The sequence below is a fragment of the Simochromis diagramma genome, unplaced genomic scaffold (assembly GCF_900408965.1).
Source record: "Simochromis diagramma unplaced genomic scaffold, fSimDia1.1 OVJJ01000802.1, whole genome shotgun sequence".
NCBI lineage: Eukaryota > Metazoa > Chordata > Actinopteri > Cichliformes > Cichlidae > Simochromis > Simochromis diagramma.
This window is the reverse complement of record NW_024387492.1, coordinates 25,013,244-25,301,601: the sequence shown is the minus strand read 5'-3', so window position 1 is coordinate 25,301,601 and position 288,358 is coordinate 25,013,244. Positions and strand designations below refer to the sequence as shown.

At 42.5% G+C, this 288,358-nt stretch overlaps 9 protein-coding genes, 1 long non-coding RNA gene and 1 pseudogene across 30 annotated transcripts in view; 6 read left to right on the top strand and 5 right to left on the bottom strand.

The window, feature by feature from the left end:
* The window catches only part of LOC120724828 (NACHT, LRR and PYD domains-containing protein 3-like), a 35,822-nt gene extending 21,958 nt beyond the window's left edge, over nt 1-13,864 (top strand). For 3 of the 5 annotated variants that reach the window (XM_040017274.1, XM_040017276.1, XM_040017275.1), the window contains 7 exons: nt 1,609-1,903; nt 2,404-4,180; nt 4,292-4,465; nt 4,891-5,064; nt 6,915-7,088; nt 12,213-12,259; nt 12,898-13,864. In XM_040017274.1, the coding sequence (XP_039873208.1) occupies nt 1,609-1,903; nt 2,404-4,180; nt 4,292-4,465; nt 4,891-5,064; nt 6,915-7,088; nt 12,213-12,259; nt 12,898-13,451 (3,195 nt within the window). In that variant the 3' untranslated portion in view covers nt 13,452-13,864. Of the gene's footprint in view, nt 1-804; nt 1,348-1,608; nt 1,904-2,403; nt 4,181-4,291; nt 4,466-4,890; nt 5,065-6,914; nt 7,089-12,212; nt 12,260-12,897 lie in introns of those variants that run through there. The other 2 variants (XM_040017273.1, XM_040017277.1) reach the window with 2 other exon arrangements.
* Nucleotides 13,865-16,632: 2,768 nt separating this feature from the next.
* On the top strand, nt 16,633-25,397 carry LOC120724835 (photoreceptor outer segment membrane glycoprotein 2-like). 4 transcript variants are annotated; one of them, XM_040017295.1, is made up of 5 exons: nt 16,633-18,330; nt 18,463-18,539; nt 18,980-20,410; nt 22,660-22,897; nt 24,700-25,397. In XM_040017295.1, exons 3-5 carry the CDS (start codon nt 19,824-19,826, stop codon nt 24,952-24,954), a joined length of 1,080 nt encoding a protein of 359 aa, XP_039873229.1. In that variant the 5' UTR covers nt 16,633-18,330; nt 18,463-18,539; nt 18,980-19,823; the 3' UTR covers nt 24,955-25,397. The 4 variants fall into 4 exon arrangements, with proteins under 4 accessions (XP_039873229.1, XP_039873226.1, XP_039873228.1 ...); XM_040017292.1 differs by having other exon boundaries at nt 16,633-18,066; nt 18,183-20,410; XM_040017294.1 differs by having other exon boundaries at nt 18,463-20,410.
* A 32,269-nt stretch (nt 25,398-57,666) lies between these two features.
* Nucleotides 57,667-72,196, top strand: LOC120724834 (creatine kinase B-type-like). Its single transcript, XM_040017290.1, has 8 exons — nt 57,667-57,784; nt 59,239-59,452; nt 60,391-60,545; nt 61,434-61,566; nt 63,687-63,858; nt 71,319-71,442; nt 71,526-71,715; nt 71,793-72,196. The coding sequence occupies exons 2-8, from the start codon at nt 59,260-59,262 to the stop codon at nt 71,969-71,971; spliced, it is 1,146 nt and encodes a 381-aa protein (XP_039873224.1). The 5' UTR covers nt 57,667-57,784; nt 59,239-59,259; the 3' UTR covers nt 71,972-72,196.
* Nucleotides 72,197-72,307: 111 nt separating this feature from the next.
* Nucleotides 72,308-114,310, bottom strand: LOC120724827 (NACHT, LRR and PYD domains-containing protein 14-like). The gene is made up of 19 exons (XM_040017272.1): nt 113,828-114,310; nt 110,652-110,894; nt 90,468-92,250; nt 90,176-90,349; nt 89,427-89,600; nt 87,985-88,031; nt 87,283-87,812; nt 86,552-86,595; nt 83,914-83,951; nt 83,214-83,275; nt 82,849-82,904; nt 78,473-78,507; nt 78,028-78,089; nt 75,988-76,043; nt 75,508-75,722; nt 74,533-74,798; nt 74,275-74,388; nt 74,065-74,206; nt 72,308-72,875 (listed from the first exon to the last, which is right to left on the bottom strand). Exons 2-19 carry the CDS (start codon nt 110,890-110,892, stop codon nt 72,574-72,576), a joined length of 4,341 nt encoding a protein of 1,446 aa, XP_039873206.1. The 5' UTR covers nt 110,893-110,894; nt 113,828-114,310; the 3' UTR covers nt 72,308-72,573.
* Nucleotides 114,311-114,437: 127 nt separating this feature from the next.
* On the bottom strand, nt 114,438-123,998 carry LOC120724830 (MAP/microtubule affinity-regulating kinase 3-like). 3 transcript variants are annotated; one of them, XM_040017278.1, is made up of 19 exons: nt 123,431-123,989; nt 122,471-122,659; nt 122,340-122,393; nt 121,492-121,540; nt 121,031-121,096; nt 120,831-120,901; nt 120,670-120,726; nt 119,772-119,906; nt 119,569-119,670; nt 119,381-119,500; nt 116,751-116,850; nt 116,564-116,676; nt 116,375-116,492; nt 116,107-116,297; nt 115,888-115,976; nt 115,543-115,815; nt 115,290-115,334; nt 114,789-115,166; nt 114,438-114,704 (listed from the first exon to the last, which is right to left on the bottom strand). In XM_040017278.1, exons 1-18 carry the CDS (start codon nt 123,479-123,481, stop codon nt 114,797-114,799), a joined length of 2,193 nt encoding a protein of 730 aa, XP_039873212.1. In that variant the 5' UTR covers nt 123,482-123,989; the 3' UTR covers nt 114,438-114,704; nt 114,789-114,796. The 3 variants fall into 3 exon arrangements, 2 of the variants coding, with proteins under 2 accessions (XP_039873212.1, XP_039873214.1); XM_040017280.1 differs by lacking the exon at nt 115,290-115,334; XR_005694006.1 differs by lacking the exons at nt 114,438-114,704; nt 114,789-115,166; nt 115,290-115,334; ... (5 more) ...; nt 116,751-116,850; nt 119,381-119,500 and having other exon boundaries at nt 120,670-120,746; nt 123,431-123,998.
* Nucleotides 123,480-137,636, top strand: LOC120724620 (annotated as a pseudogene).
* A 7,549-nt stretch (nt 137,637-145,185) lies between these two features.
* LOC120724836 (NACHT, LRR and PYD domains-containing protein 2-like) lies at nt 145,186-171,883 on the top strand. Its single transcript, XM_040017296.1, has 7 exons — nt 145,186-145,227; nt 148,765-149,015; nt 169,988-170,081; nt 170,174-170,347; nt 170,907-171,080; nt 171,462-171,508; nt 171,618-171,883. Exons 2-7 carry the CDS (start codon nt 148,772-148,774, stop codon nt 171,857-171,859), a joined length of 975 nt encoding a protein of 324 aa, XP_039873230.1. The 5' UTR covers nt 145,186-145,227; nt 148,765-148,771; the 3' UTR covers nt 171,860-171,883.
* On the bottom strand, nt 156,386-163,659 carry LOC120724832 (protein NYNRIN-like). 4 transcript variants are annotated; one of them, XM_040017287.1, is made up of 3 exons: nt 162,347-163,659; nt 159,883-160,029; nt 156,386-158,017 (listed from the first exon to the last, which is right to left on the bottom strand). In XM_040017287.1, exons 1-3 carry the CDS (start codon nt 162,400-162,402, stop codon nt 156,574-156,576), a joined length of 1,647 nt encoding a protein of 548 aa, XP_039873221.1. In that variant the 5' UTR covers nt 162,403-163,659; the 3' UTR covers nt 156,386-156,573. The 4 variants fall into 4 exon arrangements, with proteins under 4 accessions (XP_039873221.1, XP_039873222.1, XP_039873220.1 ...); XM_040017288.1 differs by having other exon boundaries at nt 159,883-160,026; XM_040017286.1 differs by lacking the exon at nt 159,883-160,029 and having other exon boundaries at nt 156,386-158,294; nt 162,187-163,659.
* Nucleotides 171,860-178,849, top strand: LOC120724837 (NACHT, LRR and PYD domains-containing protein 1b allele 5-like). Its single transcript, XM_040017297.1, has 9 exons — nt 171,860-172,145; nt 172,234-172,274; nt 172,486-172,517; nt 172,629-172,693; nt 172,985-173,034; nt 174,118-174,332; nt 175,519-175,787; nt 176,826-176,939; nt 177,031-178,849. Exons 3-9 carry the CDS (start codon nt 172,502-172,504, stop codon nt 177,229-177,231), a joined length of 930 nt encoding a protein of 309 aa, XP_039873231.1. The 5' UTR covers nt 171,860-172,145; nt 172,234-172,274; nt 172,486-172,501; the 3' UTR covers nt 177,232-178,849.
* Nucleotides 178,850-186,391: 7,542 nt separating this feature from the next.
* Nucleotides 186,392-279,112, bottom strand: LOC120724831 (tumor necrosis factor alpha-induced protein 2-like). Of its 8 annotated transcripts, none has more exons than XM_040017282.1 (13): nt 278,706-279,112; nt 277,275-277,382; nt 276,109-276,539; nt 272,845-273,056; nt 249,934-250,048; nt 249,606-249,728; nt 249,429-249,523; nt 248,682-248,774; nt 212,202-212,328; nt 211,832-211,960; nt 211,606-211,755; nt 203,491-203,615; nt 186,392-187,129 (listed from the first exon to the last, which is right to left on the bottom strand). In XM_040017282.1, the coding sequence occupies exons 1-13, from the start codon at nt 278,725-278,727 to the stop codon at nt 186,946-186,948; spliced, it is 1,914 nt and encodes a 637-aa protein (XP_039873216.1). In that variant the 5' UTR covers nt 278,728-279,112; the 3' UTR covers nt 186,392-186,945. The 8 variants fall into 8 exon arrangements, 5 of the variants coding, with proteins under 5 accessions (XP_039873216.1, XP_039873215.1, XP_039873217.1 ...); XM_040017281.1 differs by having other exon boundaries at nt 277,275-277,385; nt 278,706-279,110; XM_040017283.1 differs by lacking the exon at nt 186,392-187,129 and adding an exon at nt 189,733-191,139 and having other exon boundaries at nt 277,275-277,385; nt 278,706-279,109.
* LOC120724838 lies at nt 234,475-237,325 on the bottom strand. Of its 2 annotated transcripts, none has more exons than XR_005694010.1 (2): nt 236,754-237,325; nt 234,475-234,602 (listed from the first exon to the last, which is right to left on the bottom strand). It is a non-coding gene; the product is annotated as an uncharacterized LOC120724838 (long non-coding RNA). The 2 variants fall into 2 exon arrangements; XR_005694011.1 differs by lacking the exon at nt 236,754-237,325 and adding an exon at nt 235,709-235,761.
* Nucleotides 279,113-288,358: the final 9,246 nt, after the last annotated feature.

Below are 288,358 nucleotides of genomic sequence, written 5' to 3'. Positions count from 1 at the left end.
GCCCCCATCTAGTCGTAAAAGCCAAAACATCACATTCTTTCTCTGTTACAGCGCCTAAGTTATGATCTCGGCAGTTGTTTCTCTGCTTTCTGTAAGGTGGGGGTGTGGAATGTGGTCTGTCTATCTATGTGGCCTCTAACTTTCTACTTCTAAATTAAGATAAAACTGAGGTTATTGCACTAGGCCCTGAAAATCTTAGAAATATAGTATCTAACCAGATTTTTACTCTGGATGGCATTACCTTAGCCTCCAGTAGCACTGTGAGGAAACTTGGAGTCATTTTTGACCAGGATATGTCCTTCAATGCACATATTAAACAAATATGTAGGACTGCTTTCTTCCATTTATGCAATATCTCTAAAATTAGAAATATCCTGTCTCAGTGACACTGAAAAACTAGTTCATGCATTTATTACTTCTAGGTTGGACTACTAAAAAGAATGTCTGACTATGAAATGCACGATTTATTAAAAGAAACTGCTTTGGCTATAATGTAATTGACAAACACAGAGGGAGAAGTATTCCTCTGTATTTGAGTTAAAAAGAGATTATGTTCAAATGAATGTTCATTTGAAAATGAGCTAATGATAAAGTTGATTAATGACGTTAATTTGGATAAACTGAATGAAACATGAAGTATATTCAGAATCAGAATACTTTATTAATTCTGATTCTGATATTAAAATTCAATTACATATGAATATACTATACTATGTTTCATTCAGTTTATCCAATTTAACTTCATCATTCATCAACTTTATCATTAGCTCATTTTCAAATGAACATTCATTTTAACATAATCTCTTTTGTGATGAAATTATTAACATTTCTATGTTAAGTACAACATAGAAAAGAAGAACATGTATTGAAGTGAAAATTTAAAGTTGAAACTTTTGAAACTTTGCTTTCAAAAGTACATGTACATGGAAAAGTCAGACAGATAGAGGATGATAAGGTGCAGCTGGAAATCGGGTGATTTAATGTGATGATCTGATATCACCCGTGGGATCAACTGCTGCCCAAACTTTGAACCTGCAAATCACCTTATATTTTTTGGCTTTTTCTGTTCTCATTTTTGCCATGTTAGATCGTAGATTCAAGAAGATTTGGATTTTCAATGTTTTCCTGCTGGCTTACAACTTCCAAGAATTTCCTCTGATTCCCTTTTGGGTAAAACCTTCAGAAGATTTGGAATTCCACTGTATTCCTGGGAGATTGAATTTCCAGTGGATTGACAGAGGGTTTCTTCTAATATTTGACAACATAGCAAGTCCAAGTTAGGATTTCTGATTGATGGTGGAAAGAATCTGTGCTAAACCCTCACTCTCCTTCTTTAGATATCTGCAGGTTTGGCATCACAGATTTGTTTCTGAAGTATTTCTGCTGGTCCTTCCTTGTGACACCTGAGAGTTTCCTTTTCTTGTCCCCTTTAAAAGGGACAACAAGTTTATAGTCAACTTTTATTTTGTAATTTTTATGGAGTCCTGATGCTACTTACCTTTAGTTTGAACAAAGTAGTAATATAAAAAAGAATAATTACAGCCGCAGTGAATCACCCCAGCAATTATAGAACTGTTTCAGACATGCGATTTTCTTTGATTTTGGCAGGGAAACATGATGTCAAATTCAACACGTGAAGAGCTGCTCCTGAGAGCACTGAAAGATCTGGGAGACAATGAGTTAAAAGAGTTCAAGTGGTACCTGCAAAAGTCTGACGTCCTGGAACGCTTCCCAATAATCCCAAAGAGCAGACTAGATAAGGCAGACAGGCCAGACACAGTGGATCAGATGCTGCAAACATACTGTGAAAACGTGCTTGAGGTCACCAAAAAGGTTTTGAGGAAGCTAGATAGGAATGACCTTGTGCAGATTTTAATTGACCCAAATGCAGAACCTGAAGCAGGTAAGTCATGGAATGATTAACACTCACATGAGAATGATTCCTGGTATCAAGTGCACTTTGTGATGACCATAATTCAGACAGAAAATGTATCTTATTACATTTTCAGTTTGTTATGAACCATGGCATAGAGATGGACTTGATAATTTCAGATGCTGTTCTTTACCTTAATATACAGATGGTAGATCTGAGACGATAGCAAGAAATGGCAATAGTGGGTTTGCGAGGTGAAAAGAATAATAAAGAATAGGACCTATTAATTGCTTTGATATGAAATGTATTTACCACACTCATGGACATGACAGTTATATTTTAATGTTGATGAACAAAACCGCTACAGAAATTTGGGTAATTACTGGTTTTTGCTAAGAACCTGTCCTTGCCATCCTAACCATATTCTGCTTATTTTCCATTGACAACTATCACAATTACATAAATGTACCCTATTTTTTCACAACTGACATTTACTCACATCTACTCTTACCATTTCACTGTTTATTTAGAGGGTTTTGCTGAGTTCCAGAAAAACCTCAAATCCAACCTGATGAAAAAGTTTCAGGAATCAGCTGAAAAACTTAAAGGAGGTAAATCTAAGCTTCAAAATGAGACCTACACAGAGGTCTGCTTCAAAATAGAAAACAGCCAAGAGGTCAACAAGGAACATGAGATCAGACTAATTGAAAAAGCACACAGGAAACCAGACAGACCAGAAACAAGACTTCGATGTGAAGACATCTTCAAAGCTTCACCCATTAAAGACAAACCAATCAGAACAGTGCTGACAAAGGGAATGGCTGGCATTGGGAAAACAGTCTCAACACAGAAGTTCACTCTGGACTGGGCTAAAGACAAAGCCAACCAGGACATCCACTTAACATTTCTATTCACTTTCAGAGAGGTGAATGTACTGGAAGACAAAAAGTTCAGTTTGGTGGAACTTGTGAATCATTTTTTTACTAAAAACAAAGAAGCAGGAATCTGCAGCTTTGAAGGGTTTAAGGTTGTGTTCATCTTTGATGGTCTGGATGAGTGTCGGTTTCCTCTGGACTTCCACAAAACTGCGATCCTGACTGATGCTACAGAATCCACCTCAGTCAGTGTGCTGCTGACAAATCTCATCCGGGGGGATCTGCTTCCCTCTGCTCGCCTTTGGATAACCACACGGCCTGCAGCAGCCAATCAGATCCCTTCTGAGTATGTAAACATTGTGACAGAAGTTATGGGGTTCACTGATGCTCAAAAACTAGACTACTTCAGAAAGAAATTCAGAGATGAGAAGCTTATTGGCAGAATGATCTCTCATATCAAAACTTCACAGAGCTTAAACATCATGTGCCACATTCCAGTCTTCTGCTGCATCACTGCTACAGTTCTGGAGGATATGTTGAAAACTAAAGAGAAAGATGAGCTGCCCAAGACCCTGACTGAGATGTACATCCACCTTTTGATATCTCAAGCCAAAGTTAAGAAGGTCAAGCATCAGGGAGGAACTGATGCTGATCCACAGTGGAATCAAGCAAGCAAGGAGATGATTCTGTCTTTGGGAAAACTGGCTTTTGAGCAGCTACAGAAAGCCAACCTGATCTTTTATGAATCAGACTTGAAAGACTGTGGCATCAGTGTCACAAGTGCCTCAGTATATGCAGGACTTTTTACAGAGATATTTAAAGAGGAGAGAGTGTTGCGCCAGGACAAAGTGTTTTCTTTTATCCACCTGAGTGTTCAGGAGTTTCTGGCTGCTCTGTATGTCCATATGACCTTTTTCAGCTCTGGACTCAATCTGCTGGACGAACTCCAACAATCATCCTGGATTTCTAGACTTTCAAGAAGTAAATCTAATCTCCACCAGAGGGCCGTGGACAAGGCCTTACAGAGCCCAAATGGACACCTGGACTTGTTCCTCCGTTTCCTTCTGGGTCTTTCACTGGAGACCAATCAGATTCTCTTACAAGGCCTACTGAGAAAGACAGGAAGTAGCTCACAGGAAACAGTCCAGTACATCAAGGAAAGGCTTGATGATGGTCTCCCTTCTGAGAAAAGCATCAATTTGTTTCACTGTTTGAATGAAGTGAATGATCATTCTCTATTGGAGGACATCCAGAAGTCATTGAGTTCAGGAAATCTTTACACGAATGATCTATTTCCATCTCAGTGGTCAGCTCTAGTCTTCATCTTATTATCATCAGAAAATCTGGATGTCTTTGACCTGAAGAAATATTCAGCTTCAGAGGAGGTTCTTCTGAAGCTACTGCCTGTGGTTAAAGCCTCCAACAAAGCTTTGTAAGTGCTGTGATATCTATTAAAAGTCATTGGTTAGCTACTATTGATACTCATATGATGATTTTAAAATATGTTTTCGATGGTTTTCTCTGTTGTTGTTTAATTTTTTAGGTTGAGTTCTTGTAACCTGTCAGAGAAAAGTGTAAAAATTCTGTCTCCAGTGCTCAGCTCCCAGTCCTCTTGTCTGAGAGAGCTGGACCTGAGCAACAACAACCTGGAGGATTCAGGAGTGAAGATGCTTTCTACCATACTGGAGGGTCCACATTGTCAACTGGAAACTCTCAGGTCAGGAATGTTAGTGTTGGCTGATGCTCGTCTATGTTTCGCGGCATATTTTATTCTTAGTCTTGGTAAATTTAATTACTATTCAAATTTCTTCTTGATTGCAACATACAGTGTTGCATACATGTCTTAATTTCTCTTTGGTTTTGTGGGCTATTGTTTTAGTTTTAGTTTAGTTTTTTAGTATTAGTTACATATTTGAGATCATCAAACACATTTTTATATCAGACAAAGCTAAACACAATCTGCAGGTTTTTAAATGCTAATTGAATTTATTAAGGTAAAAAAACTATCCAGACTTAACTGGCCTTATGGGAAAAAATGTCAATCTGTAGTTGATGTTGATTTGCATCAATTCTGTCTGTCTTTTTGTGCTAATTTAAAAATCATTGTTATTTTAACATGTCTAATGGTTTGTTTATAAACAGGCTGATTGGCTGTAACTTGTCATGGAGAAGCTGCGAAACTCTTTCTACAGTTATCAGCACACAGTCCTTAAATCTAAAAGAACTGGATGTGAGCAACAATGACCTGCAGGATTCAGGAGTACAACTTTTATCTGCTGGACTGGAGAGTAATCACTGTGTACTTCAAACTCTTAGGTCAGGACTCCACAGTTTCCTCATTTATAAATGATAAAGTGACATTACAGGGAGTGCAGAATTATTAGGCAAATGAGTATTTTGTCCACATCATCCTCTTCATGCATGTTGTCTTACTCCAAGCTGTATAGGCTCGAAAGCCTACTACCAATTAAGCATATTAGGTGATGTGCATCTCTGTAATGAGAAGGGGTGTGGTCTAATGACATCAACACCCTATATCAGGTGTGCATAATTATTAGGCAACGTCCTTTCCTTTGGCAAAATGGGTCAAAAGAAGGACTTGACAGGCTCAGAAAAGTCAAAAATAGTGAGATATCTTGCAGAGGGATGCAGCAGTCTCAAAATTGCAAAGCTTCTGAAGCGTGATCATCGAACAATCAAGCGTTTCATTCAAAATAGTCAACAGGGTCGCAAGAAGCGTGTGGAAAAACCAAGGCGCCAAATAACTGCCCATGAACTGAGAAAAGTCAAGCGTGCAGCTGCCAAGATGCCACTTGCCACCAGTTTGGCCATATTTCAGAGCTGCAACATCACTGGAGTGCCCAAAAGCACAAGGTGTGCAATACTCAGAGACATGGCCAAGGTAAGAAAGGCTGAAAGACGACCACCACTGAACAAGACACACAAGCTGAAACGTCAAGACTGGGCCAAGAAATATCTCAAGACTGGTTTTTCTAAGGTTTTATGGACTGATGAAATGAGAGTGAGTCTTGATGGGCCAGATGGATGGGCCCGTGGCTGGATTGGTAAAGGGCAGAGAGCTCCAGTCCGACTCAGACGCCAGCAAGGTGGAGGTGGAGTACTGGTTTGGGCTGGTATCATCAAAGATGAGCTTGTGGGGCCTTTTCGGGTTGAGGATGGAGTCAAGCTCAACTCCCAGTCCTACTGCCAGTTTCTGGAAGACACCTTCTTCAAGCAGTGGTACAGGAAGAAGTCTGCATCCTTCAAGAAAAACATGATTTTCATGCAGGACAATGCTCCATCACACGCGTCCAAGTACTCCACAGCGTGGCTGGCAAGAAAGGGTATAAAAGAAGAAAAACTAATGACATGGCCACCTTGTTCACCTGATCTGAACCCCATTGAGAACCTGTGGTCCATCACCAAATGTGAGATTTACAAGGAGGGAAAACAGTACACCTCTCTGAACAGTGTCTGGGAGGCTGTGGTTGCTGCTGCATGCAATGTTGATGGTGAACAGATCAAAACACTGACAGAATCCATGGATGGCAGGCTTTTGAGTGTCCTTGCAAAGAAAGGTGGCTATATTGGTCGCTGATTGGTTTTTGTTTTGTTTTTGAATGTCAGAAATGTATATTTGTGAATGTGGAGATGTTATATTGGTTTCACTGGTAAAAATAAATAATTGAAATGGGTATATATTTGTTTTTTGTTAAGTTGCCTAATAATTGTGCACAGTAATAGTCACCTGCACACACAGATATCCCCCTAAAATAGCTAAAACTAAAAACAAACTAAAACTACTTCCAAAAACATTCAGCTTTGATATTAATGAGTTTTTTGGGTTCATTGAGAACATGGTTGTTGTTCAATAATAAAATTATTCCTCAAAAATACAACTTGCCTAATAATTCTGCACTCCCTGTACATATTACTTTATGATTTTTATCATCAAATTGGACAACTTTCATGTGGTTTTATTTCATTTCTTTGATTGATTTGATTTATTAATAATGTAACTGGACTTACTTGTGGAGTACAGTGGTATACAAAGGTACTATCTGCTATCTTTTTCATTTTCTTATTTGTGTCATTTTCAAATATCTGTTACCTAAATTTGTAAGGAAGTTTGTAACTTCAGAAAAAAATAACTGACTCAATTTCAGGCTATCAGGCTGTCAAGTCACAGAACAAGGCTGTGCTGCTCTGGCCTCAGCTCTGAGTTCAAACCCTTCCCATCTGAGAGAATTGGACCTGAGCTACAATCATCCAGGAGACCAAGGTGTGACTCTCCTTTCTTTTGGCCTGAAGGATAGACAATGCCAATTGGAAACACTCAGGTACGAACAGAAAATTAGCAGCCTACTAATTACTAATTAAAATACTATATTAATCATATAATTAAACCTCTGAGGTTTCACTCAATATTGGTGATGACTTCTTGCTCCAAATGCTGCTCCTATATTTTGGAGATAAGTAAACAGGATTTATTTTGAAAAAATAGAAATAGTTATTTAAACATGTCAGTGCATGGGTAATATGCTTTGGCAAAAAGGAAAGTTTTAAGCCTAATCTTAAAAGTAGAGATAGTGTCTACCTCCTGAATCCAAACTGGAAGCTGGTTCCACAGAATAGGGGCCTGAAACCTGAATGCTCTGCCTCCCATTCTACTTTTAAATACTCTAGGAACAAGAAGTAAGATCTTGTATGTGAAGAGAAGGATTTTAAATACAATTCTGGATTTAACAGAGAGCCAACGAAGAGAGGGAGTATGAGAGAAATATGGTCTCTCTTTCTAGAGGCCATAAGAAGATCATTTGTAGCCTTCACTAATACAAACAAAAATGAGATAACACGGAGTATGGAATACAATGAATTTTAATATTGAACTTTAATACTACTACTACTACTAACAACAACAACAACAACAAGCAACAAATATATATAAAATATAGAAGCAACATTGAAATTAAAGCTGCAAGCAGCGTTATGAGGGCCCTCACACCCCGGCGTGTCGAGCCACGCCCACCACCTACACCAAGCATTTCCAATCTGATGTCACATTGATGGAATTCATGCGTAGAACCACCAGCTAAAATTTCATTTCGTTCAATGATAATTATAGTCGTCCCACTAGGTGGCGCTCTAACCATTACTGATAAATGGCATATCAAAAATTTCTGAGCTTGACTCTCGACTCATGCCTGCAATGTTTGGGAGAGATTGGACATTGTGTTTTGGAGTGACAGCAGATTACTGCTTTTTGGCGAGTGATTGAAACTCCACGTGCCGCCATGACCACCCCGTTTCCCTAAACGTAAAAAGCTTCGCAATTTAACGTCACAAAGGTCTTTAGATTCCCTGCACTGGAGATCGTGTCGATCCGATTAAAATTCCTTGGAGGAGTTCGTCAAAGTACGAGGCCTGAAAAGAGGGGAAAATGTCGCCAAAATTACACATTAATTTTAAAATGGCTGACTTCACATGGCTGATCACATAACAAGAAAGCCTTCATCACATTGGAGGTGTGGGCCAAATTTCAAGAGTTCTTGAGCTTTCTAAGCCCCTCAAATGCCACTTCATCTTTCATGGTGAACCACCTTGCCACCAGGGTGCGCCGTTAAGTTTAAACTCACAATTGTCTCACTGAAGCATCATGAGGGACTGATGTTAATATTCACCGCTTTTGAGGTGGACCTGATGAACCTGTGAAAACCAGTATATAGGGATGGGTATCGAAACCCGGTTCTTGTTGAGAACTGGTTCCCACTGTTTCAATTCCTTGGAATTGTTTGCCATTTTTGCAAACGATTCCCTTATCAATTCCAGTCGCCCCGAATGACGTCACCACATTGCGGAGTGTCATTTACTAAGCGGCTCAAACGCTCAAAAGTTTGGTTATACTTTACGAGAACGGTTAGATAGTAGATATTTCATTTAAGGGAGGAAACACTACGAATATGCAAAAGCATTTGCGCACAAAACACGCGATGACCTTAAATGAATGTCGTGTTTTTAATTCTGCTCTGGACTCATGAATCTCAACCCAGCAGCAGCGGTAGCGTTTGTACGTCCTCTCCCGTTAATTTGGCAGGTAAATAATCAACTAACAGTGCATATTATGTTAGCGTGATCTGCCTTATTACAAAACCTGCCATTACTGTGCGCTGCATTTAGGTGACCATGATGAGAGAGACAGACAGAAGCTGTGTCCCAAAACGTCGGCTGCATCCTTCGGAGGACCTGGCCTTCGCAGTCTACGTGGGCTCAGTGTTGCCAACTTAGCGACTTTGTCGCTATATTTAGCGAGTTTTCAGACCCCCTTAGCGACTTTTTTTCTAAAAAGCGACTAGCGACAAATCTGGCGACTTTTTCTGTTATTATTGGAGACTTATTTATGACGACTTTTTGACGTGAAAACGCTCTTTTCACGCTCTTACTCTCAACAAGCAGCGGTGCTGCCTTGGACACCTCACCCGTGCCAAAGCACTCCCAGGCGGAGGATAGTCCTCCCCCAGCTGCTATCAGGGCAGGAGACGTTCACACCTGTGCGTCCAAAATGCAAATGAATCGCGCATGAGCGAAGCCGCTGCTCCCGCACTGACTGTAACGCAGTCAGTTCTTCTTTTACTGCTATGCTGTTTTGTGGATCACAAGGTTTAAAACTACTTATAAACACACACACTCACACACAAAGTAACTCCACCAGAGTGCCAATTTCGGGTCACTTTTGCTGGTCCAGGCCCGGATAAAGGAGCAGGGTTGGAATTGTGACATTAAAAAACAATAATTGCTAAAAGAAATTTAATTTGTAGTTCTAAATAAATTCTAACTAGGACGTTTTTTACTCACTTTATGTGTCTTCCACGATGTTATTTCTCTCTCCAACAACGTAGGTTACAATTACATTAGCATGACCAATTATGCAAATTAGGCGATGACGTCATTTGGCGACTTCTAGCAACTTTTAGGACAGCCAATAGCGATTTTCCTTACTGAGGAGTTGGCAACACTGCGTGGGCTGGGTCCTTCGAAGACTGAGAAGGCCGGAAGTGTGAGGCTGTGAAACGGAACGGTCTAGCCTTCAGATTTGCGTCACCGCTGTCTCGGTGGAGTTTAATAAACTCGGCCGTCTGCTCCTTGCTATCTAAAATATAACAGGACACTGGCGTAAATTCTCGACCGTCTCACACTTCTGTTTAATCAGTTTTTTGTTTGATGTTTATTCAGCTGTGTGAAAATCCCGGAGGAACACACCAGATAGATTAATAACATTTTATTTAATCTAATAATCTAATAACTTTGATCTCAGCCAAACCGATTTACTCCGGAACAAATAAAACACTGAAAAAAAGACAAACAATTACATTTTTAAGTTATCCGAGTGACTTATATATTCGTTTAACCTGAGTAGCGAAAGAGCTGGGATCTGAAAACGACGAAGCCACGATTCCGCTGCTCTCTCCGGCTCGAGTGACCACTGAACCCCCCCGGCTTGCTATCCAGTGGGTGGCTAACAGACGTCTCTAAAAACGTCGGCGCACTTTTGCAAATATGCAATGTCTTGATAAACCAAGCAGATATTTGAAATTTACACAGCTTCTTTCTCGCCTGAAAATATGTAAAAAGTTTATTTTGTGACCCAGAAAGATTAATAAGAGTAATTTTAAAACTTAGTAGTGGCCGCCATTGTTGGCAGCTGAAATTTGGCTGGGCCGCGCTATGAATTCTGGGATATGGTGGGCCACGAAGGACACACCCGACCCATCCTTCAAATTCGGGGAAATGAAGGACGCATTTGTCGGCCGCATTTGAAGGAGTCGACGAATTGGTTGGCTCAGATGCTGGCAGTTCTCGCTGCAGTCTACCGTTAGCGTCTCCTTTCAGGCCAGGATATACGAATGTCACTGAGCAGTGTCTAAGTTTGTGGTAAAAGGCCTGCACCCATTTGCCACAGCAGATGCCCTCGATTTTCGGTAAGTGAATGTGTTTAATTGTAGGCAGGGAAATTACTGGATATTCTTGTGTAATTGCTACAGAACAATTTATGTTATACTTTGTTATTGCTACAGAAGAATATTTATTTTATTATTTTACATTTACAATTTTTTTTCCTGGGGACCCCGTGACACCCCATTGAAGAGCCATAAGCTGGATCTCTTAAGGATCTCTTAAGATCTCACTGTTGGGTTTGTAAGGCCATGTTACTCCTAAATTTCTATCTTGTTCAAAGAGAACATATAAAACAAAGTTCTAAGCTAATTGACCTTAGTGTTCTCCTTTATAAAAAAAAAAAAAGAATCGATAAGAGAATCGATAAAGAATCGAATCGTTAAACAGAATCGAAAATGGAATCGGAATCTTGAAAATTTTATCAATACCCATCCCTACCAGTATATCAAAGTATAAGACATGACATTTCCTGTTCCCACTACGTGGTGCTCTGTGTATTCCTAACAATGGGCGTATCAATCTATTCAGGGCAGGTCTGTCATCATGCCTGTAAAGTCTGGTACTGATCAGACTGGATTTCTTTGAGTTATACTAATTTGTTTCTTCATGGCGAGACATCAGTGTTCGCCATGCTGCTGGGGTCACACCCTTTCCTGAAGACGCACACATTTCAATGTATTGCCAACTCCTTAAGGCTTTCCTGGAGAAATATGAGGCTGCACACGTCACCCACCACAAAATCAGTATATCAAAGTATAAAACAGGACATTTCCTGTTCCCACTAGGTGGTGCTCTCCCTGATGTCAAATATGGCTATTGAAATATGTTCAGGGGTGAAGCCTTATCATATGTGTGTACTTCGGTCAAGATTGGACAATGTATGACAGAATGAGAGGCAGTAAGATTTTCATGGCGAATCATCGAAATTCACCGTGGCGCCACGGCCATACCATTTCCCAAAAACTCAAAAGCTCCACAATTTCACATGGCCCAGGTGTGTAGTTGATACTGACCAAATATGAAGCTTATACAATCAAATCCCAAGGAGGAGTTCGCAAATGGCATGAGTTTGCAATGGCAAAATGGGAGCCAAAATATCACCTTCAATCCAAAATGGCGGACTTCCTGTTGGGTTTGCATCAATGGTCCCACTGACTTTTTTGTTCGTGTCAGCATGATACACATGTGGGCCAAATTTGATTCATGTAGCTTAAACTGTGTGTTCGTAGGACTGCATTTAACAACGCATAGGTGGCGCCCCAGAGCCATTTTCCAATGCTCATATGTAAAACCATTAAAATACAAAATTTTTCACCAGACCTGACACGTGTGCAAAATTTCAAGAGTTTTTGAGCATGTTAAAGCCCTCAAAAGGCATTTGTTTTGCCTGAATAATAATAAGAAACGGAACAGATACAATAGGGCCCTAAATAATAAATTATTATTAAAAACTCAATAGTAGAAATAAATAAATGAGAAAATAAATTGTTTTTCCACTTTTCCTCCCTCAGGTTGGACCATTGTGGAGAACAGCGACTGAAACCTGGTCTGAGGAAATGTAAGAAACATTCATATATTAAAATTTCAATTTTCCTATGATGTAAAGAGGAACTAATCTGCAAAAACCAGCTTTGCAGTATTAGGGTCATGGCCTCCTTCACTGTTTAGTCATGGTCAATAGTCTGTTAGGATTCATTTCAGCTAATTGGAGTCTGTAAACTGGATATTTTGGCTATGTTTGTGCCTTTTGCAGTATTTTTAATGCAATTATCTGACAAATAATATGGCGGCTGTGTGGTTAGTTTTACTAACTCACTGTTCAAGTAGTATGAGCTCCAGTTTTGATGAATGAATTTCTAGAATTGTAATGTCACATATCACCAAATAGCAGATGTCTGTGTCAGTGTAAATGGTAAATGGACTGGTTCTTAAACAGTGCTTTTCTACCCTATCTTTCCCACGTATTCTATGCTCTTTCTATGTAAGTCCTATCTAACATTCACACATATTCTTACTCTGATCGGTCAACTTGGGGTTAGTATCTTGCCCAAGGGTATTTGCCACACAGACTGGAGCAGATGGGTATCGAACCACCTTCAAATGTGGTCACTTCTACCTCCAAAAAACAAAAAATATTTGTTTTGTGAGTCTGTGGTTGGATGATAGAATAATACTTTGTGCTGTTGTTTCTTTCAGATTTCTGTGGGCTTGAACTGGATCCAAATACAGCGCACAGAAACCTCAAACTGTCTGACGACAACAAGAAGGTGACTGTGGTGAAAGAGGAACAGCCCTATCCAAATCATCCAGAGAGGTTTGATTACTGCTGCTGGCAGGTGCTGTGTAAAAATGGTCTGACTGGTCGTTGTTACTGGGAGGTGGAGAGGGAAGGGCAAGTTGTCATAGCAGTGACGTACAAAAGAATCAGCAGGAAAGGGAACAGTGCGGACTGCAGGCTCGGGTGGAATGACCAGTGCTGGAGTCTAATCTGCACTCAAGAGAAATATTCTTTTTGGCACAACAAGAGAGAACATGTTGTCTATCTTCCCTATGGTGCTACTCTACCTAAAAGAATAGCAGTGTATGTGGACTGTCCTGCTGGTACTGTGTCCTTCTACCAAGTCTGCTCGGACAAACTGACCCTCCTGCACACCTTCCACACCACATTCACCGAACCAGTCTACCCTGCCTTTGGGTTCGGGTTTGGGTTCTGGTCATATGAGTCCACTGCATCTCTGTGTGAGTTGTAGGAGAGAGTCTGCTCCTGACTGCAAACTACTGCTGATGGTGGTTTTCACTCTGCACACCACAGACTATAAACCAAAGGACCATGTAGCAGTTACCCTCCTACTGATTCTGCATAACAGAGGTGGTAACCAGACGTTTGGTGGTGAATGAATGAATGTCCTACCAAAGACCTGAAAATAATGTAATCCTTTTTTTTTTTTTTTTTTTTTTTTAACCCCATGGTCATAAATGCATGACATGTATGACAGTATTGGAAGGGGCTGTGAATACAAACTTGCCAGCAGTTGACAGACATGTATGTCTGTCAACCGCCAGTGGCGGAGGAACACAGAGTGGCGGAGTTTGAAATATTACTCTTTCTGGGTCACAAAATAAACTTTTAAGATATTTTCATGCGAGAATGGTGCTGTGTAAACTTCAAATATCTGCTCGATTTATCAAGACATCACATATTTGCATAAGTGCTCTAATGTTTTGCGAGCAAGTGCAAATACAAAAACTGAGAGAGAGAGGCTGCTATTGTGTGTGTGTATGGATAATAGCAAACACTGAAATACATTTTTTGCAAGCAGCAATGAGTTTTGTTCACTTAAATTTAGCTTTTCTTCGCTCAAAATAAATTTCTCCTCAAAATGCAACACTTGCACCTGCAAATTTTTTTTACGTGCGCTTAAATTTTTTTTTATGTGTGCTCAGAATAGTGGCACAAAAATAACGCCATACACATGTTTATCATAGGAAATGTACTGTACATTATAACATACAAATGTAATGACTCCCTGCTTTTACAAATATTTTTTATGATGGCTTTGATGGCTATGATGCTAATCCTAACTGGTCTACTTTCTTTATTTTTTTTGTGTGTGTCCCGTTTGGATCTTTAGCCATCAGAATTGTTGTCTTAAGGCCAAGAAAGATGCCAAGCGGATTTATTTTACCAAGTGGATCATCATGGCCTTGCCATATTGGTCCATTTGATTGACCTTTATTATAATTATGAATTTATTTTATTTTCGGTTGCTACAAACGGGACAGACATGACTGGGGGATAGGACAGGGAGAAAGAATGAAAGAAAGAGAGGGAGAGAAAGAAAACCAGAGGGGAGAAGAGACGGTGAGAAAGGGGAGAAGAAAGAAAGAAAAACAAACAAAACACCTGGATTACCTGTATGGAGAAAAAAAAAACAGAAGAGAAAGCAAACAAAAAAAGAGCAACATAATAAAAACAGCACCATCACAATAAACTAGCTAGCAGTAGATAACAGTAGATACTAAATATTAAATGCTATTGTGCAGCACGCAAGATAGACAGCGCACAATGTGCTTTGAGGCAGCAGCCAAGAAAGGTGTAGTCTGCGTCTGTGAACACCCGTGTGTACACCTGTGTGCATACCTGTGTGGATCAACATGCATGTATTCCAAAGGTTTCTCCATGTAACGATCTGCTAGGGAGTGTGGGGAGCCATAGCCCCGTCCTCCAGGGTATGAAGCAGGTATGGAGGAGATCCAGGCCCCATATATACAGAGGCCCCAGAGTACAAGGACCCGAGGAGGACCACCAAAAGGGGGGAAACCGTGCCACCCTCCTGGGAAGAGCTGAGTAGAGCCCCAAACGAGAGGTCACCCAGCAGCTACGGAGCAGAGGCCAGAGGGGGTTACAGTGGCGTGCCCACGGGCTCTGCCGGCAACCAGCTGTGCCAGAAAGGACCGAGCTTCAGGCCCAGAGGCCAGAGGCCTGAGGGCATCCCATCCCCCAGAAGGGGCCCAGCGCCAGGCCCCGCCAATCGGCCTCCAGGAGTGAGCCGGTACATACATGAGCGCCCAGCCCCAGATGACAAGAACCACAGACACACCAACGTCTGAGGGCATCAGCCACCGGCAGGGGGTGTGGTGAGGGGAGATAGGCCTCTGTACTTTGGAGGGCCTGAGATGTACCCAGAGAGGTTGAGTCTAAGACCCAACCTGACATATAGACACAGACGAACAGGCGCACGCGGACACAAACGTGCATTCCCACCCCATATGCACAACCAAATACTCGGCACTCACCCAACGTGTAGACAGACACAAATAGACACTGCACAGACAGTCGCACTCCCCAAACATACTCTATATCCCAGGTCCAGGTACCCCCGCCCCCAGAGGGGCAAGCCGCACCTAAACCCAGGAGATGTAACCCTTCTCTCTGGGGTGGAGGCAAGCGGACCACCTCCTTATCTGCAGTAGCAGGGAGGCCCCGCATCCCAGACCCCAATCTGATGGCCAGCACCTCCTCCCAGCCCCCCAGCCCTGACGGCTAACAGAACTGGGGTGAGTGAAGACCCCAAACCTCCCTCCGCCCGCTCATATGTAGTGTTGCTGTGTGCTGTTCTAAAGTGCATTTAAAACACAGGAGAGCATGGTACTTACTTCCTCTCAGAGAGCAGCACGGCTCCTCCCGAAAACCCTCAGTGTCTATATGCATTTAAAATTGAGGGTAGGGCACCAGTGCCAGAGGTGGGTTGGAATACACCGACCATCCTCTGGATGCTGTAAAACATGCCCACCCCCAAGGCCCTATATGTATGTGTTATGTGAGAGTGTGAGTAATGTGGATGTCTAGGTTGCAGAATAAAATTGAGGCACAGGCGGCCAGAAGGGGACAACGGCCAGAAAGTAACTGGTCTACTTTCATTCTGACGTCTCAGGATATTTTGTTAAAATCTATTAAAACAGATGTGAAACTTTTTTTTGCCACATTTTACTGTTTTTATATTCTATTTCATTTTTATTCTATTTTATTTTTGTGTGTTATACTGTGTGAGAAGATGCTGTGGGTCTACATAGAGTGTCTCCACAGCATGGTCTCCACCTGAATGACATGGACAGATCGATGACCTATAATAATAGATCAAGACACATATGAAAAACAGATGGTGCATTCACCAGTGTGGATATAATTTAAATGGCCTGCATTTGTATAGCGCTTTTCTAGTCCCTAAGGACCCCAAAGCGCTTCACATTCAGTCATTCACCCACACATTCACACACTGGCGATGGCAAGCTACATTGTAGCCACAGCTGCCCTGGGGCGCACTGACAGAGGCAAGGCTGCCGGACACTGGTGCCACCGGGCCCTCTGACCACCACCAGTAGGCAAACACGGGGTTAGTATCTTGCCCAAGGATATTTGGCATGCAGCCAGGAGGCAGCCTGGGATTGAACCACCGACCTTCTGATTAGTGGCTGACCTGCTCTGCCACCTGAGCTACAGCCACCCCAGTTGCAATATTCAAGATCAAAAAAACGAATCTTCAAATTTTGTAGCTTTGTTTAGATTTCTGTATAGAAAAAAAAAAGAGGGACTGAATCATTCTCCGGGGTCTCCCAATTTATGGTTATACTGGTCAGTTGCTGTGCATTTCTATAGCTAACACCTGGATTCATAGACAGTAAAGATTTCTAAAAGCCTCTTAATTATTCATGTTAGACTCTCCAGCCTTTTTTATTTCACAGTGTGGCAGAAATCTCAGTTCTTCAATAGTTTGTGTTGGAGAAAGTTTTTATGAATGAACCTTAAAAATCATAGTAATGAAGGTGTAGTTTTTACAGTGATATTGTGGTGTCATACCTTTAATTAGAGCGGGGCATTTATGATGTATTTATGATTGTATTGTGTTTTTGTTACCTCTCTCGTGAAGCACTTTGTGACATCTGTCTGTGAAAAGTGCTATAAAAATAAAGTTTTACTTACTTACTTAGTGGGTTATTCAAATCTATTAATTCAAAGAACCCTAACGGTACCTGTAATTTTTGGGTTGGGAAGAGTTAATATTTTTCTCCTTTTTACAGTTAACCAAGTTTTCAGAATGACTTAAGCCAAAAACATCATTTGTGTTCATGTTATTGTGCTTGTATAAACCAGTGACTTTTCTACATTCTACAGATTCTCACTGAAGGTACTGATGGCGTGTGCTTACATCATTAACTTCTTTGTTTTGTTAGTCTGTAGTAAAGGCTTTGATCAGCTTGCTTCCTTTTAATCAGCCTTGAATAAACATATTTTTCTCACTGTGCATGTATTTCTTCAGCATCTTTTACCTGCAGTTAATGTAACAGGCTATCTTCATATCATGTATGCTTTGCAGTACATCAATAAACTGAGATGCAGTGATGTGAATCTGAGTTCATGTGTTTATTTAGGTGCTTCGCGCAGTTTCTCCTTTAGTCAGAGAGATCGCTGACTAAAGGAGAAACTCTGGGGATTATGATTTGGAGCATATGTCTACACATGTCTGTACATGAGGATGCTGATAGTTGTGCTTGCTATAGTCAATGCTGTCTTCTGTTTGGTTGCAGTTAAAATAAAAGAAAATAGGATGATTGAAAACTGATAGTGACAGTTATGTTCATGACACAAATTTCTGTTAGGAAAGTCTACAAGTTGCACAGCACGGAGTCCTTGAATTTCCTAATTTCATGCTGTTGTGGAGTTTCACAGAAAAAGATTGGATATTAGAGGAATACAACCACTTGTACAAAGAAACTGAAAAGCTTTAAACTTTCTGAATGAATACAACCTGAAGCAACATGTCATCCCAACTATCCCCAAACGTGTCCATCCCTCACAAATAACAGGTGATTATGTGTAAAACATGTTGAATTAAATAATATTAGCAAATAGGGTTAAACCACTTACTTATTAAGAAATATGTCACTACCGTATACACTCCCTTCTCCTATCTTTTCCACAGGAGCTTAACTGACCCCATCCTCCTCATCTCTACTCCATCATCTGCTCTCCCCCTGCCTCCTAATATGAGTATATTAGGAGTATATTGCAATATGTTCAGATAGCATGATTTAAAGAGTGGATGTGTCTTTCTGCTGAAGGCCTAGCTGGTGAGTCGAGGGTTGGAGATTGTGTCAGCTTATTACAGCTGATTATCTGTAAGGGGATTAGAAGTACAGGATGGTGAGTTAACAGGCACTTCAAAATTGCTCTTCTCAGCTTCAATATTTGCTTTGTGTCAGAGCTCACCTTGCTCCGGGATAGCGGGAGATCAGCACGACATTGGACTAGCAGCAGGTGTTAGATTTCACTACCCAAGGTAAAGATTTTGCCATGTGTTGTATTGTGGGCATAGTATTGGCTGATTGGATAAGTGTATATGTGCTGCCTGACAGCTAGCATCCTTAGCTCGTCTCATCTTTGCACTTTCTTCTGATCTATAATAATGAAAAGAAAAAAAATGCCTTCAGTTCGTGCATGTTGTAGAAATGTATAGTCTTATGCTTTGGAAAGCATTCATGGACCTCGGCAGACAAAAGAAAGAACATTTGGATTAGTAGATGTTTACATCTGTCTTTGTTTGTGCAGTGTAAAAGCATCAGTTAGACCTAAGTTGGAGTTATTTCATCTAAGTCAACGCTAATGGGTGTGTCTATATGATTCTTAATCCTCTGGGAATCACACAGCTGGGATTCTGATGATGGTGGTTCTTAGTATTTGTGCCAGTTTTGATAAACTGACCTTCTTTCTTCCCCGCAGTGCTCTAATGCTGATCATGTCAAGTTGTGGTCTGCAGTCAGGAGTGCCTAAAATATCTCTGTAAGCTGCTTATGACACTCAGCGGGCAGCAGCCTCCTTCCTGCTCCATCCTGCAGCTTTCATTTAAAGAAAAGTCCACACTGAAGCCTGACCTCTGACCTCTGAACCTCTCGCACCTGTGTGGACTTCACAATTGAGCCACCATACCCCATCTGCCTGATGGTTCATGACAGCAAGATTCAAACACCTTAGTTTAGACTAGTTCTCAGAACTGTTTGTCCAAAGGGAAGTTTTTCTTATTTCGAAGAGATGAAATGAAGGCCTGATTGGAAACCAGTCAGAGTGCACACAGCCAGCTTCTAAAAAGCCTGATTGCTCTGTGCCTTCGTCTTTACATATTCACGCTCACAATTGATTTACAAAACACTCCTTACATTGTGGTACATCTTATCTCCTGTTGTGTTTTTCTGTGTTTTATCAATCATTTATCAATCATAAATGATTGATATTTATGAAAAGTGCAACCTTAAATATTTCAGTCGGTGGGCCTTTAGAAGCTTCAGCTGTGAGCAAATGAAGTGAGAATGATGAATTTGGTGGCTTAAAATTATATTAATTTGTAAACAAGTTTCAGTATTGCAACAAACAATACTGCACAAACAATATATGCACAAACAATATGCTGTCATGTTGTTATGTAGAACATAAACTCTTTAGCTCAGACAGCCTGACAGTAGATTGTTATGCAGCACCTTGTAGTCAAAAGTGTTCATGCACACTGAGGGTGGCCACCTTTTGGCCATGTTAGCAGCTTCTTAGCCGTGAGTCACTCAGAAACCTGAGAATGGTCATGGCAGTTGGGAAGGTGACATTTAGCAAGGTGGAGAGAGAGAAGCTAGCTGAGGTTCTCTGGCTGCTTAATTGGATTTCTGTAGTGACAGGAACTATCCTCTTTGGCCTTGGCTTGTTCCTCAGAGTAGAGATTCACAAATGGCAAGAAGTGATGTCGGAGCAGGGAATCCTCTATGTGCCACATATGCTGATCACCACAGGACTAGCAGCCTGCTGCATCAACTTTTTCGGTGGCAAGATCTGCCTGGACTGTGCCGACACCAACAAGTTCCTGCGGTGGAAGCTGGTGATGATGCCGTACATCATATGCACCTTCTTCTTCACCTCTTGCGTCCTGGCAGGGGCGCTCATGTGCTACGGCATTCGCAGTCAAATGGAGGAATCCCTGTTTATGGGCCTGAGGAATGCCATGCGATACTATAAAGACACAGACACTCCGGGCCGCTGCAACCTGAAGAGAACTGTGGACCTACTGCAGATCCAGTTCCAGTGCTGTGGGAACACAGGATACCGAGACTGGTTCCAGATCCAGTGGATCAGCAGCCGCTACCTGGACATGAGCAGCAGTGCTGTGGTAGAGTAAGTTGAGCAGGACATGCTGAGTCTTTCTGGGTTTGTTGATTACTGTGAATGATGCACATGGTAGCAGGTACAGGGTCCTTCAGTAGAGTGTATCAGACCAAAGCGCACCAGGTTAAAAACTACACCCCGCCTAAAGGTGTCTGTCAGAAAAAACCCCAGTATTAGTGCAAAACATAACGTAAACAGAGTACGTTGTTAACTGTGCTCAGATAACCTTCATCGACTGGTTGTTTGTGGTCACATGAACCCTCCAGTTGTCAAACAGGAATAATAATTTAGATGTTGAACTTTGAAGGACCTCATAGAGTGTTGCAGGTGGATGAATCTAGAATTCACAGTGACAGTGTTTACATTTTGCTGTGTAGCAGTTATTTGTGTTTGCTGAAGTGCTGGACTCAGGTTCCGACATGATTTATCCAGCAGAGCAGGGTTTAATGTACACAGACACATGACTTTTAATGTTAGGAGAGCATAACACTTTCCACAAACCCTTTCACTGTAGAAAATCTTAGAAATTACATCAGATAGTACATTAAGAGTTCAAAATATGTAAAATATTAGTCTAGATGTCAGTAGATAGCAGACTGAACTGAGGTCTTTTTTCTTACCCCTCACAATTTATTTAGTGCATAATCCTAGCTGTGGTGGCTGCTGTAGGACAAACACCTCTGGCTGCCCATTAGTTGTAGTGAGTGTAGTCTGCTGTTATCTCAGCTGTTGGTGTCCAGGTCCATTTACTCTGGAAGAGAGTCTGATAAGAGTCGATGAGTCAGAGGAGCTCACTTGTGATACTGAGGTGAGTTGCTGAAGATCTGCTGAACATTTCTGTCGGTAAATGCTGTCGGTTAGCCTCTGTTAGCTGGTGTTTGGGAAACTTTTTGGGAAACTTTCTTCAAGGCTGATCTAATGTTTTCAGGCTTGGAGACTTAGCAAATAAACTCTCATACCATATGAGAATATAATCAAACTGTTTGATTTTTGGGACATTTATTTTAATGTTAGTTTATAACCGGCTGTTGTTGTTGTTGTTTAGTCGGATGACAATTTTAGGAATAAATAAGTGTGTTCGTGCACATTTTTATGTGTCAGAGCCCTAGCTTTAATTAACAAGATACGGTTTGTGGTGAGGAGGAAGAGGAATGAGGTGAAGATGAGGGACGAGGAAAAAGACATTTATTTGTTTGTGATCTTTAAATTAAATGTAACTGTGGTACTATGTGGCTGGTCTGTTCCATTGTCATCATGCAGGTGGGACGGCCATGTCATTCTTAGCCACTGCATTCAAGATGGCAGGGCAACACGGTGGTGTCTAGGTCCATTTACTCTGGAAGAGAGTCTGATAAGAGTCGATGAGTCAGAGGAGTCAGAGGGCATCAGCTTGTTGGAAGACGGAATTACGCATTAATCAGTATATATTTATGAAGACTTTTTTTCTATTAAAAACTTCTAAAAATGACCGACTGCAACTTTAAAATAGAGTTTCATTAGATGCTGCATTGACTGATTGTGTGTCTGTTTAGTTAGTCTTTTATTTACCAGCAGTGTGAGTTGTTCACACACAGTTCACACTGCTTCCCCTGACTTTATTATTTCTAACTGAAGGCCTGTTTATAGAACACCTATATGGAAATGTGGGTGTTTCTCTTCCAACAGACAGTAAGCAGACTGACCCCTGAAGGATTTAGGCCACTGGTCTAATGCAGTTAAGCCTGGACGCTACAGAGGTCAGGTGTCATAGATTAATTAGGAATAACCAATAGGGTCCAGTCAAATAACTTCAGATAACTTATTAAACATAAGTTATAAGTTAGCAATGACAGAAATTTTATCAATCATTCTGATAAAAACGTGTGATAATTGTTTCTGCAGCTTTAGTTTCTTTAAATTTGATCATGAGATCCCTTGGAAGATCATGACTCCACAAACAGCATACAAACATCACTTAGAAACAGCTGCAACATGTATTGAATTTAATTCAATAATTCCACCCTCCCTCCCCTTTTTTCCAATTCTTTCACCTCTTCACTTCTCATTAGTAAATGGTGATCTGCCAGGCCCGGGAGCCACCGACAGTCTCAATCGAGGCCTTCCCCAAACCTTAGCTCAATTCTTGATTAAGCCATTTGCCTTTATCTACTAAAAAGTGCTGCCAAACCTAAAATGAGGATGTGGGCCCAGCTAGTGAAACGATTGACTGACTAACTGCTCTGCATGCAGTAGCAACAGTTCCTGTTCCTCCCTTTCAGTCGTATGAGGAGTAATGTGGAGGGGAAGTACCTGATGGATGGTGTTCCCTTTAGCTGCTGCAGCACCTTCTCCCCTTGGCCCTGCATCCAGCACCATCTCAGCACCAGCTCGACCCAAGACGAGCAAAGCCAGCAGCTGAACCTGTGGAGGCGGGGCTGCCGACAGGCCCTGCTAGACCACTACACCGGCATCATGCAGTCGATCGGCCTCACCGTGCTGCTCATCTGGCTTTTTGAGGTACTGGTGATTTTGCTGAAACTAGAACCGTCAGTTCATACAGAACAGAAGTGAAAGCACAGAGGTTTACAAATCAGCTCCATAAAAAGAGATTTTTTAAAACCCCAATAAGATCTGCAAAGCCACCATCGTGGACCTCTGTGGTTTTAAAGGAGACTCACTTTCTGTGATATATGCCATGATCTAATCTCAGATGTTCACTAAATGTGGCTAAATTTTCAAATATTGAGGTAAACATGCAAATCAAATATAAACTAATCTAATCCAAAGAATGTGAGGGCCTATTAAAGTAACAGAATGTAAATCAGCTGGTTTCGGAAGATGACGGCCTTGTATCAGATGAAGATGGATCATTTTGTACTCTGGCTCATGCATAGCTGCCCTGGTAGAGTCCAACAATGAAAGTGAGGAAGTGGAACAGCACCAAAAATCAACACTTCCATCGTTGTAGTAGCCTTATAATAGAAAATCAGAGGAACGAGGACAGAAAGAGTGCGTTCATGTTTCTTTTATTGTTCTCGATTTTGACATATTTCTGTCAAAATGCAGCTAATAAATGAACCGTGTCCTTGTGTTAGAATAATGCCTGAATGCTATAGTATCTCAGTTTGGTTATATTAATGTGTGCTTTATCAGTGAGCTATCCGATGTTGCACTCAGTAGAGTCCTAAGAGTTTTTCTGCTTTCCTGCAGCGTGTCACCTCCCTTTCCCGAAACATCTGTGAACCTCTGTACGGGGAAGGAGGTGTCTTATTCCATTCACTGAGCTCAACAGCTGACTCAGAGTTGAAGGAGCTAATAAATATAAATGAAAATGATTCAGCTCTGTAATGTGTTGTACAGCATCATGGACCACAGGGCTAGGGTTGAGTGTGTCTTTTCCTCTCTATTGGCCTATCACAGCAGCTCGAGCATCAGCTGGAAAGCCACCAAACGATTCCTGTAGCGTTTTTTCAGAGACACCCTCATGGCACTTTTCTAACTGTGGATGTGAGACAAGAGCCTGGGTACAGAACTCCAATTCAATTTCCATCACTGCAGAAAAAATGATGTGAGCAACAAGAGTACCTTGATGAACTCAGGGATGCCTTAGGATCTGACAGTAAATAATGTTCACCTCACAGGTCAGCTGTTCTACACAACTTTCATTTAGTGATCGTGCAGCTCTTTTGGATAAATCCTGAGCTTCACCTGAGACTTAGATCTCAGGACCTTGCACAGTCCCAGCAGCTTATATCAGCAGAGTTCTCCCTGATATCATGAGCATATTGATCCTCCTTCAGCCTCATCTCGTTGTTTTTGGAGAAAAACAGAAGTAAATCCCGAGCTTGCACTGAGTGTGTTTCTTATACCCTTATTTTTGAGCCACAGATTAACACTGCTCATGGTTAATAAAATGAACTGACTGCTCTTGTATGTTTATATGTTTATAAATGATAAATTTGTCACATTTACATTCGGCTCAGTCTGTGGGTGAGAGCATGTGGTCTGACCCTAGCTTCGTACAGTAATACCAGTCTGATGTGCACACCGTTTTACCACCCTTAATCACTGGATTATTACAAAAAGTGGGACCAAAAGTGTCAGCTTGACCCCATCCAATCAAGATCCCCATAGCAGACTAACGCTCTTATTGCAGATTTAACACTGAGCAGTTTCAGTGTCTTAAAAGCAACCATGTTAAAGGCAGGGAGATCACAAGATGGGGGCACACAGTCACAATACTTCTGGTTACACTGTGGTCTCCACTGTGACTGAAGTCTAAACTTGATTAAACATACTGTATTTCCTTTTTCCACCAGCTGCTGGTTCTGACAGGTGTCCGTTATCTGCAGACGGCCATGGAGAACGTTCTCCGGCTGGGTGATCCAGAGTCGGAATCAGATGGTTGGATTTTGGAAAACAGCCTGGCAGAAACGGCCCGGTCCAACTTTAACATTATTAAGAACCTAGGAAAGTGTTACCAGGTCGACGACGACCCAAACATCAATGTCCCGACTGCTGCTGCAGAGGAGGAACTGCCATCACAGCAGGTCCAGGTCCTCGTGACCAGCTAGCCTCCAGCCTGTGGAGTCATGGACAGCAGAAGGAATGAGCTGTTCCAAAGATGCTTTTGACTCGGGATAGAAATCACTTCATTCTCCAGGATGCAGAGTGAATCAAGTGGATCTGACACGTTTAGCTTCGTCCCAGAGACAAGAACAAAAACTTGATTGTTTGATCGAAACAAGTTCGGAACAGTGGCTAAACTTTACCTGCTGAGTCCTTAGAGCTCTCAGATTTATGGACCAACAAGGTCTTCTGCCTTCAGATACGTGAGTTTGAATAGGTTTTACCTTGATGACAGGTTTATAAATGAACTCTTTGTGATTTTTTTTTATATGATAAGAGGAGTTATTTTTTATACTTGAAGTAAATTACAAAGCCATGAACTGGTACCTTTTGGTCTTTGATTGCATTTTTAATTTTTACCATTCTCCAAAGAAGTCTGATCACTGTGGAAAAAAAAATCAACAGCCCATCAGTTAAAGCCTGAAAACAGTACAAGTACAGGTTGGGCCATTTATATGGATACACCGTAATAAAATGGGAATGGTTGGTGATATTAAAGTCCTGTTTGTGGCAAATTAGTATATGTGAGGGGGCAAACTCCTCAAGATGGGTGGTGACCATGGTGACCATTTAGAAGTCGGCCATCTTGGATACAACTTTTGTTTTTTCAATAGGAAGAGGGCCATGTGACACATCAAACTTATTGGTAATGTCACAAGAAAAACAATGGTGTGCTTGGTTTCAACGTAACTTTATTCTTTCATGAGTTATTTACAAGTTTCTGATGTGTGTTCAGTGTGCTGCCCATTGTGTTGGACTGTCAATGCAACCCTCTTCTCCCACTCTTCACACACTGATAGCAACACCGCAGGAGAAATGCCAGCACAGGTATCCAGTATCTGTAGTTTCAGGTGCTGCACATCTCGTATCTTCACACCATAGACAATTGCCTTCAGATGACCCCAAAGATAAAAGTCTAAGGGGGTCAGATCGGGAGACCTTGGGGGCCATTCAACTGGCTCACGACGACCAATCCACTTTCCAGAAAACTGTTCATCTAGGAATGCTCGGACCTGGCACCCATAATGTGGTGGTGCACCATCTTGCTGGAAAAACTCAGGGAACATGCCAGCTTCAGTGCATAAAGAGGGAAACACATCAAATATCCAGTGGCCTTGAGGTTTCCATTGGTGAAGAATGGACCCACTAGCGTTGTACCCCATATACCACACCAAACCATCACTTTTGTTGTTCCAACAGTCTTGGAGGGATCCATCCAATGTAGGTTAGTGTCAGACCAATAGCGGTGGTTTTGTTTGTTAACTTCACCATTCACATAAAAGTTTGCCTCATCACTGAACAAAATCTTCTGCGTGAACTGAGGGTCCTGTTCCAATTTTTGTTTTGCCCATTCTGCAAATTCTGTGCGCCGATCTGGGTCATCCTCGTTGAGATACTGCAGTAGCTGGAGTTTGTAAGGGTGCCATTTGTGAGTAGCTAATATCTGCCGAAGGGATGTTCGACTAATGCCACTCTCCAGTGACATGCGGCGAGTGCTACGCTGTGGGCTCTTGCTGAATGAAGCTGGGAAAGCCACTGATGTTTCTTCATTAGTGACAGTTTTCTTGCGTCCACATTTTGGCAAATCCAACACTGAACCAGTTTCACGAGCAAGCAGTTTGCTAACTGTATAACTGTAGCATGGGAGATGGGTGGTCTCGTAGGGTGTCTTGCATTGAAATCTGCTGCAATGACCTGGTTACTGCGTTCACCAGATATCAACACAATTTTGATCCGCTCCTCACGTGTTAACCTCTTCGACATGTCAATGGCTGTGAACAAAGAGAAACTTGTAAATAACTCATGAAAGAATAAAGTTACATTGAAACCAAGCACACCATTGTTTTTCTTGTGACATTACCAATAAGTTTGATGTGTCACATGGCCCTCTTCCCATTGAAAAAACAAAAATTGTATCCAAGATGGCCGACTTCTAAATGGTCACCATGGTCACCACCCATCTTGAGGAGTTTGCCCCCTCACATATACTAATTTGCCACAAACAGGACTTTAATATCACCAACCATTCCCATTTTATTACGGTGTATCCATATAAATGGCCCACCCTGTAGAATAAAATAGAATAGAATAGCCACTTTATTTTCATTCAGAATGCCCACCAGTGCACATCAGAAGGAAATTTTGGTGCATTTACTCGCCATCTCATCATATTTATCTGTAAGAGAAATTTGTATATACTAATTATTATTAGTAAAGAATGTTAGGAGATAGATATGCTGCACAGCAATAATAGCAGCAGAAGAAAACCAGTGCACCATTCTAGGCGTAAAACTGCACTGCTCCAACATTTATAAAAAGAACAGGCAGCACCATGGCATCATGGTTAGCAGTGTTGCCTCACACCAACAAGGCCCAGAATTCAAATCCACCACCTAACTTGGGCCTTTCTCTGTGGGGTTTACATTTTTCCCTCACATTCCAGCTGCATGGCTCCATAACTCACCTGAGAACAGTCGCATCCATCACCCACTTTAACATCTGGAACTTCAAAAGATTTTGTGCTTTAAAGCTGAAGCAGCCAGTCTCCTTGGTTCCCAAATAACTGACGAGTATGATTATTCAAAATTATGTTTTCACAAAGCGATCTCAGTTTTGACACCCGATCAGTTCTTTAGCAATTTTAATAAAAAAAATGTGGGCTTTAAACAATGCAGTAAACACTGCACTCTGGAGTTACAGCTTTTTCTAAAATGTGTTAATGTGTTGTACAAATGTGTGACAAAGGATGCTGCCACTGCCCTTAATCATACATGGTGGTTTCATGTATAGGTTCATGCACGTCAAACATGAAATGAGTAAACTAATACCAAATTGTCACAGAGAGGCAGACCCTCAAAGAGTTTCCTGCTACCAGGAGTCAAATCGTGGCCATTGTGTGCCGCGCCTTAACCTTTAGGGCCTTTTTTTAAATGTTTTATTCACAGCCAGGTCATAAAAGATGAGGCTGAATCAGAGGAAGTCAGCAGCACTAACTCTGAAAGGTAAAATTTGAATTTCCTGTGAAAGTAAACTGCTCATGTTGCTGTTGGTCATTTTTCCAGAATTTTACATTCAAGTCTCAAGTACCTGTGAGACGTATTGAAACACATGACACTCGCAGCCTCCTTAAAAACTGGAACAGATGTTTGTTTTCACGCACAATGTTGTGGGTTTTCAGTTTTAGATGTATTCAAAAGTCTGAGGTGTCGCTGAACACTTTTAAGCTGATAGATTAAAGACACGGTTGCCCAAACAGCTGATTCATTGCTTTATGTCTGAAAACACATTTGAAGGTTTGCTGTAAGCAAAAATACTTACAGCAACAATATATTTACAATTCCAAGTCAAAATTTATGACCTTTGTTGTTGAATAACAAAGTTTTAATGTTATTTTTATATCCGGTAGATAATCAGAATTAACTTTGACCTTTTCTGAGACGTTTTCACAGATGTGTCAATTTGGTCTTCATATGATTCATGCAATTGGGTTTATGACAGTAAAGTCACAGCCATTAGTTACAGCATTTCATCCATGGTGGGAAATCTGCTGTTGTTATTGTTGCCCTAAAGAAATAAAAATGAACCAAAGAAGACATTTTTCTGTCTCTGCTTTCTGTTCATCGAATAATGTTTGAGGAGCTCTGCAGTCCTGAGCCTTCATTGAGTTTATTTCCTTCTGTTTGTTTGTTTTAAAAGTTTGATTATTTTAATTAAAAAAACACAAAACAAAAAAACAATCAGGATCATTTATGAGGAGAATGTAAAAGCCCTGAAAGAGGTCACGGAAAGGACTGGTGTGATAGAGGAGGATGTTAGGAACTGGGTGATGGAGGCAGATGTTCTGCTGTGGAGACCTCTAAAGGCCAAAGAAGAGGACCTGCCTTTTGTATACGCCACATAAAAAACAGAAGACATTGGCACACAATATGCAGATGCTGTCACTCTCTTTTACATATTACGCAGGTTTCGGACACTAATTTGGGAACCTGTGTATTGGTCATGTTCAGAAATTTGAAGGCTTGATGAATAAAAGACAAGTTTGACTGATTTCAAAATTAAATCAATTCGAACATACCTGGTTCCGATAAACAGTTTAACAGTGGTTGCTATGCACTATGGGATGTAATTAACTTCCTGTCATTTCATTAAAAAAGGACAGGAAGTGTGTCCTCTTCTAAAGGAGGCGACCCTGGTGCAGAGCTTCAGAGTCACCTCCCTCAGCCGAAGCTCTTGAATCGTTTTAACTGTAAAATTCAGTCTGATGTGTACAAGATCAACTGGGACACCTTTTATCCCTTTGCCTCTGATTCCTTTAAAAACTTTTTTTTTATATGTGATCATATCAAAAACCTGTCTGAATGCTCCCTGAGGTCAGCATGCTCCTATCCACACCTTCAGCTTCACCTGCCTCAGTTAACTGGTCAAACCACGCCCCCTACTGGCATCTGTAGTGTCCCGCACCTTCCTATTGAATCCTGAAGCACAGCTTGTTACCCTGTAAGTCATCAGTAATGACCCCACCCCTACTCCAGCTCCCTAACCCTGTGTTAAAAGCTAAATTAGTTTTCTGGAAAAACAAATAGTTCCTGATGTGTTTCAGTTAGGATGATAGTTTCATTATCCTCTGCCTGTTATATGTCAGGAATTGACAAATTCTGATTGCAGAGGCTGATCAGCATCAACCTTGAAGGGTTAAAAAATAGAGAGCGCTCTCCTCTGAGTCAGCTTCATCATAGCTTAATGAAGAACCTTACTTTATAAGATCAGAGAACATGAGATCTTTGAGGAGCTCCGTGGACAATAAAGAAGGAATTCACCTCCTGTACTGCCATGAACTTTCATCCATCTTGGATGAAGGATCTACCGGTGGCTCTTCTTTGCTGAAATTTTTACATTATTTGTCAGTTTTTTCTGCCAATAAAAAATACAATTTTTATTTTTATAGAATTTTTCATGCATAAGTTCAACAAATAATAAACATTTAGGGTGTTTAGTTCACATATAATTAGATGTAGATATATTTAGACTCCTAGTTCATTGTCTAATCTGTCATTTTGGTTATACTTGTAAAAATTATGCTGCAGAGCAGTGGTCGTCATCATCAAATAACGTTGGGTTACTTAACGTAATCCCTGGTTCTTTGATAAAAAAGTGACGTGTTTCACTATGGGAATCACCTCAGCGTGACCAACTACAGAAGCTCCAATGACACCGCGTCTGTCTATGACAGACCTGTCGAGCCATACTCAGAGCTCCGCCCCCTCATTCTAACTTTGTTCTGCAAAGGCCCCGTGAGTGTTAAGGCGAACACCGTCAGACACAAGATGGACCCAAAGGTCAGATTCAACCAGAACACAGGTTCTGATGATGCGTGAGAAGAGTTTATTTACACACGTGAGCTCTAGATACAATGTTGGGGGAGGTGATACAAGCTACTGTATATACATGTGACAGTGAAAACAGGTGAATAACTATAACACTGGTGCACGGGCAATATATACAGGAGACTAGACACTGTGACATTTTTAACTGTGGGAATGAGTTAAATATGATGAGGGCTAAGGATGCTGTGACTCTGAACACTTGAGGCAGAAAATACATGGAGTAAGCATATTCACTATGACGTTCCCTATGACAACTTCACTTTTCCACAGCAATAAAAAAGACCGTGGCCTTTTGACACTGGGTCAGATTGTGGCTCATCTGGCATCTCATCTTACGTGGTACACAACGAGCACTGCTTCTGTGTTTGTTATTAATTATTGCTCTCAAACTTCTTTTTAAGCCAAACACTTTTTTAGAGAACAGTGACTAAGACTATAACGAATCTTTGTAATCAAAGTTAAAACTCAATATTAGGCAAACACAGAAACCCTAGCTTGAATGCTAAGCGATCTAACCTACCAATTTAAATGTCTAGTTATGTACTAGCAAGAGAATTTGCCACGGTAGGCCAGACTCAGTTAGTTTAGTCTGTTAAAGAGCCTGTAAAGAGAGCCAATAAAATCAATCAATCAATAAAGCTCACTCTTCTCATCTAAGTCAGCGCCTGCATCTTTTGGTCCTTATCTCACTCCACACGGCTTGCCTCGATAGCCGTGACAGTATGTTACCTGTCAATGAACAGTAGCCTGTATTCAGTTTGAATATTGCTGAAAATTAATATGGCTCAGTTTTTTATAGGGTTGTAAATCATGTTTTACTTACTTAACTTTAGGTGAGAACACAAAGACTGAGAGAGGAGGGCAGAAAGAGGAGGCTCAAGACAGAAACAGGTGAAACGATAAAGCCAAGGAAACTTCAGTTTGATCACATTCACCGATGATGATTCTGGCATCAACATGCATTCCTAACCTGCTCTGATAATAATCATAGTCACGTTCTGTTTTTGCTAATTTCTGGTTGAAGTCAGCGTGTATTTGACTGTCAGAGCAATGGCACAAGGAGAAGGGAGCGATTTTAAAGAGCAAGAAGAGGTAAAATCACAGTTTCATGGATGCTCTGTGGGTGCTCCAATAAAAAACATGTTCATTGATATGAATGGTAATATTTTAATCAAGCTTGAGCCGGACTGCTGCATCCACACTGATGTACAGACTGGTACTGGGGGCACTGGGGATACTGCAGTCCATGCTGCTCAGGGCTCAGTGAAGCAATGGTTTGTATGTAAAGCAGCTCTCTTACCTCTTTGCTTCTTGTCCAGGTTTGTGGAGTGGTGGGGTGATTTTCTACTGTCTGTACTGAAGTAGGGCTGCTCAATTAATCGAATTTTAATCTAAATTACGATCTGGGCTTTCAAAAAAAATAAAAAATGACTGAGCCAATTATTAGCACCTCCTTCGTGCTTTACTCTCGCGCTGCTCCATGTGGCAAATCGAGCACACGTCTCTGCGTTTCGAACACGTGTCACAACAATTAAGAGGACCCGAGGGAAGCTCGGAAAGCTAAGCAGAAGTTATTTGGAGAGGAGAGGATAATGGCTACTGAAGAAAGAATGCCGTTGGTTGAAAAGAGAGGTAAAACAACTTCAGTTGTGTGGAAACATTATGGGTTCGCGGAGTCAGACATGGATCAAGTAGACATAGTGTCTACTATTTTATATTATTTTTTGACAACCTTTAAAGCCATTATTCAATACATTGTTATTGTTAAATAAATATCGTCAAATAATCGAGATCTCAATTTCAGTGAAAATAATCGTGATTATCATTTTTGCTATAATCGAGCAGTCCTATACTGAATAATAAATAGTAATAATACTGCTGTCATTGATGACGATGTGGTCGTGAAACCATGCCATGCACGTTTCTACCTCTGATCTGCTTTGCTGCAAATTCGTCTTTAACTTTCTTTGGAAAGTTCTGGTCAACATGACTGAGCTTTTCCTCGGGTTTGATAACTACAAGGTTCATCTTAAATCTGAGATTTTTGACTCTGAATCCAATTAATTAAGTTGCTTTTTGTGGAACACTGTGACGTATAGATATTGAAACGAGGTTAGCAAAGGTGAAAACAGTGAACTACATTTGCAGGCAGCATATTTCATTAATAATAACTATGGCATTATGACTGGGGCCGAGCCCCCCCTATAGGTCGGATCTTAGAACTGCCCCTGCAGGCTGCTTTGTGTTCAGCTCAATGTGGTTAGTCTCCACCTTTGACCGTTTGGTAGTGCCAGAGAGTCAGAGATATTAAATGAGAGACTGCAGGAGACACCAGCGAAGAAGAAACTGACCCTAACACAACAGCCTCCTTTAATACACATGTTTGCCCACCAGACGGCAGCAGAGATACAGCTACTACAGCACTGCTACAGTAGGCGCAGTGCCCCTGATGCACGGTAAGTTATGCCTTTGGAAAGAGTATCTTGGGGTAAATTGTGCCACTGATTATGAAAGTAAAACATTATATTTCGATCTCAGAGACTGTAATGCTACATAAAAGCTAGACAAAATCAACACAAAATTACTTATCTAAGGTTTATTTAAAGTTATTTTACAACACCAATGGCACATTTTATGCAAGCTAATTGTGCCACATGAGCACATCAAAAGTCAGTTTTCTTACACAAAGCCTAGCACCACATGAACTTGTTGATGCTACCCACTGCTCCCTTCTGGCTGTACCACTAAGTTGTTGTGGTGTGGGTAGTTCGTTTTTTTTTTTTTATCCACATCTTCTCTAAGGATGATTCCATCATCACTTTCTTTGAAAGTTAAGATAGACGTTCCATTCACAGACCTATTACTACTTGGCCTTAAAAATTTTGCACCAGTGTCGGCACCACCAACCAATCTAACGTAGTTGTAGGATTCGGTTTTGCCTGCAAACTTCACAATGATAATCACAATTACTTTCAGATTGAAGTTCTGCTGAGTGCTTTTTCAACCCCGCGTTCCATTCACAAGTCATGCTATCTGGAATTATATGCAGTTAAGTGCTCAAAACGTAAACATTGTTTGCCAGTTTGATAATTAGTCTATCAAGTATATATAGTCAGAGGCTGGTAGTAGACTTCTTGAAGCTAGGTTGAGCTGAGCATGAAATCAGCAGCATGGTTCATAACACACAGTCACACCTGAGAGCTGCCCTGAGCAAGCACAGTTTTTATCTACTACTCACCATCAGCCCAGCGAGCACAAAATGGGAGTGAAGTTCACCTTAGTGGTGGGTAATGAGGTACGAATATGTCACTCAGTCAGTCATTCTCTGTAGTGTTTTTTGCTTTATCTTGTTTTGTCTTTTTCTGTTTTTCTGTTTTTCTTTCCTTTTTTGTGGTTGAACATATTTAACTGGAAGATTTGTATTAGTAAAAAAATAGACAGCCTTTACAATAACAGAAAAAACGAGGAATGAGAGTGGAATATAAAACAGACTCAACAATATGATATCTACAAAACAAACAAAAAAAACCCCAAACAAGATTTAATAAAGTTCCACGGTCCAATAAACTCTTCCTACTCCTCTTTATCCTGCAGAATTGCAATTGCCTGTTCCTTTGAAAACAAGTCCATGAAGTCATTTTGCCAGTTATTCATACTGAAAGAATGTGTTTATGTTATTTGCAGTTCATTAAAATTATCATTTTAGTTGATAAAAAAAATATCAGTGATAAATCCATGTTTGGATCAGTGACATTTTCATATCTACTATATGTCTCTGGTCAAGCTTTGATATCTCTATTGAGAAAACATGACAGTTTTTCAGTAATATCCATTTAAAGGTGCTTAACTCAAAGATAGTACCACAGCAAATGCCTAAAGGTGCAATCACCTTTGCAACCACTGCACACAGTGTTGATGATGTATGATCAATTTTCTACAGTGTACAGGATATGTTGTGAATTAAAAACAATAATGCTGCACCACATTCACTGGCTTACATGCTACAACTTGCCTTAAATTATTGATTTGTTTTCCCTATTATCCATCCATTTACTTAACAAGTTATCCAGTTCAGGGTTGTGGGGGAGTTGGAGCCTTTCCCAGCTGTCACAGGGTAAGATGCAGGATACACCCTGGACAGGTTGCCAGTCCTGTGAGGGTGCACAGAAAGCAATTCACATTTATATTCATGTCAGTTAAGAATCACTAATTAACTTAATATCCATGTCCTTGGACTGTGGAGGGAAACCAAAGTAGGCTACCAAAAGAACACCCATGCATGCACTGGAAGACCACTCCACCTCTCTACAGCAACATTCGAACCCAGGGCCATCTTGCTGTGAGGTGACAATGCTAACTACATTTAAAGTGCATTCAACATATTGTTTTAAGCACATCTTGTTGGTTGTTTGCACCATGCTGTTTGGTAGTGGTCCTATTAGACCGCTTCCAGGTGGGAGGCTGCGTAACAATGTAGTAGAGGCCACTGGATGTCCATGTCCATGTCCACATGGACAGTCAAAATGGAAGACTTCTTTTACTTTAGTTGTGGGTAAGAGCTGAGTGTTTTGCAAATCAAGAGAGAAGGCTGTGCTAATGATATTCTATTCATGACACTTAACTCCAAAATCAAGAAAAAGATTTGTATCGTATATTGTATTTGGAGATTTAACGAATAAATATCTGTCTTCTGCTTCATATTTAAATGTTACAGTTGTTTGAAATGAGCTTGGATGTCCTGTTATAAAAGATTTTCCTTTCTTGCAAAAAAAGGTTATAACAGGCTGATGTACACAACTGAGCCAAATGTGTGAAGATGAAAGCTTTTTGTAAAGATCCTCTAGGTGTTGTTAATTAATTGTTGAGTAAGCTGAGCCATCTCACTTCAAGGAGTTTCTCTACTCCATCCTGCACTTCTTCACTGTCAGGGTATTTTGACCTCCTGCCAACACATGGTGCGTAATCTGTTTGTCATACCTAATACTCAAACTGCAGATCAGTGAGTGATGTGATTAATTTTTGAGTGCATAACTGCATACATTTGCATATTAATATAGAAAACTGCATTTTTGTCAAATTTGTTCAATTCTTCACTGCCTACAGAGCTGATATTAACACCTATAAATTATAAAATGACAATAACACTAACATGAAACGTACACAAATTAGTGCATTAATTAGCTTAATGAATTAGTCCATTAGCATAACTGGTCATATTTAATATATCATGGTGATTACGGCAGCTAAATTGCCTCCTATTTGGACATGATCCAGAATATCTGAGGGATGATTATTAAGGCTGTGCCAGGTTTGGGCCTTAGCCTTTTTTTAGATTTGGCTCAACTATTAGGACTCAATTTAAGCTCCACAAAGAAATCCCCCCTTTCTTTCTTTTTTTTTTTTTTTTTTTTTTTTTGCCTGTCCTGTTTGGCTCTTTTGCCATCAGAATTATTGTCTAAAGGCGAAGAAAGATGCCCAACGGATTCACTCTACCAAATGGACCATCCCAGCCTTGCCATAATGGTCTATTTGATTCACCTTTTATTGTTTATTTTATTTTTATTTTCACTTGCTGAATACGGGACAGACTTGAATGAGGAAAAGAAAAGGGAGAAAGAAAGAGGGGAAAAAAACAGCGGAGAAGAGGGACGGGGATAAAGGGCAAAAAACAAAAACCAACAAAATAAGCAGACTCTGTTCTCTGTCTGCGTATATTTCCTGTTTTACTTTGAAGGTCTGTGTCTCTTGTCTCTTCAATTAGAATCAACTGTGCCTCCCTCCTGTTTTGCCATTCCGCGTTTCTCTGCGTCTCATCCCTGTGATTCTCCCTGAATGTCATCCCGTGTTTCACCCAGCGAATTATTATTTCAGGTTTGTTTAGCTAGCACTCCCAGTTCAGTTTGTTTCTTAGTTTCCATTCTGGCCATCCTCACTTCTGTTTGTAGTCTCACATGTTGTAAATAAACGCTCACTCGCATCTCAGCTGTTGCCTGCATTTTGGGTCCTTTTTGCCGCAGCCGTGAAAGAAAAACTGTAAAAATACATTCTACAATTACAATAAAATAATATATTTAAAATATTCATAAGTTGTGCCACTGGCACAAATCACTCCAACCCCACCATTTTGAAAAAACAAAAACAAAAAACCCATCATGCAGCAGTTTTGAGTTAAATAGGTGTGTGTTAGGTGTGTAGACTTACGGTGTAGCTTACCAAAGCACTAAAACATCTGTGAAATGTTTTTAGACTTGTCTAAAACTGTTCAGACAAAGCAATCAAAAAATCTTCATTACAGAAATTTTACTTTGAAAAGCAAAAAAAAGTTTTTGAACTTAAATATGATTTACTCTCATGCAACGAGGCTCTCTTCTTTGCAGGATGAGTAAAATTGCTGACTCTTCAAAAATGTGGTGTGTTAAAGTGACTTGTTAAATGTTGTCATTTTTATGCTTACCATCTCTACATTGTTTCAACTCTGTTATCAAAGGAATTCCTTTGTCCCCCTCCCCAGCCTCTCGAGGTTTTGGGGGGGGCTGTAGTGTTTTATCACAAGCACATCCTGTTTTATCACAAGCACATCCTTGTGAAGGGTTGTTTGATGTTTGGTAAGCTTCCTGCCCTTTTTATGGCTTCACTGCGTTGTGCATGGTGAACCAATACAGGTGAACCAATACAGGTGAACCAATACAGGAATACATTGGGTGTGGGGGAGATTACCCCCTTTATGACCAGGATGTTGTTAGATACAGTTGTGATCAGGAAGTCACGCACACAGAGAGACACACATTCTCACACACTCACTCAAACACACACACACTCTCACACACACACACACACACACATTCTCACATGCATACACACACACACATTCTCACATGACACACACACACATTCTTGCACATGCATACAGATGTTTACGCCAGTGTTTTAAATTTTTTTAAGGAGGTTTAATATGGTTTCTCCACCAGTTTTAAAGAGGTCTAAGCAGGTTTCTCCACCGAATAGAAGGAGGTTTAAAAACATTTTTTTCTCCGCCACTGAGGGCGTTGAGTGTTGGTTTCTCCACCGAAAGGAGGTCAGAGCTCTTGTATGTGTCTATTTTGTGTGCGTGTGCGGGCCAGACGTGGTCTGCGTGAGTGAATTTGATTGTCGTTTTGTATGCAGTTGCTTTTAAGCTGATGAGCAAGCTACACATGTTCAGAGCAGGAGCTGGTTGACCGTATCAGTGGGGAGGGAAACAGAGCTATGATATCTCGAGCATGCAGCTATCCGTGAGTTCAGTTTTTTCCTCGCACCTCATATGGGCAACAGCTTTTCTGCATCCTGATTCATGTGTGTAAGACTTTTGTAACATCAGCATCATGTTTTTGTTTTGGCGAAAAGCAGGTGATTGTGTCTGACGTCATGGTGCGTGTGAGTTACTGAGAGGTGTGAAAGTATGTGAGTGAAAAGGTATCCAGCTGGGGCAGACATGATTCTGCAGGTCACCTGCCCAGTGGACAAAAGAAATAAAGTAGTTGTGTTGATGAATGATAACATGAAGAGTGTTTGGTGTTTCTCAGCCTGAAACAACTGTAATGCTACTTTCTGTTTTTAAGAAAGGAGGGTTAAAAAACACACACAAAAAAAAAAACAGAGAGAGTGTCATGTTTCGGCTGTGTGGCAGGCAGGAATTGGACCCAAATGCAAACTCACGGGGACAGAACTTGAACTCAAAAGTAGTGATGTGACGTTCTGTATCGAGGCTTCGAAGCTTGTGTGGAGTAATGGAGGGGGCGTTTCTGCGATGTGCGTATCGAGGCTTGCTTCATTTATGGGAGGAGCTGAAAATGATGACGTCCGAAGCCTCGCTGCCTGGCTGTACCACGTGACTGGTTCATGAAGTGGTTCGAACTTTGCCGCGAGATATGACAGCGATATAAACCCCTCAGACTTCAATCAAAATGTGGGTGTTTGATGGAGAGTTGCGGTTAGTGAGAGTTTGGAGAGAGTTTGGAGGTTTATGAGAGTGAGGAGAGAAAGTCAGGAGAGAATGGAGCCAGCTAAGAAGAGGAGGATGTCCTCCCCTGTGTGGGAACATTTTGATCTTATTCCTCCCAACAAGGTATGTAAATTTCTACAGAAGATGTATTTTCATAATACTGATGGTGCAATACAATTTATGTTAAGCTGTCTTTACTTTTGTACAAGGTGAAGTGTTTGCTATGTGCCAGGGAGCTGGGCTATAACAACAACACCTCATCCATGCTTAGGCACTACAGAGCTTTGCATGAGAATAAGGGGAACACCGATTGTGGAGCAAGACCAGGTGAGCCATCAAATGCCATGATAATATAGCATGCAGTAATGTTACTAAATGATATAACGATATTATACAGCTGCAATAAGTTACGTGTGTGATATTTATATTTGTGCTTTGTCTTTATTGTCTTTCCTCAGGAGAACAATCTCAAATAGATGAAGACCTGGTTAGCATGGTGATTGAGGACTCCCAGCCATTTAGCATTGTGGAGGACAAAGGGTTTAAAAGATTTGTTATATCATTAAATCCTAGCTATGTTCTCCCCACTAAAAAGGTCATAAAAGCAGTGAAAATTTAGTTTTTACAGAATAAAATGTGAACAGGCAAGACTAAGGCTCAAAGCCTCAGTGTGTAGCTGTCCATACCTCAACATTACAAAAGCACAACTACTGTCCACACCCCAACCACACCTCACCTCACAGTAAATGATCATTTCCATTTTAAGCATTTCCAAATAATCATTTTCCATACTGCCAGTATAAATATACACAGTATACTGCCATCACTACAATATACATGTTTTACACACTCCTTTTGTTGTTGACATTTACAGGCTGTGTGCAAAAGGCCACACTCTTCAAATTCATGCCAACTAATATTTTTACGTCCAGTAGGTGTCCTACTAGAGCAAATGAAGCTTCAAGAAGCTTTGCACTGGGGTGAACCAATTGGATGAAAAGCTTCAGTGCTTCATGAAGCTTCATCTGCCCATCACTACTCAAAAGCACAGCTTTACTGCCAGAAAACAGATAACAAACAATACAAAACTAAACTGGGAAAAGCTAATTATAATGTACACAGGGAGACTCAAACACAGCATGAGGGAGATCACAACACTGACACAGAGAAACACAGGGCTTAAATACACTGGGAAATAACGAGGGGAATGAGACACAGAAGGGAAGCACAGCTGGGAGAAATCGGACATAACGAGACCCAAGGGAAGCGAAACTCAGTACATTCACGTGGGACACAGACCTTCAAAGTAAAACAGGAAATGTAACATAGACGCAGACTTGACTAGGGGAGACAGAGCAACTAAGAAACACAGAACAATAACAGAGAGACAGAGGGAAGCTACTAAATACTCAGAAAACTAAAGAGAATACAAGAAAGCCAAACTAAGACACTAGACTAAAGAATAAACTGGGGCAACAAAGAGAACTAAGATCATAATACAAAAACTCAAGAGACACAAGAAACTCAAAACACTGGGTCACCGACCCAGGAACGTGACAGAAATGTGCGTTGTTTTAAGCAGTGATGAGAATATTGAAAATGTGATGAGAGAGGTACACAAAAACACACACAAACAGAGAAAATGCATTAACCATACTAACCCTACATGCATATACACATACAATGATACTCATGAGGACCAGACAGCATCTTAAGCATGAGATTCTGTTTGTCATCTTTTCCAAGTCACTAGTAAGATGAAAGTAATACAAAGACTAGTGGACTGAATATTATAGGAGGACAGATGGTTGCATCATAGAGGAGAAAACAGAATGCTGATGAGGGGTTTTGCATGAGTGAGCTGAGTGAGCTGATTGTGAATTTCTGGTGTGTGAAGAAGTTTTAACATGGCACACATTTGGTTACATGAGAAGAAACTTATTATGTGCTGAGACAACAGGGTTATGCTGTATGTTGTGTGTGGCTGGATGAATGTTTGAGATTAAACTGGCTGTTGATTTGTCTTTTGTTACTAAGTCGAGCCTGCCAATTAGGTTTGGTATGATTTATCCCCCTGAAATGAAGAACACATGCCATGACTTAACAAGGCCTTTCCTTTCATTCTTTCCTTTATTTTATTTTTATTTTGTTACTTTCATGGTGCACTAAAAGCTTTGTTTAATAATTTTTCTGTCACCTAAGGAGATCTGAACGTTGAATAGGAAGAACTACACAACATGTTGTTGCGAACGGTTGCAAGTGAGTTTCTCCAGAATTAAAATGGGCTTGGGAGAAAGTCACTTATTTGCGACAATTAGAAAATGAGTACCTGTCCAGAAGGATTCAAGAAGGAAATCCAGTCTAAATTCTTTTTCTTTTTGAAATGTCGTCGTTTTGCTGAGGGTGGAAACAAAATGCAACGATAATTTCCACTATCAGCAAAAGAAAGAATCACTGAATGAGTGAGAATTAAAAAAAATGGGGAACTGACTGACTGGTTAAAGCTGACAAAAGCTGACAAGACTGACTGACTTAATGCCATTGTGTGAAGTTAACCCCACCTGACAAAAGTGTGGATTTATCTCTGTGTGTGTCTCTGTTGCAGGAACAGGATGACCACAGGAGGAAACTTGGGTCACATGACTATGTGAACTCTGCAAATTTAACCTTTTTATTTTTAATTTTTCTGTGTCTGTGAATTTACCATGGGGGTGTTATTCACTACCTTGTGTTGCTCACAGATATCACTGTGAGAAAGAGTGTATACACCTGTGCAACAATAACATTTACATTTCTTTTCTACAACAGATGGTTAATCATGTGATTTGATCATGTGATTTACAGCAGGACACAACTTAATGATGTTTTTCTACCACAGGATTATTGAGTTTTTGTGTGAAGAAAACTGTGGTTACAGGCTATATGTTGATGATGAAATTACACTATTTTGTTGAGAAAATGTTGGAGAAAATGTGAACGTTATAGGGGAAAAAGTGAATACAGTGTGATACTGTGTTTGAAACCAGTGTTGCTTCTTTTTACAGCAGAGTGTTAACTTTATGACCTTTTACAGCACCTCTGGAATCTGGATGGCCGACGCCTGACCACCAGGATGATCCGTGTGTTTGGCTAATGTTTGTTTTCTTTAAGAGTGTTTGTAAAGGATTCAGCACAGACAGACAAGTGACAATTGAACAGATGTGCAGTGGTTACAAAATAGTTAAATGGGGCTCATTATCTGACCATTATTGGGCTCATGGTGAGTGACAAACTTAAGGAAAAGTCACTGATTACAATGTGGAATGACATTGAGATGTTCAATGATTTGGAGCAAATTATGGAAAAAGTAGGAGTTTAATGAGTTTTGAATAAACCTGCAATGATACTTGTCTCTGTGATGCTGAATACTTTATTACACTTATGAGTTGCAGTTGGTTGCAAATGTGAAGTTTTTAACTTAAAGACAGGAGCACCACAGGGAACTGTGCTGTCCCCTCTTCTCTTCACCCTGTACACCTCTGACTTCTGCTACAACTCTGAATTATGCCACATTCAGAAGTTTGCAGATGACACAGCCATCATGGGGTGTATCTGGGATGATCAGGAAGAGGAGTACAGAAGTCTGGTGAGGAACTTTTGTCGCATGGAGTCACACAAACCACCTGCAACTCAACACCTCAAAGACTAAGGAACTGGTTGTGGACTTCGGGAGGTCCAGAGAAGGTCCACTGCCGGTTCAGATAGAGGGGAAGGAGGTGGAGGTGGTCAACAAGTACAAGTACCTCAGGCTGTGGGTGGACAATAAACTGGACTGGCCATGCAACACAGAGCACCTGTATAAAAAAGCCCAAAGCCGACTGTACTTCCTCAGGAGGCTGAGGTCTTTTAACATCTGCAGGAAGCTCCTGAGGATGTTTTACCAGTCAGTGGTTGCTGGAGTACTTTTCTATGCTGTGGTGTGCTGGGGGAGCAGCACAGCAAAGAAGGACTCATCCAGGCTGGAGAAACTGATCAGGAATGCTGGCTCTGTGGTCGGCATGAAGCTGGACACTCTGGTGACAGTGGCAGAGAAAAGGACACTAAAAAAACTGCTGGACATTATGAACAATGCTGGGCATCCTCTGCACACGGCCATTGTAGCAGTCCCCCGGACCAAGGAAGAAATAGAGAGAGCCTCGACGGGTGCAGTAATTTTTACTTTGAGATTCATTCAGAATCTAACAGTGCACCAGGTGTGCCAATGCACCGTGAAAACTAAACAGAAACACAAAATACATTTTCTTAGACGCTTATTACAAATATGAACTCAAATAAAGCAGAAAATACAACAAAATATCAATTAAGCAAACAAATACAACTTAAAACATGTACCTCGCTCCGCATTCCAAGGGCTGCAAATTGTTCGTTTCGCTAGAGTCCGGTATCACGCTGCTTCACGCTTCATTGAGAGCTGCCTACTGGGACATGTGCGCCACAAAACCGGTCTGAGCTGGAAGTGCAGCTTGCCACTAACTAAACAACAGAGCCCTCTATTGGACACTACGCGTAGCTGTTCAGGCTTAGATCAATAAACAAAACTGGACCTTTACACTCCCACCAAATCATGTATAATAAACAACATTCTTTACATGATTTCCAGCTGTAACATATGGACATTACTAAAAGAACGAACACAATTTCAAATACATCATCAATAAACTTTCGCAAAAATACGCCTGATGTGACAGTATTGATTGAAACATCAATTAGTTATTTTCTAATAGAACTACAAGCTTTTGAACAGGTCGCTCAACTACGTGAGGTTTGTGTGCTGTTCCCTGCTTCTTTATTAAGCCTCGATCGCCAACTTGAAGCTTGACTCTGCGGACCAAACCGTCATCTTCTTCTGGTGCTTCAACCACTCGAGCCAGTTGCCACTGATTTCTGGGAAGCATGTCTTCTTTGATAATGACTATGTCATTGACTTTAAGATTTCGGCGTGGTACGTGCCATTTCTGTCTCGTAGATATGTTCAGAAGGTACTCTCTTTTCCATCTACTCCAAAACTGCTCAGTGAGATACTGGACTCTGCGCCAACGTTTCCTTGCATATAAGTCCTCTTTCACAAACTTTCCTGGTGGAGGCAGTGCAACCTTTGATTTCATCAATATTAGGTGATTTGGAGTTAGAGGTTCAGGAGATTTAGGATCATTGATTCCATCGACGCTCAGTGGTCGACCATTAACTATAAACATCGCCTCATAGAATAGAGTTCTTAGAGAGCTGTCATCCAGCCTGCCTTGGCATTGAGCAATGGTGGCATTGAGAACATTGCGGATGGTTCGAATCTGTCGTTCCCACACACCTCCGGCATGGCTAGCAGATGGGGCATTGAAGACGAACTCACACTGTTTATTGGCAAGGAATGCTTCTAAGGCATCTGTGTCACATTGTTTAAGAGACTCTCTTAGCTCATTTTTGGCTCCAATAAAGTTTGTACCCTGGTCACTGTACAACTTACAAACAGCTCCTCTTAAGCTGATGAAACATCTCAGAGCGTTGATGAAAGAGTCAGTAGAAAGATCCTCAAGCATCTCAATGTGGACTGCACGTGAGGAAAGACATGTAAAGAGGAGTCCGTATCTTTTATGCTCTTTGCGACCTTGTTTTGTGACAAATGGTCCAAAACAGTCCATTCCACAATACACGAAAGGATCTGAGATTTCAACTCGTTCCTTTGGAAGTTCAGACATGCGTTGTTCTTCTGGTGAACGTCTTAGTTTTCAACATTGAACACATTTGCTTATTAGTTTTGCAACTTCCTTGCTCCCACCAATCACCCAAAATCCGTTCGATCTGATTTCCATGAGAGTTTGGCTTCTATCTTGATGACAAATCTGTGCATGAAAATGAGCAATGATCAACTTTGTAATGTGATGGTCTTTCGGGAGGATGATGGGGTGCTTAAGTCCCTGACAGAGTGTTGACTTCTTCAGTCTTCCTCCAACACGGAGAAGTCCTTGATCTAGTACTGGATCTACTCTAAAGAGGGGACTTGAACTCGGAAGGTTATCTCCCACCTTCAACACTTCCATCTCTTGAGAAAAAGCCTGCTGCTGAAGGAGCTTTATTATTGTGTCAGCAGCTGTTCTCCGTTCATCTACTGCTACAAAGTTTCCATACTGGGCTTTGCTGGATCTCAATCCTTTTATCCTTGCAACCACTTTAAGGAGCATTGACCAGCTTGAAACCCTTGATAAACGGCTGAGGATATTGTCTTGTTCACTTGTTTGAGTTGTGAGAGCTTTGACTGCTTTGACTTCTGGATCCCCTACTAACAACACAGCTGAGGGGCTGGGTGCATATGAAATCTCATGTTCCCACAGAAACTTTGGACCAGACAACCAACATGTTGACATGATTTCTGATGCACTGAGCCCTCTAGAGGCGTAATCTGCAGGATTCTGAGCTGTGTCAATGTAGTGCCACTGTTTGGGATCTGTAGTTTGCCTAATTAACTGAACACGGTTGGCAACGAAGACGTGGAACCGTCGTGCCTCATTGTTAATATAGGCTAAGACTACTTGGGAGTCAGTCCAAAAGAACTCTTCATTAATGCACATCTGAAGCTCTGCTTTTAGCATGCTGCTCATTCTGGCTGATGTGACTGCAGCTGAGAGTTCTAATCGCGGGATACTTGTGACCTTGGTAGGTGCGACTCTTGCCTTAGCCATAACAAGACTACAGTGGACCTTCTCGTTGCTGAGGTACCTAATATAGGAGCATGCACCATATCCTAAATCACTAGCATCACAAAAGTGGTGTAGTTCCACCTTTACAATGTCTGTTAGTTCTGGTGGGTGGTAACATCTAGGCACTGCAACCGATTTTAGTCTTTCCAACCCATCTTTCCAGTCCTCCCACCGTGAGCGTAAGTTGTCAGGAAGGGGGTCATCCCATTCAATGCCTCTGCGACACAGTTCCTGTAGGATACCTTTGCCTCTTAAGGTGAAGGGAGCTACGAACCCTAGTGGGTCGTACAGGGATGAGATCACTGACAGTATGCTCCGGCGAGTAGGAGGTTGGTCCTTAGTGTTTATTTTGAAACTGAAAGTGTCATTTTTGATTGACCACTGGATGCCGAGCACATGGCCTTCAGCTGTTGTGTCAGGTTTGAGATCGAGCGGTTCTGTGGTGTCTGCTCTGTCTGAGGGTTCCAGCTGGGAAAGCGCATCACTTTGGTTTGAGTTGAACTTGTGCAGATGTAGACCGCCAAGTCTACAAAGTGCTTGTGTTTCGGTGATGAGTTCTTGTGCCTCTTTAACTGATGGGACACTAGTTAGACCATCGTCTATATAAAAGTTCTGTTCAACAAACTCTGAGGCCTTAGGATAGTCTGCTCTGTACTGTTGTGCCAAATATTTCAGGCCGAAATTAGCACATCCAGGGGATGAACTGGCACCGAATAGATGTACAGCCATTCTGTACTCTCTGGGTTCTTTGTCTAATTGTCCATCCTGCCACCACAGAAATCTCAGATAGTTGCGCATGTCTGGACAAACAGAGAACTGGTGGAACATTCTCTCGATATCACAGATTATGGCTACATGTTCCTTTCTGAAACGACAGAGTACCCCCACCAATGAGTTGATCATATCTGGACCTGTGAGAAGAGTGTCGTTTAATGAGACACCGAGAAATTTTGCTGAACAGTCAAAGACGACTCTTAGCTTGGCTGGTTTTTTCGGGTGATATACCCCATGGTGTGGGATGTACCATGCAGTCTTGCCTTCAGACAAAGGAGGGGCTAATTCTGCATCACCACTGCTGATAATGTCTCTCATAAAGGAACAGTAACGTTCATGATACTGTTTATCAGCCTTTAGCCTTTTCTTCAGGTGTTGCAGTCGGACTGTGGCTAGCTTCTTATTGTTGGGAAGCGCTGGTGGATCATTGCCCTTGAAGGGAAGCGGCATCTCATAGTGCCCATCTGGTCTTTGTTTTATTGTATCACTGAGGATTTGTATGAAGCGAACATCATCCTGTGATACATACTTATCCTCATAGTTTCTCTCATTAAAGTCAGTCTCTAGGACTTTGAGTACTTCTGTGGCTGATGGTATGGGCATTTCTTTGACTGTGATCCTGTGCACATAACTCTGGTTACCTTCTCTGTCTAGGTGAGGATTACCAGAACCAATAATACTCCATCCTAGTAGGGTTCTTTGTGCGAAAGGTTCGTTTATTTTGCCTGTGACGATCTCTAGGGGGGGTAGTGCTGATGGGCAGTCATAACCAATCAATAGACCTACTTCACAGTTCTGCAATGGCTGTAACTTGTTAGCTAAGCCTTCAAGGTGTGGCCACTGAAGTGCAGTTTCCTTGGTAGGGATATGAGACTTGTCAACTGGGATAAAGTCACGAGAGTAGACTTGTTCTATTCGGACACGAGTCTCAGAATCAAACCCACACACCTGTAAGTTGTTGGCAAGTTTACTTGCAACGACTGTGTCGACGGAAGTCATGGTGCTAAGCTTTAACTGCACTGGTTGGGCGTCTACATTTAGTTCTGAGGCCAAATCCTCTAAAATAAAGGATGAGTCACTCTGGGTGTCAAGCAGGGCATATGTAAGTATTTCTTTCTCAGGCTCAGATGCAACTGACACAAATACTGGTACTATGCTGGATGTGGAAGATGGTTTCCTTGTTAGTACATGAGTCATAACATTATGCACTTCCTTGTTTGCACCTTCATCTGGGGATTTAGAATCCTCAGTTTTCTTTTCTTTAGGTTCATTCACTCTTTCTGTGTGTAGACAGGTGGGGTGACGCCAACCACACTTACTACAGGAGTGACGTCCTCTGCATTCTTTGGTTACATGACCCCTTCTCAAACACCCAAAGCAGAGACGATTTTCTTGAATGAAAACTTTCTTGTCATCACTAGTTTTCGCTGCAAAAGCAGGACACTTAGCTATGCCGTGCGATTCTTCTTTGCAAAACAAACATAGGGGTTTAGGTCTAGAAGTAGATACTGGGATTGGTGGAGACTTTGGTTGGATGGTAGTACTGAGTGCCTTCGCTCTTTTAACGTGCCGCTCTTCTGATGCCCTTTCGTTTATTAGGAATGGTGAGGCAACAGGATTGCAAACTACTTTAGCTTCATTTTGTATGAACTTTGTAAAGCGAGCGAAGTTGGGGTAGTCTTGGCTTTTGTCTAGCTCCTCCACCACAATGCGGCTCCATCTCTGCACTATCCACTCAGGCAGTTTTCTTAGAAGCTTGTGATTTTCCTCACAATCATTAAGGATCTCTAGGCCTTTGACTTGAGGGATAGCCTCTGCACAGCTATTACCGTCGGCCTGACGGTAATAGTTCAAACAGTTGGTTGCTGGGGTGAGAGTAGTCCTTGATGATATTGCCAGCTCTGCTGAGGTACCGAGAGTTTGCAGTGACCTCCAGGCTGGGCAGAGAGCAGCCAGTGATCTTCTGGGCTGTGTTGATGACCCTCTGCAGTACTTTCCTGTCCGCAGCTGAGCACCCTGCATACCATGATGTTATGCCGTACGTTAGGATGCTCTCTATGGTGGCTCTGTAAAATGTCACCAGCAGCCTCTCCTCCAGGTTGTTCCTCCTGAGCACTCTCAGAAAGTGGAAACGCTGCTGGGCCTTTTTAACCACCGCCGTAGTATTTGCAGTCCAGGAGAGGTCATCAGAGATCTGCACGCCCAGAAACCTCATGGAGTGTACCCTCTCCACACAGTTCCCGTGAATGTAAAGTGGGGCCGGGTCTGCTCTGCCCTTCCTGAAGTCCAAGATAAGTTCTTTAGTTTTCGTGGTGTTCAGTTGGAGGTTGTTAACTGAACACCACTCAGTCAGTCTGTTGACCTCATCTTTGTAGTCCGACTCATCCCCCCTTGAGATGAGTCCAACCACTGTGGTGTCATCGGCGAACTTTATGATGGTGTTTGAGAGATGGGTAGGGGAGCAGTCGGATGTGTAGAGCGTAAACAGGAGGGGACTCAAAACACATCCTTGTGGAGACCCGGTGCTGAGTGTGATGGTGCTGGACCGGTGGGGGCCGAGTCTGACAGACTGTGGTCTATTTGTCAGGTCTATTTGTCTGCCTCTGGAGATCCAGAGGCAGATGGGGGTGGAGAGTCCCAGGTGAGACAGTTTCTGGACCAGGATCTCCGGGATGATATGATTGAATGCTGAGCTGAAGTCCAGAAAGAGCATTCTCACATAGCTTCCTCGGTGCTCCAGGTGACTCAGCGCAGTGTGGAGCGCTATGGTGATAGCGTCCTCGGTGGAACGATTTGTCCTGTAGGCAAATTGGTGGGGGTCCAGAGTGGGAGGCAGACCGGCCCTGATGTGCTGACAGACCAGTCTCTCAAAGCACTTCATCACTACAGGCGTAAGTGCAACAGGCCTGTAGTCATTTGGGCTGGCCACAGCTGTCTTCTTGGCGATGGGGATGATGGTGGAGGTTTTGAGGCAGGGCGGGACGGTGTTTGATGACAAGGAAAGGTTGAAGATTTTAGTGAAGACTCCGGTCAGTTCGTCAGCACATGCTCTGAGAACCTTTCCATGTATTCCATCAGGACCTGCCGCCTTCCTGGGATTCACTGACCTTAGAACACACCTCACTTGATGCTCCCTGAGTGTTAGTGTGCCAGTGCTGGGGGCGGGTGGAAGTGGTGTGGCAGCTGAGGGCCTGGTCGTCTCAAAGCGGGCGAAGAAACGGTTTAGATCCTCAGCCAGTGAGGCATCAGTCCTAGATGTCACCTGGTTATTGCTTCTGTAGTTGGTAATGTGATTGATCCCCTGCCACATTTTTCTGGGGTCGTTGTCAGCAAAGTGATCTTCAATCCTCCTCCTATAGGCAGCCTTAGCTTTCCTGATGCCTCTACTCAGGTCTGCCCTGGCCGCCCTATACGCAGCCCTGTCCCCTGACTTGAAGGCAGTGTTGTGGCTTTTTAGGAGGGATTGCACTTCGCTATTCATCCAGGGTTTTTGATTTGGAAACACCCTGACCCTTTTGTTGACGGTGACATTGTCAACACAGTTCCTGATGTACGAGAGTACAGTGTCCGTGTACTCCTGGAGGTTGTGGCTGGAGAATAAATCCCATACAGTTGTTGAGAAGCAGTCCTGCAGTTGAGAAAGGGCTCCTTCAGGCCAGGTTTTTATTGTCTTTGTCTGGGGCTTTGTTTTTCTCAGCAGGGGGGGTGTAGGTGGGGGTGAGGGACATGCAGAGGTGGTCAGATCCAGCCAGGTGGGGGAGGGGTGTCGCTCTGAAAGCATGCCTGATGTTTGAATAGACATGGTCCAAAGTGTGTTCTCCTCTCGTAGCAAAGTCCACAAACTGGACAAATTTAGGAAGCACAGTCTTTAGGCACGCTTTGTTAAAGTTGCCAGTGACAATAAAAACCCCATTGGGGTGGGCAAGCTGTTGTTTGTTTATGGTGTTGAGCAAGAGGCTGAGAGCCGTGCTAACGTTAGCATCCGGCGGTATATAAACAGCTATCACAATAACTACTGTAAACTCCCTCGGGATGTAAAAAGGTCTGCACGAGACTGCCAGAACCTCCAAATCAGGAGAACAGTGTGTGTGAATGATCCTGCTGTTACAACACCACTCGTTATGCACGTAAACAGAGGCGGTGGTGTGTGTTTCATGATCAACAACAGCTGGTGTGATTATGCGAACGTGCACCCGGTCAAATCCTTCTGCTCACCGGACCTGGAGTACCTGATGATTAAGTGCCGGCCATTCTGGCTACCGAGGGAATTTACAGCAGTGATTATTACGGCTGTTTACATTCCCCCACAAGCCGACACTGACCGTGCACTCAGGGAACTGTACAGCGCGATCAGCAGCGAGGAAACCGCACACCCAGAGGCAGCGTTTATCACAGCCGGGGACTTTAATAAGGGAAACCTGAAGAAAGTCTCACCAAAACTCCATCAACATATCCTTTTTAACACACGTGGAGATCGGCTACTCGACCACTGTTACACCTCTTTCCGGGATGCGTACAAAGCCCTCCCCCGCGCCCCATTCAGCCAATCAGATCACTGCTCCATCCTGCTCCTGCCCGCCTACAGGCAGAAGCTGAAACAGGAAGCTCCAACCCGGAGGGCGGTGCACTGTTGGACGGACCAATCGGAGTCTGCGCTGCGGGACTGTTTTGATCACGCGGACTGGGAAATGTTTCACGTGGCCGCCAGAGACATTGATGAATACACAGACTCAGTCTGTGGATTTATCAGGAAATGTGTGGAAGATGTCGTCCCATCCAGAACAGTCAAATCCTTCCCAAATCAAAAACCCTGGATTAACGGAGATGTTCGCGCGGCACTGGCGGCACGGAACACCGCCTTTGCCTCCGCGAACACATCGGACTACAAACACGCACATTACCAACTCCGGAAGACGATCAAAGCAGCCAAACGTGAGTACAGGGACAGGGTGGAGCAACAGTTTGACAACCCTCGGAGTATGTGGCAGGGACTAAACACGATCACAGACTTTAGAGGGAAAACCAGCACACCGCAGACCACGGCCTCTCTGTGTGAGGATCTAAACGTATTCTACGCTAGATTCGACGCAGCGAACACCATGAGACCGGACAGTGTGCGCACCGCGGATGACGTCAGTGCGTACACTGTGTCTGAGGAGGATGTGCGGAAGTGCTTCAGCATCGTCCCTGTACCCAAATCCTCCACCATCTCCTCATTGAACGACTGGCGACCTGTAGCCCTGACCCCCATCGTAAGCAAATGCTTCGAGAAGCTGGTCAGGGACTTCATCTGCTCTGCACTACCCGACTCACTGGATCCTCTACAGTTTGCATACCGCCACAACAGGTCCACTGATGATGCCATAGCCCTGACACTACACACTGCCCTGTCACACCTGGAGAAGAGAGACACGTATGTGAGGATGCTGTTTGTAGATTACAGCTCAGCATTCAATACCATCGTTCCCTCGAAGCTGGACAGGAAACTGCAGGATCTAGGACTGAGCAGCTCCCTCTGCAGCTGGATCCTTAGCTTCCTGTCTGACAGACGCCAGGTGGTCAGACTGGGCAGCATCACCTCATCCCCCATCACACTGAACACTGGTGCTCCACAGGGGTGTGTACTGAGCCCTCTCCTGTACTCACTCTACACCTACGACTGCACAGCCACTAACAGCTCCAACATCATCGTGAAGTTTGCGGACGACACTACAGTGGTGGGTCTTATCACCAACGGTGATGAGATGGCTTACAGGGAGGAGGTCAGTGCCCTGACCCACTGGTGTCAAGACAACCATCTTACCCTCAACGTCGCAAAGACAAAGGAGTTGATAGTGGACTTCCGGAGGTGCAGAGAAGTACACACCCCCATCACCATCAACGGCGCTGCTGTGGAGAGAGTGAGCAGCTTCCGGTTCCTTGGAGTACATCTGGCTGAGGATCTTACGTGGTCAGTACACACAAACAAAACAGTGAAGAAGGCGCAGCAGCGCCTCTTCTTTCTCAGGAGACTGAAAAGATTCGGCATGAGCCCCCGCATCCTCAGGACCTTCTATCACTGTGCCATTGAGAGCATCCTCACTGGATGCATCACCACCTGGTATGGCAACAGCACCGCCTACAACTGCAAAGCTCTCCAGCGAGTAGTGCGGTGCTCTGAACGGATAATTGGAGGTGAGCTTCCCTCCCTCCAAGACATCTACAGGAAGCGCTGCCTGAGGAAAGCGGGGAGGATCATCAAGGACTCCAGTCACCCCAGCCATAAACTGTTCAGACTGCTTCCATCAGGAAGGAGGTTCTGCAGCATCCGGTCCCGTACCAGCAGACTGAGAGACAGCTTTTTCCATCAGGCCATCAGACTGCTGAACACGTCATAGACACCTCAGCTTCACTACTGGAACTTCAACATTATGCACTCCATACTGTATATAAACGCCACTTGTTTTGCACATATTCAACTCTGTATATTTTATATATTTTATTATTATTATTATTATTATTATTATTATTGTTTGTTTTTGTTTTTTACTATTTAATCTGTAAAAATGTGTATACACACACACACACACACACACACGAAAATATTTAGTATACACATCCAGAAATGCATACACTATTATATATTGTACATATATTTATTAGTTTCAGGTCGGCCATTCTTGTATTTTGCTCGTTTGTGTTGTTGTGTTTGCACATCTCTGTTGCTTGTGGGGCTCGCACACAAGAATTTCACTCGCATGTGCTGTGCCAGTGTGCCTGCACATGTGATGTGACAATAAAAGTGATTTGATTTGATTTGATTTGATTTAAACACATAGCCCCCCTCCTCTGCTTTTACCTGAGTTGCTGTTTCTGTCATGCCGGTGTAGCGTGCGGCCTGCTAACTCGACTGCAGCGTCGGGAATCAGCGGGTGAAGCCACGTCTCCGTAATAAGAATAATGCTGCAGTTACGTGCAAAGCTCGTGGTGGCTATCTGTAGCTCCAATTCGTCTAGTTTGTGGGTGATGGATCTGGCGTTCGATAGGAAAAGGCTCGGAAGTGCTGGCCGGTGTGGATGTTTGCGTAGCCTAGCGTCTGAGCCCGACCGGCATCCCCTCTTCTGCTTTCTTTCCCTCCGTCGCCTTCTATGCTTGCTGGGCGGGCAGACCATCCACGGTGACCCTGGCGGTCTCGCTATCTCCACCAGGATGTTGTGTGTTCGCTGATAGTCGCCAGAAACAGACAAACTATATTTAAAACCTAGGTCAATTAGGTTCTGGCGACTGTAAGAGATGGCGGCGTTGCAAACATTCAAAAATATCAAAAATTAGTTAAGATGTACATGAGGATTACTTCAACAGAGAACGGTCTGACTCTTTGAGATTATATATGGTAGAGTATTAAGAGTTTTAGTTTTCTGTAGTGATGATAGAAAAGCAGAAGAGAGAACACATTAGCAGATTGGATGCTTAAAATGTTTAACAGAAGAACTGTCTATCAAACGAGTATGTTTTTTAGAGAGACACACACTCACTCGAACACACACACACACACACACACACACACACACACACACACACACACATTCTCACATGCATACACACACACACACATTCTCACATGACACACACACACATTCTTGCACATGCATAAAGATGTTTACACTTACACATACATAGTGCCTTGTCTTAGAACCATTTGGGGGTTTTACGGTGGGAGGTGCTTTTGCTGTGATGTGTATTGTGTGAACTGTTTTCCCAATAAAAGGCAGCAAGCGGAGGCCGTCGTCGGGGTCATTTTGCGGTAGGATTCAGAGTGCTTTCTGAGACACCGGTTGGGGCCTCCCTTGCTAGCAAGTAAAAGTGGTTTGTCTTGTTTTTGTCGTTAACGAGAATAAGTCTCTAAACTAGCGGGGCTTGTGGAAACACAGACCCAACATGGTGTCTCACTGCAATTTCTTCTATGCTTCCTAGAAACAAAGAGGTGGCACAAATCACCCAACTTTCCCCTATTACTGTGACACAACTGCTAAAGTACTACATTATCCATACTACTGGAGAAAGAACTAATACTCTGTGCTGTTTCTTTTCACACTGACAGCCAGTCACAACCCTCCTCCACTGTCATCTGTGCAGGAGACGGTTGTCACAGTGATGGCCACGTGGTCCTTTATACTCAGGATTGTTCTGCTCTCCTGCCCCCACCAACCTTCCTTCCCTTCTCACTCTCCTCCCCCCACCTCAGACACCTCCAATTATGTAACACCGCCTCTTCTCCTCCACAGCCTCCTGCTGAACAACCAATCAAGTTCCTCAACTCTGAGTGACATCACAGCTCCGAGGAAGGGCCTTAATTAATGAACCATGTGTGTGAGAGAGAGCGAGAGTGAGCTGCCTGGTTGCTGTGGTGATTGCAGTCACCTTGCAATGACCCATAATGCACCTGTGACTGTGAGAGACGACAAACCGGTCGTGTTTACTGGTCACATTTTCCCATCCTAATGTCACATGACATCACGTCATCTGGTTCCCATCAGCAGATTGTTGTGTGTTCTGTGGTTCAGGCAGACGGGACTCAAACTACCAACTTGACAGCTGAGAGGCTTCAACGTTAAATGGCAGAGGTTGGAACCTGAATCAGCGTTACCTCAGCGATTTGGCAGCTGCCATATTGGTTTTTCCAGCAGGATGTTGTTTGGTCATGCCAGCACCTCTACAGCACCAAAGAGGACACGAAACGTATACTCAGCTTGTTTCCACCCTGGAGCCCTCCTCTAACAAACGAGTATGTTTTTTAGAGCATGTTTAGTGCCATCTTGTGGCAGTATAGATCGTGGTGTCACTGGGTTTGTTGGCTGTTTTCTGCTAAGAGACTTTCATTGGTTTAACTAGTGACAGATCACTGAGTGGAAAACAAGGAGTCCAAAAAGAGAGTGTGTGTTTTAGGGGTCACTTTTGCCCAGCTGTTGGCTGCAGCAGCAACTTCATGTTAAAAACATCAATATAGGGTCCACCCTCACTCTCTCTATCTATGCTTAGCAGTCAGTCAGGTTCTTCATTGCTGGTTAGCTTCAGCTAATAGCTGTAATGTTCAGTTTTATAAAGCTTTCTGAATGAGGGCTGTGGGGAGGAGAGCTGTTTCGGTCCTGTGACCGATGCAGTCTGACACTCCTTATCAGGTCGGTGCACCAAGCGAGCGGCACAGTCAGCTGATGTCCTTAGGATGCGATTGCTGCAAAAAATTGTTCCCCCAACACGTGTTCTGTCCTTCCATCCTGCACTTAATTCCTTCCTTTCCTCTTTGTCTTGAATAAAGCATACATGGTGGTGGGATGGCGGTTGCCGGGTAACGCTCCTGGTGGAGCCATTACTCAGAGGAACGAGGAGACCATGAACACTGCTGTTTAAAAGCTGCCAGCAGCCTTTTGTTCAGACACAAAACTTTATTTAACATGCAACTCCTCACACTTTGCAGCAGCTGAATGGAGGCAGTGATGTCATCACCACCAAAAGAAGGAGTGGGGATCAAACAGTTTTCTGTCTGGGAGGATGTTCACGTGTTATCGATCAGGCTGATAGTTGATCAGCTGCTGGGGTGATCGGCCCTTTAAAGCTCACCACAGTAAATCAGTCAGCCATGTTCCCTTTCTTTGTGAGGTGTTCACTGACCCGTTGATGCGCATGAAGTACCCTGTTCTTTTTTAACATCTTCAGCCAATGGCAGGAAGTGGAGGCTGTGGAGGGCTGTGATTGGCTGCCAGGAGGAGTAGGGTGAGCTTGCGTCAAGGCTGCTGTCAGCTGACAACCCTGTAAGTACGGAGATACTAGGATTTCCTCCGAGTGAACGATGGCGAAGCAAAAAGAGACAGCAGGGAGATACGAGGTTTCCTGACCACAAAGAAGCCCCCCCCCCAACACCACCACCATAACCACCACACACACACACTCACTTACACACTCCTCCTCCTCCTTCATTTGCCCTTGTCGTCTCTTTCTGTTCGGTCATGAATAAATGACAATGGTCTGTGTGTGTCTATATGTGTGTGTGTGTGTGTCTTGTGGTGTGTGGTGGTTGGGCATACTGCAGCCTCTCGACATGCTGATGGAGGATGGGGGAGGGGCATCAAGCTCTGAAAATGGATGAGGACAGGTGGGGGAGGAGCAGAAGATCTGGTTTGTATTCAGCTCTCACCACCTGATCCTGCTGATGCTGTCAGCATGGAACACCACACACACTCACAAACACACACAATGTTGTGGTTCTGCAGGTTCATGGTCCTGGACTCAGGTATGCTGCCTTCTACAATGCCTTCTCTCTACTTCCTGTGTAAGATCACATGATTTAAGTCTGACAGACCTCAGCACCCCCACAGAGTTTACCAACCGGTGTGAACCCTTTCACCCCATCCCTGTTACCATGGAGACGGGCATCATGGTGTGCAGTGCCTCCTCTCCTGCAGCAAGTTCAAGTCATTATTTATACAGGACAACACTGAGAACCCGACTCTGCCTTCAGCCTCAACCCATACTGCCCAGGAAGAACCTTTGACATAGAACCAGAACTTCAAACAAAGAACCAGAACCTAAATAAAGAACTAGAACACAGAGAGACATAACTTTAAGCAAAGAACCAGAACATTAAAAAAAGAACCATAACAAAGAACCATAACCATAACCTAAATATAGAACCAGAACCTCAAACAAAGAACCTGAATCAAAATAAAGAACCAGAACCAGAACACAGAGAGCAATAACTTCAAACAAAGAACCAGAACCTAAATAAAGAAGCACAACACAGAGAACCATAATTTTAAACAAAGAACCAGAACATTAAACAAAGAACCAGAACACAGAGAACCAGAACTTTAAACAAAGAACTAGAACCTAAATAAAGAACCAAAACCAGAACACAAAGAACCAGAACTTCAAACAAAGAATCACAAGCAGAACTTTAAACAAATAACCAGAACTTAAACTAAAGAACCAGAACACAGAGAACTATCATCTTTATGATGAAGAACACCTCTGACCCTGTAGAGACCGCTCACAATTACACTAAGTGATGTTTCCTTAGCCTGACCAAACAGCAACAAAGTCGTACTGTCTAAATTGATGGTGATGAAGATGATGGTGATGATGATAATGTGATGATGGTGGTAATGATGATGCCTTGTGATGATGGTGGTGATGATGATGTTGTGATGATGATGATAATGTGATGATGGTGGTGTTGATGATGTCGATTTGATGATGATGATGTGATGATGGTTGTGTTGATGATGTCGATTTGATGATGATGATGCGATGATGGTGGTGATGATAATGTTGATGTGATGATTGTGATGATGACGATGTGATTATGGTGGTGATGTTGATGTCAATGTGATGATTGTGATGATGATGTGATGAAGATGATGATGCTGTTGTGATGATGATGACGATGATAGAATAGAATAATATAGAATAGCTCTTTATTGTCATTGTACATGTACAATGGTTTAGCGCCATCTTGTGACAGTACAGAACGTGACGTCACTGGGTTTGTTGGCCGTTTTCTGCTAAGAGACTTTAATTGGTTTATGTTAGCTAACTAGTGACAGATCACTGAGTGGAAAACAAGGAGACCAAAAAGAGAACGTGCGTTTGGGGGACGCACATATACACATGAAAGATGGTGAGCTAAACTCACACCTGCTGAGTCCTGACAGGCCTGGCTCAAAGGAACTGTAGCAGGATGGGGACAAAGAGAGAGAGGAGGGGGGGACAACCACGTGACCCTCGGCGGGTCTGTGCCCAATGGAATGAATGGACTGTAAATAGGAGCCAATGAGGATCTGGGGGCGGGTATAAAAGACTGCGAGCCGCTTTAATCCGCAGCAGCAGCACGGACCCGCTCCAGAGCCGCATCCCGCACACCGAACCACAGGTATGAGCATCCGAGCCGACTAATCACAGCACAGCACATTCATACAGCCGTGCATCAGGGCAAGAGGAACGAGTCGGAAGGGGCGCGCGGTCAGAGGGAGATGGAGGGTCAAAGAACAAAGAAACAAACACACGCACGGGGAGGCTGCTGCAGACTGTGTGTGTGTGTGTCTTTGTGTGTGTGAGCGCGCGCTAACGACCTTGCGCTCAGTCCTGGTGCAGGTGTTGCGCAGTCAGCATCGCCCGCGCGCACAAAGCTTCTTTACCGTGGTGGTATTTACGGTCAGCTGATTCATCTGCAGGACTGCTACTGTGCGCGCGCAGCTTCAACAACAGCCTCCAAATATCATACAATTCCTCCTGAACCGGTGCAGCCGGAGACCGCAGCTCTGCCTGTGCACATTAAGCAGTCTAACCTTCAAACAGTGCGCGCATGCTCCGCCTCATTTTGACGGCTTTTTGGAGCTGATGACGTCACTCATCCCTGCAGAGTTCTAGCCAGTCAGAACCGGTCCGATTCAGTCGATTCTGTGCGCGCAGTGAGGCGCTGAAGGTGACCGCGGCCTTAATGATCTGGAGCGAACCATACCGAGCCAGGATCCTGTCTGCACTCTGCATAAATACAGCCAATGGAAAGTAACAGAGTACTTTTACTGCAATTGTGAGAGTTACAGTAAAGATCAGAAGCTCCTCAATCCAATCAGGTTGTTGATAATTTATAACCTGATTGGAGGGTTTGAGGCGTTTCTAAAAGTTTGCAGAAAAAAAATCTGATGTCGCAAAGATTTTTGCTGAGTCAGCATCTGAGTTTTTCACCATTTGACTTTGCTTCATCAGCGACTGACCAATCAGAGCTCAGGCAGTTTGATCAATCATTTTAATTGATCAGTAAACTGTGTCACATATAAAGGCACCCAACTTAAAGGCATGAAAGGCATTTTTTTTCTTCATCACATTTCCATTTTAATTGTGATGTTTTCATAAGAATCAATATAAATGTGATCACATGACCATAAAACCCACAAAAAGTGGCCTCAGTGGGAAGAGTCTGACCCAGCACCCTCAGACCAGGTTTGTGGAGAAAATGGGCCTTTTTATTGTCCTTTCCTATCAAAAACAATCAAGTGTATTTCATTGAGTCAACGTTTTACTAGCAGCAACATGTACATGAATACATGAATATTCAGACATTCAAATCACATCCAGAAATCTTCCAGAAGTTATCAAATGCATGCCTGAGTTTCTTCATCTTTGTGACCAGCCTCCTTTTACTGACTGAACTTTAGTGTAAAAGTTTTACTGTCAGTACAAATTTAGCAATAACTTGTTTAGGAAAGTGCTGTAAGCGATCGGTTTCTGTGTCTGAGATAGATTAACGTGCAAATACATAAACTGTTTGATGCTGTAATGCTGTGTTATTGAACACTTTGACTGTAACCGATGGGTATCCGGCAGGCGAGCAGCCCGGACGTCATCATGCCTTTTGGAAACACCCACAACAAGTTGAAGCTGAAGTACACGGCGGAGCAGGAGTACCCTGACCTCAGCCAGCACAACAACCACATGGCCAAGGTGCTCTCGTCCGAAATGTACGCCAACCTGAGGGACAAGGAGACGTCCAGCGGATTCACCCTGGACGATGTCATCCAGACTGGCGTTGACAACCCAGGTAACCCCTCCCACAGTCAGCATTAAGAGCTCAAACTCTATTCTTGAACTCAAACAAAGGTAACAAGTCCTAAACCAGATAACTTTATCATCAATGCCAGGTAGACACTCCTTCATCAAACGGTCACACATAAATGGCTCCCTAAAAACTGTGTACCTCTCTTCCAACACAATTCAACCTTCAGAATAACCAGGTACCCCATTCCCAAAGCACCATCCTCCTCCTTAAACAGCCCCTTACCAAGGTGCTGGTAACTCCTCCCAAAATAAGACAAATCTCCTCCAGACCAGCTAATTGTGCCAAGGCGACTGATTTGGCATATATGTTAACACCTCCCTAAAAACCTGACCAAATAAACAACTAAACAACTCCACCCTTAGACACTTGGACCATGTTCCATTTCTCCAAAACATCCTTCAGACCCTTGATCCACCGCCTTGTCCAAGTAACTCTTCCTCAAAGTAAGACAACTTCAGCCTAGTCCAATAACCTTCAGAATAGGAACCAAGCCTCTATCCGATGCTTGTCCGGCTCTTACATAAGCCAGTTAAGCCTTCACCAGACATGTAACTTTGCGTGTTTGTCACCGTCACATTGAGAGATTCTGTTAATAATAAACTCTTTAATTGGATAGACTCATTAGATCAAGGTAATTTTTGGTCTATAATTCCCACCCAAGGGCAGGACATAGTATTGACCTTCAGTCCAACCACCTGATCCTCCTCTTCTAAATCCTCCTTAGTTCATTTAGCTCCTCTTAGTGCGGTAAAGACCATAACACACTATCCTACAAGGAAATTGTGAAACAGACCAAACAAACCCATTGGCACACTCCGTCATGTTTAGGTTTTCTCTCTGAAGTCAAAAAAAGTCATTTTAAGGCCCATAGATGTTGGCTGTGACAAGGGGAAGTGACTGTCCATCCTTTCCCCTTACAGGTCATCCGTTTATCATGACTGTGGGCTGTGTGGCTGGAGACGAGGAGACGTATGAAGTGTTTAAAGACCTGATGGATCCAGTGATTGAAGATCGCCATGGAGGATACAAACCAACAGACAAACACAAGACGGACCTGAACCCTGACAACCTCCAGGTAAACGATAAACTCACCTGAAGCCAGTTCAAACACATCTCATTATTTATGGAATTCATGACCAGAGCCTCAAGCGGAAAAAACATTCAGGACAAACCGATTTAAATACAATCATTACGGTACATACACTTAATGTCAAGGACAGGTGAACACACCTGTTACAGAAGACATGCTCATTCAGATGTAATGCTCTAATCTCAGAGCTGTCCTGGAGCTATTTCAAACAGACAAACCAAACACGAAAGGATTCACACCAAAAACCAATCACAGCATTGTCAAAACTTTGTGTTCACATGAAATTGTCGGAGTTCGCAGCAGATTCATAATCACTAACATGGACAGGTGTAGGGCTGCATAATTCTGAGGAATTTAAAATCCAATTCAGACTGAAAGTCACAGCCTCAGCATCACTGCCCATCAGCAGGACAGAGCTCTGGAGACAGTTTTATTCTTTCAGCTGCAGCTTTATTGGCATTAAACTGTCAGGCAGTAATAACCTAAATTCAAACCTGTGAGTTGCTGAAAGGTTTAACATCAGGTCTGGAATCAGTCTGTTTCAGCATGCAGATGAGGCAGCTGCTCCCTGAGCTCATCACAGGTAAAACTACCAACCTGGACCATCAGCACACAGGAGTCTGAGATCTTTGAGCATTGGTGATGCTATTTTCCACAGAACTGATTATTCACTAGGGTACTGAATTCTTGCATGTGATGTGTTTAGCCCAGACATGAAGTCCTACCCAACAACAGGTGACTCTTAAACTCTTTATTGGCTGCAAGGCTCAATGATTTGGTTTTGGTGTGTCAGCTGAGGGTGGTGGTGACCTCTGAAGGGTGGGCAGTGATGGACTCTGACCCTCCTGTTCTTGTGTCTCCTTTGTGTTTCAGGGTGGAGATGATCTGGATCCAAACTATGTGCTCAGCTCTCGGGTTCGCACAGGACGCAGCATTCGTGGCTTCTGTCTGCCGCCACACTGCAGCCGTGGAGAGCGACGCACTATTGAGAACCTCTCCATTGAAAGTACGAGGTCACTTCCTGTATCTTCTGCCGCATGTAGCATCATCACTCTGCCCCCTGCCTGCAGACTGCTGTATTATACCTCACTGTCAGCACTTCTACTGTAGATCACTGTCATTCTTCGCTCATTGAAGCTAAAGTATGTCCTTTAGTCAAAGTTATGTTCCTAGCAGAGCCTGACCTTCTGACCTGAAAATTCAGGTTTGTCCCTCCTTCTTAAACCAAAATGTCACTAAAACCTTCATGTAAAGAAAAATTCTGAAGCATACTGTAGTGTGGTTTTTTTTTTTTTTTTTTTTTTTTAGAGATCTGATCTGCTCCAAATAACAAAGAGTTTTAATTAACACTAATCTAAAAACTGTTTCATGATTGGGAACTACATGTGTAAACCTGAACTTAACAAAACAAACAAAATATATGCACATAGATTTTTGTTTTTTGTTTTTTGTTTTAACAAACTTGAGCTCAAGATCGAGGTTTTTAAAAAAAAAACAACAAAAAAAACACTGCTTCATATTCATCGGGAGATATTGCAGCGTTTAGCGCCATTATGTAACTGACCTGAGGAAAAAGCTGGAGAACGAACGGAAACAGACCTTTAACTCATTTAAAATGCAGCATTTACAGACTCGAGCATCTGACTGAAACTCAACACTTCCTGTTTTGTTTGTTCAGCTTTGGGAAGGACGTAAAGAAAAGGTCAGACTCAGAGAGGGAGCGTCTGTCTGAGCATTTCAGAGCAGCGTCCATCACACTAGAATAGAATAGAATTCAACTTTATTGTCATGTGCAATGACAATAAAGTTGAATTCTTCATCACATGAAGAATTCAACTTTATTCAACTTTAAGAATTCATCACATTCGCAGTTTCACTGTACCGGCCGCGTGTACTTAGACCTGCATGGCTTAATCAGGTACAAGGCAACGAAATGCAGTTTGCATCCATCCAGAAGTGCTTTAGTGATATAGATATATTACAATATATATTAACAATAATATAGATATGTAAGTATATTACAGAAATGGGTCTATTATGATATGTTATAATGTACACGGTATGAAGTATGTTGTGAATATTCTATAACTATAGATGTACAGGCTGTAGTGAGTACAGGCTATGAACACTGATGCTGATGTCAGTTTTAGAGTAAAATGAGAACAAACGGATTCTAAATCAGGTTTTTATTGTTTGTTAAATTCACTTTGAGTTTAAACTGTGGTGGTGCGTTTAGTGCCGTCTGATGCAGCAGTTTCTTGTGGTCCTGCTGAGGTAGGTGAGGTACAAACTCTCGTCAGTCGGGCTTCATTCAGCTGGGTCTGCAGCTGAAGAGGATAAGTCTTTATTTAGATACTTCCCATGATGCCTCATCGAGTGTGTCAGTGAACGCAGCAGCAGATCAAACTCTTACATAACCCTGAGCTGAGAGCCGTCCTGCTGAGACTGCTAATGAGACCGACAGCTCGCCATTTAAAGCCTGTCTTTCATATTCAAATGTGACTGTACCGGTTAAAGCCGGCAGACCTGAGATTCTGCTGCCCCCTGCTGTCTGAGCCAGTTCCACACCTGCTTTTAAAGACCTCAGGAACCAGGAGACGTTTAACTGAGCCATTCTAAGACCCACAGAAATGCGGGTCTCAGAATGATCATGTGATCTCTGTATGATTTCCTCAGCTGTCAGGCCGACTCCTGACCACCTAAACAGTTCAGGCTGCTCAGGTATCTCTGCATCAAAGTGTGAGGAACTGGTACTCTGTTTTCCTGTAGAAAGTCAAGACACTCATCAGAGTAAAGGTGACTTTTTTTTTTATAGGTAACGTTCAGGTATGATGGGTAAAAATAAAATGTAATTAATGAGAGATGCTGGCAGGAAACTTCATATGATTTGATATCTAAAAGGGGGTGAAATCTAAAGGGGGGTGAAACTTCCTGGTCACCTTTAGTGAAACAATTAAACCTTTAATTTGCTTTTATTTTGAAAGTCAATACCTGTCCCATTAAAAGTGATTCTGTGAAACCGCTCCATCTAGTTCAGTTGACACCACTTCCTGTTTGCTCACCTGTCATCCTGAAGTAGGGTTTATGTGTACCTCTGACCTTTGACCTACTGTGTGGTGGCTGCAGCTCTGGCCTCCTTGGAAGGAGACCTGAAGGGGAAGTACTATGCTCTGAAGAACATGACCGAGGAGGAGCAGCAGCAACTCATTGATGACCACTTCCTGTTTGATAAGCCTGTGTCCCCGCTGCTGCTGGCGTCCGGCATGGCCCGCGATTGGCCCGACGGCCGTGGCATCTGGTCAGTATGTAACCCTACAAGTGGGGGTGGAGGTGCAGGGGTGGGGGGGTATAATGAAGTATTGGTTTGGAAAAATATGACTCCAAAGCCAGAAATTGATTTAAATTAACCTGATTCTAACAGAATGAAGAAATGCTGAGAGAGAATAAACTTTGAGCTAGAGCGTCTCAAATATGTCCTTTTTCTGAACAAACACCAGTATAAAAATAACTGTAATGAGAGACAGAATAAAAAAAATAACCGAGTCGAGGTCAAAGTTCAGAACAAAAAATACTGACTCAGAATGGAAGATTCATACATTCATAAAAACAGATGTAGGTGTAATAAAAAAAGGTGAGTCTGATTGAATAGAGGTAAAAGTTGGAAAGATTAATAAAAAAAAGTGACCAGAAATAAGGAATAAACATCAGTTTGCTCATGGAATAAAGAATCGCAGCAGTCCTTGGTCGTAGTGTCAAGCTCACTGAACATCCACCCAACCACCACATCCACCCCTGTAGACGGCTTCATGTTCAGCAGGACTCAAAAATCAAAACAAGATTTTTACTGTTGTTTGTATTGTTTGTTTTTTTCCACAGTGCACCTTTAAATTTAGACAGAAAAATTGGGTATTGAACATCATCTGACCTGCTCTGGAAACTTCAGGTTTCTGCAGCTTATTTTCAAATCAACCAGTGCTGAACAAGTGCCTATAAAAACATGATAATTTAATATATCTAATAAATACATAAGTCTTTATTTTTTTTTTATTGAAAAAGTGATAAACAAGTCTCAATTTAAGCTGTATTAAAGCCAGGTCATAGCATTTGTATTAAACACTGTTTTAAAAGCAGATTTGAAGCAGCAGGAACCCATTGAAAGCTTTCAAATCTTCAACCTAGAGCAACTGGTTATATGATCCGACTGATCTTAAAGGAACGTGAAACTATCAAAGAGACTGCTGGGAGTTTGAACGATTGGTCTAAAGTGAAAAGGTGGGTGTCATCTGCATAGTGAATTAAAAGGGATGAGATGGGGAGCCATGCTTTCTGAAGCAAGTAGAATGAAAAAGAGCAGGACCCAGAATGGATTCAAGAGGGACTGGGTCATAAACAACCAGAGAAGCATCCTTCCAAAAGTTATTTTAGCATTTGGTATTTTAGAGCAGCTGAATGTGAAAATGTCAAACCTGTTTCCAAACAGTGGTGTTCTGTGTTAGAGTAGCACCTCCTATTCCTGTTCCAACACACAGTGGTGTTTTTGTGTAGATTTTCTGTCTTACCCTATCTAAAAATTACAATTCAATAAAACTTTATTGATCCTTAAGGTTGGCCCTGAAGGAAATTGGGTTAAGGCTGCCAACCTTTGCCACCACCATCTTACCCTTCTGACCATACATACATTACAGAAACATCACATGGGGAAGACAGGTCAGAGAGGTATAGCAATGGAAAATGCACAACATAAGGAAAGACGAGGAGAAAAAAAGAACTCCCTAGACTGAGCTCCAGCAGGGAGATCAGTTTGAGAACAGAAAAAAACACCTCAGCACATAGCACATGAATCATCACATCTCACAACATAGAAGACATAAGCTTCGATGGCGTTTGAAGGGGGTGGGGGGGTGAGCGTAGGTCTGTGTCAGTGTACATGTGACCATCGAGTATCTGGCAGCAAACGTCTCTGCAGGACAATCAGGCTCTCCCAAGCCCAGGAGTTGTCAGTTTCATTAAGGGACCGGTTGATCAAATCAGCATGGCATCTTCACCTGTCCTCCCTGCAATTTCCTGCTCATTGTGTCAGATGTTTAGTTACTCCTCAGCCCCCTTTAGCAGTAATGATACTTGTAATAAATGTAGCCTATATGCAGCTCTGGAGGCCAGGATCACTGAATTGGAGACTCTGTTTCGCACCCTTGAAAAACCCATAGCTAATCAGGCCACTGTAACCGGTGCAGACGAAATGATCATAGGCCCCGCTAGCTGTCCCCTAGCAGACTGCCTCAAGCAGCCAGGGAAACAGGATGGCTTGGTGATGGTGAAGAGGAAGCATAGTCTTAAGAAGAAGCCCCAGGTACACCACCAACCTGTTCATGTGTCTAACCGCTTCCTCCTCACTCGGCAACACACCCGTCACGGATGAAACCCTGGAAACTGGCGATTCTGTTCTGAGACGTGTGAAGCTAGAGACACCGGCAACCAAAGTCAGTTGTCTTCCAGGGGCCAGAGCAGGCGACATTGAGGGAAATTTAAAACTGCTGGCTAAGGGTAAACGTAAATTCAGTAAAATTGTGATTCACGTCGGCAGTAATGACACAGTTACGTCAATCGAAAGTCACTAAAATAAATATTGAATCGGTGTGTAACTTTGCCAAAACAATGTCAGACTATGTAGATTTATCTGGTCCCCTCCCCAGTCGGGCCAGGAGTGACGTGTTTAGATGCATGTCCTCTTTAAATTGCTGGCTGTCTGAATGGTGTCCAAAAAGTGATGTGGGCTGTATAGATAATTTGGAAACCTTCTGGAGGAAACCTGATCTTGTTAGGAGAGATGGCATCCATCCTTAAACATAAAAAATCACAAAGAAAGAACAATACAGTATCCTCAACAGCACCAACGAGTAAAACAGTGAAATGTGGATTGTTAAACATTAGGTCTCTCTCTTCAAAGTCTCTGTTATTACATTAATAATTGATCAACAAATGGATTTACTCTGCCTTACTGAAACCTGTTTGCAGCAGGATGATTATGTTAGTTTAAGCGAATCAACACCACTGAGTCATTCTAACTGTCAGAAACCTCGAAGCACAGGCCGAGGGGGGCCTTCAGCAGTTTTCCAAACCAGCCTATTAATCAACCAATAACCGAGACAGACTTTTAATTCATTTGAAAGCCTGATGCTTAGCCTTGTCCACCCCTGCTGGAAAACTCAAAAAACAGTTTTATTTGTGATCATCTATTGTACACCTGGGCCTTACACAGAGTTTCTGTCTGATTTCTCAGACTTTTTATCTGATTTAGTGCTCAGCTCAGATAAAATAATTATTGTGGGTGATTTTAACATCCATGCCTTAACACAGCAATTAATCTGTTATTAGATTCAATTGGCTTCTCTGAAAATTTCAAAGAATCCAACCACCACTTTAGTCACACCCTAGATCTTGTTTTAACATAAGGCATATAAACTGAACATTTAGCAGTGTTTCCTGAAAATCCTCTCTCCTCTTATCATTTCCTGATAACATTTAAATTTACAATAATTGATTACACAGCAGTGGAGAGTAGACTTCATCACAGTAGATGTCTTTCTGAAAGTGCTGTAACTAAGTTTGAGAATATAATCCACCCACTGTTATCATCTTCAATGACCTGTACCAACACAGAGCAGAGCAGCTACCTGAATGCTGCTCAAATAGAGGTTGATGATCTTGTTAATAATTTTACCTTCTCACAACGTATGACAATAGATACTATTGCTCCTGTGAAAAATATGGCCTCAAATTAGAAATACTTGACTCCCTGGTGTAATTCTCAAACACATAGCCTAAAGCAGATGACTCGTAAGATGGAGAGGAAATGGCATGTCACAAATTTACAAGATCATCATTTAGCCTGGAGAAATAGTTTATTGCTTTATAAGAAAGCCCTCCGTAAAGCTAGAACATCTGGTCATCACTGATTGAAGAAAATAAGAACAACCTTAGGTTTCTCTTCAGCACTGTAGCCAGGCTGAAAAAAAGTCAGAGCACTGTTAAGTCAACCATTCCTTTAACGTTAACTAGTAATGACTTCATGAACTTCTTCACAAATAAAATTTTAGCCATTAGAGAAAAAATGACTCATAATCATCTCACAGATGTAACATTATCTACAGCTACCGTACAGTACCATTGATATTCATTTAGAGCCTTTTTCTCTAATTGTTCTTTCCGAGTTAACTTCAGTAATTACTTCCTTAAAACCATCAACGTGTCTTTTTAGACCCCAAGCCTGCTCAAAGAAGTCCTGCCATTAATTAATGCTTCAATATTAAATATGATCAAGCTATCCCTAATAATCGGCTATGTACCACAGGCCTTCAAGCTGGCAGTAGTTAAACCTTTACTTAAAACGCCATGTCTAGATCCAGCTGTCTTAGCTAATTATAGGCCAATCTCCAACCTTCCTTTCATATAAAAAATTCTTGAAAGAGTAGTTGTCAAACAGCTACTTGATCATCTGCAGAGGAATGGCTTATTTGAAGAGTTTCAGTCAGGTTTCAGAGCTCATCACAGCACAGAAACAGCTTTAGTGAAGGTTACAAATGATCTTCTTATGGCCTCTGACAGTGGACTCATCTCTGTGCTTGTCCTGCTAGACCTCAGTGCAGCATTCGATACTGTCGACCATGCTGTAGGTATTACAGGTACTGCGCTGGTTTGCAGTGGTTTGTATTATATCTATCTAATAGACTTCAATTTTTTCGTGTAAATGGTCAATTATGGAGTCCCACAGGGTTCAGTGCTAGGCTGTATCATCAGAAAGCATAGCATACATTTTCACTGCTATGCAGATGACACCCAACTTTATCTATCTATGAAGCCAGATAACACACACCAATTAGTTAAACTACAGGAATGTTAAGACCTTGATGGCCTCTAACTTTCTACTTCTAAATTCAGATAAAACTGAGGTTATTATATATGGCCCTGAAAATCTTAGAATTATGGTATCTAACCAGATTCTTACTCTGTATTCATTACCTTGTCATTGGAGTAATCTTTGACCAGGACATGTCCTCCAATGCACATATTAAACAAATATGTAAGACTGCTTTCTTCCATTTGCGAAATATCTCTAAAATTAGAAATATCCTGTCTCAGAGTGACGCTGAAAAACTAGTTCATGCATTTATTACTTCCAGGCTGGACTACTGTAATTCATTATTATCAGGATGTCCTAAAAACCCTGAAAAGCCTTCAGTTAATCCAAAATGCTGCAGCAAGAGTCCTGACAAGGACTAGAAAGAGAGAGCATATTTCTCCTGCATTGGCTTCCCTTCATTGGCTCCCTGTTAAATCCAGAATTGGATTTAAAATCATGCTCCTTGTATAAAAGGTCTTGAATAATCAGGCCCCATCTTATCTTAATGACCTTATAGTACCATATCACCCCATTGGAGCACTTTGCTCTCACACTGCAGGCTTATTTGTTGTTCCTAGAGTATTAAAAAGTAGACCGGGAGGCATAGCCTCCAGTTTTCAGGCCCCTCTTCTGTGGAACCAGCTTCCAGATTAGATTCAAGAGACATAGACTATCTCTACTTTTAAGATTAGGCTTAAAACTTTCCTCTTTGCTAAAGCATATAGTTAGGGCTGGATCAGGTGACCCTGAATCCTCCCTTAGTTATGCTGCAATAGGTCTAGGCTGCTGGGGGATTCCCATGATGCATTGAGTATTTCTTCTTCAGTCTTCTTCAGTTCACACTCTGCAATTAATTATTAGTCATTATTAATCTCTGGCTCTCTTTCACAGCATGTCTTTTATCCTGCCGTCCTTCTCTCACCCCAACCGGTCACGGCAGATAGCTGCCCCTCCCTCAGCCTGGTTCTGCCAGAGGTTTCTTCCTGCTAAAAGGAAGTTTTTCCTTCCCACTGTCGCCAAAGTGCTTGCTCATAGGGGGTCATAAGATTGTTGGGTTTGTCTCTGTATGTATTTTTGTAGGGTCTACCTTACAATATAAAGCACCTTGAGGCAACTGTTGTGATTTGGTGCTGTATAAATAAAACTGAATTGAATTGAATTGAACAAGTATCTATACTTCTACTTAAGTACAGAATGTACTTTTGCCAACTCTGGTTTTAAGCGATGCCAAAGTGGCTTCAGAGACTTAAAGTCGTAAAACGAGTCAGCATTGTGCACTTCCTGCAACCTCGTCCAAGTCGACAGGTTCTGTGAGTTACATTCCAAATCATTCCAAGATGAGACTCTGAGTTAAAATGAGATTAAATCATGATGTTTCCAAGACAAAAGCTTTTGTTTTGGCAAGACGTGTAGAAAACTTGAAGCCAACTTCCCGTTGGCCTTTGGACTTCCTGTCATTATAATAATAAAATTAAAAAATAAAAATAAAAAAAATAAATAATAATACATTTTATTTGAGGGCGCCTTTCTAAAACCCAAGGTCAAAGAGAAAAAGTTACCAATAAAGCAGTAGATTCAAATAGATTTTAATAAATTAAATTACAAAAAACAACAAATAAAAACAAACAAAAAAAACCCCCAATATTTGACAGCAAGTAAAATCTGTATTAAAGCGAGTAAGCCAGTTTAAACAAGTAGGTTTTGAGTTGTGACTTAAATAAGGGAAGGGAATCTATATTTCTTAAGGCTGAAGGAAGTGAGTTCCAGAGCCGAGGAGCAGAGTGACTGAAAGCTCTGTGCCCCATAGTGATAAGGCGAGCAGAAGGAACAACAAGATGAGTGGCAGATGAAGATGTCAGAGAGCGGGAAACAGTGGTGATATGAAGCAGATGACAGAAATGAGGAGGGGCAAGGTTATAAATACACTTAAACGTGAGAACTAAGATTTTGAAATTTATCCTGGGCAACCAGTGAAGCTGTTAAAGAATTGGGGTAATATGGGAGTATGAGTTATGACCTGGAGTATTCTGAAAAAGTTGAAGTTTATGGAGGGACTTGTTGGGGAGACCAAATAAAAGGGAGTTGGAATAATCGACCTGGGAAGTAATAAGACTATGGACAAGGATGGCATCCGCATGGGGAGTAAGGGACGAAGTCGATTAATGTTACGTAAGTGAAAGTATGCAGACCAGGTTATGTAATTAATGTGAGACTGAAATGAGAGAGTACTATCGAGTATGAAACCCAAACTTTTTACCTGTGGGGAAGGAAGGATGGGGGAATTTTCAATATTAATGGAGAAACTGTGAGATTTGGTTAAGATAGATGCTTTTGGTTAAGATAGTTAAGATAGATGCAGTAATAAAACTTCTGTTTTATTACTGTTAAGTTTGAGATAATTGAAGGAGAACCATGATCTGATCTCCATAAGACAGTTCGAGAGCGAGGTAGGTGGAAGGGATGAATTAGGTGTGACTAATGCCAATGGATGCTAATTATGCTCAGGAGGATATTATGAGAAATGGTGTCAAATGCCGCACTAAGATTGAGAAGGATGAGGATGGTTAAAAGACCAGAGTCAGCTGCCATCAGAAGGTCATTAGTAATCCTTAACAAAGCCGTTTCTGTATCATGATTTGGGCGGAAACCAGACTGAAATTTTTCATAGAGATTATGGTCATTGAGGTATGAGTGAAGCTGGAAGGCAACAACTTTCTCAAGGATTTTCAAAATAAAGGTGAGGTTTGATACAGGGCAGAGATTATCAAAATTATTGGGATCTGCACCAGGCTTTTTTAGAATTGGAGTGAAAGAAGCAGTTTTCAAGGATGGAAGAATAACCCCTTACTCACCTGCAGGCACAATGACAATAAGACATTCCTGGTTTGGGTGAACGAGGAGGATCATCTGCGTGTCATCAGCATGCAGAAAGGAGGAAACATGAGGGAGGTGTTCACCCGCTTCTGCACTGGCCTCACCAAGGTCAGCACGCCACTTCCTATTTCCCTCACCCCATAGTGTCACACCTGAAGCCATCTAACCTGTCTCACCTCTCTCTCTGGCAGATCGAGGAACTGTTTAAGGAGCGAGGTCATGAATTCATGTGGAACGAGCACCTGGGCTACATCCTCACCTGCCCGTCCAACCTGGGCACCGGCCTGCGAGCTGGCGTCCACGTCAAGCTGCCAAACGTGAGCAAGCACGAGAAGTTCGGCGAGATCTTGAAGAGGCTGCGGCTGCAGAAGCGAGGAACAGGTAGGAGCACGCACAGCAGACGGGAAGGAACACCTGTCCCTCGCTGTCTCATTCATCACTTCCTGTCTGTGTCTAAGGTGGTGTGGACACTGCAGCAGTGGGTGGAGTCTTTGACATCTCCAACGCGGACCGCCTGGGTTTCTCAGAGGTGGAGCTGGTGCAAATGGTGGTGGATGGCGTTAACCTGCTGGTGGAGATGGAGAAGCGGCTGGAGGCCGGAGAGAGCATCGATGACATGATGCCTGAACAGAAGTGACCTGTTTCACTGTAACCTCTAGCCCCACCCCCTCATCCTCACCTATCACCCCTTCCCCTCACTATAACCAATCAGAAACCGTCCTGATGCTGTGGGACGTTTAGAGCCGTTCAGTTAGACCTCAGTCTTCCAACATGTGAAGGGTTTTCTACTTCCTGTCTCACCTGTTGGACTCACCTAACACCTGAAATCTCTAATAAAGTCTGTGTGGCCCAAACTATCACAGCTGCTGCTCACCTGTCTTCATTCACACACACACCTTCTCACAGTCCACACCTACGTGACGGTCACCGACCAATCACATCCATTAGCCTCAATGGCATCTCATTCTGATGCCATTGAGGTTTGAGGTCACACACTGATGATGGTAGTGGTTTTATTTCAGGTTCAGGAAAAAACAACAAAAAGAAACCATAAAAATATATCAGAGACAGACAACTGAATAATTAGAGCTCTGAGCACGCTCACAAGGAAAACAGATGACAAAAATATACAAAACCAAGAAACAAACAATGAAAATTAGGCCTTCATTTTAAATTTACCAAACGCAGACAGCAGTACGGCTTTACAATAACTTCATTAAAGAACAGTCGCAACTCATCTTAGCTCAGGTGCAGGGTTTCAGAAAGGTATGGATCCAACTCACGGAGGCCATCAATCAGGGATGAGCTGGCTTCTTCTCCTTTGTTTCGCACCACATCTATCACATCTCGAGCTCGGTCAGCTCTGGGTTTGATTCTGGCTGAATCCATTTCTTCCTTATTTATAATTCCCTGTTGGAGCAGGCTGTCCAGCAGCTGGTTCACAGTCGAATCTGACACTTGATCCACAAACTGCTTCCGAACTGCAAACAGATGCTTGTCTGGTGGGAGGATCTGGGGCGTTGACTGACTGCGTGTTCTTTCTGGGGGCAGGAAGCAGGAAAACGATGTTCAGTAACTTGAAGTGAAGGTGTGACAGAGCTTGTGAGTATGTGATACTGCTTTGTGCACAGAGTAACCTGCAGATACACACCTGCTAAACATCTGGTGCTGTTAAGTGGTGACATACTGACACTGTTGTGCGGCTTGTGTCTCGTGTATTAAAAACACATTTGATGTTTGGGGTTTTTTGTGTATGTGCAGCACACTATTAGATTAGTCTTCTAAAAACCTCCAGAGGACAATATAATGGAGTTTGCCCTGACAGCGTTCATTTTTGGTAGTAAAATGATTCAGGTGAACAGGAACACATCGATAACTAACAGATGTTTTAGGTTTTCTTGTTTTCGGTGCCTTCTGACAGTCAGTTGTTGATCAGGCACTCGGGTGGACATCTCACTGACTGACACTGTTTATGTACTTTGCCTCACCTATTTCTCTTGTTTCCTCTATCTGTGTGTGTGTGTGTGTGGTCTGTTTGTTTCAGGGGCAGAGCTCACCCGACTTCCTGCTCTTTTGCTTCACACCTGTGAGATATTGCTGATTACTCACCTTATTGCTGATGGCCTCATTATCGGTGTCCTATTTAGAATGGAGGCTGTACTTTACTGCACTTGTGTCCAGGATTCCCACCAGTGCATGAAGTTTAGCTTTTCACTTTAAACCTGCTGCCAGTCCTGTTCTGTTTTACTAGCTTGAGTGTACAATTTTAGACAATAATCTCAGAGTTACATTTGCAAACTTCACCCTCCCTCCAAAACCTAACTGATATTTAATTTACGTCTACAGTTAAAGCAGTGCTCTTCATTGTATTTTTGCAAAACCATCGCAGTCAGAACTTGGCATGTCATCTGCAGCTAGCATTCTCCTGACTCCCTATTTGGTGAGCCTAGACACTCTGGTTTAACAGCCATACTGATCAATTTCTGGAATTTGGACTGTTCTGGACCCTCAGCTGTGCCTTACTCTTGGCATTTAGAATCTAAAGGAGCCTTTGGGCCTGGACGGTGCAAATGATGCCAGAATGAGAGTTGATAAAAGAACATCACAGCATGTTTTAAATGGGAGTAAATCATGAATGAAGGAAATAAGGCATACTAAAAAGGCACACTCATATATCACTCATAATTTCCAATTGAATGTCAGGCGGAGTGATGTAGATATAGGTTTTACCTGGTAGATCAATAGTGCATTTCCAGACATCTGTGTTTGTTTGGCCTTGGATTGTTATTGTGACTTCTTCAGTGTCTGCAGGAAGTCGGATCTGAAATGTTGGAGGGTAGTTTGTTCCAAAATCCAGGTCAAAATCTTCTTCCTACAAAGCAGGACCACAGCATGAGTTTCATAACCACAAGGAATAGTTTAATTAACAGAAGTACTTACTGGAGGCTGGACTTTATAGGCAACTGGACAGAGAACAGTGTATCTGTGATCTTTGATGAGTTTACATTTGGAAGGCGCTTGGATGAAGTTAGCATCTCTGTATTTCACCCTGACCTTTAAAAGACCATTTTAATTAGAAGGCTTATCCAAAATAGATCAGTGTTACCTATTCATCATCAGTACAAAACCGTTTACTACATATCTCAGCAGCTCTGTCAAACTTTAGGACTGAGTGAGAAGCTTTTCATAGATCTTTACCTCTTCCACTGGGATGTTACTTGTCAGGAGAAGCACATTGAGGTTTTGTCTCTGTGTTCTAAAGTTTATTGGTTCAAGGAACAGCAAAACCTGACCGGAAACTGGTTTCTCCTTGTTCCAAAACCTCTTTATGTTCCAGACGAGGCCAAAGGAAGAGAGGTGAGTAACTTCCACGATCACGTGAGTGTCTGTGATCTTTCGAGGCTTGAGGACCTTCATTTTACCAGCAGAGATGTGGACTACAGACAGACAGTTGGAAAGCAGAGCTGTGAAAACACAAAGCCATCAGACATCTGTTTGACTCCCAAAACCTCCTTACAGTGACAGTGAATCTGATTTTAGATATAAAGCCTTGATATGGTGTCCAGGGTCAGATAAAGAATCAAACACTGCTTAGAAATCAGTCGTTGGGTTTCCTTGGCTTCTGCACATTGTTTATTACAGAGGTCTTAAAAAGACCACTCAAAGGTTCCCAATCAGGTTTGTATCAAGCGTGGATTCATCAACAGCACCGACTGCTCAGGAAATAAGTGAGCAGCCGAAACCTCTTATTAAAAATGAATAAATCTTCTTCAGTTATTCTGAAAAATTAAGTTTGTTTCTTGCAATGGCACAGATGTTTCTCCTTACATCCCTCCCATCCTAAGGTCTGTGCTACCACCTAATTGTTACTGTAATTGTACAGTGTGGTTCATAAGACATTTTAACCGTCCACAATGGGAAAGTTGGAGGATAATTTATGGCTGCTCTTAGTAGAGGTCCTGCTTCTCTACATTCTGCTTAACAGTGGTGGCTGAGTGGATGTGAAATAAAAATATTAGTGAGATCTGCAGGATGTCTGGATTAAAATGTTTGTCAGGCAAACATTAGCAATGGTCAGTCAGCAGAAAAATACCAAATTCTATAGCCAGTAGGGGACGCCATCAGAACTATGGATTAACAGTTGTGTCATGTCATGAGCAGTGCTTTGCTCACCTTCCTGTGGTTCACAGTGTGGGAGGTGAAGCTGACGGATTGCATCCTTTGAACTCTCAATATTGAAAAGCGGGCTTGCAGCCTTTTTATTGGCTGGCTGGAGGAGGTCCTCATCCCATTGGACAATCCTGTACAGCAGCTCTGCTTCCTGACTTATATTAAACATGACTCCAGTCAGAGTACACAGGAACACACCTGGACTAGGACACCTGAAACTATGTGACACAGAGGATCTGAATGACCACTGCAAACCTGTTAAACCCAAATATCTGAAAATGGATCTGTAAATTAGAGCTGTTACCTCACGTCATATCCCATGCGTACATTCTATAACTGGTTGGCTTTATATTAAACATACAACAACTGCTACAAACAGAGATTACTTTATTGTGATACTAGTCACGTGGTTGTTAGTCTAATGAAAAGAAGACGTTACCAGAGAGGCTGTAAACAGGGGAGATGTGGATTTCTTTTCATTACCTGTAACAGATTCGTGCAGACTCGGTTTGAACTGCAGGCATGAAGCTTGTTGGAGACTAGAATTCAGAAAGCAACATCATCAGCTAGCTAGACCAATAACCTGACTGAGTGTTCAGTGAAGAAACAAATTTAGCTGATGTACACGCTGTGAATTATAGGAAAACTGCATGAAAATCATAATAGAAAAAACCCAAATAAACCAGTCAGAGAGAGCAAGAACCTCAAACCTACTATCTCATTTATTATTAAAGGAAGGACTGCACTGAGCAGCTAAGCAACTCACACAAAACCACAGAAGACAGCTAAAGGTCATGATGACTGCTTTATTACCACAGTTAGAAAAACAATTTCACAACATCTAACCAAGTCAGGAACTCTGCAGGTGGCCCATTTATATGGATACACCGTAATAAAATGGGAATGGTTGTCTGTGCTGTTTGTGGCACATTAGTATATGTGAGGGGGCAAACTCCTCAAGATGGGTGGTGACCATGGTGGCCATTTAGAAGTCGGTCATCTTGGATACAACTTTTGTTTTTTCAATAGGAAGAGGGCCATGTGACACATCAAACTTATTGGTAATGTCACAAGAAAAACAATGGTGTGCTTGGTTTCAACGTAACTTTATTCTTTCATGAGTTATTTACAAGTTTCTGATGTGTGTTCAGTGTGCTGCCCATTGTGTTGGACTGTCAATGCAACCCTCTTCTCCCACTCTTCACACACTGATAGCAACACCGCAGGAGAAATGCCAGCACAGATATCCAGTATCTGTAGTTTCAGGTGCTGCACATCTCGTATCTTCACACCATAGACAATTGCCTTCAGATGACCCCAAAGATAAAAGTCTAAGGGGATCAGATCGGGAGACCTTGGGGGCCATTCAACTGGCTCACGACGACCAATCCACTTTCCAGAAAACTGTTCATCTAGGAATGCTCGGACCTGGCACCCATAATGTGGTGGTGCACCATCTTGCTAGAAAAACTCAGGGAACGTGCCAGCTTCAGTGCATAAAGAGGGAAACACATCATCATGTAGCAATTTCAAATATCCAGTGGCCTTGAGGTTTCCATTGATGAAGAATGGACCCACTATCGTTGTACCCCATATACCACACCAAACCATCACTTTTGTTGTTCCAACAGTCTTGGAGGGATCCATCCAATGTGGGTTAGTGTCAGACCAATAGCGGTGGTTTTGTTTGTTAACTTCACCATTCACATAAAAGTTTGCCTCATCACTGAACAAAATCTTCTGCGTGAACTGAGGGTCCTGTTCCAATTTTTGTTTTGCCCATTCTGCAAATTCTGTGCGCCGATCTGGGTCATCCTTACTGAGATACTGCAGTAGCTGGAGTTTGTAAGGGTGCCATTTGTGAGTAGCTAATATCTGCCGAAGGGATGTTCGACTAATGCCACTCTCCAGTGACATGCGGCGAGTGCTACGCTGTGGGCTCTTGCTGAATGAAGCTAGGACAGCCACTGATGTTTCTTCATTAGTGACAGTTTTCTTGCAAATCCAACACTGAACCAGTTTCACGAAACTTAGCAAGCAGCTTGCTAACTGTAGCATGGGAGATGGGTGGTCTCGTAGGTTGTCTTGCATTGAAATCTGCTACAATGACCTGGTTACTGCGTTCACCAGATATCAACACAATTTCGGTCCGCTCCTCACGTGTTAACCTCTTTGACATGTCAATGGCTGTGAACAAAGAGAAACTTGTAAATAACTCATGAAAGAATAAAGTTACGTTGAAACCAAGCACACCATTGTTTTTCTTGTGACATTACCAATAAGTTTGATGTGTCACATGGCCCTCTTCCTATTGAAAAAACAAAAGTTGTATCCAAGATGGCTGACTTCTAAATGGCCACCATGGTCACCACCCATCTTGAGGAGTTTGCCCCCTCACATATACTAATGTGCCACAAACAGGACTTTAACATCACCAACCATTCCCATTTTATTACGGTGTATCCATATAAATGGCCCAACCTGTATATCAGGAATGTCAGGACCTGGTCATTGTTCTCTCACCTCCATCACGTCCTCCTGATCTCTTTCTGCTGTGGTATGATCCAGTTCGAATCCAGAGTCCACTAAGGTTAGAAGACAAAAAGCTGACATCACAAAGGTTTTTGCAGCTTTTTATGCATCATTTCCTTCTACTTGAAAATACATTTCTTTTTTTTTTTTTTTTGAAAATACATTTCATTCATTAAGATCAAAGCTGAACCGTGACCATCCAAGTAAATCATCGTAAAACATGAAATACACACATTTAGATTATCAAATTATCAGATTAACCTCGACTGTTCTGAACGTGACTGTCTTCTCATGGTTTTAGATCTTAAACATGTGAGTAGAATGTCTTTTCCAGAGCTTTAAACTAAATCTCTTATAAATATTTCTGTGGTGAGTTTAGGACACAAACATTTATAATCATTTAATACGTTCTTGATAACTGAGTTTCAGTACTCACAGGTGTCTGTGGATCTCATCGTTTTCTTCTGCAAACTGCAGACACAAGCACAACACCCACAGTTAAAGAGTAAATGGCCTGCATTTGTATAGCACTTTACTTAGTCCCTAAGGACCCCAAAGCGCTTTACACTACATTCAGTCATTCACCCATTCACACACCGGCAATGGCAAGCTACACTGTAGCCACAGCTGCCCTGGGGCGCACTGACAGAGGCGAGGCTGGCTGACACTGGCGCCACCGGGCCCTCTGACCACCACCAGCAGGCAATCAAGCAGGCAATCATGGGGTTAATATCTTGCCCAAGGATATTTGGCATGCAGCCAGGGGGCAGCCTGGGATTGAACCACCAACCTTCTGATTAGTGGCTGACCTGCTCTGCCACCTGAGCTACAGCCAGGTTAAGAGAACGATTAAGTTTGAACTAACTTTATTAATGCTACCCATGAGAATCCCAAATAACTATTGTCTCTTATCTCTGCCCTGGATTGCAGCGCCACAGTAACCAAACTGGAACTAAACTGCAAAGGGGTCAGTTTTACCCCCTTCACATTTTAAACTGTGCATGACTCACATAAAATGAATCTTCTTCTTTCAGTTGCTCCCTTATTCGACAGTGGACAATCCACATGTCTAATTTGCAACAGATATTTTTGTTGGATGAACTTTCTAACTCCTCCCATCCAGGGACTTGTCTCTGGCTGTATCCCAATTCAGGGTCTGCAGACTTAAAGTACGCATTTCAAGGCCGATTACGTCACAGCGGCGCGCCGAAGGCTGTCCCAATTCAAAGGCTGCTCGAAATGCGGCCCTGAAATGCGTCCTTCATTTCCCTGAATTTTAAGGCTGTGGCAGTGTAGACTTCGTGGCCCAACATATCCCAGAATGCATAGTGTGGCGGTGGGTGTGGATAATTTTGCCGAAAAAAAACGGCGCATGAGGGGCGCCTTAAGAGTAAACTTTAAGTAAGTACTGAATATTATGTCACTTATTTATGTGCAAATGTTTAATAATGAAGAACATTAAAACATTACTGTTGGCCACATATCGGCAAAGTTATGTGACATTAGTGATGTTTGTACTAACTTGGTTTTAAAGCCTTTAGTTTAAAATATACGCCGTTCAATAGCTGAGCTTAATCCTACAGAGAATGATCAAAGCTCATGTAGAAAGAAACAAACAAATGAACAAAAGATTTTCTCCTTCATTTCTGTCAAACAAAGCTGTATGACACGTTTCCAGCTGTTAGTATCATGGTTGCTAGGCAACCTGGGCAGCGCAACGGAGGCTAGACCGTCCCATTTCACAAGCCTCGCACTTCCGGCCTTAGCGGTCTTTGAGTACGCGGCCCTTGAGGATCGTTGAGGCTGCGTACTTTAAGGCTGCAGACCCTGAATTGGGATACAGCCTCTCTTCCTGGTCTTTAACCAGGAATATTGGTATTTGGTGTACGGAATCACAAAACATTTCCAAAATACTCATCAAACTGACTGCACACTTTACTACAAGGACAGCTGGATAGTGTAGTGGTAAGACCACACACCTTTGGAGCGGCAGTTGCAAGTTCGATTCCCTCCCAGTATGGGTCCTGACTAGGCCCCCCACGCCAAACACCATGGCCTGGAATGGCACGGCTACATCTGCAGCCTGTCTGCAGCTCGGACACAACACATTTCACTGCATGTTGTACTCTTTATGAATATGTATGTGACCACTAAAGCTCGTTTCTCGTTTCTTCCAAGGTGCCGTCTTTTAGGTTTGATAGATATAATAACTAGAGAGGGAACTGGAGAGATGAAATAATGATTTTTATACTATTTTTTTAAATAGTATTTGCATATTTTGCAGATGTCAGTCAGCACATGGATGGTGGTGGTTTTAATTATAAAGGCTCATTTCAAAATGTATAAACAACCGACCTCCAAATGTGTGGAAACCACTGCTGTCAATTCAATTTATTTATATATTAAATTTTGTTTATATAACGCCAAATCACAACAAAAGTCGCCTCAAGGCGCTTCATAGATACAGAGAAAAACCCAACAATCATATGACCCCCTATGAGCAAGTACTTTGACGACAGTGGGAAGGAAAAACTCCCTTTTAACAGGAAGAAACCTCCAACAGAACCAGGCTCAGGGAGGGGCGGCCATCTGCTGCGACCGGTTGGGGTTGAGAGAAGGAAGACAGGATAAAGACATGCTGTGGAAGAGAGACAGAGATTAATAACAGATATGATTCACTGCAGAGAGGTCTATTAACACATAGTGAGTGAGAAAGGTGACTGGAAAGGAAAAACTCAATGCATCATGGGAATCCCTGGCAGCCTACGTCTATTGCAGCATAACTAAGGGAGGATTCAGGGTCACCTGGTCCAGCCCTAACTATATGCTTTAGCAAAAAGGAAAGTTTTAAGCCTAATCTTATAAGTAGAGATAGTGTCTGTCTCCCAAATCCAAACTGGAAGCTGGTTCCACAGAAGAGGGGCCTGAAAACTGAAGGCTCTCCTTCCCATTCTATTTTTAAATACTCTAGGAACAACAAGTAGGCCTGCAGTTCGAGAGCGAAGTGCTCTAATAGGGTGATATGGTACTACAAGGTCATTAAGATAAGATGGGGCCTGATTATTTAAGCCCTTGTATGTGAGGAGCAGGATTTTGAATTCAATTCTGGATTTAACAGGAAGCCAATGAAGGGAAGCCAAAACAGGAGAAATATGCTCGCTCTTTCTAGTCCTTGTCAGTACTCTTGCTGCAGCATTTTGGATTAGCTGAAGGCTTTTCAGGGAGTTGTTAGGACTTCCTGATAATAAGATTACAGTAGTTCAGCCTGGAAGTAATAAATGCATGAACTAGTTTTTCAGCGTCACTCTGAGACAGGATATTTCTAACTTTAGAGATGTTGTGCAAATGGAAGAACGCAGTCTTACATATTTGTTTAATATGTGCGTTGAAGGACATATCGAATAGAAGAATAGAATAGAATAGAATAGAATAGAATAGAATAGAATAATCCTTTAAGTGTCCCACAAGGGGAAATTTGGTTGTAACAGCAGCCAGAAAGACACATATACAAACAAACAGTACACAGGACAGAGAACAGAAACATAAACAATTTGTCTTACATATTTACATATCCTGGTCAAAAATGACTCCAAGGTTCCTCACAGTGTTACTGGAGGCCAAGGTAATGCCATCCAGAGTAAGAATCTGGTTAGATACCATATTTCTAAGACTTTCAGGGCTGAGTACAATAACCTCAGTTTTATCTGAATTAAGAAGCAGAAAGTTAGCGGCCATCCAGGTCTTTATGTCTTTAAGACATTCCAGCAGTTTAACTAATTGGTGTGTGTTATCTGGCTTCATAGATAGATAGAGCTGGGTGTCATCTGCATAGCAGTGAAAATTTATGCTATGTCTTCTAATGATGCTGCATAGGGGAAGCATGTATAGTGTAAACAGAATTTGGTCCTAGCACCGAACCCTGTGGAACTCTATAATTAACCTCAGTGTGTGAAGAGGACTCTCCATTTACATGTACAAATTGGAGTCTATTAGATAGATATGATACAAACCACTGCAGCACAGTACCTGTAATACCTACAGCATGTTCTAATCGCTCTAATAGGATATTTTGGTCCACAGCATCGAACGCTGCACTAAGGTCTTGCAGGACAAGCACAGAGATGAGTCCACTGTCAGAGGCCATAAGAAGATCATTTGTAACCTTCACTAAAGCTGTTTCTGTGCTGTGATGAGCTCTGAAACCTGACTGAAACTCTTCAAATAAGCCATTCCTCTGCAGATGATCTGTTAGCTGTTTGACAACTACTCTTTCAAGGATTTTTGATATGAAAGGAAGGTTGGAGATTGGCCTATAATTAGCTAAGACTGCTGGGTCTAGAGATGGCTTTTTGAGTAAAGGTTTAACTACAGCCAGCTTGAAGGCCTGTGGTACATAGCCGATCATTAGAGATAGGTTGATCATATTTAAGATCGAAGAATTAATTAATGGCAGGACTTCTTTGAGCTTGTAACAAGCTGCCAAACATCAGAAAAACTGTGAGCAACTGTGTAGCTGAAAATTCAAATAACTCTAGCAACATGCATTACGTCACAGCAACACTGAAGAGTCAGTGCTGAGATTAAGGTCCTGACACACTCAGGTGTTGTTTGTGTTCATTCTGTGGGGAGAAAAATGACCACGTTTATACAATGCAATCGTGTTATGGCAGGAACTGTCCACTCAACTTTTTGTTTGCATAATCGTCTAACGGGAACATAATGGCACATCAGGGTGCTGAAGTTAGTCTAATTTAAAGAAAACATTACCTGATGGGCTGTAAAAAGGTGGAGGTGTGGATTTCTTGTCATTACCTGTAGAAGATTCGTGCAGACTCAGTTTGAACTGCATGTTGGAAGCTTGTTGGAGACTAGAATTCAGAAAGGAACATGATCAGGACTTTTAGGACCAATAACCTGACTGAGTGTTGAGTGAAGAAACAAACTTAACTCTAGCATGCTGTTCACAAGGATACAAGACTGGAATTACACATTCAAGTTGGAACAGGTGCAGAGCTAAAAGCAGCTTGGTAACACAAACATCTGTGCAGTGATGGAATAAAACCAATTTCTACTGTGAGTGAATTTTCATTGCTGATGGCCTCTTTGTCACTAAGCTGCAGCAGGTATTTTACAAATCTATGATCAGGAACCTCAGGACCTGGTCATTGTTCTCACACCTCCATCACGTCCTCTTGATCTGTTTCTGCTGTGGTATGATCCAGCTCGAATCCCGAGTCCACTGAGATTAGAAGACAAAAAGCTGCCATCACAAAGGTTTTGCAGCTTTTTATGCATCATTTCCTTCTACTTGAAAATACATTTCACTCATTAAGATCAAAGCTGAACCATGACCATCCAAGTAAATCATGGTAAATGGCCTGTATTTGTATAGCGCCTTACTAGTCCCTAAGGACCACAAAGTGCTTTACACATTCAGTCATCCACCCATTCACACACTGGTGATGGCAAGCTACATTGTAGCCACAGCCACCCTGGGGCGCACTGACAGAGGCGAGGCTGCCGGACACTGGCGCCACCGGGCCCTCTGACCACCACCAGTAGGCAACGGGTGAAGTGTCTTGCCCAAGGACACAACGACCGAGACTGTCCAAGTTGGGGCTCGAACCGGCAACCTTCCAATTACAAGGCGAACTCCCAACTCTTGAGCCACGATCATCGTAAAAAAGAACATATGAAATACACACATTCAGATTATCGGACTAACCTTGACTGTTCTTAACGTGACTGTATTCTCATGGTTTTCGGTCTTAAACATGTGAGGAGAATGTGTTTTCCAGAGCTTTAAACTAAATACAAAAACACACTTTTTAACTAGATTTATTGATGACAGAACTCAGTACTAGTTTCAGTACTCACGTGTGTCTCTGGAAGTTGTACTCGACCTCTCTGGGACACTGCAGACACAAGCACACTAACAGGTAAAGGCTCAAGTGAAAACTGACTACATTTTTGTGGTGGGGCGTGGCCTGCGGTGCCGTGCAGAGGAGGCGGACGCACCTGCACGGCATCTGCAATCACGCCCCGCCGAATTAAATATTGTACTGGGTCCTGTGGTTGCCGTTGCTGTTGTGATAGTGTTGAGCGGGCAGCGGGAGAGCTGCAGCTCTGTGAGTATTGTGGACAGCAACCGTCAAAGCTTTAATTAAAAGCATCAAAATGCCACTGGGTCTGCCGTGTATGTTTACAATTTTGTTTGAATTAACTTTATTAAATCTTCCAATGAGGATCTCAAATAACCAGTGCAGTCAACCACCGCCTATTCGTGGTTCAGTATTTATGGATTCGCCTATACATGGATTTTTCTGTGGAGCGTAACTCCAAATGATTTGTTGCCCTTTTCTATTGCACTTTTGTGGCAAGCAGTGCCTAACTGGTCCAGGAGGTAAAATCTGAATGGACTGTTGATGTAGCATGACAACTGGTTTTATCACTTGGTCATAGGATTTGTTTGGGTGTCATCATGAGAGTGCTCTAGTGGAAACTCTTCCATGGAGTGAATCACCGGTGGCAGCGGGCCTCACGAGAATGCCCTGCCGTCTCCTCCTCCCCAGAGTCAGTGTCGGGCGACCATATGTCACCACTGAGCACAGCACAAACACTACACACCACCAAAGGTCGTGAACACATCCCCACACACTGCCCCAACAGGTTATTAAATCTGTCCCCAGAATTAAGGGATGCCTCAGGCACAAGCTGACTGCAGTCTTTACTATATGAAAAGCCTTCAGCTAATCCAAAATGCTGCAGCAAGAGTGCTGACAGGGACTAGGAAGAGAGAGCATATTTCTCCTGTTTTGGCTTCCCTTCATTGGCTTCCTGTTAAATCCAGAATTGAATTCAAAATCCTGCTCCTCACATACAAGGGCTTAAATAATCAGGCCCCATCTTATCTTAATGACCTTGTAGTACCATATCACCCTATTAGAGCACTTCGCTCTCGCTCTGCAGGCCTACTTGTTGTTCCTAGAGTATTTAAAAGTAGAATGGGAGGGAGAGCCTTCAGTTTTCAGGCCCCTCTTCTGTGGAACCAGCTTCCAGTTTGGATTCGGGAGACAGACACTATCTCTACTTTTAAGATTAGGCTTAAAACTTTCCTTTTTGCTAAAGCATATAGTTAGGGCTGGACCAGGTGACCCTGAATCCTCCCTTAGTTATGCTGCAATAGACGTAGGCTGCCAGGGATTCCCATGATGCATTGAGTTTTTCCTTTCCAGTCACCTTTCTCACTCACTATGTGTTAATAGACCTCTCTGCATTGAATCATATCTGTTATTAACCTCTGTCTCTCTTCCACAGCATGTCTTTTATCCTGTCTTCCTTTCTCTCACCCCAACCGGTCGCAGCAGATGGCCGCCCCTCCCTGAGCCTGGTTCTGCCAGAGGTTTCTTCCTGTTAAAAGGGAGTTTTTCCTTCCCACTGTCGCCAAAGTGCTTGCTCATAGGGGGTCATATGATTGTTCGGTTTTTCTCTGTATTTATGAAGCACCTTGAGGCGACTTTTGTTGTGATTTGGTGCTATATAAATAAAATTGAATTGAATTGAACTATATGCATTTTGTGTTTTATTTGCAGCAGCACTATGGGATATTCATGAATGCCTCCATGTACACGTACAACCTCCACACACTCTGCCTCAAGCAGTGCCCTGGGCTGGTAGACCAGGGTCTTTGTGCAGCCTGAATCCACAATAGTCTAGTGTATACCCCCTTGGCACACTGTATGTCCCTCTCAGACTAAGGGAGGGTGTTGGAGGGCTGGCAACATGAAACACTAGTCCCACCTCCTTCTGCGGACACTCCCAGCAGATGTGTCCTGTTCACCTGCACCTCCAACACTCCTGCCCTAACACTCGTGCAGCTCCCAGTGAGTGGGGTGCAGCCCGAGACTCGCTGAACCGACTACACTGTTCCTGTCTCCATGAACTGGTCCAGGGTGAGCAAGTTCAGCAGCTGAACTTCCCCCTCTGACATCGGAAAAACAGCTTCTCACCACCGGAAGGCTAAGCGTTGCCCTTTGAGTTTCCCTAGCTAGATGAGGCATAAACTGCAGCGACCATTTCTCCTCGGGCCACCAGCAAACCTCTACAGTGGCCTGAAAAACTTCCAGGAAGGCCTGGGGGTCCTCTCCCTCCTTCAGCCAGGTCCTCTCCCTCCATCAGCCAATGGAGCATCACCACTTTGCCCACCGATGTAGAACAAGGTACAATACACAGAAATTATAGAAACAACACACAAACAAGAATCCACAGTGCCCACTCAAAGTAAAACCTGAATGGACTGTTGATGTAGAGTGTGCCAACTGGTCATCAAAATAACTTCACTGTCTTTACTGCCCTCTATCAGGTCTCCAGCAATATACCCACCAAGTATGAGTTAGATCAACAGGTGTTGAGCAAACTGCTCCTCTGTTCAATGAAGTCTGAATGAAAGTGTATGGATAAGCTATGCTTCAGTTTAACAAGCATAACCCAGTTGAATTTTTATTTATTTGATTACCTGTCTGAAAGTTTTCTATCCCAAGTCAGTTTACCTCTTGCATCCTGAAAAGGATAAAGGCACAACATTAGTATCAGGATATAAGATGGGAAGAAGAATTACTCAACTTTGTTCTCATAGACACAGAGGCAGACAGAATGATTTAGTACATAATGTAAATACTCTTTGTCTGTAGCAAAAATATTAATCATTAGATCAAATATTAACAATACGGTGCCCATAGGATACTACTAATACTGCCCATCAACCCTCCCAGGGTATGGCTGCCAAAGGTGCTAGCAGGATGACTGCACACCAAAGCTGTTTTTTTCTTTTCTTCTAATCTTGGCTGCTCCCTTTATGATTGACACAGTGGATCATCTGCCTCCATCTCACACTATCCCTAGCATCCTTCCCTGCCACTCCAATCATCTGCATATCCTCTCTCTCCGTGCATAAACTTGTGGTCTTGCTCCTTTCCTCTAACCTATTAGACTGCGCACCAAAACAGTTTGTCCTTCAAATTCCTTTCTGTGACTGCATTGAGAGTAGCTATATTTTAACAGAGATTTTTAATTAATGCATTTTTAATTTTTAAATAAAGAGGAAGATAAAATAAAGGGACTTTAATGATGTGGATAGTCTATGTATTTGTGAATTAGAAAACGTGTTTCTGAGTGAAAGAGACCCATGTGCAGACAGAATTATCTGCTCTACAGCCTTTCTAATGGATGAGGCTACTCATACTCAACTGCACACAGAGACACTGAAGAACCAGGTGACCAGAACCCAAATCCAGGGTACAGAAGCTCAGTGAATGTGGTGCTGAAGGTGTGGAGGTGGATCAGAGTGTCGGAGGAGACTCTGTAGAAGGACAGAGTGCCACCAGGACAGTCCACATACACCCCTACTCTGTGAGAGACCGAGGAGGAGGTGGAGGAGATGAATGCTGTTTCATCATTGTGCCAGACATGGTAACAGGCGTCATCAGAGCACCTCAGACTCCAGGACTGATCATTGCTTCCAAACTTGCAGCCATTACTGCTTCCTTTCTTTTTTATTCCTCGGTAACTCACTGATAAATCAACCTTCCCTCTCCACTCCACCTCCCAGTAACATCGACCAGTCAGACCATTTCTACAGAGCAGCTGAGGAAGCTCAAATCTGTCATGATGGTCAGGATATGACTGATCCTCGTTCACCAATGTCATTTTCCTGTTGTTGTTAGACAGCTTGATCTTTGTATGTATTGTGTTTGCGCTGGGTGTGGGTTCACAGATATCTAAGGAGAACAAACACAATACAGCTGCAGTTACTCATCTATCATCTGTTCATTGATTGACTCTTTGATAATGACTACTGACATCACAGATGTGAATGAGTGATGTGACAGTTTAAAGATGGTTGAATGTGTGCTGCTTTGTATTCATGAATCACATCAAAAACACGCTTACACTTCCTCAGACCTGGTCTCAACCATCGGACTCCAGCAGGCCTCACCCTAAAGGTAGGAGGGGGGTCAGACCACCTCAGTGTATTTCACACATCAACATTACATGTATTTGTAATACATACAATGCAATAATGGTTGTCTAATAGACTCTATTGTGTTCATCTAAATGGGGATTCTTTTTCACAATCAGAAGGAAATTACACTAAGGTAATTATGGAGTTCAGGGTTCCATGCTAGGACTGTGCTAGTCTTACATTTGATCAGTATCTCTAACAATAGAACCATCTTCACTCAGAGAGAAGCTAAAAAACTAGTTTGTGCATTTATTACTTCTAGTCTGGACTATATACTTGAGGGGTCAGGTGAAATGTGTGTAGGGTGACAGTCAGTGGCGGGGCCCTGTGGTTTTGTACCCAGCTACTAAGGCTGACTTGAATGGAACTTAAGCTGCTGCATGAGGTTGAGAGATACTAGTTAGATATAGTCAGGCTCACTGCAGTACATGGCTTGGGCTCTGGAATTAATCTCCTGGGAAGGGGTTGAACTCTGCTCCAGTCTGGAGTAGCCCTCAGTCGGATTAGATCAGGCAGGGATGCCCGATACTTCGGGACGTGACTGTTGGGAAAGGCCTGCCTGATCCAATCCGACCTCGAGTGGTGTTCTGTTATTGGACTTCTGTGCAAATTACACTTTATCCATAACAAACGCTGACCGTCAACAACAATAATAATCGTATTATCAGATCTGTAGCCATAGGTTCTGGTGAAGAGAGGTGCCAAGCTGTCAATTGATCACCACTTGGTAGTGAGTTGGATTAGGTGGCAAGGGAGGATGCTGGACAGACCTCGCCCTCCTAAATGTATAGTGAGGGTGTGATGGGAACAGCTGGCAGGGAATGGACCATATTCTGCTGTGGGACTTCAGAGGCAGGTAACAGGTACAAGGAGGCCAAATGGAATGCAGATTCGGCAGTAGCTGAAGCAAAGTAGCAAGACGAATTTGGTGACGCAGAGGAAAAAGACTTTTGATCTGCCTTGAAGAGGTTCTGGCAAACCATTAGGCAATGTTATAAAAATAAATCTAACAAATAATGACCTAATGAAAAAATGACCTTTTGAAATAATTATATCCTAATCAATAACACTAATAAAAGTTGCAGGAAGTGAAAATACAAAAGAGGTATTCTTCAGCCTGGAGTCTTCTTTTAGCATATATGGATCACCCCAAACTGAGTAAGCCAATTTTTGTTCTTGGAGTTGCTTGAAGGCATGCTACACACATACATTCATATCCAATTAGTACTTTTACTGTCATGAAAAGAAAAACGTATGCTACTTGTGTGATTGTTCATGTAACACGTTTGTTCAGCATGATGGACAGGCTGAGTAAAGGAAAGAGATTGACTATCACACACTGTCTGTGGCTGTACCAGACCTCCCATACCTAAGGTTTTTCAGTTTCGATTGTTGGTCCTCTAGTCTAGCTGACAGCAGAGCCACTCCTGAGTCTCCTGGATGATTATAACTCAGGTCAAGGTCTCTCAGATGGGAAGGGTTAGATCTCAGAGCTGAGGCCAGAGAAGCACAGCTGTCCTTTGTGATAAGACAACCTGAAAGACTGGAGGCAAACAAAACAACACAAGACTCTCGTTCACTCCTCGAACACAAGCAAAAGAAAATACTTTAATTCACTTTTCTTCTCATTCGATCAAACAGGTTGATTCCATCAAAATAAATACTAAGCAGAGAAAAACTTCAGAGTCCTTTCTGAATACTTCTTAAATAAAAAATAAAAATAAAATAAAAAACAAGGTGCCTCAGTTATATAAAAATATTTTTTAAGTCCCGACACTAAGCTTGGCAGATTTGTTTGGCCAAGCATATACCACTTCCTCAATAAAGAATTAAGCATTAAATTGAAAACAACACTAAGTGGGAGTGCTTGGTACTTGTACCTCACAAGATAATCCCTCCATCTTTTATTTTAATCACTTAAGTTAAACAGGTAATGAAGAAAATGGATGGATGGATTAATTACAAAATAAAAATAATGGAAATAAATCCAGAAATTAGTGATGAAGTTTAGTAAACCGTCATTTGACAATTGACATTAGAAAAGACAATCCTAACTAAGGTAGAAGTTTTTTAAATTATGAAAATTAGCTTTCAGTTATCTTTTTAATGTTACTTGACCTCAGAGTTTCCAGTTTGCATTGTGGATTCTTGAGTCCTGCGGACAGAAGCTTCACGCCAGGATCCTGCAGGTCATTGTTACTCAGGTCCAGCTCTCTCAAGCTAGAAGACTGGGAGCTGAGAACCGAGGACAGAGTTTTACAGCTTCTCTCTGTAAACTTACAAAAGCTCAGACTGAATAGAAAATGACAAGAAAAAGAAAAAGAAAAAGAAAAAGAAAGAAGAAATTAAGTTTCAGTCAGTACCAGCACATTTGAATCACCAGGACCTTACAGGATCTCTAAACACTTACAGTGCTTTCCTAGTTACTTTGACCACTGGCAGCAGCCTCAGAAGAGCCTCCTCTGAAGCAGAGTATTTCCTTAGGTCAAAAACATCCAGATCTTCTGATGACAGTAAGATGAAGACCAGAGCTGACCACTGAGCAGGAGACAGTTTTTGTTTTGAAAGACTTCCTGAACTCAAAGACGTTTGGATCTCCTTCCATAGAGAACAATCATTAATTTCATTCAGACAGTGGAACAGATTAATGCTTCTTTCTGCAGACAGATTCTCACTGAGCTTCTTCTTGATGTACTGGACTGTTTCCTGACTGTTCAGTGAGCTATTTCCTGTCTGTGTCAGTAGATCCTGTAGAAGAATCTGATTGGTATGAAGTGAAAGACCCAAGAGGAAGCGAAGGAACAAGTCCAGGTGTGCATGTGGACTCTGTAAGGCCTTATCCACAGCACTCTGGTGGAGATTTTTCCTTTTAGGTTTATTTTGCAAAAGTTTAGACCACCAGGATGTTTGCTGTTTTTCTAGCAGGTTGACTCCAGAGTTGATGAAGGTCAGATGGACATATAGAGCAGCTAGAAACTCCTGAACACTCAAATGGATGAAGCAGAACATCTTGTCCTGGTATAGCCCTCTCTCCTCTTTAAAGATCTGTGTGAACACTCCTGAGTACACCAAGGCTGCTCTGACATCGATGCCACACTCTGTCAGGTCTGATTCATAGAAGATCAGGTTTCCTTTCTGCAGCTGATCAAAAGCCAGTTTTCCCAGAGACTCGATCATTTTCCTGCTCTCTGGACTCCAATGTGGATCTGTCTCAGCTCCTCCATCATACTTGACTTTCTTCACTTTGGCCTGAACCACCAGGAAGTGGATGCACATCTCAGTCAGGGTTTTGGGCAGCTCTCCCCCCTCTCTGGTTTTCAGTACATCCTCAAGAACTGTAGCAGTGATCCAGCAGAAAACTGGGATGTGGCACATGATGTGGAGGCTTCGTGATGTCTTGATGTGGGAGAAGATCTTGGTTACCTGGTTCTTATCTCTGAATCTCTTCTTGAAGTACTCCTCCTTTTGTGGGTCAGTGAATCCATTGAGCTCTGTCACCATGCCAACATACTCAGGAGGGATCTGATTGACTGCTGCAGGTCGTGTGGTTATCCAGAGGCGAGCAGAAGGAAGCAATTTCCCCCTGATGAGGTTTATCAGCAGCACATCCACTGAGGTGGACTCTGTAACATCAGTCAGAATTGTAGTTTTGTGGAAGTCCAGAGTAACTCGACACTCATCCAGACCATCAAAGATGAACACAACCTGGAAGTCTTCAAAGCTGCAGATTCCTGCTTGTTTGGTTTCGGGAAACAAGTGATGAATAAGTTCTACCAAGCTGAACTTTTTCTCTTTCAGCACATTCAGCTCTCTGAAAGTGAATGGAAACATGAACTGGATGTCCTGGTTGGCTTTGTCTTCAGCCCAGTCCAGAGTGAACTTCTGTGTTAGGACTGTTTTCCCAATGCCAGCCACTCCCTTTGTCAGCACTGTTCTGATTGGTTTATCTTTAACAGATGAGGCTTTAAAGATATCTTCTTGTCTGATTGTTGTTTCTGGTCTGTCTGGTTTCCTGGATGCTGTTTCAATCTGTCTGACCTCATGTTCATCACTGACCCCTGCAGTCCCTCCCTCTGTGATGTAGGGCTCTATGTAGATCTGATTCAGAAGGGTTGGGTTTCCTGCTTTAGCGATTCCTCCAAACACAAACTGGATCTTCTTCTTCAGGTTAGGCTGACACTTTAGAAGAAACTCTGAGTAAAATAACAACACATATTTAGATAATATGAAGCTTATGTGTAAGTTCATTAAGTGTCCCAGGTCATGATTTTGTGTGTTGTCTTTGGTCGTCACACCCAGTGTTGGGAAGGTTACTTTTAAAATGTATTCCAGTACAGATTACAGAATACATGCTCCAAAATGTATTTTGTAACGTATTCCGTTACGTTACTCAATGGGAGTAAAGCAGAGCTTCCCAAAGTGTGGGGCCCGCCCCCTAGGGGGGGCACAGAGCCATTGAAGGGGGGACGCGGTATGAAAAGGAAAAAAAAACAACAACGCTTGGACACTGCTAGCACGGGGCGCCCACACAAACGCAAAGCAGGAGATGAAGCATAGCTGAATATGTTTCCAAACCAACTTCATTCTAAGTCAAAGACTAGAAAATATGGTGAAGCATGTCGTCCCCTTTGGCTTCACCTGCACAAGTGCCAGGGTAGGTCTCCCCTGCATAATTGGTTTTCCCTTCGTCTGGAGCAGCGCTGGGCTGTTTAAATCAGGGACAAACAGTATCCCACCTTCTTGATTTTTAGTTCCCAAACACTTGTTATAATGACAAACTACTGCTGACATTTTGGAGATGTTAGTTCTTTATACAGTAAAGTTACAGTGGGATACAAATAATATCAGGCTGATCCTGCCACGATTTGTTCCCCCTGTCTAAATCACGGACAAACAGTATCCTACAGTTGTTTATGTCTTTGAACCCATTTTGCACTGAGAGGCATTTTTTGAAAAATGTATTGATAGCAATGTTGAATATTATTACACAGGGAAAAAAAAACAACTACACGTAAAATAAACAGGTGTCATAATCATAATTTGTTTGGGCTTCCACTGGCGTGGAATTACCAAAAATAGAGAGGGCGTAGACTAATATATGAAACAGCAAAAGACCGCTGTGTAATCCATTTATTTTAACAAAGTAGCTGTATTCTGAATACCACCTTTTTAAAGGTGTAATGGTGTTAACTGTGACGGAATACAGTTAGTCATATTTTGTATTTTAAATACGTAACGGCAGTACATGTATTCCGTTTCTTCCCAACACTGGTCACACCTGAGGGTGGCGTTGTTCGTTTTCTTTGCTGTTTGTGCTTATGTAAGTTCCAGGTAGACGCTGACCATTAGTTGAAGACTAAATGGAGCTGGCTATAAAATGGGAGAGCTTGGTTGTCTTGTATATATTGTAAATAGTGTAAATTCAGTTTTTCTGAGTGATCTGGTGGCTTTAGTGGTGGAAGCCTTTTTCTCCTATTTAGGTTAGGGAGACAGGTAAGAGGCCTGTATTTTCTTTTGGATTTCTTGTCATAGGTAAGTTAGTTCCATTTCAGATTCTAGAGCCTTTTTTTGTTATCTTGGTCATGCCCACCCTGACGCTTGCTATCTTTAAAGGTTAATAAAATATCCAGTTGTTGTGAACCCACAAATCTGTGGTACCGTTGGTCTTTACTTGGGAGCTGGGGTGTTAGTTTTCTCTTTTTTTGTTTTTTGTGTTGCACTCTGGTTTCCCCTAGACGGGATGTAACAGCCTGCTTTTCTGTTCTCTACATCAGTTTCCCAACCAGTGTGCTGCAGCACATAGGTGTGCCATGGAAATGATCAGGTGTGGAAGATTATTTGGTTTCACCTGATTGGTAGTCTGAACAATCAGTGTGAGTAACAGGCAGAACAATTACATTCTCTTCCACTAGAAGGCAATACAGCTTCTTGCTCCAATTATATGGGATTCCAACTGTCATTAAAACAGAAGAAGATGAAGAAGAACTTACAGGAAATTACATGTAATAGCAATAGATAAATATTTGAAAAGAAAGAGTATTTAATCTGATCTGGGTCCTGGAGAAAACTCTGACCCAGATAAAGGCCCTAGCATGAGTAGTGGTCAGAAGAAAGCAAAAAAGGACAAACCAAGCAAATTCTGCTATACCTGGTGCGCAGGGAAATATTATCAACATGCTTTTTGTGACATTTTAGTTTGGTGGTGTGCCGTGTGATTTTTCTAATGTGAAATATGTGTGGTGGCTTCAAAAGGTTGGGAAACACTGCTCTACATAACTACTGCTTTCTCTTCCTGTCAGTCTCAATACTGACATCATTACTCTAGTCCAGTTATCTTCTTTGAGCCAATCAGCCTGTGCTAACTCTCTGTTCTCTGTCATTCTCCCCTTCAGACTCTGTTTTGTTCAACCCACCTCTCCCCATCTCCAACTCAGCCAGAGCTCTATTTAAGTTCTGCAGTCTTCAGCCTACCACCACCAGCACTAGACTCTGGGGTCCCCCATCCTAAATCCTATCACTGCTGGGATTCCTGATGGGTCATCATTCTAGAAGACAAATACATTAATTTCTCTCTCAATAAGTCATGTTCAATTCTTCTAAGTGATCTCTCCTCATTGAACTGTCTGTTGTTTATTGGTTTATGCAGTAATAAGACTGAACAATTTGAAAGAATGAGATTTTAGAATTGAAATTAGAAAAAAAATCCATATTTCAATTGTCACAAAGATATATCTCGATATTTCAATTCTAATATCTATCTTTCTGAACTAACTTCAGTATTTACTTTTTCTAAACTAGAAAAACAACCCCAAACATACATCCAAAGTCATTAAGAACTATCTTCAGCGTAAAGAAGAACAAGAAGTACGGGAAGTTATGGTATGGCCCCCACAGAGCCCTGTTCTTTTTTTCTCCTCTTCTCTCCTCATGTATTGTGTATTTCCACTGTTTTTTTCCCCTTACCTCTCTGACCTGTCTTCCCAATGTTATGTTTGTGTATTCTATGTGTGGGCGGAAGGGGTGCTCATCAATGTTCCCTCTAATTTTTCATGTGGGCGAACGTGGCTCAAAGAGTTGGCAGTTCGTCTTGTAACCGGAAGGTTGCCGGTTCGAGCCTTGGCTCGGACAGTCTCGCTCGTTGTATCCTTGGGCAAGACACTTCACCTGCCACTACTGGTGATGGTCGTATGGCAGCCTCGCTTCTGTCGGTCTGCCCCAGGGCAGCTGTGGCTACAACTGTAGCTTGCCTCCACCAGTGTGTGAATGAATAGTGGAATTGTAAAGTGCTTTGAGGGCCCCGAAAAGTGCAATATAAATGCAATCCATTATTATTATGTGTCTGAGCAAACACAAAAACTCCCTGAGTGGTCCCTTGGGCCACTGTAAGCAACATTAGACGTGTGCACTGTGGTCACGCCAGCATCGAATCCATCCAAGTTACATGGTTTATTAAAATAATCAAATTACGAATCCGATACACTATTCTCTTCACTCACACTTAACTTTTGCTTAACTATGTAATATCAGTTTGCTAATTTAGTATAACGTCACCGTCACTCTCCGCCAATGCCTTAATTGGAATGTTTCCGTTTTTATTTCTTTTTCCCTCCAAAGTCATTAAGAACTATCAAAGAAACCAAAGAGAGCGACAAGAAAGATCTTGTCGTTCTCTTTGGTTTCTTTGCTTCTCTTTTCTATCACTGTGTCGATCACCTGTTTCCCTATCCATCCACAAACAACACTGTCTATTTCTACATGCTCACTCTGCACGATCACGCACACACATGCATTTAAAGGCAACACATTTACAACAGCCACACAGCGCACACAGATATAGGACACACGCACACATTTGCTCATTTTAGTTATTATGCACACACATAGTCAGACCTATGGAGCTTCTCACCGCTTTTTTTTCTCTTTATTTACAAAAAAAATAAAAAAATATGTGTTTCCATTTTCCTCACCCGTCTAAGCGAGACACACAGCGTACATCATTAGCCACAAACACACAACTATGGGCACGCTAAGGTTTGTCACATGGAATGTGCATGTAGCTGGCTCTAGGGAAAAAAGGTTAAAAATACTTAACCAACTTAAAAAATTACAGGCAGACGTTGTTTTATTACAAGAGACCCACATGCCTGTCACAGGTTTGAATAAACTTAAAACACCTGAGTTTCCTAGTGTGTTCTCAGCCTGTTATAATTCTAGACAAAGAGGAGTAGCAATTCTAATACATAAAAATATTAATTTCACAGTACTTGTACAGTTATAGATCCAGAGAGCAGATTCCTAATTGTCAAACTATCTATACTTAACCAAAAGCTATGTATTGTAAGTATATATGGTCCAAATGTTGATGACCCCTCATTCTTCCACGGTTTTTTTAGTACACTCTCCGAACACCTAGATTGCACAATTGTTCTTGGGGGAGACCTCAACCTGGGACTAAATGAAGAAATGGATAGGCTCAATACAGCAGGAACTCAGCGTAATTGGCAGTCCACAAATATAATCAAACAGTATATGAGCGACTTTGGTCTTTGTGATGCATGGCGCTCCCTTCACCCCAACAGTAAGGATTATTCTTTCTTCTCACATGTTCATCACTCCTACTCTCGTCTGGATTATTTTCTGGTCAGCAGCTCACTGCTGAGTAACATTTCAGACACTGAGATTCATGCTATAGCTGTCAGCGATCATGCTCCTGTATCTTTAACACTAATACAGAAGAATAATACTACACCAAGTAAAAACTGGAGATTTAATACATCACTACTTAAAGATGAAGAGTTTATCAAATACTTTAAAAAAGAATGGACTCTATATTTAGGCTTTAATGACATTCCTGGAACAGCATCAGCATCTGTCCTCTGGGAAGCAGGGAAAGCCGTGATGAGAGGTAAAATATTCTCTTTCTCATCACATAAGAAGAAAGAAGAAAACAAAAATATTCAGGAACTAGAAAAAAACATCAAATTCATAGAAAAAGCCTATGTGTCACACCAAGATCAAGAAATATTAAACAAAATACGCAAGACAAAACTAGAATTAAATGAAATTATTAATAAAAAGATGAAATTCTTAGTACAAAGACTTCGCGTGCAAAGTTATGAATACGGTAACAAATCCGGACAATTTCTTGCTAACCAGTTAAAAATCAATAAAGAAAAAACAACTATATGTGCTGTTAAAGATTTATCTGGGAATACAATATATGATCTTAAGAAAATAAACAAATTTTTTAGTGATTTCTATGAAACTTTATATACACAACAAATAAACCCATCTAAAAATGAAATTGATCAATTTCTCGACAACATAACTCTTCCAAAATTATTAGACACCCAAGGAATGGCACTGGATTCGCCACTGACGCCAGGTGAACTCCAGAAAGCTCTGATAAGTATGCCCAATAATAAGGCTCCAGGTGCACACAGTTTTCCAACAGATTTTTATAAAGAATTCTGGACGATTCTGGCACCAGTTTTTCACAGGATGTTGCAGGAAATCAAAGAAAATGGTAGACTACCACCAAATATGAACTCTGCAAATATCAGTCTCTTACTAAAACCAGGGAAAGACCCTGTATTTCCTTCAAGCTATCGTCCAATATCCCTTATAAATGTAGACCTTAAAATAATCTGCAAAGCTCTCTCAAAAAGATTAGAGAAAATAACCCCCCTTTTAATTCATCCTGACCAAACTGGTTTCATAAAAGGTAGGCACTCATCAACAAATACACGTAGATTACTTAATTTAATAGACTACTCATGCAGTAAAAACATTGAAACCATAATATTTTCTTTAGATGCGGAAAAAGCATTTGACAGAGTTAACTGGAAATTTCTATTTGCAACTTTACACAAGTTTGGTTTTGGATCCTCTTTCATAAACTGGTTAAAAATATTATATAACTCCCCAGCAGCTTGTGTCAGAACAAATGACCAAACATCCTCCAGCTTCTCTCTCCTGAGGGGCACCAGACAGGGATGCCCACTCTCCCCTTCACTGTTTGCAATTATTATTGAGCCACTAGCAGCAGCAATTAGACAGGCAACAACAATTAAGGGCATAAAATGTAAGAATGTAGAACATAAAATCAGCCTTTATGTGGATGATGTGTTACTTTTTCTCCAAAATTCACAAACCAATCTCTCTGGGGTAATTGCATTGATAAATTCTTTCTCAAGTGTCTCAGATTATTCAATTAACTGGTCAAAATCTACAGTTCTTCCGATTAATTGCTCCTTCCATAATTCTTCTCCTTCCCCACTGCAATCTGGAAATATAAAATATTTAGGTATTAATGTCTCTCCTAAGCTTTCAGAATTAACTAAATTAAACCACATCCCACTTTTAAAGACAGTAGAAGGCGATCTGGCTAGATGGAAATCTTTACCCATTTCACTCATGGGAAGGGTCGCCGCTATAAAAATGATGGTCTTGCCAAAAATAAACTATTTATTTTCAATGATCCCAAATAAGCCATCACAAGATTGGTTCAGATCTCTAGACTCGTATATTTCTAAATTCCTTTGGAAAGATAAACCCCCACGTATCAGCTTAAAAACACTACAAAAGACCAAGGATAAAGGAGGATTAGATCTGCCTAACTTTAATCACTATTTTTTAGCCAACAGGCTTCAGTTCATCTCTAGATGGTTTAAACACACCCTCTTAGACGAACCTTGGATAGATGTAGAACAGGCACTATGTAATAACCTAGAAATTTCAGACCTACCATTTATCAGCTCAAACATTAAACGACATGAATGCTTTAAAAGCATCAACATCAGCTCTTCTCTAACAGCATGGTGGGAGCAGGGCCGGCCCGTGGCATAGGCCGTATAGGCAAATGCTAAGGGCACCGTCCATCAGGGGGCGCCACGCCAGTGCCACAAATGTTGAAAAAAAAAAAAAAAAGTTGGTACTATTATTTCTAAATACAAAAAATAATCTCACGTTAATTAAAATGCAAAGTAAAGCTTATTTAATAGAAATATTATTTGTTACAACATTACGTCCCCCCCGCCCCCCTCCCCGCACGGTGCGCCCCCTCCCTTCCCGTATCATGGTTCCTTTTGGACGTCACCACATCAAAAAATCAGCACAAGATGTCAAAACGGCCAAAACTGTCAGGTGCCCAAGGAAGAAAAAAGAGAAAAGAAGAGGAGGAGAAACGAGAAAAAGACAGAGGTAGGTAACGTTAGCCTACATGAAATTATTTGTCTGAATGTGATAGTAACCTAAATTTTTAGCATTAAGCTAATGTTACATGATTCGCTAATTGCTAATCAATAAATAGCTAGTTAACTGTTTTAACGTCAGTTAATATTGTGGAGGGGGCTAAATTGTTATGGAAAATAATAATGTAACGTTAGGTAATTACAGTACTCCCACCTTTCCCACCATTCCTCATTTGTATTCATCTTTTAAGCAGGTGTTTTTTGTTTACATTGTTATTGCCTTCTGGTTAGCTAACGTTTACCCTGCAGGTAATAGTCACTTTTCCACCCCTGTATATATTATAGTTGTAAGCCTAGTTGTTAAAGTGCACATCATTAATGTTAATTAAGCAATATCACATGAGAGGGAATGCTGTTTTTTAATATGAGCACTGCTGTGATTCGGTCAAAGATAATCATAACATAACATTCTCATATGATATTATACTGTTACTTTGCATTCTGCTATTCAGCATTTCACTGTAATGATGACAATAAATTGAATCTAATCTAATTTGCATATCAGTTAACATCATACATATATCTCTTTGGTTTTTCATTTATATTATATCATTTCATTTTATTCCTGGAATCATATGTTTTTATTATCAGACTTTAATACTCAGTGGTGTCACATACTCCTCTCTTCAGATGCACTGTTGAAGTTTCTAAATCCATCTACCACATCTACCGCTGCTGCCTCCACTTCAGCAGCACAACCCACCAGTGATGCAGCATCAGCAGCACAACCCAGCCATGATGCAGCAGCATCAAGCGGTCTTCCTGTTGCCTCCACCTCAGCAGCACAACCCACCAGTTTTGCCGCAGCATCAAGCGGTCTTCCTGTTGCCTCCACCTCAGCAGCACAACCCACCAGTTTTGCAGCAGCATCAAGTGGTGTTCCTGTTGCCTCCACCTCAGCAGCACAACCCAGCAGTGATGCAGCAGCATCAAGCGGTCTTCCTGCTGCACCAATAGACCCTGCTGACTGGCCTTCTGCTTTAACTGAAAAGGTACGAACAGAGTTAGTTCACAGAGGTCCATTTGTAATTGATAGTGACTTCACATTCCCGAAACAGAAAGACGGGCGAAGGTGTCAGCATGATTATTTTAACAGACTCTTAATCAATGGGGAAAAGGTGAGAAGAACCTGGCTTATGTATTCGAAAAAAGAGGATAGCTTGCACTGCTTCTGCTGCAAAATGTTTTCCAAGAGAGATTACAAACTGAGTAGGGAAGGTCTGAAGGACTGGAAAAATGCAAGCCACTTGCTCAAGGTCCATGAGGATAGCCAGGAGCATAATGCTCACATGGCAACATGGAAGGACTTGGAGGTCCGTTTTGCGAAAGGACTCACAATAGATAAACAAGAGATGGCACTTGCTGAGGCTGAGAGAAAAAGGTGGCGTGAAGTTCTACATCGTTTGGTGGCAATAATTCAGTCCTTAGCTGAAAGAAACATGGCTTTCAGGGGGTCCACAGACACATTAAATAAACCAGACAATGGCAATTTTCTGAAAGAAGTGGAGCTTATGGCCAAATTTGATCCAGTGATGAAGCAGCATATCAGTAGAGTAGAAAGTGGAGCTGGCAGTCACATACATTATCTGGGAAAAACAATCCAAAATGAACTGATTGACACCATCAGTTCAAGAATAATAAAACGCATTGTGGAAGATATCAAAACATCAAAGTATTTCTCCATCATTTTAGATTGCACACCTGATCTGAGTCATAAGGAACAGCTCTCTGTCATAGTCAGGATAGTGTCACAAGAAGACATACCACAAGTTAAAGAGCATTTCCTGGGCTTTCTTGTTGCAGAGGAATCAACAGGAGATCATTTGTCAACTCTCATCCTAAAACGGATAGAGGAGCTTAACATTCCTTTTGAAGACTGCAGAGGACAGTCCTATGACAATGGGGACAACATGAAGGGAAAAAATAAAGGTGTTCAGGCAAGGTTGCTTCAGCTAAACTCAAGAGCTTTTTTGGTCCCATGTGGTGCCCACACTTTAAATCTGGTAGTAGCTGATGCTGCAAAAAGCTCACCAGATGCCCTTGGCTACTTTGGGCATTTAGCAAAATTATTCAAGCTCTTCTCAGCCTCCACCCATAGGTGGGGTGTTCTCCTGAAACATGTGAAAACCACCTTGAAATCATGGGCTGAGACCAGATGGGAAAGCAGGATAAAAAGCATTGAGGCAGTCAGATATCAGGCTCGGCAAGTCAGAGAGGCTCTTCTGGAGGTGAGGGAAACGGCTACAGACCCTGTGGTCAGAGTTGAAGCCCAGTCTTTGGCTGAGGAGATTGGATCCTATCGTTTTTGCATTTGTACAGCCATCTGGTATGACATTCTCAGCAAGATCCAGTATGTGAGTAAACTCATGCAGTCGCCCTCCATGCAGCTAGATGTGGCTGTCGACTTGCTGAAGAAAACCAAAGATTCCCTCACCAGCTACAGAAACACTGGATTTTCTGATGCACAGACAACGGCAAAGGACATGTGTGAAGAAATGAATGTGGAGGCTGAACTCAAACAAAAGCGATCGAGAACCACCAAAAGGCACTTCGGTTATGAGTCTCCAGATGAGCCCATACAAGATGCACTTAAAAAAAATGGAAACCACATTTTTTTAATGTGGTAGTGGATACAGCCATCTCTTCACTTGATGAGAGATTTCAGAACCTTGGGGAGGTGAATGACAAGTTTGGAGTACTCCTCAATTTCCACAACTTACAAAAAGAAGAGCTGCTACAGCAGTGCCAAACACTGAGTACTACTCTGACCCATGACAGCCAGCCGGACATTAATGGCACAGAACTTGCAATGGAAATGCAGAATTTCCCACCATTGCCATCAAAGAACATGACAAACATGGAACTCTTGACCTTCCTGCATGAGAAGAAGCTGGCAGAAATTTACCCCAACATGTGGGTTGCTTTGAGAATCTTTGCCACTCTTCCTGTTACAGTGGCTGCTGCTGAAAGAAGCTTCTCTAAGCTCAAACTCATTAAAACCTACCTGAGATCTACTATGATGTAAGAACGTCTCAGTGGACTTTCCATCATAAGCATAAATCATGTGGTCTCAAATCAGTTGTCATATGATGATGTTGTAGATGACTTTGCTGCAAGAAAGACTAGAAGAGTAAGGCTGTAGCAGGTGATGTGAGGTTGATGAGGGGGTGGTGTACAGTAATTTGTAAGTCATTCTAGTTAATGCAGTATTAAAAAGCACAACTAGAGAACTCTGTAGGATCCCCTTTTTTGTAATATAGTTGTTAAAGTCATACTGGTTTATTTAATATCTTGTTTTGTGCAGTGCCTTATTTATATTGTATTTTTAATATATTTTATCCAACTTGTTGACACGTTATATTGTGTTTATGTATGTAAAATTTATTGTATTTCATATATTCATTTTTTTATTTTTTGTATTCATTTATTTATTCATATATTTTTTTATCTTGTTAATTATTCTGATTGTGAATTTGCTTTCTTTAAGTAAAAAAAAAAGGTCAAAGACAAAGCTATTCGGTTTCTTGTGAGTACATACACTACACTGCCGATGTAGGGGGGCGCCACCTAAAATCTTGCCTAGGGCGCCAGATTGGTTAGGGCCGGGCCTGGGTGGGAGTTTCTAAAAATGACAGAGTCTTCATTAGTCCCATGCAAACGTACACCTATCTGGAACAATCCGGACATATTACAAAACAATAATATGATAAACTTTCCAGATTGGAGTTGCAAATGAATTAAATACTTGGAACATATATTGGAAGGAACAGACTTTTTTTCGTTTGACAGACTAGTTACACAATATGGGATCAACAAGAAACGATTTTTGGAATATCAACAAATTAAATCCATAGTAAAAAAGAAATTTAATCCCAGTGAAGCTGAATTACAAACACCACCAAGTGTGGTACAATTTTTTAGTCTAAAACCCCCCAAATTATTGCCTAAAATATACAGAACACTTTCTAAAATAGATGAATCAATAGCCCTTCCTATTGCAAAATGGGAAGCAGATTTATCGATCAGCTTAGACCAAAACCTTTGGTCTCAGATATGCTTAAAAACCTTTCAATGGATCAGAAATCCCAGTTTGCAATTAATACAATACAAAATATTACATAGAGTGCACTATACTGGTCATAGGATGTTCAAGATGGGCTATACGCCTTCCAACAACTGCTCACACTGCACAGCAAATACACCGGAAAATTACATCCACGCTCTTTGGTTCTGTCCACCAGTTCAGAAGTTTTGGCACGAGATATGTGAAGACTTATCAAAGTGTCTGAAATGTAACATTCCAGCCTCCCCTTTAGTATGCTTGCTGGGCAACTTGGATGAGGTCACTGCAGAAATAAACACAGCCCACATTGTTTTTACGGCCCTATGCATTGCCAAGAAAATGGTCCTCATTAACTGGAAAAATAAAAATAATCTTAATTCTAACCAATATAAAAGCCATCTAATAGATCACATTAGTCTTGATACAGCCTCTGCCATCACATTTGATCAATCCCTTTGGGCTCCTTTGATCGGCTTCATCACCTAGTGGGGGTGGGGGGTCATGGTTTGGTCCTGCCTTCACTATTGTGGTTGATATGGGGGTAGGGAAGGCCTCAGGGCGTCTGGGGAGTCCCTAGGAATGTTTTCCCTGGAGGGCCTAACCCGGGGGATGTGGCCATGACCTGGTTAGGGGCTCTGGTGGCTCTTAGATGGTGTTTTCCTTGTGGCTACGTACAGCGGAGATGGGGGAGGGTTTGTGCTGGCGGACGTTGGTTACTGGCCTGGTAGCCTGGCTGCCCCTGGGTGGGTCCGGGATGGGCGTGGAGGCTTGGGGGTCTGGGGGTGCTCCGCCCCCAGTCTGGGGTGCTGGCTGGGCCTTGGGGGCTTGGATCCTGGCTGTTGTGTTGCCAGAGCTGTAGGTAGGTGGGTGCAGGGGGGCTCAGCCCCAGTGCAGGGGACCTCTGGTGCATCGGCCCAACTAGGGGGCTCTCTAACTGGTGGGAAGGTTGATATATCATTGCAGGTGGTCTCCTCTCTACAGGAGCTCACTCTGCAGGTGGGGGAGAGATATAGGAGAGGTAGAGAATGAACTCAACCTGGGTGTCTATTGTCTTGTGTAGTTTGGGAGATGATTGGATGATGGGGTGGGTGCAGTTTTCTCTGGGGTGGAGTCGGGTGGGCTGCCCCGGACTCTGTGAGGCTGGGCGGTGCTGCTGCTGCTGCGGGCCCCGGTCCGGATGGGCCTGGGCCCCCTTGCCCTGGTGGGTTCCAGAGTGTGGGGGTGCCGACTGGGGTCAGCGGGGGAGCTGGCCCCAGGGAGGGGCACACTTGCCCCTCCCTTTCTTCCCTCCCCATCCTCAGCTGCCTCCCTATTCCCGCTCTACCACACCCACCCACACACACAGGGCTTGGGGTGCAGGTATGTCACCAGGGTGCAGGGGAGGCACTCCCCCCTCTGTCCCCTTCTGGCCGCCTGTGCCTCAATTTTATTCTGCAACCTAGACATCCACATTACTCACACTCTCACATAACACATACATATAGGGCCTTGGGGGTGGGCACGTTTTAGAACATCCAGAGGATGGTCGGTGTATTCCAACCCACCTCTGGCGCTGGTGCCTTACCCTCAATTTTAAATGCATATAGACACTAAGGGTTTTCGGGAGGAGCCGTGCTCTCCTGTGTTTTAAATGCACTTTAGAACAGCACACAGCAACACTACATATGAGCGGGCGTAGGGAGGTTTGGGGTCTTCATTCACCCCAGTTCTGTTAGCCGTCAGGGCTGGGGGGCTGGGAGGAGGTGCTGGCCATCAGATTGGGGTCTGGGATGCGGGGCCTCCCTGCTACTGCAGATAAGGAGATGGTCCGCTTGCCTCCACCCCAGAGAGAAGGGTTACATCTCCTGGGTCTAGGTGCGGCTTGCCCCTCTGGGGGCGGGGGTACCTGGACCTGGGATATAGAGTATGTTTGGGGAGTGTGACTGTCTGTGCAGTGTCTATTTGTGTCTGACTACACGTTGGGTGAGTGCCGAGTATTTGGTTGTGTATATGGGGGTGGGAATGCACGTTTGTGTCCGCGTGCGCCTGTTCGTCTGTGTCTATATGTCAGGTTGGGTCTTAGACTCAACCTCTCTGGGTACATCTCAGGCCCTCCAAAGTACGGAGGCCTATCTCCCCTCACCACACCCCCTGCCGGTGGCTGATGCCCTCAGACGTTGGTGTGTTGGTGGTTCTTGTCGACTGGGGCTGGGCGCTCATGTATGTACCAGCTCACTCCTAGTGGCCGATTGGCGGGGCCTGGCGCCTGTGGCCCGGCTGGGCCCCTTCCGGGGGGTGGGGTGCCCTCAGGCCTCTGGCCTCTGGGCCTGAAGCTCGGTCCTCTCTGGCACAGCTGGCTGCCGGCAGAGCCCGCGGGCACGCCACTGCAACCCCCTCTGGCCTCTGCTCCGTAGCTGCTGGGTGACCTCTCGTTTGGGGCTCTACTCAGCTCTTCCCAGGAGGGTGGCACGGTTCCCCCCCTTTTGGTGGTCCTCCTCGGGTCCTCGTACTCTGGGGCCTCTGGATGTCTGGGGCCTGGATCTCCTCCATACCTGCTTCATGCCCTGGGGGACGGGGCTATGGCTCCCCACACTCCCTAGCAGATCGTTACATGGAGAAACCTTTGGAATACAAGCATGCTGATCCACACAGGTGTACACACGGGTGTTCACAGATGCGGACTACACCTTTCTTGGCTGCTGCCTCAAAGCACATTGTGTGCTGTCTATCTTGCGTGCTGCACAATAGCGTTTAATATTTAGTATCTACTGTTATCTACTGCTAGCTAGTTTATTGTGATGGTGCTGTATTTATTATGTTGCTCTTTTGTTGTTTGCTTTCTCTTCTGTTTTTTTTTCTCCATACAGGTGATCCAGGTGTTTTGTTTGTTTTTCTTTCTTTCTTCCCCCCTTTCTCACCGTCTCTTCTCCCCTCTGTTTTTCTTTCTCTCCCTCTCTTTCTTTCATTCTTTCTCCCTGTCCTATCCCCCAGTCATGTCTGTCCCGTTTGTAGCAACCGAAAATAAAATAAATACATAATTATAATAAAGGTCAATCAAATGGACCAATATGGCAAGGCCATGATGATCCACTTGGTAAAATAAATCCGCTTGGCATCTTTCTTGGCCTTAAGACAACAATTCTGATGGCTAAAGCTCCAAACGGGACACACACAAAAAAAAAATAAAAAATAAAAAATCAAATTACAGCATTTACATTTATGTTACACTACTTTTAATTAACTGCTTTATCCCACTTACAATGAAAATTAAAAAAAAACTTGTTCATGACCTGTGTAGTATGTAAATACTATTGGAAGTAAAAATAACTTGAACTCTAATTTTGAAAACACAACTTACTGTTCTTTTTTTAAAAAAAAAAAAAATAAAGCTCTGACTTGTATTATGAGTATGAGTCTGTGTTCTGGGAGAGAGTCCTGTAACTCTCTGTCTGCAAAATACAGTATATAATGACCAATGTTGGGCAATTAATTACATAGTTACTACTTCAAACAAAGTAACTGAGTTTTGCAAACAACAAAGTTTTTTGCAGCTATTTACCTAAAAATGCAGCCAAGGCGGTTTTTCTAAATAAACATTTCAAACTATTTACAGAACAATCAGGTTTTCTGCATCAAATTTGATGCCACACAAATTATTTATGCCACTCCAATAAGTAATTTCTGTCGACTATGAGATAAAAGAGAACATCACAAGCCTGATACCTGCAGGTCTGACAACAGGAGATATATCACTCCTGTAACACCTGTAACATTCAGCAGTCGCCTCATTGTTTTGACACACACAACAAAACTATTAACTACACTACACACTAACTACACAAGACAACACGCTCACTTTAGACTCCAAACACGCTAAATGTCGCGAATCTCACACATCTTAAAACGCCGCTGTCACTCCTAAAACTTCCCCCCTTGCTAAAAAACTAAATGCCATGTTGCCATATCATTGTTTTGATTGGTCGACATGGTACATTTTTCCACCAATAGGAAAGGGTGGGGTTTTTTTTGGTTTTGTTTTTGCTCACAGGTAGAGAGTGCTTTCGAGCGCTGATGTGGCTTCACTCCACATCAGCCACGCCGCTTTGCTAGCTAAAACACCGGTGTCGGCCCATAAGGACGCTGTCATAGCCTGTCATTGACTTTGATTAGCTGCGTATATATGAATGTGAATCGCATCATTGGCTGGAGTAGCCAGTCACCGGTCACTTACTGACTCACACTGCAAAACAGAATGATTTTTAATGTATTTATTTTAATTTCAATTCAGGTTAGATTTATTTTTGTGCACAACGCAGATTTTCTGTGCGATTGCGCACACGCGCAGCTTAGGGGGAACATTGGTGCTCATGATGGTGCCAGATCGTCTGGCAGTCTTTAAAACAATTTCCCTCAGATAAATAAATTATCCCGAGGGATCAATCAATCTCAACATCATCGAGTGTATCTGGGATTCATGAAGACACAGAAGGATGTGAGGAAACCTACATCCACAGAAGATCTGTGGCTAGTTCTCCAAGATGTTTCAAAAACTGTGTGCAAGTGTACCTAGAAGAAGGCAAAGGTGGTCATACCAAATATTATTTTTATTTAGATTTCTCTTTTGTTCATTCACTGCATTTTGTTGATTGATGAATATAAATGATTAACACTTGGAATGCCCACTCCAGGTCAGGGACAAGTTGCTACCTTAAGAGGAGGAGTTTAAGTATCTTGGGGTTTTGTTAATGTGACAGGAGCACAAGATTAAGAGATGGATTGCAGTATCTGCATCATTGCAGACGCTGCTCCAGTCTATGGTGGTATAGAAAGAGCTAAGCATAAAAGTGAAACTGTTGATTTTCTGGTTTATCTACGTACGTAACCTCACCTATGGTAACGACCTGTGGCTAGTGATCGAGAGAATTCAGTTTTATTTTTATATTGCCAAATCACAACAATCACCTTAGACAACAAACCCGAAGGCTCTGCCTCCCATTTTCTTTTAACCCTCTAAAGCGTAACCTGTCACTGCTGTCAGGTGCAGCATTTCAGTGACATTAGGGTCATTACGGTAATCCTAGGTTGCAGCAGCCCCACAAAGATGAAGTTTGGTTAAGAGAAGACCGTGAGTGTTTAATGGAGCTCTATGGAAAACAGACATTTCATTTGGCTTCTTTTTTCTGTGTTATTTACCAAGATTTGAATGTGGCGTCATGCCTGGGATTACCGTAACGATCATAATATTACTGAAAAAGCACAGAGCGGATGCTTTCAGGAACCGTTGGACTCTTAGTTGGTATAAGAGTTACTCTAAAGTTTGAAGAGATAGTTTGACCTAAAACCGACACGAGCGTCCACACTCCCATTAGTTTTAATGGGTTTAATACTCTAGGAACAACAAGTAAGCCAGCTGTCTTTGGGATCAACTTAAGGCTTTTCAAAAACTTTTAGACAGCCTGATAATAATGAATTACAATACTCCAGCCTCGTAGTAATAAATGCATGAACCAGTTTTCTGCGCATGAGAATAAGATTATGGATACAAGCGGCCGAAATTGGTTTCCTCTGAGGGTGTTTGATGGTCCTTTGGGAGGAACTCAGAGTAGAGCCACTACTGGTCCTTGGTTGGGGTGGTTCAGGCCTCTAACTAGGATGCCTCCTGGACTTCCCCCTAGGTGAGGTGTTTTGGGCCACAGAGAGGAGAATCTGGAGGAGAGTGAGGACACATGGGAGAGGTGGCTGGCTGGTGTTCCACTAGATAAGCTTAAGGAAGTCACCGTAACAAGGGAAGTATGAGCTTCTCAGTGTATGCTGGTGCATTTTCATTGTTATGTAAAAGAGACCCGTTTTATTTTTATCTATGAAGCTAGCTAGCAGAAATCAGTTCTTTAAATTAGGTTAGATGCAAATGTTCCATGACCAGGTGGGTGGGCTTGTTCATGTGTGTCCCACACTGGTGTCCTGATGTTTATTATTCAGTTCTAATTCTCTGATGTTTGTTACTCCAAGTATATGACAAGTATTTGGTTCTATTATGTGAACATAGACTGATGTGGACAAGATGGAGGTCTGAACGTGGAGGCCACTTTGTTTACTGTTGCCATGTTAGTTTGTGAAACGGAGCATGCCCATGTCTTTGCAGGTAAATGTGTATCAGATACCCTGCAGAAAGATTTCGTCAATGCTCAGCGTTGTGACTTTGTTTTTTGCCCCACAACATCCTGTGATCCTTTCAAATCATAAGCATGTTTATTGTAGCCTGCTCATTGTAAATCTTTAACAGCACTGATTATTCAAACTGTGTTACCCATGTTTAAAAAAGTGTCAACAACATTTGTTGACACTCTGGATTGACAGTTGTAGTGATTTAGGGCTATGCACATAATAAAGATCTGTTTATGTTTAGATATTAAAGAGGTGTTTTTAGCCTGATGCTCCAGTTTCTATGCTGAAAGCCTGAAAGGTAATATAAGTGATACCTCCGTATATCTACACAGTGTTATTAATGACGTAGTGCACAAGCTGTAATTAAAGAAAAGAGGCCAAATACCAGACTCTTATTAACGGAGACTTCACAAACATGCACTCTGACCTCGTCACTTCCTTTCTGGTTTTAATGAAAGCAGATGTTCAGCTGCTTGTAAACAGCAACTGGCTGTGTGTGTGTAGTGAAAGTCCAATAATTGGAATTATCACTTCAGATGGAGGTTTGTATGTGTCTTGAATTGTATGTGCCATTGTATGTGTCTTTAATGATGGCGCATAATACTCTCCTTTTTCTACAGACCCTTTCAAGTCTGTCACATGTGCTAAGGGTGAACTTGCCCTAATCCATGAGAAACACAGGGTGCCAGTGGTGGATCTACCAAATCTGGTGTTCTATGGAAAATCCCAATAAGGCCCCACAAACCCACTAGAGGAAGCCTGGCCCTCAGGACGCCCTCATGAATCTTTTGGCCAGAAAGATTCACACCAGTGGAGGAGTTGGACTAACTGTGCAAACTCTGTAGGGTTCAGGTATCGCCTAATTCATTTCAGTTCAGTACCCTTAGGCCCCCTCCTCGATTCAGAGATAGTCTTTCCCTTTTCATGTAAATGGCCTCCTTGATTCCCCGCTCAAACCAGCATTCCTCCCAGAATGTGTACATCCTCACATCATTGGAAAATGACTGGCCTGGTAGGTGTAAGACACCATGTTACAATGCTGTGATTGCAGCCATTCCCCAACTCTGTTAATGGTACTCATGGCCATTGATCAATGATCAATGGTCCAGATACGTTTCTCCTTCCTCTCACTGACCTTTATTCTTCTTGATCTTCTTCATTATTATTCTTGTCACCCTCACAGCATCTTTGGAAGCATACGTGTGGAACATCAATTCCACTGTTCCCATTATGTCTGCTTTCTCCAGGCGGATCTTTTTTCTGGCCTGGAAACTAGCTACAGGCACGTTCTGCAGGATCCACTGGAAATATCGTAGATCCTCCTCATCCAATTCCCGCAACATGTGCAGCAGCTGCTCCTCTACAGGTTTTTCCATCTCTGTAAAAAGTCAGAGGGCATTTTCAGCTGAAAGACGAGACTCAGGGCATCACATTAAACCACTTTATAGCTCATTAAAGAAACATTGTCTGTTCTGACTATTCTGGATGGATTCATTCTTTAAAATAACCTGAAGCTGTATGTAAAGTCTGTGTCATGAATTCCCCTCATTTAACATCTCTGTGTACCACAGGAGGAGTATCTGTGATCAGGAAACAGTAACAGACCTGGAACGACTGAAGGCAGCTTCTTGTTCTTGGTGAGCCTCCTCTGACTTCCTGTGCCCTTATTTAAACAGAGTGGAGAGGTTTTAATCTCCAAACGTGCTCCTAACCTTGAGAGCTGAATCCTGGTTAGAGTCCAGCTGAATGTTCTACAAGAAACCCAAAGTGTAACCTCGGGTTGTGCAACGTGTGGCTGACGCTGCAGTACGTACACCTGGGCAGCTTCTCCTCAGATCTCCTGACCTCCCGTGGCTTTTATTCAACATTAAATACAACAATGGTTCAAGTTCAGGCCAAGCTAACCTCTGCTTAAGCATGAAGCTGAAGTTCTAAACCTGCAGTTCCTCTAGCATTCAGCAGAGGCAGCATTGAATCAGTCCTCAGAGACTCCCGTGCTAAACATATTTACAGCCTGATACCAAAATAATTTGCCCCATAACAGCTGCACGAGGGGAGAATGTTTTTACACATCCACTGTTTCTATTATCAGGGGCATGGCCTCTTTGACTGACAGGTAGTGTACCTTAAAATGTTCATATTTCCAGCATTTCTTCAAGACTTTAAAGTGGCCTTTTTGCCCCACCTGTATGGGTCCGTAGTGATGGTGACACAGCGAGAGATCCAACCTGAGAGCTGGCTCATGATGTCGTGGGTTGGGAATGTGGCGGGCTCTACTGTGTTGTCAGTTCACTTCCTGCCTTTGCCCTCACATGCTGTATAAAGTGCTTTGAGAGCTCCGGGAGTAGAAAAGTGTGATATAAGAACCATTTGCCTTCGGGGCCCAGAGAGATGGACAGCAGAGTTGCACATTGTGAAAAAAATAAGACTCGCCACATTGACACCACCCTTGGAGTCGTGGGGACCTTTGTTACACCCACTAATCAGCTGGGCACTCCTGATGGTGTCAGGATGTGTGTGACTGTGTGGATGGAGGAATTTTGGACTTGATGAAGGAACCGTTTTCTCCCTGGAGTAAAGGTAAGGCCTTCACTCTGCCGTCTCGTCTGTAAGTGAACTTCAGACTCTCAGCTTTAATAAAGTTTTGCACCAACTGTTCAGAAATTAAATTTTTTACACTCAGTTCTCTACTTTTACAGGCTCTAAAGTAACTGGACAGACAACACGTTTTAAATATAAACACTTTAATGTAAAGTTTTCAATACTTGGATGAAAATCCTCTGCAGTCAGTGAGTTCCTGAGGACCACATGCTGTGTTTCAGCTGCTGCTGGTTTGAGGCTCTTTGCTCCTGTTTGGATTTAATCAGTGAAAAGCTGCTCCGCTGGCCTGAGATCAGCTCACTGACTTTATGAAAATCTCATTTCTTGGGCTGCTGCTACCGTTTGCTTTGCTCACCATCATCTGCTCTGTGGAGCTCAGTGTGAGAGAGTACAGCTCTGTACCCGCTCTGTACCAGCCAGCTCTGTTCTGGGATGCACCCTGGACCCAGTGCAGGTGGTGGGAGACAGAAGGACTCTGGCCAAAATAACATCTCTGATGGACAGAGTCTCCCACCCCATGCATGTAAATGTTGCTGAACTGCAGAGCTCCTTCGGTGACAGACTGCTACATCCTACATTACAGGTGTCGAACTCCAGGCTTCGAAGGCCATTGTCCTGCACGTTTTAGATGCGTCCTTAATCCAACACAGCTGATTCAAATGGCTAAATTACAGGACAGCACAGGCTCACTGCTGGATCATTTGATTCAGGTGTGTTGAAACAGGATAATATCTAAAACCTGCAGGACACCGGCCCTCGAGGCCTGGAGTTCGACACCCCTGTCCTAGATGCACGAAGGAGCGTTTCCGCAGGTCCTTCCTGCCTGCAGCTGTCAGACTGTACAATCAAAACTGCTCCCAACAATCATAGATGTTTACATCTGCACTGTAACTGCAATCATTTAATCAACCGATTCGCACTACAACCTGGTTTGCCTCTTATCTGTAGTTAATTTTATTTAATAACTGTACAGTACTCTGTTTATAGTAACCATTGTCCTTGATGTAAATATGAAAGAAAAATTGTGTATGTTTCTGTTCTGTGTACTGTTTGTTGTATATGTGTCTTTCTGGCTGCTGTTACAAACAAATTTCCTCTTGTGGGACAATTAAAGGATTATTCTATTCTATACTTCATGCTGCTGAGACGCCAAAGCCCACGCCATAACATCCCCTCCCCCGTGTCAGATACACACAGTATTTTTCCCCCAGTAAGCAGGGTGTGGGTAACCCTGTTGTCATTGTAACCCTTCCAGTGTTTGTGAAGCAAGAATCTGCTATGCATGTCTGAGTTCACAGTTTTCACCCTGCACGCACACTTTATGCCTAATCTGCTCCCTGATTGGCATCTGCTTTAAGTCCTGAGCAGCACCTCCATCTCTCTGATGGTCACCAGCTACATCCAGCTGACCCTCCACAGAGTCACAGGACTCCACCCCCTCACCGCAAGCCGACCAGTGGTGCTGAAGCAGGCAATGCATGTGTGTTCCTGCCCCAGTCGGTAGGATTAGTGCAGCTAATCACGCAGCGGTGGCAGTTCGTTTCAGACGCACTTCAAACACAAACCGAGATTTTAACCTGTAACATTCCACCTTTGAGATGATGTAACAGGTACGCTGTGGTACGGCATAACAACACCCCCACTCGCCCAGCACCACCCAACAGCTGGACCTTTATTTAACTCAGTCGTGCGTACAAAGCGTGCACGTACCGTATCTCCGACTCCTGCTGAGGTTATCCAGGTGAGATTATATTCACATTTCTATGGAGACCAACAGTGAACTCCAGGTGCTCGAAAACGACCCGAAAACACGACTGAGCTCGGTCTGCAGGCACATCTGGACTTCATCTGGCTCCGCCCGCCCCTTATGCCCCCCTGAACATCACGTGGGCTAAAAACCATGAGGCGGGCTTCCTGTGGTTACAGGAAGTGAGCTGTGACCTAGATGTCATGACACACCTGGATGTACAGCTGTGGCTGCGCTGTCACAGATGTGCATGACATGCGTTGCTCTAACCAGGATGTGAACCTTTCCGTCTCAGTTAAAGAAAAATGTTCACCGACCATGAACTGGCTATGAATCCTGACCCGCCCACCAGCCTCCATCAGCGCCAACACCCGTTTGAAACACTCCCAGGGTTTCCTGTTTCCACAGGACTGGACTTACTCTTAGGGTTTTCAGCAGCTTTTATTTTGGAAACCAGCAGGAAACAAAGGCTCCTTTAAATCGAGACACAGGCCTGTCATGTGATCTCAGCTTACAGTGAGACAGGGGTGTGGCCCCTCTAGCTCAACAGAGACGCCACACAGGAAGTTGAGCTGCGTTCAAGGTGTTTAATGAGACACAGGTGAACCAGCTGACCGCTCACACGTACAAAACTAATGAAAATATCTACATTCACAAACACTGAACTGTCCACAAGCCCAGCCCTCTCTGCCAGGCTCCAGGGGTCAGGCTAGGCTCTTTCAAAAATAAAACAGCAGTACAGTTCCTATGTCTTCCCAGGATGCTTTGCAGCTGTCAAGTCTGTTGATCCGGAGCAGTGACAAACTGCTGACCCTGCTGTTGACAGGATGTCGGGAAACCCTGTGCATAGAAAGAGGTCATCATCATCAGAGCAACCTGTGACATCAGCATCCAGTAATCAGTAGCCAATGAGGTCGCACGTACCTGCGCGGCTACAGTTTGAGCTCGTTGGCGATCTTGGAAGCAATGTTCTTGAAGGCGATGGACGTTCCTGAAATCCGTTTGAAGCGGACGCCGTTGAGTGAGAGGCGGGGCAGCTTGCACACCTCCATCTCCCATTGGACAAGACTGTCGGCGTGGCCATCTCCATGGACACAGAGCAACAGGAAGTGCTCGGGCTGCTCGTAGTCGCAGTTGTTGGCATCAAGGACTTTCCTGATCTCGCGCATCATGTCTAGTGGCTCCATAGAGGATGTGGTCTTCATGCTCCACGTGAACCTCAGCGAGCGAGGCTTGGCATCCTTCAGCAGAGGAGCAGCGGGGCACGCAGGTTCCTCTTTCTGCTCCGACGACATGTTACGGCTGCAGATGGACAGAAGAGTATCAGCTGACAAACATGCTGCTCTCTGATTGGAAAGTCTCTGTGTTTACCGTCAACACTCCAAACCAATCACAATAAAGAGATGATGACATCATCTGACTCACCTGGAGCCCTCAGCTCTGCCGTTCCTCTCAAGCTCTGAGAGCCCTCTGACAGCAAGGACACAGGAAGCAAGAGCAAAAAGGTGACATGGATGCAGCAGGAAAGGAAGAAGGAAAGGCAGAAGGAAGCAAGGGAGGAAGAAAGCAGAGTTAGTTGTAGCAGAAGAAGAAAACACTGGAGGGTCTGGTGCTGGTCGTTACAGCGCCACCTGTCAGCTGCCCGGTAAACCTCCCATGATGCCTCGCTGTTACATACCTGCGTGTGAATTTGGAGGTGAGCTTGGAGAAGAGGTTGGTGGAGCCTCTGGCCCGTGATTGGCCAAGTGGTGCAGCATCATGTGACAAGGTGGGGGAAGCAGGGGGGCCATTGTAGGTGGCAGTGCGTCTCTCTCGGAGCTGACCACCGTGAAATGTGCTGCGACTTGCCGTCCCCCGAGGGAAACGAAGCCTGTCGGGAGGAGTTGTTCCGCTGCTGACGCTGTGAGTGGAAGCTCCACCCCCTGATCGCTGGGGGGGCGTGGTCACTGCGCTGTGTGGAGGATGGTAAAAGTTAGATACAAAGCGTACGGATCAGCAGGCATGACTCACCTGGCGACTGTACCTGCCGTCTCTGCCGTTATGGACTGCAGCATGGCGTTCCGCAGAGCTGCACACGTACGTGTTCCTTCTCGTCATGCTGGAGGACCCGCCCTGTGACACACAGCCAATGAAAAGTGTGAAGACCATAGACAATAATCAACCAATAACTGAGACGTAGTAGGTGGACATGAGCTTTGAAAAGCACAACCAAAGCTCATCTGCAAGCTGCAGTGTCACTCACAGGGGGTGTGGCTAAGCTCTTCTTCCTCTCTGGGATATCGGCCACATTGGGGTTGTTGGCGCTCCCCAGCAGAGGACTTCCTGTTTCCACAGGAATGGACTTCGTGTTCTGACTTCTGCCCTCCAGCTTCACCTCACACTCTGCTGACGTGGTGGCCTGACTCCTGGTGGGAGGAGCCATGACAGAACACACTGAGGAGGAGAGGAAGAAGGAGGTGTTAGTGTGCCATGGGTTGGAGCCAGGTCCCAGTGTAAGAGTAGGCGTTTACCTTGGTCGCTGTATCGCCTTTGTTTGGAGGAGGAGCTACGTGGGGCAGCGACGTGCGCCGGAGACTGGCTGCTGCTAGACGGCCGCGGTTTGAGCAGGGAGGAGTCGCTGGCCTCCACCTGAAACACAGACACAGCTACACCTGTTACACCTGCCAACGTTACCTGCTGTCACCACTGTAACCACTTACCTCCACGGTCTTGCGTCCCAGCAGCAGGTAGGTGGCCGTAATGTCATCGTACTTCATCTTGGAGAGCGAATCAGTGATTGCATCTCTGGAGTAGCCCATCCCCACCATCAGGTCTGAGAGATCAATACTGACAGTCAGTGTGTGTCTGTCTGCGTCTATGTGTGTGCGTCTGTGTCTGTGTGTGTACCGATCCTCTGCTCGTCTCTGATGTTCAGCTCTGGTTCGATGAAGGGTTTCATCTCGTCTTCATCAGAGCTGCTGTTGATCCACCGATCCTTCATGATTTGCTGAAAAAAGAAACAACGTAACGTTCAGGTAACGTGTTACCCGGTGAGGGTTAGTCATTATAAACAGATATTCAGTACATAATTAGTACCCTCACTATCACTGCTGTACTGATTATTTATCATGGCTATATTGACTAGGACCCAGTAATTGTTGTCCTGTGTGAGGGACCTGAGCTGTGGTGTAATGATGTCATCTCACTCTGTGCTAATGTCACAGGACCAACAGAGTAAACATTTCATGGCAACAAAGGAGCCAATATTTTTACAGATATCATGTTTCTGATGCTAAAGATCAAACTGTGTCACACCAGCATTCAAGGAGGCTCACGGAACTGTGATCACACACACACACACACACACACCATTCATCATATGTAAGAATGGGAAACACACACACACACAGTCCACGATTAGCTGATTCCTGTAATCAGGCTAAAGTTCAGTCAGCTGTGCGCGTTGTTCAGTTCAAACTGAGTGGAAACATGAAAACAGACCCAAGCTGCCACAGTAACCAGCAGCTCATGACACCAATGCATAATTAGGTAATCAGGTTTCTGACAAATGGTAAATGGCCTGCATTTGTATAGCGCTTTTCTAGTCCCTAAGGACCCCAAAGCGCTTCACACTACATTCAGTCATTCACCCATTCACACACTGGCGATGGCAAGCTACATTGTAGACAAGCACAGGAAGGTGCCGTTCTATCTATACCGAGTCGCACCTCAAGACAGATTCTTCAACATTAAGCAGCACATGACAGAGGACAGAGATGTATAGACTATCAGGATATCCTAAAGACCCCTTGAAAAGCCTCCAGTTGATTTAAAATGCTGCAGCAAGAGTACTGACAGGGACTAGAAAGAGAGAGCATGTTTCTCCTATAATGGCTTCCCTTCATTGGCTCCCTGTTAAATCCAGAATTTAAAATCCTGCTCCTCACATAGGTCTTGAATAATCAAGCCCCATCTTATCTTAATGACCTTGTAGTACCATGTCACCCCATTAGAGCACTTGGCTCTCGCACTGCAGGCTTACTTTTTGTTCCTAGAGTATTTAAAAGTAGAATGGAAGGCAGAGCCTTCAGTTTTCAGGCCCTTCTTCCGTGGAACCAGCTTTCTGTTGGGATTCAGGACACAGACACTATCTCTACTTTTGAAATTAGGTTTCAAACTTTCCTTTTTGCTAAAGCATATAGTTAGGGGTGGATCAGGTGACCCTGAATCTTTGCTTAGTTATGCTGCAATAGGTGTAGGCTGCTGGGGGAATCCCATGATGCACTGGGTGTTTCTTCTTCACTCACTATGTGCTAATAGACCCCTCTGCACGGAATCATACTTGTTATTAATCTCTGGCTCTTTTCCACAGCATGTCTTTGTCCTGTGTTCCTCCCCCCAGCCCTCCCTGAGCCTGGTTCTGTCGGAGGTTACTTCCTGTTAAAAGGGGGTTTTCCTTCTCACTGTTACCAAAGTGCTTGCTCATAGTGGGTCATATGATTGTTGGGTTTTCTCTGTATGTATTATTGTAGGGTCTACAAGCACCTTGAGGCGACTGTTGTTGTGATTTGGCGCTGTATAAATAAAATTGAATTGAACTGAAACATGAAAGATGCCAAAGTGGCTTCAGAGACTTAAAGTAAAAACCTGAAACGAGTCAGCGTTGTGCACTTCCTGCTAGGGCTGTTTGATATAAGGATATATATCGGATGACGATATAAAAACGTCTATCGTTTCATTTTACACTATCGTTTGTTTCGTGGTGTCGCAAAATAAATTGTTTACGGCAATATTTTTTCATCGTTTTGATGGTCACTGTAGTGGCTATATTAATTTCTTAAAGTTCTCTATTTCTCTTATATTTAATATAACCACACTATGGACAAACAAGCGCCTGTTTTTATGCGTTATGGTTAGCAACAACGACGGTAACACCATCGCGTGTCCGCTTGTTTATGTTCCACATAAACCTTTCACAATAAAGCTCAAGATCCTGTTGAGACTTTTCAAAATAAACTGAATCACGTGAAAGAGCAGATTATTTATGGATGAGAAGTAAAAAAGAGCCGCCAGGTGCTAAAAAATAGACCTTAGACTCAAACGTTAGAACAGGCTTTTCCCCGCAGCACGCTGTGTAATAAATACTCACAAAGAAAACGGCGGCCGTTACAACTTGTGTCTAAAAATGTATCGTTTCATGCATCGGTTAAAACACTCGACTCCAGCTACATGACACGCAGCTGGAAACACTTCACGCAAGTTGAGCTGCCCGAGATTCACAGAATTTACAGAAAATGTTACATTTTTGTGATTTATATCGTTATTGGGACGATAGAATTCTTATATCGGGATATGAGATTTTGGTCATATCGCACAGCCCTACTTCCTGCACCCTCGTCCAAGTCGATAGGTTTTTAGTTCATGTTTTTGTTTTCATCTGTTTATCCTTCACTCTGAATTGAACTGAATTATGCATATATGATGTATTGATTATGTACAGATGATGTATTGATTATATTGCTGATGTAGTGGTTCACCTCCAGTGTTCCTCTCTTGCCCGGGTTCAGCACCAGGAAGCGTTTCAGCAGGTTCTCACAGTCCGTCGACATGTAGAAGGGGATTCGATATTTCCCTCGCAGCACGCGCTCCCTCAGCTCCTGCACACACACCAATCACTGTCATGTCCTGATGCTGCAGGACATCCTCAGACCTCCCTGCTCCTCACCTTCAGGTTCTGCCCGTCAAACGGCAGAGAGCCACTGACCAGCGTGTAGAGGATCACCCCGAGACTCCACACATCCACCTCTGGACCGTCATACTTCTTACCCTGAAACAAACACGCACAAGCATACGTCACAAATACACACACACTCTATACTCTGCAGCTTCACAGAAAACCACACACACCACAGACGCCTTTGTGCGTACCTGGAAGAGCTCAGGTGCAGCATATGGAGGAGACCCACAGAAGGTGTCCAGTTTTCCTCCAACGGTGAACTCGTTGCTGAATCCAAAGTCTGCGATCTTTATGTTCATGTCGGCGTCCAAGAGGAGGTTCTCTGCCTGCAGAGTAGCAAAGACCATTTGTTAGGAACACATGGAAGCCTGTTTATAGCTGGAGTGAAGGCAAACACCTGTTCACTGTGACAGTAAGCACAATGCAGACATAAGCTGGATTCAGCTCTCTAAAACAGAGGAAAACCTCAATGCTTCAAAGTCAGCCTGTGTGTGTTTGTGTGTGTGTGTGTGTAACTACACTCTGTAGTAATACAGTTGTAGGAGCTAACATGGAGAGTCAGAGTGGTTGGCTCACTGTACATGACTGCAGCCTGTATATCAAAACATGGAAATAGGTGAGCAGCTAATGCTAAGTGCTAACTTATTCCTACACTAATAAACGAAAAATAAAACCAGAGAGAAAATAAAATACTGCAGTTAGTCCGACGCCTCGAGCGTTTTCATCCTCCTGCTGTTTTTAAATTTATGCGATGACTGTAGGGGCGTCCGATGTTAGCCCCGCTCTGAACCCTCCCTCCTTCCTGCTCCTATCCGTCTTTAACAGGACCTGACAGGAAACGGATCACCGAGCAGGACGCTCACTTTCTCACTTTCCCACAACCAGAAGAATCACCCCCGATGCTAGACATCAGAGAGAATGCAGCTTTTAGGGAGCTGCTTCCATTTTTACATACAGTTTGATAACTTCAGAAGAGGAAATCAAAAACACCTGAAAACGTTAAATTTCAGATGTGAAGGTGATTCCACACCTGCAGACCTCTCATATAAAGTTTAGGTGGGGCTTCAGAATAACCGCCCGGGGCGTTACCTTGAGGTCTCGGTGAACGATGTGCTTCTGATGGCAGTACTGGACTGCAGACACAATCTGTAGAGACACACACGGACCTGAAACACTTGGGTATTATGCGATGGATAGTACTGCCAATGTGTTACCATGGTAACGGCAGTGTGTGCATGTGTACATGTTACCTGTCTAAATTTAGCTCTGGCCTCCTTCTCCTTCATCCTACCATGAGCTACGAGGTAGTCGAATACTTCACCTGCGCGCGCACACACACACACACACACACACACACACACACACACACACACACACACACACACACACAGGGTTCAAAGGTCACACCTGTTCCAGCCTCTGATTGGTTTAAAATATATGAAGAACTAACCTCCGCTGGCGTACTCCATCACTAGGTACAGAGTCTTCTCCGTCTCAATCACCTCGAACAGCTTCACTGCAAACACGTACATGTGTATACACACACAGACAGACAGGGTTCAGATAATGTAAGAGAGCTCAGCTCGCTCTCTTACATTATCTGAACCCTGCGTGAAGCCATCAGGCTGTACTTCCATGAAGTACAAGGGGAGTTCTCTGCACTGAACTCAGGCTCAGTGCAGAGAACTTCCCTTGTACTGAGGCTCTTAGAGCAGAAACAGAAACCAAACTGATCGCAGCAAAGAAAAACAAAGTCATGAACCACCTGATAGAAGGAGCGAGGTGATATGAAACAGCAGTGTGACGAGGTTCTGCCCCTCACCTGTTTAACCCCAGGAAAATTACAAATATGGCATCTGAGCAACTCTGGTCGGTCACACAGGTGCAGTGATGACGTGAGGAGGTACTCACCGATATTCGGGTGATTTAAGATCTTCATTATTCGGACCTCCCTGTAGAGCTGAGACACAGACAGGAAACAGACAGCGTCAGGAACGCCAGGATAAATCACAGACGTCATCAAGAACGATGGGAACAGTTTGGTACGAAACAAAGTTCCTGTCTTTCAGAGGTCAGCTGTGTGTGAGAGATGACGCAGCGCTCTAACCATTTTTTTTTCCAAAGTGAGCTGTGTGATTACGGAACAATGATCAATAATTATAACGTTAAAAATCACATCAATGCCTCAGCACGGCTCCTGTAAAAACCATTCCTGATTAAAATCATCCCAGCAGCACGCAGACACTTGCAACTGAAGGTACATCAGGTCAACTCACCTATAACACCTGACTGTTTCAGACCAGCCTGAAAACATCCAAATGAAAGGTCATCATCTTGATGTGAATTATGATGAACGTCAGCTCCCTGCGCCATTAAGAACACTGAGAGTCGGGCTACTGTCAGACGTTAGTCTAGCTTTATTTTTTTAGGGTGAATTCTGAGCGGTGAGCTCAGGTGAGGTCAGACTAAGGACGCATGTATGATCTGTGACCACAGGTTTGGTAGTCTGCACAAAGCACAGGCTGAGATTTGATGGCAGAATCACATATTAAAAACACGTTTTTCCTTGAACTTCAGCAGCGAGTCAGTAAACCAGCTCCAGATGAGTGTTTTCATGTTTCCTGCTCAGGTAAACCTCAAAACACCGTTCTCTGCTTCAGCCTGACTCTTTCTAAATAATAATAATTTGAACCATTTCAGTGTAATTTCTGCTGCGACACTTGTGAGCACATTACTTCCTGTCAGGTGACAGTGCTCACCTTCTGCAGGCTGCTGGGGTTCAGCTGGGTCTTATCGATGATCTTGATGGCGACCTGTCAGACACACACAGGTGATCAGTGCTCTGTAGGGGTCTGGGATATTTCCCAGCGGTCCCCGGGACTCATCTCACCTCCCATCCTGTTGGGATATGTCGAGCCAGCTTCACTTTGGCAAAGTTTCCCTTCCCGATGGTTTTCAGCAGCCGGTAGTTTCCCACATGCGGTGACTCGTCTGTGCCAGACGCCGACGAGTTTTTACAGCGGGCGGAACGGACAGAGCGGGATGGCACCTCGCTGCGCCCATCGTCCACCGAGGCATGCTGGGAAATAAACACACAGTCAGCATGGAGCATGGTCCCAGCTCAAAGTATCTGTTCATGTTCCAACCCTTTTATCCAGCAAGCACCTGGTAGCAGTGGATTGTGGACATATCCCAAAATCATAGGTCAAAATGATGAAGAATAAAGAACATCACAGTACTCACTGATATAACATCAACGCTCACTAACATGACATCGCAGCGCCCAGTGACATAACGTCATGCTCACTGACATGACATCAGTGATCATGATGATGATGATAATAATAATAACAATAATAACAATGGATTGCATTTCTATAGCGCTTTTCTAGGCACCCAAAACGCTTTACAATTCCACTATTCGTTCACTCTCACATTCACACACTGGTGCAGGCAAACCACAGTTGTAGCCACAGCTGCCCTGGGGCAGACTGACAGAAGCAAGGTTGCCATATCGCATCCCAGCACCTACATCTGCGCTTTATTGGGATGTTTTTATTATGTCTCTTGGCATTAGAAACACTGGAGCTGCTCACTCAGGAGGATGTTCACCTATTTAATGATGAAGTCTGAGCTTAAGGTAACCCCGTGATGCAAACCATATATTGGTAATATTAGCAGTGGTCAAAGGTCAGCGGTCAGATTTCTGCAGTCACGAGTATGTTATTTACATTTATCAGTAAACAAACAGTTTTATTAAATAGAAACTGAACTAGAAACTAAGTAACTCACTGATCTGTTTGTTTGTTGTTGTCTAACTTTTCCAAACGAAAAACATACGCGCACTCACGTGCTCGGGGTCCCGCTCGTTCACGGTGGGCAGCGGGGTCCTGGCGGACATGTTCCAGGGTCACAGTGAGCCAGGGTCGTTAGTTTCGGTCATGAAGCCCCCGCTCCGCTCCGGAACACCTGCGTGACGTCAGCCTGAGTTTACCTAAGCAGGTTCCCACGCAGCATCACCGGCCCCGGTCCTGGCTGCACGCCGGGCGGGTTATCTGTCCCGGCTTGGCTCGTCTCGGCTTCTTGTCCGGCTTTCTGTAACCGACATCGACCCGAACGGAACCGGAGCACCAGTTCCTCTTTGCTGGCGGCTAGCTGCTAGCAGCCCGGCACTACCGGGTGTGCGCGTACGCGGAGCCTGTCCGGTGGCGTGTGGTGGCTTCTGGCTCGGGGACACGGTGCCGGTTCGGTTCAGTCAGGGTCTCCTCATCCTCTACGGCAGCCTCACCGTTAGCCGCTACGCTAGCCAAGATGGAGGACTAACCCAGCCCAGCGCGCTGACGGGATGTGACGTTACAGACAGCGTGCGAAAGGATTGGTTAGGCGAGCGGCGGCGTTTGTTGTTGCTGGAGTGTTTACGGAGGCCTCCAGCGGTAAAGGGCCGGAGGTCCACATTATTATAGTATAGTGATGGGATTTCTGGCTCTTTTTAGAGAACCGTCTCTTTCGGTTCGACTCACTAAAAAGATCCGGGTCTTTCGACTCCGAACCGGCTCTTCCGGCTCCGAACCGGCTCCTCAGGTTGTTCAGGCTCTTCAGAAACACAAAACACTGCAAACCACAACACAAATAAATATAAATTATAATATGAAAACAAAAAGAACATGCATATTCTCTGTCATATGGACCTGCATGAATAAACTTTCTGAATCCTTTATCATCTGTAACTGAAAATAGTTGTGGATGATTACTATACCTTTCTAATGTGATGTTGTTGTCCCTGGCTCTCTTTCTCTCTCTCTCCCTCCTGCTCTGTTCCTGCTCTACTGAGTGTAACTACCAACCCTCCCCCCTCTTCCCAGCGTAAAGCACAAGGCCCACATGCTGAGTGAAGCGGAAAAAAAGTGCCAGAGAGAGGGTGAGAGAAAGAAAAAAAAAACCCCACGGCTCGCGATAAGGAGCCGGCTCGCGTCGTTCACGTCAAAGATCCGGCTCTAAGAGCCATTTCGTTCGCGACCGACCCATCACTATTATAGTATTTCTGAACCGTTCAATGTCCTTCAATGCACATATTATACAAACATGTAAGACTGCTTTCTTCCATTTGCGCAACATCTGTAAAATGGTAAAATGGTAAATGGCCTGTATTTATATAGCGCTTTACTAGTCCCTAAGGACCCCAAAGCGCTTTACATATCCAGTCATCCACCCATTCACACACACATTCACACACTGGTGATGGCAAGCTACAGACTACAAATCAGAAATATCCTGTCTCAGTGTGATGCTGAAAAACTAGTTCATGCATTTATTACTTCCAGGCTGGACTACTGTAATTCATTATTATCAGGATGTCCTAAAAACCCTGAAAAGCCTTCAGTTAATCCAAAATGCTGCAGCAAGAGTACTGACAAGGACTAGAAAGAGAGAGCATATTTCTCCTGTATTGGCTTCCCTTCATTGGCTTCCTGTTAAATCCAGAATTGAATTCAAAATCCTGCTCCTCACATACAAGGTCTTAAATAATCAGATCACATCTTATCTTAATGACCTTGTAGTACCATATCACCCTATTAGAGCACTTTGCTCTCGCACTGCAGACTTACTTGTTGTTCCGAGAGTATTTAAAATTAGAATGGGAGGGAGAGCCTTCAGTTTTCAGGCCCCTCTTCTGTGGAACCAGCTTCCAGTTTGGATTTGGGAGACAAACACTATCTCTACTTTCAAGATTAGGCTTAAAACTTTCCTTTTTGCTAAAGCATATAGTTAGGGCTGGACCAGGTGACCCTGAATCCTCCCTTAGTTATGCTGCAATAGACGTAGGCTGCCGGGGGATTCCCATGATGCACTGGGTTTTTCCTTTCCAGTCACCTTTCTCACTCACTATGTGTTAATAGACCTCTCTGCATTGAATCATACCTGTTATTAACCTCTGTCTCTCTTCCACAGCATGTCTTTGTCCTGTCTTCCTTCTCTCACCCCAACTGGTCGCAGCAGATGGCCGCCCCTCCTTGAGCCTGGTTCTACCGGAGGTTTCTTCCTGTTAAAAGGGAGTTTTTCCTCCCCACTCTCGCCAAAGTGCTTGCTCATAGGGGGTCATGTGATTGTTGGGTTTTTCTCTGTATCTATTATTGTACGATCTACGGTACAATATAAAGCGCATTGAGGCGACTGTTGTTGTGATTTGGCGCTATATAAATAAAATTGAATTGAAACTCAGTCACTAAATACATTTCACACTTGCACTGGAAAAATGTGAACACAACTCCAACACAGCTGTCACCTTTCACACACAGCAACTCAATACTGAACACACACGTTTGTAATGATGTGATCAGACCATTTGAGCAAAACTCTGCGACATCAGTATGTGTAAGAAGGTGTGAACTACACTCAGCAGCAACGCTTTCAGCATATCATTGCATCTGTAGCTCTGTACCCATGTTAGTTCTGACCTACAATGCCATGGTTGTGCTCTCAGCTAAACTCTGGTCATGAGACAATTACAAACTCTACCTCAAACAAACTTTACAGCTTTAACAAAGTGCTTATTTTGTAATCACGTATTTTAAGTTTTAAGTTCATTTTAAGTTTTTAATTAATGTTATCCTTTTTACTATCTTATCTAAGACATGTTTAACACTTTCCAACAAATAAATGAACTAAATTAAACATGAATTTATCACAGAAACATATAAAACAAACACCTTTATTTAACTGTCTCAGGGACAGTTACATCAACTGTTTTCTCCTGTGTTGTTAACCCTGAATGATTCTTGGTCCTGACATTTGCATCATCAGAGAAAGGCCACAAAATCAAATAGTTTGACCATAAAATCTCAGAAGTATTTGAGATTGTTGCAGTAACATCACTAAAGAAAAATATCTTCCCATGTCACTGTGCTTTCACTGCAAAAATTTCTGGCACAACTTCACCTAGTTCCAAGGTGCACGGAGAGGATGAAATAATTCACAATGCAGGAACTCCAGCAACACTTAGGGGAAGATGAACAACTTTAATAACTGACCAACGCATTTCGGCTTGTGGCCGAATGTGATGACCCTGATGAAGGCCACAAGCTGAAACGCGTTGGTCAATTATTAAAGTTGTTCATCTTCCCTTAAGTGTTGCTGGAGTTCCTGCACTGTGCTTTCACTGGAAAATGTAAAACAAAAAAACAACAAAATCTAAAGACTTAGATGGTCTAATGAAATCTGTGAATCTGTAGATTCATCGGTGTTTCCATCTGAGAGTGTATACAGCAGCACTGAACTTGGCTTTAGAAATCCACCTGTGAAAGAGCAAATATGAATGCTGTTGGGTTTTCTTGTTTTGCATGCAGACTCAGTGCTGCTCGTCTCCTCTTGGAGTTTTCTTATTTAAACGTTGGTGGCTTTTGTTTCAGCCATCTGTCTATCAGGAAGACGTGACGAATTTATATTCAATAACCACAAAATAGACAAATACAAGATTAAATATTTTATGTATCAAATATACATGATTATACACACAGAGTTTCTATAGAAAATAACACACACACAACAAAAAAAAAGCATAACATGGAAATTTGACATAGTTTGAAAGGATAAGAATAAAGTTTCATAAGTAGACCTCTTTTTTTTTTTTTTAAATGACAGCTGCACCCCGTTCTGAATTATTATTCCATAGTTTTCATTTCTATCTCAAACATCTTATTCATCATGCTGTTCCATTGCTATGTTTTCATTATCATAATTTTTGGGGGATATGATTATTCATTATTACAGAGTTCTGAATTTCGTGATTTTATGACATTCATAAACTTTTGTTACTTCATCTGTCATAAATCATTTGACAGGGGTCATAAACACGGGGCATCCTCTCTTCGTGCAACAATAATAATAATACTAATAACAATAAAAATAAGCCTTGATGAATATTTTACCAAAACAGAAAACTGCATTTGTAGCTCTTCAGCGTGGGTCTGAGGTACTCTTGTATTTCCTGCGTCTTGGATCTGATCCTTGTTGAGGTTATTGTGTGATTCATCTCTCAGCACTGATTGGTCATGTCACTAAGGCTACGTTCACACTGCAGGCGAAAGTGCATCAAATCCGATTTTTTTTACCCTATGCAACCCATATCCGATCATGGTATGACAGTGTGAACGGCACAAATCTGATATTTTCAAATCCAATCTGGGTCACTTTCGTATGTGGTATATACAGTATCCAATATACAGTGGGGCAAAAAAGTATTTAGTCAGCCACCGATTGTGCAAGTTCCCCCACTTAAAATGATGACAGAGGTCAGTAATTTGCACCAGAGGTACACTTCAACTGTGAGAGACAGAATGTGAAAAAAAAAATCCATGAATTCACATGGTAGGATTTGTAAAGAATTTATTCGTAAATCAGGGTGGAAAATAAGTATTTGGTCACCTCAAACATGGAAAATCTCTGGCTCTCACAGACCTGTAACGTCTTCTGTAAGAAGCTTTTCTGTCCCCCACTCGTTACCTGTATGAATGGCACCTGTTTGAACTCATCATCTGTATAAAAGACACCTGTCCACAGCCTCAAACAGTCAGAATCCAAACTCCGCCATGGCCAAGACCAAAGAGCTTTCGAAGGACACCAGGAAAAGTATTGTAGACCTGCACCAGACTGGGAAGAGTGAATCTACAATAGGCAAGCAGCTTGGTGTGAAAAAATCAACTGTGGGAGCAATCATCAGAAAATGGAAGACATATAAGACCACTGATAATCTCCCTCGATCTGGGGCTCCACGCAAGATCTCATCCCGTGGGGTCAAAATGATCATGAGAACGGTGAGCAAAGATCCCAGAACCACACGGGGGGACCTGGTGAATGACCTGCAGAGAGCTGGGACCAAAGTAACAAAGGTCACCATCAGTAACACACTACAACGGCAGGGAATCAAATCCCGCAGTGCCAGACGTGTTCCGCTGCTGAAGCCAGTGCATGTCCAGGCCCGTCTGAAGTTTGCCAGAGAGCACATGGATGATACAGCAGAGGATTGGGAGAATGTCATGTGGTCAGATGAAACCAAAGTAGAACTTTTTGGTATAAACTCAACTCGTCGTGTTTGGAGGAAGAACAATACTGAGTTGCATCCCAAGAACACCATACCTACTGTGAAGCATGGGGGTGGAAACATCATGCTATGGGGCTGTTTTTCTGCCAAGGGGACAGGACGACTGATCCGTGTTAAGGACAGAATGAATGGGGCCATGTATCGTGAGATTTTGAGCCAAAACCTCCTTCCATCAGTGAGAACTTTGAAGATGAAACGAGGCTGGGTCTTCCAACATGACAATGATCCAAAACACACCGCCCGGGCAACAAAGGAGTGGCTCTGTAAGAAGCATTTGAAAGTCCTGGAGTGGCCTAGCCAGTCTCCAGACCTCAACCCCATAGAAAATCTGTGGCGGGAGTTGAAAGTCCGTGTTGCTCGGCGACAGCCCCAAAACATCACTGCTCTCGAGAAGATCTGCATGGAGGAATGGGCCAAAATACCAGCTACTGTGTGTGCAAACCTGGTAAAGACCTATAGTAAACGTTTGACCTCTGTTATTGCCAACAAAGGTTATGTTACAAAGTATTGAGTTGTATTTTTGTTATTGACCAAATACTTATTTTCCACCCTGATTTACGAATAAATTCTTTACAAATCCTACCATGTGGATTCATGGATTTTTTTTTCACATTCTGTCTCTCACAGTTGAAGTGTACCTCTGGTGCAAATTACTGACCTCTGTCATCATTTTAAGTGGGGGAACTTGCACAATCGGTGGCTGACTAAATACTTTTTTGCCCCACTGTATATCCGATGTTTTAGAAAGCGACTGCTGTTTGAATGGTCATGTCGCATTAAATCTGTCTTTTACGTCACTGACACAAGACAGACGCCAATTATCAGCGCCGGAGAAGCACCCGAGAAGACATCCCGTGTAGATGTTAGTGAAACTGTTGGGAAGACAACGTGAACATTTTATGTGTACTGTATAATCTGCAGATTCTGACAGAAATCTGCAACTATCCTTTGAAGCGCCGCTCCTCTCTAAAACAGCAATAAGGATAATTATTAGGTTATTTACATTATTATGTAAATAACAAAATAACTTAAAGCAAAAATTGGGAAACGTAAAGTCCGAAGTCTTTATATTAAGGGCCATCAGTCAAACAATACTGTTTGGTCTGGGTCTAAACAGAGCGCGTTGTGTGTGACATCTTCTTTTGCGCATGCAGGCCGCTTTGAGGGTGCACACTAGAACGCGTTTGCTGTCGCATTATATCTGTAGTGTGAACAAGCAGACAAAAAAATCGGATTTGATCAAAAAATCGGAATTGAGCATTAAGACCTGCAGTGTGAACGTAGCCCAAGACTGTGATGATGAGTGAACAGGAAGCATTCACATCGGGGATCTGTTTGTGTGTTCCTGCCTCTGAGGAATCTTGTTCGTACAGTGGCAGTGATGAGCTTGTGATCACTGACTGATTGACCGGGCTTGTTTTGGAGCAGAGCTCTGGATTATTTGTGCAGATGTGATCGATGTACATTGATGTGGATTGTCACACTTTATTTTCCTCTCTGATCTGGGTCAGACCACAAAAACAAAAAATCAGAGACAAAATTTGTCCTGTCCTTTTTTTTTCTTTGATTCAGTCAATGGTACAGTCTCCCAGGAGGAAAATGTCTTCATTTAATACCATTTCTGTTTTTTCTTGAAATAATGTATTTTCCTGCTTGGTGCTCTGTAACAACATCCCACTAACTCTGGTTTGGTATGTGGCAGGTAGATCATCTTGAGGTCTTTGTAATCCAAGTCAGAGCTCTGAATAACTGTCATGTGACTGTGAACTTTGATCCTGATTTATTCTGATGGAAAGTGCTGTGGAAGTTTTCCATTAAATAAAGCCTGCTGACGAGCGGTGAGCGATAGCTAACATTCTTTAATCACAAACAAAGAACAGAAAACCGAAGCTTGGTGGAGAGCCTGCATGATCACGGGGCAAACGGTCAGCAGAGTCTCACCCAAGCCTAACATGGCTCTCAGTTAAATACCTTCTCCAGGAACAAAAGGCAGTACACAGCTGTTTCACACCTTAAGGTTTACACTCCCTTGCTACCTCCCAGAGTCCTCGAAGAGACAAAAGACTCTACCTGTGGAGTTGTCTGCTTCCCCCAACTTCCTTACTATAGCCCCACCATTTGTCTTACAGTATGAGTGTGAAACATGTTTAAATCCAGTAGCACCAAGGCATCATACAATAAAATAATGTGATTAATACATAAATAAAAGAAATTCCTATACAAAAGTGTCCTCTCTGCGTCCTTCAGCTGAGAAGCTTTTGGCCTGATTCTTAGTCTCCTGGCCCTGGTTCAGTCTGCAGTACAAAGACCTCACAGTTATCATGCAAAGAGTACAAACAGAACTCACATACACTAGATAATCTCAATAAATCTCAATATCATGAAAAAGTTCTGTTTTGTTACTAATTTTCATATATTGTCATAAAACGCTGCGTGAAGAAAGCTAGGGTGGGACCCAAATGCAGGACTCTCAGGCAGAACTAAACTCACAAATAGCTTTAATCCTGGATTCACAGGATGATCAGCGAAAGTAGGGAAACACTAAAAAGACGAACGCACAGAGGGACGAGGGAGATCACGATGAGGAACAGAAGGAAATGCAGATTCTGGGCAGAGATGAAACACTGAGCTACGTTAGGCTACATTCGGACAGCAGAGAGAGGGAGACAGCTCTCCTTGGTCCTCCCATGCAGAGCTGGTAAATCATGAATTAAACACATATTGTGAAAAGCTGAGTTCAGTCTCAATGCCACACCCTGACTACTTCCAGACATACCCTTTGACATGATTGTTGCCCCACAAACCAATTTCTCTGAGCAACATGGAGCCTGTCACAGCTGGGATAAAGTCAGAGGTTGGGCACACCTGGTTAGGTCTGCTGGAACCACGCTGATGACGAGTCAGTCACCTGCTGCTGATTGGAGTGTCATAAAAACACCTGCTTACAGCTGTGCCAGCTTGCTTCCTGAGAAACTTGAGACACTCACGTCATACTTCCTACTCTAAACCCGCCAAGCTGAACAGCAGCAGTCACAGAAACAGGAAGCATATTTACTAGACTTGTAGTCAAGACTGCCTAAACTGAGACCAAGACAATACCAAGACCAGAGGGTATCGAGACCAAGACAAGACCAAGACCAAGTCCAGGCGAGACCAAAACCAACACCAAGACTGAGACAAAAAAAGTCTTTAAACTGCAGTCAGATGCTGCTTCGTTTACGGGTGTCAGCCATATATATGTGTTTTTGCGAAGCACTCGCACATCCCTCCTCACTGCTGTCTACTGTCTCACTCACTTACTGAGAGGACAGATGCACGCTCCACTCGACTGTCGCATCTCTCACCCTCTCTGTTTTTCACATAATGATATTATCCTATATCCTCACATGTGATTAGCCACAATATGGAGGGATTGGAGCATAGCTGAGCCACTGTGTGAGAGCTGAACAGCGAAAGGAAATTAAGTGAGGAGCCGGCTCTCGCTCAATGGGAGTCGACTCTGATTCACTACAAAGCACTCTCTAAGCACGGCTCTTAGAGCTGACGCTTTTGCGCATGACACATTATAGAACGTTACGTTGTGTGTCATGGATACTGTTGACTCCAGAGGCAGAGCCAGACATTTTATACACCCGGGGCTTAGCCCTAAAGGGTAGTATGCATGTGGGGGTTGGGGCTGACTGAAAGATTTATTAGGCTGTGTTTTGAGTTTTGTTCAAAAAAGAATGACCTCATATAGGAAAAAAATATATATCACATATGCAGGACACCTTAAACTAGTTTTTTAATTAAGCAGCAAGACAGAACAAAATCGGGGCTGTATCAAGACACGAGGACTAAACCCCAATTCAACCAGAACCCAGAACTGATCTGGAAGTAAAACAGGACTACAACAGTTCAAAATCAGGACTACTTAGGACTTAACCAAGACAGAACCAGAATCAAAACTAGATGATAGTAGCACTAAAAATCATTATAGACCTGCACTACACTTATTTTTTAATTCTACCAAAGTACACTATTTAGATTCAGAAAGGTACTAAATACATGTTCTGATGAGTTTTGGCAAACAACCTTTTGAGTAAAAGGTCTGTCTCACCTGGCTCTTGTTCCATCTCTGTTCTGTCCTCATTCTCCTCTCCATCTCCCTCTCTGTTCCTCTCTCTCCCTCTTTGTGCTGACAATCAAGCCAAACACCAACATCATCAAATATACAGTTGAAACCGGATATTTACTAGGGGTGCAACGATACTTGTATCGATATTGAACCGTTCGATACAGTGCTTTCGGTTTGGTACGCATATGTATTGAACAATACAACATTTTTTATTTGTTTTGTCAACTTTTCTTCTGACGATGCTGTCTGTGTTGATCGCTCAGTGGATCTGCATTCGAGTACTCCGCCTAGGCTGCACTGTCGAGTGTAGATCCACTGAGTGCAGCACAAGCTAGCAAGACAGAAGCTAAGCTCATTGCAACATGGCAACTCCCTCAACGCTACCCGAAACTGAATCTCCCCCACCCTCATTCAGGTCTGGCATTTGGAACTATCTTGGTTTTCATGTGAAGCATGACCCCGATAGTAAGTGCGTCATGGACACAAAAAAAAAAAAAAGTGTGTCATGGACAAAAGTAAAACAGTATGTCGGATGTGCCACGCAATGGTCAATTTGTGGGAACTAGTGCGTTAGCGCAGTTAGCTTGTTAACGCATTGACGCCGTCCAGCCCCATGCACGGGGCGATCCTCGGTAACTTGTTAACGGAGATTTGTCATTTTAATGAGATTAACGCTGACAGCACTAGTGGGAACACAACGAATATGACAGCACATTTACGCCGACATCATCCTAGCGCAAAGACAAGTGGAAGCAGACAAAAACAACAAGCAAGCATGCTACAAACTTTACCCGAGTCATTTAGACAGCCGTTAGCACATTAGTCTGCTTATGGGGACCTGATATGTTTAATATGCTGCTGAGAATATAGCCCAGAAGAAGCGTATAGTATAGCTTTTATTTTGGAAAGAGCTATTTCTCTGAAATAAAGTCTCTTTTCCAAAGATGAGTGATTTTCCAAAGATCAGACAGATTTTTATTTTGTTGTTTCAGCAACATTAAATTTAAAAACTGTACTTTTGAGTTAAAATATATATTTATAATTTTAATAAATGATAAATTAAAAAGACATGAACATTTTTTTTTGTATTGAAAAAATATCGAACCATGTGACCAAATTATCGAACCGAACCGAACCGTGAATTTTGTGTATTGTTGCACCCCTAATATTTACATACTCTTCAGATAAAAACACAAACACTTTTTTAATTGTAAAACATCAAATCAGACTAAATGTTTATTTTTTTAGATTGATAAATATAAAACAACATATTTGTTAAATTTAAAAGTAAAGAGAGAAATTGTATGTATTTCTTAATTGCAAATGGCACCCAAATTGTATTCAAAATTGAGCCACACTTATGGAGGTCCACAATTCTTTTCCTGGTGTTTTGGTTGATATCTCTTGATTTTCCCATGACAAAGAAACAGGCTCTGTGTTTTGGGTGTGTCTTATATGCATCCACAGGTGTGTCACCAATTTACTCCCATGGACTCTACTAACCTATCAGAAGCTCAGAATGGAATCGTCTGGAGTTATCTTATTAATTAACAAGAAACTTAGTGTATATGTACTCCTAAATTTGATGAAAGTGATAAAAAAGAGACAGCTCTCTCTCTCTTTATTCTGACATTTAACTAATTCAAAAGATCTTTCAATATTTATTTATCTAAAACAAACAGGTTTACTCTAAATTGATGTTTAACAGAAAAAAAACGTTTTTATGTTTTTTCCCTAAAGTGTATGTAAATATCTGGTTTCAACTGTGAATATACTGCTGTGTATTGAAATTCCTCTTGTTTTGCATAGAAAAATACTGAACAACATACAAAGCATAATATTGTGGTGGACCACTAGAGGGCTCCACTCACACCCAGTGTTAACGAAGTGTGTTCCTGTGTTTTGTGGCGCGATATGTGCAGTTGATGTTGGAGAGGAATAAAGAAGGAGTGAGAACTGAGAGCTCTGTGTCGTTGATGCTTACCTCCACCTCCATTGGTGACCCTGACTCGAGCATGCTACGGGCCGAAGATAACGCAGACTCCGCTATGGATGCATCAGCGGCCGCCGGACCTCCGCCTCCTGTTGCAGCTACGTTTGCTGTGGCGCTGAAACTGCCAGACTTTTGGCTCCATGACCCCCCGTCATGGTTCGTACACGTGGAGGCTCAGTTCGCCCTTCGCGGCATCTCGGCAGACGATACAAAGTATCACCATGTGGTGGCCTCGCTCGACCCGCTGGCCACCCGTCGCGCGATGACGCTCCTCCGGGACCCACCTGCCAAAGGGAAATACGCTGCCCTTAAAGAGCTGCTTCTTCGGCGCTATGCCCTCTCCTACGCTGAAGGAGCCGAAAAGCTCCTCAACCTGTCAGGCTTGGGTGGCGGTACTGCTCTTGAGCTCATGGAGAACATGCTATCGCTGCTCGGGCTGGATGACGGGGGGGTTCCTCTTCGCCCACCTCGCAAACTTCTGCCTCCGAAGGATTATCGCTCCCTGGCTAAAGAAGCGGATCGCATTCTCCTGGCTAGCCGCACTTTCGACGTTCACGCCCTGGCTATGGACCCACCGGCGGCACCTTCCACGCCTCCCCCTGCCTCCCCCTGCCTCCCCCGGAGCATCCGCCCGCTTGCTGATGGCAGGGATTGCTACACGCTGGCACCGCAGAAAGAGCATCTGTTTCTACCATCAGCGCTTTGGCGCTGCCTGCCACCTTGCGCTTTCACGGTCCAGGGAAACGGACCCGCCAGCGGGTTGTTGTTGCCGCTAGCTCTGTACCTATTTTAGGTGCTGATTTTCTGTGTGCTCATGGACTGCTTGTCGATGTTGCTAACAGACATTTAATTGATGCTCTCTCGTTTTCTTCGCTACCCTGTTTTACTCGGGCCACCGAGCCCCTGATTCGGGCTAATGTAGAGTCCTCCGGGGATGCTTTTCAGCGTTTGCCTTTAGAGTTTCCATCGCTGTCTGTCCCTAATTTCTCTAGCACGGTAACGAAGCATGGGGTTGAGCACTATATTCCCACGGTCGGGCCCCCGGTGTTCGCACGTGCTCGCCGCCTCGACCCCGCGAAACTGTCCTTCGCTCGGTAAGAGTTTGCAGCCATGGAGCGCCTTAGCATTGTACAGCATTCGAACAGTGCATGGGCCTCTCCGCTTCACATGGTGCCCAAATCAGACGGTCGGTGGCGGCAATGCTGAGATTTCCGCCGTTTAAATAATGCCACGGAGAATGACCCTTACCCCATCCCCTACATTCAGGATTTTTCTGCCAATCTCGCCGGAACCTCGATTTTTTCTAAAATTGACTTGGTGTGGGGGTATCACCAAGTTCCCGTGCGCGACGAAGACATTCCTAAAACCGCTGTCATTACCCCCTTCAGCTTGTTCGAGTTTTTGCACATGCCATTTGGCCTGAAAGGTGCCGCCCAGACCTTTCAGCGGCTGATGGACTCCGTTTTGCGTGGGCTGCCGTTCATTTTTGTTTATCTGAACGATATATTGGTGGCCAGCTGCTCAGCGAGCCAGCACGAGTCCAATCTGTGCCAGGTTTTCCAGCGTTTGGCAGCGTACGGCCTGATCATCAACCCTTCCAAGTGCCAGTTTGGGTCGCCTGTTCTGGATTTCCTTGGGCACCGCATTTCTGCTGAAGGTTTGGTTCCGTTGCCCGACTGAGTCCAGGCCGTTTCGGCTTTTCCGCGTCCCACGTCGGTTAAAGCGTTGCAGGAGTTCTTGGGGATGATACATTTTTACAACCGCTTTCTCCCCAGAGCTGCCCATCTGCTACAGCCGCTCTATGCTGCCTTAAAAGGTAAAACAGCCAAAGATCCTGTTGACTGGCTGCCAGAACGCGTCCAGGCGTTTTCCGCAGCCAAGTCTGCGCTGGCTGACGCAGCCCTGCTGGCCCACCCGCTTCCGTCGGCGGAGATCGCGTTGACCACCGACGTGTCCGACGTGGCAGTGGGTGGGGTGTTGGAACAGCGGGTTTCAGGTCTCTGGCAACCGCTCGCCTTTTTCAGTTGTACGCTCCGGGATGCTGAATGCAAGTACAGTGTTTTTGACAGGGAGTTGCTGGCCCTGCACCTCGCAACACAATATTTTTGTTTTTTCCTCGAGGGTCGCAACTTTACTGCGTACGTTGACCACAAACCTTTGACGTTTGCGATGTCCAAGGTCTCTGACCCATGGAGCGCACGCCAGCAGCGCCAGTTGGCGGCCATTTCAGAGTTTACCACCCACATTCAGCATGTGGCTGGTAAGTCCAATCACGTCACTGACTGTCTCTCACGTGTGTTGGTTTCCCCGGAGTATGTCGGCTTCAACTACGCTGCCATGTCCGCCGAGCAACATGCTGACCCGGACGTCCTTGCCCTTCAGTCAACGAAAACGGGCCTCGTAGTGGAGGACACCCCGGTGTGTCACCCCCGCCTGGTGGTTCCCCTTTCGTGGCGTCGTGTTTTTGACTTGGTGCATGCCCTCTCTCATCCCGACGTCCGGGCCTCGGTCAAGCTGGTCAGCGCCAGGTTCTTTTGGCCGGGCCTTCGCAAAACGATGAAAGAATGGGCGGCGGCTTGTATCCTATGCCAACGCTCGAAAATCCACCGGCACACGCAGGCACCCCTCAAACCTTTCCGTGTCCCCGGTAGGCGTTTCGATCACGTTCACGGTTGGTCCCTTGCTGCAGTCACAGGGTTTCACGCATCTTACTGTGGTGGACCGCACGACCAGGTGGCCGGAGATGGTACCCCTGGCATCCACGACAGCGGTGACGGTGGCCAGAGCATTTTTGTCAACGTTGGTTTCGCGTTTCGGCCCCCCTGCTAACATTACCTCGGACAGGGGCCCCCAGTTTGTTTCTGAGCTTTGGTCTGCTATGGCTGACGGCCTGGGGGTCAAGGTCCAGCATACCACCCGCAAGCTAACGGGATGCGCGAGCGGTTTCACCGGTCACTTAAGGTCACTCCGGGCTTCCTTAACGGATGGCGACTGGGTTGACCGTCTTCTGTGGGTTTTGGTGGGATTGCGGTTAAAGAAGACCTCGGGGTTTCCCCAGCTGAACTGGTCCTTGGCCAACCCCTCCGGGTCCCCAGGGAATTCTTACCTGAGAGCCCCCCCCCGTGTTTCGATACCAGGCACGATGCCCATAGGACTCCGCTGCGTCCACCATATGATGGGTTGCCCTCTGTCAGTTCCCCACCCCCCCGGTTCAGCCGTTCCGGCCGTTTGCTTAAGCCCCGGGTCCTGGACTAGTTCTGCTGGGTGTTCGGGGGGGGGCATGTATGGTGGACCACCAGAGGGCTCCACTCACACCCAGTGTTAACGAAGTGTGTTCCTGTGTTTTGTGGCGCGATATGTGCAGTTGATGTTGGAGAGGAATAAAGAAGGAGTGAGAACTGAGAGCTCTGTGTCGTTGATGCTTACCTCCACAATATATAAAATAACATCTACCTGAGATTTTTCTTTGAAAGAAGCCCCTTATTGTTGTGTTCATCAGTACATAACTGAAACCAATTTAGAGTGCTTTATTCAGCCGCGGAGGGTAACAACTGGAAATATGAAATAAAAACACATGTAAGCTAAGACTCTCTAAAAAAAACAGCATTGTTGTTGTTCGGCTTTTCATTTTGCCATTTGTTGATTCACTCGAAGAGCAAGTAACGTAATATGGGCCAAGTGATCCGTTTGATATAAATCTTTTGTGATACACCGTCATATTTACATTATTTGTACAGTACGAATGATTTGCTTTGGTACCTGGTCAAAGCTCTCCTCTGTCTGCAGCCAAAGGCTGTCCAAATTCATAGGCTGTGTTCCAATTAACGCTTGTCGTGTCCAAATTCATGGGCTGCATCCTCCTGAGGCCGCATTTGTAGACCGATTACGTCACAGCGACGCGCCGAAGGCTGTCCAAATTTGTAGACTCCTCCGAACGCAGCCGACAAATGCGTCCTCCTTTTCCCCGAATTTGAAGGACGTGTGTGTCCTGGGGGACCAATATTGTTTATATTGGTCCCCCAGGTGTTGAACGAATATATAAGTCACTTAGACAACCTAAAAATGTTATTGTTTGTCTTTTTTCAGTGTTTTATTTGTTCGTGAGTAAACCGGTTTGGCTGAGATTAAAGTTATTAGATTAAATTAGATAAAATAAAACTTTATTAATCCCCCGGATGGATTCCTCCTTGGTTTTTTCACCGCTGAATAAACGTCAAACAGAAAACTGATTAAACAGAAATGTGAGACGGTTGAGAATTTACGGCAGTGTCCTGTTATATTTAAGATAGCAAGGAGCAGACGGCCGAGTTTATTAAACTCCACCGAGACAGCGGTGACGCCAATCAGAAGGCTAGACCGTCCAATTTCTAGTGGTGTGTGGATCGATATTGAAATATCGATTCTTCCGATCCCAGTAATTTATGTTCTAGAATCGATTCTCACATTAAAATATAGATATTTTAGTACTTTGGGGTAAATTTGTAGTTTTTCATTAACAGGAACACAGTGGAAAGAAACTATATCATTTGGATTGTCTAAATTGGAAGAAACTACTTCCTCTTACGCCTTTCATAGTCATATGTGAAATACGGCTGTATAAATGTGTCACAACCCCTGGCCAGTGTTGCCAACTCCTCAGTAAGGAAAATCACTAAAAGTCTCTAGAAGTCACTAAACAACGTCATCGCCTAATTTGCATAATTGGTCATGCTAATATCATTGTAACCCATGTTGTAGGAGAGAAAAAAAAGAAGAGAAATAAAGTGAGTAAAAAAACGTCCTAAATGCATTTAGAATTTATTTAGAATTACAAATGTATTTATTTTTTTTAGCGATTATTGTTTTTGTTTTTTTTATGTCACAATTCCAACCTTATTCCTTTATCTGCGCTTGGACCGGCAAAAGTGACCCAAAATAGGCACTCTGGTGGAGTTACTTTGTGTGTGTGTGTGTGTTTAAGTAGTTTTAAACCTTGTGATCCACAAAACAACATAACAGTAAAAGAAGAACTGATTGCGTTACAGTCAGTGCGGGAGCAGAGGCTTCACTCATACGCGATTCATTTGCAGTTTGGATGCATAGGTGGGAACATCTCCTGCCCTGATAGCAGCACCCGTGAGCGCTTTGGCATGGGCAAGGTGCCCACAGCAGCACCCGCTGCTTGTTGAGAAGAGCGATACGTGCTTTCACGTCAAAAAGTTGTCATAAATAAGTCTCCAATAACACCAGAAAAAGTCACCAGATTTGTCTCTAGTCATTTTTTAGAATAAAAGTTGCTAAGGGGCTCTGAAAACTCGCTAAATATAGTGACAAAGTCACTAAGTTGGCAACACTGCACCTGGCGTGCGCACTCACAACAATGGCTGAGCGTAAACAAAGTCATGTGCGGACACATTTTACCTCCACAAACAGCCAAGACGCGGTTGGCAATACATGTGGCAAGACAGTGAGGTGTCGTGGCAACACCACTAACCTCGTCAAACACCTCAGAGTAAATCATATCACAGAATACAATGAGCTTATGTTGAGGCAAACTGAAGAGGAGGAGAGGGACAGGTGCCTGCTAGGGCGAGACAGACGTCTCTCACGGAGTCCTTTAGTGCTGCAGGCAGGCAACATGCTCAAATAGCACACAACTTCAGGTTTTTTATTTCTATATGATTATTCTGCATCATTAAGCAATAAGAACAAGTAGTCTGATGTACTGTAATCATTGTGAAGCTATATTGTTATATTATTATTACAGTTACATAATGCAATTCTATATTGTATTATGAAATACAATGAAACATTAAGTTTTTGTACAGAGTATCGGTATCGGATCAGTATTGCCGATACCACCCTGGATTTTACTTGGTATCGGATCGGAAAGGAAATCAGTGGTATCGCACATCACTACCAATTTCCCCAGCCGTTTACTTCCGGCCTACCCGACCATCTGAGGACCCAACCCACGTAGACCGCGAAGGCCGGGTCCTCAGGAGGATGCAGCCAGGGGCTGTGTCCCAATTCAGGGTCTGCAGCCTTAAAGGCCGCATTTTAAGGCCGATTACGTCACAGCGAGGCGACGAAGGCTGTCCCAATTCAAAGGCTGCTCGAAATGCGGCCCTCAAATGCATCCTTCATTTCCCTGAATTTTAAGGATGTGGCAGTGTACACTTCATGGCCCAACATATCCCAGAATTCATAGCGCAGCAGTGGGTGTGGATAATTTTGCCCCAAAAAAAACAAAACGGTGGAAGCAGACCGGCCAAAGAGTAAGCTCTTAAAAGTAAGTACTGAATATTATGTAACTTATTTATGTGCAAATGTTTAATAATGAAGAACATTAAAATATTACTGTTGGCCACATGTCGGCAAAGTTATGTGACATTAGTGATGTTTGTACTTTCAGCGTTTACTTGGTTTTAAAGCCTTTACTTTAAAATATACGCCGTTCAATAGTCGACCTTAATCTTACAGAGGATTTTATGGATAATTATCAGACAGTCATATATCCACAAACACAACAAGCTGAAAGTCAGTGATGCTGCTTGGTTTGCAGTTCTGAATATGACGGCACAAGCAAGATTCACTGCACTGTTAATGTTAGCTATTGTCACAGTTTGCCGAGGCAAACTGCGTGGATTGTGAAGAGTGGACCCAGGTGCAGACATTCTAAAACTCAAAGTTAACTGATGATGAGCTGTTTATTAAGGCAGACAGAACAGTACAAAATAAAAGGGCAAAAACAATGTAAACTAAGCAATAACCTAAACTGGGTAAACTAGAAAGGAAGCACGAACTTTGAAAAACCCTGGCAAACAGAAAAACAAACAAAACTCTAAACATGGCAATGATGATGAGCGAGCATATATATATATATATATATATATATATATATATATATATATATATATATATATATATATATATATATATATATGTATATAAACCTGAACGCAGGACTTGGCATGGGAACAACACAGACGATCCGACAAAGACTGAATGAGAAGGAACAGACTAAATACACACAGGAGGCTAATGAGAGAAGTGGGAACACATGGGGGAAACAGCTGACACACATGAACATAACGACGTCCCAGTGGAAGAGTAATACTAGACACGATGAACACAGGAACACAAGACCTCTTCAAAAATAAAACAGGAAACATAAGACGCAGACATGACAACCTGAACTTGACAACGTAAGACACAGACATGAAACACATGAAGTGCAAGGGAGACTTAACGGGGTGGAAGACACAAGGGGAATCTAATAACAAAGAACTAGAACAACCTAGGCATGATAAAAAATGAACTTAGAAAACCTGAAGGGCTTAAACATAAACTAAAACTCAAAACGCTGGGTCAAAAGACCCAGGATCGTGACAGCTATGTTATATTGCTGCCTCTGCTCGGTGGTGTCGAGCCAAACGGACTTTAACGTGTGTTTGAACGAGCTGACGGTTCACTCGTTAAGCTAAAAAAAAAAGATGCTTTAATCACAGGAGTCACACATGTGTCCACTGTACCATCTGGGAACTCTTCTTGTTTAGCACTCGTAATAACACAAACACTAAATCCTCCTTCTCTTGTGCTGTTTTGTAGCAGTGTATACACCTGAGACTGTCACCTGTCTGTCTGTCCTGCACTCTCTCTCTTTTTCTTTCTCTCTGATTGTGTAATAAAAGTATGAACATGTATTTATAAGTTACACTTGTGTTTGAATCCTGCAGTTTCTCACACATTTGATTTCCATGTGTGACATCTGCAAGTGTCCAGAGTGAGGACAGACTGAAGGACCCACTGCTGCACATCATCTGTGAGGCTTTGCACCCCTGATGATCCACCAGGACACACTCAGCAGTGTGTGAGGAAGAGGAGGAGCGAGCACCAGCTGACAGATGGAGAGACAGACTGTTCCTTGTTTGTGAAGGACTGCTAGAAAAGTTTAACATAACTAATTGTCTGTTCTGAATCAGTCTTGTTTGGTAATGTTCAAATAATTATATCATTCCAGTGTTTTCAGTGTGGGAGAAAGTACTCAGGGCCTTCAAGTTAAACACTATGAAAGGCAGAAACAAGTTTAATGTTCAAAAACCTAAAGTATGTATCAGCAGCAGAATGGACCTAAAAATAAATGTCCATGTTTGTTTCAGTTCGATGAAGCTTTGAGTATTTTGGTTTAGTAGTACTGCTGTGTTTGTTGCATCATATTGCTGTAATTGTTTATATGCTTTACATATTCTGAGGTAAGTTGATCTATAGTGTTACATCATATTTACAATGGCCAGGGCGATTGTGGCTCAAGAATTGGGAGTTCGTCTTGTGATCGGAAGGTTGCCGGTTCGAATCCCGGCTTGGACAGTCTCAGTCGTTGCGTCCTTAGGCAAGACACTTCACCCACTGCCTACTGGTGGGCCCGGTGGCGTCAGTGTCCGGCAGCCTCGCCTCTGTCAGTGTGCCCCAGGGCGGCTCTGGCTACAATGTAGCTTGCCATCACCAGTGTGTGAAAGTGTGTGTGAATGGGTGGATGACTGAATGTGTAAAGCGCTTTGGGGTCCTTAGGGACTAGTAAAGTGCTATACAAATACAGGCCATTTACCATATTCTATAAGAATGTTATGTGTTTGTATACTTTCTGCCCAGTTTGACCCATTTAGCAGAAGTCAGCCTGTTTAAGGCTCTGATATCTATTCTGTATGACTTAAAGCAGTTATGACATGGTATGATTTTCTCACCCAATAAAGGAATATTTAACATATCAGTCTACTCTTCATTCTATCAGAAACAGTTATCACAGCTCATACATTTGCTTTTTCCACATATATGTAAGCATTGAGCAAAATTTAGTAATGCCAACTGTTGTGTCTGTGTTTCCACAAGCCCCGCTAATTCTAGAGACTTATTCATCATGAAGAAAACAAGACAGTCGCTCGATCAAACACCTGCGCAAGGGAGGCCTGTGTCCACCACGAAAATGACCTCGACCACGACCTCCCTTGCTGCCCTTTTTATTGAGACACAGTTTACACAAAACACGTCAGAACAAAGCCACGCCCACATGGTCCTAAGATGTGTGAACTTCTGTATTTAAGTAAGAGTGTGTGTGTGTGTGTGTGATCCTGTTGATCAAAGGGTCATATAACATAAAAGCACAAGAGGAACATCCTTGGTCATAAAGAGGGTAGTCTCCCCCACACCCTAGATGGTTCACCCTAGATAACACAGTGAAGCCATACAAAGGGGAGGAAGTTTGCCAACTTCAAACAAGGGTGTTCCTGTGATAAAAACACTACCGCCCCCCCTCCCAGAATCTTAAGGATCTGGGGAGGGGAGGACAGAAAGAATTCTTTAAAACTATGTACAAATGGTAAACATAAAAATGACAAACATTTAATATTTCAACTTAACACCAACATATTAAAAACAATATTTGTCTCTTATATATAATACACCTATATATACACTGTCAAAGATACTTGTCTTTGAGTGAAGATTTAAGGTGACAGTAAATATAAATTACTGCAACTTGAATCTTTACTGAAGCTCAGTAAAGATTCAAGTTGACACAGAGTTCAAACTCACTGCTGTAATAACTAATAATGATTAATATAATAACTATAATATTGGCCATATTATATTTGCATTACCAAAGTGAGATGACTTTAGTCTCATGAATAACATTAGCTAATTGTTATTTACCAACTAATCTTAAAATGACTGTTCAGTACAGAAATGAAGCCCAAAACTCATGTTTTTACAGTCCTGTGGTCTAAGCTTCAGATACTTATCAAATCATACAAAGCTCATGTAGAAACAAATGAACAAAATATGTTCTCCTTCATTTCTGTCAAACAAAGCTGTATGAAACGTTTCCAGCTGTTAGTATCATGGTTGCTAGGCAACCTGGGCAGCGCGACGGAGGCTAGACCGTCCCATTTCACAAGCCTCGCACTTCCGGCCTTAGCGGTCTTTGAGTACGTGGTCCTTGAGGACAGTTAAGGCTGCGTACTTTAAGGCTGCAGACCCTGAATTGCGATACAGCCAATGTCGATCTGAGAAAGCAAGACCGAGACAGCAAGACCAAGAGAAGACCAAGACCAAAGTCCGTCGAGACCAAGAAAAGACCAAGACCACGTAAAAGTGGTCTCGACCGGTCTCCAGACATTCAACTCTAATATTTACTACCTCATGACATCACTTTAGGCGGTATGGATCACATCTGGCACGAAGGAAGGGAGTCTGCACAGGCAGATGATGAAGCATCTGGAAACAAAGTGAAAGTGTTTCATGTGTGTGTGTGTGGGGGGGGGAGTGACTGAAAGGCTGCTAAACATTTCCTGGGTGTGGCAAACATCTGGAGCTTCTGATTGGCTTAAACCTCTTAAACCGGAAGTCAGGAGAAGACTGTCTAACTTGCAACCCCGGTCCGAGTTTTCCGGACTGTCAACAGAGGTGAGCCGTGTGTGTGTGTGTGTGTGTGTGTGTGTGTGTGTGTGTGTGTGTGTGTGTGTGTGTGTGTGTGCGTGCGTGTGTGTGTAGGTGTGTGTGTGTGTGTGTGTGAGAGAGAGAGAGAGCTGAGCTGCTGCTGTTCCGCTTACAGGCAGATGTTCACTTCCGGTTTGCCAGCTGGTCAGGGTCAAGCGGTAGGGTGACTCAGCGGGGTCGAGCCTTCCCCACAGGAACACACGGAGACTGCGCAGTGCAGATGTTTAACCCCTGTAGCTGCATGCCCTCAGGTTAATAGAGTGGCGCGTTTACGCACGTGACACAGCAGTGGTCGCTTCAGTCAGTTATGGGCCGCTCACATACCACGCGCAGCACTGGCATGTCTGTTTTTGTAACCGCTAACTGTTACCCGCGTCGCACATGAATGGAAAACTCAGACATGTGCGCTGTGACGTACCCTCACATGATACGAGAAACGAGTGTGTGTGTGACTGTCTGTGTGTGTGTCTCTGTGTGAGACTGGATGCTTATCTGCTCACCTGCAGCAGGTGTCTGATGTCACAGTTCATGAAGCCTTGGCTGCACAGAGCATCAGAGGTTTTGAATCCGTTTGAATACAGAATGATTTACAGCGTGAGTCGATTGGCTGTTTTTGAGTGTGTGAACTGTACGTGTCGTCTTTATGGCTGTGTTGGTGTAAATTAATTTATCATAAACTGCTCGTTTGCATAACGACAGGTTCTTTCTGCAGCTTTGTTGTTCTCAGTCGATCCATCCATCTTCTTCCGTTTATCTGGGGTTGCGTCACGGGGCAGCAGCCTAAGCAGAGGAGCCCAGACCTCCCTCTTCCCGGCTACCTCCTCTAGCTTGTCCGGGGAAACATCAAGGGGTTCCTAGGACAGCCAAGAGATATAATCTCTGTAGCATGTCCTGGGTCTGCCCCGGGGGGCTCCAGGTGGGACATGCCAGGAACACCTCACCCAGGAGGCGCCCAGAAGGGATCCTAGTCAGATGCCTGAACCACATCAACTGGCTCCTTTCGATGTGGAGGAGCAGCGGCTCTACTCTGAGCCCTTCCTGGATGGATAAACATTTCACCCTATCTCTAAGGGAGAAGCCAGCCACCCTTTGGAGAAAGCTGATTTTCCCTGCTTGTATCTGCGATTTCGTTCTTTTGGTCAACATCTGTAGCTGTGACCCTAGGTGAGGGTAGGGCAGGTAGATCATTGACCTGCGGCCTAGAGTGTTCTGGTGTCACGTGCACTTATGGACGCCCTTATGTTCGAACATGGTGTTTGTTATGGACAAACTGTCATTTGCACAGAAGTCCAGTAACAGAACAACACTTGGGTTCAGATCTGGCAGGCCGTTCCTCCCAGCCACTCCCCTCCTCTCACTGTTGTTACCTACATGGGCTTTGAAGTCTCCCAGTAAAACAACAGAATCCCCAGGTGGACCCACCCTCAAGCATCCCACCCAGGGACTCCAAGAAGGCTGGGTACTCTCAACTGTCGTTCGGTGCATATGATTCATGATTTTTCCTCTTAAACACAAGGGGGCACTGCTGGAAACTGGCATGTTCTGTGAACAGTGTGTTTGTAAAATCACAACATTTAATTGATCCAGGGAGGGGAAATTACTTTCGCAGAATTCAAATATAAATATGAAGGAGAGAAAACACAAAGTCTTTATCTGAAAACGAATAAAAATAAGCTGAAGTTTGCTAAATTACAGTGGGATGCAAAAGTTTGGGCAACCTTGTCATTATTTTCCTGTATAAATTGTTGGTTGTTACAATAAAAAATGTCAGTTAAATATATCATATAGGAGACACACATAGTGATATTTGAGAAGTGAAATTATGTTTATTGGACTTACAGAAAGTGTGCAATAATTGTTTAAACAAAATCAGGCAGGTGCATAAATTTGGGCACCACTAAAAAAGAAATGAAATCAATATTTAGTAGATCCGCCTTTTGCAGAAATTACAGCCTCTTGTAGGTTCCAATGAGAGTCTGGATTGTGGTTGAAGGTATTTTGGACCATTCCTCTTTACAAAACATCTCTAGTTCATTCAGTTTTGATGGCTTCCGAACATGGACAGCTGTCTTTAACTCACACCACAGATTTTCAATAATATTCAGGTCTGGGGACTGAGATGGCCATTCCAGAACGTTGTACTTGTTCCTCTGCATGAATGCCTTAGTGGATTTTGAGCAGTGTTTTGGGTCGTTGTCTTATTGAATGATCCAGCCCCGGCGCAGCTTCAGCTTTGTTACTGATTCCAGGACATTGGTATCCAGAATCTGCTGATACTGAGTGGAATCCATGTGTCCCTCAACTTTGACAAGATTCCCAGTCCCTGCACTGGCCACACAGCCCCACAGTATGATGGAACCATCACCATATTTTACTGTAGGTAGCAGGTGTTTTTCTTGGAATGCTGTGTTCTTTTTCCTCCATGCATAACGCCCCTTGTTATGCCCAAATAACTCAGTTTTAGTTTCATCAGTCCACAGCACCTTATTCCAGAATGAAGCTGGCTTGTCCAAATGTGCCTTAGCGGCTCTGTTTGTGCTGTGGGCGGAGAAAAGGCTTCCTCTGCATCACTGTTGCATACAGCATCTCCTTGTGTAAAGTGCGCCGGATGGTTGAACGATGCACAGTGACTCCATCTGCTGCAAGATGATGTTTTAGGTCTTTGGTGTTGGTCTGTGGGTTGACTCTGACTGTTCTCACCATTCGTCACTTCTGTCTATCTGAGATTTTTGTTCGTCTGCCACTTCGAGCCTTAACTTAAACTGAGCCTGTGGTCTTCCATTTTCTCAATATGTTCCTAACTGTGGAAACAGACAGCTTAAATCTCTGAGACAGCTTTCTGTATCCTTCCCCTAAACCATGATGGTGAACAATCTTTGTCTTCAAGTCATTTGAGAGTTGTCTTGAGACCCCCATGTTGCTACTCTTCAGAGAAAATTAAAAGAGGCAGGAAAGTTACAATTGACCCCCTTAAATACTATTTCTCATTATTGGATTCACCTGTGTATGTAGGCCAGGGGTCACTGAGCTTACCAAGCCAATTTGAGTTCCAATAATTAGTTCTAAAGGTTTTGGAATCAATAAAATGACAACAGTGCCCAAATCTTTGCACCTGCCTGATTTTGTTTAAACAATTATTGCACACTTTCTGTAAATCCAATAAACTTCATTTTACTTCTCAAATATCACTGTGTGTGTCTCCTATATGATATATCTAACTGACATTTTTTATTGTAACAACCAACGATTTATACAGGAAAATAATGACTATTAACAAGGTTGCCCAAACTTTTGCATCCCACTGTAAATGGTCCTAAGTTAAAGAGTACGATGTAGAATAAAACCAAGCTCTTACAAGTGAGGAGCCCAGGTGAAATGGGAAGGAATTATAAAGACTGATGTCACAGGTAGGAGGAATTTGTGTTGTGTTGTGTGCACAGTCATGCTGGTCTGAAACCCCATGAGCTCTCTGACAGTCACAGGTGAGCTCTGATGTTTCCACAGGTCAGACATGGAGATGCGGGTGAAGCACCAGCTGCTGGAGGTGCTACAGGATTTGAGAGATGAGGAGCTGAATTCATTCCAGTGCTATCTCCAGGATCCGGAGTTACTGGGAGATTTCCCGGCCATCAGGAAGATGGGCCTGGAGACTTTGAGCAGGACGGAAACGGTGGATCTGATAGTCCAGAAATATGCTTTGAATGATGCTGTGACAGTGACCAATCTGATCACAAAGAAGCTCAAGATGAATAAAGGTAAGTCAGTGGAGGAGAAGAAGGTGCATGTGGACAGAAGAGCCTCAGATTTATTCTGCTGAAAGGATTTAAACACACTTCACTTTCTTCCACTGTGGAGAAGGGAAGAACAGGAGAAGAGAAGGATACCTAGTGAGGTGTGAGGACCATTAGCTTCTGCTTTTTATTCTACTGCTCAAATACTTTAAAGTATGGAACAACTGGAGATACTGTGATGGTGACGTGGTGGTGATGAGGAGGTCCACAAAATAAAATAAAATGTGTGTGTGTGAAGAAAGAGAGTAAACTGCATAAAGGGACTTTTCTGTGTTCCACGGTGCACTGGGTTTACTTGTCTTACGTTGTGTTTTTGTGTTGGACAAGCTGCAGCTTCCTGTCAGGCCTGATCTGGAGTGAGCGGGGTGGATGGATCCTGGATTTTATGATCTTTGCGTTGTATGATATCCCCTTCTGTCTTTAGAGTGTTGTTAGAGTGTTGTTTTTTCCTGTTTTGCTTTTTAAAAAAAGTCTTGATTTTCACAGATTAAATGTTATGTTGGGTTATAATTTTAAATGTCAAGACTAAATTGGTGAAGGACACAAAGTGATTGTTTTGAAAAAAAAAAACTGTTGGGATAAAGCTGAGTTACCCAGGTTATTTCAGAGTCTGTTCTTACACAGCAAAATCTCCAGTGTTAAATTAACACTAGAGAGTCTATATGGGTCCACACCTCTGAGTGTTAAATACAACACTGTTGAGTGTTAAATTAACACTTTTGACAGTGTTATATGTTTAAAAGTAACCTAGTCAGTTTTGAAGATTAACAATGGCTAACACTGAGCAGTGCTGGTTTTCTAACACTGGAAAATAACTCAAAATGTTAGAAATATTCCAGTGTTAGAAAACCAGCACTGCTCAGTGTTAGCCATTGTTAATCTTCAAAACTGACTAGGTTACTTTTAAACATATAACACTGTCAAAAGTGTTAATTTAACACTCAACAGTGTTGTATTTAACACTCAGAGGTGTGGACCCATATAGACAATCTCTAGTGTTAATTTAACACTGGAGATTTTGCTGTGTAGGTTCCTTGTTTTTCGGTTCTTAGTTCTTAGTTTCTAGTTTCCAGTTTTAGGTTATGTTTTCTTATTTATAATGAACATAGCATGTTCACAGCCGAAATAAAGCTGCCTCTTGGAGTGTATCCTGTTGCATTTTGAGTCCTGCGTTTGGGATAAATCATGCCTGCCACATAGCGTTACGTGACAAAAGGTAAATCTGGTGTGTACCTGAGGGTGAATAATTCACAGACTGGGGGGAACAGTATTTGATGTTTCCAAGATAAAGTTGGGGGGCATACTACTACTCATCTTATCAGAGGTAGACTTGTTCCAGTGTGTTTTGTAGCTTAGGGCTATTTGTGCAAAGAATGATTACTATGTTGTGAATTTCTGGTTTGAATTTCTTTGATTGTATTATCTTTTTATTGCCAGTGTGAGTGGGACAAAAATAAACAAGTAATTACAAGTATTTGTAAAAAGATGAAGAACATACACAATTTCATCTAGAGGTCAATTCACAATGCACTTTCATGTCAAATCAGTTCAGTTTTATAGAACAGTTTAGTAAAAGTTATTTCAAGGTGCTTTACATTATAAGGCAAAGAGCAACAGTATTAAAGGGACCATTCCAATGAGCAGCACTTGGTGACAGTGGAAAGGAAATACTCCCTTTGAACTAGGAGATACCTCTAACAGAACCAGAATCAGGGAGGGGCATCCTTCTGCTTCTGCCAACTTTGGTAGGTGATAGCAAAGAGAAGATAGAAAATGCAATCATAGTGAGATAAAGACAAAACAGGAACTACTAGACAAAATGTAATCACTTGCTTCAGCTGCTAATGTTAGGTCCATAAGAATTTGGACACCATTACTGTGGACTTTAAATCAAATCAATCTGTGACAGGCTTCCAGCTCTGATTCAAGGTTTTCCAAGGTTCCCCCATTTATCAGAGGTTCAAAACCAACTGGAAATGTCTGACAAACTGATTCAAGGTCAGCTAAGGTCTGTTCCATTCCAGATTATACAGAAAAGATCTAGGGTTGATTCCAAGTGAAAGGGAGAAATCAGGCACAACTAGGATCAGGAAGAAAGCTACCACAGCATGTTTGAAAAAGACTTTGTATAAAGATCTGTTTGCCAAAACAATGTCGGACTCTGTAGTTTTCTCTGGTCGGTCCCCAATAAGACCAGGAGTGACATGTTTAGCCGCATGTTCTCCTTAAATTGCTGGCTGTCTGAGTGGTGTCCAAGAAATGATGTGGGCTTCATGGATAATTGGCAAACCTTCTGGAGGAAACCTGGTCTTGTTAGGAGAGACGGCATCCATCCCACTTTGGATGGAGCAGCTCTCATTTCTAGAAATATGGACAAATGTATTAAATCCCCCCAAAATATGACTATCCAGAGTTGGGACCAGGAAGCAGAGTTGCAGTCTGACACGCCTCTCTGCAGCTTCTCTCCTCCTGCTACCCCCCCGAAAACCCATCTCCATTGAGACTGTGTCAGCTTCCAAAAAGACAAAAAAAAAACTAAAAACCAGCAACAAACCACTTAAACATAAAAAATCACAAAGAAGGAACAATACAGTATCCACATCTTAACCAAAGAGTAAAACAGTGAAATGTGGATTATTAAATATTAGGTCTCTCTCCTCCAAGTCTCTGTTAGTACATGACTTAATAATTGATCAACAAATCGATTTATTCTGCCTTACAGAAACCTGGTTGCAGCAGGATGATTATGTTAATTTAAATGAATCAACACCCCCGAGTCATTCTAACTACCAGAAATCTCGAAGCACAGGCCGAGGGGGCGGTGTGGCAGCAATTTTTCACACCAGCCTATTAATTAACGAAAGACCAAGACAGACTTTTAATTCATTTGAAAGCCTGACGCTTAGCCTTGTCCACCCCTGCTGAAAAACTCAGAAACCAGTTTTACTTGTTATCATCTATTGTCCACCTGGGCCTTACACAGAGTTTCTCTCTGATTTCTCAGACTTTTTATCTAATTTAGTGCTCAGCTCAGATAAAATAATTGTTGTGGGTGATTTTAACATTCATGTAGATGCTAAAAATAACAGCCTCAACATGGCATTTAATCTGTTATTAGACTCAATTGGCTTCTCTCAAAATGTAAAAGAACCCACCCACCACTTTAATCACACTCTAGATCTTGTTTTAACATATGGCATAGAAACTGAACATTTAACAGTGTTTCCTGAAAACCCTCTCCTGTCTGATCATTTCCTGATAACATTTACATGTACAATAATTGATTACACAGCAGTGGGGAGCAGACTTTATCACAGTAGATGTCTTTCTGAAAGCGCTGTAACTAAGTTTAAGAATATAATCCACCCACTGTTATCATCTTCAATGCTCATAGAGCAAAGCAGCTATCTGACCACTACCCCATCAGAGGTCAATTATCTTGTTAATAATTTCACCTCCTCACTACGTACGACTCTGGATACTGTAGCTCCTGTGAAAACTAAGGCCTCAAATCAGAAGTACCTGACTCCGTGGTATAATTCTCAAACACGTAGCCTAAAGCAGATAACTCGTAAGCTGGAGAGGAAATGGTGTGTCACAAATTTAGAGGATCATCATTTAGCCTGGAGAAATAGTTTATTGCTTTATAAGAAAGCCCTCCACAAAGCCAGAACATCTTACTATTCATCACTGATTGAAGAAAATAAGAACAACCTTAGGTTTCTCTTCAGCACTGTAGCCAGGCTGACAAAAAGTCAGAGCTCTATCGAGCCAACCACCCCTTTAACATTAACTAGTAATGACTTCATGAACTTCTTCACAAATAAAATTTTAGCCATTAGAGAAAACATTACCAATAATCCTCCCACATTAATATTATCTACAGCTACTTTTAGTACCATTGATGTTAAGTTAGACTCTTTTTCTCCAATTGATCTTTCTGAGTTAACTTCAATAATTACTTCCTCCAAACCATCAACGTGTCTTTTAGACCCCATTCCTACAAAACTGCTCAAAGAAGTCCTGCCATTAATTAATGCGCCAATCTTAAATATGATCAACCTATCTCTAATAATCGGCTATGTACCACAGGCCTTCAAGGTGGCTGTAGTTAAACCTTTACTCAAAAAACCATCTCTAGACCCAGCAGTCTTAGCTAATTATAGGCCAATCTCCAACCTTCCTTTCATATCAAAAATCCTTGAAAGAGTAGTTGTCAAACAGCTAACAGATCATCCGCAGAGGAATGGCTTATTTGAAGGGTTTCAGTCAGGTTTCAGAGCTCATCACAGCACAGAAACAGTTTTAGTGAAGGTTACAAATGATCTTCTTATGGCCTCTGACAGTGGACTCATCTCTGTGCTTGTCCTGCTAGACCTCAGTGCAGCGTTCGATACTGTCGACCATAATATCCTATTAGAGTGATTAGAACATGCTGTAGGTATTACAGGTACTGTGCTGCAGTGGTTTGTATCATATCTGAAAGAAATCTCCGTCCCGGGTTTCTCCGTGGATCGGGTTTCCTCCAAGGCGTGAGCACCGATAAGCAGAGTTTTGTCCTTTCCTTATAAGATTCCTAATTATTCAAAGTAACGCTCAGGTATGCCGTTCAGCTGGGTTAGTTACGACGTCGGGAGCAGTTAGGAGAACAAAGTGATACAGAGACTGTTCAGGTTGCTTTCCCAAAATCAACTCAAAGGTTTATTCAGTATACAACAGTTTATATAAAAGAAAAAAAGGTTCGTGTGTCAGCAGGTTCTCAGTTCAAACCGGTACAGACCAAATAAGGAAACGTCTTCCTGCCTTCTGAGCAAAGAAGTATCCTTTGTGTAGTTTATCAGTTCAGCTACAATTTATGATCATCCCAGCAAAATACACTCCTAGACATAGAATACAGAGTTCTTTCATTAGTGAATTCTGAAACAAACCACCTGGCCTTTAACCCCTTAGCAGTCCTACAAATTTTGCCTAAAAGGGTTAGGAGTCGGACGTACCGCCCACGGTACGTCCGACTGCTAAGCTCTTTTCTAAAGGATAAGGAAGGGAGGATGGGAGTAAGGAAGTGGTCTCGTCTCTGTGGTATTTTCGACCTTGGGGTACCAGCCTGTGAGTCTTACACATCAATTCTTGGGTCAGAGAGAAAGAGAAAAACAACTAGTAAATGGGCCTTATTGAGTAACAGTTTTCCTGTATAATATCACTATAAAACAATATCCTGTAAATGCTACCATGGTATCAAAATATCACAACAGTTCCCTCCTTTTATCATGAAATGATAACATAGTATAAAGACAGAATGTAATAACATAATATAAAGACAAATCATAAATGTGAAACAAATCATAAATGTAACTAGTCCTTCGAGTAAGCTTAATATCAAAATTCTAAGAAAAAGAAAAAAAGAAGAAAAGAAAAAGAAGAAAACTTCATTCTCTTCTTGGACAATCGAGTAATTCCCAATCTAATGCTCAATACATACATCAGGATCATCATTGATGACATCTGACATATAATCCGGGTCAATTTCTGCCAATTGCAAATACATTGAAGTAGCTGTACTAGTAGCTATACGGGTTATCATTGAGCGTACACAGGGTATCACACAACAGACAATAATCATCAAAAACAAAATAATACATGCTACAATGGTTACAAAAGCTACAATTAGTTCCTTCCATTTTCCAAACGTGTCCTGCAGCCACTTGTCTAGCCACTGACCGTGACCTGCTTTGGCTCTTAGTTCTATCTGCAATGCTTCAAGTCTATTCATAGCTTGTGTGAATGAACCGTTAGGGGCGGTATTATTGGGAATGAAAGTACAACAAACATCTCCAAACATCGCACAAACACCTCCTTTCTCAGCTAACAGCATGTCTAAGGCCATCCTATTTTGCATGGTCATTAAAGAGGTAGCAGACATCTGTTCTCCTAGGGCCTTAAGGGCCGTATTGGTCAAATTAGTATGTCTTTGCTGATGGTAATAAACATAATTGATCCAGGCTACATTTTTGTTTATCTGTATCCACGGTAGTATTGAGACAAACGCTGCGGATATTTCTCCTTGTGCCTTTAATTCTTTTGGTATCCCGCGTGGAACCCCTATAGCATCTATGTAAACGTTATGTGAGTAAGCGGAGCGTTTTGTACGTCTGCTGGATACAGGCAGATCCGAGGTTTGTTGTATTAGTAGTTCTTGAGCTAAAGTTACTAGACCGCAGGTACCGGTCCAATTAACAGGTAAAGCTAATCTAAGGGTATTATTGCACATCCAATACGCATGTGGGATTGGTCTGGTCAGGCGCGAAGCTGTAAAGCCTTTTAATATGCCTCCCCAGTACGAGTCGTTCAGTGTGTTGGGCGAATGCAGGATTGTTGAGTTATCTGAATGCGTATTTATATATGCATATAGATAAAAAGACATATGTCTATATTGTGTCCTGTCAACACTCGCTGCTAGCCATGTTTCGTTACAGCGTGCTCCTGGAGAGTCAGAAAAGAATGTATAGTTTTGCGCGTCATAATTTATGTTTTTAAGCTTTGGTCGGTGTATGCATGTCATCAAGATATTTGGGTGATGGCGCATCTGTTTTGGGGGCGAAAGAGGTTCAGTGCGGTCTTCGGGGCGCTGCATTGGGTTGCAGGGGTGGTTATTTTGTTGTCAATCATGCTAACATCCTCACTAGAGACTTGTCCTGTGTATATGAATAAACAATCTAAAGGACTTAGTTCTACTCGCACCGCTCCAATCAGGGTTGCTGTTAAGGGCCCCTTTTTATCATTTTTGAACAGCATCTTTGTTAAGGGAAAACCTGAAATTGGGTATCCCACTATAACCTGTTCTGGGTTACCCTTTGAACAGACATAACAGTTACTGTTTCCTAAGTCACGAGCGGCTATTCTGGCATTTTCATACCAGGCGTTAGCTCCTGCTCTAGGGGGTGCATAAACTGGTTTATTAGTGGCGTCTATGTTGTCATTTACTGATTTTAGGGAACGTGAGGAGTGCATTAAGTAGGTGTCTTGCAAAATAGAGTATGAGGTATCGTCAGCAAAATATGACCTGCAGAAATGTGAACATGGTTGCAGTTTACAATACAAAATAGCAAAGAAAAATCCTAAGGTTAATGCGATGGATATGATAAATAACCTAAATATATAAGAAAATATATAAGAAAAAACACAGTTCTTCAGTCGTCTCCTGGCCTGGTCCCAGGTTCGAGAGACATTGAATAAGCGCCGTTTGATGACAATGGGCATTTCATTTTCTCCATTATCAGGATGGAATGAGTCTAGTTTTATCAGGTTAGACATCATGTGGTACTTTTGGCTTTCTATTCCTGCTGGATGTTCGAGTACCTTGCTGTGGCTCTTTCAGACGTTGTGTGTTAATCAGTGATTGCGTGTGTGTAGGTGGATTGGATCCGGGCGCTGGCTCGCCGGAGATGTCATCTACCCGTGTGTATTTATTTGTTCTGGTTCCTGGCGCTGGCCCGCCTGAGTAGTCGTCTGCTTGATCCGACACCTAAGGTGGTCTGATTGGGCTGGTCTTAACCCTGCTGGCGTGTATCCACTGAGGTTGTCCGTCCGTAAGGATGCTGGTTCTCGTCACTGCCAGTACAGTCTGGGGGCTGGAAAACGCGGCCTCCCCGAGTGTCCTTGGTTTTAGCGACTTCACCAACACCGCGTCCCCTGGTCTCCACTGGTGCGTTGGAGCTGTGGAGGGGAGAGGCTGGGAGAGACAAACTTTCTGATAGTTATTATTCAGTGTTTCTACCAAATTGTGGACATAGTCGGACAATGCAGTATCTATATCACCTTCTAATAGCGGTGCCCCTCTGGAAGCTGACCATGGTGTTGGAAACGGTCTTCCCATGATTATTTCAAATGGAGATAATTTGGTTGCTGCAGATGGAGTCATTCTAATCTCGCAAAGGACTTGAGGAAGTAATTTGACCCAGGTCATTCCTGTTTCTATCATTGCTTTAGTCAGGCGATTTTTTATGGTCCTATTCATTCTTTCTACAACTCCTGAACTCTGAGGGTGGTATGGCACATGATATTTCCAGTCTATTCCTAAGGTTTTGGCACACTTTTGAATTACTTCTGATGTAAATGAGGGTCCTCTATCACTGTTAATCTGGTGAGGTATTCCAAATCTGGGTATTATTTCATTGCACAACTTTTGACAGACTACTTGTGCAGTTTCTTTTGAGGTTGGATAAGCTTCTACCCATTTACTAAATTGATCCACTATTACCAGTAAGTACTTGATGCTTCCTTGTGCTGGCATATGTGTAAAATCAATTTGTAATGTATGAAATGGAAAATCTGGTTGTGGTAAATGCTGATGTTTTGCTTTTGGTTTTCCTACATTAGTTCGTGCACATGTTAGACAGGTTGGTAATATGCTTTTTACTGCATGCAATGTTTTCTCAATTACAAATCTTGATTTTATTGCCCCTATTACCCCTCTTTGTCCGACATGACTCACACCGTGAAAATGTCGGACAAGGACTGGCAGCAGGGAAGATGGGAGGGCAATCAAACCCTCAAGATTATTATATAGGCCATCTCTGTCATCTAAGGTACAGTCATTATTCTCCCAATAGGTGTAATCACATGCAGAGGCTTGCTCTTGTATGAATTTTAAATCAACATTTGTGTCTAAATAGTCTGGGAGTGTAACAAGTGGCAGCTGTAGGGGCACAGATAATACTTCCTGTGGAGGTGGGAGCTGTGACGCAGCTGCAGCCTTGGCTGTCACGTCTGCTAAGGCATTACCTGTTGCTTCGTCTGTGTCAGCTGTACTGTGTCCTTTCGTTTTTACAACTGCAACGGCCGATGGTAGCTGTATAGCCTGCAAAAGTCTCTGGACAAGATCAGAATTAGCAATCGGTTTTCCATCAGCAGATCTAAATCCTCTTTGTCTCCACAATGTGCCAAAGTCATGTACGACGCCAAACGCATAGCGGCTGTCTGTGTAAATTGTCACACGCCTATCCACATGGAGCTCACAGGCGCGTATTAAAGCCATGAGCTCTGCTTTTTGTGCTGAGTGAAATGGTAATGAGTGAGCCTCTAGTATGATGTCAGGCAATGTCACCACTGAATAGCCACAAAGAAATGAGTTGTCATTCGGCCTTGAACAGGACCCGTCCACATAAACCGTGGCTGAGTCTGGGATAGGTGTTTGTTCTAAATCTGGACGTGGTGCTGTGGATTCCTGTATACGTGTCATGCAGTCATGAACATCAAGCCTGTCTGAGCCATCCTGTCGGTCAGAAGAACACAGCATATGGATCAATAAATGTGCTGGCGAATTGGGTGTGCTGCTCGCTTTTATGGTGAGGTTTGCTGTGGAGGTCAGTGTAGCTTCATAACCTGAGCGACGTTGTGCAGTCATATGTTGTGTAGTTATGTTTGCTAGAATGGTCGTGACCTGGTGATTGGTGTGTAGAATAGTGTCATGTGAGAGTGTAAGCTTCTCGCAGTCCCTTACCATGATAGAGCAAGCTGCTACTGCCCTCAGGCAGGCCGGCATTCCCTGAACAACCATAGGCAGCACCTTCGAATAGAAGGCTACTGGACGGTAGCCACTGCCATGCTCTTGGGCCAGTACACCTGTGCAGGTTGTGCCGTTCTCTGTGACGTACAGATGGAATGGTAAGTGGTAGTCAGGCAGACCCAAACAAGGGGCGGAGGTCAGCGCTCTCTTTAATGCATTGAAAGAGGCAGTCATTTCTGTGGACCACAGTATTCGAGGAGGCTTGTCTTTTTTACAACAGTCACGCAGAATGTGGTCATGAAAAGAACAGTCTGGTATCCACTGTCTGCAATAGTTCACCATGCCTAAGAAGGACAGCATTTCCTTCTGTGTAGTGGGCCGAGGGACGGAGGTCACAGCTTTGACCCTGTCTGCAGTCATGGAACGTTTTCCGTGAGACAGTGTGAATCCCAAATATTGAACAGAAGTCTGACAGTACTGCATTTTCTTTGCTGATGCTTTGTGGCCAGTCTTTTGGAGGTGCTGGAGAAGCATGTGTGTAGCAGTTTGACATAATTCCTCACTCGGAGCACAGAGGAGGAGGTCGTCCACATACTGGATCAGAGTACAGCCCTCAGGAGGAGTAAAGCTGTCCAGGGTAGCACGGATCACCATTGAGAAAGCAGCAGGGCTATCTACCATGCCTTGGGGCAGACGAGTCCAAGTGTACTGCTTATTTCTATGTGTGAATGCAAATAACGGCTGTGTGTCTTCATGCACAGGTACTGAGAAAAAGGCGGAACACAAATCCACCACGGTAAAATGTGTGGCTGTGGATGGAATAGATGTCAATATGCTGGGGACGTCTGGAACCAGAGGTGGCAGAGGCATAATGACTGCATTAATTTGCCTTAAGTCTTGTGTAAAATGCCATACGCCAGGTTTGTTAGGCTTTGGCACAGGATTGACAGGAGTATTATATGGAGATACTGTGGGCTTTATTACTCCTGTAGTCAATAAATCTCCTATGATGACATCTAGGGCTGAGGCTTTTTCGGCAGAAATGGGATATTGCTTGACATACACTGGCTTGTTGTTTTTTAGCTGTGCGTGATAAGGTGTGCAGTCAATAAATCCTACATCATTCTCACCTTTAGACCATAATGTCATATTCTGGTATTCAGCTGGCAACGTAACTGCAGAAATAGTACAGTGGATAGGGTAGGTTAGATCTATGTGTCGACATGGTGTAGTTATGTCATAACCTATGTCTGAGTTATGTGACAAAACCACTGTTTGACCTTCACTGGTGTGAGCAGTTATCATGTTGTTGAACAGTGTGAGAGAGACAAAAGTGTGGCTCCCAGATATGGGATTACCTGGCAGTGGTTTTTGTACACGTTTTTGGCACAGTGTGTGACATGGAATACCAGACAAAAAGGTGTTGAGTTCATTCTCTGCTGAGGCGTCCAGCTGACACAGAGGCTGTTCCTTCTCCATGATGTCGGTGCATAAGGCAGAGAAAACATAGCTGTTATCAGTATCAGCAAACATTTCACCCTTTGTGTTAAATGAAATACACAAATTCATTTTTGCCATTAAATCCCTGCCTAATAAATTCACAGGCGAATTTGGAATAATTACAAATGGGTGATATGTGATTTCATCTGGTTTTGAGCCCCAACGTGTCTTTAGAGAATGAGTTTTGGGGCATTACACTACAGTTCCATTAATTCCCATAGTGTTGATGCACACAGAGGACACAGGCCCATTATAGAATTTTCCAGACAGTGAACTTTTAGTGGCTCCACTATCCACTAAAAATGGGTATTTCTTACCATCTATTTCTACTTGTAGCATGGGCAAATGTTCTGTGTTAGAGGACAGTTGCAAATGCAGCATCGTGTGTAGTGCTTCACACTGCTGTCCCTCATCTTCACCTGGGCCTCCCTATCGGCGATCCAGCCGGGTATTATCAGATGATGGGAAAAGATCATGGTGAGAATTGTAACGCACCCTTTCCCATTCTGATTCATGCTCTGGGTTTCTGCGGCTACTGGAAAACTGAACTAAATTTGCACCTCTAGCTTGTCTACCTTGTGGGTTATAATGCGGGTTGTAAGGCTGCTGCCTAGATGTGGGGCCATTATTGCGTGCTTCTTGTGGTTGCCAGTTACCTTGACTGGAAGAGCTCCGCTGACACCTAGTGGCAGGAACTCGTCCTGCGTTCTGTGGTTGAGGCACGTGTGCCTTGTTGGAAGCTGCAACTCGACACTCCCTGGACCAATGTCCTATCTTTCCACAGCAAAAACACACATCTCTACTCTTATATTTCTGTCCTCTGAAACTTCCTTGCTGTGCTGGAGCGGGTGATCCTGCATACATTAGTTTCTCACTTTCCTCTGAGCCTTCAACATCAAAATTCAACATCATCTTAACACTTTTAGCTTTTGTGGTAGTAGGGAAAAGATCTGCACTGGCCTTCAGTTGTACAAGCTTTAAGAAAGCATCTTTACTCAGTTCGTAGAGATTATCAGTAGCTGTCACTTTTAGCAACTGAGAGCATTCAGGGTGGATATTGTTCAAAAAGGTAGTAATGAAAATCTGATCATTACCATCCTCTGGCATGCATGCCTCGTTAGTCCAACAGTGCATAAAGCGTTTTATGAATACTAGGATAGATTCATCAGGCTTCTGTTTACACATAGTTACTGCATTTAAGTCAATTTTGTCTCTGGACATTGTTAGCAGGAATTTCTTTAGATTCTTAAAGAAATCGGTGATTTTGTCATTATTTACCCACAAAAACTCTGCAGTTGTGGATGCTTTATCATGCTTTGGGTCTAATTCACCTATCTCTTCTATGAGTTGTGACTCGGTTACTCCAGGAATGCATTGACACAATATGTACCTGTAATCTGGACCACCCAAATGGTGATATCTGGTACTTCTCTGTAATGCAGAGACAAAGGCTGTAGGATTTTTAAGAGGATCGGGAAGCTCTTTAATAGTTACCACTAATTCTAAGATTTTAGGGGGCTGAATACAACACTGATCTCCTATTATCATAAAGGGGTAAGTGTCATTGACGTCACTAGATTTTGGTTCTGTTTGTTTATTACCGCGAGTGTTGGCGTAAGGACCTTTGTCATTCTGGCTTTGTTTTTCCTTTTTTTCTTTTAGATAAGTCTTTATTAAAGTTCGGGTAACAGGTATTTCTTTAGCTACTTCTAAACCTCTAGCTACGATATCGTGGCGTTTCATGTGGGTGTCTATCGTGGACACTGCCTGATGCAAAAGTTTTTCTTCATAGTCGTCTAATTTGTTTTTCATAAGTTCCTCACATTCTTCTTTCAAAAGTTTTTCTCTTTTTCTATGTTCTGCTAATTCTTCCTCGCGGCGTATATATTGTTTTTCCTGATCTTGTTCAATTAGGTGGCTAAGATCCGTTGCATGTGATTCAGGTTTTTTGTCACTTTCTTTTAAGCTGGTTGGATCAGAATGCTGACATTGTTTACGTGCAGCTGCTACAGCGACTATTAATTCGGTCTCATCTTCGTAAGGGGGTGGGGCCGTAGGCTGAACGGCTGAGCATGCAAGACTAGCTTTTCCTGCGGTAGATTTATTTTCTATGCTAGAGCCTGCACTAGTTTTATTTGATGTTAAAGCATCTACACCTGGTTCCGGTCCCTTTTTCCATAGCGGTAACATTCGATGTATCACGTCGCGGCATTCTATCATATATTTTCTACAGGACTGTTTAAGCAGACTACTTTTCTTATCACAAATGATATTCAACATTTCTACTGACCTGTTTTCTGGCGATAATCGTTCGGGATAAGGCTCCGGAAATAAATTAGAATGCATTGAACTTACAGTTCTTAAGTTGTAAACAAAGTCAGTCACATAAGCACTTCCACATGTTCTGGATACGTAATCATGGAAGTCTTCACCGATTCGCGGACGTGGGTTACACGTAACCGGAAGTGGGAGTCGTACTGAGCCGTTATTTGTAGCTTTATATTTTATTTTTTTTGGTTTTACAGGTAATTTCGATTTTTTTATCGGACCTGTCTGTGGTCTTTGAATTATTCTGACCCATGTTCAGTGATTTCCAGAGGGGTTTACACGCTTGAAGGATTTATGTTAGTATTTTGCTGCGGCACAGCTGAGGTTACTTTAAATTTATTGCTAGCAATTTTTGTTTGGGTGAGCAACTTCTCGCAATACAACAGGCAACCTCCTGTGTCTTTCTGCTTTTAATTTACTTTATTCGGGGACTAAGGAAGTCGTCAGTGTATCTCTCTGGATCACTAAGTGAAACTTCGTCAGCATATCCCGTTTCATTATAGATCGATCACTGAGAGAGGTATAATACAGTCCCATATAAATATTAAAGACGTGTATTTACCTTCGTCAGCGGATCCCACTTCTGACACCAAATTGAAAGAAATCTCCGTCCCGGGTTTCTCTGTGGATCGGGTTTCCTCCAAGGCGTGAGCACCGATAAGCAGAGTTTTGTCCTTTCCTTATAAGATTCCTAATTATTCAAAGTAACGCTCAGGTATGCCGTTCAGCTGGGTTAGTTACGACGTCGGGAGCAGTTAGGAGAACAAAGTGATACAGAGACTGTTCAGGTTGCTTTCCCAAAATCAACTCAAAGGTTTATTCAGTATACAACAGTTTATATAAAAGAAAAAAAGGTTCGTGTGTCAGCAGGTTCTCAGTTCAAACCGGTACAGACCAAATAAGGAAACGTCTTCCTGCCTTCTGAGCAAAGAAGTATCCTTTGTGTAGTTTATCAGTTCAGCTACAATTTATGATCATCCCAGCAAAATACACTCCTAGACATAGAATACAGAGTTCTTTCATTAGTGAATTCTGAAACAAACCACCTGGCCTTTAACAAGCTCTTTTCTAAAGGATAAGGAAGGGAGGATGGGAGTAAGGAAGTGGTCTCGTCTCTGTGGTATTTTCGACCTTGGGGTACCAGCCTGTGAGTCTTACACATCAATTCTTGGGTCAGAGAGAAAGAGAAAAACAACTAGTAAATGGGCCTTATTGAGTAACAGTTTTCCTGTATAATATCACTATAAAACAATATCCTGTAAATGCTACCATGGTATCAAAATATCACAACAATATCTATCTAATAGACTCCAATTTGTACACTGTACAGCCTTGTTAGTTCCCAGAACTCAAAAAAATTAAGGAAACTCGTTGCCTCAAAAAAACTAAGTAAAGCTTACTTAAGATGACTATTAGGACAACTTATACATTGCAAGTCTGCAGTATTAAGAATAACTTGATATTTCTGACTGTACAATACTAATTGTTTACCTACTGACAAACATTTCAAATTCAACTAAATGAAAAAACAATTTGTGGTAACCTGAATATGATTAAAAATAATTAACAACACTTTTTGTAATGATGTTAAAATGAGCCCAACTTTTATTTTCAAACACAAGAAAGTATAACAGCCAACATACTGGACACTGTTCTGCTGAACAACAAACAATTATATTGTCATCACTGTTATAATCTTACAATGAAACAAAGTCTCAGATGTAATTATTCTGAAAATAAGTTTAGGCCTACCACAAGTTTGTTTTGTACTTACATTACTTATATAATCAAAATAAAATATTTGTTGTTCTGTCACAAGTGCAGTCTCTAATTTAAACAACACATTTGTTTTGCATTCCAACACAGGAGCTGCAATGTTGTAATATTTTAAGGATGGCTTGTTTCCAGTCCAGGCATTACTGCCTGAATGACTATCATGGATCGAGGTGATCCAAATGTAGGTGCAGAAGAAAGTCTTTAACTTCCCTTAAGTACAGTGGCAGTGGATGTGGGTTGGAGATGCAATGAGCTTGAACCTGCAGGCGACCATCTTCACTGACCACACCATCAGTGACGGAGGACTCATCTCTCCTGTTGTCCTGCAAGCAAACAATCATATTTTTTGGAACATGAACTTAATTGCTTTTGGGGCGATTGTAGCTCAAGAGTTGGGAGTTCGCCTTGTAATTGGAAGGTTGCTGGTTCGAGCCCCGGCTTGGACAGTCTCGGTTGTTGTGTTCTTGTGCAAGACACTTCACCCGTTGCCTACTGGTGGTGGTCAGAGGGCCCGGTGGCGCCAGTGTCCGGCAGCCTCGCCTCTGTCAGTGCGCCCCAGGGTGGCTGTGGCTACAATGTAGCTTGCCATCACCAGTGTGTGAATGTGTGTGTGAATGGGTGGATGACTGGATATGTAAAGCGCTTTGGGGTCCTTAGGGACTAGTAAAGCGCTATATAAATACAGGCCATTTGCTTTCTTAAAACATTTTTTTCTGCATTTGGTATAAAACAGACTCCAATTTGGACAATCTCAGGCTGCCTCCCCACCGGAGAGGTGACATTCAATGTCCCAATTGTCAGTCTGGATAGCCATGACTACCACCCAACACACAATAATGTCATGAAAGCATCATTTTAAAAAGGGCTATGCAAACATGGCCAATAACTTTCATTCTAATGATGTGCAAAATGATTTGGGCACAAAACAAACACTAACACTAACTAGCTAGCAAGATTATAAACCTGGTGCCATAGCTGGACTGGCCATCGGGCATACCGGGCATTTGCCCGGTGGGCCGCTGGCGATTTTTTGTTTTTATGGGCTGATGGATTTTTTTTTATTTTTTTTTTAGGAAGGGTATATATAATGAAAGGTATTGGATTGGCCAATTGGTCATGATCGACTCTGGGCTGGACCAATTACAGCCGAGGAGGCCGGATGCACCCGCCCCCTTGTTTAGCAATCACGTGATTTTCGCGCATTGCATGCCGGGAACTCGTGGCAAAACAATCCAAGTACCGCATCAAATGCAAGCATTTGCAGCACCGCAAAACGTTCATTCTCCGGTTCCAATACCTTCTTGTTTTTTCTTTGCCGCACAAAAAAGGAATGTACAAAACAAAAGGAGAACAATGCCGGTCCGTACAAAGACAGACTCGACGAAAAGACAAAGAAAAGATACGAGGAAAAAATCAAAGGAGTGAAAGGGTCAGACCCTTACGAGCACACAGAGGGACAAAAGACGTTAGCGTGCTGCCCAACTTTCACCACGCTCATATTTATAATTATACGGTTCTTGGAGTGAGTGCATACACTCATGAAGTTTAGTAACTTCAGGTCACTGCAACAAGCCCAGGTACAGTTTACCGACGGATGGGTACAGGACCTTGAAACGCACCGTGTAGAACGAAAGACCATCGTACGAACAAAGGTAAGTTTACCAGTCTCACAAATCGTCGTCATAAATACACATCCGTTAACCGTTTATTAATATAACCTTTGAGCTCAACGGTAATTAATTAGTAGTGGAAATAATTTCTGGTTCATTACAGAAATGTAGCAGTGACAATAATACTGTATGCTGTAATCGCACTGGACAATTAGTGATACAAAACAACTGTTTTATCCTGTGAATAAAAGTATATGTTTTTCTCAATGTACCATGGTAATAACAGAAGTGAAACGCAATATTGTGTCAGGACAATTCACTATTTATGCACAATAAACAAAGGAGCATAGCGCGACAATTTCTGTTCAGCGCCAGACTTGCTTGTAACCTATATCACCAATTATGTTAAGAAAAATGACGTATTAACTACTACAAAACACTGACCTTTGTGGGAATGCTTGGAGCAGACTAACATGTGAGCTGGAGTGTTCTGGGACGTTATATTTGGTATATCCAGACCATCCGTCGGCTCTTACTTCGGAAACATGGCTTAAAACATTTCTCTTCAACGACGTAATCCGATTTAAAAAAAACGATCGGCTTCCTGTGGCTGTCATGCGACCGGCTGCTGCAGTTAATAATACAACAGCTTCTTGCCATTTTTTGTGTTTCTTTTTATCGCTGTGTAACTGAGTTCAATTGAAAGCCTGCGTGCGCTAGTACCTCTTGCCACAAGTTCCCAGAATCCTTTGCGGTTTTACCCCTGAATGACGTCACATTTTCAATCTTTATCCTGGTGGGCCGGTCTCTAGTCAAAATGCCCGGGCCGATTTTTTGTCCCAGTCCAGCCTTGCCTGGTGCTAAAGTAAGAGAAGCCACAAAATCAGTTTGAATAAGAGTAAACATTTACTCACCAAGTCAGTGTATCAGGTAAAGATCCACAGCAATGACAATAATAATATCTTGAGCTGACGCTTTTCCAGGTTTGATCAACATATTCCATAGCAAATGCTGCCACCATGAACATGCAGACTGATCCGCGAGGGAGGAGGACGGTAGTGACATGGCATTTTCAAAACACATCTTTCATCCTTCCGCCCTGAGAAGCAAAACTTCCATCTTACTTAGTTTTTCTAAGTTAAGACAACTCAAATAAATTGAGTTTATCAGTGTTTTTGCATAAAAAGTACTGGTAACTTATTTAAATCTAGTTCTAATAACAAATTGATAAAAACTGAGTTCAGCCTATTTAATATTTTTAATTAAACACAATATTATATTTTACAGTGTACATGTAAATGGAGAGTCCTCTTCACCCACTAAGGTCAATTATGCTGTTCCACAGGGTTTGGTGCTAGGACCAATTCTGTTTACATTATACATGCTTACCTTAGGCAGTATCATTGGAAGACATAGCATACATTTTCACTGCTATGCAGATGACACCCAGCTCTATCTATTCATGAAGCCAGATAACACACACCAATAAGTTAAACTGCAGGAATGTCTTAAAGACATTAAGACCTTGATGGCCGCCAACTTTCTACTTGTTAATTCAGATAAAACTGAGGTTATTGTACTTGGCCCTGAAAATCTTAGAAATATGGTATCTAACCAGATTCTTACTCTGGATGGCATTACTTTGGCCTCCAGTAATGCTGTGAGGAACCTTGGAGTCATTTTTGACCAGGATATGTCCTTCAACGCACATATTAAACAAATATGTAAGACTGCTTTCTTCCATTTGCGCAACATCTCTAAAGTTAGAAATATCCTGTCTCAGAGTGATGCTGAAAAACTAGTTCATGCATTTATTACTTCCAGGCTGGACTACTGCAATTTGTTATTATGAGGATGTCCAAAAATCTTGCTGAAAAGCCTTCAGTTAATCCAAAATGCTGCAGCAAGAGTACTGACAGGGACTTGAAAGAGCGAGCATATTTCTCCTGTTTTGGCTTCCCTTCAATCGCTTCCTGTTAAAGCCAGAATTGAATTTAAAATCATGCTCCTCACATACAAGGTCTTAAATAATCAGGCCCCATCTTATCTTAATGACCTTGTAGTACCATATCACCCTATTAGAGCACTTCGCTCTCGCACTGCAGGCCTACTTGTTGTTCCTAGAGTATTTAAAATTAGAATGGGAGGGAGAGCCTTCAGTTTTCAGGCCTCTCTTCTGTGGAACCAGCTTCCAGTTTGGATTCGGGAGACAGACACTATCTCTACTTTTAAGATTAGGCTTAAAACTTTCCTTTTTGCTAAAGCATATAGTTAGGGGTGACCCTGAATCCTCCCTTAGTTATGCTGCAATAGACGTAGGCTGCCTGGGATTCCCATGATGCATTGAGTTTTTCCTTTCCAGTCACCTTTCTCGCTCACTATGTGTTACCTCTCTGCATTGAATCATATCTGTTATTAATCTATGTCTCTCTTCCACAGCATGTCTTTGTCCTGTTTTCCTTCTCTCACCCCAACCGGTCGCAGCAGATGGCCACCCCTCCCTGAGCCTGGTTCTGCCGGAGGTTTCTTCCTGTTAAAAGGGAGTTTGGGGCGATCGTGGCTCAAGAGTTGGGAGTTCGCCTTGTAATTGGAAGGTTGCCGGTTCGAGCCCTGGCTCCGACAGTCTCGGTCGTTGGTCCTTGGGCAAGACACTTCACCCATTGCCTACTGGTGGTGGTCTGAGTGCCCGGTGGCGCCAGTGTCCGGCAGCCTCACCTCTGTCAGTGCGCCCCAGGGTGGCTGTGTATGTAGCTTGCCATCACCAGTGTGTGAATGTGTGTGTGAATGGGTGGATGACTGGATGTGTAAAGCTCTTTGGGGTCCTTAGGGACTAGTAAAGTGCTATACAAATACAAGCCATTTACCATTTTTCCTTCCCACTGTCGCCAAAGTGCTTGCTCATAGGGGGTCATATTATTGTTGGGCTTTTCTCTGTATCTACTGTACAATATAAAGCGCCTTGAGGCGACATTCGTTGTGATTTGGCGCTACATAAATAAAATTGAATTGAATAGATCTAGGATCAACTCTTCCTGACGGACAGGAAGCAGCATGTGAGGCTGGGAAAGAATGTCTCGGACTCTCGGACCATCAGCACCGGCTCCCCTCAGGGCTGTGTTCTTTCTCCTCTGCTCTTCTCCCTGTACACCAACTGCTGCACCTCCACCCACCAGTCTGTCAAGCTAATCAAGTTTGCAGATGACACCACCGTTATTGGGCTCATCTCGGACGGGGATGAGTCTGCCTACAGGAGGGAGGTTGAACGTCTGGTGTCTTGGTGCAGCCACAACAACCTGGTGCTGAATGCCCAGAAGACAGTGGAGATTATTGTGGACTTCAGGAAGCACACAGCCCCACTCCCCCCCATCATCCTGACTGACACCCCCATCACCTCTGTGGACTCATTCCGCTTCCTGGGTACCACCATCACTCAGGACCTGAAGTGGGAGCCCACCATCACCTCCGTCATCAAGAAAGCCCAGCAGAGGATGTACTTCCTGAGGCAGCTGAAGAAATTCAACCTGCCAACACGGACGATGATGCAATTCTACACCGCAATCATCGAGTCCATCCTCACCTCCTCCATCACCGTGTGGTACGCTGGAGCCACTATCAGGGACAAACAGAGACTGCAGCGTGTTGTGCGCTCTGCTGAGAAGGTGATTGGCTGTAGACTCCCATCTCTGCAGGACCTGTACACCTCCAGGACACTGCGGCGTGCAGCTCGGATCTCAGCTGACCCTTCTCACCCTGGATACAGTCTGTTTGACCTGCTCCCCTCAGGCAGGAGGCTCCGGTCCATTCGCACCAGAACCTCTCGCCATAAGAACAGTTTCTTCCCCTCTGCTGTTGGACACATGAACAATAAACGTACGACTGTTCCCACCACTAACACATGACCCTACGCTGTGTTCACTGCATCATTCCATGTTTTGGCACTGATCACCACCTGCACTCATGTATATATCTTTCTACGTAGCACTTTTAATTCTTATTCTCATGTATATATCTCATGTATATCTCATGCATATATCCTTCTACGTAGCACTTTTAATTCTTATTCTTACTTTTATTTTTTCATGTCTATTTAAGCGCAATTTTTTTATGACAGTATGTTTGCACTGAAGCACCGCAGCAATTTCCTAATGTTGTAAACCTGCTCAACATTTGGCAATAAAACCCTTTCTGATTCTGATTCTGATTCTGATTATTTTCAGAAGACCTGGAGGTGTTTGACCTGAAGAAACACACTGCTTCAGAGAAGACTTTTCTGAGGTTGTTGCCATGGGTAAAAACTTCCAACAAATCTCTGTAAGTGTGTAGAGACACACCTCAACATTGTTGCTTTAACTGTTTAGATATGGAATTGAAAAAAACCCTGAACATTTTCATTTGCAATTTAGGCTGGGTGGGTGTAACCTCTCAGGGAGAAGCTGTCAAGCTTTGTCCTCGGCTCTTGACACGGAGTCCTGCAGCCTGAGAGAGCTGGACCTGAGTAACAACGACCTACAGGATTCAGGAATAAAGTTTCTGTCTGCTGGTCTGGCAAGTCCACACTGTAAACTGGAAACTCTCAGGTCAATACACACTGCACGTCTTAAAACAGACATGATGTACAGTATTTTTCTGCACTATAAGATGGACCTAAAGTTGTTACATTTTCACAAAAATCGACAGTGCACCATATAATCCAGTGCGCCTTATGTATGAATACCCATTGTGCTTACTGACCTCGAACCGATTTTACAGGAGCAGGACTGTTCCGTTCCTGTAGACGGCAATGATTATCGATTTTATTCTAGCTTCATGAACCTCACGATTATCCCTCTTTACTGTTCAAGAAATGGAAACAACTGTGAACAACTACCAACAAGCTCCTACAGTTCAGTTAACCACAAAACCAAACAGAAATAATGGAGATGGGAGTCAAATGTATGCCGGTGCGCTGCTCTTTAAAACGTGTCTGTGGTTTTAAACAGTTTGCTGCCTGCTAATGCAACCCCACACGCGGACCAGTAATGTGCTTTGATTTAAGTGTTTGTATTAATAAAACACACCATAAGTATTTTTCAAAGTAACTTCTGACACATTAAAACAAGAAACCCATGATGCAGTGAGTGTGTTGTGTCTCTGTAGTCTATCAGGGTGTCTGATCACAGAGAAAGGCTGTTGTTCTCTGGCCTCAGCTCTAAGCTCCAACCCCTCCCATTTGAGAGAGCTGGACCTGAGCTACAACCATCCAGGAGCCTCAGGAACGACGGTGCTGTCAGCTGGACTGAAGGATCCATGCTGGAGACTGGACACTCTTAAGTATGTAGAGTCCTAAGTGAACCTGTCCTTTCCTCAGGTCCTGAACCAAAGTCTTCATGAGCCATCTGATTAGTTGACAACCCGTTTTACCTCCCGAGCCCAAGTGATGTTATGAAAGGCAGAATAAATCATTCCTGAAGGTTAATTGTCAGTTTATCCTGGAAAGGAGTGACCACAGCACAATATTTTAGAGATACTTTACTTAAGTGTACCTGTCCAGTTGTGGAAAATATTGCAAAACTTAATTTAGTCTAAGATGGAATTAAAAAAACCCAAACTAACGTGACATTCATCTTAGATTCAACTTTAATTTAGGTTTATTATTTCAACACAATGTCCATGTGTGCATGCTGCAACAAGCTGTGCTCCTCCTCCTTTCAGGGTGGAGCCTGCTGGAGTCCAATGGTTGATACCAGGCCTGAGGAAGTGTAAGTGTGTTTTTCATGTGATTCATGAAAACAAAGCAGCACACATTCAACCATCTTCAATGAACAGATGATGGATCAATAACTGCAGCTGTATTATACTTTCACTCAGATTTCTGTGAACTCAACATCGACACAAACACAGCGTACAGAAACCTCAAACTGTCTGATAGAAACAGGAAGGTGACATACATGGAAGGCGATAAACCGTATCCGGATCATCCAGACAGATTCGAATGGTGCACTCAGCTGCTGTGTAGAAATGGTCTGACTGGTCGCTGTTACTGGGAGGTGGAGTGGAGACATTTTTATTTCATTGAGTTACAGAGGAATCGGAAGGAGAGGATTCAGTAAAGACTGTGTGTTTGGATGGAATGACCAGTCGTGGAGTTTGAACTGCTCTGATGATGGTTGTTATTCTGTGTGGCACAATGACAGAGGAACTACGATCTCCTCCTCCTCCTCCTCGGTCTCTCACAGAGTAGGGGTGTATGTGGACTGTCCTGCTGGCACTCTGTCCTTCTACAGTGTCTCCCCTGACACTCTGATCCACCTCCACACCTTTAACACCACATTCACTGAAACTCTGTATCCTGGATTTGGATTCTGGTCATTTGGTTCTTCAGTGTCTCTGTGTGCAGTTGAGTATCACTGGTCTCTTCCTGTTATAGAAACACTTACTTATTGTGTAGAGTTTCTTGCTGTTTTTGTTCCCATATCCACGTCAGGATGCCAGAAAAAGACAGCTGACCGAAAAACCTTCACACAGGTACCAAATTATTAAATGCAGTAAAACTGAACCTGAGACTAGATTATGTCATAACTTACTTCAGCTGAAAGTTTAGCTCATTCTGGTTAGTTACAGCTTAATACACCAGTATACAGCAAAGAAAGGATGTACTCTTTGTATGATGTCCAAGGGGGCAGACTAACCCATAAACTGGATCTACAGAAACAGTTACTATTGTTTGTCTCTGTAGGATTGAAGGGTTCACGATGATTAAAGCTTCCTGTGAGTACTCAGACTTAGAAGTATTTTGCTGGAAAGTTTTCAAAAATGTTAACAAGCCAGGTTCAAATTGCCCAAACCTACTGACGTCTGCTGCTGATCTTTTGTCTTTAGGTGTTTCCAGTGTAAAAGCAGACACACAGCCTGGTTTGTCAGAGGATAACACAAAGATGATCGAGGTGAGTTTCCAGATATTTAAGGACTCTAAAACACAGATTTAACAAATATCTGTTGTAGGCTGGTACTTTTTCAACTCTTTGTACAACAAACTGTCAGCACAGAAACGGATTCATCATTTCATATGAGAACTTTGTGCTGTATCCAAGCTTTGTACTCATTCCCAGCAAATACTAATTTGTAATTTTTTGACAGTTTTGTACCCTTTCAGGTACATATTGTTGATGTGATTCACGACCTAGCTTTCTTCTCCAAGTATATGTTCCTGAAACCTCTAATGTTACTTCTTTCAGTCCAGTTTCACACCTGAGGTGTACGGTGAATCTGCACACATCTTTTACAGGTAATCCTGCACAAGTCTGCATGTAACAAATCTGAAGCTCATCAGACCTCAGACTATGTCTTCCTCCTCCCGTCTCCACAGTTTCCTTCTATTGGGGTTAAACTGTCACGGTTGTTATCCTATGAGTTCTCCTTTGTATATGACTTCTTGTATTCTGAGTTCTGTTTTTGTATTCTAGTTTTGAGGGTTTTTTTCTGTGTCTAGTTCTTAGGTTTAGTTCTGTGCCCAGTCTGTTTCCCGTTTTACTTTGAAGGTCAACATATTCTGTTTTGCTTCCTCCCAAACTCGTCTTTGTATTTAATGTCTGCATGTGTTCCCATTCAGTGTCGCGTCATCCCTCATTCTGGCCTGTGTGTTTTGGTTCTGTTTCAGTTTGTAGCCCTTCTAGTTTTTTTTCGGTTTTCAACTTATGCCTCCAATAAAGCAGGGGTCCTTGAGTTTAAGTTCTGCCTCCAGGAGTCTGCATATTGGGTCCTTTTCCTGCCTGCCTGCACACAGCCATGACATAAACATTGATTTGAAAGCTAGACGTGCTTTCGTGTATTTAAGTGTGGGAGGCTTAGCAGTTTGTTATCTCTCCGATGAATTTACCAACAGGACTGGAAACAGAGAGGATTTTTTATTGGGATTATATTTTTTCCTTTATCTCTTTTCTTGAAGATAAACAATAAGACCCAGAAAACAATGATAACAGGTGGCCAGGTAACAGGAGCACTGGGAGCTGTAACCCTGAACGTGGAAGAGTGACTCCAGTAGCTTTAAGGACAGAGTCAGAGGTGTCAGTCACACAGGCCTGCAGATCGGTTGGTTAGCTTGTAAACTCCACCAACAACTAAAAAACTGAAAGTTAAGTTTTCATTCACAAGATGGTTTGTATCAGGGAATATAGCAGATAAATTAGCTAACAGTTGTAGACCTAGCTGGTTGGAAACAGGAACACAGGTAGATTTTTAAACAAATGGGTTATAACATAAAAAAGTAGGAAGCAAATAATAACAAAGGAACAAACTATATATGACCTTACTTATTCATATGCAGATATCTGTTTGTTTGCAGGTTTTAACATGGTCACTCATCTCTGCATTTCAGGTGTCCTGGTCAAGGTGTGTTCCAGTGTACTCTGACTGGACTCGTGTTTGATATCAGTCAGCAGGCAGAGCTTCTGTACAAGACCGTCCAATGGGATGAGAAACTCCTTCAGCAATCCAATAAGATGGCTGTAGGCCCACTGTTTAACATTAAGAGTTCAAAGGATGCAGTCCGTCAGCTCCACCTACCACACTGTGTACCAAAGGATGGTGAGCAAAGCACTCCTCATGTGGGGATGCTAGCGCCCCTACAGGCTGCAGAAATTTTCCTACTGACTGCCTTAATGATCACTGAGACCCTGTTAATGTCAGAGCTCAAAAGGAGACTCTTGGTTAATGTAGACTTAGAAAGAGAGAGCATTTTTCTCCTAAATTGGCTTCCCTTCATTGGCTCCGTGTTAAATCCAGAATTCAAAATCATGCTCCCCACATTCAAGGTCTTGAATAATCAGGCCTCATCTTATCTTAATGACCTTATAGTACCATATCATCCCATGGTACAGCCACTTTGCTCTCACACTGCAGCCTTACTTGTTGTTCCTACCCAGACCGTCACTGACCCACCGTCATGCTGAATGAGGATGTCGGTCCCTCAGGCCCCCATGTTTCTTACTGGTCAGAGACTTTAACACCAGTGGCCTGCTGGAGGTCATTTTGTAGCTCTGGCAATGCTCGTCCTATTCCTTTTTGCACAAAGGAGAAGATACTGGTCCTGCTATTGGGTTAAGGCCGTCTACGGCCATCTCCAGCTCTACTAGAGTAACTGCCTATACTTGGATTAAAATGCACAGTGTACTTTTAAAAGCAAAATCAGTCACCTCTGCATATCACATAAGTGGTGCGTTTAAATATTCTCCAGAAGCCTCTCCCCCGTAGTCTGTCTGATATCTCTGTGTTGGTGTTGATAATAACGTTTGCCCAGGATAGGCATTGCAGCTGACCAATCACGTTGTTGCGTTGTTGTAGCTTTGGGAAGTAGAAGGAAAAATTTATATTTATAATTACTTGTATTATCAAGTTAGTTTTCCTTTTCCAAATTTAGGTTACTTCTGCTAGTTTGTTAGTGACAGCATTTGATGGCATAAGCTAACTTCTTAGCTAATGTCAACTGAATGCTCAGACAATGTGAATGGTCAATAGTGATTTTGATCCTGGACCATCATTGTTATGATGATGGAGGAACACCAACACAGGGACATCAGTCTGTGTTCTCCCCACAGAGGTCCTACCTGGTAGAAATGAAGGAGACTCACTTGTGTCTCTGCAACAGGGTTTGATCCATTGCCTGACCCAGGACACCATTTGAAGTGTTTTCTTTGTAAAATCAGATTCACACTGTCATTGTAATGAGGTTTTGGGAGTCGAAGAGATATCTGCTGGCTCTTTGTTTTCACAGCTCTGCTTTCCAACTGTCTGTCTGTCGTCCACATCTCTGATGGGGAAATGAACGTCCTCAAGCCCCTAAAGATCACAGACACTCATGTGATTGTGGAATTTCCTCACCTCTCTTCCTTTGGACTCGTGTGGGACATAATAAGGAGGTTTTGGAACAAGGAGAAACCAGTTTTGGGCCAAGTTTTGTTGTTCCTCCGTCTGCCAAACCCCAAAACACAGAAGCAAAACCTCAATGTGTTTCTCTTGCCAAGCAACATCCCAGTGGAAGAGGTAAAGATCTAGGAAAGGTTATACCTTTACCTTCAGTATTAACTAATTTTATCTTTCTCGGAGCTTGTCCATCTTCTGTTACTTGGGTCAAGTCAGGTTCAGAGACAGCAGAAAATACAAGTTATTCCAGGTTTCCTTCTCTTCAGAAGAATCTTCCACCTCTTCCAGGGGATCTTGGGGAGGTCCCAGACCGACTGGGACTATATATCTTGTATGGATGTTGTACTTCATGAAGGTGGTTTAAGTAATACTAGGGTGCATTACAATGGGAATTTATGATAAAGAACTAACCTGCTCTAGAGGAGGTTACATTTGAGTGGAAGAAAACTCAAACCTCATTCTGCCCCTTACCATCGAATTCAGCATCATTTGTGGGTGAACTGAGCATTTGTGGCTTCATGCTTGGGTTTCACTGTTGAAACTGTTGTTGTTCATAGTGTTGAATTCACTACTATCATGGCTACATGGAATGGCAAAGACACCTAAGGCTCCATGGTATTGTAGTATTTTTATATTTTGTACAACGAAATGTACAAATTACACAAACAGTGTTTCTCAGAAACATCATGTTAAAAATGGTGGTCAGAATACGTACAACTGTCCCACAGCTGGATCTTTGTCTCCGGGTTACCACAACAGCTCAGAGGCAGATGATTTACGTCTCTCGGCTAACCACTGCTGCATCTCTGCGCTGTCACAGAGCCAAGATCGGGGACCCCTGCAATCTCCAGTCACTAGGAAAACTATGTATTCCCCAACTGGTTGGTGAATGTTTGTTAGAGGTTGCTGGGTATCCCTAGTGGGAAATCAGTTACAAAGAGGGTGAAACATGGAAAAGAGACTGTTAGTCTTAAAGTAAGAACGTTTCCTTATCACTGCATCCGGTGCAGTTCAGAGGGAGAAGATTGTCGGTTTACTTTATAATTATACTCTTTCTTTATAATTTCACCGCCTCTTAAAGAGCAGTTTTCTTCACATGTATATTTCATCATGAGGTCATTTAAAATTACTCTAGAAATAAACTTGTCATATTTTAAGGTGAGGATGAAACACAGATATTCTGACTACATCCCGGTGCCTTCCAACTGTGAATTCTTCAAAGATTGCATATACACAGTTCTGTGTCCAGTCGCCTGTAGAATCCAGCCTGAGGTGAGTAATTCATCTCATGTGGTGGAGCCCTTTGACACGCTTCCATCAGAGGACTCTGGATATGATGGAGACACTTGCACTGTGTTTGCAGGAGGAAAAATTTCACCTGGATTTTGGACCAAACTACCACCCAACATTTGAGATCCGCCTTCCTGCAAACACTGAAGAAGTATCGATAACAGTCAAGGACCAAATGCAGACAGATGTCTGGAGGCGGGACATTGATCTGAGCGGTAACATCACTACACCTGACACTCGATCAGAAATGATGAGAAACGGTGGTCCGTGGTAGCTTTTGAGTAATGACCAAGGATCACGCGCAAGTTTTCTTCCTCCTTCATTCTCCTCTTCTTCTTCTTTCGGCTGTTCTGTTTAGGATCATTTGCCACCATCTCTTCCTATTCCAGCATCCTCTAAACCTGTGCATGTCCTTCTTCACTCCTTCCTTCTGCCTGCAGTTTCATCTTCATTCTCCACCCTCCCTCCTCTGCACATGCTCAGACCATCTCAACCTCTCTGACTCTCAGCTGTCCCTTTTTTTTTGGGGGGGGGGGGGGGGGGGGGGGTTGTCCCTTTTTTTTGTAGCCCACAGATGCTTGAAGTTGCTGAATCTTACTGACTTGTGGTCGCTGGGCGCCACGCCACTGCGAATCACTTCCTGTGTGGATGGCATGTGACTGTAACATCATGATGGCAGCTAATAACTTCAATGTAAACTACGTCATGAAGGTTACCAGCAACACAAAGATGCTGAAACACCAGAATCTCTGCTTTACTCTGGCACCTCCTTCCTGATGACATCACCCAGGTTGTAAAATACAGTGACCTCCAATTGGTTGACGACCAACGTGTATATTTGAATGTTGAAATTTAAAGTGCATCAGTTTCTTAAAAGTAACTGAATACCCTGGAAACGCCTTACATCGTTCAGATATTTGAACTGTCGTTTGTGAAAACTTGTATTATATAAAATATAAGTAGTTACATTTCTACTTTTATATTGATTTATTGATTTGATGATGGGGTTTTATTTTTCTGCTTCACTTTTAGTAAATAAATCTAAATTATGGTGAGAAGCATGGCAGCCAAACTTGTGCTCTGACATGTTGACCAAGTTCAAATTCACCAATGACTCCGCTGAACCGACTGGGCTTCAGGTTGTTAACAGTGATGTTCATTGATGTTCACTGAGCAGAGGAAAGTTTATTGTCTTCTGGCTTAGTTAAAAAACAGAATGAATTCTTGTAAAGTACTTTGAGAGATCTGGGAGTTACAAGGATGCCAACATTTTGGCTGGTAAATCAAATGAAAATGACTCCATGAACCAACAAACCCGCAGGGAGGAGATGGTCCTGCTTCCACAATGTGAGGCGAGTGCACAAGTGTGAACGTGGGCCTGATATTAGCACCATGCTCTTCTCACACTGATTGTTATAACTCAAAAGTGTTATTGGAAGTGGCTGAGGATGCATCATTTTAACCACTTCTTAATAAATATCGACTGCTGTAGGAGGTCTGCCCAATCTTGAAAAGGTATTACTAGGTCATCCATCTTCCATCCGTCTTCTGTGATACGTGCCTCAGCTCTCTCAAACTAAAAGTTATCCTTTTTTTCTTCAAAGGACAGTTTTATTCGCCTACAAACTTTTGATCTCATTGAACTAAAGTTATGAAAATGGCTTCTTTAGTTCTGATGCAGTCATTAGATCAGACAATAAAGACCAGCCGTAGTTTCCCACATTCAGTACAGGGACGCTCATATCGGTGTTAGTGGACCGGACTCAGATAAAACTGACATTATTGACCAGAAAAAGAGAGCAGATTTCTCCTATATTGGCTTCCCTTCATTGGCTCCCTGTTAAATCGAGAAATCTCTACTTTTAAGATTAGGCTTCAAACTTTCCATTTTTCTAAAGCATATAGTTAGGACTGGATCAGATGACCCTGAATCCTCCCTTAGTTATGCTGCAATAGGTCTAGGCTGCTGGGGGATTCCCATGATGCAGTGGGTGTTTCTTCTTCACTCATTGTGTCTTAATAGACCTCTCTGCATTGAATCATACTTGTTATTAATCTCTGGCTCTCTTCCACAGAATGTCTTTATCCTGTCTTCCTCCCCTCAATCAGTTGGTTTCTTCTTACTGTTAAAAGGAAGTTTTTCTTTCCCACTCTCACCAAAGTGCTTGTTCATAGGGGGTCGTTTGATTGTTGGGTTTTCTCTGTATTATTGGAGGGTCTTTAATTTACAATATAAAGCACCTTTAGGTGACTGTTGTTGTGATTTGGTGCTGTATAAATAAAACTGAATTGCACAGAGGCCCAAGAGAACTTTGATCCTGCTTTAGGCCCTAAGGTGGAAATGGAGTGTTGGTTACTTTTTCTCTTGTTCTTGTAATCTGTCTCCAGTTTAAAAGTCCTGTGAGAACAACAGAGTCACTGTAGAGGAGTCTGTAACCGACGCTGAAGCTCAACCACATGTAACTGAGACTGTGTGTAATGTTTTTTAAGTGTCAGGTAATTTGAAATGCAGCGTTTCTATCAGCTCACCAAACATCAGCAAACATACAAACTGTGTGCAGTTTGTCTCACAGTGTGTTGCAGCTGCTGTATTTCACAGGGAGAGAAAAGCAAGATATGGGCAGAACTTTGTGCCATCAGAAACTGAATTTGAATAAGTTAAATTTGAATTTGAATTGCTCAGATTGAATCTGGATTGTAACTTGAATAAATGCTTTTTTAAAACTGAATTTGAATTAGCCTAATTAGAAATTCAGTGTATTGGTTTGAAAATGATCGTCACTAAATTGAAATTGAATTTTATATTTTGAAAATGAATTCATTTGCTTTGAAACTATTTTATCATTTAAAAATGTAGCTCCCGAATAATTTCACTTTCACTTCTCAGCATTCAGTTTCAGTTCTACAATTCAATTTCATTTTCAGAATTCATTTTTTGGGGACTTACATCCCATATTAGATATTGTTGACCTCCAACTGCACAGAGAATTTAGAAATGTAATTATTGACAAGAGTGAACGAGCACTGATAGTGTAATCTACAGCTGTGGCCAAACGTTTAGAGAATGAGAAGTGTTGTTGTTGGTTTTTTGTTTAGTTTAGTTTAGTTTTTTACAAAGTTTGCTGTTTCAGTCATAGTTATATATCATATTATATCACTTCAAACAGAGGTGATCCAGTAATGCTGCACTAAAGAATTTGACCAACTATTCACTGTAGCTAAAGTTATTGAGTTAGCTAAAGAGTTTGGATGCAGTGTAACACATATATAAACCTAAAATACAATGGTTGGACATTCTTTTGTACATTTCCCTACTGTAGGAGTCTCTGCAAGCCTACAGGGCTCTGAGAGGGTACAAGATGACAACTTTGGAATTCAACTGGAAACAGTCGATCACGCTAAATTAGCGTTTTTAGCTAACAGCTACAATAAGCATAAAAGTTACTGTACGGCTATCATTTGTTAACATGACGCTTGTTCTTTTAAATGTAATACATTTATTACCAACCTGAGAATTTATCCAGTAGTCATTTGACATGATGAACATTTTAATTTTAAATTTTTCAAATTTCAAAACATTTTAGTTTTAGTTTTGAAAAGCATTTATTCATGTTACAATTCAGATTCAATCTGAGTAATTCAAATTCGAATTTAACTTATTTAATTCAGTTTCTGATGGCACAAAGTTCTACCCATAGAAAGAACTAACTTCACTCAGAGATGGAAAAAATAAGAAAGACAGGACAGGAGATGAAGAAGAGAGCTTAGATTTAAAGGGAAGGACTGCTCATTTAAAGCTCAAATGTAATTCCTCATGTTTTAAAATCTGTACATGTGACATTATGTTTTTTTATAGTGTAAAACCTGCTGCTAAACAAAGTGAGGAAGACTAACTATGTTATTTAAAGGCTGCATGAAAATCCTCTGCAGGTTATTGCAGGATAAACAGGTTAGTTTGCTGCACTGTGAAGGATTTACAGTAAAGAACAGTGTGTGACTGGTGCACAGTTGCTGTGGTTTCATGGTCACAGTTAGCTTACATCAAGTGTAGCAGAGATTCATATGAATTTTAGCTGATGATGGTTGTATAGTGTCTAATATAAAGACAGAACAAACAGTGTACTGCCAGTGTAGAGGATGAAATCAGCCAGGACAACTCAGGGAACATCTGCTAACTTAAGTTGTGTACATCCACAAAGAGCAGCAGGTCAGCTGATCACAGCCTGTACATTAAGAAAATCTAGTGAAGCTGTCAATAGAAATTACTGTTAGTTATGATTATTTCCCTCACACCAGACATTACCCCCCCCCCCCCCCCCCCCCCACCCCCACCTGCTGAACCTGTAAAAGGTTAACATATGTGTTTAAGTTGAAATGTGTGGCTGGTAAATCTGGATTACACTAATAGTTAAAAAGTTAAGAGATAAACAGACTTATGGGGATGTTAGTTCAGTTTATGTCTTCATACAAGGAAAAAAGGGAACACCCCAGTTATATTTTGGTCTTTGTATATCGTTCAGTGTTGATTCAGTATTTTCTAATTACACTTTACATCTTCCATGGCATTACTTAAAAAATACCAGTAGGTGGCGCATAGCGGCCAGGAGGAGCGTAAACCCCCCTGGGAGGCAAATCTGCAGAATAAATCCTGCAGTTTAATCGTAAACAAGTTCATGATCTGTGCCTCTTTATTTCAATACACAGGTGGGTTACTAGTCCTCAAAATGACTAATAGGTAACACAGTAGAAGCAATAAGACTGTTGTGAACTCGTGAATGAAAGTATACCATTATAAGTTAAGTACTGTTGAAGTATTGTGTTTTGAATGAGATCGTGATGTGAACGTGATCGTGCTAGGCTAATGGACTGGCTAGCGGGGGAAGTGAGCTTCAAGTACCGTAGCGATGCTAAGGCACGTTGTCAGTTGTGTGTTCTCTATATGTCTTGTTGAAGTAAGACAGGATGCAAAGGCTGTAATTAATGCTTGCATAGCTGCTCATGTGCTGTATATGAATGGTTATTTGCTATTCACGGGCTGTGAGTTACAGTACATTGTATTTCTTGATGCAGTGATATGTATGTGTAACCGGAACCAAGGCTGGGGCAACCTGGTCACTGCGAGCCAATGTTATCTATATTTATGATGGTTAATGTATACCCGCCAAGGTTATTCCTGTACTTTTGACAATGCGCTGACAGCTGTTATGCCACACGTTACAAAGAATTGCTGGTTCTTATGAGAGGCGATTAATGATTTGTTCCCCTTTTGATGAGCAGAATAAATCCTGCAGTTGAATCGTAAACAAGTTCATGATCTGTGCCTCTTTATTTCAATACACAGCTGCGGGATCTAGGATTGCACCCCTCCCAGGCACCTGTCACACCAGGGGGGCAACAATCACACTGTAACCCCTGACTGTGCACATTTTACTGTTTAGAGGTAAAGTCACCCTTCTACAATGGAGGCAACAGAAAATAGAATTATTTTTTATTTTCCTTTTTCTCTGCTCGTGTTCTACTTAACAGATTCAAGTTGAGTTCATTTATTAAAATTAAATATTAAAATTAAAATTTAGACTGAAATAAGATTTGTATTTCCATCTACTATTATTATTTTATTACATTAATATAGCGCAGAGTTCAGTTAGATTTGGATAAAACAGCTGGTAGAAACGTCCTCCAAGAAGATACTTTTACTTTCATATTTTGAATACATTTCAGAGCCAGTACTTCCACTTTTACTGGAGTATTATTAAACATGATTAAATACTGGACTGAATGAATAAAATTTGTCTGAGTGTCATCTTCCTCTCTCCCGGTCAGACCCAGCAGATTTCTCTGCTCTCATGTTTAAACCAGTAAACGTTACCAGCTAAACAGATGTTCTCCTGCTCAATGATTCCTAAACCCCAAACATTGTGTCCCAAAGAATGTTTCACAATAAGAGAAACAAAGCATCTCTACTACTGAAACATAAGAATGGTTTTATTTTGAAATGGATGCAGGAAATGTAGTTTCTGTAAATTAAGTCATAGAGGACGTTTAAGAGGAAGGGAGTACATGAACACTTCAGGAAAAAGGATCATTAAATACTCAAATACAGGAAGTCTTTAGACCAGAATACATCAGTACTGTCTCTGTCTCCTCTGAAATACTATAATTTCTCATATATTACTATTAATATTAACGTATTTCTGTTACTGTTAATAACATCCTCAGTATGTCATAAGTCAGTATATCAACATCTTGCAAACAAGCTGAAGTTAGTGCCTGGCAGTGTGGTGCAGAGCAGGCGGTGGTGAACATGAAGGAGATGAAGATGTCGACCAGTTTCTGCACAGATTTCTAGCAGCTTCATATTCGAGCTCATCAAACATCAGCTCGAGCTTGCTGCGTTCAGGTGATTAAAGTAACAAAGCTCTGAACAGCGTCACTGACAAACATCACTGCTGGAAGCCGGTCAGAGGAAGAGGAGCTAGGCCATGTGAACGAGGCCCAGAGGACATCAGACTGCAGAAGAGCATTTCTTCTTCTGATTGGCTGATTTTTGGAATGTTTCTGATCCTACATGTGTCATGTACATGTTTCGGTCTACAAATGCATCCTCAGGAGGACGCATTTGTAGACCGATTATGTCACAAGCGACGCGCCAAAGGCTGTCCAAATTCATAGACTCCTCCGAATGCAGCCGACAAATGCATCCTCCTTTCCCCAAATTTGAAGGATGGGTCGTGTGTGTCCTTCGTGGCCCACCATATCCCAGAATTCATAGCGCGGCCCAGCCAAACTCCAGTTTCCGGCAATGGTGGCCACTACTAAGTTGTAAAATTACTCTTATTAATCTTTCTGGGTCACAAAATAAACTTTTAACATATTTTCAGGCGAACACTGTACCTGTGTTTTTAAAGGCATGTTTGTGGTTTTAGTATCAGGGTTACAGTTAGGTTATGGCTAGGTTTAGGCATTCACTTTTCATGGTTAGAGTAAGCGGCTAGGGAAAGCATTATGTCAATTAGATGTCCTCACTAGGATATGAAAATGACTTTGTGTGTGTGCGTGTGTGTGTGTGTGTCTCTGTTTATGTGTCTGTGAATTTCTGCCTGTGTCTGTGTATGGGACAAACATAACGCCTCCTCAGACGCATTTAGTGCCGATGCTTCAGGAAATCATTCCTGCTCTTCTTTATGTGGCAGGTGAGCACACCATTCACAAAATACACCATGACCTGGTTTCCGATGTTCCATTTAGCTCTTCCTTTGTAATACCTCTCCCATCACACTGTTTTTCTGCTTTCCAGCTCCCCTCGGTTACTGATATCTCAGATCTCATCTGTAAGTCAAAACGTTCTACTTGTCACCTAGATCCCATTCCTACAGTTTTGGTTAAGGCATGTCTACCTTCTTTGCTTCCCCTAATATCTGCCATAATCTATTCTTCACTTACCACTGGAACTGTTCCTGCTTCCCTCAAAATTGCTGCCATCACCCCAATATTGAAAAAAAAATTGGTCTAGATCCCAGTAATTTTGAGAATTTTCAGCCTATTTCCAATCTACCGTTCCTTTCAAAAATTCTTGAAAAAATAGTTGCCACACAACTCCACTCACATTTAACTAATAATAATCTGTATGAACAGTTTCAGTCTGGTTTTTGCTCCTCCCATAGCACTGAAACAACACTTAAAATAACCAATGATCTTCTTATAGCAGCTGACTCCGGTTTACTTTCCATCCTTATTCTCCTCGATCTGAGCGCTGCTTTCGACACTATTTCTCACTCCATTCTTCTCAGTAGGCTAGCCTCCATCAGTCTCTCCCATACTCCACTAGTCTGGTTTAAATCGTACCTGACTGATCGCACTCAGTTTATTCAACTCCTTTACTTCTCAGCCCTTTCCTCCGACCACTGGTGTGCCCCAGGGATCTATCCTGGGGCCCCTTCTTTTCATTATCTACTTTCTACCGCTCAGACACATTTTTTGTAAATACAATATTCAGTTTCACTGTTATGCCGATGACACCCAGCTTTATCTGTCCACTAAACCTGATTCTGCTCTTCCCCCATCCTCCCTCACCGTTTGTTTAGCCGGACTAAATTCATGGTTCTCTTCTAATTTTCTCAAACTCGATAGTAATAAATCCGAGCTTCTCTTGGTAGGCACTAAATCAACATTATCCAGAACCAACAGTTTCTCTGTTACTATCAATAACTCGCCGGTCTTTGTTTCTTCCTCTGTGAAAAGCTTGGGTGTCATCCTCGACAGTACTCTATCTTTCAATTCACACATTAATAATGTTAGTCGATCTGCATATTTTCGATTGCGCAACATTAATCGTCTCCGTCCTTTTCTCACCCCACATGCCACTGCCATTCTTGTCCATAGCCTTGTTACTTCTCGGATTGATTATTGTAATTCACTTCTTTTTGGTCTTACTCAAAAATCCATCCACAAGCTCCAACGCGTCCAGAATTCTGCTGCCCGTATTATCACCAGGACCCCTTCTACCGACCACATCACTCCTGTCCTGCAGCAGCTTCATTGGCTCCCGGTCAAATACTGTATCAATTTCAAAATACTCTTGTACACATTTAAGGCTATTCATCAACTCTCTCCTCCATATCTCTCTGATCTGGTTCAGATCACCGCCCCATCTCAGTGTCTTAGATCCTCTTCTTCCCTTTCTCTCTCTGTCCCCTCCCACCGTCTTGCCACCATGAGGAGCAGGGCTTTCAGCTGCTCTGCTCCTCGACTCTGGAATTCACTATCTCCTGATTTAAGAAATATCTCTTCCTTCTCTCTCTTTAAGTCCCAACTCAAAACTCACTTGTTCAAAATAGCTTATCCCACATAACCTCTCCACTCTGCTATTTTAAATTTGTTTTATGTCTTATGCTTTTATGATTGTGTAAACTGTTTGCTTTTATGTTGCTTTTATTATTCTACCTTGTACAGTGTCCTTGAGTGTTCTGAAAGGCACTTTCAAATAAAATGTATTATTGTTATTATTATTATTATTACCTGTTGGACATTAGAGTCCACTCACAGATTTCTGTCTTCTCCTCTGCAGGCTTCCAGAAACCAGACAATCAGAAGAAAGCAGAGCCCTGCTGCACAGCTCTCGAGAATTTGTAACGATATATGGTGTGTTCAAATTAAGGGGCAGCATGCTTCGAATGCCGCATTTGTAGGCAATTACGTCACAGTGACGTGACGAAGGCTGTCCAAATTCGAAGACTCTTCCAAATGCGGCAACAAATGCATCCTCCTTTTCCCCAGATTTGAAGGATGGGTTGGGTATCCTTCGTGGCACACCCTATCCCAGAAATCATAGTGCAGCCTAACCAATTCCAGTTTCTAACAATGGCAGCAGCTACTTAGTTTTAATATTACTCTTTCTGGGTCACAAAATAAATTTTTAAGATATTTTCAGGTGAGAATGTACCTGTGTAAACTTCAAATACATGTTCAATTTATCAAGACATCACATATTTGCAAAAGTGCTCCGATGTTTTCGGAGACGTCTGTTACCCACCAACTCGATAGCTGACTGGGAGGTTAAGGCTCACTAGAGCCGGAGAGAACACCGGACTCCCGGCAAATCGTTTTCAGACCCCCGCGGTCTTCAAATAGTCAAATAGATAAATTAGAATGTTATTGGGTTTTTTTTTTCAGTGTTTTATTTGTTCTTGAGTAAATTGGTTTGGCTGAGATTAAAGTTATAGTTTACACACAGCTGAATAAATATCAAACAGAAGTGTGAGATGAGCTTTCGAAGGACCCACCCTACATGGACTGGTTAGGTTGGGTCCTTCGAAACATGCTGCCCCTGAATTTGGACATAGCCACTGTGTTTGCTGCTCTGTCCTTCATCATGGGCTCCAGCAGCACCTTTCACAACAAAATACTTGTTTGCATTAGGATGAAATAGAAGGCTAGCATACAGGAAACACTGCTCACATCCTGAACTACTAACATCATGCGGTTATACCTACAGTCCCATCTGATTCATCTTGTTGTCAATCCATTTGACTTTGACCTTGGAGAAGAACGGAGGACTGTAATTGGTGGAGACGTCACCGTGGCGATTCTCCTCCACACTGCGTCTGATAGAGCGAGTGTCAGCAGCTGAGAGCCCAATTTTAAGAGACAGGAGAGCCGAGACATGCGCGCCGCTAAGAAAGAGACACAGACACACAGGGTTACAGCAGTCAGCTGTGAGAGGCATTGTTAGGGTTAGAGTCATGCCAGACACGATAACAGGTGATAACGAATGATAACGAACATGATAACTAGAACAATAATGAATGATAATCAACAATAATGAAAAAAAATGAATGATAACAAATAATAACGAACAACAATGAAAGAAAATAAATGATACCGAACAATACCAAATGATGATGAATGATAATGAAAGAAAGAAAATGAACAATAATGAACAATAACAAAGACAGCGAATGATAATGAATGATAATGAAAGCAATAACCAGAACGATAACAATGATAACAAAGATAAGAAACACTAACGAAAGATAACGAACACATAACTAGAACGATAACAAACGCAATAACTAGAACTATAACAAACAATGACAAACGATAACGAAAGAAAATGAATGATAACGAACGATAATAAAGACAACAAACACAATAATTCGAAGGATAAAGAATGATAACAAAGATAACGAACACTAACGAGACATAACGAACACAACAACTAGAACGATAACGAACTATAACAAACACGCAAGTAGAACAGTAACAAATGATAATGAAACACGATAACTAGAATAATAACAAACAATAACGGACGAACGCGTTTTTGTTTGTTATTGCGATAAGTAGAAGTGAGAAAGTAAAATTTATTTATACGGCACTTTTCATAGATAAAAATCACAGTGCTTCACAATAAAACCACAAATATAAATAAAATAATATAAAACAAGGGAAAAAAGTAATTAATACCTTGTTTGTAGAAAAATGGTAAATAAATAATAAATAAATAATTCAGCTACATTTTAAAAGAATGATAAATGATAATGAAAGAAAATGATTGATAACGAACGATAACAAAGATAACAAAGATAACGAACATGACAATTAGAACGATAACAAACTATAACAAGCGATAACGATTGATAATGAACGATAACAAAGATAACGAACATGATAACTAGAACAACAACAATTGATAAGGAAAGATAACGAACGCTAGAATGACAACAAACAATAACAAACTATAATAAACGAGGTAACTAAAAGTATGTAAGTAAAATTTATTTATATATAGCAACTTTCATAGATAAAAAGCACAGTGCTTCACAATAAAATCACAAATAAAAATAAAATAATAAAAATACAAAAATACAAAAATAATACAAAACAGTGGAAAAAAGTAATTAATAGCTTGTTTGTAGAAAAATGTCTTCAGCTGCTTTTTAAAAGAGTCAACGGAGTCTATGTAGCATAATGACAACAGAAGAGAATTCCACAGCCCTGGTGCCTGCGTCCGATCCCCACGTGTTTTCAATCTAGTACATGGGAGCAATAGTATCTTCTGACCAGAAGATCTAAGTGCTCAGGAACAAGCACGAGGTTTCAACAGGTCAGAGATATACTGGGGAGCTTCACCGTTTTGAGCTCTAAAAGTTAGAACTAAAATTTTAAAATGAAACCTAAAATTTACTGTCAACCAATCAAGGTTATTATCGTTAATGAAAACTAACGAAATAACGAAAACTAGAAGTGAAAAAACATTTTCGTTAACGGAAATAAAAATAAAAACAAAAAAAGGAAAACTAACTAAAACTGTAATGAGTGTTCACAAAACTAACTAAAATTAACTGAATTTATAGCAAAAATGTGTTTAGTTTTTGTTGATGTGTGTGTGTCATACAATAGTCAAGGGTGAAAATGAAGTTTAGTTTCCAGATTTTTTTCTTGCTGTCTAATTATGCCAGCAGGTGGCAAGTACGTTAGTCGAGTCGTCTGTGTTGCTGCTCCGTCCACGCGCAGAATCATGTCAGGAAAAGTCGGGAGAAAGCGCCAGAATCCAATTTGGGATTACTTTGAATATGACTGTGTTTTGGATAAAGCAAGTGTCTTGTAGTGGAAAGAGACAAATTATGAGGGACATTTCTAAAGGGAAAAAAATCCCACAAACCTTAAAGTGCACTTGAAAAGCTCACACAAGAAGGCTAACCTAGCTTACCTTGAGAAGGTAAGGGAGCACACTCAACCCTCATCCCCAGAAAACAGAAGCTAACCCTAGGCAAGGCAGCGTGATGCATCCCGAGACAACAGGACTGGGATATCTACATAACTGTGTGAGTCAATTGTCTTCAAAAAGTTTATCAATTCACTTGAACCAAAATTACGAACACCCAGTGCAGCAAGAGTTAATAGTCTCATTGGGGCCAATATATAAAATTTAAAGTTGTCTGGTATCAATGGTTGTTCATCTGCCTTTATTTATTTATGTATTTATTTATTTATTTAAAGAACCCATAGGTGGAAATGTGAGTTATCTGTCTCTGCGTGTTAGCCCTGCGACAGACAGGCGACCTGTCCAGGGTGCAGGGTATGGTAGCTGGAATAGCAACATACCCAAGGATAAGCAGAAGAGAATGACTGATATGATGAAACTGGGATTTTGTTACACTTAATTATTGCAAACACAACTAAAACTATAACTGAAACTAATCAAAACTAAACTGAAACTAAGGATTTTCAAAAAAATAAAAACTAAACTAGCAAACAATTGGTAAAAACTAATAAAACTGATATAAAATTGAAAATCTGAAGTCAAAACTAAATAAAAATAAAAACTAATGAAAATTGCAAAACTATTAAAACCCTGCAACCAATGAAGAGAATCCAAAACTGGAATATGTGACCTCTTGTTAGTGCCAGTTAAAAGTCTTGCCGCAGCACTCTGTACAGTCTGAAGTCAAGCAAAAGCTGATTTGTTGATACAAGTAAAAAGACCATTACAATAATCCAAATGAGAAAAAATAAACGCTTGAATAATCATCTCAAGTTCTGCCTTTGACACCAGTAGTCTGAGTTTAGAAATGTTTCTGCCATATTTGACCCATGCCAGGGTCAAACATAGCAGAGAACCTTCCAGCAGCATCTTGGTTTATAATCCATCTTCGGATCATTAGTTGAGGAGGTGAAGGATCCAAGTAAAATGGCAAATTAAAAAATATGTAGCTATGGTCACTCACATGCACATCCTCCACACATACATCATGTATATTTAAACCCAGAGAGAAAACAAGATCCAGTATGTGGCCCTTTCTATGTGTGGGGCCAGAAACATGCTGCCTAAAGTTAAAAGACACTGTGACAGCAATGAGCTCAGCAGCAGCGTTACAGAATGCTTCATCAATATGAAGGTTTTAATCTCTCGCTATTACAACCGTCTCCAATTTAATGATGGATGTCAGAAGGTCGTTAAATTCAGTTAGAAAGACCCCAGCAGGTCCAGAAGGTCGATAGATTAAAATAAAATAAAAGTTTTTCAGAGAACAAACCTTCATCATCTGTGACTCAAATGAAGAAAAGGAGTCCAAGGTCATCAGCCTGCACATGAATCTGTCCTGGTAAACAGCAGCAAGGCCTCCACCACATCCCAAAAGACGTGGAGTTCCGATGACGGAGCAGCCAGCCGGGCAGATTTTATTCAAGTGGACGTAAACCTTATTTTGCTGCCATGTCTCAGTCAGATACATAAAATCTAGAGACTCTAAAAAAAGAGACTGTTTAGAATAAATTATTTGTTAGTTATGGAACGAACGTTAAGCAGGGCGAACTGAGTTGATGACTGTTGATCTGCGAAATCAACAGCTGACTGCAGCGGCACTTGAATTAAAAACCTATGCATACCTGTGTGCCTGCCGGGCGGTACTGCGACTCCAGAGCTGGGGGAAACAGTGATCGATGAACGGACATAGCTGTCACCAGCAAAAAGGAAAACGGATGACAGACACAGGGTGAGCATACTGCTTTTGAGCCATGGGGCCCAGGTCCCAGGCAGCAGGGTAACATCCCAACCAAATGTCAGGAGAGGAACTGGTTTCAGGCACCCTGGAGTCTCCCCACAGACAAGAAGCTAGCCTCCGGCTTCACCTGGATGCTGGGCCTCATTCCCCCTTTCTGTCTCTTAGGGGTGGGAGTCCTGTGGGTTGTGCACAGTAGCGCGCACTCAGGTAAGGAACACACCAGAGGATGAGGAAAAGTTTTTTCTGTAGCTGTCACAGTAGCTCTCCATTGAATTTTTAATGTTTAACAGTGTATCCCGATCACAAATTAAAGCAGCAGAAGCAAAGTCAGAACACAAAAGAGCAAAAATAACATTACAAATGACGATTGACGACAATGAAAAACTACATCGTTGCATCCAGCAAACTGCAGCAGTGGCAAAGCCAAACACAGGCGCCATCTTGCCACTCAATGACACATTAAGAACACTTCAGCAGACACCTTATAATTGTTAATGTGTTGAAGCTTCAGCACATTAATAATGAATTAGAACCGCCATGTTGGTTTGTGTTACAGGAAGTCATCGTATTTGGACAAGAGGGTGGAGGGTTAACCTGGTGGAGCATTAGCTAATGCTAGGTAGCTTGTTTACATCACAGACACAAATACCTACTAATCAGTAGCATCCAAATAAAACGCAAAATCTGGACCTCAGCCTTCCTGGACAGTCTGTTAGCACAATAACCTCACAGCAGCCGTATATTGGTCACATGATGTTATTAAAAATGACAAAAAGTCATGGTCCTGGGTCGGTGACACCAGCGCTTTTAGTTTATTATCATTTTCTAGTTTATTATGATGATGATTATTATTGTTTGAGTTCTATGTGTTATATTCGGTCTGCCTCTGAGTCTGCGTCTGTGTCTCTGTCTGTCTATGGTGTCACCCCGTCTGTTTGTGAATCTGTCTGTTTAGTTCTGTGTCTTGTTTGGTTCCCCGTGTCTGAGTTTCCTGTTTTATTGTGAAGGTCTGTGTCTGATGTGAGTGTGTTCTGTTTACATTTCCCCTGTCCCGTCAGCTCTGATTTCTCCCAGCTGTGTTGCCCTCCTGTCTCTCATCCCCTGATTACCGGTGTGTGTATTTAAGCCCTGTGTGTTCTCCTGCCTGTTGCTGGTTCCTCGGTGTCCCGCTCTTTGTCTGCCTCTCATCCCTTTGTCGTATGCTCCCAGGTCTGTTATTTTAGTTCTCCCAGTTTAGGTGTCTTCAGTTATTTTGTCATGCCCCACTGCTCGTTTGTACGGTAGCTGGGAAGTGCAAAGCGCAACAAATTAAAAAAACGGCAACAAATTAAAAATCCACAACAAATTTTAAAAAAATGGCAACAAATGAAAAATCCACAACAAATGAAAAAGCCACAACAAATTAAAAATCCACAACAAATTAAAAAACCGCAACAAATCAAAGATCTGTAACAAATTAAAAAACCGCAACAAATTAAAAAAACACAACAAATTAAAAAACCGCAACAAATTAAAAAAATACAACAAATTAAAAATCCACAACAAATTAAAAAACGGCAACAAATTAAAAAACCGCAACAAATTAAAAAAATACAACAAATTAAAAATCCACAACAAATTAAAAAACCGCAACAAATTAAAAAACCGCAACAAATTAAAAAAATACAACAAATTAAAAATCCACAACAAATTAAAAAACCGCAACCAATTAAAAATCCGCAACAAATTAAAAATCCTTGACGGAAAGGGATTGTCTGAAATACCGGAAGTGACACAACGATTAGCCTAATAGGGCTTTTGGAGAGTGATGTCACGAGAGGGGGCGTGGCCAGGATTTTTGGTTGAGGTGCCATGTTTCTGGGCCGAACAAAGCGCTAGCGAAAGAGGAGCGAAAGTACACGGATAACACCAGCTATGGTTCGTACTTGCTGTGCGGTCGGTTGTAAAGTTAGATCACACGACCGGCAAGGGAATAAGGTTGAAAATGGTTTATATTTTCATTCTTTCCCCACCTGGAAGCATAGCTGGACTGGCCATTGGGCATACCGGGCATTTGCCCGGTGGGCCGCTGGCGATTTTTTGTTTTTATGGGCCGATCAATTTTTTTTTTTTTTTGGAAGGGTATAAATAATGAAAGGTGTTAGATTGGCCAATTGGTCATGATCTGGGCTGGACCAATTACAGCCGAGGAGGTCGGATGCACCCTCCCCCTTGTTTAGTAATCTTATAGACAAACTAAAGAAAATGGAGAACAAAAAAAGGAAAGGAGGTGCAGAAAAAATTAGGGCCAAAAAGAAACAAGCCCTTCAGGCAGACGCTGCCAAATGTGTAAAAATAACTGAATTGTTTGGCGGTAGCTATGGCATAGCTTCCACAGATTTAGCAACATCAGCAAGTGGTGCAGGCCAGCAGGTGGATAAGGGAAAGGGGAGGCAAGAGGAGGAGAGACCCGAGGCGGCCGCCGGTCACAGTGGCAGAGGAACTGAACTTCAGGTAAGAAGTTATGACCTGCTGTCTATCTGTGTCAGATATAAACCAAGTTTAGTTGTAGTTTGTTTTCGTTGTGCTGACTTTTTACAGTCGCTTAGAATAACTGGTACTGCGTACTAGCTAGCATGACAGAGTTTATATACTGCTGGGCGGGTGCTATGAAGTTACTGATAATAAATTTTATTTTATGCTTAAGGTTAGTTTCTCAAACTCCTCAAAATCTTAACAAATTGTGCCAATCCTTACATGTTGCACCAGGCTGATTTATCATCAAAAGTGGAGAAGTCTGTGACAGAGGAGACAGAAGAGCAGCAGAGAGAGATGGAGCAAGAGAGAGAAAGAAAAGAGCAGGAGAGAGAGATGGAGATGGAGAGATGACTTTATGTCATCCATGAGGGATGCATTTGACATATGTTTCACATATTATAGCCCAACAAGTTACTTATAGCAATTTAAATACGAGCAATCAGGTTTTGGCAAATACCGGAAATCACTTTTTGGCACAACACCAGCTATTGCAGTTAATAATACAACAGCTTCTTGCCATTTTTTGTGTTTCTTTTTATCGCTGTGTAACTGAGTTCAATTGAAAGCCTGCATGCGCTAGTACCTCTTGCCACAAGTTCCCAGAATCCTTTGCGGTTTTACCCCTGAATGACGTCACATCTTTGGTGGGCCGGTCTCTAGTCAAAATGCCCAGGCCGATTTTTTGTCCCAGTCCAGCCCTGCCTGGAAGCAACATGAGGCAGCTCATGTATCGGATGTTACCAAAAGAAGGCGTCTAGTCTGGATAGCAGCTGTGAAACCAGCTGATATCCAGTTCTCTTCCATCTCCAAATATCTGTTGGTGTGCTCCAGACATTTTCATTCCGGTAAGTTATAGATATGTTCATATCACTCTTTATCCGGTCTTTTAAGTCTGACATCACTAGCCGTGTCTTGGCTCAAACTCCGCTGCAGGTCCATAAATCACACGATCACTGTGGCATCACTGAGTGTTGAAAAACTATCTAAAGTCTTTCATCTGTAATAAAATGATCAGCGTTCTGCTCTACCATGTGTAACAATTGAGTTTATCATCCAGGCATCCATGAAAACGAAATTGGCAGGAAGTTAGCTCGCTAGATTCCATCTAAATACAATATAGCATGTCCTAACTGAGGGATTTTGGAAACAAATTCAAACGTACAGCTCTGCTATCACTTCCAACATAAATGAAGACAGAAAACTAAACAGCAGTGACGTTTGTAGGGTACTGTGAGTAAAATGCGTTTGATTTTCCCCCGAACATTCAACTTGTGTCAAGCCAGCCTCCAATTCGAGACTTGCAGTCAAGCCAGCCTCCAGTTTGTTTTACGTTCCCTGTGTATTCAAAGAATTACTGGAATGGATGTGGAAACCGGATTTCAAAATAAAAGCCAACTTCAAGTGAATTAACAGATATGTTAAGAACATAATAACATATAATTTAAGCTTTTTTTTTTTTTTTACAAACTCTAATGTTAGATCTATATGAAACAGCCTTGTACCCTAATTGTGCCCTGTCACTATCAAAGCCATCTTATTTTGGATTTCAAGTAAAAGCCCTGTGAATCTTCATTTTTGAACTACTCTTTCAATGACTTCATAATGCTCTTAAAAGCAAAAGTCGTATTTCCAAATACTATTTGAACTTTATATCAACACTTTCCAACCACAGTCTTTTTCACAGTAATACCATATCAATATCAAGTCAGTCTGATTTTGCCTTTCATAGTAATGGCCCTCTGAAATTGCTGATATTTGACTTAATCTTCTAACGATTCAAAATGCTCTAGAATGAAAAATTCCTGTTTCCACAGGGTAATTCCACTTTAGATCAACAGTATACAACCTCACGATGTTACCATGTCAATTTCAAGTCATTCTGATTTTGCCTTCCAAAATAAAAGCCTTTTCAAATTGCCCATATACGACCTACTCTTTTAACGATTTCAAAACGCTCTAAAAATGAAAATTGCTGTTTCCACAGGATGAATCCATGTTAGATCAAAAGTGTACAACCACACCATGGTACTATGTCAATTTCAAGTCATTCTGATGTTGCATTCCAAAATAATGGCCTGTTGAAAATGCCCATAACTTACCTAACTTTCAGTGATTTCAGAATGATCTAAAAAAGAAATTTTCTGTTTCCACAGAATAATTTCACTTTAGATCAACAGCATACAACCTCACGATGTTACCATATCAATTTCAAGTCATTCTGATTTTGCTTTCCAAAATAAAAGCCTTTTCAAATTGCCGATATACGACCTACTCTTTTAACGGATTCAAAATGCTCTAAAAAGGAAGATTTCAGTTTCCACAGGGTAATTCCACTTTAGATCAACAGTATACAACCTCACAATGTTACCATGTCAATTTCAAGTCATTCTGATTTTGCCTTCCAAAATAAAAGCCTTTTCAAATTGCCCATATACGACCTACTCTTTTAACGATTTTAACGATGGTATTAATTCATAGAAGCTGGAACTTTCCATTTAATGCCATTCTGAAGTTGTGGAAAGAGAAGCTCCTATAAACAAAGTCAAAAGGCTTTTACTCTGAAATGCAAAACGAGATTGATTTGAGATTGAGATGTTACCACTGTAGAGGTTGTGTATGGTTTGCATGAACTCCAGTTACTTAGTGGAAACAGTAATTGTCCTGTTAACAGCATCCGTATTTAATTATTAAAAGTACCAAATGAACAATTATAATTCCGATACTGACGTGATAAAACTGTGGGGTTGCATACTATCAATGTAGAGTGAAATGATCTTGTGGAAACAGCAACTTTGCTTTTAATGGGATTCTGAAGTCAGTGAAAGAGTGGGTCATACATGGACAATTTCAATGGACCATTACTTTGAAAGGCAAATTGACTTGATATCACCGTGATAGTGTACACTGTCGATCTTGAGTGAAATTATCCCGTGGAAACAGCAATTTTCATTTTTAAAACATTCTGAAATAATTGAAAGAGTATATCACATATGGACAAATTCAACGGGCCATTAATTTGAAAGGCAAAATCAGACCAACATGAAATTTACATGGTTTTACTGTCGGGTTGGATACTGTTGATCGAAAGTGGAATTATCCTGTGGAAACAGCATCTTTCAATTTAAGAGCATTTTGAAATCGTTAAAAGAGTAGGTGTCACGGCTGGGGGCAGTCGTGTGGTGTATTGAAAAAAGGATCCAAAATGCAGGTACTGTCTGGGGTGCGAGTGAGTGTTTATTTACAGCGGTGAGAAGGTGACAAAACAGGAAGAGCAGAGCGGGGAGTAAACAAACCTAAACTGGGAAATCTAAAGAACAAAACTTAAACCAGACACTCACGGGAGGGGGAGGAGGAGGAGCAAAATGCACAAAGAGAGATGGCAGAGAGACGCAGAATGAATACCGGGTAACAGAATAATGCAGACTGACAAGGAATTAAACAGACGACACGACAGAGAGCACAGGAAAACACAGGGCTTAAATACACGGGGAGTAATCAGGGAATGGGCCACAGGAGGGAAACACAGCTGGGAGCAATTAGGCTAACGAGACAGGAGAGAGGTAAAACTGAACACACTGACATGAGACAAGAACTTTCAGAATAAAACAGGAAACTAACAGACACAGAGAACCAGACAGGACACTGAACTTGACAGGCAGACTCATGAGCAGACACAATAACACCGTGGACAGACAGAGAGAACCTAGGCAGGCATGAAACAAAAACACTAACACATAGCAAACCTAAACAAAAGACAAAACAGAATAACCGAGAACAAAGAATAATGTAAAGAAACACAAAACACAGAGTCCTCAGACTCAGGACCATGACAGTAGGTCGTATATGGGCAATTTGAAAAGGCTTTTATTTTGGAAAGCAAAATCAGAATGACTTGAAATTGACATGGTAACATCGTGAGGTTGTATACTGTTGATCTAAAGTGGAATTATGCTGTGGAAACAGCAATTTTCATTTTAGAGCATTGTGAAATCTTTAAAAGAGTAGGTCGTATCTTGGCAATTTGAAAAGTCTTTTATTTTGGAAGGCATAATCAGAATGACTTGATATTGATGTGGTATCACTGTGGGGCTGTATGCTGTTGATCTAAAGTGAAATTATCCTGTGGAAACAGGATTTTTTCTATTTAGAGCATTTCAAAATCGTTACAAAAGTAAGTCATATATGGGCAATTTCAATGGGCCATTACTTTGGAAAGTAAAATCAGACTGACTTGATATTGACATGGTATCACTGTGGGGCTTTATACTGTAAATACAGAGTGAAATTATTCTGTGGAAACAGGAATTTTCCATTTTAGAGCATTTTGAAATCACTGAAAGTTAGGTCAATTGTGGACAATTTGAAAAGGCTTTTACTTTGGAAGGCAAAATCAGAATGGCTTGATATTGATATGGTATAACTGTGGGGCTGTATACTGTTGATCTAAAGTGGAATTACCCTGTGGAAACAGGAATTTTCCATTTTAGAGCATTTTGAAATCACTGAAAGGTAGGTCAATTATGGACAATTTGAAAAGTATTTTATTTTGGAAGGCATAATCAGAATGACTTGATATTGATATGGTATCACTGTGGGGCTGTATACTGTTGATCTAAGGTGGAATTACCCTGTGGAAACAGGAATTTTCCTTTTTAGAGCATTTTGAAATCACTGAAAGTTAGGTCAATTATGGACAATTTGAAAAGGCTTTTATTTTTGAAAAGCAAAATCAGACTGACTTGATATTGATATGGTATCACTGTGGGTCTGTATACTGTTGATCTAAAGTGGAATTACCCTGTGGAAACAGGAATTTTTCATTTTAGAGCATTTTGAATCGTTAGAAGATTAAGTCAAATATCGGCATTTTCAAAGGGCCATTACTATGAAAGGCGAAATCAGACTGACTTGATATGATATGGTATTACTGTGAAAAAGACTGTGGTTGGAAAGTTCAAATAGTATTTGGAAATACGACTTTTGCTTTTAAGAGCATTATGAAGTCATTGAAAGAGTAGTTCAAAAATGAAGATTCACAGGGCTTTTACTTTGAAATCCAAAATAAGATGGCTTTGATAGTGACAGGGCACAATTAGGGTACAAGGCTGTGTCATATAGATCTAACATTAGAGTTTGTAAAAAAAAAAAAAAAGCCTAAATTATATGTTATTATGTTCTTAACATATCTGTTAATTCACTCGAAGTTGGCTTTTATTTTGAAATCCGGTTTCCACATCCATTCCAGTAATACTTTGAATACACAGGGAACGTAAAACAAACTGGAGGCTGGCTTGACTGCAAGTCTCCCCGTCGCTTGGCCGGGGCCTGGGGGCGCCAGCTGTCCGGGCTGATTCCCTCTCCCACTGGCGGTGGGGGAGTAGGTTCGGCCGGATGGCTCCCCGGCCTCAATCGGGCGATGGGGGTATGTGGTGGGGCGTGGTCTGCGGTGCCGTGCAGGGAGGGCGGACACACCTGCACGGCATCCTTAATCACGCCTGCCTAGTTAAAAACACGGGGACTCAGGGGTTTGGGAATGTGTTGTGGTGAGATGTAAATAAAGATGGCTCTGAATGATACTCCGTGGTCCCGCCGTGCCTTATTCTCGTCACAGTTTTATATAGGGGTCTAGATTTATGCCTGAAGTGCACTGCCATGTAAATAATTTGCATTTACTGAATATGTACTGACTGAGTACCACTGTTCAAAAGTTCAATAAAGAAACAAACTAATTGTTGCCTCTTTTTTATTAGAACATCACATCAGTTACAATGTAGAATCCATGTCATTTATAGTTTATAAAAGACAAAATGTTTACACAAAATCATGACAGCATTTACACGATATCACCCACTACTAACACTACTTAATTTACTATCAATTACTTCAATTTATCTTCTGAAAAATTACCGCTATCTATACAGCACAAGACTTAAGAATATTTAACAGGAGCAAGTTTCATTTTCCCCTGGTTTTACTACCACACTGTTCATCAAAACGGCAGCAAACCTTCACCGTCTTATCCAGAAGGGTCACCTCTTCACCCTCACATGGAAGAAGTAATCTGTTTGGCATGGTGGTATGTTTGAAGCAGGTCCCTTGTGTAGCGCTGGAACCCAGTCACGATGTTTCATCCATTTCACTGGCTGGTTTGCTGCAATAATGCCAAATTATTAGCAAGTCTATAAATAGCACGTAGTTCTGCAAAATCACTCATTAGGATGTTTTTTTTTTCTAATTTGCTATGACCTCAGAGTGCATCGAAAAGAAAACTAATAGGCTATCTGGTCTTTAAGTGATGGCGTGACAAATCCTGCTTCCAGGCCTAAAGTAGTCTGCGTTTAATATGGGTTTTGTGTTGTTAACATGTTTAATGTTTTGTATTGTCTTCTATTTAATATCAAAAAACTCCTAAAAACAGTAAGTGATCACTGTTGGCCTCCCACTGCTTCTATCACCACTAATCATTTGAAAGCTCAGTTTTTAAAACCTTACGATGTAGCTACAGCCCAGCCCATGCAGCAGTATATGAATGGCTAATCCTATTCATCCTTGTGGATGGATTATCTCAGTTGTTCTCCTGGCTGAAGTTTGGTCCGTTTACAGCATCCTGCCATGAGATTACATTTGTTCCTGACCACCGAGAATCCTCACGATAACTTTTATCAAGTGGAAAAAGTTAGAGTGTTTATATTATGCTAACATAGCTGTGTCGCTAACGGTCACGTAGCACATCGTTATACACCAGCTAGCCAAACTTCAGTAACCCTACAAATGTCACTGCTGTTTAGTTTTCTGTCTTCATTTATGTTGGAAGTGATAGCAGAGCTGTACGTTTGAATTTGTTTCCAAAATCCCTCAGTTAGGACATGCTATATTGTATTTAGATGGAATCTAGCGAGCTAACTTCCTGCCAATTTCGTTTTCATGGATGCCTGGATGATAAACTCAATTGTTACACATGGTAGAGCAGAACGCTGATCATTTTATTACAGATGAAAGACTTTAGATAGTTTTTCAACACTCAGTGATGCCACAGTGATCGTGTGATTTATGGACCTGCAGCGGAGTTTGAGCCAAGACACGGCTAGTGATGTCAGACTTAAAAGACCGGATAAAGAGTGATATGAACATATCTATAACTTACCGGAATGAAAATGTCTGGAGCACACCAACAGATATTTGGAGATGGAAGAGAACTGGATATCAGCTGGTTTCACAGCTGCTATCCAGACTAGACGCCTTCTTTTGGTAACATCCGATACATGAGCTGCCTCATGTTGCTTCCAGGTGGGGAAAGAATGAAAATATAAATCATTTTCAACCTTATTCCCTTGCCGGTCGTGCGATCTAACTTTACAACCGACCGCACAGCAAGTACGAACCATAGCTGGTGTTATCCGTGTACTTTCGCTCCTCTTTCGCTAGCGCTTTGTTCGGCCCAGAAACATGGCACCTCAACCAAAAATCCTGGCCACGCCCCCTCTCGTGACATCACTCTCCAAAAGCCCTATTAGGCTAATCGTTGTGTCACTTCCGGTATTTCAGACAATCCCTTTCCTTCAAGGATTTTTAATTTGTTGCCGTTTTTTAATTTGTTGTGGATTTTTAATTTGTTGTGGTTTTTTAATTTGTTGTGGATTTTTAATTTGTTGTGGTTTTTTAATTTGTTGTGGATTTTTAATTTGTTGCGGTTTTTTAATTTGTTGTGGATTTTTAATTTGTTGCCGTTTTTAATTGTTGGATTTTTAATTTGTTGCCGTTTTTTAATTTGTTGCCGTTTTTTAATTTGTTGCGCTTTGCACTTCCCAGCCACCGTACGTTTGCCACTACAACACCTTGTAATTAAACTTCACTAGCATTTTCATCCACTGCTTGCATCTTGGGTCCTCCTTCCTCCACACCACACGGCTCGCCTCCTCAGCCGTGACACAAAAGGCTCCAACAGCACAAACATGGTCCAGAGGTCCAGTTCAGGTGAAGCTAGCAGAAAACTAGCAGCTACAGCCACCTCTGTCGCCATCCACCTGTTAGTCACGCGCCACACCCCTAATAATGCAAACTTTAAGCCTAAATACAGTTCAGAGGAATAAAGCAGAGGAAGCCTAGTCAGGCAGTCAGTATTTTTCCACTCATGTTACACACCTGTGATACATGAACCCCACCTAGTTGCACCCACCATCTGACATGACAACATCTTTCCTGTCTGCTGTTTTCAGTCACTGAGGTTTTATTTTCACAGTGTTGTAGAAATGAAAGAGAACAGAAAGTGATCACAATGGATGACAGATAAAGTCCTGATACAGAGACCAATGTTTCATCTGATGTTTACTAAATAACTCTGAAATATTCCTGATGTAAAACAGACAAAAGAGATTTCATGCACAAATTACTGCTGCTCTGCCCTTATGTGGGGATCACAAAGGACGGGGAGGGAGTCGGTGTGATGGATCAGGGGAAACTCGGCCAGCGTGATGTGTGCAGACTCAGAGGAAGGTCTGCAGGCTGAGGCCTTACATAAGCTGTGAGCATGAAGGCGACCCAGCAGGACCTCCCACCGGATCAAAGATTAAAGCAGGGAAACTGAACCCCGCATTGAAAGCTCTATTGATGGTTCTAATCCTCATCTCCTGCTCCCTGCTCCTCGTTATTTCATTAAACGTGTCGGCGGACTTGGTTTTTATAATCTCTGTGTTTGGACAAATGAGTGAAGAAAGCTTTGGCTGCTCGCTCAGTTGTTTTCTTCCACTCAGCTTCATTCATCAGGAAAGAACATGAAACAACATGACCCGAATGTTAACCAGGTGACATCACCAGCAGCCGCCTGATTAGATGAGTGACAGTCTGAATGAGTAGGGACTCAGACACAACACAATGAACCAGTCAAACATCACGTTCAGCTCAACATCTCTGAGTACTATCATCACTAGAACAAATCAGCGTTTGTCATCATTTCACCGTTTGCTAACAGGAAGAATCTGCCTGTTAACGATGTCAAAGTACTTTCAAATTACAAAGTACTTTAAAGTATTTTCTGACATAGTTTGAGATACTTTAAAGTAGTCTGAAGTAGTAACCAGACCGAAAAGCAGTGTGCATTTCGGTGCTTTTTTTTCTTCCTGAGATGTCATACACCTTGGATTCTAGCCAATCATTTTACCTTTGCAAGGATAGTAGGTGGGCCCAGGTACTTACATTCTTTTAGAGCTACAGATTAAAAATGCCCAAGGCAAAGCGGTCAAAAGTCTGGCTGTACTTCACAGCAAAAGATGCAAACTCAGCAGCCTGCAACAAGTGCTTGAAGGTGATACTGTGCAAAGGAGGTAACACCTTGAATCTGACGACCAATCTGGTGACACATAGCGTTTTTTTTAAAAGCCGAGAAATGCACCGAGTTAGCAACATCCCCCAAGAACCCGAAGAGGAGAGTCCTGGCCCCTAGCCCTGCCAGTGTAGCAGAAATGATGACGGATGATGATGGCAACAGCAGCCGTTCTTCTCTGCGTGAGTAGCTTAATGTTGTTTGTGTGTAATTTACGTTGAGTACGCTAACCACGTTATTAAATTAATGCTTGTAAGGTGAACTAGCAAACAACATCGTAGTTGCATGCGGCTGTCTTCTTGTTTGATGTCAGATGCTCCCTTCACCCTGGCCAAAAAGGCTAAAATGACCAAAGAAAGTGGGAAAACAGCTAAACATGAGAGGTTTTTGGACAGAGTTTGTGTTTTTTCCATTGTTTAAGCACTTCTTCCAGCCAAGAGTGATACCATATATGCCCTATAGCTGCAGAAAAGGCTAACATTGTTATTTCTTTACAAAAAAACAGCTAAACATGAGAGGTTTTTGGACCAATTTTGTGTTCTCCATTCTTTAAGCACCGGTTTGAGCACCGGCATCGTTTCAGAAGTACCAGTTTGGAACCGGTATCGGATAAAACCTAAACGATACCCATCCCTAGACTGAAGTGCTTTGTGACATACTTTAATGTGTATTTTGATTAATTGTGTTGTACCTGAGGTCGGGGAAGTTCCGGGCCAGAGTGACGAGTTCCAGCTGAATGCTGGCAGGATCCTGCAGACGGAGGATCTCTGCAAGTTTGCATACTATCTCGCAGAGCCACGAGGCCTTGCTGCAGCCCTGAGGTAAAACAATGCACTGTCAGTTCTCTCAGTACTGCAAGAAAAAACTGCCTTGACTCTAAATGTCACAGTATGCACGTCATCTCTCATTGTCCTTACTCAACAATCCAGTGGCTTCCTTTTTGTTTGTCCTTGTTACACCAATGTATCCTCCTACTTTATCTGTTCTGCACATAAATGAATTATTCTGATCCAGTGATGTTCACAGTAGACCTGTCCAACAAACGATGTGGCCTATATAGATAATTGGGAAACGTTTTGGGGACAGCATGTCACAGAAAAGAGGATCCAGGCGCAGTTCTATTCAACAGCAAAACAGTGCATTTATTTACAGTGAGAAAAACAGGTAAGTCCAACAATACAATACAAAAGTGCAATCTCCAAACAGGGCTCGTCCTTTGCTCCCCGTGTGCTCCGTGCAGAGGCTCCATGAGTGTGTGTGCTCCCCAACTCGATTCTCCACCCAACTCTCCTGGAGGAAGAAGGAAATCCACAAAATCCACAATTAGCAAACTCGCTAGCCGAATAACAAAAGCACACTTCTCGCAAATACTCTACCAGTTTGGAGTAATAATCCCACATCGACTGTCGCCACTAGCCCAGGTTAAATACCTCCGACTGGCAAAGAAGGATGATTACCAACAGCTGGGCAGGTAATCAGATGCAGGTGGGCCTGTGACAGCGAGAAGGGACTTTCAATGATGAAAGTCACCAGGTCACGCCTTCCCTACAGCGCGCACTTCCGTAAACACAGCTTCGAGGACAGGGGAGAGAGAGGGAGAAGCGAACACACACACACATACATAGACAAGCAGGGTCATCCGGGGAGGACCGTCTGACCGTGACAGTTCCTGCCCTCTAACGGGAGCCTCCGGGAGACCTGCTGTACTTGTCTGGATGCCTGCAGCTGAATTCTTTCATCATGCGATTATCGAGAATTGTGGACCGCGGCACCCAAGAACGTTCTTCCGGACCATACCCTTCCCAATCCACCAAAAACTGAAAGCCCCTACTGCGACGCCTGGCATCCATTATGCGAGTAATGGAGCATGGCAGGGTGCTGTCGATAACCCGAAGGGCAGGCACAAACGGCTGGTCCGTACGGGCCTAATCTGAGAAACATGGAAGACGTTATGTACCTTCATAGCGGGCGGCAGGGCCAGCTAGACCGTCACCCGGTTCAGGACCTCCTGGATAGAGAAGGGGCCCAGAGACCGAGGGGCCAGTTTCTTGGACCCAGTCCGAAGGGGAATGTGTCTGCTGGAGAGCCACACCTGCTGGCCGACCTGGTAGTCTGGGGCAGGGTTGCGACGGCGATCCGCCAGTGCCTTGTTACGCTCGGCCGTTCTCAGGAGTGCTGCTCGGGTGGCCCGCCAGACCCAACGACAGCGTCTCAGGTGGTGCTTTACAGAGGGAACTGCCAACTCTCCCTCAGAGCTAGAGAGGAGGGGAGGTTGATACCCCAGCGATGCCTCGAAGGGCAAGAGTCCGGTTGCCGATGAGGTGCTCGCGTTGTGGGCGTACTCCACCCAGGCCAATTGGTTGCTCCAGGTCGACTGGTTAGATGAAGCGACGCAGCGCAGCGTGGTCTCCATTTCTTGGTTTGCCCTTTCAGTCTGACCATTAGTTTCGGGATGGAACCCGGAGGACAAGCTGACCTGAGCTCCCAACTCCGAACAGAACTCTTTTCAGACCTGCGAGGTAAAATGAGGGCCTTGGTCAGAAACTATGTCCTGGGGTATGCCGTGGAACCGGAACACGTATTGCGTTAGTAACTGGGCCATCTCCAGGGCAGAAGGGAGCTTGGGCAGAGCAATGAAGTGGGCGGCCTTGGAAAAACGGTCAATAATGGTTAGAATGGTGGTGTTACCTGAAGAGGGAGGCAAGCCGGTGACGAAATCAAGGGCGATGTGCGACCAAGTGCGTTTAGGAGTGGGCAACAGTCACAGGAGGCCAGAGGCAGGTGAGTTGGAGGTCGCACACTGGGCAAACCGAAACATAGTTCTGGACATCAAGAATGAGAGAGGGCCACCAACAACGCGTCAGGCTTAGTGTTCCTTGAGCCGGGCCTGTAGGTAATGGAGAAGTGAAAATGTGTGAAAAACAAGACCCACCTGGCTTGTTGGGCATTGAGGCGCTTGGCTGCCTGGAGGTATGCCAGATTTTTATGGTTTGTCCACACCACGAAAGGCTGCTCACTGCCAACCAATGCTGCCATTCCTTGAGAGCCAACTTGATGGCGAGCTACTCCTGATCACCCACATCTTAATTCCTCTCAACCTGAGACAGCCTACGGGAGAAAAAAGCACAGGAATGTAGCTTGCCTTCAATCAGTTGGGAGAGAACCGCCCCCACGCCCGAGTCGGACGTGTCCACCTCCATGATAAAGGGGCCAGCTGAGGTACACCTGGACAAGGACCAGAGCTGAAGAGAACAGGTGCTTGAGCCGATTGAACGCTTGCTGGGCTGCGGGAGACCACTGGAAAGACAACTTAGGAGAAGTGAGGTTGGTTAGAGGAAGGGCTACCTTGCTGAAATCCCAGATGAAGCGGGGGTAGAAATTGGCGAAGCCTAAGAATCTCTGCAGCTCCCTGCAGGTTTTGGGAATTGGCCATTCCACTACGGCTTTGACCTTGGCCGCATCTGCTCGCAAACGCCCCTGTTTGCGAGCAGACAATGAATACCAGAAAAAAAAAACGTTTGAACATGGAACTCAGACTTTTCTGCCTTAACAAAGAGGCGATTCTCCAACAGGCGACGCAGGACCAGATGTACATGGTTGATGTGCACTCTCCGGGTCCTGAAAAAGATCAGAAAGTCATCCAGATACATGAAAACAAAATGGTTAATAAAGTCTCTGAGCACATCATTGATCAAGGCCTGGAAGACAACAGGGGCATTAGTAAGACCGAAAGGCATTACTAAGTATTCGAAGGTGGGTGTTGAAAGCTGTCTTCCATTTGTCACCTATGCGAATGCGTACCAGATGATAGGCGTTCCGAAGATCCAGTTTGGTGAACCAGGGCTCTAGAGTGTGACTAATTTGGTCGCAAATGCGACCAAATGTTTAAATGGTGCGACTAAAAAAAAAATCTTTGGTCACACTGGTGTGACCAACTGTTCGGGTAACAAAAAAAAAAAAAAAAAATCTCTGCAACTCTCCGTGGGGTCAACTACAGACACACATTATGCCCCTTGTAGATAACCTGCTGTTAGTTTGGTATTTTGTCCTAATCCACTTGCCGTACCTCTGTGTAGGTGTGTGTATGTTTTGAGTGGTATAGGCGCCATTCCGTTATTGAATCCAAGCATGTAAGTTCTCTGCTGCTCTGCTGGTTAATAAAACCACGTTAACTAAGTTTACTGCTGCATCATTATCATACTGGTGAACATACAACACCCCTATCGTGGACTAAACCAATCAGAGATAGTCAGGGGCGGGACCTCTCTGATTGGCCGTGGTCCAGTTGAAAGTGCAGGTGGATAGAGAGAGGTGAGTAGCTTGAATAAAGTGATATCGATTCATTAAATCCTGAATCGACTTTTAAATATAACTGTGTTTTGCCAGAAATGCCAGATTCTCAGATTAAAGCTCACAAAACTTTTTCAACAACCACCAAACAGTAAATAAGAGCAGGTAAACGGACTCCACACAAAGACGTAAACACAGAGCGGACCCGATGCATGAGAATCAGCTTTCTCTTTCTTGGCTTTCTCACCCTATGGCCCGTAGACAGACACGCTGTCGGAGCTCACCAATTCTGATGCGTCGGGTCCGCTCTGTGTTTACGTCTTTTTGCGCTAGATTCTGAGCTGCTTTTGTCTCTCTCCAACCAAAATTCACCGAGCCAGCAGCAAAAGAAGCAGCAAACTACGCTTTACATTTGATAAATGGTGTCATGAATTACCTCTTACTTTTGCTATTTTGCTTCCACCACGACAAAAATCACACTTCATGCACAGCTCACTCTCTCTCTCACTCTGTGTACTTCAAGAACAGTTTCCCATCTCAAATCTGTTTTATGCATTATTCATTCGCTTATTACCCACCAGTCTAGCATTGTTTATAGCGTTGTCGGCCGCTGTCTTTTTTTTCCTTTTTTTTTACTTAATGACCTCGGACAAGAAAGCCTAATTTCTGCTGTTCAATACTGAAGAAATGTCAACTTTTTAAAATTCTGCAAAATTGCAGAATATTGCACAATATTCTTAAGGTTATCTGCTATAAAAAGCCAGGCCAGGAAAATCTCCTTCATGTTTTTCTGTGTTTTATTCTCAGTTACTTTCACAGTCATCTGCTGTGATGTTCACACTTCTGATGAAGTCTCACATGTATCAGTACTGATAAATGATCAGAATTATAATATTTCTGACTGTCTGAAGCAAAATTGAATTGAATCAGGACTTTGAGAACCGTAATCGAATGGATTATAGAAATCAGTGATGATACCCAGCCCTAGTGAGTAGGCCCAACAGAAGTGGATGTAGCTGTGGGTAATGAGAAAAGATGAAAAGAACTATTGATAACTTTTTTGTTAAGTTAAGGCCTGATCCATCTGAAATTCATAGGCAGTGCTCTGACACGGAGCCATTAATCTTTGAACACTGAAAAAGCACGGTGTATCCAGAAAACACATTATATGCTGCAATAAATGCACTGCCCAAGTGTTCCCTCTCCCCACTGCCTTTCAGCAGCAGGCAGCAGCAAACAGGTCATCAGAGGAGGCTGAGATGATGATTAAGTTTAACATTTTCTACAATATTGCCAAAGAGTGCCAAACCACTTTAAGCACAAGATTGTTAGTTAATCATTTACAAATGAATATTGTCTGTATGGACATCAATTCCCACCCCCCCCAAAAAAAAGTGCACATGTAAAACTGCGGTGTTAAGCGATGTGGTGCAACCATGGCAAAAAGTTAGTCTAGAGCCCTGTGAACATGACCGGCCCCTGTAACAGTTCGAATGCTTAGGCAAGCAGAAGGAGAGGATATTTATTTTTAACTGTAATCTTGTTCAACCCTCGAAAATCAATACAGGGACACAGAGTCTTATCCTTCTTCTCCACAAAGAAGAATCCTGCTGCTAAGGGTGAGGTTGAATGATACCTGCGGCCAGGGAATCCGTTATGTAGCGCTCCATGGTTTCGCGCTCAGGTTTTGAAAGGCTGTAGAGCTGACTTGTAGGCAAGGGGGCACCTGGGAGCAGGTCGATCCCACAGTCGTGGGGCCGGTGAGGAGGCAAAGTCAAAGCCTTATCTTTGCTGAATACCTGGCCGAGGTCGTGGTATTCGGAAGGCACCAGGGTTAGGTCGGGAGGTGATGAACTTTTAACAGAGCTGGCCCCGGGTCTATCCGGGACCGCGGCGTGCAAACACTGTTCATGGCACCGAGTACTCCATCCAGTCACACACCCCTTGGCCCAGTCGATTTGGGGGTTGTGAAGTTGGAGCCAGGGAAACCCTAGGACCAGAGGCGTGTGGGGGGCTTTGAATAACAATAAACTGATTGTCTTGGAGTGATTTTCTGAAAGAATGAGAGTGATTTCCTGAGTGCGATGGGTGACAGAGGCTAGATGGCCGCCATTTAAGGCCGAGACCTTGAGCACCTCCGGGAGGGGAACTTGAGGCAGGCCTAACTTTTGGGCTAGCGCATCGTCCAAGAAATTTTGTTTGGAACCAGAGTCAATGAGAGCGCAGCAGGAGTGAGTGAGAGTATGAAACATTATTTTAGCAGGGCAACTAAGGTGAGGGAAAACACCGGTTGTGGCGCCCGCCAGTATCCCCGCAGTTACTGACGGGCCAACTCTTTTACTGGGTCTGGGCCGGGCCGAGCTGCATAGGTTGCTCTTCATCCCCGTGCTGCTCCTCTTCCTTGCCTCTCCACATCAGAGAAGGGAAGTCCCTTCACGCACCCGTGCCCCCAACAAGCCGCCGACCATCCCGAGACCTCCTGCTAAACTCCTGCATGTGGTTGTCTAGACTAATGCACATATTGATTAGAGCAGACAAAGATTTTGGCAGTTCTTTAGTAGCCAACTCACGCTTAATGTTCTTGTTTAGACTGTTGAGGAAGGCCCCATGCAGTGCTTTCTCCTCCCAGCCCGACTCCTCCGCCAGGATCCAGAACTCCACTGAAAAGTCAGCAACACTCCTCCTACCTTGCTTCAGAGAAAACATGCGATGACCTGTGGCATCAGAGCTAGCTCCTTTATCAAAAACACAGCAAAATTTGTTGAAAAAAACATCATATGAAACAGAGGGCTGGGTACTTAATACAGCTTGTGCCCACTGAAGCGCTCGCCCAGTCACGAGTTGCACCAAATAAGCAATTTTAGCAGAGTCTGTGGCATAGACAAGAGGTTGTTGTTTAAGCACAAGAGAGCACTGCGTCAGAAAACCCCGACTCTCCCCCAATTCGCCATCAAATTTCTCCAGCACGGGGAGTGAGTACTCTCGCTGCTGCGGTGGAGGAGTGGGGGGAAGCAGGCAGGCTGCCGCCGCATCTAGCAAGGGGATGGGCTGAGCTGGAACCGCATTAGGTGAGGAAATTAACATACCTTTAAGTTCAGTTATGGCTTGCAAAAGCATGGCTTGTTCCTTTGAAACATGCTTGAGCATTTCTTCGTGTCGCTCCAAAACCTCCGCTTGGAGAGACAGCTGGCATAAAGCAGAATCCGCTGGGTCCATGGTTGTGGGATTATTCTGTCACGGAAAAGAGGATCCAGGCGCGGTTCTCTTCCACAGCAAGACAGTGCATTTATTTACAGTGAGAAAAACAGGTAAGTCCAACAATACAATAAAAAAAAGTGCAATCTCCAAACAGTGCTCATCCTTTGCTCCCCGTGTGCTCCATGCAGAGGCTCCATGAGTGCGTGTGCTCCCCAACTTGCTTCTCCACCCAACTCTCCTGGAGGAAGAAGGAAATCCACAAAATCCACAATTAGCAAACTCGCTAGCCGAATAACAAAAGCACACTTCTCGCAAAGATTCTACCAGTTTGGAGTAATAATCCCACGGGACTGTCGCCGCAAGCCCAGGTTAAATACCTCCGAATGGCAAAGAAGGATGATTGCCAACAGCTGGCCAGGTAATCAGATGCTGGTGGGCCTGCGACAGCGAGAAGGGACCTTTGATGACGAAAGTCGCCAGGTCACGCCTTCCCTACAGCGCGCACTTCCGTAAACACGGCTTTGAGGACCAGGGAGAGAGAGGGAGAAGCGAACACACACACACATACATAGACAAGCAGGGTCATCCGGGGAGGACCGTCCGACCGTGACACAGCATGCATCCCACTTTTGGTGGAGCAGATTTCATTTCTAGAAATCTGGCCAAATTTATTAACCCCACTGTTATCATCTTCTGTATCAGCACAGAATACCTACCTGAACGCTACTCCAACAGAGGTTGATTGTCTTGTTAATAATTTTACTTCTTGGCCTAAAGAGCTTGAAAAAAAAGCATCTGGACTTTAAGTTTCTTAAAGACATTTCATCCAAGAAGCTTCTTCAGTTCTAAGAGCAAACGGTGGAGTCCCAGATTTTTAAGCCCCATCGAGTGTCCCAAAAAGGGTCATGGACCCCCTATTGATCCTCTGCCTAATCACACGAGCCAAGGCGTGAAAACAGGTTTGGGTGACAATCAGCCAAGGTTTCGGGTGAACCCTTTATGAGACCTTGTCCCACCCTATCATGTGACTTACTGAGGTCAAATGGCCCAGGATGTGAGTGGGCGTGGTCTCAAGAAGAAAGATGGTTTGACAGAGGAGTGAAAGAAGCCATCTATGTCCAGAGTGAATGACCATCTTTGAATAGAGGCCGGGGCTTATGACACCAACTGTATGGCATCTATAATCCAGTTTTGAGATCCTTCCCAGATGCCTTAACGCATTAACAGTATTGCAGTACTAGCACAGTATTACTGAAGAGTGAACTAACTGAGACAGCCTGGTGGTGAGCACACCTATGTGAGGGTGCACCTGTCTCACCTCCTCAGAGAAGAAGCTGTTGATCTTTTTGGCGTCTTCAATCATCCGCTGAGCTCCGGCAGTCTGCTGCTCCTTGCTCTTCATCTTGGTCTTCATCATCCTCTTCACATACTTAAGGACCACATCCTGATGCAGGTCACAAAGGAGCAACTGCAGACACACAGTGGGGTCAAACAGACAGACAGACAGGTGTGCAGACAGATACACAGGTATGAAGGCATTTCACCTCTCTGCAGACTGGTTTCAGGTCAGTCAGGTCAACCAGTTGTTGGCTCAGAGAGTCCAGGAGCAAGTCGACGAGAGGAAGTGAGCCATTCAGCCATCGCGGCATCCACAGCTGACTCCAACACACCTTCTGTCATTTCCAGAAATAAACGCCGTAAACATGAAACTGTCAGATCTTCAAACCATGAGATGTGAGCAGTGCTCTTAGCGACATAAAGACGTTTATCAGAACAAGCTTCAGGTGAATAATGCAACGTTTCACGATAACACTTTGAAAACCTCTGTGACAGGATTTCCAGGAGGATTTGATTTAAGGACTTCTGTTAATGTGCAGGTTTCTGAATATTACTACTGCAGTACAGTATTCATACCTTCAGTCTAACGTGAAGAGAACAGGTGAGATATCTGTACCCACAATCCCTCAGGGCAGACAGCGCATTCAGACAGCCATGCTTCTGCTCCTGAGACAGATTTCCTGTTTCAGCTGTGATGTAATCCCTAAAGACGAGCAGAGAGAACCAGTCAGCAGCAGAGCTCATGATCACACAGCTCGCCAAAACAGCAACAATAAAATGATTCACTGTTAAAAATAGACCAACAAAGATAAACAGTAGGAAGAAGTCAGGCTGTAACATCATGATAAAATTTTTATTTTTGTTTCCTCTGCGAGTCCTCTACCATTTAAATGTGAGGCAAACTCCTGTGGACAGATATGAAATATAATTCTTTATTTTCTGTATCTGAAATAAAAGCAATGGATGACTAAATATAAGCAAGTCTCTGCTATAAGAAGACAAAATGGTCAACTCTCTCTATCAGTGCTATCAGTCAGATCTGCAGGTCATGTGATCCAGGTCATGTGATTTTTTTTTTGCCGCCTGTCCTGTATGTCCCTCATGCACACATATGCAAATACTCAGCACTCACCCAATGTGGAAACAGACAAAAATAGACACTGTACACACAATCACACTCTCCAAACATACTCTATACCCCAGGTCCAGGTACCCTCGCCACTAGAGGGGGAAACTGCACCTAGACCCAGGAGGTGTTACCCTTTTCCCTGGGGTGGAGACAAGCAGACCGCTCCCAACTCCGCAGTAGCAGGGAGGCCCCACAACCCAGACCTCCTCCTCCCAGCCCACCTGCCCTGAGAACGGGGGTGTACGAAGAACCCAAACCTCCCTTTTATTTTCACGGTGTTGTAGAAATGAAAGAAAACAGAAGGTGATCACAGTGGATGACAGATAAAGTCCTGATATAGAGACGAATGTTTCATCAGATTTTTATTAAATGACTCTGAAATATTCCTGATGTCCTCCAAGGAAGACGTCCCTAGGGAATCCCCCGACGCCCCAAGCCTGTCCCTACCCCCACATCAATCACAACAGCGAAGTTGGGACCAAACTATGACCCCCCAATATGTTGTGACATATTCTAAGTTGCCCAACAAGCACACTAATAGGGAAGTTGGAATGTCACATTTCAAACGCTGATAAGTCTTCACATATTCCGCACCAAAACTTCTGAACTGGTGGACAGGACCTAAGAGCGTGAATATAATTGTCTGGTGTATTGGCTTGACAATGTGAGCATCCGATGACCCGTATAGTGCACTCTACAGTATGTAATATTTTGTATTGAATTAATTGCAGAATGGAATTTCTATTTAAATGAAAGGTTTTTATGCATACCTGAGATCAGAAGTTTCAGTCTAAGTTGACTGATAAATCTATTTCCCATTTTGCAATACACTGTAAAAACTGTGACTAGAGGTTACTTAAAAAACCTATGGCAACAAAGTGACACTTAATTTACTTAAGTAGATTTTAATTTCAAGTGATTTATGTAAAATTTAGATAAAATGTTAATTAAATTTCAACAAAAAACAAAAATAGATATTATTAATATTCTCTTGTAAATATGTGTTGAATTTAGGGACAAATTCTCAAATTGAAGGTTAAAATTGCCTAATTGTAACAAAAAATTAGTTCATTTGAAATGAATCGCTGAGAAAAATTACTTTGAATTTACTAACGATCTGGCAAAGGTTTAGTAAAAAAATGACTAAAATATCCATTACAAAGAAATGAAAACTTTTTGTTTTTAATTAAAACTCAAATTGGATTCACTAATTTTCCAATTAAACTTTACAATTAATGACTGAATAGTAAGAGAAAATCAAATTAATTTAACTTCTTTTCTGAGTAAAATGAATCAATTTCACAAAGACAACATTCAAACAGTAATAGTTTTTATTGTGGAATATAAAACATATACAAAATTTATAATATGACATTTTTCTGATTAATTTAGATTGTATGCACTGAAATTCTTCACTAGTGCTTGCCCCAAAATAATAGGAAGAATAGGCCATAATTGAAAATACAGTTTCAGCCAACTTCTCGAGAATGTCAGTCTTTACTTTGGAGGTGGGCAGAAGATTTCCACTCTTTTTATACTCCTCTGTGGTTCTTTCCAGTTACATTTCAGTTTCATATGCAGACTGTGGAATGGGGAACAGCTTCGGCCAGGGATCACAACGTTCTGTGAACTTCTGCCTTTTGAGAATAATTGTGTCCTGAGAAGATGTGGTTGCAGCAGAGTTTGCATTGGATACAACTGGATTGGATGATGAGTCATAGTCAGTTGACAGTTGATCAGAGGGGCTGCCGAAAACTGGCAGGATGACCAGGGTGATGCCAACAACCTTCACAGTGTCTTTGTGTTTTATCTGGTCACTTCTGCGAATAGTGAAGTAGTAAATTTTGGTTTAAAATACTTAAGACTGAAGTCATTTGAAATTCCAAAGGTATCCTTCACAACACTTTGCAGCTCCTCTACTGTTGGTGGGATCCCTGATGGAAGAACCAACTTCTCCATTTGGTCATCAGTGATTACATGGAGCTCTATCTCGTTCAACCTAGAATAAAATGTAAATGGGCAGAGTTACGATAGATTAAGTAGGGTCAACTTAGTCATTTTCTGCTGCTTCAATTTCAAAACTAGTAGTTTAATTTAATACAATCATCCATCAAAACCTATTCAAAATGCATAGTCTACATACTGATCAGCTGAATTTAAGTTGAGGGATCTTCCAACAACTGAAAAGAACACAATATTAATAACAATCGCACTCTCCAAAGTAAAAATTTTACACACACAAATTGTTAAAGACAAATTTGAATTAATACTAAATTTTTTAAAGGTGATGTTCATATATAAAACAATGAAACTCTTTATTAGATTAAAAAGGGGATAGACCCTATTTTCTGTACCGATTTGGTGACAGATCATGACATGAAATAACACTACTTGTGTATTTATATACTGTATATATCTTCCCATACTTGAAAAGATGTCCTTTTAATCTACACAAGGTCATCTCTGTATCCAAACACCATTGGGTGTTAAACATAGAAATTATGAAAGACTTATGTCAGATTAAACACGCATTACTATATTATTTCCTGAAAGTACCTTTATCTTGAAGATCGTTCTACAGAAACATAAACATCGTGACTGAGCGTGCGTCTCACTGATACAGTTCAACTAGAAACTTGCATCATCCCTCTATGTGAGCTGTACCTGCACTAAATTCACGGGGCTCTGACAGCATGAAAATGAAAACCAGTTATTTTGCTGGACTGAGACAATTTAGCTTAATTACCACAACTGAAAAACTGCGTGGAGACAAAAGCTTTGAAAAACTGTGACTGACAAAATCCCGCACAAATGATTTTAACTACATCACTCACCACTGAGTGCAAAACTTTTTCATAAAATGTTAAAAGTAAATGAGAGGGGTTACAGCCCATCGAAATACATCATTGATATATTTTTTTAATATGGTAAAACGTGGTTAGTCAAAGCTCTGAAGTAACACAACCGCAAAGGCTTGGAAAGTGACCTTCGTGCCATTTTGCGTAAAAATACAATACTGTCATTACAGTGGTCATTATTAATCTAATTTTGACGTATCATACTGTTTAGAACTTTTACTCAAAACTGCTATATGTTACTGTTTAAAACGTGTCGTATATTTGTACAAATTAAGATAATCTTACCTCGGACAAAATGGAGATCATCCACTGCTGAAGCGTGTGTGTCCTGCACGTGGCACAACGGACTACAGGCGGAAGTGTAGAATGATTGAAATGGAACTGCTTTCATTAGTTAAATCTATTAGATTTCTTCATTTTTCACGGTACTCATACATTTTTGTTAAATCTGCTCAACAAACTATTGCTTAATTTACCCCAAACAAAATTGTGTAAATTTAAATAACTGAACATCTCAAAAATGTTTAATTTTGCTTAGATTTAATCAAAACAACACATACATGTTTTTACTGAGTAATAGTTACTATTACTTTCCTATTAGATACTAATTAACCCAAATCACAGTTTTTACAGTGTAGGAAGTGATATTGATTCATCTGTTTTAGAAAGCATTCTGTATATTTTGGACAGTAATTTGGGGTTTTAAGAGTAAGAAACTGTACCACACTTGGTGGTGTTTGTAATTCGACTGGGTTTAAATTTCTTTTTTACTATGGATTTAATTTGTTGATATTCTAAAAATCTTTTCTTGTTGAGCCCATATTGTGTAAACAGTCTGTCAAACGGAATAAATTCTGTTCCTTCTAATATATGTTCTAAGTATTTGATTCCTATACAACTCCAATCTGGAAAGTTAATCATATTATGTCAGGGTTGTTCCAGATAGGTGTATGTTTGTGTTACGGGTCCCAAGGATGAAGACCATGATGACAAATATGTTACCTATAAAAGCAGGTGAAGAGCGGAGTAAGGAAGACTATGGGCTCAAAATGTGGTCATAAATATTTTGTACTTGTAAATTGGTTTTGTACTTGTAAAAAAGATTTGTATGTGTAAAAAAGATTTTGTGCATGCGTAAAAAAGATTTGTATGTGTAAAAAAGATTTGTGCGTGCGTAAAAAAGATTTGTATGTGTAAAAAAGATTTGTGCGTGTGTAAAAAAAGATTTGTGTGTGGACTTAGCCCAAAAAAAACCCTGCAAGTTACAAGTACGAATTTTGACCCTATTTTTCTTCCTTTAAGCTGATTGGTCAATGTCATGTCAATCACAAATTAAACAATCCAATCAGAGAACAGATGGGGTTGGCTGTCGGAGGGGCACTTTTTTGAACTGCAGGTCCTTGAAGGGTAATCTCTATATAAATATAGAATAGAATAGAATAGAATAGAATTCAAATTTATTGTCATTGCACATGCACAGGTACAGGGCAACGAAATGCAGTTTGCATCCATCCAGAAGTGCTTTAGTGATATAGATATATTACAATATATATTAGCAATAATATAGATATGTGAGTATATTACAGAAATGGGTCTATTATGGTATGTTATAATGTACACGGTATGAAGTATGTTGTGAATATTCTATAACTATAAGTATGTACAGGCTGTAGTGAGTACAAGCTATGTACAGGCTATGAACAGGATATAAATATGAAAAACTATACAGAATATGAAATAAACAACTTTACAGAATCTGAGATATACAGCTATACAGAAATGGGAACTATGCAAGTCGTAAACAGTTGTAGGATTAAAGATTATCGAATGTACAGAATGATTATTTACACAGAGCTATACAGTAGTGCAGTTAAGATAAGTGAGGGTGTAGATAGTTTCTACAGAGGCTATATAAAGTGCTAGTGGTTGTGAGTGGTGGTTCAGTCCATGTTATTATTGTGTGTTTGAGGGTACAGTTGTCCATTGTGGGTGTGTGTCTGTTCAGTCCATGAGTTTAACGTGGGTCAGATGTCAGGAGGCAGAGTTCAGGAGTCTGACAGCTGTGGGGAAGAAGCTGTTCCGGTACCTGGTGGTCTTAGTCCGGAGGCTCCTGTGGCGCCTCCCAGAGGGCAGGAGGGTGAAGAGTCCATGTGATGGGTGACTGGGGTCTTTGATGATTTTCCCAGCCCTTTTCAGACACCGCTTCCTGTAGATGTCTTTTATGGCAGGAAGTGGTGCTCCGGCGATGCGCTGGGCAGTTTTCACGACCCTCTGCAACGCCTTCCGGTCCGAGGCAGAGCAGTTCCCATACCAGACTGTTATACAGTTGGTCAGGATGCTCTCGATGGTGCAACGATAGAAGTTCACCAGGATGTCTGAGGACAGGTGGTTCTTCCTCAGAGTCCTCAAGAAGAAGAGGCGCTGGTGAGCCTTCTTGACCAGCTTGGAGCAGTTGGTCGTCCAGGTGAGATCCTCGGAGATGTGGACTCCCAGGAACTTGAAGCTGCTCACACGCTCCACAGCCGTCCCCTTAATGTGGATGGGTGGATGTGGGTCAGCATTCCTCCTGTAGTCCACGATGAGCTCCTTGGTCTTCTCGGTGTTAAGCAGCAGGTTGTTTCTGTCGCACCACTCAGCCAGACGATCCACCTCCTCCCTGTAGGCGGCCTCATCGTTGTCACTGATGAGGCCAATCACCGTGGTGTCATCTGCAAACTTAATGATGGTGTTGGAACCATCAGCAGGTCTGCAGTCGTGGGTGAAGAGGGAGTAGAGGAAAGGGCTCATCACACAGCCTTGTGGTACACCGGTGTTCATCGTGATTGTAGATGAGCAGCGGTTATCCAGCCGGACATGTTGGGGGCGGTTGGTCAGGAAGTCCAGTAACCATTTGCAGATGAGGGAACTGATGCCCAGGTCTGTCAGTTTCCTGATGAGTTGTGAGGGGTGGATTGTATTGAATGCTGAACTGAAGTCTATAAACAGCATTCTGGCGTAGGTGTTGTTGTTGTCCAGGTGTGAGAGGACAGAGTGCAGTGCGATGGAGACTGCATCCTCTGTGCTCCTGTTCTGGCGGTATGCGAATTGGTGGGGGTCCAGGGTGGGGGGGAGACAGGATTTGAAGTGTGCTAGGACCAGCTGCTCTAAGCACTTAGTGATGATGGGGGTGAGTGCTACTGGGCGGTAATCATTGAGGCAAGATGGGTTGGAGTTTTTGGGTATCGGGACGATGGAGGTGGATTTGAAGCAGGCCGGTACCACAGCGTGGGCCAAGGACAGATTGAATATGTCTGTGAGCACTCCTGCAAGCTCCCCAGAACACGCTCTGAGAACACGCCCGGGGATGCCATCAGGGCCTGCAGCCTTGTGGACATTGATCCTGCTCAGCACCGCTCCTACATCGGTGGGGGAGAGAGTCAGAGGTTGGTGGTCTGGCGTCATATCTGCTTTGGTTGTGGTTGTGGGGTTCCCTCGCTCAAAACGAGCATAAAAGTTGTTGAGCTCGTTGAGGAAGGAGACATCAGAGGATGCGGGGGAGGGTTTGGTGGTCCTGTAGTCTGTAATGGTCTGGAGTCCTTGCCACATGCGTCGGGGGTTGGAGTTGGAGAAGTGTTCTTCTACCTTCTTTTTGTAATGGTGTTTGGCTTTTTTGATGCCCTTCTTTAGATTAGCCCTGGCTGTGCTGTACGCCTGTGCATCTCCTGACCTAAAGGCGGTGTTGCGGGCCTTCAGGAGGAGACGAATATCCCGGTTCATCCAAGGCTTCTGGTTGGGGTACATGGTCATCCGTTTCTGGGTGGTGACACTGTCTGTGGTTTCGGAGATGTAATCCAGTACAGATGAGGCGTACTGGTCCAGGTCTGTGTGGGTGAACATATTCCAGTCTGTGTTTTTAAATCTGTCCTGGAGCACTGCGTCTGTCCCCTCTGGCCACACTTTAATTGTCCTCACAGCAGGTTTCACACGTTGGATGAGTGGTGAATACCGAGGTGTGAGGAACAGGGAGAGATGGTCCGATTGTCCAATGTGGGGGAGGGGTGTGGCTTTGTAGGCTCCAGCCAGGTTGGAATACACATGGTCTAAAGTCTTGTCTCCTCTGGTGTGGCAGGAGACATGTTGGTGGAATCTGGGAAGGACTGTCTTTAAGTTGGTGTGGTTGAAGTCGCCAGCAACAATAAAAGCAGCCTCGGGGTGTTTATTCTGGTGTTTGTTAATGGCTGCAGAAAGTTATTTCATGGCCAACCTAGCATTAGCGTCGGGGGGTATATACACGGCAGTGAGTATGATCGAAGTGAGTTCTCTGGGGAGATAATAAGGTCTGCATTTGACCATTAAAAACTTTGCATTAGGTGAGCAGTGACTCTCAGTAGTAGTGGAGTTCATGCACCAAGCATTGTTAATATAAATGCACAAACCTCCACCTCTGGTCTTGCCGGAGTCATCTGCTAGCCTGTCGGCTCGGTGTGTGTGGCGTCCTGCTAACTCGATAGCATTGTCCGGGCAGCTGTTGTTCAGCCATGTTTCGGTGAAAAACATGACATTTGAGTCCATAATCCGTCTGTTGTTAGTGATGGAGAGCCGTATCTCATCCATTTTGTTTGCCAGAGAACGGACATTGGCGAGAAAAATACTGGGTAAAGGCAGCCGGTGTGGTGTTAGCTTTAGCTTAGCCCGTAGCCCTCCGCACCTACCTCGCCTTTGTTTACGATCTTGGCGCCGTCTGCGTGCACTTCCGCCCGGCCGGGGAGAGTGGGCAGCCTCCGGTGTTCTGGAGATCTCTGGGATGAGTCGGAGATCGGCGATAAAACTGTTGGAGTTGTGAGTCCAGATGTCCAGAAGCTCTTGTCTGCTGTAGGTCAGCAACGCACAGCAATTCTGGACGAATAATCCGGTTAAAAGTAGATAAAAAACCGCTAAATAGCAGATTCTGGAGAGACACTGAGCCTCGCGTTGTTCACGCGCCGCCATCTTGGAAGTATTACTGGAAGAAAATATCCGATAGCAGTTAGGTCCCCTTACTTTCAGCAGCTGTTGAAAGGATAAAGTTGTGGTATGTCAGTGGTTAGAAATACATTATTACTTTAGGATTAGTTTAACACAACGTCAGGGCTGACCCGGGACCATTGCTGTGAGTCACAGCGCGCAGCATAAAAGTCCTTTCACATCGGACGCAGGATGTGCTGCTAATGCTAATTGCTAACTAAAAGCAAAGGATCCAGAATTTGTTGCTGGCTGCTGAGCTCTGTGGGTTTTTGCAGCAGCTCTACCTGTACTAGATGCACCTGCTCCTTGTCGTTTTTATCTCTGACTTTATGTGAACTACAAGAGCTTGTGGGGTTTTTTTTGCTAGTTCTTCAAATGTTCAATAAAAACATGTATGCTAATTCATATGTTGAAAAGGCTGTGGAAGTCCCTGTATTAAACACGTAGCCCTGTGACACAAAAATCACCAAACTCGGACGACCACAGACTCTTTTCCTTCGTGGTGATGAAGGAAAACGCTGGGTTGGCATGTAAAAGGGCATTTATTCCCTTCAAAGACCTGCAGTTCAAAAAAAGCGCGCCTCCGACAGCCAAACCCATCTGTTCTCTGATTGGATTGTTACATTTGTGATTGACATGATATTCACCAATCAGATGAAAGGAAGAAAAATAGGGTCAAAATTCGTAGTTGTAACTTGCAGGGTTTTTTTTTGGCTAAGTCCACACACAAATCTTTTTTACGCACACACAAATCTTTTTTTACACACACACAAATCTTTTTTACGCACACACAAATCTTTTTTACACATACAAATCTTTTTTACGCACGCACAAATCTTTTTTACACACACAAATCTTTTTTACATATACAAATCTTTTTTACACACACACAAATTCTTTTTACACATTACAAATCCTGATTTACAAGTACAAAACTGATTTACAAGTACAAAATATTTATGACCACATTTTGAGCCCATAGAAGACAAGATGCGTCTCTGTTTTCCTCCAGAACGTGTCTGAGTCTGATTTATTTCACACAAATAAATGCTATATAAACACTAAACATGAGCTTTCAATATACCAGTCAGCTGGTTCCTCGTTCACATCAATTACATTTACTTATTTCACAACCTCAGCGAAATATACTCTCTTTACTGGTTCAGTTTCTCTAATTAACACCTTCTTTCCATAACAGTTACATTCCTTACTCATATCAATAAACACATCACATTGTCTTCTGTAGTGTCTTACTGTCTAAACAGTTATATTCAATTACAGCATCGGTAAATACATCACATTTGTTCCCCTTAGTAATTTACTGGCAAAATCACTATTCAGTGCATCACGAAACCCAGCCTGTTGAATTGACCTGTTAATGCATCTGTTAGCTACACAGAATTTCTCGGAATGCTTGTGTTACACTAGCTAACTCAGTCACTTTAACATAACTATTAACATTCACATCCCACAGAACTGATTTGATTGGAGCATTACAACCAGTTTGCAAAGCGCACTGATTCTGCTACACGAGCGCTTCACCTAACGCGCAGGGCTTGTGATGCGGCTGCGCGGGACATTCCTCGGGTTTCTCCCGTGTTTACATATAATGGTGTTACAAGTAACTGCGTTACAAGTAACGACGTTACTAACGGCGCTACTTTTTTCAGTAACGTGTAATCTATCTAATTACTATTCCTATCGTTACAACGCCGTTGCAGTTACTAACAAGAAAATGCGATCCGTTACTATTTTTCAACAAACAGACGGTTGAAGCTGTGTTCAGCTTACCGCATCTTATATCAGTTGCACGGAAGTAGCTGACTACGTAAGTAATCTGGACGCTACAGCTTTAAGCAGCTGCGCATGCTCCCGCGGACTGTAATCACAATCACTGTCTAGCACAATACCTGGAGCTAAGGGGGCAAAACAATCACATGAGTGCTGCTGTTTGACTGAGGAAGAATAAAGTAGTCGTGGTAAGCCAATGACATGACCACTTAAAGACAAAGCAACATGGTGATATATACCAGTTTTTAAATTGTGTTGATACGTCACGTAAAACCAGAGTCATGATAAACAATATAAACGTGGCGTTTTTTCCTCAATAGTTTGGTCACATTTACTGTCTAAGGACAGCGCTAGCAAGCACTCTCTGCTTATGACCCCCCCACAAAAAAAAACCTATATGAACCATTAGCTGAGTCGACTTCAGTTCAGTCCCCAGTGCCACTTCAGACTTCAGTTCAGTCCCTTGTAGCAATTCAGTTTCCTGGTCAGCCACACACTCACCCACCTAGTCAGCCTAATGTTCAGCCAGGGGTCCCCACACCCTCTGGCTCTGCATCTGCTCCTGCTGGAAGCTCGGGAGAGCCTGGCCAGCACTTCCTCGTCTCCGCTGGGGGTTCCGGAGGGCCCAGCCAGCACTTCCTCATCTCCGCTGGGGGTTCCGGTGAGCCCGGCCAGCACTCTGTCTCCACTGGAGGGTCCGAGGGGCCCGTCCAGCAACCTGCCTCCGCTGGAGGGTCTGAGGGGCCCGCCCAGCCATCAACAGCTTCATCCTTGTCTGGTCCAGCCATCAGCAGCTTCATCCTCGTCTGGTCCAGCCTCCGAACCTTCATCCTCGTCTGGTCCAGCCTCCGAGCCTCCTTCGTCGCCGCCGCCGTCCGCACGGCCAGCCCCCTGATCTGTTTCCATGCCGCCGCCGTTGCCGTCCGCACGGTCGGCTGCCTGATCTGTTTCCACGCCGCCGCCGCCATTGCCATCCGCACGGTCGGCCGCCTGAACTGAACTGTGTTTGGGCTGTTTTCTTGGGCTCCGGTGTTTACTGTGCACTGCTTTTGTTTTCTGTTCCATTTGAAAAATGTATTGATAGCAATGTTGACTATTATTACACATGAAAAAAAAAACAACTACACGTAAAATAATCACACCGTGACGCCTCTGCCTTTGTAAATGGAGGGACAGTAACTGCGTGTGTATATGTAAGCGTGTAAAACCTGAAGATAGTCAGATTAACAGTAAAAGTATTTTGTCTCTATCTCCCATTCTGCAATTCACCTCATGTAAACAATAACGTGGCGCACAGTGTGACGTGAAAAAAGGCACATACCTTTGACGTTGATTGACGAACTCTGTATTCCTCGTCCACGCGTAAACGCAAAAAAGGAGTTTAAAAAATCTCAGTTTTCGGTGATTCGAAACGCCGTTTACGTGTGGACGAAACAGCTGTGTTTTCAAAAATACCCGTGTAGGTGCTGACATAGCCTAAAAGAGTTAGTAGTTTATTTTATTACTACCTGTAACTTATTGCAGATTACTTGTATTTGCTTAATTGTTTACTAAATGCTTGAGGTGTGAAATAAACCGCAATGGAGCAAAATATGGGTATGTGTGGTTGGAGGATGGGTTTGTGTGTGTGGGAACCATTGCCTCAAGCTGTTTGTTTCCTCGTGTGCCTCTTTGTCAAGTGTAAGTTTATATTTTCCCAGTTTAGTTTTGTATGCTTTCCCCCTGTCAGCAAATAAAGCTGAGTTTTTTGAGTTCATCCCTGCATCTTGGGTCCTACTCCTGCCTGCCACACAGCGTTTCATGACAACATGTTTGTGGTTGTTACAGTAAAAAATAACTTTTTCTACTATGATTTTATGTTTTTTGTCTGATTATAGATCAATTGTGTTAATACAGTGTGTCAAAATGAAAACATGACTGTAAATTCAGACATGGGACATTGTGCTGAAAAGGAGGATACCAAACAAGTGTTGACGTTAAATTTATCACATCAAATGTTTATATGCTGATTATATTGCTTCATATGAGAAAGGCCTAACTCTGAGTACACTCTGTGCCAAAAAGTGCTGTCAGGAAACTGCATGCTGTTGCAGAGCATGCTTTTGCAGCTAGAATGAAGTGAAAGTGAAACCAACTAGGCTGTTTGATCGAAACTTAAAGTGTGGTGTGACATGAGAGCAAGTATATAAATAACTAGTCTTCCGTTTGTGCTTCAGACCTGGGGCTGTGTGCTGTGTGCTCAGGTCTCCATATTCCGGAATATGTAAATAAAGATAATTTTTTAAAGTAAAAGATCACTTTTGAGCCGTGTTTTCTTGGCCCTAAGAATCAAAAGAACCGGATTTAACACTTGGTGCCCGTGACCCGGATTCTTGTGCGGCTGAGGGGACTAATTTGGACCTTAAGGTACGATCTGATATGAGGTGGACAACAGACCGGTCTAAAAGAGTATAGGTAAGCGCAAGCCTGTTGAAAATTGTGCACATTGGATGAATTCTAAATTAGTTGTCCACTGAATTGATGATTGTTACCATTAAAGTGGCTCAGTAGTGGAAATTAAACTAAATTATAAAATCTGTTAAGTAGATTTCAGGTGACATGTCCATGATAATTTTGGGTAATTTAGGATAAATAAAAGTAAAGTTTGGGGCTATTTGATGAAAACTCATGGTTGTTAATATTGTGGTGGATTTTTAATTGTTGTGACGTATGTTTGAAGTTGGTGTGTTATGTGTGTGTTACGTCAGCCAAGAAAAGAGATTAGATTAGGACATTTGGTCAGGGAATTTTATTCCCACATTGATTATAGGGTGGGACTCAAGCATCAGATAATAAACTGGCGGTTAGAGTCCACAGTGATGCTTCCAGAATTATTTAAATTGTAGGACAGGAAGTTGGACTTCCTATGGGTGCAGAATGTTCTGAGTGTGATGGCTCCATCTTGCGGCGGACGCGCTGCAATTTCCTGCAGGTGACAGGTGTAGGAGTGTTTAGCTTATTTTAGAGTTTAGAAATGTGTTAACATAGAATGTAGAACTATTGTAGAGACATTGACACTGCCCTCAATATAATAAAGGCTGACTGAGTGAACTTAGGAGTAGATTGTAGGAGACCCCTCCCCCACTTGAGCTGTGAAAGTAAAACAGAGAAGAGTTAATGCTGAGTGGAATTTCCCCAGAGGATGTTTGGGTGGGGGTCTCAACATTTGTAACTGGATAACTGTGGTCTGGAAGGGAGATGGGTTTTATGACCTAGGGAGTCACCTACACCCACAGTGTTTTAACTGTCACGCACACACATCCACACGCACACTCACTCATGTGCACTCACACATACACACAGGTATGCGTACACAGTCACACACGAGCACTCACATAGACACGTGGGAACGCGCACATGTAGGCATTCATGTGCTCGTGCACATAGATACATACACAGAGTTTGCAGCACACCGTAGGGGGTTTATGATGGGGACGCCTCTATAAAGCTGGCTGTAACTAACAAAGGGGTGAAGATTTGGAGAGGGACACCGGCCTCGTCTTCCCTTCTAGAAGTGCATGCTTAAATGAGGATAAATGAAGAAGAGTAAAGATAAATGAAGATGAGTAAAGATGAATAAAGATTTTGTGAAAATGACTACTGAGTCCGGTGCCATCTCTGGATGCTCGAGGAATAAAAAGAACCGAGGTAAAACTGATTTCACAACACAGGCTCATCCGGGTGATACCCGCGACAGGTAGGGACAGTCGTTAATAATCAGTGGTCAAGCACCACTTTTCTTGCACCGTTTGCCCGACAGGGGCGGGGCCCCCGGGCGTGACCATTTTTAACATGGCTCACATGTAAGCTTTACGTAAAGCTTCAGGCGCCAGCAGGACGCTGGGCGTTCATGAGATGGAGCTTCTTGTCGAGCTGCGGGAAGCGCTTATGGATTAACATAGGGCTTAGAAATCGGGCCGCTGTCCTGGACAGAAAACGGCTACAATTGACCAGCAAGGTGGGCGAACCTGGTCTTAGATGCTTTATATTAGTCAAAATGGTAGGATGACTAGTACTAGAGGAAGATGAAGTGAAAATGTGATATGGTAATGGAAATAATTTATCTTGGCAATTACTGGCAGTCTTTTGTGATATATAAATGTGTAAAAGTATAAATGAAGTGTAAAATTGTTATTTGGATGAATGATTAAAGGTTCACATTGTGTTGAGAGACAAAAGGGCATGGTGTGTGTGTGTGAGACGATTTATTTTATTTATTTATTTTTTAAGGAAGTTTAGGGAGGAGTGTAAAATGTTGATGAAAGTATTGCATGGATGATGCTACAAAACTGAGCTGAAAGAATGGTGATAGGTGTGGAAAATTGTTAATTGTCCTGATGTCTGAAAGAGCTTTGCTGAGCACGCTGAAGATTTTGGTGTGAATGCTTGCAAAACCAAAGAGCTTAGTATATTTAAAAGTGTGTGTGCGTGAAATAAGGGTGCATTGTTTTTAGATCAAGACTTAGCAGAATTACAGAGGGTTTATAGACTGTAAATACAAAAAACAAGAATTCAATTAGTCTGTAGAAACAGGAAAGAGAGAAACAGAAAATATGAGTCTGTGTGGCTGTGTGTGTGTGACAGGACGCAGTGTGTGTGACAGGAACTTTGCATGCCCATAAAAGGAAACTGGCTGGTGTGTGAAGTGTGCACCCAGAGAGAAACAGACGAGTTAAAATCTAGGCAGATGAAGCTAATGGATGTCTTAAGAAAAGAAATGAAAAGGATATTAATTGAATGTTTTAGTGTGTCAATACAGGTGGACTCTTCTCAACCTGAAAACGTGAGTACAGCGGCAAAAGCATAGATTAACAGAATTGGGAGGAAAACAGGCCAGGCTTTGGCTTAAGATTTGACAGCTTCACCTCTCATTGTCTCGTTATCCTGAGAAGAAGCATAAAGGACAGTCAATCTCCTGATGAAAACAGAAGACATACAGAGCACCGTGTACTTGAAGAATTAACAGCAGGCAAAAAGACAGTGCAACTGAACTATAACACTGACGACTCCAGCAGCAGCATGTAAAAAAGCACTTGATGGAACGTGCACTCTGAATTAAAGGTGGGAAGTTGCATAGTGGGATAAACAACTGCGTGGAAGCACTGGACACTGATTTTTAGATTTGCCATACTTGGAGTAATCCTCAAAGAAAAGACTGAAAAGATCAAGAGAGAAGAAATGGAGAGAAGAAACAGCTGATTTGGGCCTGTGTTGATCTGCGAGGCCCCACATGAAACTGTGAGAACAGTAAGAGGTGAACCTGGACATTATATAGTGAATGCATATGGGCAAATTGGATTGAAGGCTGAACTTATGCAGGTTTAGAAATGTCCACCACATCACAAAAAAAAAGGGTAAAAATAAAGACAGAAACTAACAATTAGATTAATGAGTAGAAAACACACATATACAAATGGTTACATGTGAAATTATTTTTGTTGTTTGTCCACATGCAGCAGTCGGAAGAAAGTTATAGGTTAACATCACTGGAAACATTCAGGCCTGGTTGTTTACAGCGCCATGCATCACTAAACCTGACCACCGAGCTCTAACTCCTGGCTGAAGACAAGGAATGCTGTTATTTAAGGTGGGAAATCAAAACTTGGGATAGCAAACTTGGGGGGAAAAAAAACTGACTGCTTAAGTGGGAAAATTGTGAAGGAGTGTGAAACACTGCAAAAAGAAACATATACAAAATCACACACACAAACAGAAAATGCATTAACCTTACAAATACAAGAGAGCTCATAAGGATTAGACAGCATGTTGAGCATGTAATAGAATAGAATAGAATAGCCTTTATTGTCATTGTACAGAGTACAACGAAATTGGAGTGCCACTCCCTTGGTGCAAGTTTCAATAATAAATATAAATGTAAAATATAAAAAGTACAAAAAAACAATCGTAAGTACTCAAACAATAGTATGTACAATATATACAGGATAGCAGCATTAATATAATGACAGTATGAATAGCAGCATAATATAATGACAGTGACGGTATGGAATAGGTTCAATTGTTTTTGTGCTTATTTACTACGGTGATAGCTCTGGGAAAGAAGCTATCCCTGAATCTGTTTGTCCTGGTTTTATGTGACCTGTACCGTCGGCCTGACGGTAATAGTTCAAACAGTTGGTTGCTGGGGTGAGAGTGGTCCTTGATGATATTGCCAGCTCTGCTGAGGTACCGAGAGTTTGCAGTGACCTCCAGGCTGGGCAGAGAGCAGCCAGTGATCTTCTGGGCTGTGTTGATGACCCTCTGCAGTACTTTCCTGTCCGCAGCTGACCACCCTGCATACCATGTTGTTATGCCGTACGTTAGGATGCTCTCTATGGTGGCTCTGTAAAATGTCACCAGCAGCCTCTCCTCCAGGTTGTTCCTCCTGAGCACTCTCAGAAAGTGGAGACGCTGCTGGGCCTTTTTAATCACCGCTGTAGTATTTGCAGTCCAGGAGAGGTCATCAGATATCTGCACGCCCAGAAACCTCATGGAGTGTACCCTCTCCACACAGCTCCCGTGAATGTAAAGTGGGGCCGGGTCTGCTCTGCCCTTCCTGAAGTCCAAGATAAGTTCTTTAGTTTTCGTGGTGTTCAGTTGGAGGTTGTTAACTGAACACCACTCAGTCAGTCTGTTGACCTCATCTCTGTAGTCCGACTCATCCCCCCTTGAGATGAGTCCAACCACTGTGGTGTCATCCGCGAACTTTATGATGGTGTTTGAGAGATGGGTAGGGGAGCAGTCGGATGTGTAGAGCGTAAACAGGAGGGGACTCAAAACACATCCTTGTGGAGACCCGGTGCCGAGTGTGATGGTGCTGGACCGGTGGGGGCCGAGCCTGACAGACTGTGGTCTATTTGTCAGGAAGTCCTTGATCCAGAGGCAGATGGGGGTGGAGAGTCCAAGGTGAGACAGTTTCTGGACCAGGATCTCCGGGATGATATGATTGAATGCTGAGCTGAAGTCCAGAAAGAGCATTCTCACATAGCTTCCTCGGTGCTCCAGGTGACTCAGCGCAGTGTGGAGCGCTATGGTGATAGCGTCCTCGGTGGAACGATTTGTCCTGTAGGCAAATTGGTGGGGGTCCAGAGTGGGAGGCAGACCGGCCCTGATGTGCTGACAGACCAGTCTCTCAAAGCACTTCATCACTACAGGCGTAAGTGCAACAGGCCTGTAGTCATTTGGGCTGGCCACAGCTGTCTTCTTGGCGATGGGGATGATGGTGGAGGTTTTGAGGCAGGGCGGGACGGTGTTTGATGACAAGGAAAGGTTGAAGATTTTAGTGAAGACTCCGGTCAGTTCGTCAGCACATGCTCTGAGAACCTTTCCATGTATTCCATCAAGACCTGCCGCCTTCCTGGGATTCACTGACCTTAGAACACACCTCACTTGGTGCTCCCTAAGTGTTAGTGTGCCAGTGCTGGGGGCGGGTGGAAGTGGTGTGGCAGCTGAGGGCCTGGTCGTCTCAAAGCGGGCGAAGAAACGGTTTAGATCCTCAGCCAGTGAGGCATCAGTCCTAGATGTTGCCTGGTTATTGCTTCTGTAGTTGGTAATGTGATTGATCCCCTGCCACATTTTTCTATGGTCATTGTCAGCAAAGTGATCTTCAATCCTCCTCCTATAGGCAGCCTTAGCTTTCCTGATGCCTCTACTCAGGTCTGCCCTGGCCGCCCTATACGCAGCCCTGTCCCCTGACTTGAAGGCAGTGTTGTAGCTTTTTAGGAGGGATTGCACTTCGCTATTCATCCAGGGTTTTTGATTTGGAAACACCCTGACCCTTTTGTTGACGGTGACATTGTCAACACAGTTCCTGATGTACGAGAGTACAGTGTCCGTGTACTCCTGGAGGTTGTGGCTGGAGAATAAATCCCATACAGTTGTTGAGAAGCAGTCCTGCAGTTGAGAAAGGGCTCCTTCAGGCCAGGTTTTTATTGTCTTTGTCTGGGGTTTTGTTTTTCTCAGCAGGGGGGTGTAGGTGGGGGTGAGGGACATGCAGAGGTGGTCAGATCCAGCCAGGTGGGGGAGGGGTGTCGCTCTGAAAGCATGCTTGATGTTTGAATAGACATGGTCCAAAGTGTGTTCTCCTCTCGTAGCAAAGTCCACAAACTGGACAAATTTAGGAAGCACAGTCTTTAGGCACGCTTTGTTAAAGTCGCCGGCGACAATAAAAACCCCATCGGGGTGGGCAAGCTGTTGTTTGTTTATGGTGTTGAGCAAGAGGCTGAGAGCCGAGCTAACGTTAGCATCCGGCGGTATATAAACAGCTATCACAATAACTACTGTAAACTCCCTCGGGATGTAAAAAGGTCTGCACGAGACTGCCAGAACCTCCAAATCAGGAGAACAGTGTGTGTGAATGATCCTGCTGTTACAACACCACTCGTTATGCATGTAAACACATAGCCCCCCTCCTCTGCTTTTACCTGAGTTGCTGTTTCTGTCATGCCGGTGTAGTGTGCGGCCTGCTAACTCGACTGCAGCGTCGGGAATCAGCGGGTGAAGCCACGTCTCCGTAATAAGAATAATGCTGCAGTTACGTGCAAAGCTTGTGTTGGCTATCTGTAGCTCCAATTCGTCTAGTTTGTGGGTGATGGATCTGGCGTTCGATAGGAAAAGGCTCGGAAGTGCTGGCCGGTGTGGATGTTTGCGTAGCCTAGCGTCTGAGCCCGACCGGCATCCCCTCTTCTGCTTTCTTTCCCTCCGTCGCCTTCTACGCTTGCTGGGCGGGCAGACCATCCACGGTGACCCTGGCGGTCTCGCTATCTCCACCAGGATGTTGTGTGTTCGCTGATAGTCGCCAGAAACAGACAAACTATATTTAAAACCTAGGTCAATTAGGTTCTGGCGACTGTAAGAGATGGCGGCGTTGCAAACATTCAAAAATATCCACATTAAAAGTAAAAACGAGCACTAAACTGGAGAGCTAAGAGCCGCTGCACCCGTGCGCGCCGCCATCTTGTGTGCTTTGTAAGTCTGTTTATCAGTGTTAAATAGTGTGAACACACGTAAACCCTGAAGTTGAGGAATAGCTCGGGAAAGCTCCATGACAAGAGACAAGTTGGTGAAAATGAAAAGTGATTAAAAGCTTGAAGTAATTTTAAAATAGTGAATTGGAAGTGTTCTTGTGTCGATTGAACAAAACAAGTGTATTTAGCACATATACTGTAACATGACAGAAATTCCTCCAATTAGTAGTAATACTTTAACATAACACAAATGTTGTGATTTGGCACAAAAATCATGATTTGTCAAAAATACTATGATTTAGCAGAAATACTATGATTGAGCAGAAGTACTAAGATGTAGTAAAAGTACTTTGATTTAACAGAAATACAATTATGGAGGAGTAATACTTTAAAATGGGAGAAATATTGATACACACACACACATACACAGAGCCTAAAGGGAAGAGTATTTGTGCCATGGAGTGTTAACAAGAATGTGAGGTCCATATTAGAAAAGCTGGTAAAATCATAAAAGTTTGCAGAATTGTAATAAATGATGAATATGAATTACTGGTCTGTGACAGTGTATTAATTTGTAGGGAAAAAAACATGTTGACCAAGGTGGAATCGAACCCACGATCTTTGGCTTGCAGACCCGTGTCATTACCAACTGCGCCACTGGGAAAGAGAGCAGCCGCTTGGAAAAACAGGGTGATGAGCAGTCAGAATTAGATCGCGGTGAGAGGCGAAAAATGCCGTTTTTTTGAGTTACAAAACGTTGTGTAACTCAAAAAATAGGTGGACTAGAAGCATAATTCTTGCACTGGGTGAATCAGCGGACTTTGGTGTACTTTGACTGCTATTTACATTGCTCTATGTACATCCGTCGCTGAGATATGATGAGAGAGGAAACGGAAGACCTCAGATATGATTGGCTGGCTGGGAGGCCGTGCAGGCTGTGATCTGTATACTTGAATGTCTGAGTCCTCACAGAGGATTGGCTGCCTGGGGACCTGGCAGAAATATATAGAAATAGTATGATTAAGCATAAATACTACATTTAGCAGAAATACTATATTAAGCACAAATCTTATAAAAAGCAGAAATACTATATTAAGCACAAATCCTATAAAAAGCAGAAATAGTATATTAAGCACAAATCTTATAAAATAGCAGAAATAGTATGATTTAGCACAATAGTAATAAGTTAAACAGAAAAATTGGAAAAGCAAAATGGACAGCTGAAAAAATGCTGAACATGCTGAGGGTCCCTCAAATATACTTGTTAAATGAAAAAAATCAGCAAAAAAATCTATAACAGCCACACAATCACAAATATGTACACATAAGGAAACACACATGCACAGAGAGACACACACACAAGATCCAATTCAGTCAACCAGTCTAAATATATTGAATTTGAATCTTACAATGAGATCATCCCATTAAAAGGCTTTCTCTCTCTCTCTCTCTCTCTCTCTCTCTCTCTCTCACACACACACACACACACACACACACACACACACACACACACACACACACACACACACACAAGATCCAATTCAGTCAACCAGTCTAAATATATTGAATTTAAATCTTAGAATGAGATCATCCCATTAAAAGGCTTTCTCTCTCTCTCTCTCTCTCTCTCTCTCTCTCTCTGTCTCACACACACACACACACACACACACACACACACACACACACACAGGGAGAGAGAAGTAAGTTTCTAGGTCAGCCTGGGAGCTGCTGAATTTGAATCCACCAATCAGAGAGGCTGTGCACTTTTTCCCGCCAAAACAGGTGCATGCACAGAGACAGAGAGACACAGGATCTTTGCAGTCTATTTCTCATAGTGACGACTCCCCTCAAACAAATGACTATAATTTCCTAACCGTAGGGGCTAGAACGGTCATTCTTACACCGTTTTGTTCAGAAGAGATGGGGGAATCTTCCAGTGTTGACAATTTATCATTAAAATATGAATTATTAAAGATATTTGACTTGTAATGCACCATAACTGAGTAGAGCAAAGCAAAAACTGCCTTGACTTGCCCTCAAACAACCTTTGTAACTCGAGATCTATTTGGAGTATCGATATCATTCTTTCACCGTAAGAGACAGCAGGCTTTGGTGAACAGTCATGGAAATTTTCAGGTCTCTGTGGAAATCCAACAAAAAGTTATGACGAGAGAAAAAAGTGGTTCATTTCCAGAGTTTGAAATCTGAAGAAATCTGAGCGACGGACGAATTTCCTACCCTCAAACAAGTCCAACTCATTTCAGAACGGTAATAGGTGAGAAAGAAATTCTTGAATTGTGAGCGTCAGGAGTGTCTGAAGATATACCGGGACAAGCCTCATGTCTTAACTTTGCTTCGTTAAGGAGATATGACGATTCGAATATGCCTCTCATTACAGAAATCCAGCGGTGATTTTGAACAAACTCTCCATTGACTTTATATGGAGAGTTTTCCGACATTGTGTTGGTCTGAGGAGATTTGCGAAAGTTCTATGAATACCACAACATTGATAGTGACATTTTCTGAAAGCCAGCAAAAATACCTACGTTTTGATGTATAATTTGTGAAAGTTGAGTGAAAATTGAGCAAGTAGCAAACAGTTGTTTGGACATGAAGAGAAGACTGCAAAAGCTTCAGTGGCACACTGGAAGCCAAGAGCATAGCAACCATAACAACGCATGTATTTTGTGAAAAATCACAATTTTGCAACTCAAAACTTTAAGAGGCATAAAAGTAAAACGGTAAAAGATTTGAAAAAGCTGAATCATACATGAATAGCCCAATAATTTGTGAACATTTTAAAGTTTGAATGGTTGTTCTAGGTGAAAGTATGAGGAAGTAGTTAAGTTTCAAAAACAAGCAAAATTTAGCAGAATTGCGGAAGTTTCCCATTCATTTCAATGGGACAAATTAAAGGAAAAAAGTGGAATATTTTAAAAAGTATAATAGCAAAAAATAGCAAAAGTCATAGCCGGAAAGAGCAAAAATAGCAGAATAGTTTAAAATTTGAACGGTGAAAATCGGCTGAAAATTGTGGAAGTAGTTAAACGGCGAAAAGTGTACGGAAGTCCTAAGAATAATAAAGAACTAGAAAAATTTGCATTTCCTGCGAAAATGCTGTGTGGATGCCTTAACGCTGAAGATGTCTGCTGAAAAAAGCTGAAAAAGTTGAAAAAAAAAAACAAAAAAATGTTGCCCTGAGCAGGATTCGAACCTGGCCCTTCTGGTACTCAAGGCAGGTACATATCTCACTGCGCCACACTCTTTCTCACAAAGAAGAGGTGGAGAGACTGACAATTGTGCTGAAATGAGCAGAAGAGGCTGAGTATTGTGCTGATAAGGCACTACCCAAAAGGCACCACAAGAGGGCACTCCAACACAAGTGATGACATAGAAGCTGCGGAGAATTGTGTTAATGAGAGGTGGAAAGGCTGAAAATGTTTCAGAAGTGGTGAATAAGCAGAATTTTGGCAGAAAAGAGGTGAAAACTCTGAATATTTCGCTGAAAAGAGTTCAATCAGCAGAATTTCTGCTGAAAAGAGTTCAATCAGCAGAATTTCTGCTTAACAGTTTAATCAGCAGAATTTCTGCTGAAAAGAGTTCAATTAGCAGAATTTCTGCTGAAAAGGTTTTTTCTGAAAACAGCAGAAAAAACTGAACATTTTGCTGAAAAGAGTTCAATCAGCAGAATTTCTGCTGAAAAGAGTTCAATGAGCAGAATTCTGCTGAAAAGAGGTTTTTGCTGAAAACAACTGAAAAAGCTGGTATTTGTGCTGAAAAGTGGTGAAAAAACTGAAAAATGTGCTGAAAAGGGGTGAAAAAGCTGAAATTTGTGTTGAAAAGAGTTAAAAACGTTTAAGTGTTAACTGAAAGAAATGTTGCCATAAGCGGGATTTGAACCCGGACCTCCCAGTCCGAAAACGGATGCTCATCTCACTGAGCTAAAACACAGGTCAACCCGGCAAGGAAAATCAGTGAGGCCACTGATAATATGCAGAAATAGGCAAAAAATATTGCAAAAAAAATTCAATATCTCAAAAAGTATAGAAGTTATGAGCACCAAAAATATAGCCACAAAGAGCAGAAAGAGCAGAATTTTTTAAGATTTGAACGGTGAAAATAGCACAAAAACTGAGGGAGTAGTTAAGCGCCAAAAAACGTACGGAAGCAACTAGAATAAAGTAGAATAAAGAACTAGAAAAATTTGCATTTCCTGCGAAAATGCTATGTGGATGCCTTAACGCTGAAGATGTCGGCTGAAAAAAGCTGAAAAAGTTGAAAAAAAAACCAAAAAAACATTGCCCTGAGCAGGATTCGAACCTGGCCCTTCTGGTCTAAAGGCAGCGTCTCACCTCAGTGCGCCAAACTCCTTCTAACAAATAGAGGTGGATAGACTGACAATTCTGGTGAAATTAACAGAAGCTGCTTAGAATTGTGCTAATAAGAGGTGAAAAGGCTAAAAATTTTGCAGAAAAGAGGTGAATCAGAAGAATTTCTGCTGAAAAGAGGTAAGGAAGCAAAAAGATGAGCTGAAAAGAGATGCATCAGCAGAATTTCTGCTCAAAAGAGTTTTTTCTGAAAACAGCTGAGATTTGTGCTAATAAGAGGTGAAAAGGCTGAAAGTTTTTCAGAAGAGGTGAATAAGCAGAATTTGGGCATAAAAGAGGTGAAAATTTTGCTGAAAAGAGTTTTTTTCTGAAAACAGTAGAAAAAACTGAAAAACTTTTCTGAAAAGAGTTCAATCAGCAGAATTTCTGCTGAAAAGAGTTCAATCAGCAGAATTCTGCTGAAAATAGGTTTTTGCTGAAAACAGCTGAAAAAGCTGGTATTTGTGCTGAAAAGTGGTGAAAAAACTGAAAATTGTACTGAAAAGGGGTGAAAAAGCTTAAATTTGTGTTGAAAAGAGTTTAAAAAGTTTAACTGTTGACTGAAAGAAATATTGCCATAAGCGGGATTTGAACCCGAGCCTCCCAGTCTGAGAACGGACGCTCATCTCACTGAGCTAAAACACAGGTCAAGCCGGCAAGGAAAATCAGTGAGGCCACTGATAATATACAGAAATAGGCAAAAAATATTGCAAAAAAAATTCAATATCTCAAAAAGTATAGAAGTTATGAGCATCAAAAGATATAGCCACAAAGAGCAGAAAGAGCAGAATTTTTTAAGATTTGAACGGTGAAAATAGCACAAAAACTGTGGGAGTAGTTAAGCGCCAAAAAACATACGGAAGCAACTAGAATAAAGTAGAACTAGAAAAAATTGCATTTCCTGCGAAAATGCTGTGTGGATGCCTTAACGCTGAAGATGTCTGCAGAAAAAAGCTGAAAAGTTGAAAAAAAAATGTTGCCCTGAGCAGGATTCGAACCTGGCCCTCCTGGTCTAAGGGCAGCTATTTAGCTCACTGAGCCAAAGTCATTCTCACAAAGAAGAGGTGGAGAGATCGACAATTGTGCTGAAATGAGCAGAAGCTGCTGAGAATTGTGCTGATAAGAGTTGGAAAGGCTGAAAATGTTTCAGAAGAGGTGAATAAGCAGAATTTGGGCAGAAAAGAGGTGAAAACTCTGAAAATTTTGCTGAAAAGAGTTCAATCAGCAGAATTTTGCTGAAAAGAGTTTTTTTCTGAAAACAGCAGAAAAAACTGAAAATTTTGCTGAAAAGAGTTGAATGAGCAGAATTTCTGCTGAAAAGAGGTTTTTGCTTGGTTCACGTTTAGTAAGGGACTCCCCAAAAGGCGCCACAAGAGGGCACTCCAACAGAAGAGATGACATATAAGCTGCTGAGAATTGTGCTGATAAGACGTGGAACGGCTGAAAATTTTACAGAAGAGGTGAATAAGCAGAATTTCTGCTGAAAAGAGTTCAATCAGCAGAATTTCTGCTGAAAAGAGTTCAATCAGCAGAATTTCTGCTGAAAAGAGTTCAATCAGCAGAATTTCTGCTGAAAAGAGTTCAATCAGCAGAATTTCTGCTGAAAAGAGTTCAATTAGCAGAATTTCTGCTGAAAAGAGGTTTTTGCTGAAAACAGCTGAAAAAGCTGGTATTTGTGCTGAAAAGTGGTGAAAAAACAAAATTGTGCTGAAAAGGGGTGAAAAAGCTTAAATTTGTGTTGAAAAGACTTAAAAAAGTGTAAGTCTTAACTGAAAGAAATATTGCCATAAGCGGGATTTGAACCCGGGCCTCCCAGTCCGAGAACGGATGCTCATCTCACTGAGCTAAAACACAGGTCAAGCCGGCAAGGAAAATCAGTGAGGCCACTGATAATATGCAAAAAAGGGCAAAAAATATTGAAAAGAAAAATCAATATCTCAAAAAGTATAGAAGTTATGAGCACCAAAAGATATAGCCACAAAGAGCAGAAAGAGCAGAATTTTTTAAGATTTGAACGGTGAAAATAGCATAAAAATTGTGGAAGTAGTTAAGTGCCAAAAAGTGTACGGAAGCAACTGGAACTAGAAAAATTTGCATTTCCTGCGAAAATGCTGTGTGGATGCCTTTACGCTGAGGATGTCTGCTGAAAAAAGCTGAAAAAGTGGGAAAAAAAAACAAAAAAATATTGCCCTGAGCAGGATTCGAACCTGGCCCTTCTGGTACTCAAGGGAGGTTCTCATCTCACTGCGCCACAGTCATTCTCACAAAGAAGAGGTGGAGAGACTGACAATTCTGGTGAAATTAGCAGAAGCTGCTTAGAATTGTGCTAATAAGAGGTGAAAAGGCTAAACATTTGGCAGAAAAGAGGTGAATCAGAAGAATTTCTGCTGAAAAGAGGTAAAGAAGCAAAAAGATGAGCTGAAAAGAGGTGTAGAAGCAGAAGTGCTTGCTGAAGATGGCTGTATGTGTAATGACACACTGGAGAGTGTCAAGAAAGCAGAGCGCATGCAAGCAGGGAACATGTGTAGCAACTGTCACAGGTGGGATTCGAACCTCTGCCACCGGGTCTCACGGCAGCTGCCCTACCCTCTGAGCCAAATGAGTTCTGGTCACAAGCAAAAATATGATGAGAGGGAAAATGTGCACTGTGGAGCAGAAGCTCAAATTAGCAGAAAAGAGGTGAAGAGGAAGAAGTTTGTTGTGAAATGAGGTAAAGAAACTGAAATTTGTGCTTAAAACAAGTGAAAAAGCTGAACTCTGAAATCCTGCTAAAACAGCAGAAGAGGCTGATATTTTTCAGCTACTCATTGAGCCAAACTGGTTCTCACGTAACTTAAAAAAAGGTGGAAAAGCTTAAAATTCTAATGAAAACAGCAGAAGACGCTGAGATTTCCTGAAAAGAGGTTTTTGCTGAAAATAGCAGAAAAAACTGAAAAACTTTTCTGAAAAGAGTTCAATCAGAAGAATATGTGCTGAAAAGAGTTCAATGAGCAAAATTCTGCTGAAAAGAGGTTTTTACTAAAAAGAGCTGAAAAGCTGGTATTTGTGCTGAAAAGTGGTGAAAAAACTGAAAATTTTGCTGAAAAGGGCTGAAAAAGCTTAAATTTGTGTTGAAAAGAGTTAAAAAAGTTTAACTGTTGAGTGAAAGAAATGTTGCCATAAGCGGGATTTGAACCCGGGCCTCCCAGTCTGAGAACGGACGCTCATCTCACTGAGCTAAAACACAGGTCAAGCCGGCAAGGAAAATCAGTGAGGCCACTGATAATATGCAAAAAAGGGCAAAAAATATTGAAAAGAAAAATCAATATCTCAAAAAGTATAGAAGTTATGAGCACCAAAAGTCATAGCTGGAATTAGCAGAAAGAGCAGATTTTTTTAAGATTTGAACTGAGAAAATCGGCTGAAAACTGAGGGAGTAGTTAAGCGCCGAAAAACGTACGGAAGCAACTTGAAGATAAAGAAAAGACTAGAAAAATTTGCATTTCCTGCGAAAATGCTGTGTGGATGCCTTTACGCTGAGGATGTCTGCTGAAAAAAGCTGAAAAAGTGGAAAAAAAACCCAAAAAAATATTGCCCTGAGCGGGATTCGAACCTGGCCCTTCTGGTACTCAAGGGAGGTTCTCATCTCACTGCGCCACAGTCATTCTCACAAAGAAGAGGTGGAGAGACTGACAATTCTGGTGAAATTAGCAGAAGCTGCTTAGAATTGTGCTAATAAGAGGTGAAAAGGCTAAACATTTGGCAGAAAAGAGGTGAATCAGAAGAAGTTCTGCTGAAAAGAGGTAAAGAAGCAAAAAGATGAGTTGAAAAGAAGTGTAGAAGCAGAAGTGCTTGCTGAAGATGGCTGTATGTGTAATGACACACTGGAGAGTGTCAAGAAAGCAGAGTGCATGCAAGCAGTGAACATGTGTAGCAGCTGTCACAGGTAGGATTCGAACCTCTGCCACCGGGTCTCACGGCAGCTGCCCTACCCTCTGAGCCAAATGAGTTCTGGTCACAAGCAAAGATATGATGAGAGGGAAAATGTGCACTGTGGAGCAGCAGCTCAAATTAGCAGAAAAGAGGTGAAGAGGAAGAACTTTGTTGTGAAATGAGGTAAAGAAACTGAAATTTGTGCTTAAAACAAGTGAAAAAGCTGAACTCTGAAATCCTGCTAAAACAGCAGAAGAGGCTGATATTTTTCAGCTACTCATTGAGCCAAACTGGTTCTCACGTAACTGAAAAAAGGTGGAAAAGCTTAAAATTCTAATGAAAACAGCAGAAGAGGCTGAGTGCACTGTGGAGCAGAAGCTCAAATTAGCAGAAAAGAGGTGAAGAGGAAGAACTCATTGAGCCAAACTGGTTCTCACGTAACTGAAAAAAGGTGGAAAAGCTTAATATTCTAATGAAAACAGCAGAAGAGGCTGAGATTTGTGCTGATAAGAGGTGAAAATGCTGAACCAATCAGAGGTACTGCTTCTGTCTGCTTCATCAGGCTGTGTACTTGTATGTATTTCTGCCATGGACTGTTAACAAGAATCTGAGGTCCATATTAGAAAAGCTGGTAAAATCATAAAACTTTGCAGAATTGTAATAAATTATCAATATGAATTACCGGTCTGTGATAGTGTATAAATTTGTAGTGAAAAAAAAAATAAGTTGAACAAGGTGGGATTGAACCCACGACCTTCGGTCTGAAGATCCGTTTCATTACCAATCACGCCACCTCTAAGGGGGCGGGTGCCTTGAAAAAAAGGGTGATGAGGAGTCAGAATTAGATCGCGGTGAGAGGCGAAAAACGCCGTTTTTTGGAGTTACAAAACGTCGTGTAACTCAAAATGGCATACAGTAGGAGGATGTGGAGAGGTGATATGGTGTGGTTTCTATGATTAAGAACAGGGTATGCATTACAACATGCATACAGATTAAAGATTAAGAAAACTGGCAACAAATTCCTCCACTACAAATCAGTCTGATACCACTTCTTACAGGGTTCACGTTTACTAAGGCACTACCCAAAAGGCGCCACAAGAGGGCACTCCAACACAAGAGATGACCTATTTACACTGTAAACAGCCCCTACTTAGCCACTACATAATACAAATTCACAAAAATACTATGATTTGGCAGAAATACTATGACTTAGTAGTAATACTATAACATAACAGATTTCCTAAAAAAACGATGAAATTGCAGTAATTCTATGACTTGGCAGAGATACTACGTTTTAGCACAAATACTATAACAACGCAGAAATACTATGACTTAGTAGTAATACTATAACATAACAGTTCAATGTTCTTGCACAAATACCACAATATGGCAGAAATACTATGTTTTAGCACAAATACTGTGATTTGGTATAAATACTACGATTTGGCACACATACTATATTCCGCAGATACACTATAACATAACAGATATTCTACGACTTAGTAGTAATACTATAACATAAGAGATATACTATGGTTTTGCAGACATACTATGTTTTTGCACAAATACCATGATTTGGCACAAATGCTATGATTTAGCAGAAATACTATGATTGGGTACAAATACTATGATTTGGCAATAATACTGCGTTTTAACAACAACTACTGAGATTTGCTTGAAATACTATGATTTAGAAGAAATACTATGACTCCATACAAATACGATGCTTTGGCACAAATACTATGATTTGGCAGAAGTACTATCATTTAGTACAAATACTATGATTGGGCAGAAGTACTATGTTTCAGTACAAATACTATGATTTGGCAGGAATACTCTGGTTTAGCAGAAATACTCTGATTTAGCAGAAGTACTATCTTTTGGTAGAAATTCCTGCTAAAAGGTACTATTTCTGCGTTTTAGCAGAAATACTGTAATTTGGCATAAATACTATAATTTGGGATAAATACTATGATTTGGCACATATAATATATTCAGCACATATATTATAAAATAACAGAAATATTATGATTTGGCCCCAAAACCATGATTTTGCACAAATACCATGATTTTTGCAAAAATACTATGATTTAGCAGAAATACTATGATTTGGCAAAAGTACTAAGATGTAGTAGAAGTACTTTGCTTTAGCAGAAATACTATGATTGAGGAGTAATACTTAAACATAGGAGAAATATTGATACACAGACACACATACACAGACAGTAAAGGGAACAGGAGCTGTGGAGAGTCTGGGCTTGGTATATGTAGGTCAGTTGAATTAGCTGCACCTGCTGTAGTCAGCCCTTACACACACAGACACAGAGAGAGGTGTGAGTTTTCTTCAGTGTATTTCTGACATTCAGGATTCCCCTCGAACAAATGGCCATAATTTCCTAACCGTAGAGGCTAGAACGTTCATTCAGACATTGTTTTGTTCAGAAGAGATGGGGGAATCTTCAGGTCTTCATAATTCAGAGATAAAATATAAATTATTAAAGATATATGACTTGTAATACACTGTAACTGAGTAGAGCGAAGCAAAAACTGCCTTGACTTGCTCTCAAACAACCTTTGGTAACTCTAAATCTATATGGAGCATCAAAATCATTCTTTCACCGTAAGAGACAGCAGGCTTTGGTGAACAGTCATGGAAATTTTCAGGTCTCTGTGGAAATCCATCAAAAAGATATGATGAGAGAAAAAAGTGCCTCATTTCCAGAATTTGAAATCTGATGAAATCTGAGCGAGGGACAAATTTCCTACCCTCAAACAAGTCCAACTCATCTCAGAACGGTAATAGGTGAGAAAATAATTCTTGAATTGTGAGCATCAGGAGTGTCTGAAGATATACGGGGACAAGCCTTATGTCTTAACTTTCCTTCGTTAAGGAGATATGACAATTCGAATATGCCTCTCATTACAGAAATCAAGCGGTGATTTTGAACAAGCTCTCCATTGACTTTCTATGGAGAGTTTTGCGACTTTGTGTTGGTCTGAGGAGATTTGCCAAAATTCTATAAATCCCACAACAATGATAGTGACATTTTCTGAAAGCCAGCAAAAATACCTACGTTTTGATGTATAATTTGTGGAAGTTGAGTGAAAATTGAGCGAGTAGTAAACAGTCGTTCGGACATGAAGAGAAGACTGCAAAACCTTCAGTGGCACACTGGAAGCCAAGTGCATAGCAACCATAACAACGCATGTATTTTGTGAAAAATCAAAATTTTGCAACTGAAAACTTTAAGAGGCATAAAAGTAAAACGGTAAAAGATTTGAAAAAGCTGATTTATACCTGAATAGCCCAATAATTTGAGAACATTTTAAAGTTTGAATGGTTGTTCTACGTGAAAATATGAAGAAGTAGTTAAGTTTCAAAAACAAGAAAATTTTTGCAGAATTGCAGAAGTTTCCCATTCATTTCAATGGGACAAATTAAGCTTAATATTTTAAAAAGTATAATAGTGAAAAATACCAAAAGACATAGCCATCATGAGCAGAAATAGCAGAATAGTTTAAAATTTGAACGGTGAAAATCGGCTGAAAATTGTGGAAGTAGTTAAGTGCCAAAAAGTGTACGGAAGTCCCAAGAGGAACTCAATAGTGTGGATGCTTAAAGCATCCACACAATAAAGAGAAACAGGAACTCAATAGTGTGGATGCTTAAGCATCCACACAATAATAAATCCGACGAATAGTAATAAGTGTGCCTCTTGGCATAGGCACACTTAGTAAATCCGACGAATAGTAATAAGTGTGCCTCTTGGCAGGCACGTGCAGAGGGGGGGGCTAGAGGGGCTTGAGCACCCGCCCCTTTCCTGATGGGTGCCCAAAGTGCCCTTTTGATAAGGCAACTTTTTAAAAAACATTTTTTTTTTTTTTTATGTGTGTGTGCGTGCGGAGTCCTGTCTGTGCCCCTCAACAATAATATTTAACTATTAATCACAGTTTTGCTAAATAAAAGGATCTGGCTTACATCAGTCACATGATCACATTTAACCAATAGTCGCCCTTGACGGCAGAACGCGCTAGTTACGAGACGGGAACGAGCTCACAAAGAGCACGCGCATTTTTAGCGGTCCAGAGCTGTAGGAGAAACACAAGTTAACTCAGAGACACAGACTGATGCGACAAAACCAGTAAGTAGGTGTACAGCGTACACTGTAGTCTATAGCACCCAGGAGTATTAGCTTATTACGTACACGTTGGTAAGCTGTCTTGTTGCAACTGACGAACTGAAACAAACGAGCGTGCTGTGTGTGCAACAGCGCGACAAACATTACCTGTCCTTTTATTAACTGCACAAGTAGTGCTGGTCATAGCTGCTGGCTACCTGTGTAAGGCTGTCATGGGTCTGTAGCTCTGTCACCGTTTTAGGGAACATATTTAGTTTTAAAGTATTTAGAACATATTTAGTTTTAAAGTAAGTTTCCGGGCTTTTCCTGCCTTTCTGGAGGGATTATATTTCACTAAAAACGATCTAATATGCATGTCCACATAATTATGCATTATTATAATTATAATATATTAAAAAACACACGCTGTATTTTAAAGAACATACATTAAGAAGCAGATTATATTAGATTTATATTTTAAATAAGACAAAATTTGGATTTTACAGCAGTAAAATGATTGTATCTCTACAGTTTAAAAATGTAATAAGCTTTGCCCCTGCACTGAGTGGATAGTGAAACAAATGGAATCATCATAAATACATTATTTCATATTTATTACTTCCCCCTCCTCATTGCTTTATTATTGTAGCTCTAGTAATGAATAATAATGTAAGGATTCTGGATCAGCACCATGATGCCCATAGTATATACAGTATTCTGAAGAAGGTCTAAAATGTCACTGTGTGCGCGTGCATGTGTTTGTTTTATGTATATCGATTTTTTTTAAATTATTACTCATGATATAACATTGTCCAAACATGGCTGGTAAGGACATGAGGAGGAAACGGCAGGAGCTGTGTGAGGCTACTAAAGGCAGTGCTATAACATTTTTCTGTCATCATTTTATTATAGATTAAGTGCAAGAGTTGTTAGGTGTGGATAATTAGATTATAGTTTATTGCAATAACAAGTTGTGCCTTGTTCTCAGATAGACAGCAAGTGGAGAGTGATATATGAAATGATGGGATGGAAGGAAGAAGAGAAGCAAAGAGTGATTCACAGGCAGAGCCTAATTTATTTCTCACAGTTTTTTGTTGCCTTATGGTTCCAAGCGCTGTCACCAATCTTTGCATTTTGTTATTATCTCATGACACTTGTTTAATCAGCTACCATCTCTCCTATGGACTTGTTAATGTCTACAGTCTCAGATCAACACAGCCCTGCCCTTCTCATATTAGATTCTTGATGAATGTGTGTTGTTGTTATTCAACCTGGTTCAATGTGCCCCTTTTTAACTTTGAGCACCCGCCCCTTTAAACCTCTCTGCACGGCCCTGCCTCTTGGCATAGGCACACTTAATAAATCCGATGAATAGTAATAAGTGTGCCTCTTGGCATAGGCACACTTAATAATAATAAGAATAATAAATCTGTCGAATAGTAATAAGTGTGCCATTACATAGGCACACTTAATAAATCTGTCGAATAGTAATAAGTGTGCCATTACATAGGCACACTTAATAATAATAATAATAACAATAACAATAATAACAGTCAAAATTGCTCACGGACCCCCGAGTCCTCCAGAGCCGGGTCCGTGACAGAATTGCTGAGAGTTTTAGAGAAATGACGTGACTAACCTTTTCCTGTCATTTTTATAAGGGATGGTGAAGTATTTTCAGTATTTTCAGTATTAGTGTTTGACACATGAGATGTGCCAAGAAGGGGTGATTCGGGGTTTAATTTGAAATAAGGGGCTTTATGATCATGTTATGATTTTCTGGGTGCTTGATAATTTAGCTATGATAAAATTTATTCATAAGTAATTGCTTCTATGCTTAAGCTTAATTGATTAAAATGTTTGTTTTCTCTTTGATTGTTTAGTAGAATAAGCAGTTATAATGATTTTCCTCTGATCTATTGTGAAAGGTGACACAAGGGTCAATGTAAAAACAAAAAGCTTTTAGACATAGGTAACATGAAGGTTCATTTGTAGGTGAGAGTTAAGATACATTTGCTTGGAAACTTGTGCACTTGCAACAGTTTTTTAATGTACGCTTACGGACACAGACATGATGTAGATTAGTTTCTGGGGTAGAGGTGAAAAACATTTTGCTTTGTTTTTGCTTAGCAAGAAGTAATGCAGAAGGTGTGAAAATAGGCCTGCTCTGAATAGACTGACAGGAAAACATCTGGAGACTGAGACAACCATATAGGGCAAATGTGGTAGAGCTTGTAAATGTACGTGTGACTAAAACAGAAAGTAAGTTGAGTACAGGACGTGCTTGAGATGATCAGATAAGAGAGAAGAGAGCGAGCAACAGGAAGCACCTGGAGGGACGTGAAAGCGGCGCTTTAAGTGTGTTAAAGGTGTTAAAATGTTGTTTACTGAAATGAGTAACATTGAATAGATGAATAGATAAATGATTTTTTTTTAATACACACATTGCAATTGTGCTGATATGAGTTGTCACTCGGTCAACTGAAGGTCAAAAACGTCATTCAGAGTGACTGACTGAACTGATATATTGAAGGGATGACCTTGAGTGCCGATGGATAAATGCTAACACGCTTATACACATAATTAGGTTAATCCTTTTGATTAGAGAGTCCCAAACATGATAGGTTGAACCAAGATTGAATAATTAAGAGAACAATTGATGAACATAATAAGTTAGGCTGGTGTAGTAGGGAAAGGTGTTTGTTTCCTTTGCAGGAGATTTCGGGACCACAGCGACCACAGGGGTGGGGAGACTGAAGAGAGGCGAGAATCCAGGAACCAACCAGAGAAAGGGGGACCACAAAAGAGGCACAGAGCACGACAGTTCAAGAAAATTTGTTAAAAGCTTGTTAAGGTTAAATGTGAGCATAAAAGTAATAAAGACTTTAGGAATAGTTTGCTGGATTGATATGTTTGTTTTGTTGTATGTGTGTTGTTGCTGCCTGTGTTTGAGTAATTTCTGTAACTGTGAGACATCTGCTGCTGCCTATCTTGGCCAGGTCTCCCTTGAAAAAAAGGTTTTTAATCTCAATGGGATCTTCCTGGTTAAATAAAGGTTAATAAAATAAAATAAAAATGTTATATAAATTGCCCAAGAAATAGTGTTAAGACCGGATATATGTTACCCCTAGAGGGGGTGAAAACTAGGAGTAAATTTTAAATTTTAACTCTATAGAGGCTGTTTTCAAAGAATAATATGGGACCTTTAGGGGATAAAGTTAATTATATATGATTGGGTTTTATAGTGAGCATTGAGGGAAGTCAGAAGTGGGGTCAAATTGTGACTCTGAGGTCAAAAGGGGATGGTAAGAAGAGAAGCAATGATAGTTCATAGCCCAGCGTAAACTCGAGGTGCTGTATAAGGGCTTGATTTATTTGTTTGATTTATTTGTTGTGGATAAAAGTAATTATGCCATTGTAATAAGGGAACATTGAAAGTGTACAAGTCGTTGAGGGGTCGGAGGACCTAAAGGGTTGGGCAATTGAAAGGTTTCATTTTTGATATGATTTCCTTTGTTATATTTTAGCTATTATTCTCACATGAAAGTAAACTTAATGGGATAAATTAGGGTTTATGTCGTCTTTTTTTAAAAAAAGATGAAAAGGGGAAACTGTTGAGGTTAAATTTATCATATCAAATGTTTATATGCTGATTATATTGCTTCATATGAGAAAGGCCTAACTCTGAGTACACTCTGTGCCAAAAAGTGCTGTCAGGAAACTGCATGCTTTTGCAAAGCATGCTTTTGCAGCTAGAATGAAGTGAAAGTGAAACCAACTAGGCTGTTTAATCAAAACTTAAAGTGTGGTGTGACGTGAGAGCAAGTATATAAATAACTAGGCTTCCGTTTGTGCTTCAGACCTGGGGCTGTGTGCTGTGTGCTCAGGTCTCCATATTCCGGAATATGTAAATAAAGATAATTTTTTAAAGTAAAAGATCACTTTTGAGCCGTGTTTTCTTGGCCCTAAGAATCAAAAGAACTGTAATTAACACAAGGCAAAGTAAATAGTTTTTAAAGGTAAAATGTGGAGGGAAAATCAAAAGTAGTTAAAAATGGCCAATTATACCCTGGACCCCAGAGTGTTAAACGTTTTTTTTAAAGTAACGCAATAGTTACTTTTCATGTAATTAATTACTTTTAGAATATTGTAACTCAGTTACTAACTCAGTTACTTTTTTGAAGAAGTAACTAGTAACTATAATTAATTACTTTTTCAAAGTAACTTGCACAACACTGTCAGTAACTCAGGCGGACCGCCTTAAATTCTCTCGTTCACATTAACATGGGTAACTGTGGTAACAATAAACAACTTTTTCAGTACAAACACCATTTACAGAGTAAGGAAGACACAATGCATCTCTGTTTTCCTCCAGAACGTGTCTGAGGAAGCAGCAGAAGGTGGGCTCCACTTACTGCACCCTGAAACCCTAGAGCAGCCACCAACGTTCCGCCCTTACTGCTTTCTAACATAAAATGACTCCCTTTTACATGGGTTTCTATTCTTTTAAAGTAACTGAAAATGAGTACATATAGTAATGAAAAATATCCCATAACACAAGTGTTTTACACAAAATAATATTAATGAGGCCATTCCCTCACCGGGGTGCCACATTTGCATGGGATTAATGAAGACTCTGTCAATTTTAGAAACTCCCCCCATGCTGTCAGAGAGCTGATGTGGATGCTTTTAAAGCATTCATGTCGCTTGATGTAGGTATGTTTTAGCCATCCTGAGATAAATTGAAGCCTGTTGGCTAAGAAGTAGTGCTGAAAGTTAGGTAGATCTAATCCTACTCTATCCTTGGTCCTTAGACAGGTCATGTGATCTAGTCAACTCTGTTTGGAAGACTTTCAAAGACTCTCAGGTGTCTGAGAACTGAACAGGTGACCTCACCTGAGCTGCTGCTCGCAGACCAGCTGAGCTTTGATCACCGAGCGGACATTACCATGGTTTCCCTTCACAAACTCCTCCACACACTTCACATAGCTGAAACACACACACACACACACACACACACACACACACACACACACACACACACACACACACACACATTTGTTACACATCTGGGTGTCAATCAGACGTTATTTACATGTCTGCATTTTTTTCAGGTCAAAAACAGACTTCAAATATTGACTGAAGATCAATTTTAATATGGAAAATGTGAACAAGCAGTGAAGGCTTTATGAAGAATTTTATTTAAATAAGTTTGTGGAACAATTTATTGCTGAGCTCTACCATTTTTATTTAAAGTGGAAAACGTTACAATATAGTTATATTAGTGCTGTCAGTGTTAATCTCGTTAAAATGACAAAAACGCCATAACCACATTATCGTTGCGTTGCGTCTCCATTAGCAAGTTAACACGGATCGCCCCGTGCAAGGGGCTGCACGGTGCTAATGCGTTAACAAGGTAACAACGTTAACACGTTGACGCCATGCAGCCCTCGCACGGGGCAATCTGCGTTAACTCGCTAACGGAGATTTGTCATGTTAATGCCGTTATGGCGTTAACTTCATGTTAACGAGATTAATGCTGACAGCATTAAGTTATATATTTGTAGTAAATATTCAGTGAGCATAGGAGGAATGATGCCGTAACATAAAAAGTAAGTTCAAGATTAGCAAACCAGACTGTACCTGTACATGAAGTTCTCAAGCTGAACTGTGAGCCTCTGAGCTTTTCTCTTGTCTTTGATGGCACAGCTGAACTCAGACAGGGAACCAGTCATCACCTGAAAACACAAACATCACAACACTAATCAACTTAACACAGACCGAGCCTCACCTGCACAATGGGTCTCACCTGAGCCTCACCTGTATGACGTCTACAGCCAGACAACTGAAGTAATAACCATCGATGATTTCGGGTGTCCTTCCACTCAGCCAGTTCTCTTGTTCCTTCTTCAGGGCAGTGTTCAGCCACAGCTTCACCTTTTCCTAAAGAAAACGTTTCACTTCACATTTGTTCTACAAATTATAATCAGACACTGTTGAGTTATCATAGAGCCGGGGTTCTCTATGTAATCACCCCAGCAGAAAGCCGACCATCAGGCCAAAGCGAGAAGCCACCCTCAACAGTTTTAACATGGGGGGACAGAACTGAGTTGACCCGACAGCAGCATCAGTTCCTGCTGCTCTTTACCTCTTTGTGGGTCAGGTACTGCTCCTCCAGCAGCTTCAGCTCATCTTGCGGCAGCAGAGAACCCAGACAGGGCACCTTTATCTGTCCATCCAGCTCCGTATGTTCCAGGATTTCACTGCAATGAAACAACAGACATTCAAGATTACACCACTCGTCAACTCTGGCATTGCAAAAGTACACAAATACTAATGTGAATAACAGAAGAATGAACAAAAGAAAAAGACTAACAACAGGAGCCTATGGAGAGTCTACAAAGTTCCTCTACACTCGTTATTCATAGACCTGGTGTCTATAAATAACGAGTGTACACACACTAACAAAATTGACCAGTTGGCTCCACACCAACTCTGCACTACAGGAAAGCCCTGTCCCAGTCCTTAGACAGGTTCCAGAAACCAGCCACCCAACAGAGGCGGCTGTGGCAGAGGCTACAAACATAATGACCATATCTGAGTGTTTATGTGATGTATGCTTTGGAGACAGTAGCACTGACAAAAAGACAGGAGACAGAGGTGAAGATTTTCAGAGAGCAGTATAGACAGGATCACAAATGAGCTGCATTGAGCATGTGGAGAGGAGGGAGCATGGAGGCTGAAGATACAGTTACCAGGCAGAAGGAGAAGAGCAAGACTTCAGAGGAGGATGTACTGAAGGAGGACATGCAGAGGGATGGTGTGACAGAGGAGTATTCTTGGATAGGAGGCAAATGATCTGTTGTGGCACCCCCTGCTGTACTTCAAACTACGTGCTTACTTTTTGTTACTAGAGTATTTAAAAGTAGAATAGGAGGCAGAGCCTTCAGTTTTCAGGCCCTCTTCTGTGGAACCAGCTTCCAGTTTGGATTTAGGAGACAGGCACTATCTCTACTTTTAAGACTATAGTCTTAAAACTAGGAAAAGGAAAGGAAAGGAAAGTTTGAAAGTTTGCTTCAAACTTTCCTTTTTGATAAAGCATGTAGTTACGGCTGGATCAGGTAACCCAGTGTTTCCCAACCACTGTTCCGTGTCACATAGGTGTGCCATGAGAGATTGTCAGGTGTGCCGTGGGAAATTATTTAATTTTAATTAATTGGTCCAAAAAATTCTAATCCAGAAGAGCCTAGTACGAGCGCTAGTCAAAAGAAAGCAAAAACGGTGAGCTCGAGGCAATACAGCGAAAGTTATCTTTCATTCGGATTTGCTTTCACTGGAGATCCGACTGTACCGACTCCGTTATGTTTGGTGTGTGGAGAAAAGCTCTCAAACAGTGCCATGGTCCCAAGCAAGCTCAAACGCCATTTCCACACAAAACATCCCTCACTTCAAAACAAGAACAGAGACTATTTTGTTTGCCTGCTTGAACATGCTGAGAAACAACTTTACTGAGAAAAAACACAAAGGTGTCTGAAAGAGCTCTCAAAGCTAGCCACTTAGTGGCTGAACTTATAGCCAAATCCAAAAAACCAACACCGTAGTAGAGACATTAATACACTACCTGCCTGCAAAGCCATTGTGAATGAGATGCTCGGACCTGATGCAGTTAAAGAAATAGCCCCCGAAAAAGTCCCGCTCTCAGATAACACAATTGCCAGACGTATTGATGACATGTCTGCAGACATCAAAAGTGTGGTTTTGGAGAAGATACGCTTCAGTGGGAGGTTTGCATTGCAACTTGATGAGTCTACGGACATTAGTGGACATTCCCAACTCTTGGCCAATGTGCATTTGTGGATGGAGAGTCCATCAGAGAAAACTGATGTGAACGCCAGGACCGCCACCTACAACGCGGGTCTCGCCACTGGCGATATGAGCGCCTTACAAAGCGGCCTCATGCGGCGTGCGGCGCGCGGTATCCTATCTGGGATACCAGCTAACCTTTGTCGGACCCTGGCCCCAACCTCACAGCGAAAGCGTTTCAGACGCCGGGGCAAACGCAGCGGTCTGCTCGTGAAACTTAAGCCATACTTGGTGCGCTCTTCCCCAGTTCCTTGGAACGAACGTGGATCTGTGCCTCGCCATGTCTTTTCTCCATGCTCTCTGGAGCCCATCGATACCTGGCTAGTGCCCGTTGTTGGCTCGGATCAGATGTCCCAGCCGCGAAAGATTTTCCCTCATCTTCGTCGGCGCGGTGCAAACCTACAGAACCTGCGGCCGCTGTTTCGGGTCTCGCAGTCAGCCAAGAACACGCTGACCTCCACCAGATTTGGATTGGTGAACACTAGATCGCTGAGTAATAAAACATTTATTTTAAAGAATTTATTTATGACCCAAGGACTGGATTTCCTCTGTATAACTGAGACATGGTTGAGGGCCGGTGAGTCCAGCGTTTTCATAGATCTCTTACCAGATGACTGCTGCTTTTTAAACTCTCCTCAAATATCAGGCAGAGCAGGAGGACTGGCGGTTGTTTTTAAGAAGCAGTATAAATGTAAACCACTGTCCCTATCAACATCACCTAGTAGCTTTGAACTGAGTGTGTTTGAGCTAGGTCGCTGTCACACAGTGCTCTGTGCTGTGGGTTACAGACCCCCAAAATACAATAAGGACTTCTTAAATGACTTTTCTGATCTGTTGGCTGAAATTATGCCAAAATATGATCATGTCCTTATTACTGGGGACTTCAATATTCACGTGTGCTGCCCTGGCAAGCCAATGGCAAAGGACTTTTTAAATCTTATTGACTCTTTTGATCTTGTGCAACCTTTGTCTGTGCCTACCCAAAAATATGGGCACACGTTGGATCTTGTTTTAACTCACAATCTACTTGTCTCTAACTTAGAGGTTTGTGACATTGTATGGTCGGATCATAAGCCTGTCTTGTTTGAGGTTTCCCTTCCTTGTACCAAAGTTAATCCTCCTTCTGTTGTTGCTAGGTGCTGTCGTATTTTTAACCCTTCCTCTGCTGGTCAGTTCTCTATTGTTTTTAATCAGAACTGCAGCCTTCCTGACTCCATATGTTATGATACAGAAGAGCTGAGTACATGATTTTACTCAGTCTGCCAAACTGTTTTAGATTCGGTGGCCCCCTTTAAGCTTAGGCAAGTTAAAGCCAAATCTGAACCCTGGCTGAATGAAGACACTCTGTGCTGCAGTTACATACAGGCTTCCAGGCCCTTTTGATAGTCAGAGGTTGTTTGGTTTCCCCGATGTATACATCATGGCAATCCTCCTGCTACTTAACAGCATACACTATATAGCTTTGTTTCTGTTTTGACCAATTTTTGGCGCAGCCTGTTTTGCGGTTTGAAAGCCAAAGAGACGCGGTGCTAAGAGTCTCAACTATTCCGATACTCCTGATACAAACTCCTGGCTGCTCTGCCTGTCAGGATGGTGTTCGCTCTGTGTTGTAGCGTCCCGATGAACCCAGTTTGTGCTCCAGTGAATGATGAGAGTAAGACCTTAAATTCTGAACAGTGTGTGTAGGTTTACGGTTCACATCAATGCCCCCCATTACTAATGGAAATTTCACAGTTTAAGAAGGCTAACCTGCCACTTTGCATCTCCCTGGTGAATGTGAATGTGTTGGGCCACCAAGTACCAGGAGGATTGCCATGATTTATACATCGGGGAAACCAAACAACCTAAAGAGGTAAAGCAGATGGCGCAACACAGAAGAGCTCATCAGGCCAGGACTCAGCAGTCTATTCACACCTACAGGCCATTGGACACTCTTTCAATAATGAGGATGTACACATCCTGGACAAGGAGGGAGCGGGAAGTCAGGGAGGCCATTTATGTGAAAAGGGAAAGACCATCTCTGAATCAAGGAGGCGGCCTAAGGGTACATTTTTCACCATCTTACAATGCTGTGAGTTCAGCCATTCCCCAACTCTCTGTTAATGGTACTCATGGCCATTTATCAGTGGTTGCTGATCAAGGGTCTTGACAATTTGCATATTAATGATCAAGAAATTGACTTAACAGCCAGTTGTGCTAGTTTCAGTCATTATACAAATATACTGTTTACAAGGTCATTTCTCCGACTGAAAACATCCAGATGAACAGAATCCACCTTTTGGGATTTTCTTACCTGGATGATTGAGCATGCATCAGGACGTGATGCACTGAGTGTTTCATCTCCACTCTCTATGTGAAAATTGACCTCTCTGCATTTAATCATTAGGTATTATTAATCTCTAGCTCTCTCCCACAACATGTCTTTTGTCCCATCTTCCTCCCATAACCCCCCACCGCTCACAGCAGATGGCTGTGTACCTGAGCTTGGTTCTGCTGGAGGTTTCTTCCTGTCAAACAGGGAGTTTTTCCTTCCCACTGTCAAAAAGCGCTTGCTCAAGCAGGGTCATATAATTGTTGGGTTTTTCTCTGTTTTCTTTTTATTATTTATTATTTATTATTGAGTTTTTAACTTTAGGAAACTGTTGTGATTTGGTGATATAAATATAAAATTGAACTAAATTAAATGAAACAATGTATTTGGTTCTGTTAGCGTGACCACCCTACAAGAGATGGATGACCCAAAAGGTGTTCTGGATTCAGGAATTTCTGGAAGGATTCTTTATAGATGTGAGATAAAACTGAGTGTTTGGTCAGTTAAGAGCTTCTGGCTTTTTATTGATGAGCTAAAATTAACCTAACTGCTAAAGTCTCTTATTGTTTCTTCAGCCTGTAACATGAGCTGATCCTTTCTGTGTAAAGCACTTTGTGCTCTGTGGAGGAGGAAAAAAAGACCATAAAAAGTCCTAAAACACAAATCTGACCTCAGGCTCAGATACTCTGACTACTCCATTGAACGGGACCAGAACTTGTGCACCTTGTTTAAAGGCGTGACTGTCTCTTAATGGCAGCTGCTGTGTGTTGTGATGACCTCACAAAGTTCAGCACCTGTGTGGGTTCCAAGGTGCCTCAGAACACGGACCAGGTTCTTACTGTGTGACATATTGCTGGGATCATTCTGATTACAAGTACACCAGAGTTATACTTTACGGAGAGAATACTTTTGTCAGGGTCTTACTGTAAAGACGCCATTTTTAAAAAGGTCCTTCAAATGGTTCTTTAAAAAAAACATTTTAAAGAACCTTTTTTGAGTGGTTCTTTAGAGAACCATTTTAAATCTTTCAAAATAAAATGTAACATAAATTGAATTTGAGCAGGGTAAAATAAATACGAGCACAACAGCATAGACATATATTAATGGTTTATTGCCATTTCGTAGTTACCAAAAGACAAAAAGACATTTTAACCCTCAGCACAACATCACAGCTAATACATGTCACATATTAGTCATTTAAACAGTAATAATTAAATATTTTTACTATACTATAAACAAATATATATAAATACTATATCTATAGATAACACAACAATTAATACATGTATTGCTTAATTAATAAAACATCAGAAAGATATAAAAACAGATTAGAAATAGCAATAGCTTCATAACAGACCAATAAATCAACACATTTTCATCAGCAGATGCTTGCATGTTCAGTAAAAATATTTCAACAAGTTTTTGATTAAAATGATCAATGAACTTCAGCGTTATGTAAGGCAAGTTTCATGTTGGACTCATGGTCCTTTGTTAGTCCAGTTTAGGACCATGTCTCTGACGTATGTATCATATCAAATATATGTCATATCAAAACAACCCCACACCTGCAGTTGTTTCAGTTTTTCACAGGTGTTTCCTGTCAGTGGTCAACCTCACTCAGGTGGACATCCATATCACCCAACCAAACGACAAGGTCCTCCCTTTGTGCTTCAAATCCCTCCCACTCTGAGACAAGGAGCTGAGAGAGAGAAAACAAGGGTCAATTATAAAGAAGAGAGAAAAGTGAAACCCTCCTCAGAAGGTCGACCTGTGATGGACTCCTGTTTGGCGTTCACGTCATCCCAGCGGCGGCTGCACTCCCTCGCCAATGCCAGCAGCCGAGTCTGCAGGGTGCCCTGGAAGAGCATAGTTAATGTTCGACTCCTCCTGGTCAGGCTCTCCAGCTGGATGAGCCAAGGTCTCCCCTTTCGCCGCCGCCTCTAAACACACAAACACAAATTGCATGTAAAGCAGGAGGTGCAGATTTTTTTTGCTATTCTTTTCTAAATCCAGGCTTGATCACGTGGAGGTATTTGGAAAACTTTTTTGGCCAGCGGACGACTGTTGTCTCGCAGAAAGTCAAATCAAATGTATGCGATACACAATCAATTCACAAGAACACATTAAAAAAGAAAGTCCCGTTCTTGCCTGATTTCAACTGAATTGTGCATCAAAACAGGGAGACAGAATTAAAACAAGTGTTTGTAGCAAATGTGAGCACAAAGCTTCACTTTATACAAGCCTGCTATTAAAGTTCTCCTCTATGCAGACAACGTTCCTGTTTTCAAGGCACAACTTGGATCTGCCATACAAATCTTATGGATACACAATAAATGAAACAGTAGTGTGCACGACTCCAGATTCTGATCCCTTGTCTTAATATGGTCCCAAAAGGCTCACAACAACCAACATAGCGATAGCAATAAAGCAAATGTTGAGGCTTCAAAATACAAAGTCCATAAACCAATGGCTGACATGGGTTTTATCATAAGGGTGATAAATATACAACATATGGTCTTAAGACTAAAAGTATAATACAGATTTTAGTCTGAGAGATTTGACGTTCATTTACCTGCAGATGCCCTATAAGTGCCTGCTCTGTGGTTTTCCACAACATTTTGCACAAGTCATCTTTCTTTGTGAGAGGACCATATTAATGAAACCAACCTCAATGACATCACAGAGATCCCTAAAGATGCTCCTGCTGTTTTTCTTCCTCCTCATCCAAAGCTTCCTTCTCCTTGTCCTCGACTTCCATCCAATTGTAATTCAATCTAATTGTGTTTCTCCCTCCTCTTCCTCATTTTGTTGGAGCTGTGAAAGGAATTAGTGTGAATCTGAATTAACTTTTGCAAACGTGAAAAATCAGCTTTTTGGTCAGAGGTGCTCTTGTGATTTAAGCTGGGAAGAGTAGATTTATGTGTTGATGCTGCCTGCTTCATCTCTACGACTGGTTGCTGAGTGATATTTACACCCCGGCTGGATTACAAACTTTAACCACGTGTTGAACTTTGGCCCAGCGTTGATACCCCTTGTATAGTATAGTATAGTACTTGTATAGTATAATGACCTCTTCTTGGCTTAATGTATGATGGTGGATAAATGAAATGTACAAAGAAAATTTAACTATATCACAAAAGATCATCTATCTTTGAAACATCAAATGACTGGAGCATAACTTGTCAACTAGTCTGAAAATAAGTTATACAGTAACAGTCAAAGACACACCTTCTCATGTGTCACATTTCTATTCATTCAAAACACTTACGCATAGCTGTGTTTTATACAGATCTTACAGACTGCAAAGTACAGGCTGATGTGAGTATTTAATGTAAGAGTTTCTAGAGCAGACACAGCGCTCATGTCAAACAGGCTTCATGCGCCCTTTTAGTGACTTTAACAATATTATAAATTTTAATATCGGTCTAGCTGACATTAAGTTATGTACGCAGCACGCAATTTGAGAAGCCAAAGGTTCAAATTAGCTGGGAGCACCTTCACTTAATTATAACAGTGGTTTTGTTAGGAAAACAGTTCTGGATACCGTTAACATCAGCGGCTAACGTATCTAACATAGCTAAACGTTGTTGTTAGCACAGCATTAACAGCAAGCCACAATGACGAGTAACAAAAACAAAACAGTAAAAAGGTTTTAATGAAAATGTTTACCTTTTCCAACAGTCCCAGAATCCAGAGCTTCAAAGACCAGCAGGTACTGAAGACTGTTATCCGCTTTGCTGTCGCCGGCCGTGAGAAAGTGTTTTTTCGCTTACAAAGTTCAAGGCCCGCCGGTCGCGCAATCTGTCTGCGCATGCGCATCCCAACAATTGACGCCCCCCCTCTCTTTCGGAAGGTTGCCACAGTACGACGTGTTCTAACGTGACTCTCTCTCTCTCTGTCATTTATTTGGCTCGAAACACATATTAACAAATTGCTCAATGTGAGTGAAGTTGCCCCCCCCCCACCTTCTTCAAATCCAACAAAAGTGGTATCAAACGTTTGTGCTATGTTTGTGCTGGTTTGTGCTGCAAAAATTTTCGTTTGTGCTACTATCATTTTAAAGATATTAATAAAAATTTCTAGAGGTCATCAGAGGTCAACCAACCCCCCAACATTAATTAAATCAAGAAAAATGGGTGTCAATCAACTGTGCTACGTTTGTGCTGGTTTGTGCTGCTAAAATTTTCGTTTGTGCTGCTTCTGTTTTAAAGATATTAATGAAAATGTAAAGGTCAAGGCAAGGCAAGGCAAGGCAAGACAAGTTTATTTGTATAGCACAATTCAACAACAAGGTGATTCAAAGTGCTTTACAGAGACATTAGAAACAAGAACAAATAAAAAGCATGATTTAAAATTGATTAAAACAAGCAAATAAACTAACTAACTAATTAACAAAACAAACAACAGTATATAAAATCAAAACAGATAAAATCAGAACAGTAGATAAAATCAGTAGTTAAATGTAAGTTTTGAAATTTAAGCTTAAAGTGTGGATTTGGTGCTTTATTCAAATGCAGCTGAGAACAGGTGAGTCTTCAACCTGGATTTAAATAAACTGAGTGTTTCAGCTGATCTGAGGCTTTCTGGGAGTTTGTTCCAGATATTAGGAGCATAAAAGCTGAATGCAGCTTCTCCGTGTCTGGTTCTGACTCTGGGAACTGATAAAAGACCAGATCCAGATGACCTGAGGGATCTGGATGGTTCATACTGGGTCAGGAGGTCATTGATGTATTTTGGTCCTAAACCATTCAGAGCTTTATAGGCCAGCATCAGAACTTTAAAGTCTATCCTCTGACGGACAGGCAGCCAGTGTAAGGACCTCAGAGCTGGACTGATGTGGTCCACTTTTTTGGTCTTAGTGAGGACTCGAGCAGCAGAGTTCTGAATGAGCTGTAGTTGTCTGACTGATTTTTTAGGTAGACCTGTAAAGATGCTGTTACAGTAATCAAGCCTACTAAAGATGAATGCATGGACTAGTTTTTCCAGGTCCTGTTGAGACATCAGATCTTTTATCCTTGATATATTCTTGAGGTGATAGTAAGCTGACTTTGTTATTGTCTTAATGTGTTTTTCTAAGTTTAGGTCTGCATCCATCACTACACCCAAATTTCTCGCCTGGTTTGTGGTTTTTAGATGTATAGATTGAAGTTCTCTGGTGACCTGTAATCGTTTTTCTTTGGCGCCAAAGACTATTACCTCAGTTTTGTTTTTGTTTAGCTGGAGAAAATTGTGGCACAACCAGTCATTGATTTCCTCAATGCATTTACCAAGAGCCTGTACAGGGCCTCGGTCTCCTGGTGACATTGTGATATATATTTGTGTGTCATCTGCATAGCTGTGATAGTTTATTTTGTTGTTGTTTATAATCTGTGCCAGTGGGAGCATGTAGATGTTAAACAGAAGGGGTCCCAAGATGGAACCTTGGGGAACTCCACATGTGATACTTGTCTGCTCAGATGTGAAGTTACCTATTGATACAAAGTATTTCCTGTTTTCTAAGTATGTTTTGAACCAGTTTAGTACAGTTCCTGAAAGACCTGTCCAGTTCTCCAGTCGTTTGAGTAATATGTTGTGGTCAACTGTATCAAATGCTGCACTGAGATCCAGTAAAACTAGGACTGACATTTTTCCACTGTCTGTATTCAGACATATGTCATTAAACACTTTGGTCAGAGCGGTTTCAGTGCTGTGGTTCTGTCTAAAACCTGACTGGAAGGCATCGTAGCAATTATTCTGTTTTAAGAAGTAACTGAGCTGTTGAGAAACTGCTTTTTCAATGATCTTACTTAAAAACGGGAGATTTGAGATTGGCCTGTAGTTGTTCATTTGTGTCTTGTCAAGATTGTCCTTTTTCAGTATAGGTTTGATTACAGCAGTTTTTAGTGATTCTGGAAACACACCTGATAATAAAGAAAAGTTGACGATCTGTAACAGGTCTGACTCTAAAGTCTTTGAGACCTTTTTGAAAAAACTTGTTGGCAGGACATCTAAACAGCAGGAGGAGGAGTTCAGTTGACCTAAGATGTCCTCCAGGTCTTTGCTGTTAATAGGTTGAAACTGTTTCATGGTGTTTAAACAGTTTTTTGGTGGACACAGTACATATCCTGGATCTGCTGTTGATGTACCAATTGCTTGTCTAATTTTTTGGATTTTTTTCAGTGAAGAATTTGGCAAAGTCATTGCAGGCCATGGTCGAATGAAGTTCAGCTGCCACTGACACAGGAGGGTTTGTTAGCCTGTCAACTGTAGAAAATAAGACCCGAGCATTATGGCTGTTTTTAGTGATGATGTCAGAGAAGTAGGACCTCCTTGCATTCCTCAGTTGTAAATTATAATTGTGAAGTTTCTCTTTATAAATGTCATAATGAACCTGGAGGTTTGTTTTTCTCCATCTGCGCTCAGCTTTCCTACACTCTCTTTTTTCATTTTTCACCAGTGTGGAGTTTCTCCATGGAGACTTTTTCCTTCCAGAGATAACCTTCACCTTAATGGGAGCAATAGTGTCCATTACATTTAACATGTTAGCATTGAAGCTATTGACGAGCTCATTGACTGACCCTCTGGGCAGGTCAGGTGTTAATGGGAAGACCTGGTTAAAAATTGCACTACTGTGTTCAGTTATACACCGTTTTGTGATCACTGTTGTTGATATATTTGTGTGGGCTGAGATTTTACTTTCAAAGAAAACACAGTAATGATCAGACAGGCCCACATCAGACACAGTAACCTTTGAAATGCTCAGGCCTTTGGAGATCAGTAGGTCAAGAGTGTGTCCTCTATTATGTGTGGCCTCTGTTACATGCTGAGTCAGCCCAAAGTTGCCCAGAGTGTTACTCAGGTCTTTAGTCCCTTTGTCCTGAGGGTTGTCCACATGAATGTTAAAATCCCCAGCAATAATTACACAGTCAAAATCAACACAGATCACAGACAGCAGTTCACTGAGGTCATTAAAAAAGTCTGTGCAGTATTTGGGAGGCCTGTAAACATTAAGAAACACAACTTTGGATGGGGCCTTCAGCTGTAAAGCCACATATTCAAAAGACTGAAAACTTCCAGGAGATAGCTGCTTACATTGAAATGATTCATTAAATAAGACAGCAACCCCTCCTCCTCTCCTGCTCGCCCTGACCTCACTGATAAAACTGTAGTTAGGAGGGGTCGTCTCGATGAGAACAGCTCCACTGTTACTTTGGTCCAACCAAGTTTCAGTTAAAAACATAAAATCAAGGCTGTGCTCGGTGATTAAATCATTAATTAAAAATGTTTTCCCAGCTAGAGATCTAATGTTTAATAAAGCCAACTTAAGTGTTTTAGAGGTATTACTTGTCCCCTCGTGTTTGGGAGCAGTCTGTGGCACACAAGGTATGTTTACTATGTTTAAAGATCTTTTAGAGTGCAGCTCTCTGTGTTTTGACCAGGCCACATGTCTCCTGTCACCTAAAAGTACAGAAATTTTAAAACCTTCTAGTAAACAGGGTCCCAGCTTCTCCTGGGAAAAGTCATCACTGCCATAATCCTCACAGCCCGGACCCTTCACACATCACGCATCAGACTGCGGAGACAGGGCATGAAGAGGAACTAAGGGGGGCGAGGCTGGGCAATGTGACTTCGATTGCTCTGTTGAGGGTGGGGCTCGATGGCGAACCTTTGGCCGCTCTGGTGGGGGGTTTATGGGGGACAAGAAGGGATTGGGACGGGGGGTAGATCTGAGCCCAGCATTGACCCGCTCCATCATCTCCTCAGTGAATTTCAGGTGTGGGGAGGAGGGAGAAAGGGAGGGGGAGGAGGGTGATGGCCTGTCAGGGGTTTGGGGGACTGGGGAAGGTCGTGGTCCCTTGTCCTGGTCGTTGGTGTTGTTGAGAGAGTTGGAGGCAAATAGGGACCCCTCTTCTTGCCTTAGATGTCTCTCCTTTCTGAGGCTCTTCCTCAGATACCATGGGTGTCTCTCCTTTCTGAGGCTCTTCCCGGGTGGGGGCAAATGGAGCTCCTCCTCAAGGTTTCTGCTGGGCTTTGTCTGTTCTTGGAGTACTGTTTGTTCCTCTTTATGAGATAACTCCTCGTTTATCTCAGCCCTGGCACCAAGCACGGATGGATGACGTATGGAATAAAACAAGTTGGAGGTGAACAGTTTCACCCCTGACTTGTTAAAATTAAATCCATTTGCTTTGAAGAGATGCCTGCGTTCCCAAAAAATATTAAAGTTGTCGATAAAGTGCACTGAGTGGTCAGCACATGCTGATATAAGCCATTTATTCAGTGTAAACAACCTGCTGAATCTCTCGTCTCCTCCTCTGACCGGCGGTACAGGTCCACTGATGAATACAGCTGCATTCAGAGAGTTTACAGTATTTAATAATCCAGTAAAGTCCCGTTTCAGAACCTCCGACTGTTGTTTGGACACATCGTTTGACCCTGTATGCAGAACAATGTTTGTCACAGTTGGATATTCATCTGCAATTTGAAGAATTCTCTTCTTCAGGTTGTTGACCATATCGTTAGGAAAGCAGAGGACTTTAGTGTTCTTACCGCACATCCTTTGTACATCCTTTATGGCAGAGTCACCCACAATCAGAGTTTCAGGCCTAGCCTTTAGCTTTCCCTGTGGCCTTTCACTTTTCAACAGATTTTCAGACCTTATTTCGCTGCTTTTAGATGGATGGTTGTCCGATATAGATCCAGGGTCCTTTGATAGTGGAGCAAATCTGTTCTGCAGTTTCACATTCAGTTGTTTTGGAGGTTTGTTGTTAACCTTCCTATTCACGGTTGTCCAGTCCTGTTTCCTCCCGTATACAGGGGTAGAAGAGCTTCTCTGTCTCGTAGGAAGTGAAGGCCAGTCGGTTTCAGAGATTTCAGCTCGCTGTGCCCTGCCTGTGATACGTCCTCCCCCTTCCACGAGACATGATTTATGTCTTGGTTTTGCACCAAGACAGTCTAAGGGGGGATTATCACTTGAGGATTTATAATAATGCACAGAATCTACTTTCTTGGTCATGTTATCTGTGCTCCTTAGCTGTGTACTAGCTTGCTCATCGCCATTGTTTTGAATCAAAGGCAAGGTTGTTTCATTTCCACACAGTCCATTTACCTCCACGTTTACTTCTAAGCGATGAATTTTTGTCTCCAGTACTGCAATCTTCTGCAGGAGGCTGTGGTAGTCATCTGTGGAGAGGGAAGGCATCTTGTTGCTAGTTAGCCTAGCGGTTAGCACCTTTCCAGGCTATTGAGGCTGCTCGGTGCCCAGACGCTGTAATCAGGCTTCAGCTGTGTCTAGGCCACAGACACACGGAGCGCTGAGGACAAGGTAACCATAAAATGTTGCTGTTTCTGTTAAGAACACTCTAGTCCTAATGATCTACAAGTGTCCAGAAGTTATCGCAGGTAAGCTCACACGGAAAAAAGGGAAAAAATCAGCATAAAAATCAATAAAAATCAATATAAGAAGCAAAGCATTCAAGAGCAAAGAGATGAAGCGTCCACACTCACAAAGGGGAGGAGCAAGTTTTTCAAAAGGTCAACCAGCCCCCCCACATTACCCAAATCAAACAAAATTGATGTCAAACGTTTGTGCTACGTTTGTGCTGGTTTGTGCTGCAAAAATTTTCGTTTGTGCTGCTATCATTTTAAAGATATTAATAAAAATTTCTAGAGGTCATCAGAGGTCAACCAGCCCCCCCCCCACATTACCCAAATTCAACAAAAGTGGTATCAAACGTTTGTGCTACGTTTGTGCTGGTTTGTGCTGCAAAAATTTTCGTTTGTGCTGCTATCATTTTAAAGATATTATTAGAAATTTCTATAGGTCATCAAAGGTCAACCAGCCCCCCCATATTAATGGAATCAAACAAAATTGGTGTCAATCAGTTGTGCTATGTTTGTGCTGGTTTGTGCTGCAAAAATTTTCGTTTGTGCTGCTATCATTTTAAAGATATTAATAAAAATTTCTAGAGGTCATCAGAGGTCAACCAGCCCCCCTACATTACCCAAATCAAGCAAAATTGGTGTCAATCAACTGTGCTACGTTTGTGCTGGTTTGTGCTGCTAAAATTTTCGTTTGTGCTGCTTCTGTTTTAAAGATATTAATGAAAAGGTAAAGGTCAAAAGGTCAACCAGCCCCCCCCACATTACCCAAATCAAACAAAATTGATGTCAAACGTTTGTGCTGCGTTTGTGCTGGTTTGTGCTGCAGAAATTTTTGTTTGTGCCGCTATTATTTTAAAGATATTAACAAAAATTTCTAGAGGTCAACCAGCCCCCCCATATTAATGGAATCAAACAAAATTGATGTCAAACGTTTGTGCTGGTTTGTGCTGCAAAAATGCTTGTTTGTGCTGCTAACATTTTAAAATTTTTAATAAAATAACGTCTTGATGTGTGCTTAATCATCCAGGTAAGTAAATCCCAAAAGGTTGATTCTGTTCATCTGGACATTTTCAGTTGGAGAAACGTTTCGTCACTCATCCAAGTGACTTCTTCAGTCTCAGCTGACTGCAGGTTTCCCCAACCTTATAAACACACGTGAGTGAAGTTGCCCCCCCTACCTTCTTCAAATCGAACAAAATTGATGTCAAACATTTGTCCTGCAAATTATTTTGTTTGTGCAGGTTATGTTTCCCTAATTTTATAAACAGTACATGTACAGTGAGAGAGAGATGTTACATCTGTCTTCACTTGCATCCCAGTCATAGAAGCGTTGGAGGTCGTTCATAAGAGATTACACGATCATCCCAACCTCAGCAACAGGACCACTCTCAGCAGTGATCAGTTGTGTTTGCTTTTGGAACTGTGTCTTAATTCCACCTATTTTGCATAAGGGTCAGTACAGGCAGAAATCTAGGTGTGCCATGGGTTCCCACAGGCCCCTGCTCAAAGTCACCAAACCAGTTCGTAAACAGGTACAGGTGTGGCCAGAAGGGTCCTCAGAGGCACTGCTTTTCCACCACAGGCCGCCACACACGACAACACCACAGACTTTCAGGAATATACAGAAACTGTCACTGCCTACATCCCAAAATGCATCGATGATGTCACAGAGACCAGGACTATCACTGTCCGGGCCAATCAGAAACCATGGCTCACAGGTCAGGTTTAAATGCTCCTAAGGTTGAAAAATGCAAGCCTTCAGAGCCGGGAATTAGGTGAGTCTAAGAACAGCAAGGGCAAACCTGTCATGTGGCATCAGCTATAGCAAAGCTTCAGCGACAGCAGAGATACTTGGAGGCAGTGGCAAGGAATACAAACCATCACAGACTACAAGCCCACTCTACAGACCGTGGTGACACAATCCCCAGACAGTGTGTGGAGATCCCTCCACCATCATTACTGAACCCAAGAAGTCATCTATCTCCTGCTTTAAGGACTACCGTCCTGTCAAACTCACCTCCATCATTATTAAGTTAAGTGCTTTGAATGGTTAGTCATGCATCAAATCAAATTATCGCTTTCCCCCAACCTGGATCCATTTCAGTTCGCATACTGGTCAAAACGCTCAACCGATGATGGAATTTCAACTGCCCCTCACTCAGCCCTCACACATCTGAACACTAGAGACTCATATGTCAGAGTGCTGTTCACAGACTTCAGTTCAGCATTCAACACCATCATTCCCCAGCAACTCATTCACAAACTGGATCTGCTGGGGATCAGCACCTTGCTGTATAACGGGCTGCTAGATTTCTTGACAGGAAGACAGCAGACAGTACGGGTCGACAGCAACACCTCCAGCCCAAGAACACGGAATACGGGGGCTCCCCAAGGATGCGTGTTGAGCTCCCTTCTCTTCACTCTGCTGACCCATGACGAGATCTACTACAGGGGTGAAGTTAACCATCTGCCAGAGTGGTACAGCAACAACAACCTGTCCCTGAATGTGGAGAAGACCAACAGCGACTCTACTTCCTCTGCAAACTGAGAAGCACAAGAGATTCAACCCCCATTATGAGCACCTTTGACAGAGGCACAGTTGAGAGTATCCTCACCAGCTGCATCACTGTGTGGTATGACTCCTGCATTGGGTTCTGCAGGAAAAAATGACAACGGGTAGTGAGAGCAGCCGAGAGCATTGTGGGGACCTCTCTTGCCTCCCTCCCCAGGAGATCTACTGCACCTGCCTATCTGGAAGGTCCTCTCCATTACAGGTGACTCCACTCATCCCTTCAACAGCGTCTTCAGTTTGCTGCCATCAGGAAGGATACTGAAGAGCCTCCGGGCCAGAACCAGCAGACTGAGAGACAGCTTCGTCCATTGGGCTGTCAGGATGCTGACCATCTCTGAATCGAGAAGGGGGGCCCAAGGGTACATCTTTCGCCATCCTACAATGCTGTGATTGTAGCCATTCCCCACTTTCTGTGAATGGTACTCATGGCCATTGATCAGTAGGCTTTGATTAGTTGTCATTGATCAATGGTCATAAGAATTTGCATACTAATAATCATGGAACTAACCCCCCAGCACATTGTTCATTCAGTGGCGCTAGTTTCCTTCACTATGCAAATGTACTGTTTATAAGGTTGGGGAAACCTGCAGTCAGCTGAGACTGAAGAAGTCACTTGGATGAGTGACGAAACGTTTCTCCAACTGAAAATGTCCAGATGAACAGAATCAACCTTTTGGGATTTACTTACCTGGATGATTAAGCACACATCAAGACGTTATTTTATTTAAAAATTTTAAAATGTTAGCAGCACAAACAAGCATTTTTGCAGCACAAACCAGCACAAACGTTTGACATCAATTTTGTTTGATTCCATTAATATGGGGGGCTGGTTGACCTCTAGAAATTTTTGTTAATATCTTTAAAATAATAGCGGCACAAACAAAAATTTCTGCAGCACAAACCAGCACAAACGTAGCACAAACGTTTGACATCAATTTTGTTTGATTTGGGTAATGTGGGGGGGCTGGTTGACCTTTTGACCTTTACCTTTTCATTAATATCTTTAAAACAGAAGCAGCACAAACGAAAATTTTAGCAGCACAAACCAGCACAAACGTAGCACAGTTGATTGACACCAATTTTGTTTGATTTGGGTAATGTGGGGGGGCTGGTTGACCTCTGATGACCTCTAGAAATTTTTATTAATATCTTTAAAATGATAGCAGCACAAACGAAATTTTTTGCAGCACAAACCAGCACAAACGTAGCACAAACGTTTGATACCACTTTTGTTGAATTTGGGTAATGTGGGGGGGGGGGGCTGGTTGACCTCTGATGACCTCTAGAAATTTTTATTAATATCTTTAAAATGATAGCAGCACAAATGAAAATTTTTGCAGCACAAACCAGCACAATCAATTTTGTTTGATTTGGGTAATGTGGGGGGCTGGTTGACCTTTTGACCTTTACATTTTCATTAATATCTTTAAAACAGAAGCAGCACAAACGAAAATTTTAGCAGCACAAACCAGCACAAACGTAGCACAGTTGATTGACACCCATTTTTCTTGATTTAATTAATGTTGGGGGGTTGGTTGACCTCTGATGACCTCTAGAAATTTTTATTAATATCTTTAAAATGATAGTAGCACAAACGAAAAATTTTGCAGCACAAACCAGCACAAACGTAGCACAAACGTTTGATACCACTTTTGTTGGATTTGAAGAAGGTGGGGGGGCCAACTTCACTCACATAATTGATCAGTGATAAACAATTACTCAGATCCTTTACCTAAGCAGTGTGCTTTGTCAAAACTAAGTAAGTGTGTCGGTAATGAACACATAAGTGTGTTCACTACACATAAGTGTGTTCATTACACTGACATTCTGTTGTGCAATTGTTATTTACTTGTATTTTATAATTTGACTTTACATACTGCTGGGTGGTTTGTAAAGTTTACAATAATTAGTATTATCATTATGCTATATTTTCTAATATGTATAATAATCTCAAAAGTAATGCCTTGAAACAGAAAATAGTAATACTTTATTAAAACTTAAAACTAAAGTACAGTAAACGTCTTAATAATAAATTCCATATTCTATTACCACATTATTTGTGATCAGTGGGTTTGCAGGGGCTCCTCCTTGAATCGCTACCTTATCGTGGTGGAGGGGTTTGTGTGTCCCAGGGATCCCAGGGGCTATGTTGTCTGGGGGCTTCTGCCCCCTGGTAGGGTCTCCCATGGCAAATTGGTCCTGGGTGAGGGACCAGACAAAGAGCGATTCAGAAGACCCTTATGAAAAGAATATCGAGCGAACAGTTTACCCTGCCCGGGATAGGGTTACCGGGGCCCCGCCCTGGAGCCAGGCCCGGGGAGGGTGCCCGAGGGCGAGCGTCTGGTGGCCGGGCCTTAGTCCATGGGGCCCAGCCGGGCACAGCCCGAAGAGGAGACATGGGCCCATCCTCCCGCAGGCCCACCACCCGCAGGAGGCGCCATAGGGGTCGGGTGCATTGTGTGCCGGGTGGCGGCCAGGAGCGGAGGCCCTGGCGGACTGACCCCCAGCTGCCAAGACTGGCAATAGGGACATGGAATGTCACCTCTCTGGTGGGGAAGGAGCCTGAGTTAGTGCGTGAGGTTGAGAGGTACCGGCTAGATATAGTCGGGCTCACCTCTACGCATGGCTTGGGCTCTGGAACCAGTCTCCTGGAGAGGGGCTGGACTCTGTCTCAGTCTGGAGTTGCCCCTGGTGAGAGACGGCGGGCTGGGGTGGGTATTCTAATATCTCCTCGGCTTGCTGCCGGTACGTTGGGTTTTTTCCCGGTGGACGAGAGGGTTTGTTCCCTGCGCCTTAGGGTCGGGGAACGGGTCCTGACTGTCATCTGCGCTTATGCGCCGAGTGGCAGTTCGGAGTACCCAGCCTTCTTAGAGTCCCTGGGGGGGGGGGTGCTGGAAGGTGCTCCACCTGGAGACTCTGTTGTCCTGCTGGGAGACTTCAATGCTCACGTGGGTAACGACAGCGAGACCTGGAGGGGCATGATTGGGAGGAACAGCCTCCCTGATCTGAACCCGAGCGGTGCTTTGTTATTGGACTTCTGTGCTAATCACAGTTTGGCCATAACGAACACCCTGTTCGAACATAAGAGTGTCCATAAGTGCACGTGGCACCAGGACGCTCTAGGCCGTAGGTCGATGATCGATTTTGTAATCGTATCACCAGACCTGCGACCATATGTTCTGGACACTCGGGTAAAGAGAGGGGCTGAGCTGTCAACTGATCACCACCTGGTGGTGAGTTGGATCAGGTGGCGGGGGAGGACGCTGGACAGACCTGGTGCACCTAAATGCGTAGTGAGGGTGTGCTGGGAACGTCTAGCAGAGGCCCCAGTCCGCGAGATCTTCAACGCACACCTCCGGCAGAGCTTCAACAGCATTCCGAGGGAGACTGGGGACATTGAGTCCGAATGGACCATGTTCAGCGTCTCCATTGCCAAAGCTGCTGCATTGAGCTGCGGCCGCAAGGTGGTTGGTGCCGGCCGTGGTGGTAATCCCCGAACCAAATGGTGGACACCAGAGGTGAAGGGAGCCACCAGGCTGAAGAAGGAGTCCTATCGGGCATGGTTAGCCTGTGGGACTCCGGAGGCAGCCGACAGGTATCGACAGGCCAAGCGGAATGCGGCTCGGGCAGTGGCTGAAGCAAAAACTCGGGTGTGGGAGGAGTTCGGAGAGGCCATGGAAAAAGACTTTCGGACTGCCTCGAAGAGATTCTGGCAAACCGTCAGGCGTCTCAGGAGGGGAAAGCGGTGCTCTACCTGCACTGTGTATAGTGCTGGTGGAGCGCTGCTGACGTCGACTGAGAAAATTGTCAGGCGGTGGAAGGAATACTTCGAGGACCTCCTTAATCCCACTGACACGTCTTCCGAGGAGGAAGCAGAGTCTGGGGATGAGGGGAATGACCCGCCAATTTCCGGGGGCAAGGTCACTGAGGCAGTTAAACAACTCCTTGGTGGCAGAGCCCCTGGTGTTGATGAGGTCCGCCCCGAGTTCCTGAAGGCTCTGGACGTTGTAGGGCTGTCCTGGTTGACACGCCTCTGCAATGTTGCGTGGAGATCAGGGGCAGTACCCCTGGACTGGCAGACCGGGGTGGTGGTCCCCATCTTTAAGAAAGGGGACCAGAGGGTGTGTTCCAACTATAGGGGGATCACACTCCTGTTTGATGAGGATCAGCACCTCCAAATCAGCACCTCCAAATCTGAGGCCATGGTTCTCAGCCGGAAAAGGGTGGAGTGCCCACTCTGGGTCGGGGATGAGTTCCTGCCCCAAGTGGAGGAGTTCAAGTATCTCGGGGTCTTGTTCGCGAGTGATGGGAGAAGGGAGCCGGAGATCGACAGACGGATTGGGGCTGCAGCTGCAGTAATGCGGACGCTGCACCGGTCCGTCGTGGTGAAGAGGGAGCTGAGTGTAAAAGCGAAGCTCTCAATTTACCGGTCGATCTACGTCCCTACCCTCACCTATGGCCACGAGCTGTGGGTAGTGACCGAAAGAACGAGATCGCGGATACAAGCGGCAGAAATGAGCTTCCTCCGAAGGGTGGCTGGCCTCTCCCTTAGAGATAGGGTGAGAAGTTCAGCCATCCGGGAGGGGCTCAGAGTAGAGCAGCTGCTGCTCCACATCGAAAGGAGCCAGCTGAGGTGGTTCGGGCATCTGACAAGGATGCCCCCTGGGCGCCTCCTGGGTGAGGTGTTCCAGGCATGTCCCACCGGGAGGAGGCCCCGGGGCAGACCCAGGACACGCTGGAGAGATTATATCTCTCGGCTGGCCTGGGAACGCCTTGGTATTCCCCCGGATAAGCTGGAGGAGGTGGCTGGGGAGAGGGAGGTCTGGGCCTCTTTGCTTAGGCTGCTGCCCCCGCGACCCGGCCTCGGATAAAGCGGATGAAGATGGATGGATGGGTTTGCAGGGTTAGGGGTGTTGGGGGTAGGGTCTTTAGGCTTTGGCCCCCACCCCTGCCACCAGTATATTTTTAAGCAAGTATTTCTAACTTTTATTTGAATATTCAGTTTCCTACCATCTGCTCTTAAAGGGTAATTGCCAGGTAACCCACCCTCCCCCTTTGCACACACATGCACACAAACAAAACACACAGTATAATTCACACTCTAATTATAGTGAACAAATATGTATGCCATTTTACACCATCAAATTTAGATAGCTAAGGATGAAGAACCTTTTGTTCTTTAAAGAACCATTTGTAGTACCTAAAGAACCATCTACAAAATAAAAAGGTTCTTTGACATATGATGGTTCTTTAAAGAACCATGAAGACATCTGAAGAACCATTTAAGAACCATAATTTTTCTGAGAGTACCAGGTGGGCCAGCAGGTATGGCTCTCAACCAAACACATTCCACTCAAAACTGAATCAAAGATTATCCACAGCGCCCCGGCATACTCCATCACCCGCATTATGGATGCTAGGCACCGCGGTAGAGGTTTTCAGTTTTTGGTGGATTGGGATGGGTATGGTCCGGAAGAGCGTGCCGCGGTCCGCAATTCTCGATGATGCCATGGTGAGAGAATTCCGCCGCCAGCACCCTTACAAGTTTGGTGGGTCGCCGGGTGGCTCCCGTTAGAGGAAGGGGTACTGTCAGGGTCGGACGGTGCCCCGACCGGTCAACCCGCCTGTGTGTATATGTGTGTGTTTTCCTCTCTCGCTCTGTTTCCCTCCGGCTCCGCTGTGGTGTTTACGGAGGTCGGATAGTAACGAGGGACCTCTGACCCGGAGGCGCTGTGGCCCCGAGCTGCCTCACCTGCAACCGATTCTTCACCAGCTGCTACCAATCATCCACCATCTTGGGCAGGGCTATTTAATGGTGTGGCTGAGCGAACGACAGCGCTGGAGTATTGCACTAAGCCTGGTAATGTTACGAGCTGCTCATGTTGCTCAGTGTTGTCTGCTCTTTTTGGTTATTCATTACTATTGTCTGTGTGCAACTAGGAACTGGGACGGAGGATTCACGAGCACAAGGAAACACTTGGAGGAGAGACGGGCACTCACTACCGTGCACGGTCTGAGCACGGGAAGGAGGACGCACCAACTATTATCATTGCACATTTTAACTATTGTCAACCTTTATCCACTGTAAATAAATGCACTGCTTATATTCACAGCTCCCTGCCTGAGTCCACTCAATCCTCAACCGTGACAACTTTCTGAAGTCTTATTGACCACACTGAGCAAAGATCATAATTCACACACACTAACTTCTCTCCTTCACATTCATAAGCACGAGTCTGACAGAATACGATCATGCAAAAGAAACTAGCCAGTGGTTATTACAGAGAGGATAAAGATAAGGCCTGTGGACCAGAACTGGGACCTACAGGTCTGGCTGATGGTTTAAATAAATAATTGTGAATGTTTCACAGCGCAGCAGGAATCTGGGCTGTGTTCAGGTAAGGCAGAGCACTGATGCTCAGACAGGACCTGCTGTGATAGTTCTGCTGTAATAGTTCTGATGTAACAGCTCTGCTGTGACGGTTCTGCTGTAACCGTTTTGCAGTAACCATTTTGCAGTAATGGTTCTGCTGTAATAGTTCTACCGTAACAGCTCTGCTGTGATGCTTCTACTGCTACAGTTCTGCAATAACAGCTCTACTGTGATGGTTCTGCAGTGATGGCCCTGCTTTAATGGCTCTGCTGTGACGGTTCTGTAGTAACGGCTCTGTAGTAACAGTTCTGCTGTGACGGTTCTGCTGTGACGGTTCTACTGAAACGGTTCTGCAATAATGGCTCTGCTGTAACGGTTCTGCTGTAACAGCTCTGCTGTGACAGTTCTGCAATAACGGCTCCCCAGTAATGGTTCTGCTGTCATGGTTAAGCTCAGTAGAAGTGTTTAGGTTCGCATTGATTTGTTTCAGGGTTGTTGTTATGGTTGTTGCTATGGTGATTAGCACTCTGCTCTTTGGCCTGTGGGCGGTGCTGCCACACCCGGTGCCGCACAGACTCACTGTGGGTAGTACTGGTTGACCCAGGACAACAGGTAGCTGCAGTCATCGTCGTCCAGCCCTGCAGCGGTGAGCTGAGTGAGGTGGGCCGAGAACTCCTGATGGTACAGGCCGGCGTAGAGGTTCATGATGTCCATGTGGGGAGGGTAGCAGTTCTTCACCCTCCTCACCACCGTCAGCAGGTCTTCCTTCACACATCTTCCCACTCGACACACCTGGACAGGTTCATCAAACAGGAAGTAGGGTAAAAACTCTGATCAAACCCCGTATTAACATTAATCGACTGTCCCAACCAAAACAAAAAGGGGGACTAGTCCTGCCCAATATAGATTATTAAAGCATACTTTTGAAATGGCTAGATTAGGCAAACATTGAGCAGAGAAAAACAAGATAAACTGGATTTTAATTGAATAAGAGCTTGCGTCTCCATTCACACCAATTGATATTTTATCACAAAAAGTAAATAAAGCGTGTAAGACGAAAAATCCTATTTTGAAATTTTCAAAACTGGTATGGTTGGAGATGCATAAGAAATATAAACTTGTGCCCTATGTACAAAAGTGGTATAATCCTAAAATTAAATTTGGTAAGCAGACTGTTTTTTGGGCACAATGGCTAAGAAGAGGTATCAGTGACCTATTTGAGGGGGGTGCTTTCATGTCATATGAGGATATTAAAAAGAAATTTTGTTTGGAGGGTTATGGCCATTTTTGGAAGTATTTGCAAATAAGAAACTGTTTAAAAGGAGGAATTACAATAACACACAAAAGTAGCCCAATAGAGAATTTCATGCTGTTACCCCCATTACTGTGCAAAGCTGCAAAACGGTATAATATTTGCCCATGGATTAAAAATAATATAAATAAGAGCCTGAAAAAAATATGCGAAAGGGATCTAGGGTGTACAATGGATGAAGGTACAGTGGGGCAAAAAAGTATTTAGTCAGCCACCGATTGTGCAAGTTCCCCCACTTAAAATGATGACAGAGGTCAGTAATTTGCACCAGAGGTACACTTCAACTGTGAGAGACAGAATGTGAAAAAAAAATCCATGAATTCACATGGTAGGATTTGTAAAGAATTTATTCGTAAATTAGGGTGGAAAATAAGTATTTGGTCACCTCAAACAAGGAAAATCTCTGGCTCTCACAGACCTGTAACGTCTTCTGTAAGACGCTTTTCTGTCCCCCACTCGTTACCTGTATGAATGGCACCTGTTTGAACTCATCATCTGTATAAAAGACACCTGTCCACAGCCTCAAACAGTCAGACTCCAAACTCCGCCATGGCCAAGACCAAAGAGCTTTCGAAGGACACCAGGAAAAGTATTGTAGACCTGCACCAGACTGGGAAGAGTGAATCTACACTAGGCAAGCAGCTTGGTGTGAAGAAATCAACTGTGGGAGCAATCATCAGAAAATGGAAGACATATAAGACCACTGATAATCTCCCTCGATCTGGGGCTCCACGCAAGATCTCATCCCGTGGGGTCAAAATGATCATGAGAACGGTGAGCAAAGATCCCAGAACCACACGGGGGGACCTGGTGAATGACCTGCAGAGAGCTGGGACCAAAGTAACAAAGGTCACCGTCAGTAACACACTACAACGGCAGGGAATCAAATCCCGCAGTGCCAGACGTGTTCCGCTGCTGAAGCCAGTGCATGTCCAGGCCCGTCTGAAGTTTGCCAGAGAGCACATGGATGATACAGCAGAGGACTGGGAGAATGTCATGTGGTCAGATGAAACCAAAGTAGAACTTTTTGGTATAAACTCAACTCGTCGTGTTTGGAGGAAGAACAATACTGAGTTGCATCCCAAGAACACCATACCTACTGTGAAGCATGGGGGTGGAAACATCATGCTATGGGGCTGTTTTTCTGCCAAGGGGACAGGACGACTGATCCGTGTTAAGGACAGAATGAATGGGGCCATGTATCGTGAGGTTTTGAGCCAAAACCTCCTTCCATCAGTGAGAATTTTGAAGATGAAACGAGGCTGGGTCTTCCAACATGCCAATGATCCAAAATGCACCGCCCGGGCAACAAAGGAGTGGCTCCGTAAGAAGCATTTGAAAGTCCTGGAGTGGCCTAGCCAGTCTCCAGACCTCAACCCCATAGAAAATCTGTGGCGGGAGTTGAAAGTCCGTGTTGCTCGGCGACAGCCCCAAAACATCACTGCTCTCGAGAAGATCTGCATGGAGGAATGGGCCAAAATACCAGCTACTGTGTGTGCAAACCTGGTAAAGACCTATAGTAAACGTTTGACCTCTGTTATTGCCAACAAATGTTATGTTACAAAGTATTGAGTTGTATTTTTGTTATTGACCAAATACTTATTTTCCACCCTGATTTACGAATAAATTCTTTACAAATCCTACCATGTGGATTCATGGATTTTTTTTTCACATTCTGTCTCTCACAGTTGAAGTGTACCTCTGGTGCAAATTACTGACCTGTGTCATCATTTTAGGTGGGGGAACTTGCACAATCGGTGGCTGACTAAATACTTTTTTGCCCCACTCTACATGGGATTCTATATTGTCAAACAATGGATTATACATTAGGGAAGCCAGGGGGAAATTTATTCAGTAAAAAATCTTAATATATATTATTATACTCCTTCAAGGCTGTATAGAATGGGTGTTGGTAGAGAGGACTTTTGTTGGAAATGCCAACAAGCCAAAGGTACTGATACATGCCTCCTGAATGCCCGCTGTTTGTTTGTTTTTTCAGTTTCGAACACTGTATTGAATTATATGCAGGGATGGAAGGTTTGTAACTTGCCCAAATCACCTAAATTATGTCTACTAGGAGACAAAAGAAAGGTGCCACAATTAAATAAACACCAGTTTAGAGTGTTAAGCACTGCACCAGTAACATGTGCCTGTGTCATTTTGGAATACTGGAAGGACACCTATACTCAAATGCTTAAAATGTGGCCAGAATGATTGGGAACTTTACTTGCGAAAAGATCTTGGGAAGGTAAGATCATGTGACGGAAGCTTTGGTGGAACAATGGAGCAATTTCTGCACCTACATGTCTACCTGACTTTTTGTTTTGTTTTTTTTGTTTTCTTTTTTCTTGTTCTCTTTTGTTTTTGTTTTGATTTTTTGCTTCTTGTTTTTGGTTGTTGTATTTTTGTATTTGTTATTATAAAATGTAAAATCTAATAAATACTTGAATTTTTTTTTTTTTAAAAAACTCTCATCCAGCTCAAACTGAGTACCAGCAGAGCTCCTCCCACACCTCCTCCCAGGTGACTAACCTGTCTCTTCACAGGTGAAGAGAGCCGGTCGGTTCCTCCCGAGGTGTCTTTGGCAGCCTCCTTTATTCGGCCCTCCACCATGTTCTGGAGCAGTATGTTGTGGATGCTGAGACATTTCTGAGGACGCCATCTTGGGACTCGCTCCTCCTGACAGTCTCTCCAGCGCCGGTCCTGCGCCTCCTGCTGCTGGATAGACACCATGGCACTCCTCAGGACCTTCAGCTCCCCTGCAGAGGAGGAGGGGGTGAAGGTGTCATTGATGGCCATCCACAGCTTCAGTTGCAGAGCCTCAAAGTCTTTGTGCAGCTCGTCCTCCTCTTCCTCATTGACCGAGTCATAGCTGAACAGGTCCTCCTCCCTCTCTATCAGCCTCCTGCTTGATTCTTCCAGCTGCTCCTCCTGCTCCACTTGCACCTGCTTGACCTCATCCCCTGAAGAAAACAGAAAGCATCAGAAGCAAAAAACCACATGAACTAAATCCATCAACAGATCAGGTCCTGCTAGCTCTCATTCTTCATTGAACCAAACACCTGCAGTTCCTCTGACATCCAGCAGAAACAGCAGTGAGTCACCCCCATAGACTCCCATGTTAAAACTTCACAGCACAAATAAACATGTTTACAGCCTGATAAACAAACAGTTTGGTCTTCTCCTTCATTGCACATGAATGGGGTGGTGGGGTCTTTATACTTCCCCTGTTTATTAGGGGAGTCGCCTATTTTCACTGACACAGGAGACTATAGCTGGTAGCTAGCAAGCTTCACCTGAACTGGACTTCTGGACTGTGTTTGTCCTGTTGGAGCCTTTTGAAACATTTTTAATGAAATCATGTGACCAATCGTATAGTTGCTGTGAGGTTACTGTACTAATAGACTGTCCAAGAGGGCAGAACTCTGGTGAAAGTATTGTGATTGGATGTCACTGAGCACTAATTAGCAGGCACCATCTCAGTAAGATGCTCCCATTCAGTCTATGCTAACCTAGCTACCATTAGCGTCCACATGTTGCCATTTTTGGAAACAAAAACTAACATAGAGAAAATCCTCAAACTGAGCCTTCACGAAAGCTACCAGTGGGTGACATGACTGTTGCTATGTCCATCTTTCATCTACAGTCTGTGGTCCTGGAGAGCTACCTGGTTCTAGCAGGTCTCCTGCAGGTCTCACCTTCATTGTTGTTGTGCAGTTTGCGGTTCTTCCAGATCTTTGAGGGGATCTTCAGTCTTGGCAGTTTGCTCCGGGCTCCTCCTTCTTCTCCACTCTCCTCTGCACTTCCTGCTGCAGTCAGTAAGATGATGAATGAATATGTGCAGCTGATATCGATTAATTAAATCCTGAATCGAATTTTAAATATAAATGTATTTTGCCAGAATCTTAGCTTAGAGCTCACAAAACTATTTCAACAACTGCAAAACAGCTAAAACAGCAACGATTAAAGAGCAGGAAAATGGAAAGAGATGTAAACACAAAGCACGGCTCGTTCACCTGACGGCACACAACACAGACACGCCGTTGGTGCTGAAAGCCAAAATCTAAAAAATTCTGAAACATCAGGTTTCATCGCTTTCCGACTAAAATTCACTTAACTAGCAGCAAAAGATCAAAACTGGGCTTCATATTTGATAAAAATTGTCATTAATTCCCTCTTACTTTGGCTGTTATTCCCTGCACAGCTCTCTCTCTCTCTCTTTCTCTCTCTCTCTGTCAGTTTACTCAGAGACCAGTTTACCATCAAAAATATCTGTTTTCTGCATTATTTGCTGCTTATTATGCACAAGTCTACTGTTGTGTTCAGTGCTGTCGGCCTCCAACATGAAAGCCTCATTTCTGCTGTTCAATGCTGAAGATATTTAAACTTTTACAAATGATTGCTTAGCTGTCTCTCTCAAACCTCTGTAACTTTGCTCTGCTTTACTTAAGCAGCATCAGGTAGTATGTTTTCATGGTTTTCTTCTGCTTTTGATCTACTGCAGAATATTTTTAAGGCGGTTATCTGCTATAAAAAGCCAGGCCGGGAAAATCTCCTTCATGTTTTTATCCCCAGTTACTTTGGCACAAAGGCAAATGCTGTGACGCTACATAGATATAAGTACTGCAATGGATAATGATGATGAAATGATCACAAACACCAAGCCCTGCTGCAGACAGTCAATACAGTGTAAGCTGACAGGCTCGGGTCCACTGCAGAGGGCTCACAGATTTTCCAGCTAAACCTGAGCGGCAGCATGAAGCACTGATATGAACACCAGAGTGAAACTCGCTGCTGCGCCGTAAATTTGAGTTTTTTTGAACGGAGTTTGGTGCGGACTCTGCACTTCCCCAGCAGAGCGCCACCTGCAGTCTGAAGGCCTGCCGCTGTAGCTCTGATGGAAACACTTCAAACAGTCCGATCAATCAGATCAATGAGTCCGCTTATCGATCACCAGCACACACACACACAAACGTCAAACCGACGACAGGGACTCCGCAGCTCCGCTAATCTCCTCACCGGCCGCTCTGTGTCTGAAGGAGCAGCGGGAGAGGGCAGGGCGCGTGGGCAGCAGGAGCAGGAGGTGTTACTGCTGAGTCTAACCTGAACCGAAACATAGATGAGCTCACCTTTACTCCTCTGATGACTCATTACGAGCTGAAAGTACCTCCGCGCGGGCAGGACGACGATCCGATCGACCGGGACCAGGACTGGATGCAGCTGAGAGCAGGTGATGTCTGAATCCTCCTCACGTCATCCTGAAAGAACACTTTCAGTTTCGGTTCAGAAAAGCTGCATCATCATCAACACTTACACTCAAGGACACACACAAAGAGACACACACAGATTGTGTGTGTGTGTGTGTGTGTCTGTGTGTGTGAGTTTGAGTGCTTGTCATAGGCCGTACTCCCCCTTTTAGAGCTCCAACAGCCAAGGGTGGGGGTGTTGAAGGACCAGCGGGCAGCCAATCCCACACACGCAGATGTAGAAAACCTGCCTGTTCCCTATGGAGTGCCAGGACTGCCATAATGAATTAATTAAATACACCATTACATAATTAATTAAATGTGGCAATAATTAATTAAAATTGGAATTAATTAATTAAATAAATAGTTATGACACATTAATTACCAATTAATTAATTATTGACACATTTAATTAATTATTTATGTATTTCACATTTTAATTAATTATTGACACATTTAATTAATTAATTATTGACACATTTAATTAATTATTTATGTATTTCACATTTAAATTAATTATTGACAGATTTAATTAATTATTGACAGATTTAATTAATTATTTAATGATATATTTATTTATTTCATTTTGGCAGTCCTGGCGCCTGGCTCTCATCATGAAATAATTTTATCTGTCAGCCTCACCCATCAAACTCAGGGGGCGGGGTTAAGGCTGATCGAGTCAAAACCATTGCTTTGGCCTGGTGGCCATTGTTTCTAGCACACAACAACCGGCATGTGGAAGCTAACAGAACTGAACTTTGAAAAACCCTGTTTGTGTGTTACCAAATACCGTTTTAATATTTTTTTAGCCGAGAATGTAGTGGTTTAATCTTCATGTGTCTGGTCGGTTTGTCAAGATACAGCCTCTTTGCAAAAGTGCTTCGATGATTTCGGAGATGTCTGCCCAGTTTCACGGCAAAGCGTGGGATAGACCCGCTCGCCTCGCAAGCAATCCCACCGACAAAGCGCAGGCCCGGTACACAGCTGTAGTAACCCCCGCTGACTTCTTTTACTGAGGTTATATTTATCGGTGTTTTATTTCCTGATGTTCTTATGTGTCCTATGTGTTTCAGTCGCCAATTCTGAATTATAACTAACATCAAAAACATGTTTAAGGAGGAGAGAGAGCAAATAAATCTGTTTAACATCTGATCTTTGGGTTTTTGTTCAGTAATCAGCGTGACCTGTGTATAAACGCATAAAAGAGATAACGTTGGTGTTTCCGTCATGTAGTAACTGCTGGCTTTAACTGTACAAAGGTTGTTCGACACTATGAAACACATACAGACTTCATGATGTTCGGCTAATATTTTTATTGTGAATATTAATCATGCTGACCTCGCTCTGTACACCACGCAGCGAGGTCAGCATATCCACGATATCCACGATATCCTCAGCTCCATGAGTTAACACAAAGTTTCCCAGCTGACTATCTAACTTCCAACTATTCCAGAGACGTGAAAATATACAGCATAAAGAAAAGTGTAAGAGACTCAGCAGCAGATTAGAATAACAGTTATACATTTAATAAATCACCAAATGAATCCAAGAAACGAGCAAACCTGTTCCGACAATTTGAGTTTGTATTCCCTCAGCTGCAGACTCGCTGCTGTTTAAATGTTTGAAAAGGAAGATTAAATATAAAAAAAACGTCAAACATAGACTCAGTCTGCCTTCACATTTGATATGAGGCCAGCACGTATAGTGGCTGTGTCCTGTTTTAATCAGAATCAGAATCAGAATCAGAATGGGTTTTATTGCCAAATGTTGAGCAGGTTTACAACATTAGGAAATTGCTGCGGTGCTTCAGTGCAAACATGCTGTCATAAATTGCGCTTAAATAGACATGAAAAAATAAAAGTAAGAATAAGAATTAAAAGTGCTACGTAGAAAGATATATGCATGAGATATACATGAGATATATACATGAGAATAAGAATTAAAAGTGCTACGTAGAAAGATATATACATGAGTGCAGGTGGTGATCAGTGCCAAAACATGGAATGATGCAGTGAACACAGCGTAGGGTCATGAGTTAGTGGTGGGAACAGTCGTACGTTTATTGTTCATGTGTCCAACAGCAGAGGGGAAGAAACTGTTCTTATGGCGAGAGGTTCTGGTGCGAATGGACCGGAGCCTCCTGCCTGAGGGGAGCAGGTCAAACAGACTGTATCCAGGGTGAGAAGGGTCAGCTGAGATCCGAGCTGCACGCCGCAGTGTCCTGGAGGTGTACAGGTCCTGCAGAGATGGGAGTCTACAGCCAATCACCTTCTCAGCAGAGCGCACAACACGCTGCAGTCTCTGTTTGATCATAAGATCATATATGTAAAATTGTTGTCTGACCTCCGTCGATCCAGCCGCTCAGAGTCCGTGGTTACCATGGTTACTGCATAAGCAGCTATAATGTTAACAGCTGGCACTGAGGAAACCTACCGGCAGCATGGGTGTTTATGTTTTTCATTGCAAAAGAACTGTCTGAATGGTTAACTGAAGTTAACTTGGATAAATTATAGTTAAGGAGTATCACAGATAACGCCTACGTGAGCTGTGCGACTGTTCACCACTACACTGAAATCAGCAGGCTATTACTGAAATACACGTGCTATATCATAAACTATGATATAAATAGGGAGGTCCTATTAACATGTTTAGTTTTAAAGGACACCTTCCTGCCTTTAGTCTCCTTCATGAGCAGTATTAGTTTTCTTCTAACATCCAGAAGTCTGCACGATGTGTTTCATAGTTTGTAACAAGCCTTTGACAGGTAAACATAACATGACCGAAAAAGCAAAAAAAAAAAAAAAAAAAGAGAGAGAGTGTTGACATAAGAAGAGAAAATGCTCTCAATTATGGAGACAGGCGAATGGTTCATTTATGTTTGATGTGTGTTTATTCCTCCCTAAATATCGTCGGTGAAGTTTGCCATGCACGTCAGATTTTCCTGCGCATTTTTATACCTCTGCCAACAGAGAGAGAAAAAAAATCACATTCTAACAGACAGCTGGTGCTTAGAATACAGTTGAATAACTATTAAAAAACAGATGATATTTAGATGATAGTTCAGTCTAACACATGTGCCAGTGAACCATTAAACGTCTGTGAAACTATGCAGTTATGAAACGTAACTTTAACCTCAGCCAAACCGATTTGCTCAGTTGTAAATAAAACAGCGAAGTAAACGTGACCCGACAGACAGAACCTGAGTGAATGAAGTCCAGCGTTTAACCACTGAGAGCTAAAACTCAGCTGAGGTTTCAAAGCTGTGTGCCGGTGATTGGACATCAGCCACTGATGAAGCTGGTTCGCCTATAAAGTGTATAAAGTGCTCTGTAAGGAAACAAGCTCCAGCAGCTCTGCGCTCGGGGAAAACACTATATTTACTTATCTTGTGCAGAAAAATGCGCTGACATTGCTTTATATCGAGTACTGGCTGCCCAGTTAAACTGTGACTATCACCAGGTAACGTAGGCGTGTTTCTTGAATTAGCAGCAGGTGTTAAACAGTTGACAGATGAGGAGGAGGATGCATGCAGGTAAACTGAGGGTCTGTTTAGCTGATCGCTGGTTTCGTGAGAAAAATGTCAGCTCGTTCTTTATGTTACAGAAGCACAGAGACACAAGACCAGGCGGAAAGAGACGATCGTTCGGTGAAAATGAGAATCTGCGAATGCAACATGTGGAACACGGAGAGTGGAATATGTAAACAAACCGGTTAACGTAACCCCCTGGGTGCACTCTGCATGCTAATTGTTAGCAGAGCTAGTGAAATCTCTGAAAACATCTGAGCACTTTTGCAAACATGTTCTATGTTGACAACCTGACCAGACATACGTCGCGACATTCGCGGCTAAAACACTGTTAAAAGTGTAGCTGGTGACAGAAAAACGGGGTATTTTAAAACTACACCACCACCATTGCTGCCTGTGATTTGATCTGCATTCTGGGATACCTGGCTGCCCCAAGTCTACACAAGCAATCGATTATCTAGGATCGACCTGTTTTGACTTACTTTGCACGGCAACCAATCAAATGTTAGAGAAGCTGCATGGGCAGCGTTAACCCCGCCCCCTGAGTTTGATGGGTGAGGCTGACAGATAAAATTATTTCATGACGAGAGCCAGGCGCCAGGACTGCCAAAATGAAATAAATAAATATACCATTAAATAATTAATTAAATGTGTCAATAATTAATTAAATGTGTCAATAATTAATTAAAACGTGAAATACATAAATAATTAATTAAATGTGTCAATAATTAATTAATTAAATGTGTCAATAATTAATTAAAATGTGAAATACATAAATAATTAATTAAATGTGGCAATAATTAATTCCAATTTTAATTAATTATTGACACATTTAATTAATTATTTAATGGTGTATTTAATTAATTCATTATGGCAGTCCTGGCACTCCACAGTTCCCCTCCTCGCTGGTCCGTATTTAAAATGGCTTGCTGATGTATCTGCGTAAATGAGCTATCTCTTCTTCGCACAACTGGTAAAGTTCATGGTTTCCTGGCACAGACCGACTTCTAAGCGCAGCCATTCCACGACCTTAATGTTAGCTGCTTTATGTTACCACAAACTGTGGTGAAGCAAGTCAATACAACAGAAAAGCTCCGGCAATTGTCTCTTCTTTCCACTTACAGTGACGTCTCCACCGTCTGTGTGTCGAAATAAAACAAGGCCTACTTGTCACACGACCCTGCAGTGCCCTGAGTGTTTTGTACTGATGTGCGATACCACTGATTTCCTTTCCGATCCAATACCAAGTAATATTCAGGATGGTATCGACGATACTGATCCGATACCGATACTTTGTACAAAACATTATTTTATTTATTGTATCTCAAATTATAGCATCATAATGATTACAGGACATCAGATTACTTGTTCTTATCACTTAATAATGCAGAGTTCATCATATAGAAATAAAAAAACTGAAGTTGTGCACTATTTGAACACCTTGCCTGCCTGCAGCACTAAAGGACTCCGTGAGAGACGTCTGTCTCGCCCTAGCAGGCACGTGCAGAGGGGGGTGCTAGAGGGGCTTGAGCACCCGCCCCTTTCCTGATGGGTGCCCAAGGTGCCCTTTTGTTGAGGCAACTTTTTTATAAAAAATTATTATTATTATTTTTTAATGTGTGTGTGTGCGGAGTCTTGTCTGTGCCCCTCAACAATAATATTTAACTATTAATCACAGTTTTGCTAAATAAAAGGATCTGGCTTGCATCAGTCACATGATCACATTTAACCAATGATCGCCCTTGACGGCAGAATGCGCTGGTTACGAGCCGGGAACGAGCTCACAAAGAGCACGCGCATTTTTTCCGGTCCGGAGCTGTAGGAGAAACACAAGTTAACTCAGAGACACAGACTGATGCGACAAAACCAGTAAGTAGGTGTACAGCAGGTGTACATTTGGATTTTACAGCAGTAAAATTATTGTATCTCTACAGTTTAAAAATGTAATAAGCTTTGCCCCTGCACAGAGTGGATAGTGAAACAAATGGAATCATCATAAATACATTATTTCATATTTATTACTTCCCCCTCCTCATTGCTTTATTATTGTAGCTCTAGTAATAAAAAAAAAAAAAAAGATTCTGGATCAGCACCATGATGCCCATAGTATATACAGTATTCTGAAGAAGGTCTAAAATGTCATTGTGTGTGCGTGCATGTGTGTGTTTTATTTAGATGGATTTTTAAAAAAAATATTACTCATGATAAAACATTGTCCAGACATGCCTGGTAAGGACATGAGGAGGAAACGGTAGGAGCTGTGTGAGGCTACTAAAGGCAGTGCTATAACATTTTTCTGTCATCATTTTATTATAGATTAAGTGCAAGAGTTGTTAGGTGTGGATAATTAGATTATAGTTTATTGCAATAGCAAGTTGTGCCTTGTTCTCAGATAGACAGCAAGTGGAGAGTGATATATGAAATGATGGGATGGAAGGAAGAAGAGAAGCAAAGAGTGAATCACAGGCAGAGCCTAAATTATTTCTCACAGTTTTTTGTTGCCTTATGGTTCCAAGCGCTGTCACCAATCTTTGCATTTTGTTATTATCTCATGACACTTGTTTATCAGCTACCATCTCTCCTGTAAACTTTTTAATGTTTACAGTCTCAGATCAACACAGCCCTGCCCTCCAGCACTATCCACAGCAACCCCTCAACAGCAACATTGTACCCATCAGGTAAAGCATCGGCTACGTTTGCTTTGCCTTGTTGCCCATATTAGATTCTTGATGAATGTGTGTTGTTGTTATTCAGCCTGGTTCAATGTGCCCCTTTTTAACTTTAAGCACTGTCAATGGAAAATTGTATTTAGTAGTCAGTATAATCTTTTAGTGATATAAGTTTGCATATGGTAGAATACTGCATGTAGTTATTTGTATTAGGAAATATTCAACCATGTATACTTAGAGGCATATAATTAATTGTGTGTGATCTTTAACAGGCTGCAAAGGCTTGGTGTGTATTCCACACTAGAATGCACACCCACATCCTGGGAGCACGAGAGAGGTCATACCTTCTCTTATTGTTTTATGGTAGGATTAACGTAGTTACGTCTGTTTTAGTCTAAGTGCTTTAACTGCTTGACTTCCTCACCAATGTTATTTAGGGTGAGGGGGAGACTGCCCTCTTTGTGACCAAGGATGTATCTTTTGTGCCTTCATGTTATATGACCCTTTGATCAGCAGGACTGTAAGGAAGAGGACTCCCTTACTGCATTTATTTATATTATATGTATAGCACTTTAGAGCACACCTTTCACTTTATTAAAAGCACCTTATCAAGCACTTTATTTAGCATTGCACTTTAAGCATGGATTTGCACACAAGAAGTTTAAATATTTATTGACTATTTATTGGGAATTTTAAAATCAGTTGGTAGCCTTATTTCAGATCCTGCACAGCTGCTCCTCGTCAAGGAATGTGGTGGTTGTCTGTCAGGAGAGAAGAATGGTGATTGAGATTGTGATTAAGGTTTACCAATAAGGAAAACTAAGGCAAATGTGTGTGTGAAATCTAGGGATAAAAGTGGTGCAAATAAGTGTTTGCAAGTTAATGATTACTCACCTTTCTTGCCTGTGTCCTCTTCAAGGTGTTTGGGTAAATGTTTCCCCGGGGGTCCAGACACCATTTAAAGGTTCCGGGAGAGACCATTGGTAAAGAGAGTGTGGTGAATCTTTTTGTGCTTGGGTTTCTGGGTTTTTATAATATTGGGTTTTGTGTAACATTAAAGTGTGAAATATTTATTAATATGTAAATGTGAAGATGTATTTATGTATTTATTTATTCTTATTGATATATTGTATACTGTGGTGGAAGGTTGGGATTTAAGAATTTACCTGAGAGTGGAATAATGGTTGAGTCTGTGACAGCTGAACATATTTAAGGCTGCCAGTTGTCATTAGAGGTGGATTTTTTGTGCTGTGAAGAAGCTCGACAAGTTAATTGTTGTAAGGAGAGCCATATAGCAAATAAATACTTTGTTCCACTACACTTGCCTTGGTCTGTCTCACTGTGTTTCCAGCCGCTAAGGGCTGCCCTGTTACAAGTGGTGTCAGGAGTGTGTCACTCATGCCACAGTGAGAAGATGATGACAAGAGGTGGAAGAAAGCCAGGCCAAGAGGAGCAGCCTGATGAAGGAGTTGGAGCTTCATCTGAGCTAGAGGCCATGGCAGCAACAAGCCCTGAGGACAAATTGGAGGAGTTAACAGGGTTGGTGAAATCTCTTATGCGGTCTCAAGCAGCCAGAGACCAAAAGTGGGAGAAGGATTTGTCACGTCAGGAGCAAAGGTGGAAAGGCATGCAGCATCAATTTCAGCAAATCGAGCTACAAGTTAACGCTGTAACTGATAAGCCCGACCCACCAGAGGCGCCTGCGCCCCCTACAACATCTGAAGAACAAGAACTTGGATTCAATGGTGAAGACATTCCAGTGGCCAGTGGGTCCAGGTCTTTAATTGAACCGAAACTTTTTCCTCTGTCACCAGAAGATGACATTGAACATTTTCTGACTACGTTTGAAAGAATGGCAAACGTGTGTCGATGGCCCAGAGATGAGTGGGCTATTCGTCTGGTTCCCCTGTTGACAGGTAGAGCCCGCACAGCCTACATTCTTATGGATTTAACAGACTCTGAGAATTATGATAAGGTGAAAGAGGCAATTCTGGCAAAATATGAGATCACTGCTGACACCTACAAACGCCGCTTCAGATCTCTGAAAGTTGAGCCAGGTGAGACGCCACGTGAACTTTATGTAAGATTGAAAGACCTGTTTTCAAGATGGATTAAACCTGAAAAATCAACTGTAGAAGAAATATCTGAGCAGATAATTCTGGAGCAGTTTTTGAGAATGGTTAATCCAGAGCTGGAGATTTGGATACGTGAGCATGACCCGAAGACTGCAAAGGAAGCAGCTAGCCTCTCAGAGGTTTTCACTTCAGCCAGAAAAGGAAGCAAGAGCACCTACTTCAGCCGGGAGACCCACTACGCCCAACCAAGTAAGTCCATTGGGGGTGAACAGGGTTCTGGTCAAGTTCAGGCTAGAAATCTTTCTAGTTCTAGGCAGCTCCCTTCTCATAGACCTCACAATGTGAAGAAATCCTTTAAGTCTTCAGTTCAGGATATTAAATGTTATCACTGTCATAACTTTAGCCATACACAACAATTTTGCCCTGCACTTAAGTCAAAACCATCTCTTTTGTGTGCAGTTCCAAGACCAGCCACAGAGCCAGTAGGAAAGAAAGCTTGTACTGTCCCTGTTTTAATTAATGGGCGTAAAGAGGAAGCTTTGCTTGACTCTGGGTGCTTTCAGACTCTTGTACACTCTAGCATAATTTCAGGAGAAAAGCTAAGTGGGGTTGGGGCTACAATAAGTTGTGTGCATGGAGACGAACACGGGTACCCCACTGCTGAGGTTTACCTGACAGTAGGAGGTCAAACCTACTTGTTAGTGGTAGCTGTGGTTCCCAGTTTGCCATATTCAGTGATACTTGGTAATGACATCCCCACTCTTTTTGATCTAATACACCAGTCAGATTATGACCCTCAAGTGAGTGCTGAGAAAGACATTCAAGGCTTAGGTGATGAATCTGGAAGCTCACTTCCTCTAGATATGACAGTTGAACCATTTAAACCCTGTCATGTAGTCACAAGAGCACAAAGTGCAAAGGAAAGGATGCAAGAACTACCCTTTTTTGAGGAGTCTCTTGAAACGGAGGCAGGGAAGATTAGGAAGTCTAGGGCTCAGAAAAGAAGAGAAAAGTTCAAAGGCTCAGGGGGAAAAGGTACAGCATTGTTCCCTAAGCCAAATAACCAACTTGAGTTTGATGTTCCCTCAGATTTAGGTGCAATCCAAAGAAGCGACCCTACTCTAAAACCCTGGTTTGAGAAGGTAACAGAGGTAGAGGGGGCTAGTCAAGGTCAGGTAAGCTGTCTTGCAGACACTGTTTACTTGATTAAAGGAGGCATCTTGTACCAGAGAAAGGGGAAGTGCAAAGCTGTGGCACTCCCACAAC

Excerpts from the sequence above, each read along its gene's own strand:
- LOC120724827 (XM_040017272.1), bottom strand. The coding sequence starts at position 110,892 with ATGGAAAAACCTGTAGAGGAGCAGCTGCTGCACATGTTGCGGGAATTG. Across the intron at positions 86,596-87,282 it reads CTTCAGTGTCTCTGTGTGCA|GATGCAAGAGGTAAACTGAC; the intron begins GTTGAGTATGAG and ends TATCCTTTTCAG. Across the intron at positions 75,723-75,987 it reads TCTGCACGAATCTGTTACAG|TTTCAGGTGTCCTAGTCCAG; the intron begins GTAATGAAAAGA and ends TGTGTCACATAG.
- LOC120724836 (XM_040017296.1), top strand. The coding sequence starts at position 148,772 with ATGGAGATGCGGGTGAAGCACCAGCTGCTGGAGGTGCTACAGGATTTG. Across the intron at positions 149,016-169,987 it reads GAAGCTCAAGATGAATAAAG|AAGACCTGGAGGTGTTTGAC; the intron begins GTAAGTCAGTGG and ends GATTATTTTCAG. Across the intron at positions 171,509-171,617 it reads GATACCAGGCCTGAGGAAGT|ATTTCTGTGAACTCAACATC; the intron begins GTAAGTGTGTTT and ends ACTTTCACTCAG.
- LOC120724832 (XM_040017286.1), bottom strand. The coding sequence starts at position 158,289 with ATGACACGTATACAGGAATCCACAGCACCACGTCCAGATTTAGAACAA.
- LOC120724837 (XM_040017297.1), top strand. Across the intron at positions 172,694-172,984 it reads ATAACACAAAGATGATCGAG|TCCAGTTTCACACCTGAGGT; the intron begins GTGAGTTTCCAG and ends TACTTCTTTCAG. Across the intron at positions 174,333-175,518 it reads ACACTGTGTACCAAAGGATG|CTCTGCTTTCCAACTGTCTG; the intron begins GTGAGCAAAGCA and ends TTGTTTTCACAG.
- LOC120724830 (XM_040017278.1), bottom strand. The coding sequence starts at position 123,481 with ATGTCCGCCAGGACCCCGCTGCCCACCGTGAACGAGCGGGACCCCGAG. Across the intron at positions 116,851-119,380 it reads GCAAGAGAGGAACACTGGAG|CAAATCATGAAGGATCGGTG; the intron begins GTGAACCACTAC and ends TTCTTTTTTCAG. Across the intron at positions 115,977-116,106 it reads AGAGCTTAGCCACACCCCCT|GGCGGGTCCTCCAGCATGAC; the intron begins GTGAGTGACACT and ends TGTGTGTCACAG.
- LOC120724831 (XM_040017281.1), bottom strand. The coding sequence starts at position 278,727 with ATGAGTCATCAGAGGAGTAAAG. Across the intron at positions 273,057-276,108 it reads CTTCACCTGTGAAGAGACAG|GTGTGTCGAGTGGGAAGATG; the intron begins GTTAGTCACCTG and ends GAACCTGTCCAG. Across the intron at positions 249,729-249,933 it reads AGTACCTGACCCACAAAGAG|GAAAAGGTGAAGCTGTGGCT; the intron begins GTAAAGAGCAGC and ends CGTTTTCTTTAG.
- LOC120724835 (XM_040017292.1), top strand. The coding sequence starts at position 19,824 with ATGGTCATGGCAGTTGGGAAGGTGACATTTAGCAAGGTGGAGAGAGAG. Across the intron at positions 20,411-22,659 it reads AGCAGCAGTGCTGTGGTAGA|TCGTATGAGGAGTAATGTGG; the intron begins GTAAGTTGAGCA and ends CCTCCCTTTCAG. Across the intron at positions 22,898-24,699 it reads TGCTCATCTGGCTTTTTGAG|CTGCTGGTTCTGACAGGTGT; the intron begins GTACTGGTGATT and ends TTTTTCCACCAG.
- LOC120724834 (XM_040017290.1), top strand. The coding sequence starts at position 59,260 with ATGCCTTTTGGAAACACCCACAACAAGTTGAAGCTGAAGTACACGGCG. Across the intron at positions 71,443-71,525 it reads TCTGCACTGGCCTCACCAAG|ATCGAGGAACTGTTTAAGGA; the intron begins GTCAGCACGCCA and ends TCTCTCTGGCAG. Across the intron at positions 71,716-71,792 it reads GCTGCAGAAGCGAGGAACAG|GTGGTGTGGACACTGCAGCA; the intron begins GTAGGAGCACGC and ends TCTGTGTCTAAG.